At 44.9% G+C, this 208071-nt stretch overlaps 6 protein-coding genes across 12 annotated transcripts in view; 1 reads left to right on the top strand and 5 right to left on the bottom strand.

Annotated features, from left to right (window-relative positions):
- Positions 1-745, bottom strand: part of MEIS3 (Meis homeobox 3) — a 38477-nt gene extending 37732 nt beyond the window's left edge. Inside the window, exon 1 of one of the 2 annotated variants that reach the window (XM_070764685.1) lies at positions 1-745. This exon is cut by the window's left edge and continues 112 nt beyond it. The gene's annotated coding sequence lies outside the window, so the exon portion shown is untranslated. The other variant, XM_070764686.1, reaches the window with a different exon arrangement.
- A 50128-nt stretch (positions 746-50873) lies between these two features.
- On the bottom strand, positions 50874-91503 carry LOC139173909 (cation channel sperm-associated auxiliary subunit gamma-like). Of its 2 annotated transcripts, XM_070763808.1 has the most exons (29): positions 87155-87403; positions 85213-85266; positions 83765-83909; positions 83461-83590; positions 80725-80785; positions 78880-79032; positions 78011-78182; positions 76940-77077; positions 76675-76740; positions 75035-75142; positions 73774-73824; positions 72348-72477; positions 71221-71332; positions 69429-69593; positions 67474-67592; positions 66311-66524; positions 64997-65059; positions 64555-64738; positions 63303-63430; positions 61225-61305; positions 60397-60453; positions 59098-59254; positions 58472-58535; positions 56125-56217; positions 55059-55157; positions 53946-54038; positions 53748-53847; positions 52956-53082; positions 50874-51453 (listed from the first exon to the last, which is right to left on the bottom strand). In XM_070763808.1, the coding sequence occupies exons 1-29, from the start codon at positions 87368-87370 to the stop codon at positions 51275-51277; spliced, it is 3459 nt and encodes a 1152-aa protein (XP_070619909.1). In that variant the 5' UTR covers positions 87371-87403; the 3' UTR covers positions 50874-51274. The 2 variants fall into 2 exon arrangements, with proteins under 2 accessions (XP_070619909.1, XP_070619910.1); XM_070763809.1 differs by lacking the exons at positions 50874-51453; positions 52956-53082; positions 53748-53847; positions 53946-54038; positions 58472-58535 and adding an exon at positions 91441-91503 and having other exon boundaries at positions 55070-55157; positions 87155-87424.
- Positions 91504-96795: 5292 nt separating this feature from the next.
- LOC139174211 (cation channel sperm-associated auxiliary subunit gamma-like) lies at positions 96796-135674 on the bottom strand. 2 transcript variants are annotated; one of them, XM_070764432.1, is made up of 30 exons: positions 135520-135674; positions 132518-132746; positions 131258-131311; positions 130442-130586; positions 130156-130285; positions 128207-128276; positions 127452-127604; positions 126583-126754; positions 120021-120158; positions 119641-119706; positions 117910-118011; positions 117058-117108; positions 115974-116103; positions 114826-114937; positions 113292-113456; positions 111147-111265; positions 108714-108927; positions 107392-107454; positions 106950-107133; positions 105874-106001; positions 105143-105223; positions 104142-104198; positions 102938-103094; positions 102110-102173; positions 100592-100684; positions 100183-100281; positions 99770-99862; positions 99572-99671; positions 97999-98125; positions 96796-97365 (listed from the first exon to the last, which is right to left on the bottom strand). In XM_070764432.1, exons 2-30 carry the CDS (start codon positions 132731-132733, stop codon positions 97199-97201), a joined length of 3450 nt encoding a protein of 1149 aa, XP_070620533.1. In that variant the 5' UTR covers positions 132734-132746; positions 135520-135674; the 3' UTR covers positions 96796-97198. The 2 variants fall into 2 exon arrangements, with proteins under 2 accessions (XP_070620533.1, XP_070620534.1); XM_070764433.1 differs by lacking the exons at positions 127452-127604; positions 135520-135674.
- Positions 135675-138891: 3217 nt separating this feature from the next.
- Positions 138892-178106, bottom strand: LOC139174212 (cation channel sperm-associated auxiliary subunit gamma-like). Of its 2 annotated transcripts, XM_070764434.1 has the most exons (30): positions 177990-178080; positions 174329-174557; positions 173316-173369; positions 172205-172349; positions 171219-171348; positions 170466-170526; positions 168624-168776; positions 167752-167923; positions 165554-165691; positions 164062-164127; positions 163657-163764; positions 162628-162678; positions 161134-161263; positions 160035-160146; positions 159614-159778; positions 157306-157424; positions 156131-156344; positions 154426-154488; positions 153984-154167; positions 150104-150231; positions 148971-149051; positions 148423-148479; positions 146768-146924; positions 146152-146215; positions 144504-144596; positions 144095-144193; positions 143649-143741; positions 141230-141329; positions 140577-140703; positions 138892-139453 (listed from the first exon to the last, which is right to left on the bottom strand). In XM_070764434.1, exons 2-30 carry the CDS (start codon positions 174545-174547, stop codon positions 139293-139295), a joined length of 3444 nt encoding a protein of 1147 aa, XP_070620535.1. In that variant the 5' UTR covers positions 174548-174557; positions 177990-178080; the 3' UTR covers positions 138892-139292. The 2 variants fall into 2 exon arrangements, with proteins under 2 accessions (XP_070620535.1, XP_070620536.1); XM_070764435.1 differs by lacking the exon at positions 148423-148479 and having other exon boundaries at positions 177990-178106.
- A 12-nt stretch (positions 178107-178118) lies between these two features.
- PSMD8 (proteasome 26S subunit, non-ATPase 8) lies at positions 178119-192755 on the top strand. Of its 2 annotated transcripts, none has more exons than XM_070764438.1 (7): positions 178119-178472; positions 182523-182595; positions 184562-184664; positions 184917-185082; positions 190408-190508; positions 191496-191604; positions 192415-192755. In XM_070764438.1, exons 1-7 carry the CDS (start codon positions 178134-178136, stop codon positions 192550-192552), a joined length of 1029 nt encoding a protein of 342 aa, XP_070620539.1. In that variant the 5' UTR covers positions 178119-178133; the 3' UTR covers positions 192553-192755. The 2 variants fall into 2 exon arrangements, with proteins under 2 accessions (XP_070620539.1, XP_070620540.1); XM_070764439.1 differs by lacking the exon at positions 178119-178472 and adding an exon at positions 179625-180496.
- Positions 192756-194034: 1279 nt separating this feature from the next.
- LOC139174213 (gametogenetin-like) lies at positions 194035-202448 on the bottom strand. Of its 2 annotated transcripts, none has more exons than XM_070764436.1 (4): positions 202362-202448; positions 198181-200456; positions 196611-196810; positions 194035-194213 (listed from the first exon to the last, which is right to left on the bottom strand). In XM_070764436.1, exons 2-4 carry the CDS (start codon positions 200440-200442, stop codon positions 194081-194083), a joined length of 2595 nt encoding a protein of 864 aa, XP_070620537.1. In that variant the 5' UTR covers positions 200443-200456; positions 202362-202448; the 3' UTR covers positions 194035-194080. The 2 variants fall into 2 exon arrangements, with proteins under 2 accessions (XP_070620537.1, XP_070620538.1); XM_070764437.1 differs by lacking the exon at positions 202362-202448 and adding an exon at positions 201811-201835.
- Between the last annotated feature and the right edge of the window lie 5623 nt (positions 202449-208071).

The following is a 208071-nucleotide window of genomic DNA, read 5'->3' as shown; positions in this document are numbered from 1 at the left end:
AGTTCTCTCCCCCAAACCGGAGCTGCATCGCGACCCCTCGCTGCAGCCCCATCGAATCCAAGGCGGCGGGGGGCGAAGAAGAAGAAGAAGAAGGCGGCGGAGGAAAGTCTTGGCCAAGAGTTTGCTTGGGGGGGTTCGAGTCTCTCTCTTTCTCCAGCCGCTTTCCAGAGAAGGGGCGACCGAAGGGACCGCTCCACTCAATGAAACCCAGTTAAAACCCCGAAGGGAACCGAGCCGTCCCTCTTTTTTTAACGAAGTCCCGGTTTGGTTTTTGGGGGGGCTTAATTTTTTCCCCTTTCCTCCCCTTTAAGCGCGTTTCAGGGAATTCTCGCCCCTTAAAGCTGCGGTTCGGCCGGAGGGTTTTGGGGGGGATTGGGGGCGGGGGGCCAAGGGCAGGGGAGGGAGGGGGGGTCGAGACGGGGATGAAGGGGGTCTCCCCGCTTTCTCCCCCCCGGTAGATCTCCGGGCTACTGCCGTTCGCCGCCGCGGCTGCCCATCCAGAACTGAGACGTGTCAGTTCTCCAATGATTGATGAGCCTGGTCCTCGGGGTGGGTTCTGGCTGGGTGTCTACACACTCACACAAACACACACACACGGAAAAGGGGAGGAGGAGAAAGAAGGGAGGGGGGGCCTTAAGGAAAACGGGAAAGGAAAATTAAAAGAGAGAGGCCGGGAAATAAAACCCGGAGCTTTCTAATCTTCCCGCCCTTCTCTCGCCGTGCTCGGCTTCAAAAGATGGACCTCAACTCCCAACCAGGCGCCCGCCCTCCCCTCCCCTTCCTCTTCCCCCTCCCCACCTCCTCCTCCCCTCCCGCCCGGCGCGCCGCTCTTTCTCCCCTTTCCCCCGTTTGAAACGCGGCTCCGGTCCTCTCCGGGCGCGATGCGAAGGAAGGAGGCGGCGGTTGGGTTGATAGAGAGAGGAAGCTAGAGAAGGTACCCAAGGAAGGGAGGGAGAGAGAGAAGGAAGGAAGGGAGGAAAGAAGGAGAGAGGGAAGGAATGAGAGAGAAGGAAGGTAGGAAGGAAGGAGAAAGAGAGAAGGAAGGAAGGAGAGAGAGAGAAGGAAGGAAGAAGAGAAGGAAGGAAGGAAGGAAAGAGAGAGAGAGAGAGAGAAGTAAAAAAGGAAGGAGAGAGAGAAGGAAGGAAGGAAGAAGGGAGGGGGAGAGAGAAGGAAGGAAGGAAAGAAGGGAGGAGAGAGAGAGAAGGAAGGAAAGAAGGAAGGGAGAGAGAGAAGGAAGGAAGAAGGCAGGGGGGAGGGAGAGAAGGAAGGAAGGAAGGAAGGTGTGGGGTAAAGCCCCCTTGCCCCCTACTCAACCTCTCACCGCCGAGGAGAATTCAGCGCTCAGCCGCCCCCTGGAATCGGCGGACGGGGGGGGGGGGCGGGGGGAGCGGCAGAGAAAGAAAGAGAAACACACACAGAGACTAGCCGGGGGTGGCCACTTCTCCTCCCCCCCCCGCGGCACTCCTCCTCTTAAAGCAGCAGCGGATCTATTTTGGGTGTGTGTGTGAGAGAGAGGATGGCTAGGAATTGGGGGGGGGGCATCAAAGAAAGAGGAGGAAATGGACGAGCAAACTGCCCCCCCTCCGTGCCCAGGACTTGAGAATTTGGCTTTTTAGGGGGGGCGAGAGAACTGGTAGGAGGAAGAAGAGGCGTGGGGGGATCCAAGGGGCGGCTTGGCCTTCCTCTTGCGCGCCCCCCTTCGACCCCGCCGTTGCCTGGTCTTCCTTGCCCTTCCCTCGCCGCCCCCCCCCGCCCCTCTCGCGTCGGCTGGAAGGAAGGAAGGAAAGAAAGAAAGAAGGAAGGAAGGAAGGAGGCGGCCAGAAGAGCCAAATGCGCCTCCACTCTCCCCGCAGCCCTCCGGAAGTCGCCGGGCCTTTCGCTTTTAACTCGTTCTCTTCCAGCCTGTCCCCCCCCCCCCCGGCTCTGCCTCTGACCCCCTCCCCCCTCCGCCCCGCGGACCCCCCCCCCCCCCTCCTCCTCTTCTCCAGGCCCCTGGCTGGGATGCCAAGCTGGGACAGCCCGCCCAACACGCCCAAGGCACCAGGTTGGGTCCCCCAGCTGGGTCCTCTGAAAAAGCACCTGGGACCCCCATTCTCCTCTTCTTCCTCCCCCCCCACTCTTCCTCTTCCTCTTCCTCCTCTCCTTCCTTCCACAGCCTGCGCTCCCTTTTGGCACCGGTGATCTTCCCTAGTTGGGTCCTGAAATGGAAACTAACCAAAGGTTGGAGCAACCTGGAATGAAGGAGAAGTTGCCTAACGCTGAGGACAATGAACCAGTGGAACAGCTTGCCACCAGGAATCGTAGGTGCTTCATCACTGGAGATTTTAAAGAAGAGACTAAACAAGCATTTATCTGGAATGGTACTATAGGTCAAGGTCTCCTGCTTGAGCCAGGAGGTGGACTAGATGACCTCCAAGGTCCCTTCCAGTTCTGTTCTGTTCTATTCTATTCTATTTTCTATTCTATTCTATATTCTATTCTATAGTCAATTCTATTTTATTCTATATTCTATTCTATATTCTATATTCTATAATCTATTCTATATTCCTTATTCTCTTCTATTCTCTATTTTCTTTCCTTCTTTTCTTCTCTCCTCTCCTTTCTATATTCTATTCTATTCTTTATTCCCTTCTATTTTATTTTCTATTTTGTTCTGTTCTCTGTTCTCTATTCTATTCTCTAATCTATTCCGTTCTCTATTCTCTATTTTCTATTCTATCCTATTGTGTTCTCTGATCTATTCTATTCCATTCCATTCCATTCTATTCTATTCTATTCTATTCTATTCATGGATTTCTCCACCCAGAGGTTTGTTTTCTAAGTGGGAAAGAAAAGGCTGCTGGAATCTATTGGGACAGGACAGGATTTGCCTTGGGGGGGGGGGGGAGACCAGGGTTCAATAACCCAGCTTGATGTGGGGAAACCTTACAGGAAGCCCCTCATGAGCTGCTTTAAACGAAATATGAAAATACAGCCATTAGCCGGCCATAATAACCCACATTGTGTGGCTTAAGGGGTTGTGTAACCCCAACCAGTTATGGGGTCTGCCCCCAGCCATGTGACGGAAACAGGGTGGCTTGGAATAAAAACCCACCACCAACGACAGTTATTGATCATCCTGGTTGTGTCGTGGACCGCGCTAAGCAAAAAATGAAAGAGTCCATATCGGGATGTTAACACACTGTGGGGATTTCTGCCAAGAGATGTTCTACAAAATCAAGATGGGTTGTGCAGCGGGCTGTGCACGAAAGATGCAACAGCGGGCTGTGCACGAAAGCCAAAGTGTCAATCATCTCATTGCAGACACTGTCTGGACTTTTTTGACGGTATCGTGAATGTGAAATGGACCAGGTGTTGTTTTGGGTGTCGAGCCCCCCAAAAATAAGATGCACACTACTGGATTTAATACTAAAAGTTTTACTACTAATAAAAGTCTTAGTAGCTGACCAGAGACCCAAGAATAGATAAATACAACCCTAACCCTAAACCCTAGCCCTAAACTCTAACCCTAACCCCAAAAAGCCTAACTCTAACCCTAACACCAATCTTAACCCTAACCCAAACCCTAACCCGACCCTAACCCCTAATCCCTAACCTTAACCACAAAAGCCTAACCCTAACCCAAATCTTAACCCTAACCCTTACCCTAATCCAACCCTAACCCCTAACTCTAACACCAAATCCCAATCCAACCCAACCCTAACCCTAAGTTCACGGAGAAGGGTGGGCATATGTCCAATAAATAAATAAATACTAGATTGTAGAAAGTTTCTTATCATAGAATTACAGATGTTGGCTGGAAGCCCGGAGCTATTAATGCAGTCAAGAATGTGGTTCTTTTAAAACACAAGCCGACAATAAGAGCGAAGACAAGATTTCTGGAATGAACTGTGTTGTTCTCTGCACTGAAGCATTGCGTGACTCCTCCTTAAATAGCCTGAGGGCATGGCCCAATAGCCATCAGTGCTACTCACGAGTAAGCCTCCTCCTGAGTAACCACTCTTGCCTCCTAGAGGCCCTGTGAACCCTAGCCATTACTGTCGGTTGAGAAAAAAAATGTGGTGCATTACTTGTGGGCAACCCTCGTATCTCTAGGGATCATCATAAAGCTGAAAGGGGCAAATTTTGAAAAGGTTCATTATTATTATTATTATTATTATTATTATTATTATTATTATTAAAAAGATATTGTCTTTTTAGTCTACAGAGAGGGGCGGCACACAAATCTAATAAATTATTATTATTATTATTATTAATTATTATTATTATTATTGTTATTATTGTTATTATTATAATGTTGCTTTACCATGGAAAGTTTAAGAGCCAAAAAAAAGTACTTTTCTGTACCTGCTCAGCCAAATGAGGTTTTCCATGATAGATTTAGGATATAGATTTAGGATATAAAATATCAAGAGAATTTGGGAGGTGCTGAGCCCAAAGGAAGCCCCAGGCCTTGTCCCCCCTCCCTTCTTTTTGAAACCTTGGCCAAACCACCTCCAGCCCCCCTCCCACTTGCAAAGAACTACCAGCTACTCCTGTTTCTTAGCCTCTAGAACCGCCTGAGCTGCTAAAAAACCCCAGGAGACTGGAGAATCGAACCAGGGGGTGGCATCTTCTGGGCTGTGTTCTCTCCCCTCCCCCTGCAGGTTTTAATTGGCACTTTATTACACAAGGCTTCATTAAGGCAAAAGAGCCACTAAAGGTAATGTGTTACTAATTGCTCAATTATCTTCCCTGAGAGGAAGCTTAAGGAAAAAACATTGGGAGGAATTTTTGCAAACTTTGTTGCCAAAATACTATTAATGGCTGGAGTGAATCATAGTTAAATGCCAATATTTTATCTATCTATCTATTTATCTATCTATCTGTCTGTCTGTCTGTCTATCATCTATCTGTCTCTCTCTCTCTCATCATTTATTTATTATCTATTTCTATTATCTATGAATATATATATATATATATGTAGACTGTTCTGAGTTCGGGTTTTGCCCTGTGTAATATTTTGCATGTCTATGCGACGTTTCGGTGAAATCACATTCACCATCATCAGGCTGAAGTTTCAAGCTTCGTGCTGTTGTAAAATGGAATGTTTGCAACTGTCATGTCATTCCATTTTACAACAGCACGAAGCTTGAAACTTCAGCCTGATGATGGTGAATGTGATTTCACCGAAACGTCGCATAGACATGCAAAATATTACACAGGGCAAAACCCGAACTCAGAACAGTCTACATACATATACCCGTGAAAATTTACGAAAACACACACACACACACACACACACACACACACACACACACACACACATATATATATATATATATATATATATATATATATATATATATATGACGGTCTTGGTATATTCGGGTTTCTTCCCGTGTAGGATTTGGAAATTTCTGGCGACGTTTTGACGAGGTCTCACTCATCATCTTCAGGCTGGTGTTTCTGTCCTTCTTCTCAGGCGAAGGACAGAAACACCAGCCTGAAGATGACGAGTGAGACCTCGTCGAAACGTCGCCAGAAATTTCCAAATCCTACACGGGAAGAAACCCGAATATACCAAGACCGTCATACCTGTACCCGTGAAAATTATATATATATAATTTGTTTTCATAGATTTTCACGGGTATATGTATGTAGATTGTTCTGAGTTCGGGTTTTACCCCGTGTAATATTACACGGGGGTAAAACCCAAACTCAGAACAATCTACACACACACACACACACACGCTCCTTTGCATTATCAGCAAAAATATCTTACACACACACACACACACACACACACACACACACACACAGAGAGAGTACTGTATATATACTGTATACCGTGTCACGTTTTTGCTGAATTTGAAAATTAAGGGAGACTAGGATAGATCTATTTCGGCCTTATTTTGGCCTCATCGGCTAGCCATACCCACTGGGACTTGAACCTGCAACCTTTGCCTTGTAAGGCAGAGAATTATCCTCTAGGCTACAGTATCCAATCCCTTCAGCCCTCCAAGATAGATAGATAGATATAGATAGATAGATAGATAGATAGATAGATAGATAGATAGATAGATAGATAGAAAGATAGATAGATAGATGGAATAGAACAGAATAGAATAGATGAATGGAAGAGAATAAAGAAAGCTTTTCTTTCTGTGTTTTGCCTTTCAAGTGCTGCGCCAGCCTGAGTCCGCTTTCCCTTTTATCTCCTTTCCCTCTCGCCCCCCCCTGAACCCCCCCCCCTCTGAGTGGCTTGACTGTTGGGATGCTGGGATCATAAATCACCCGCCTTTTCCAGTCCATAAAATCAACAGGACTGGAGTGTTTAAGTCGCTGCATTAGGCCAGCCCCTCCATTACAGACAGGAAAAACATCTCGGGAAGAGCCACTTTTGGCGATGCCCCCACGCGTAAAACTATATTTATGGCCCCGCCAGCTGCGGATTTAAAGGCCCAGGGTTTACAGATCACGACCTCTCGTTTACCTACAATTTTCCCTTAAAAGAAATCTTTGCTCCTGGCTGCTCTGCCCCTTGCAGCCTCCCTCCGACTCTCTCTCTCTCTTCTGGGGGGCGGGGTCATCCAATCTTCTGGTGGCAAGTTATTCAGGGGGTTAATTTTTTTCACTACGGGAAATTTTCTCCCCTAGCTCTAAGTTGCTTCTCTCCTTGACTTCTCCCCGCCTTTTCCGGCCCTGTTTCCTCCCAGGAGATCCCTAGAGAGGCCCCATGGAAGCTTCTCCCCGCCTTTCCTGGCCCCGTTTCCTCCCAGGAGAGGCCGCACGGAGGCGTCTCCCTGCCTTTTCCGGCCCTGTTTCCTCCCAGGAGATTCCTAGAGAGGCCCCACGGAGGCTTCTCCATCTGCCTTTTCCAGTTACAGTTTCAGAGGCTCGGGTTTGTAAGTGGAAAAATGGTTCTTGAGAAGAGGCAAAAAAAATCTTGAACATCCGGTTCTTAGAGGCACCATGAAGGCTTCTCCCTGCCTTTTCTGGCCCTCTTTCCTCCCAGGAGATTCCTAGCGAGGCCCCATGGAGGCTTCTCCCTGCCTTTTTCAGCCCTGCTTCCTCCCAGGAGATTCCTAGAGAGGCCCCATGTAGCCTTCTCCCCGACTTTTCTGGTTACAGAGCCTTGGGTTGGTAAGCGGAAAATGGTTCTTGAGAAGAGGCAAAAAAATCTTGAACACCCGGTTCTTATCTAGAAAAGTTTGTAAGTAGAGGTGTTCGTAGGTAGAGGTCCCACTGCATTAAAAACAATCTCACACCCCCAATTTAAAATCACACAGCCCAACCCACTCCCGCCACCGTCATACTAAAGGCCATAAGACTGCCAATATTGGAACCAAGGAAAGCGATCACGCCAGCCACAAACCCAAATGGCACAAAATAGTGAAACAACATTTCTCTTCTCCTTTCATCTTTTCTTCCCTTCCCTTCCTTTCGTCTATTTTTCCTCTCTTCCTGCCGTCGCCTTCTTGCTTCTAACCAAACACGGGGCCCTCCATTCCCAAGCCAAGGAAGGGAAGGGAACCGGAAGCATTCCCAGCTGCCTGGGAAAAGCACAGAAAAAAACAGACGGGTTAAATTAAGCTCCTTTGCCAAAGGCTCCCAAACAGCTTTGTTCACACTTCCAAATCTCTTTGTTCGCCCCAGTGGCTCCTTCACACCCTTGAACTAAAGAGTTTGCCCACAGAAGATCCAGCTGTTTCTGTTTTGCTAAGGTCTCCCTTGCCTCCCCCCCCCAGGAATCTAGATCCCTACATTTGGTTTTTAACCCCAAAAAAGGAGGATAGAGGGAAAGAGGGAAAGAGGGGGACACGATCGAAACATTTAAATGCGTTAAAGGGCTAAATAAGGCTCAGGAGGGAAGTGTTTTTCATAGGGAAGTGAACACAAGAACAAGGGGGCACAATCTGAGGTGAGTTGGGGGAAAGAGCAGAAAATATTATTTTACTGAAAGAGTAGTAGATCCTTGGAACAAACTTCCAGCAGACATGGTTGGTAAATCCACAGTCACTGAATTGAAACATGCCTGGAATAAACATAGATCCATCCTAAGATAAAATATAGGAAATAGTATAAGGGCAGACTAGATGGTCCAGTAGGTCTTTTTCTGCTGTCAATCTTTTATGTTTCTATGTTTTCTTCCTTCCTTCTTTCCTTCCTTCCCCCCTTCCTTCCTCTTAAAGAGTAGTAGATGCTTGGAACAAACTTCCAGCAGACATGGTTGGTCAATCCACAGTCACTGAATTGAAACATGCCTGGGATAAACATAGATCCATCCTAAGATAAAATACAGGAAATAGTAGAAGGGCAGACTATTTTTTATTTATTAGATTTTTTCATTTATTTGATTTTTTTATTTATTAGATTTGTATGCCGCCCCTCTCCGAAGACTCGGGGTGGCTCACAACACAACAATAATACAATACATTACAAATCTAATAATAAAAGGTAAAAATCAATTTAAAAACATTAATAAACATAACCAGTATTATAAAATCCCCAACTACACAATCGTACACATTCAACCCAATCCATCATACAGACTAGATGGACCAGGAGGTCTTTTTCTGCCGTCAATCTTCTATGTTTCTATGTTTCTAATGCATAGCACACAGACACACAAAGACACAGACATAAAATTGTCCGAGGCCAAATATTGCAGAGGTTCCTCTTTGCTATGTCCGAGAACAGCACAGGCTAGTCCTTGACTTACAACAGTTAACTTAGTGACCGCTCCAAGTTACAACGGCACAGGAAAAAAAGGGACTTATGTCCGTTTTTCACATTTATGACTGTTTTTTTTGCAGCCTCCCCAGGATCAAGAGATCAAAATTCACTCTCGGCCCCCAGCTCCTATTTATGATGGTTGCATTATATTATTTTGGTTCCATTGTTCATTCTGCCGTAAATGAGATTTTAAAATGAGCAATGAATATCACAGACTTTTATTCTTGCTTTAATTCGAAAGAAGAAAAAAAAGAGAGAGAGAAACAAAGGTGGATGGGAGGGAGGAAAGAAGAAAGGAAGGGAGAAAAGGAAGAAGGAAAAGGAATGGAGGAGGGAGGGAGGAAGGGAAAGAAAGAAAGAGAAAAGGAGGATGGGAGGAAGGAAGGAAAAAAGGAAGGAGAGAAAGAGAAAGAAACAAGAAAGAAGGAAGGAAGGAAAAGAAAGGAAGGAAGGAAGGAAAAGAAAAAAGAAAAAGGGAAGGAGGGAGGGACAGAGGGAGGGAAAGAAAAAAGAAAGAGAAAAAAGAAAAAAGAAGGAAGAAGGAATAGAAAGAAAATGAAAGGAGGGAGGGAAGGAAGGAAAGCAGCAAACAAGCAGTCTAGATCAAAGTCTGCGGAGAGGGGCGGCATACAAATCTAATAAATTATTATTATTATTATTAAATTTTTATTAATTTTGTGTTGGCTGGAATTAACACATCTGGTGGGCAACCAGTCACTTTAAGCAGCTGTCATTAATAACTTTGGGTGTTTGGGATGCAGAGAGAGAGAGAGAGAGAGAAGGGGGCCACCCCAAGTGGGACCCCGAGAAGAATGGGAGGGTGACAGCGGGCCCAGCCCATAAAGCACCCCAAGAAGCCCTGGCTTTGCATTCACTGGGGTGCCTTTTGGGCTCACCCCCTATTTCTCCATCTCTTTCTTTCCCCAAATGAGCTGAGAGTCTATTATTACACACATACACACACACACACACACACACACACACGCTTTGCAAGAGGGACCATGTTGCAAATAAAGAGAAAAATCCTTATAAACCTCCCCCTGCGACATTAATAAAGATCTTATTGTAAGGAAGCCACTCGGTGGAATCACTTTATAGAGTCTGTATCGCTCTCTCTCTCTCCTTCCTTCCTTCCCCCACTCTCTCTTCCCCTCTCCTTCTCTTCCTCTCTTCCTCCTCCCCTCTCACTCTCTCTTTCTCTCTCTCTTTCTCTTTTCCCTCTCTCTTCTCCCACTCTCTCTTCCCCTCTCTTTCTTTTTCTTCCTCTTCTCTCTCTCGCTTCTCCCCCTCTCCTTCTCTCCCACTCTCCCTCTCTTCCCCTTTCTCTTTCTTTCTCTTTCTCTCTCTTCTCTCTCTCTTCTTCCCCTCTCTCCTTCTCTCCCTCTTTTCCTACCCTCTCCCCCTTTCTATTCCTCTCTTTCTTTCTCTTTCTTTTTGTTCTCCCTCTCTCTCTTCTCTCCCCCTCCCCCTCTCCCTCCCCCTTTCTCTTCCTCTCTCCCTTTTCCCCTTCTTTCTCTCTCTTCTCCTTCTCTCTCTCCCCCTCTCTTTCTTTCTCTTTTTCTTCTCTTCTCCATCTCTTTCTTCCCCTCCTTCCCTTCCTCTCTCCTTTTTTCTTTCTCTTTCTCTCTCTTCTCCCTCTTCCTCCTCCCCTCTTCCTCTCCCTCTCCCCCTTCCTCTTCCTCCCTTTTTCTTTTTCTTTTTCTTTCTCTTTCTCTCTCTTCTCCTTCTCTCTCTCCCCCCTCTCTCCTCCTCTCTCTTCCTTTTTCTTCTCTTCTCCATCTCTTTCTCCCCCTCTCTCCTTCCCTTCCTTCCTTCCCTTCCTCCTCCCCTCTCCCCTTCCTCTCTCCCTTTTTCTTTCTCTTTCTCTCTCTCTTCTCCCTCTCTCCTTCCCTCCCTCTCTCCCTCTCCCCCTCTCTCTTCCTCCCTCTGCAGTTCTATCCATCTTTGCAGGAGCGTGTTTCCCTAAAGGAAGCCTGACACTGATTGTCTTCCTAAATAAACGGGCCTGATAAATATTTAACACAGCAACAAAGGAGCAGAGAAAGCACTAATGCCTGTTCGCCCGTTCTGACAGCAGGCAGGCACAAATAAATGAGGAGGGTTTTGCTGATAGCTGAGTTTAAATATATATATTTCTCTCCACACACACACACATATATTTTCCCCGATGATCCTTTGGCCTGAATCAACACATCACTTTGTTATTTGGTTTGTTTCTTTTTAGAAACAAAAAACAAAACAGAAAACAAATATTGCATCGGACGCTTGGCAATAATCAGTTTGCTAAATTCTCTCCCCCAGAATTGGTGCCGAGACGAGACATCGCAGCATCATTTGTCAACTCCTTCCCGTTATCTGCCAGAAAATTTGCAATCTAAGCCTCGTTTAAATAAAGGAGGCTGCCACCACAGCACAATTCTCTCCAAATGCTTTGCTGGAATAAATGGACTCCTGTCCTATCCATTTGCCCCAGGATTGTATTTTCCGTTTGATCCAGGTGGTGGGTGGGTTGTTTTTTTTATATATAAGTTTAAAAACACATGGGGATTTTTTTTCCTTCCTTCTCCTTCTTGATTGAACAGTGGGCGCCTTCCAAGCAATTGCTAGAGATCAAAAAACAGCTCATTGCCAGGTTCATTTGACCTCACTCCCCAGGGACAAAATTAATAGAAATGTTTATTTTTATTTTTTTATTATTTTTTGGAAACAATGGTCGAGGCAATAAAAGATCAGAGCCACCGCTCTTGAAAAGAATTGGCGTGATGTTGCTTTCGCGTTTTTAAATTTTGTTGGTTTAAACATCCTTTCAACAGAAGAGGGAAGTGTGGTGGGTGTTTTGCCTTTAGAGAAGAACCAAAATTTATAACCTAGGAGTGGAGAGGGGGAGATTGGGATAATTGTTCATATTATTTGTGCTGTTCAGAAAAGTTGAACTGTTCTTCAGCTGCATATTTGGCTGTCGAAAATGATTCTGAACCCAGCTGAATTATTATTATTATTATTGTTGTTGTTGTTGTTGTTATAATAACATATAATATAATATATAATATTATATATAATATATCATTTGGTGGGACCCAGGGGAAGAGCCTTCTCTGTGGCGGCCCCGACCCTCTGGAACCAGCTCCCCCCCCCGGAGATTAGAACTGCCCCCACCCTCCTTGCCTTTCGTAAACTCCTTAAAACCCACCTCTGCCGTCAGGCATGGGGGAATTGAGACATCCCACCCCGGGCCTATACAATTTATGTATGGAATGTTTGTGTGTATGTTTGTTTTAATAATGGGGTTTTTAATGTTTTTTAAATTATTAGATTTGTCATACATTGTTTTATTGTTGCTGTGAGCCGCCCTGAGTCTGCGGAGAGGGGCGGCATACAAATCTAATAAATAAATGAATGAATGAATGAATGAATGAATGAATGAATGAATGAACGAACGAACGAATGAATAAAATATATTATATATTATATGTAATATATAATAATATATAATAGAATTATAATTTATAATTATAATATAATTAACTCAGTTCTACCCAATAATATACGGTATGAGGTAGAACGGAGTTAATTATATTAGTCCGGCCCTCTAAAACCATCCCAATTTCTCATGCGGCCCTATGGCAAAAATAACTGCCCACCCTTGTCCTAAGCCAACGTCCAAATTCCCCGTTGCAGGAGCTGGCCCACAGCCAACCACAACACAGTCCCTTCAACCTGAAAAGAGATTTTGAATGGAGCCAAGGAAGTTAATGTTTTAACTTGGGAATGAGGCTCTCTAGAGAAGGGGAAGAGCAGGAGTGCCCATGGTTCCCAGCCACGGACAGGGCAATCTGTCTCAAGCCCGTTTTATCAGATTTTCTGGATTAAATGACCAATCTGGTTTAAGAATAAGAGAATAATTTGATTCTCCTTTCCTTCCTTTTCCCCCTTCCTCCTTTCCTAGGCCGTCTTCCCTTCTTTCTCCCACTTTCTCCTTCCTTCCTTCCTTCCTTCCTTTCCTTTTTCTCTTTTTCTTCTTTCCCTTCTTTCCCTTCCATTTCTACATCCTCTCCCTCCTTCCCTCCTTCCCTCCCCCTTTCTTTTCTTTCGCTCCTTTCTCTTTTTCCTGCCTTTTCTCCTTCTTTCTTCCTTCTCCCTTCTTTCTCTTTCCTTCTTTCCTTTCCTCTCTCCTTCTCCCCTTCCCTTCTTCTCCCCTTCCCCTTCTTTTTCTATCCTTTCCCTTTCCTACCCTCTGAACCAATGAATATATATATATCCATACACATACACATATATATCATACACATATATAACGTATACATCTATATTCATATCCTCTCCCTCCCCAGCCCGGCCCCCAGATACTTCCAGATTCCAGCTCCCACCCCAAATCAAAGAACATCGGCTTGTTTGTTTAATTGCCACCCTGTAACTTATCAGCCCCGGATCTGAAGGAATTAATTGAGTGTTAACGCATTTTATCTTGGAACAAACGAGCCCCCCAAATCTCTCCATTTAATTGCCTTGGCCTGGCTGAGAGGCGGTAATTATCTCTACATTAGCTGGAAATTTCTCCCTTGACTTGGAGAAGAGCAAGGAAGGGTGGTGGTGGCAGGAGAAAGGGAGGGAAGGAGAGAGAGGGGGAGGGAGGGGGAGAGAGGGGGGGGAGAGCGAGAGAGAGGGAGGGAGGGAGTGGGGAGAGAGAGTGAGAGAGAGAGAGAATCAGTAAGGAAGCTTTGTTCCACTTACAAACCCGACCCTCCAAAACTGTAACGAGAAAAGGCAGGGAGAAGCCTCCGTGGGGCCTCTCTAGGAATCTCCTGGGAGGAAACAGGGCCAGAAAAGGCAGGGAGAATCCTCCGTGGGGCCTCTCTAGGAATCTCCTGGGAGGAAACAGGGCTGGAAAAGGTGGAGAGAAGCCTCTGTGGGGCCTCTCTAGGAATCTCCAGGGCCGGAAAAGGCAGGGAGAAGCCTCTGTGGGGCCTCTCTAGGAATCTCCTGAGAAGAAACAGGGCCGGAAAAGGCAGGGAGAAGCCTCCGTGGGGCCTCTCTAGGAATCTCCTGGGAGGAAACAGGGCCGGAAAAGGCAGGGAGAAGCCTCCATGGGGCCTCTCTAGGAACCTCCTGGGAGGAAACAGGGCCTCTACCGTCCCTGTGGTTTCCCCAATCACACACATTATTTGCTTTTACATTGATTCCTATGGGAAAAATTGCTTCTTCTTACAAATTTTTCTACTTAGGAACCTGGTCACGGAACAAATGAAGTTCGTCAATAGAGGTAACACTGTATAGAAATTTGAGGGAGGGGGAAGATCAGAGCCAGATCCGCTAAGCGACCGTCATAAATTGAGGACTACCTGTGTTTTATTGCACTCCCTGCCCCTGGCATCCTTCCAGGACGGTGTGTGAAGCTTTCAGGGTCTCTCCCTTCTACCCCAACGTGGCCATGGGCATCAGATGAAAAAAGGCTGGTGGAATCAATAGACAAACCGAGCAACGCAAAACTCCCCGGATCAATTAACATTTCTTTAATTGACTGACAGCTCTGGAAAGCAGCGGCTGATTTACAGGTGGCGGGGATGAATTGCTTCCATCGCCTTGTGCGGTGGGGGCGATATTATAATTTTCATAATCAGCTCGGCAATAAATACAGCACGCTGACAGTGCAATCACCTAAGGCCTCCCCCCCCCCCCAAAAAATAAAATTTTATTAGATTTATTTACATTGAAAAAGAAAACCAAAACACCAACTTTACAGACAATGCAACTGACATCACACCTTCGCACACAGTTCCTGCAACCGTTGTATGTTTGAGCCTCCAGTCCCCTCATCCTCCTGGTGGCTCTTCTCTGCACTCTTCCTAGAGGCTCAACATTTTTTTAAATAGTACGGTGACCAAAACTGGACGCAGAATTGTAGATGTGGTCTTACTAAAGGCTTTGTAGAGTGGTATTAGTAACTCATGCTCCAAAGCCACTGAAGGCAGAACAAGAAGCAATGGATAGAAACGAATCAAGGAGAGAAACAACCTAGAATTAAGGAGAAAATTTCCTGACAGTGAGAACAGTTAGCCAGTGGAACAGCTTCTCTGTGGTGGCCCCGGCCCTCTGGAATCAGCTCCCCCTGGAGATTTGCACTGGCCCCACCCTCCTTGCCTTCCATGAGAGTCTTAAGACTCACCTATGTCGCCAGGTTTGGGGCGATTAGATCTCAACCCCTGGCCAATGAAATGAGATTATTATTATTATTATTATTATTATTATTATTATTATTATTATTAATTCATTTATTGGATTTGTATGCCGCCCCTCTCCAGAGACTTGGGGCAGCTAACAGCAACAATAAAGCAGTGTACAATAGTAATCTGATGTTAGAAATAATTAAAAGCCCATTAATATTAAACAAAAACAAAAACAACCAAACATACATACATACATACCATGCATAGAATTGTAAAGGCCTAGGGGGAAGAGGGTCTTCCCCCATGCCTGATGGCAGAGGTGGGTTTTAAGCAGCTTACAAAAGGCAAGGAGGGTGGGTGCAATTCTAATCTTTGGGGGGAGTTGGTTCCAGAGGGCTGGGGCCGCCACAGAGAAGGCTCTTCCCCTGGGTCCCACCAAGCGACATTGTTTAGTTGACGGGACCCAGAGAAGACCCACTAAACTGGTCGCTGGGATTCGTGCAGCAGAAGGCGGTCCCCGAGATAATCTGGTCCGGTGCCATGAAGGGCTTTATAGGTCATAACCAACACTTTGAATTGTGATCAGAAACTGATCGGCAACCAATGCAGACTGCGGAGTGTTGGTGTAACATGGGCATATTTGGGAAAGCCCATGATTGCTCTCGCAGCTGCATTCTGCACGATCTGAAGTTTCCGAACATTTTTCAAAGGTAGCCCCATTATTATTATTATTATTATTATTATTATTATTATTATTATTATTATAACAATGTTTTAACAAATATAACAATTATTAATATAACAATGTTATTATTATTATTATTATTATTAATAACAATGAAATGAGATATATGTTATATGATTGAACTGGTATGATTGTTTTTAAATATTGGAGTTTTAGATTGTAATTTTAAATCTAATTAGATTTGCCGTTGTACTGTATTGTTATATTATATGCTGTGAGCTGCCCCGAGTCCTCGGAGAAGGGCGGCATACAAACCAAATCAAATCAATCAATCAATCAATAGGAATTATTATGCATTGGTCTTGGAATTTCCTAGGTGGAGCTAGTTCTCCTCTGCTACCCTCTTGCTCTGGAAGGATGTTCCTGAGATCTATTAATAAGGTAGTTAGCAGGAACGGTTATCCATCACGGGGATTGATTTATTATTGAGGAAGAGGGCCGTTGAGATGGATTGTGAAAATTACCCACCTACCAATACAGGCCCCTGGCTTGGATTATGGACTTTTTTACTCTGCAGACTCTTCCTTCTTCAAAAGAGTCACGAAAGGCATTTTCTATTTATTTATTTGAATCCTGCATTTATCGTTTGTATAAATTACTTCAGGGGGTGAATATATCCAACACACCTTCCTCCACCTATTGTGTGCCCATAATAATTACCCTGAGAGGTGGGTTTGGCTGAGAGACACGGACTGGCCCCAAATCACCAAACAGGCTTTCACATCTAAGCCGGAACTAGAACTTACTATCACCTGGTGATTGACTCAAAGTCGCCCAGCTAGCTTTCATACCTAAGGCAAGACTACAACTCACGGCCTCCTGGTAATTGGCCCAAAGCTGCGCAGTTGGCCCTCATACCTAAAGCAGAACTAGAACTCCCTGTCTCCTAGTAATTGGCCCAAAGTCGCTCAACCAGAGTTATGTGATCCCATGACCCTACAACAGTCATAAGTACCTGCCAGTTGCCAAGTCTCATTCCCAAGTTAAAGAGAGGGGCGGCATACAAGTCTAATAAATGATGATGATGATGATGATGATGATGATGATGATGATGATGACGAAGACAACAACAGCAAACAACAACAACAACAATAATAAGTTGCAGATTCACTGTTTGATTCTCTGCAGCTTCTCTCTCTCTCTTTCTCTCTCTCTCTCTCTAATTAGGAAGCGGTGCAACTCATCCGTCTGGGAACGGAAAAAGTCCTGGAAGGTGTTCATTGCAATTTAATGACAATCGATACGGCCCCGATAGTGAGAGTCAAAGGGTGGGTATCTATTCTGTTCTATTACATATTTTCTATTCGATTATTCTATTCTATTCTTCTCTTCTCTTCTATTACATATTTTCTATTCTATTATTCTATTCTATTTTAATTCTTTTCTTATTCTATTCTATTCTATTATTGTTCTCTTCTCTTCTATTACATATTTTCTATTTGATTATTCTATTCTATTCTAATTCTTTTCTTATTCTATTCTATTCTATTCTATTCTATTGTTCTCTTCTCTTCTATTACATATTTTCTCTTCTCTTCTATTCTAATGTCCTATTCTCTTCTACTCTACTCTTCTCTATTCTATTCTCTTACATATTTTCTATTCTATTATTCTATTCTATTGTTCTCTTCTCTTCTATTGTTCTCTTCTGTTCTATTGTTCTATTCTGTTCTATTTTTCTAATTAATTCTAATTCTATTTCCTTTTCTATTTCCCCCCCAAATTTATAGCCACCCAACTCACTTACTTTTGACTCTGGACGCCAAGCAGCTTACAAAATTGAAAAGGGGGGGGGAGAGATCCACCATGTAATAAACATCCACCGAAAACCCCTCCCCGAATTCTGGCTTGACTTTTGTTATCCCCAGAGGTGGAAAGTCTTCACACTTTAATGGTTAGGTGCAAAAGGCAGTTTGAAGTCGCTTGTTTCAATACTTGTAGCTGCAAAGAGTCGCTGGGCAAACGGTTTCAGGTTCTGGGCTACTTTTCTTTCTTACTGGAAAATTTTGTCTTTTTCAGCAGTTTGTTAGCACAGTATGAGAGAGAGAGAGAGAGAGAAAGAAGAGGAGTGAGAGGGAGGAGAGAGAGAGAAAGAAGAGGGGGACATGATCGAAACATTTAAATATGTTAAAGGGTTAAATAGGGTTCAGGAGGGAAGTGTTTTTAACAGGAAAGTGAACACAAGAACAAGGGGACACAATCTGAGGTTAGTTGGGGGAAAGATTAGAAGTAACGTGAGAAAATATTATTTGACTGAAAGACGAGTAGATGCTTGGAACAAACTTCCAGCAGACCTTGTTGGTCAATCCACAGGAACTGAATTTAAACATGCCTGGGATAAACATAGATCCATTGTAAGATAAAATACAGAAAATAGTAAAAGGGCAGACTAGATGGACCATGGGGTCTTTTTCTGCCGTCAGTCTTCTATGTTTCTATGTTTCTATGAGTGAGAGGGAGGAGAGAGAGAGAGAGATCTTCATGAGTGAGTGAGAGCATCTGTGGCTTTTTAGGGTTACGATGCATTTTATACTATTTTATTGTATTTATTGTTCTTACTTATTTTATATTGTTGGTGGTTATATTGTTATAGAAACATAGAAACATAGAAGACTGACGGCAGAAAAAGACCTCATGGTCCATCTAGTCTGCCCTTATACTATTTCCTCTATTGTATCTTAGGGTGGGTCTATGTTTATCCCAGGCATGGTTAAATTCAGTGACTGTGGATTTATCTACCACGTCTGCTGGAAGTTTGTTCCAAGCATCTACAACTCTTTCAGCGAAATAATATTTTCTCACGTTGCTTTTGATCTTTCCCCCAACTAACTTCAGATTGTGTCCCCTTGTTCTTGTGTTCACTTTCCTATTAAAAACACTTCCCTCCTGGACCTTATTTAACCCTTTAACATATTTAAATGTTTCGATCCTGTCCCCCCTTTTCCTTCTGTCCTCCAGACTCTACAGATTGAGTTCATTAAGTAAGCCATCTAGAATCCGACTGGAGTTGGGCAGCAGATCAACCCAACAGATGGATGAATGAACGAGCGAATGAACCAACGGACCAACGGACCAATGAATGAACAAACAAACAAATAAACAAATTCATGATGCAAGTTGGGCTTCCTGCAGTTGCAGTTTTTCTAAAAAAATTATCTTTTCATAATTTAAAAGCAGTTTTGCAGAGCTGTGTGTCTGTTTTTCTGTGGGATGTCTTCACGAAGCCAGCCATAGCCAATCAAATTTCGTCATGCAGTACCACTGTCAGGTCAACGCAGAGGGAGGGCAAATAGACCCTCCCTTGCTCAGAATTGTCCTCAGTGAGAAAAATGGGAATATTTCCCTTTCTTTTGCAACCCCACACCGCCCTTTAAAATAATAATAATAATAATAACTGAAACGTGGCACCTATTTATTTATGTTTATTTCCCCAGAGAATCGGTGCTTAAAATAATAATTAATAATATTTCTTAGATATGTTAAACATTCAGAGAGAGAAAAAAGCACTAAAATGCTTTCAATATGTACTTTTTATCCTCTTCTTTGCTAAGTTAATTACAATTAACCACACGTGAGATACATTTCACCTACAAATAACAATATTATGAAATCTAGTCCCTTATATTTCCTTTTTTCTATTTATAATAAAACATTAACATCTTAACTCAATATCTAATTTAATCCTTTCCTCTCTGTGTTAACTCCTTATCCAATCCTTATTTCGTCATCTGGGTCTTTAATAGATTCAAATTAAATCATCATGTATTTCTTCAAAAGGAATTAAAAGAAAATACTTCTCAATTATTTTTAGTTTCCCACCATTCATAAAACTTTCCCCAAATCTTAGAGTAATCACACTCCTCTTTTTCTTTAAGTTTTATTTTAAAAAAAATATTTTTATTGCATTTTTTAAAAAGACAAAGACATACAACATTGACCACTCAAGGAGCTGCCATTGCTCCACTTATCTTAGAAGTTTAACTACTACAAAAAATAACTCTAATCAGATCAATAGAAAAATAACATACATTTGTATTAGGCATTTATTAAATTTAACTCTATATGTTAATTTAATTACTTTGTCTATAAAATACTTATTCAAAAAATATAATATAATGAGTAGCATATCTAAGTTTATTCTACTATAAACATTTTTAAAGTATTAAACTCTAACTTATAAAATTTCAAAACTATAGGTTCAAAAAGTTCTAAGTTCTTGTTACTTTAACTTTTAGTGTTATTTTTAAAATCCCACCATTCATATAATTTGTTCCATGCCTATTCATTTCAGCACAAACTAAAATCTTGCGTAATATTTCTCTTGCATATATACACACCCCTTGTGTGTCCCAGATCGGAAAAGGGCAGGGCTCCCATCATTTTTTGACACCCCCTCCCCACAGATCCCCCTGGAGGGACCTTCAAAACACTCCCACCCCCTCCCCGTTCTATTCTATTTCTCGGCCAGCTAAATCCCGGCAGAGAAAGGGTTAAAGTAGAATTTAATCAACAGTCACTAATTAATCCCTTGGATGACATTAGATTGTGGGCTACATTGCTGGAGGGGTGGGGGGGCAGTTTAATTCACTCTGGTGATTTCTCCAGGGACCGCTGTGCTTTTCTGGTAGACAACATTCATAAATCACCATTTAAGGGGTGGGTGGGTGGGGGACGCGGGACGGAGGGGGTGGGAGGGAGCTAGGCCTGGGGAAGAGGGCTGGGTGTCAGCAAATCCGCTAAGTTTTTTATTTATTTATTTTATTTATTTATTTTGTCCAATACACAATGAGGGTTTTAGTGGGTATATATCTATATACACATAGTAAAATACATGATGAAGGTTATAGAGGAGATACTCATAGTAAAATATATCTAAGAAAGAAGAGAAGATATAGGAACAGAACATATCGATGAAAGAATAGAAGAAGAGATATAGGAATAGAAGAAAGGTATAGGAGATATAGGAGAGCAATAGGACAGGGGACGGAAGGCACTCTAGTGCACTTGTACACTTGTTGCTGGGTTGCAAACATGGGTCATGGGGGGGGGGTCTGAGATTTGGTGATGGGTTGACCTCCCACCCCCACAGGGGATGATAGAATAGAATATTTTTGTCTTTAGTCTTTGTTCTGTATTTGTTTTGTCTTCTTTTTAATGTTAATAATCAATAAAGATTTTTTTTAAGGAATAGAGTGGGAAGGGACCTTGGAGGGTTTGCGGAGAGGGGCGGCATATAAATCCAATAAATCTAATCTAATCTAGTCCAGCCCCCACCCAACCACCCACTCAAGCGGGAGAGCCTACACCAGAGGTCTTTGAACTTGGCAACTTTTAAGACTTGTGGACTTCAACTCCCAGAATTCTACGCTGGCTGGAGAATTCTGGGAGTTGAAGTCCTACAAGTCAGGTTCTACTTTAGGCAAGAAAAACAAAATGCACAAATACAGTATATGTGGTACATTGCTTAACAGTAGTACCTGTGAGAGGGATCTTGGAGTCCTAGTGGACAACCATTTAAATAGAAGCCAGTTGTGTGCAGCAGCGGCCAAAAAAGCCAACACAGTTCTAGGCTGCATCAACAGAGGGATAGAATCAAGATCACTTGAAGTGTTAATACCACTTTATAAGGCCTTGGTAAGGCCACACTTGGAATACTGCATTCGGTTTTGGTCGCCAGGATGCAAAAAGGATGTTGAGACTCTAGAAAAAGTGCAGAGAAGAGCAACAAAGATGATTAGGGGACTGGAGGCCAAAACATAGGAAGAATGGTTGCAGGAACTGGGCATGGCTAGTTTAATGAAAAGAAGGACCAGAGGAGGCATGATAGCAGCCTTCCAGTATCTCAGGGGTTGCCCCAAAGAAGAAGGAGTCAACCTATTCTCCAAAACACCTGAGGGTAGGGCAAGAAACAATGGATGGAAAGTAAACAAGGAGAGAAGAAACTTAGAACTAAGGAGACATTTCCTGACAGTGAGAACAATTAACCAGTGGTACAGAAGTTGCCTCCAGAAGTTGTGAATGCCCCAACACTGGAAGTTTTAAAGAAGACATTGGATAACCATCTGTCTGAAGTAGTGTAGGGTTGGACTAGAAGACCTCCAAGGTCCCTTCCAACTCTGTTATTCTATTCTATTCTATGTTCTATTCTATTTTCTATTCCATTCCATTCTAATTCTATTCTATTCTGTTCTACTGTACTCTAGTGGAGGGTTTCCTGCCTAAGCAGGGGGTTGGACTAGAAGACCTCCAAGGTCCCTTCCAACTCTGTTGTTGTTGTTGTTGTTGTTGTTGTTGTTGTTGTTGTTGTTATTATTATTATTATTATTATTATTATTATTATTATTATTATTATGTCTTCAAGTTGCCATGTTTGAGGACTCCTGCCTTGGGCCGTATCGAAGTGCCGAGTTCCAGAAACAAAATTATTGCCAACATTTGATAAAAGCAATTTAAAATGAAATTGGAATAAAATACAATAATTTAAGATATAGATAAAAGATAATAAAAATTATATTTCGGTTACAACCTACCCCAATCAGTCCCGAAGATATTATTGGATATACAGTATTGGAATATTTCTATCTTGTTACCCCTAGTTCTTCTTTTCTCTCGACTGGCCAAGCCCAATTCCTCCAACCTTCCTATGTTTCAACCTCCAGGCCTTTAAATCATCCTCGTTGCTCTTCTTTGCATTTTGCACAGGACTTAAAACAATTAATAGGATGCTGAAGTGTTTCTAGGATGCTTTTAGCGGCCTCCGAATACATTATCTGGTCCATTTTACCCAAGCAGCGATATTGTCGGCTAACATTTGCTTTGCAAATTCTTTCCTTGGCCAAATAATAAATAATATCCGCCCGGTGCTAAAGGAGAAAGGGAGGACTTATTAACATGGTCCCCCATCTCCCCCCCCCCCCCATTAACGAATGCTAATTTGGATATGCAGATTCTGCTCCTTCTCGAGGCCACCTTGACTTCGGAGAAACGGAGCAGGAGATTCAAAATAGAGTCCAAATAAACCCCAATCCAGAAGGTCCTCGAGTTAAGGACCATTCGCTTAGACACTATTCAAAGTTACAACAGCGCCGGGGGTGAAAAAGTGAGCTGTGACAGTCTTTGCACTTACGATGCGTCCTCATAGTTACGACCGAGTTCTCTGGTCAGATGTTTGACTATTGGCACGTTGTTACAATGGTTGCAGCATCCGGGCAGTGTGTGAAGCGGTCATTAGTCACTTTTTTCAGAGCCGTCGTAACTGTGAACCGTCACTTAACAAATGGGGGTGAACTATAAAGCTATGTAAGAAGCTACAACCTGCAAATACCCCAGGGTTGATATCTATCTATCTATCTATCTATCTATCTATCTATCTATCTATCTATCTATCTATCTATCATCTATCTATCTATCTATCTATCTATCATCTATCTATCTATCTATCTATCTATCTTTTAATTTCTTTCTTTTTCTTCTTCATCATCATCATCTGTATTTCTATCTATCTTTCTCTTTCTTTCTTTCTTTCTTTCTTTCTTTCCTTCCTTCTTCTTCTTCCTCTCTATCATCTATCTATCTATCTATCTATCTATCTATCTATCTATCTATCTATCTTTTAATTTCTTTTTCTTCTTTATCATCATGATCTGTATTTCTATCTATCTATCTATCTATCTATCTTTTTCTTTCTTTCTTTCTTTTTCTTTCTTTCTTTATTTCCTTCCTTCCTTCTTCTTCTTCCTCTTCCTCTCTATCTATCTGTCATCTATCTTTTAATTTCTTTCTTTTTCTTCTTCTTCTTCTTCATCATCATCGTCATCTCCATCTCTATCTATGTATCTATCTTCTTCTTCTTCATCATCATCATCTATATCTATCTGTCATCCTCTATTTCCATCCATCCATCTCTCATATTATCTGTCTGTCTGTCTTCTTCTTCTTCTTCTTCTTCTTCTTCTTCTTCTTCTTCTTCTTCTTCTTCCTCTTCCTCTTCCTCTTCCTCCTCTTCTTCCCTTCTCCTCCTCCTCCTCCTTCTCCTCCCTCTGCAAAATACCTCCATGTTGAGAAATATTTACCCCAGGGACTGCAGCTCAACCCTGCTGGCCTCAGTCTCCCAATCTTTACAATGGGGACAAAGGTCAGGCAAAAGCCCAGGACGGTGCTGGGAGAATTCAGGTTGCCCGTGTTTGGGCTATAAAACATCCTTTCCTGATCTCCTGCCTGGGCTGGCGGCCAGGGCCCGCATTTGGCTATGAAATCCTTGGCAGGAATGGCAAGGGGGCTGCCCTCCGCAACCTTCCCCGGGAAGAGTCGGAGCCATTAAGAGCTTTCAGAGTGGAACTGCCACGCACGCCACGGCTCGCGACACCTCCTCGCAGGGCTCTGCCCTTGGCGGAAACCACGGCGGCAGGCAAACTTTTGCAAAAACTTGAGCTGTTTCCTCTACCGCTGTTCTAATAGTCTCTATCAAACAGCCCCGACATCTGCTATCTCCTCCTCTTCCTCCTCTTCCTCCTCCTCCTCCTCTCTATATCAGGGGTGTCAAACTCAAGGCTGGGGTGGAGCAGCCAGCTTTCCTGCCCAAAGTGGAACTAGAATTCACCGTCACCTGGTGATTGTGTCACTCAGAGTCACCCAGTCAGTTTTCCTGCCCAAAGTGGAACTAGAATTCACTGTCCCCTGGTGATTGTGTCACTCAGAGTCACCCAGCCAGCTTTCGTGCCCAAAGTGGAACTAGAATTCACCGTCCCCTGGTGATTGTGTCACTCAGAGTCACCCAGCCAGCTTTCGTGCCCAAAGTGGAACTAGAATTCACCGTCCCCTGGTGATTGTGTCACTCAGAGTCACCCAGTCAGTTTTCCTGCCCAAAGTGGAACTAGAATTCACCGTCCCCTGGTGATTGTGTCACTGAGAGTCACCCAGCCAGCTTTCGTGCCCAAAGTGGAACTAGAATTCACCGTCACCTGGTGATTGTGTCACTCAGAGTCACCCAGCCAGCTTTTGTGCCCAAAGTGGAACTAGAACTCACCGTCTCCTAGTGAACAGTCCAAAGTCACCCAAATGGCTTTCATGCATTTTGCCCATTAGTCCTGCACTCTGTTCAAGCCCAGAGACCCTTGGTCTGGGATACCCGAAACACAGCAAACCTAATGGAGACAATCTCGATGCTGTTACGTAACAATATTTTTCAAAAATCCTTTACAAATTGAGGAGGGGGGTTCGTTCCAAGCCAGAATCTGACAGCCAAAAGGAGGAGGGGACCCATTAAGGAATTAACAGTCAAAAGCTGTCAAGCCCCCCCCCTTTCCCTTAATGAGACAGCTCAATTAACCGCCCGAAGGCAGCCAGGCATGAAACACCGAAGGACCCACCCCCTCACCGCCCCCCCACGTCTCAGCTGACGGCTTAATTGCCCCCCCTCCTCTTTTTCCCAGGCATCCTATGTCATTTTCACAGGCCCCTCATTATGGGTGGGAAGTTTGGGGGGGGGAGCAAATTCACCCCCAGCCTCTCCTTCTCTTCCTTCTTATTCTTTCTTTTCTTCTTCTCTTCCTCCTTTTCTTTCTCCCCATTTTCCTCCTCCTCCTCCTCTTCTTCTTCCTTCCTCTTCTCCTCCTTCTCTTTTTCCTTTCCTCCTTCTCGTTCTCATTTTCCTTCTCCTACTCCTCATCTTCCTCCTTCCCCTTCTCCTCTCCCCTCCTTCTTTTTTCCTTTCCTCCTTCTCTTTCTTCTCGTTTTCCTCCTCCTCCTCTTCCTCCTCTGCTTCTCCTTCCTTCCTCTTCTCCTTCTCATTTCTCCTTTCCTCCTTCCCTTTCTCATTTTCCTCCTCCTCCTCTGCTTCTCCTTCCTTCCTCTTCTCCTCCTTCCCCTCCTCCTCTTCTCCTCCTTCTCCTTCTCCTCCTCCTTCTCATTTCTCCTTTCTTCCTTCCCTTTCTCATTTTCCTCCTCCTCTGCTTCTCCTTCCTTTCCCTTCTCCTCCTTCTCATTTTCATATAGTTTATTCAATATAACGGAACATAATTGAATATAACTATATTCAAAGCAGCATGAAGCTTACAACTTCAGCCTGATGATGGCAAATGTGATTTCACCGAAACGTCGCATAGACACTCAAAATATTACACGGGGTAAAACCCGAACTCAGAACAATCTACATACATATACCCGTGAAAATCTACGAAAACAAATATATATATATAAGACATTTATTTTTAAAAAATTCAGCAAAATCATGTGATATATATTTGTTTTCGTAGATTAAACAATTTAGTAGTTCACGGGTGTATGTATGTATGTATGTATGTATATATATATTATATATATATAAGATCACTTCTAAAGCCCTCTTGCCACCTCTCCCCCTCCCTCCCCTCCTCCCTTCCTCTTATCGGGCTTTGTGTGTGTGTGTATTTTAACAAAACAAATCTAGTGAAATTTCTACAGGCCATAAATCTGGCTAAGATTGAACTGTGGCTCGGCCTCCATCAACAGCCGCCATCCATCTTGCCAGCGAAGTTGCATTCCCAAAGAAGAATAAATCGGGCAGGGGGGGTACCTGGTAATTAAATTCCATCCGCCACCAGCTCCGGCCCCCCCACCCAGTCAATGGAAAAACATTTGTCTCCGCAATCCGCTGCCACCCTTTCTCTGCAAAGTCCAAATCAAAACACCGGCACAAGATTTCCCATCATATGGATTAAAGCCATTGATTACTGTCTGGCCCCATTTATCATGGGAAATAGCTTTATATTGCAAAGTTTAGAGAGCCAATTTGTCATCCAACAGCCCCCCCCCATTTTCCGTGCCGCTAATCATATTTTTATTCAGATTTAATTTGTTGTTGTTGGTTGCTTTTTTCCCCTTTCTCTCCCTCTTTGGTTTTCGCTCACCGTCCTGCGCCTTCTTCTTCGCCGGACGAAATTCGGGCACTGCGGGATTGGATTCGAAAGGCGCCTGCTGAATTTGGTCGCGATGCCTGAATGTATTTTTATTAGGGACGGGCGACACAAACATTTTTAAAAAGATGATAGATATTTAATTATACCCTTGATTACAGCTGCAAGAATTTGTTACGCCCAGAATTGGAAGAATAACTCCACGCCCACCAGTATACATATTAAAAACAAAATAATGGAAATGGCAGAAATGAATAGATTAACTATGCGTCTAAAAGAGAAAGAAGACTCAGTCTTCTACAAAATTTGGGATAAATGGTGCAACTGGTTGCAAAAAAGAACAAGAAGGAAAATAACTAACTTAAATACAGCACTTACAGATTTTATGAGAACGAAGATGAAAAGCTTTTTTAGATAGAGATAGGTAAGATTGAGGTACGTGATAGACATTCCAAGGTTAGCTAAGACACATTTGTTTGATTTAGAATTGATTTTATCTGCTACTAACAATTAAGTCTTTATTACGAATTTAAGTCATTATTACTATTATAAGAATTAGAGTTAAATTGTATAAGCATGCCCGATGCCGATATGAAAATCTGCAAACAATTTAGAAATGTATAAGTGAAAACACGGTCATCTCTCTTGTTTTTAAAATTTATTTGTATATTTTTGTGTGCTACTTATACTGTATTTGTATATAAATTTACTATTTTCTAATAAAAATTTAAAAAGAAAGTGAGAAGACTGGGGGGAGGATCAGACCAACAAGCATCCCTTCCCCAAATATAATGCAAATACTCCTTGACATACGACGGTTCATTTAGTGACCATTCAGAGTTACAACTGCCCTGGAGGAAGTGACTTTAGACGGTCTTTTGCTGTTAGCACATGATCCACTTTTAGGCACCTTTGGACAAGCGAAGTCAACAGGGAAACATAGAAACATAGAAGACTGACGGCAGAAAAAGACGTCATGGTCCATCTAGTCTGCCCTTATATTATTTCCTGTATTTTATCTTACAATGGATATATGTTTGTCCCAGGAATGTTTAAATTCAGTTCCTGTGGATTTACCAACCACGCCTGCTGGAAGTTTGTTCCAAGGATCTACTACTCTTTCAGTAAAATAATATTTTCTCACATTGCTTTTGATTTTTCCCCTAACTAATTTCAGATTGTGTCCCCTTCGCAACCGTGTGGCTAATTCAATCACAGCAGCGTTTCACTTAACAACGGTGGCGAGAAAGGTCGTAAAATAAAATGAAACTCTCTCAGCACACGTCTCACTTAGCGAGAGAAATTTGGGGCTCAGTTGGAGTCGTTATGTCGAGGGCTACCAGCAGCCCTCAGCATACAACAGTTCATTTAGTGACTGTTCAAAGTTACGGCGGCACTGGAAGAAGTGACTGATGGCCATTTTTCAGACTTACGACCGTGGGAGTTTCCTCAAAATTCAAACTCTTTGGCAACAGACTCATATTAAGAAGAGAAGGATTTAGGGGTTGTGATTTCTGACAGTCTCCAAATAGGTGAACCATGTGGTCAGGCGGTAGGGAAAGCAAGTCGAATGCTTTGCTGCATAGCTAGAGGTATAACAAGCAGGAAGAGGGAGATTGTGACCCCGCTGTATAGAGCGCTGGTGAGACCCCATTTGGAATAATACTGTGTCCAGTTCTGGAGACCTCACCTACAAAAAGAGATGGATCAAATTGAACGGGTCCAAAGAAGGGCTACAAAAATGGTGGAAGGTCTTAAGCATCAAACTGATCGGGAAAGACTTCATGGACTCCATCTGTAGAGTCTGGAGGACAGAAGGGAAAGGGGGGACATGATCGAAACATTTCAATAGGTTAAAGGATAGGTTAAAGGATTAAATCAGGTTCAGGAGGAAAGTTGTTGTGGTTCAGTCGGGGACCCCTCCGGGAATGGCTGACCTTCTGTCGGTTTCCAGCTCAGAGGGAGAGGCTGAGGAACAGGAGGTGCAGACTGACGAGGAAGAGGAATCCCAGGCTGGAGAAGAAGGACAGCCAGAGTCCCACCAGGGGGAGCTCTCCCCAGCAAGCAGCCTGGATTCCTTAGGGGAAAATGCTCAAGACATCATAGATATGCGACAAAGGAGAGCTAATCAGAGACGGACTCAATTGGCTAGGTATTTCCAGCATTAGGGGTCACAGCTGGGTTTGGGTGTGGTGCTCTTGGGAAAGGATAAAAGGCGGACCCACCTTTCCTGGCTTGTGGAGTTTTATCTTGGAGATTCGTGAGACCTGTCTGTGAACTTTGGTGGCTTACAATCCTGGTTTGTGCCTTGGACTATTGAAACCTTGGGGGGGGGGTGCCAGCAAAAAGCTTATGGTATTGACTGGACATCAGGACCCTGCTGTAACGTATTATAGCCTGTCTGTTGTGAAGACAGGTTTTCCTTTGTGCTTATTTTTTCCAGCTATAAAATACTTTTGGCTTTTACCAGAGTGTCTGGCTGTTTTTTCAGTTGGTGTTGAGGTCTGGGAAAACCCAGACAGAACAAAAGTGAACCCAAGAAAGAGGGGGCACAATCTGAGGTCACTTGGGGGAAAGATCAGAAGCAACGTGAGAAAATATTATTTGACTGAAAGAGGAGTAGATGCTTGGAACAAACTTCCAGCAGGCGTGGTTGGTAAATCCACAGCCACTGAATTTAAACATGCCTGGGATAAACACATATCCATCCTAAGATAAAATACAGGAAATAGTAGAAGGGCAGACTAGATGGACCAGGAGGTCTTTTTCTGCCGTCAGTCTTCTATGTTTCTAACAATCGGGGCAAGGAAAGCCATCCAATGGGGCAAATGGAAATTGGGGGGGGGGGGGTGTCCCGTTTAGGTCGCAAGTCGAGGACCACGAAATAATTGAAAAAAAAATAAATTTATTCTTGATTTTAAAATAAAGCAATAACCCACACTGCACGTTTTACAAAAGATGTCCACGTTGGTCTGGTTTTTTTAGCGATCCCTGCTCTCTTTGCCTTGAAGGAGCTGCCGCTGGGGCTAAGGAATAAAACTAATCTCTGTGCCATAAATATAAAAAAAAATCACCTTAAGTTACAAATGAAAATAGATGTGGCTCTTTTTACTGATTCATCACATCTGATAGATATTAGGGGTATTATCGTTCAAAGCCTCTGAAGAATATCGGTTAGGGGAAGAAGAAGGGGGGGGGAACCCTCTAAAACAAACAGACAGGGAGATGTAAATCAGAATAAATCCGGTCAGTTTTATTGTCAGTGGAACTGGGGATGGTCTCCTTACCTGGAGAAAAATGTTTATGTAAAATAAGAGGTAAAATAAATACATTTATGTAAAAGAAATAAATATATATCTACATGTGTGGGTGGTTGTGTAATAGATGTGTGTGTGTGTATATGTGTGTGTATGTGTGTGTAGATAGAGAGAGAGAGAGATAAAGAGAGAGAGAGAGACAGACAGACAGATAGATAAATAGATTATATATAGAGAGATAGAGATATATAAATATAAGGGTAAGGGTATGGCTGCCTGATGAGAGCAAAATAGTTTGAAATAGATCTATAGTAGTCTCCCTTCCTTTTCATTATCAGCAAAAATATGTTACACACATACTGTACACACACATGAAATGTTTTTCTGTCAAGTCACCTGGTATATCAGGCTACATATTTGTGGGTAGGTAGGTAGGTAGGTAGGTAGGTAGGTAGGTAGGTAGATAGATAGATAGATAGATAGATAGATAGATAGATAGATAGATAGATAGATAGACACTGTAGATAGATAGATGATAGATACTGTAGATAGATAAATAGATAGGATATAGATTAGATAGATTAGATAGATAGATAGATAGATAGATAGATAGATAGATAGATAGATAGATAGATAGATAGATAGATAGATAGACACTGTAGATAGATAGATGATAGATACTGTAGATAGATAAATAGATAGGATATAGATTAGATAGATTAGATAGATAGATAGATAGATAGATAGATAGATAGATAGATAGATAGATAGATAGATAGATAGATAGATAGATAGATAGATAGGCAGGTTAATAGATCTCTCTCTCTCTCTCTCTCTCTCTCTCTCTCCGCATGTATATACCTACCTACCTATCTACCTACATACATACATGCATACATACATACATACATACTGTACAAGGTTGATTTTCTGTCGAAATAACCCTGGTATTCCCAAATGTGGCAGGAAGCAGCTTTGCTGTCCTTTTTTTAATTTTTATTTTTTTAAAATAATAAAAAGAAACCATTCCAAGGCAGATTAAAAGAAAATTTATAGTCGACAACTATAATTTTACATGGTTACATATTTTTGCTGATAATGAAAAGGAAGGGACACTAGAATAAATCTATTTCAAGCTATTTTGCTCTCATCAGCTAGCCATGCCCTTACCGGGATTTGAACCTGGGCAGTCTGCCTGCAAACACACATACATATATATATATATATACAGTGTGTGTGTGTGTGTGTGTGTATACACACCCACACACATTCCCCCAAAGTGTTCAGTTCTTTACATCAATTCCCCGAGAGGCTTTCTCTTTTTTAAAAAAGACCACACCTCAATTTCCTTTGCTATCGATCGTTAGTCCATACATTTGCTTAATTAGATTTGCTTCAGTGTAAATATCCCCAATGCAAACACTTCCCCAAAAATGGAAGTACGGTGCAGTGTTTTACTTAGATGGGGAAATGCTCACCAAAAATATATATCTTTTTTTCCCCTTGGGGATCATTCAACCGAGAAATTATTATTTCTTTTTCATGCAATATTTTTTTGAAATGGATAAATTCTATTTTGGTTCTGGGTGCATCACATCTCTATAAAACAATAAATTGACCCTGAAAATCGGGCGAGCACTAGAAAAGAAGACCCTGGACTGACCATATCTGGTATAAATTCCAGGAGACAACAACCCACCCACACGATTTCCACATCTGGAGCTCAATTTCCAAGCAGGATTCTCAAAATCTTTCAAACCGAGATTCTGTGCACTCCACTAAGAATATAATATCTCCTTTTTTTTCTGATTTCATCTAACATTTCTGGCCCAACCTAATACAGGAAGACCTACAACAGTTCACTTTGTTCAAAGTTACAATGGCACTGACAATAGTGACTTATGACCATTTTTCACACATCTCCCTTTCCTTTCCTTTCCTTTCCTTTCCTTTCCCCCTTTCCTTTCCTTTTTTATTTTTTTTCCTTTCCTCCTTTCCTTTCCTTTCCTTCTTTATTTATTTTTATTTATTTATTTATTTATTTATTTATTGGATTTGTATGCCGTCCCTCTCCGTGAACTCGGGGCAGCTAATAACAATGACAAAAACAGCATGTAACAATCCAATACTAAAACAACTAGAAAACCCTTATTATAAAACCAGAAATACATACAAACATACCATGCGTAAATTGTAAAGGCCTAGGGGGAAAGAATATCTCATTTCCCCCATGCCTGACGGCAGAGGTGGATTTTAAGGAGCTTATGAAAGGTGAGGAGGGAGGGGGCAATTCTAATCTCTGGGGGGAATTGGTTCCAGAGGGCTGGGGCCGCCACAGAGAAGGCTCTTCCCCTGGGTCCCACCAAACGACGTTGTTTCGTTGACGGGACTCGGAGAAGGCCCACGGATTCTTGCGGCAGAAGGCGGTCTCAGAGATAATCTGGTCCGGTGCCATGAAGGGCTTTATAGGTCATAACCAACACTTTGAATTGTGACCGGAAACTGATCGGCAACCAATGCAGACTGCGGAGTGTTGGTGTAAAATGGGCATATTTGGGGAAGCCCCACGATGGCTCTCGCGGCTGCGTTCTGCAAGATCTGAAGTTTCTGAACACTCTTCAAAGGTAGCCCCATGTAGAGAGCATTACAGTAGTTGAGCCTCGAGGTGATGAGGGCATGAGTGACTGTGAGCAGTGACTCCCGGTCCAGATAGGGCCGCAACTGGTGCACCAGGCGAACTGGGCAAATGCCCCCCTCACCACAGCTGAAAGATGGTTCTCTAATGTGAGCTGTGGATCGAGGAGGACACCCAAGTTGCGGTAATGGAAGGACAGATAGAATTGTCCTTGAGAGGCAAAACCCACAGCCACTCCGTCTTATCAGGGTTGAGTATTTATTTATTTATTAATTTATTTATTTTTAAATTTTGTTTTGTAAAGTACATATTGGAGGTATGTAAAGGTATAATAATATTCATATACATGATACTCGTAATAAGAAAAAAATAAGAAGAAACACTAGATATAGTGTTCCCTCGATTTTCACGGGTTCGAACTTTGCGAAAAGTCTATATCACAGTTTAACAAAAATATTAATTAAAAAATACTTCGTGTTTTTTCCCCCATACCACATTTTTTCCCGCCCGATGACATATGATCATATGTCATCGCCAAACTTTCGTCTGCCTTTAATAAATATTTTTTTAAATAAACTTTAATAAATAAACATGGTGAATAATAATCTAAATGGTTGCTAAGGGAACGGGAAATTGTAACTTAGGGGTTGAAAGTGTTAAGGGAAGGCTTGTGATACTGTCCATAGCCAAAAATAGTGTATTTACTTTCGCATCTCTACTTTGCGGAAATTCGACTTTCGCGGGTGGCCTCGGAATGCATCCCGCGCGAAAATCTAGGGAACACTGTATAATAATATTCATATGCATGGTACTACTAATAAGAAAAAAAACAAGAAGAAACATTAGATATAATAATATTCATATGTATGGTATTAGTAAAAAATAAAAGAAACTTTAGGACAGGGGACGGAAGGCACACTGCTGCATTTATGCATTATTATTATTATTATTATTATTATTATTATTATTATTAATTTTTATTTATTAGATATGTATGCTGCCCCTCTCCGTAGACTCGGGGCGGCTCACAACAGTGATAAAAACAATACATAATGACAAATCTAATAATTAGAATCTAAAATAGCAATTATACATATAAAAATCTAAAAGAGAAACCCCAATAAATAAAAGCATACATACAGTCATATTGTGCACAGAAACTACATAGGCAAGGGGAAAGTGTCTCAGTTCCCCCAAGTTTGACGACAGAGATGGGTTTTGAGGAATTTACGAAAGGCAAAGAGGGTGGGGGAAGTCCTAATCTCCAGGGGGAGTTGACTAAACAATGTCAGTTGGCGGGCCCCAGGGGAAGAGCCTTCTCTGTGGCGGCACCAGCTCTCTGGAACCAACTCCCCCCGGAGATTAGAACTGCCCCTACTCTTCCTGCCTTCCGTAAACTCCTTAAGACCCACCTTTGCCGTCAGGCATGGGGAAATTAAACATCTCCCCCTGGGCACGTTTAATTTATACATGGTATGCTTGTGTGTGTGTCTGTTAGTATATGGGGTTTTTAAAATCTTTAAATATTTTATTTAATTGGATTATTATGATTTGTTTCACTTGTTGTGAGCCGCCCCGAGTCTTCGAAGAGGGGCGGCATACAAATCCAAATAATAAATAAATAAATAAATAAATTCCAGAGGGTCGGGGCCGCCACAGAGAAGGCTCTTCCCCTGGGTCCCGCCAGACGGCATTGTTTAGTCGACGGGACCCGGAGAAGACCAACTCTGTGGGACCTAGCCGGTCGCTGGGATTCGTGCTGCTAGGAACGGAGGTCCCAATGCTTCTGCCAGCATGACCCTGGGCTGGAGCAGCATGATGGGTATTGGAATCCCTCGGTGGGCCAAGTTGGGCCTGTCTATAGTCATCTCTCCCCCCCCCCCCGGTTGCTTTGCCTCTCAGCTTCTTTCTGACTTTCTCTCTCTCTCTAACACTTTTAATTTTCCAGGCTGCTCTCAACTCCTGGGTCAATCGTAACATTTTTCTTCTCAACTGTCAGCTGAGCCCGTCTCGTGCTGCGCCAGAGAGAGAGGCAAAGCCCAATCAACCGCTCTATGGATTGAAATCGTTGTTTACGGCTGGGGGACCATTGATCACTTAAATGGCTTTATGTTAATGAAGGCGGTCTTCGCTTCCATTATTCTTAGCTGCCTTCTGAAAACCTTTGACAGGTGCCGCAAAGCTGCCAGCGAGTCAGGCTCTCTCCCTCCCTCTCTCTCACCCTCCCCATCCCCTCCTCGCCTTCAAAGCCCCAGAAAAACTCTCCTGTTCGGTGGCTTTTAAGCCCCGTCTCGGTGTTTTGTTTTTTTTACAGAACACCCAAAAATAAAATATATGGTAACAATGAGAAGTAAATCCAGAGCCAAAGAATAGAAAAATAAATATTTTCCCTCCCGAAAGAGCGTCTCTTAAGAAGCCCTGGATTTGAACTGGAAATAGGTCGTGGATTAGATGGGGCTGAAGTCTCTCCTGAAAGTGGGCTCTGGAGAAAGAGAGAGAGATTAAATCGGACCTCTGTTGGGGTCCAAGACTGGAAAGGGACTTAAGGGGATTGCATCTCTCCATCCCATCACGTTGACCTTCTGTGGAGGATGAAGGATGCGCAAGAGAACCTCAGAACTATCTCTGCTTCCATCAGGGTCCCATCTTTAGTGGTTCTCCAGGAAAGATCGGTTTGGAACGCTTTCCAAATTGTGGTGGTTGACATTTGCGAATTCTCAGACAGAGAAAGACAAACACCTGGATGGAAGGACAACCTTGAACAGGGATGACCTTCTTCTGGCCTCCAGAAAGCCCAACCTGATCATCTGTCTTTGCTTTTTTCCAGCATTCATTAATTTTTTTCTAGCGTTAAGTAGGATAAGAAGCAAAGGATGGAAAGTAATCAAAGAGAAAAGCAATCTAGAACTAAGAGGAATTTTCCCGAGAGTTAGGACAATTGGTCCGTGCAACAGGTTGCCTCCAGAAGTTGTAAATGCTCCAACGTTGGAAGTTATTAAGAAGATGTTGGATAACCATCTGTGTAGTGTAGGGTTGGACTAGAAGACCTCCAAGGTCCCTTCCAAGGTCCCTCTATTCTATTTTCTATTCTATTCTATTCCATTCCATTCTATTGGGGGAAAGGAATCCTCAATCTGAGTATTGCATTGGCAGTTCTGTGTTAGCAAAAACTTCAGAAGAGAAGGATTTACGGGTAGTGATTTCTGACAGTCTCCAAATGGGTGAGCAGTGTGGTCGGGCGGTAGGGAAAGCAAGTAGGATGCTTGGCTGCATGGCTAGAGGTATAACAAGCAGGAAGAGGGAGATGGTGATCTCCTTATATAGAGCGCTGGTGAGACCACATTTGGAATACTGTGTTCAGTTCTGGAGACCTCACCTACAAAAAGATATTGACAAAAGATATTGACAAAATTGAGCCAAGAATAGTGGAAGGTCTTAAGCATAAAACGTATCAGGAAAGACTTCATGTACTCAATCTATAGAGTCTGGAGGACAGAAGGAAAAGGGGGGACAGGATCGAAACATTTAAATATGTTAAAGGGTTAAATAAGGTTCAGGAGGGAAGTGTTTTTAATAGGAAAGTGAACACAAGAACAAGGGGACACAATCTGAAGTTAGTTGGGGGAAAGATCAAAGGCAACATGAGAAAATATTATTTTACTGAAAGAGTAGTAGATCCTTGGAACAAACTTCCAGCAGACGTGGTTGGTCAATCCACAGTAACTGAATTTAAACATGCCTGGGATAAACATAGATCCATCCTAAGATAAAATACAAAAAATAGTATACAGGCAGACTGGATGGACCCTGAGGTCTTTTTCTGCCGTCAGTCTTCTATGTTTCTAAGTTTCTATTCTATTCTACTCTAATATTCTATTCTATTCCAATATTCTATTTTATTCTATTCTACTCTGTTCTAATATTCTATTCTATTTTATTCCAATATTCTATTCTATTCCATTCCATTCTATTCTACTCTTGATTCCTCCTCCTCCTTTTTCTCCTCCACCTCCTTCCTCCCTTCCTCTTCTTCCTTTTCTTATTCTCTTCCTCCTCCTCCTTCTTCTGCTTCTTTTTTCTTTCCTTCTTCTCTTTCCCTTTCCCATTTTCCATCTCTTCCTCCTCCCCCTCCATCCCCATGCACAGAAGACAGGGAGATCCCCCCCCTTCCTCCCTCACCCCCAAGTGTACAGTGGCATTTCAGACCCAGCGGCCCTCTCGCTGAAAAACAATCGTCTTTTTGATGGAGGCCACAGCATTGGCAGGGGGGAGAGAGACCCCTCTGCTCTCTTTGCAGCCCCTCTCTCCTACTAATTGTACCGCTCTGCCCTTTGCAAATGAAGGGGCTCTTGGGTTTCAACCGGGTTCCTTAAACAAGGCTATTTGTAATGTTTGGTTTGGCAGTTAGTGGAGACAGCCGAAGACAGGAGCAAATGCCCGGCGGGGGTCACTCTTAGCCACCCCGCCCGCCTTTTCCTTGTCGCCTGCCTAGCTGCCCAGTCATTGCGATGACCTTCCGTTTCCTGTATTTAGTCTGGCTTCGCCAAGGCAGGGCAATTAGGCTACGGCAAAGAGGTTGGGGGCCAAACCTCGCCTTGGTCAAGCGGGCCAGAAGGTCATGGGGTGGAGAGGGCGGGACGACTTCCCCTTCAGAGAGCCAAGGCTGGCTGGGCTGCCCCCTCTAGAAGGCAAGAGGGCTACTGAGTTCATACTAATAATCGGCTAAACAGTGTCAGTTGGCGGGGCCGTGGGGGAGGGCCTTCTCTGCGGGGGCTCCAGCTACCTGTTTTTGTGTTTTTAAATATTGGATTTGTACATTGTTTATTATTGTTGTGAGCTGCCCCGGGTTTTCGGAGAGGGGCGGTATACAAATCTAATAAATTATGATGACTATGACTATGACTATTATTATTATTATTATTATTATTATTATTATTATTATTAATTATGTCAGTACAACACAGCAAACAAGATCACTATGCTGGATTTCGTATTTCATCACCAGGCGGGCGCTTCCCAAGCACCTAGGACTGCGTGATGTAGCGGCGAATTATGTTTGCTGATCCCAGTAAAGCAGCCTTTTGCAATTGATAGATGGAGATTTTGTCAATTCCAATGGTTTTCAAATGTCCACTGAGATCCTTTGGCCCTGCGCCCAGCGTGCCAAGTACCACTGGGACCACTTTCACGGGCTTATGCCAGAGTCGTTGCAGCTCGATTTTTGGATCTTCGTATTTCACTAATTTCTGTAGCTGCTTCTCCTCAATTCTGCTGTCTCCTGGGATTGCGATGTCGATGATCCATACTTTCTTTTTCTCCACGATCACAATGTCTGGTGTGTTATGCTTCAGAATTCGGTCAGTCTGAAGTCTGAAGTCCCACAGTAGTTTTGCTTGCTCATTTTCGACCACTTTTTCGGGCTTATGATCCCACCAGTTCTTTGCCACTGGTAAATAGTAGTTCCGGCACAAGTTCCAGTGGATGATCTGTGCCACAGCATCATGTCTATGCTTGTAGTCAGTCTAGACCTGATGCTTATTATTATTATTATTATTATTATTATTATTATTATTATTATTATTATTATTATTATGATTACCTCCTGAGATGCGTACTGCCTCCGAACGTGGCCCCTTGATGGACTTCCAACTCCCAGGATTCCACCAGGCTCCTCTGGGAATTGAAGTCTACCCGCCGTATGAATTTGCCAACTTTGAAAAGAGCTGGCTTAGAACATCAGTTGAGAAGAAACATGGAGACCCAGTCAAGGCCAGGTTGCTCTCTTCTGCCAGGCGGATGGAAAATCTCTTTATTTTTTTCCTTTCATCGGGCCATTCCAGACCTGATGGCCAAGATGGTTGGATTAAAAAAATTGATATACGTGTGTGTTTGTATGTGACTCTGACCCAGTTGGGATCCATGTTGTGTTTTGGTACTACACATGAAGACCTTTGATGCTGTCCCACTTAAATGCAGTGATGGTTCATGAAGGGGAAGGGGGAGGAGAAGGAAGATATATAAGGAGGAAGGAGAGGAGGAAAGAAGAGAAGGAAGGAGGACAGAAGGAGGGGAGGAGGAAGAAGGAAAAGAGGAGGAGGAAGAAGGAAGGAAGGAAGGAAGGAAGGAAGGAAAGAGAATCAGGAGGAAGTGAAGGAGGAGGAGGAGGGAGGAGGAGGGAGAGGAAGGAAGGAAGAAAGAAAGAAAAAGAAAGAAAGAGGAAAAAGTTTTCTGTTCTACTTTCTCGCCCAATCCTTTTTCTTTTTCTTCCCCCCACTTTAAATGAGAGGACAGAAACATGTCATTAAATACAATGAGGCAGTTTAATCAGGTTTGCTTGAAATAAAAAATATATAGCCTTCGCTCCCAAGATTTGAATGAAAGGTTTTAGGAGCACCAGCATCAAAGCCTGGTTGCCTTTTGAAGTTGGTAATCCCTTTTGGAGAATCATATTCGGGGCATAAAAGCTCACAATGGAAGGAGCTATGGAGGTCAAGGCCTTGGATGTCATCTGCCCCCCCCAGATGTCTCTATTATATCGGCTGCCTTCGTCTTCCTGGGCTTCTCAATCCGTCTTTTGTTGGCCAAGGTCCCCACCGTTATCGTGTTATGGGAAGCTGGGGTGAGACGGGGAGGGGAGGGCGACCGGGGGTGGGTGGGGGAGAGAAGCCACTGAGGGTGGCAGGCCTACCAAGGAGGACAGAGAAGAGGGTGGGGAGGGTCTCCCCCCCACAAAAAAATCACCCCCCCTTCATTTACAGAAGCATCAAATCAGGGTGCTGCCTTCCACCACCCCAGGAATAGAATATGGAATATGGAATATAGAGAATAGAATAGAGAGAATGGAGAATAGAGAGAAGAGAGAAGAGAGAAGAGAGAATAGAATATAGAATATAGAGAATAGAATATAGAGAATGGAATGGAATGGAATAGAATACAATAGAATAGTAAATATGGAAAGGAATGGAATGGAATAGAAAATAGAGAATAGAATACAGAAAAAATAGAATAGAGTAGAATATAGAATACAGAATATAAAATTTAAAAAAATAACAAAACACAAAACATAAAGTATAAAGCATAAAACATAAAACAAACATAAAGCATAAAGCATAAAGCATAAAGCATAAAGCATAAAGCATAAAGCATAAAACATAAAGCATAAAACATAAAAACATAAAAACATAAAACATAAAAACATAAAACATAAAACACAAAACACAAAACACAACATAAAACATACAACACAAAAACATAAAACACAAAAACATAAAAACATAAACACATAAAAACAATATAAAATAGAATAGAAGATAGAAACAATATAGAAGAGGAGAGCAGAGTTGGAAGGGACCCTGGAGGTCTTCTAGTCCAGCCCCCCTGCTTGTTCAAGGAATCCTGTGGTCATGGAGCAAATCGACTTGGTCTCTCCCATCAACTTTCCTGGTTGGAAACCGGCTGGGAAGGTTGCAAAAGGCGGATCATGTGACCTCAGGACACTGCAACCGTCACACATACGAATCAGTTGCCCAGCGTCCAAATTTTGACCACATGACCACAGGTACCGAGATCGTAAGAGTGCAAGATGGTCCTAAGCGCTGGTTGAAAATCTGAGCATCACTAAATTTATTTATTATTGATTGATTGATTGGATTTGTATGCGGCCCCCTCTTCGAGGACTCAGGGCGGCTGGCAACATATCAAAGAAAACATCACAATACACCTGAATCCAATTAATGTAATTAAAAACCCCTAAAAGTTCTAATATAAATGAATGGTTTTAACAGCCCTGAGAAAACTGAACAAACGTCTCACTTAGCGACAGAATAGAATAGAAAATATGGAATAGAATGGGATAGAAAATAGAGAAGGGAATATAGAAAAAATAGAATAGAGTAGAATATAGAATGTAAAATTTTAAAAATAAGTTGAGGATTAACTGCATTTTCCTATCTGTCTGTTGTTGTTGTTTTTCAACTGTTTGTTCTTGCTGCTATTTGGCATTCATTGAATTTGCCATTTTTTAAAAAAAGAAAAAATACTTTATTTTATTTTTTTTAAAAAGCTAAACCAAACCAGGGTTGCGTGATAGATATTTTTGCTACGTCCCCGAGATAGTTATCCTGGCAGGATATAAAGATTTCAAATGAATAAATAAACAGATAATTAAAGCTTGGGCACAGCACGGTTTTTTTATAATTTAATTTATAAAGACTATTAGTGGTTTCTGTGTTAAAAAATGCACATATACCGCAACATACATGCACATGTCATTTTAACCCCCCTCTTTGGCTTGGCAGTTTAGCCCTCTTTCTGTCTGTTGCTTTTAAGGGATCGTGCCCTAGCCTAGGGACATTGTTGGCTGGGAATGATGGGGTTGGTCGTCCCAATGTATCCATGGATTGGCCCCAAACTGGATCTGGAGTAAGATTAGGACGATTGATGGGTCTGATTAAAACCCAGGATGCATCTCTAGGTGAGAACAACAGATAGGAAGGTCGAAAGGACAAAAGGGAAGACAAATAATCCAGCTATTATTCTGGATTCACCTAATAGCTGTCATTAATCTGACTTTAGAACAGGGTTTCTCACCCTTGGTGACTTTAAGCTCGATGGACTTCAACTCCCAGAATTCCCCAGCCAGAAAGCTAGCTGGGGAATTTTGTAATTTTGTGCAGATCTCTTTGTAGGGATGGGCTCCTACAGGTACGGTCAGGTACGCAGAACTGATAGAAAAATTTTGAAATTTTTTTGGTCTTTTTTTCCCTTCTGGGCTCTGGGTATGTTTTTCCTATCGCAGTAAATGAGATTGAATGTGTGTACATACAGTTTATATAGTAGATAATGTATATTTTTGGGTGCCTATCTATGGACACATAGGGCATATATACATAGAATTAAAGAATATATTTTTTGATGTTCAGTCATAGTAAATAGAGAGGGAAATGGTATCTCTTCGAGGCAAGGAGAGGCCAGGCACCCTAACCCAAATCCTTGATGTGAGTGACGTCTAGTTGGCCACCTTTAAGCCAGTCACATGACCTTTAAGCCACCCCCTGGTCACATGATTGTCAAGCCACTCCCACCTGGTCACATGGCCGGCACAAAATAAACCACACCCACAGCGTGGTAGTAAAAAACTTTTGCAAGCCTTCACTGGTCAAAAGAAATCCTTATTTACCACCATCTCATTAGATCCTCAAGAGACCTCTCCACTTTTCCCTTTCTCACTCTGCCTGGCTGGTTGGGAAATTATAGGAGTTGAAGGCCATCAAGCTTCAAGTCCCCAAGGTTGAGAAACACTCCTTTAGAACAGTGTTTCCCAACCTTGGCAACTTGAAGGTATCTGGACTTCAACTCCCAGAATTCCCCAACTAGGGGGAATTCTGGGAGTTGAAGTCCAGATACCTTCAAGTTGCCAAGGTTGGGAAACACTGCTTTAGAATGTAGTGTGTGTTTTCCAGTCCAATTCCCACCAGTGGCTCCGACAAACTCTCACACACACACAAAAAAAAGCCCGACTCGTTGATCCTCTGGCTTTCCAAGGTAGCTTCCTCTTAAACACCGAGAGCCCTTTTAGCCCCTGTAGCAAAGCTCAACTCTTCAAAGTTACTCCAGACACTTTTATAACATACATAGCCTCGGGAAGAAAGCCGTGTTAAGAGTTGTGCTGCAGGGCACTGTTGCTTGCCAGCATCTATTTAAGACGTTCCCGGTTCTTTTTTTCTGCTCTTCCCCTTTCAAATGCTGCTACGTCCTTCCTGGCAGCTCTCCTTCCTCCCGGGAGCCTGCCTTGGGCGACGTAAATAAATAGGGGGTGGGGGGAAGGATGTATATCTCTTACCTATTCATTGCTGGTCACTTGTCTTCCAGTATACCGGCACAGAAACATAGAAGACTGATGGCAGAAAAAGACCTCATGGTGCATTTAGTCTGCCCTTCTACCATTTCCTGTATTTTATCTTAGGATGGATCTATGTTTATCCCAGGCGTGTTTAAATTCAGTTCTGTGGATTTACCAACCACGTCTGCTGGAAGGTTGTTCCAAGCATCTACTACTCTTTCAGTCAAATACAGTGTTCCCTCGATTTTCGCGGCTTCGAACTTCGCGAAAAGTCTATACCACGGTTTTTCAAAAATATTAATTAAAAAAATATTTCACGCTTTTTTTCCCTATACCATGGTTTTTCCCATCCGATGACGTCATATGTCATCGCCAAACTTTCGTCTGCCTTTAATAAATATTCTTTAAAATAAACTTTAATAAATAAACAGGGTGAGTAATAATCTAAATGGTTGCTAAGGGAATGGGAAATTGTAATTTAGGGGTTTGAAGTGTTAAGGGAAGGCTTGTGATACTGTTCATAGCCAAAAATAGTGTATTTACTTCCGCATCTCTACTTCGCAGAAATTCGACTTTCGCGGGTGGTCTCGGAACGCATCCTCCACGAAAATTGAGGGAACACTGTATATCTCTTACCTATTCATTGCTGGTCACTTGTATTTTGGGTTGTTGCTTTGACTTCCAGTAAACCGGCATAGAAATATAGAAGACTGACGGCAGAAAAAGACCCCTTGGTTCATCTATTATTATTATTATTATTATTATTATTATTATTATTATTATTATTATTTATTAGATTTGTATGCCGCCCCTCTCCATAGATTCGGGGCGGCTCACAACAGTGATAAAAACAATACATGGTAACAAATCAAATAATTAAAATCTAAAATAATAATATCTAGTCTGCCCTTATACTATTTCCTGTATTTTATCTTAGGATGGATCTATGTCTATCCCAGGCATGTTTCAATTCAGTGACTGTGGATTTACCAACCATATCTGCTGGAAGTTTGTTCCAAGCATCTACTACTCTTTCAGTCAAATAATATTTTCTCACGTTGCTTCTGATCTCTTTCCTATTAAAAACACCTTGTTTAGCCCTTTAACATATTTAAATGTTTCATCATGTCCCCCCTTTCCCTTCTGTCCTCCAGACGAATTCACCTTTTTTGAGGCTCCAAGGGTGAAAACTGGGCCAACCACGTCTGCTGGAAGTTTGTTCCAAGCATCTACTACTCTTTCAGTCAAATAATATTTTCTCACGTTGCTTCTGATCACTTTCCTATTAAAAACATCTTGTTTAGCCCTTTAACATATTTAAATGTTTCATCATGTCCCCCCTTTCCCTTCTGTCCTCCAGACGAATTCGCCTTTTTTGAGGCTCCAAGGGTGAAAATTGGGCCTACCGGAAGTCAGGAAACAGGACATTTCCGGCCTCCAGAGGCTTCAGGAAGGCCTGCTAGGCCCAAAACGGTGTGCAGTCGTGCGCACATACGCAGGGTAGCACAGAGTTTGTGCATGCATGCACAGGGGGTGGGGGAGCATGGGGAGGGTCACATGCGCAGGGGGACAGGGCATGTGGGGGGCATTAAATTATGGGTGTGGGCAAGCAGACGCATCCTGGACATAAAGTGTTTCAACTCCTACCCTCAAACGTCGCTACACCAAGACAACTAGACACAAGGACAGTTTTTCCCCAAATGCCATCACTCTGCTAAACAAATAATTCCCTCAACACTGTCAGACTTTTTACTAAGTGTGCACTACTATTACTACTAGTAGTTTTTTCTCATCATTCCTAAAAATCCTTAAAGATTTTTATTACCAGTTTGATCCCTATAATCATTGTGTTTTTTGATTCTTGAAAAATGTCTCTTTTCTTTTATGTGCACTGAGAGCATCTGCACCAAAGACAAACTCCTTGTGTGTCCAATCACACTCGGCCAATAAAGAATTCTATTCTATTCTATTCTTTGCATCACCGCTAATCACTCTGCTAAACAAATCATTCTCTCAACACTGTCAGACTATTTACTATGTCTGCACTTCTATTTCTACTAATTTTTTCTCATCATTCCTGTCACCCATTTCCTTCCACTTAAGACTGTAACTTGTAGCTTGCATACTTTTTTATTAATATTGTTTCCTCATTGCTTATTGGACCCCTATGACAATCACTGTTGTACCTCATGATTCTTCACAAATGTATCGTTTCTTCTATGTACACTGAGAGCATCTGCAAATGCCTTGTATGTGCAATCAAACTTGGCCAATAAAGAATTCTATTCTATTCTTTAAAAAACCCACCCGTTTTTGTAATTTGACATTTTTTTGGAAGCGAGCAATGCCATTTCTCTCTCTCTCCTTTGCAGCAACTTTTCCCTTTTTTTCAAAGGAGACCCAGGTTGGGTACCAGATTTTCGACAGCTTGTCTGTAGAATGGCCTGAGCGATATCGTGGTGTCCAGGCGCCCCCCGGTGGCTAACAGGAGAAAAGCAGCCTGCCCCCTAAAACTGCTGCGGTCGTACAAACTATGTTAATCCAGATGTTGGGTTGAGTACTTGGGCGAGGAAGGGCTGTGAGTCTGGGGACTTAAAGCAGTTTTTATATTAGGGGTCCTTGGTGGTTTCTGAACACAGTTGGTTCCTTGCAGATATTTCATTACCTGTCTAATAATAATAATAATAATAATAATAATAATAATAATAATAATAATAACAACAACAACAACAACAACAAAACAATAATAATAATACTTATTATTATTATTATTATTATTATTATTATTATTATTATTATTAATTAGATTTGTATGCCACCCCTCTCCGCAGACTCAGGTCGGCTCACAACAACAATAGTAACAATATAACAAATCTAATATTTAAAAAACATCTAAAACCCATCATCAAAACCATACAACACAAGCATACCATACATAAACTATATAAGCCTGGGGGGAGGTATCTCAACTCCCCCATGCCTGGCAATATAGGTGGTACGAAAGACAAGGAGGGTGGGGGCAGTTCTAATCTCTGGGGGGAGTTGATTTCAGAGGGCCGGGGCCACCACAGAGAAGGCTCTTCCCCAAGGCCTGTCAGACGACATTGTTTTGTTGATGGGACCCGGAGAAGGCCAACTTTGTGGGACCTTATTGGCCACTGGGATTCGTGCGGCAGAAGACAGTCCTGGAGATATTCTGGTCCGATGCCATATAGGGCTTTATAGGTCATTACCAACACTTTGAATTGTGACTGGAAACTAATCGGCAGCCAGTGCAGGTCACGGAGTGTTGGAGAGACATGGGCGAATCTAGGTAGCCCCACAATAGCTCTCACAGCCGCATTCTGCACGATCTGGAGTTTCCGAACACTTTTCAAAGGTTGCCCCATGTAGAGAGTGTTGCAGTAGTTGAACCTCGAGGTGATGAGGGCATGAGCAACTGTGAGTAAAAGGTAGAAATCTAGGCAAAATCACCAATGCCAGAAGGATTTCTTCTCCAGAAATGCTGAGCTGCTAACCAGAGCTTACAAAACATTCTTCAGACCAATACCTGAATACAGCTCACCTGTATGGAACCCACAGTGACACAATTGAGAGAGTCCAGAAATACTTCACAAGAAGAGTCCTTCACTCCTTAAAACAAACTAGCTTATTCCTGCAGACTTATTCCTCCAAACTACGGTTAGACAATTTACATCGCCTCCGAACCGATTTAACTACTGCTCATAAGATCATAAACCATAATGTCCTTTCTGTTAGTGACTACTTCAGCTTCAACAACAAAAACACATGAGCACGTAATAGATACAAATTCAATGTAAACCGCTCTAAACTTGACTGCAGAAAATATGACTTCACCAAAAGGCCATTTCTGGCCTCCAGAGGACCCTCAGGGGGGGGGAAGCTGTTTTTGCCCTCCCCAGGCATTGAATTATGGGTGTGGGCACTCGCACATGTGCGATAGCACGCATGCATGCATGCTCTTTCAACACCCGAGGAAAAAAAGGTTCGCCATCACTGCAACAGGACATTTTGTGATCTCAGAACACGAAGGAGGGCCAACCTCAAAATGGCTCTTGCGGGTCCAGAGCTCCATGCGATATTTTCTACAATTTGAATTTGAGCTTCGTGTGACTCTCCCTCCCTGTCCTTTACAAGCCATGGTTTATTGCTTTGTAGGATTAGGGTAGTCCCCAGTTCATTGGGGTTCAAGCTTTGGAAGCTTTCAAGCTTTTGGTGCGAAGGGCCAATGAAGGCCTGAAGCGGAAGTTTCACGAAATGGCGATTGGACCTCGCAACTCCCAATGTGTTGTGAACGTCAGAACGTTGCGGAATTCAAATAGAACTTGACCGGCCGGTCCCTTGATTGCAAGAACGGGGAGCTGATTAAACCAGGTTAAGCAGGATTAATGTGCAATTTGTGGAGATCCACTGAGATTCTTCTGAGTTTAAAAAACGATGCCCCAGAGTCTTATTGCCACGTTAATATGGGAATTGTGGCTTGTTGTTTTTTAAGATCTGTTCACAGTTCCATGGGTATTTGGGCCAGGAGGAGGCATTCCGCAGCATTTAAAGATATGGTTTAATTTACTTTTAGGTTTGGCTGGAAATCACCCAATCACCCCTTTGGGGGCACAAATCAGATATCCTTGCCAATTAATCCCATTTGGGGAGGGGGGTCTCCTCCTCCTCCAGAGAGCCAGCTCTTCTTCCTTCTCAACCCCTGTCTTGCCTAATCCTATGTGACACCCATGACCAAAAAACTCTACCTCCAGTATAAGCAGTTTCTCTGGCTTTAATTGGGGACATTTCTTCCTTAATTATCTTTAATTAGACAAATTGGCCGTGGCCTCCAGCAATGGCAGAGAGGCCCTAGTGGTGGAAGTTGGGAGGTTAATAGCAGCTAAAAATAGCTCCTGGGTAAGGGCCCCAGAGTTGCAACAGGGAGCAAATGACATTCCTTCCTACTAGGAGGTGGGAGGTGGTGGCTTGTCAGGTTGTGGAGGGCACATTGTGTTTGAACCCGATGCTCCTTATTTGGTTGGCTGCCAAATAAATAGGTCATCTTCTCAAAATGTTTAGCGGAATGCCGAGCCAAAGTTGGAGCTGTGCTTTTTTTGGGGTGGGGGTGGGGCATCCAGGCAGGATGAAAATAATAACAGGATGAAAATCCTGAGCCTTGATAAAGAGAGAAAGGCCTGCTCTCTTCTGCAGAATGGTCAGTACTCGTTTAGTAGGAGACTTTCAGCAGGGAGGCAGAAAATATGATCACAACTGGTGGCTGACGGCCCATATGGTGTAGTTGGTGTTTTGCAAACTCCCCGGAGTGATTGTTATATTTCAAAGAAGCCCATACAACAGTATTTTTTCCAGGTGTAGCTTGAAGATGGGTGCTTAGCAGGCTGGGGGATCCTGGGAGTTGAAGTCCACAACTCTTAAAAGTGGCCAAGGTTGAGAAGTCCCGAGCAATGGGACAGAAGTGAGACAAAGCCCTCTTTTATCTCTGCCTTCCTTCGAGAGTTCGGGCCTTCATAGTTCTGTCTGAAAAGGAGGCCACCAGGTGCTGTCATCGGCCCAGTGGAAGGTCTCCTCTTTCCAGCCGCCACGACCCCCCTTCCTCTTATCTTTGCAAGAGCCACAATGGATTAAGAACAGGATGAAGAGCCAATGCTTCAAAGCATCTCCTGAATAGAAAAGGCGTCTTATTCTATCCTGGAGGGTCTCTGGGCACTACAACACCGCTATCAGCCTGGTTGAGATGCAGCACTGCTGCCCAGTGATAAAACACACACACACACAGGTCCCCAGAGCCAGAGCCCATTGCAGAGATTGTGCCGACAAGAGGGCAGCTGGCTTCGGATACAAAGGAGGCAGAGAAGGCGCTTACAAGACTGCCAAGCAAGCCGACTGTGCAGGATCTTTTGCAGGACCTTGGACAGCACCTGCTGGCCTGGGATGGAGAGGTTGGGAAATTTACAGAGTCTTTCTTCTTCTCCTCCTCCTCCTCCTTCCTCTCCTTCCTCCTTCTTCCTCCCCCTCCTCTTCTTCTTCTCCTCCTTCTTCTCCTCCTTCCTCCTTCTCCTTCTTCCTCCCCCTCCTCCTCCCCTCCTCTTCTCCTTCTTCTCCTCCCTCCTTCTTCCTTCTTTTTCCTCCTTCTCCTTCTTCCTCCCCTTCTCCCCCCTCCTCTTCTTCTCCTTCTCCTCCTTCTTCCTTCTTTTTCCTCCTTCTCCTTCTTTCTCCCCTTCCTCCTCCCCTTCCTCTTCTTCTTCTTCTTCCATATCCATCATCGTATGTTGGCAATCAAGTTGGCAATCCTATTTTTATCAACAACCACACAAAAAAAATGCCGTTGAGGATGCTGTATTTTTCCAAGTGTCACACCACATGTCTGAAATATTCTAACTTCCATTTTTTTAATGGTTTTGATGACTTCCCTTGACTTTCCAAGGCAGCTTATTTATTTATTTATTCATTTGAATTTGCACGAGTCAAAAAGAGGGCGAGGAAAATATTTACTGACCCCTCACATCCTGGAAACAAATTGTTTCAACTCCTACCCTCAAAACGTCGCTACAGAGCACTGCACACCGACAACTAGACACAAGAGCAGTTTTTTTCCGAACACCATCACTCTACTAAACAAATAATTCCCTCAACACTGTCAGACTTTCTACTAAATTTGCACTTCTATTCTACTAGTTTTTCTCATCATTCCTTTCACCCATTTCCTCCCATGTTGACTATATGACTGTAACTTGTTGCTTATATCCTAAGATTTTTATTAATATTGCTTCTTCATTGCTTATTTGACCCCTATGACAATCATTAAGTGTTGTACCATATGATTCTTGACAAATGTATATTTTATTTTATGTACGCTGAGAGCATATGCACCAAGACAAATTCCTTGTGTGTTCAATCACACTTGGCCAATAAAAATTCTATTCTATTCTATTCTATATAATTTTTTCGAATGTATAGGCCGCCCTTCTCCAAGCAGACTCAGGACGGCTTACAACAATAAAAACAATTACAAAGTTAAAATACCCCAATACATAGAATAAAAACAAGTAAAAAATTAAAACCCAGTATAACCTTCATACATGCATCGCTCATTCATATTACTGGCCGGAGCAGAGAACTATCGCTTAACGGCCCCCAGCCTGCTGGCAAAAGTGTGTTTTCAACACCTTTGGGAAGGCAGGGAGGGTGGGGACGCTACGAATCTCTGGGGGGAGTTGATTCCAGAGCACCAGGGCCACAACAGAGAAGGCTCTATACCGTGGACCCGCCAGTCAGCATTAGTTGGCCGATGGGACCCGGAGTAAAAATAAAGAAACAGTAAGGACGGGACGGAAGGCACGCTGGTGCACTTAGGCATGCCCCTTACTGACCTCTTAGGAATTGGGAGAGGTCAATAGTGGATAGTCTAAGGGTAAAGTTTTGGGCGTTAGGGGATGATACTACAGAGTCTGGCAGTGAGTTCCATGCATCAACTACTTGGTTACTGAAGTCGTATTTCCTGCAGTCGAGTTTGGAAGTGATGATGGAGGCAGGATAGGAGGCATTTAGCCATGTTTCACAAACAAAAATAATGTCAACGATGTTGGTGTCCAGCAGGAGGAGGAAGTCTGACATCTTGTTGAGTATACTTCTTGCATTGATTAGTTTGCATTTGAGATTGGATTTGGATTCGAGATTGAATTTGGATTGGATTGAGGAAGTAAGAGGCGCGCTTTCCTATTCTTGGTTGTGAAGGCAAGCACACATCAAAATGAAGCAACGGAGAGACTTTTCTCTCAATGAGACGACCTCGGTTGAATCAAGATCGCTCCTTTTATTGTATTTCACTTCTTCTCATGACTTCCCTATAGATAATTAACGGAAGCTCCATTCTTTGCCTTTTCCTGGATTGTGTGTTTACTGGTGATTGGCAAAGGAATGAGAGTAAGGCATATATTTCCTTATATGGAAGTTAGCTATAGGTTTTCTTCATGCTGTATATCAAGTTATTTTTTCCACATGGTCATGGATTCTTCAGGTTGCTTACTCAGCCTGGACTTTGCTTCCTTTCATAGAGGAAGAAGTAAGGTTTATACAGCACCCATTAGACTAAAACATCACTCTCCAGCAATATTTCATTCCAATTTTCAGTGCCTAAAAACCTATGATTACAACATGGTTGGAGGTGCTAGGGGTGTCAATTTGTTGATGATGGATAGTAGGCTGGAAGATGAAGGGAGGATTTTTGGGTCTTGGGTTTGATGCATTCAGTGTGGTAATTTATGTGTAGGTTTGTTTCACCAAGATCTAGACATCTCTTTTTCAGCCATTGCTTCATCAAAAACTGGGCATGTGCAGAGAAGCATGGAGGAGTGGCCCAAAAACCCCATAGACTCAGTAACTGGGCAGATCAGAGTATAGCAACCCATTCCTGGACCATTGCGCAACCGATGCTCATTTTCCAGCCATGCAGTCTCCCAGTCTGGGAAGACAGCAGAGAAGGCCCACAAACAAAGTGAACCTAATCTGGAGCCCTTTCTGAAGCAGGTGGGTTTCTGGAATGACCAGGAGTCCCCAAAATGACCAAATTAAGAAGAAAGAACCCAGATGACAACAAATAACTTGCAAGGACCCAAATATTTATTAAAACAAAACCAAATCAGAAACTATGAACAGAAAAATCAGAACCTTGCCACCCCTTGCCTGCAAGGATTCGTATTCTCTCTTATCGCCCACATTTTAAAAAATAGTTAGCCCTTGTTTAATTTAACCCTGTAACAGTTCCCAACAGAGCCACACAGAACTGCAGGAGCTGAGAGAGAATCAGGGGTTAAAGAAGTACAGTTTTTAGAAAACGGGTGGAGAATCAGCTGGTGCTTAAAATCGCCTCACCATTGCCACTTTGAGAAACAATGAAAAAGGAGCCGATCTTTCTCGAATAATTACCATTGACAAAAGATGACAGACCCAGGCACCAGAAGACCTCACTCTCCGATGAATCTGGCAACCCACGGCAGCTCTACTGTGCCCCAGAGTGGTGTGTTGAGTGTTTTTTGGAGTGGGAGTGTGAGTGAGTGTGAGTGGGAGTGTGAGTGGGAGTGGAGACGCTTGCGCTGGGCTCCCCGGCACTGATGTCGGAAGGCAGGTGCTGAAGGGACCCTTGACTGCTGAAGGAAGACGAGAAGGTGAGGCTGGATTCTGTTAAGAAAAAGACACAGGAAAGGACACGAGAGTTAAGAAGGGGCCAACTCCAAGTCACCTGTTACTTAGAATTTGAGAAAGCCACCTGGTCCCAGAACGGTGCTGCGGAATTAGAACATGTAAAAGAGTCCGATTAAAAAATGAGAAAAGACTATACATCCAAAGAATGATAATCATATTGAATTAACTTAATTAATTTAATAAATCCAATGAAACAGGATGGCAATTTGACTTTTAATGGGGGCAATTAGAACCTTGTTTAAACCAAGTTAATGGCCTTCTAGACTTCCTCTGAGTGAGTAGTAAGTGAATAGTAAGAATTATATGCCACGAAGGGGGGGCATCAGGATTCTAGAGATGCTTAGGTGGGGCATGGCCAAAAAAAAAAAAAGTTTGGGAACTACTGGTTTAAGCTTTTTTATTTATTTTATTTATTTTAATTTATTTTATTTTATTTATTTTATTTTTAATTTATTTTATTTTATTATTATTTTATTATTTTATTTATTTTATTTTATTATTTTATTATTATTTTATTATTATTTTATTATTATTTTATTTTATTGATTTTATTAATTAGATTTCTACGCTGCCCTTCTCCTGAGACTCCAGAGACCTTGTCAACAACCTGGGCTAAAAGAGACAAGGTGAATTCAACAGAAGGCATGAAAGCCAGCTGGGTGACTTTGGACCAATCACCAAGAAACAGTGAGTTCCAGTCCCACTTTAGGCTGTTCCAGGTATTGCAACAGAAAAAGGATGTTTTCTGGGTCCCTAAAGATGATGTTGATTTCATCAGGAGGAGACGGTGTGTGTCCCTTTTATCTGATCAAACAGGACAGAGTCGTGGTGCAGTGGATAGAATGCAGTATTGCACGTTATCTCTGCCTACAGTTAGCAGTTCGATCCTGACCTCCTCAAGATTGGACTCTGCCTTCCGTCCTTGCGAGGTGGGTCCAATGAGGATGCAGATTTTTGGGGGCAAGAGGCTGACTCTGTAAACCGCTTAGAGAGGGCTGTAAAGCACTTGGAAGCGGTATATAAGTGCTATTGCTATTGTTAGAAACAATGGAAGACAGACAACCCGTCCAATAATTCATGCGGAAAAGGCACCAGATTGAACTAACGGAATATCCTAAATCACAATTCTGGCAGGCCAGAAGAGCAGGGGAGACACAACCTTGGCAAGATCCTGCAGACTTCAGCAGGAATGTACTATGCCAGGGATGTCAAACTCAAGACCCGCGGGCTGGTTGCGGTCAGATCAGGCCGGCAGGACTATCCAGGAAAATGTAAGGGGCCGGCCCACGTCGCTTTGGCCCTGTCTACATACTGCAAAGAGGAAACATGCCAGCAGTTTACGGATGGTGTCAATGTGGCCATGCTCACCCAGTCAGCCACACCCACCTATCCTGTAGCCTTAGGGGGCCTCAGGCTCAAGATCACTTTTGTGTAGGTTTGGGTGAAGCTGTCCAAGAGGCCACTGGTTGGAAACTCACCAGCCCGAAATGCCATAGCGTTCTCCATTTTCTTTATTGTGTTGCTGAAGAATTGTTTAACCCAAGGGCCCACTGTGTCAATGAAGATATACATGATGACCAGTCCGATGACCGTAGCCATTGAAACCTGAGAGAAAGAAAGAGGGGAGAAAAAAAGTATAGACTGTGAATTCCTCAGCTGAGCAGGGGCCCCACCCCTGTTGACATTTTCTTAGCATTCATTTTAGTTGGGGGGGGGAGAATAATTTGTGGGGGATATCCCCCCCCCCGGGTAAGATCCAGAGAGGCCCTTTTGGTCTTCCGAAAGGGCATGAAAACCTAGCTCTGCCAAAGGCCTCAACAGGAGTGTGTCATTCTGAAGACGATTAATGGCCTAAGACAATGTTTCCCAAAGTTGGCAACTTGAACATGTGTGGACTTCAATTCCCAGAATCCCCCAGTCAGAAATGCCTGCACGGGAATTCTGGGAGTTGACATCTGCATGTCTTCAGGTCATTAAGATTGAGGAACACCAGACCAAGGTAAGATCCCACCTCCTCTTCATGTGCACCTTGCTTCCTTCCTCCCTATTAAACTAATTTTCACGCCAATATTCATGGTTTGAAGGGTTTATAGAATTTGTGAATTTTTTGGTCCAATCCCGATTTGGTCATGGTCAGAACTATTCATGGCCAGAGCTTCTACTGTATCTAATAAAGCAATTCTTTGAGGAATCTACCTACCTCTGAGTTTTGCTTACTATGGGTCCATTACTTGGGAGCCTGACCCCTACCCAAAGCCCAGCTCTCTTACCTTCATTATGTAGAGGGCACGGGTGGGGCTGAGGCGCAGGCCGTGGATGTGGACGATGAACTCCAAGGCATAGTCGCAGTAGGTGCTTTCGTCGACCCCCCTGTAGAAGCACACAAGGACAGAGAGAAGTGGGCCACCGGAGCAAAGCATCCGTCTGTCAACTGAAGTGATCAGTTTCAACATCGAAATCACCAGTACCTGTTGGATACTTTTATCACAAAGTAATAATGGGGAGCGGTCATACTTTCGGGGATGATATCGTAACACGGAGAATCTTTCTGACAAATCCACCTAAAAGAAAACAGAGAATTGATTTAATTTATTTTTAAAATTTATAATTTGTGCCAGGCAAGGTCCTACGATGGGATGCTTTATATCTCTGGTGTTTAAAGTCATTCCGAATGAAAACAAGGCAGGGTTCGCACCTAGCTCTTAAGCTACAAAGCATGGCACTCTGGGTGAGCTAAGCCTCTTTAGTTTATTCTGCCAACCCAACTGTAAAATCTTAGATTAGAGAGAACCCAACCGGTGGGGTCCTTGAGGCCCTCAGGGCTTGGTGGTGTTCTTGCAGATGTTTCATTATCCAACTAGGTAACATCATCAGGGCTAGAAGAGGTTGATCTCTCTTTATATACAAATGGCTTTCCTTGCCAATGTTGGTGGGGCTGTGGTTTTTCTCTTTGATAATCCCTTGATTAGGCAACTATTAAATTTGGGAGCTCCCTAATTAGGAAACCAGCTGTGGTGCTCTTGGAGCTTGGTTGTTTTCTTGCAGACATTTCATTACCCGACATGGGGACATTATCAGGGCTAGAAGGAGTGGGATTTCCTCTGCCCATAAACGGTGGATTCAACTGTCAGTGTTGGTGGGAGTGGTCTTGGTCATTCCCTGATTAGGCTGTTGTTTAGAGTTTGGTTTTTTTTGTCTGAGTTACCTTCTTGATTGAGGTATTGTTTTTCAAGAGTATTGTTATTCAGGGTTGGCTCAGTCTTCCATCCTTCTGGGGTGGGTCAAATGAGGACCCAGATTGGTGGTGGGGGGGCAAGAGACTGACTCTGTTAAACCACTTAGAGAGAGGCTGTGAAGCAGTATAAAAACCTAACTCTAAGTGGTATTGCTAATGTTTCCTACTTGGCTGTTGGTCTCCCCTGAGTCCTTCGGGATTGGGTGATATTAAAGTCAAATTAAATAAATAAATACATAAATAAATATCCCAAACTACCTCCAAGCCTCTTTCACTGGAGGTGAGCGTTTGAAGAAACATCTGCAAACCCAAACAGACAAGCAGATCTTTTACCAACAGAACTTACACAATTCCAGAGTTGCTTTCAGAGAGGATCGGGAATCCTTCTTCATTGGTTTCATTAAGTTCTATGTCGGATCTCGCCCATATCAAGGCTGACGAATTACTAGGGAAGCCAAACACAGATGGAGACAGTTGGGCTTTGCAAAGGTCCACAGCAGGAGTCCAGGGGCCCCTCCCCCCTTTTTTGTAGCAGACCCTCCACTCCTGACCGCCAGGGGGGGGGCTACCCTTGAAGACTATTCCGAAGCTGCAACCAGGACAGAACACAGCACTGCACAGAGTTTTGTGTGTGTTTGTGTGTGTGTGCGCGCGCAGTATAACACTGTAAGAAAAATCGTAAGACCCTTTGTCCCATTTGTCTCCAAATAACCCTGTTCCTGTAAAAAGGGGAGGATTTGTTCTTCTACAAACTCTTCTGCAAATATGGTTACACAGAATACCAAGAAATGTGCAAGTGACCTTTAGAAAGAATATACAACAAGTGTGGAAATATTAGAACCAATAAAGGCACGAATGTCAATAATTAATGAACTTTGGACAGTCCCGAAAAGTTCGGAGATACCCAAAAAAGGAGATGTATGACCAGTGAAAGTGCTGAATCACCACTCCAATATTTACTTACTTACTTACTTACTTACTTACTTACTTACTTACTTACTTACTTACTTACTTACTTACTTACTTACTTACTTACTTATTTACTTATTAGATTTGTATGCTGCCCCTCTCCGTAGACTCGGGGCGGCTCACAACAATAGAAAACAGTTCATAACAAATCTAATAATTTTAACGATTAATGTGGTAGTAATATGGGACAGAACAGGGGTGTGGAATAAGAGAATGAAGAATGTATAAACTGTTTTCTGTACTGATTAGTTACCCTAGAGACACATAGACATGCATATTGATTTTTTATTTCATTTTGTTTGAAATAAAGTTTTTTCCCCTTTTATTAATCCCGGACTCCTGGAATTATTTTACAAACATTTTGGGCGAGCAGCATTTGTTACGGGTTCATTTGTGAGTTTAATTCAGACTTGAGTCTAAGCAGCAGCCTGCTGAAAAGTCACCTGACGGTGTTGTATTTTATGATCTCATCCGGAGTGAAGTATCTGATGTTGCTCTGCGAAAAGGCACCTCCACCAATGACGCTAAAGGTGTAGCTGTCAAAAGAGCAAAGAAGACGGAAGATTCAGATTCAGACCAGTATAGAGCTGGAAGGCACCCTGGAGGTCTTCTAGTGACCCCCTGGCTCAAATAGGAAGAAGCCCTGTTGTCTCATTTTGGACAAGTGGCTGTCCAGTTTCCGCTTTAAAATATCCTGTGAATAAGCACCCACAACTTCTGAAGGCTAGTTCTTCTCACTAATTAGTTGTTATGTGATGTAACAATCACATCATTGTTGTGCAGCCAACTTACACAATCCTCCCTTCAGTTACATAGGATTTGCACAGCTGAGATGAAACCACGCCTATCTTTTTGATTAGATTAGATTAGATTTATTGGATTTATATGCCGCCCCTCTCCGCAAACTCGGGGCGGCTCACAACAATAATAAAAACAGTACATAGTAACAAATCCAATTCCCACCAATCTAATTACAATTTTAAATTAAAAATTCATAAAACAATCCCAATATATACTGTATTAAAAAAACAGGCACATAGTCAATCAATCAAACGGCAAAACAACATGGGCAAGGGGGAGATGTTTTAGTTCCCCCATGCCTGACGACAGAGGTGGGTTTTAAGGAGTTTACGAAAGGCAGGGAGGGTGGGGGCAAACCTAATCTCAGGGGAGAGCTTGTTCCAGAGGGTCGGGGCCCCCACAGAGAAGGCTCTTTTTGGGTCTTCTCCCCTCTCCCCCACGTTTTAGATAACAAGAACTGAAAAGCCATTCTAAAGAATTCTCAAACCTGGCATGGACTTCAACACCCAGAATTCCCCAGCCACTTCTAGGCAAAGATTCACTATCAGGCTAATCAAAGCTGTCACTACTCCCCTCTCCTTCTCCCTCCTTCTCTCTCAAACACACAGAGGGAGGGAAAGGGAGGGGAGAGAGAGAGAGAGCTAGCCTTCTGGTACTGATGTAGAAATGTCCTTATTTATTTATTTATTTATTTATTTATTTGTTTGTTTGTTTATTATTTAGCCAAGCACCTATCAGTAGTATACAAAGATATAACCATGTTTTTACATGATTGTAGTAAGGGAGAAACATTAGGACAGGGGATGGAAGGCACTCTGGTGCACTTACTGACCTCTTAGGAATCAGGTGAGGTCCACAGTGGATAGTCTAAGGGTGAACCTTTGGGGGGTTAGGTGATGATACTACAGAGGTAGTGAGTTCCATGCATTAACAACTCGGTTGCTGAAGTCGTATTTCCTGCAGTCGAGTTTGGAGCAGTTTGCTTTAAGTTTGTATCTGTTGTGTGCTCGTGTGTTATTGTGATTGAAGCTGAAGTAGTCATTGACAGGAAGGACGTTGTAGCAGATGATTTTATGGGCTGTGCTTAGGTCGTGTTTAAGGTGACGTAGTTCTAAGCTCTCAGAACCTAGGATTGTAAATCTAGTTGTGTAGGGTATTCTGTTGCGAGTGGAGGGCTCTTCTAGTAAAGTATCTCTGGGCATTTTCTAAATTGTTTATGTCCAAAATGAAGTGTGGGTTCCAGACAGATGAGCTGTATTCAAGGATTGGTCTGGTGAAAGTTTTGTATGCTCTGGTTAGTAGTGTGAGATTACCAGAACAGAAGCTATGTAAGATTAGGTTAACAACTCTTGAAGCTTTTTTGGTGATGTTGATGTAGTTGAGATTTGGCACTCAGGTCATTTGATATGAGTCTTCCAAGGTCTTTTACGGAATGGGGGTTGTCTATAAGGTCTTGTTTATTCAGGTTGTATTTGGTGTTCTGATTCTTTTTGCCAATGTGTAGGACAGATCACACTGGATTGAGATTTGGAGTTGCCAGATGTTTGACCGTTCAGACACAAAGTCAAGTTCTTTTTGAGAGTAGCTGTGTTATTGGTGATGTTGAAAAGTTTTACATAATCGGCGAAAAGAACGCAGTTGCTTGCAAAGGTCATTTATATAGAGTATGAAGAGCATTGGTCCAAGTATGCTGCCTTGGGGTACACCGCTGTTAAGTGGAACAGGATGAGATAGTGTGCTCCCTATTTTGACAACTTGTTGTCTCTTTGATAGGAACGCAATTATCCAGCTAAGTAGGGATCCTGAGATGCTGTAGGATTTCAGTTTTAGAAGTAGTAGAAGCACTTTCCTTGAACCCGTATGCTTCCTCTTCTACCTCTTATTGCCCGGACCCCAAAGAGACCCCAAAGGGAATGCTCCGTTCTCCACCCCAACCCCAGTTTCCGACTCTACAAGGCCTGAGACCTTTCCACCCCCCTCCACTCTTACCTGCCATTGAATCGTCCAGATTCTCCAGTCACCATGTCTTGGACCAAGAAGAACGGGTAGAACACTGCAAGGAAAACAAGCAAGGTTCTTGCTCCAAGCTCACAAACTGGAGTAGATGGGAACAGGGCAGGGGTTGCACTGGGATTCCCAGCCTGTCTCTCGGAAGGTCTCCAGCATGTGGTTGGCTCAAATCCAACACCGATCCTTGAAACTGGCGCTGGAGGATCTGGATTCGCATGGGGTTCTTTTGCATCTTGTGCTTTCAGAGTTACTCGGGATTAGACACAGGGCAACTTCAGACAGGCCTGCATAGACCAATGCAGAGAGGCTTTGTTCTAACTATGTTGGCCTCTAACCTGGATGCTCTACATGATGGTAGATTCCAGGAATAGTATGAAAACATGGTTGTCTCTATTACTGAATAGATAATGAAGATGATGATACCAAAACAAAAGAGGAGGAGAAGTGGAGGAGGAGGAAGACTGTGGGGTCCTTGGTGATATCTCAGCTCTGTAGCTTTCGTGCAGATGTTTCATTACCCAACTAGGTAACATAATCAGTGCTAGAAGGGAGGGGGGGTTTGTGAAGAGGACGGGAGGGAGGGGAGGAGATGCAAAGCCACTTACCATCGCTGAAATAAAAACAGGGCATTTCTGGATCTATCTCAACACAGTCAAAGTAGCGCTTGTTCTTCTCCGTGGTGTAATTCTTCGTGTAAGTGATGTCAAATGCCAATCTCTTGCCTGGGGGGCATCCAATGAAAATCAACATTGTATGAAAACCCTGGAGGAAGGAAAAGTAGGTGACCTATGAATTTATACATTCCTTCTCTTTCACATTGAGGCAGAACACCCATTTTTTAAAATCCAATTTCCCGCCCAACGAAATGGCAGCAGAAATGAGCAAAACTCAAAGAGGCCTTTCCTCCTCTCAAGGCCAGAGCTCAAGGCTATCAAAGCAGAGGAGCATTTAAAAACGGGCCTCCTGGGCCCGCTGGAAATTGGGAAATGGCATACGGGGGCGGGGCATGCATGGTGGGGGGAGGGCACTAAATTATAGAATGCAGGCATCCGCTTTCGGCACCATAGGAAAAAAAATGTTTGCCATCACTGACATAGGGTGTCCGGCTTGAGCAGAGGGTTGGACTAGAAGACCTCCAAGGTCTCTCCCAGCTCTGTTATACAGTGTTCCCTCGCTTTTCGCGGGAGATGCGTTCCGAGACCGCCCGTGAAAGTCGAATTTCCACAAAGTAGAGATGTGGAAGTAAATACACCATTTTTGGCTATGAACAGTATCCCAAGCCTTCCCTTAACACTTTAAACCCCTAAATTGCAATTTCCCATTCCCTTAGCAACCATTCAGATTATTACTCACCATGTTTATTTATTAAAGTTTGTTAAAAAATATTTATTAAAGGCAGACGAGTTTGGCGATGACATATGACGTCATCGGGTGGGAAAAACCGTGGTATAGGGAAAAAACCCCGCAATGTATTTTTTAATTAATATTTTTGAAAAACCGTGGTATAGACTTTCCGCAAAGTTCGAACCCGCAAAAATCGAGGAAACACTGTATTCTTGCGGTCAAGTTCCTCTATGGCAGGGGTCTCCAAACTTGGCAACTCTAAGACTTGTGGACTTCAACTCCTAGAATTCTGGGAGTTGGTCTAAAAGTCTCAAAGTTGCCAAGTTTGGACCCCCGCTGCTCTAAGGAAAGAAATGCTAACCGGGAAGTCCTGAGGATTTAACACCCATTTTCTTACTGATTTTATTCTGTCTTTTACACCACACATGTTCTTATCAATTGCTTTAATGTTGAGTTGTTTAAAATCAATCAGCCGTTCTGTGCTGTCTCTTTGCTGTTTGGCTGTTGGGAAGGAAAAGAAAAGAGAAAGAAATGGCCTTCTTAAGGGGAAATAAGATTACCTTCATACTTGGGGCCATGACTCCATAGTTATAGCAGACCATATCCGAATGGATCACCTGAGAAAAGTGGAAGGAAGTAGAAAGCAGTTTCAGCCCCTAATAAGTAAGACAGAACAGGACCCTCTTGGCCAGAGATGAAAAGTAAACGGCTAGAGATTTAAAGGGGACAAGCTTGGTCCAGTGGTTGTGGCATGAAAGCCAGCTGGGAGCCTTTGGGCCAATCACTGGGAGACTGTGAGTTCTAGAGCTGCCTTAGGCCTGAACACCAGCTGGGTGACTTTGGCCCAGTCACTGTTCCTCATCCCAACCCACCTCCCAGGCTTGCTGCTATGGGGAAAAGGAGGAGGAAGGAGTACTAGGTAGGTTTGCCCTTGTGAGTCCTTAGAAAGCGACAAAGGTGAGATCAATCAATCAATTAATCAATCAACTAAAACCAAGGCTAACATATATAGAACTACCTAAATACCCGTGTTACACTATGAAACTATATGATTGGCCTTGACAAATTGACATGTATAGCTTGAAAATTAATGAGTAGTTACAATCGGCCTCTCCCCTTAGCCTTGACCCACAGAATCCCTCCCTATCCTATCCCCCTTCTCTCCCTCAGAGGTGCCCCACAGATTAGTATCTTATCCTAAGCCTTGCTCCACAGAAGCTTCCCCTATCCTATCCCTCCTCCCTCAGCCTTGCCCCATGGAACCTTTCCCTATCCTATCCCTCTTCTCTCCCTCTGGAGATTTTGTGATGATATGTGAGTGGCATTTTGCTTTCATATATAGATAAATGGAGATCCATGGAATTCCAGAGCTGCTGCTGAAGCCTTACCTTGAAGTCAGTTGTGCTTCTAAAAAGGTTTTGCCCACTGAGGTCCTGCTTTGGGTAATTCCCTCTGTCTCTAATGGATATCTGTTGAGGGTGGGGAGAAGTCAGGTACATGGGAAAGATGCCCAAGATCACAAATCACATAAATACAGAGGCTGATTCCCCACCCCCTCCCCTTCTTGAACCAGCCTGACTGGGGAATTCTGGGAGTTGAAGTCCAAAGGCCTTAAAGTTACCATGCTTGGAGATCCCTGAACTAAAGAACTATCAAGTGCTATCCACTATCAGCCATCAATGGCCTGCTATCCAAAATATATTTCAGTTCAGAATTCTATTATTTTGACCATCTCAGAAAAAGAGTAGAAAAGGGTAGATGAAGCACACCAGGGCACTGATCCTGCAATCGAAATGCTGGGGAAGGGAGGAATTATCCAAGATGCTGTAGCAATGGCAGTTTGCTTTGCAGAGGGTGTTTGGCAAATATCTGTGGGCACAATCCCATTTGGCAGAAAGGACCTCTTTCCATTCAAGATCTCCAGGACAGGAGTCTCTGTCTGTCTGTCTGTCTGTCTGTCTATATTTATATGCCACCCGTCGCTGCTTGAAGACTTGTGGACTTCAACCCCCAGAATTCCTCAGCCTGGCCACTTTAAATCCACGGCTCTTTGGAGTTCAGAGACTCTCAGAAACTACACAGCATTGGCTCGGCCATCTCTAGATGACAGCAAGTGGGGATGTTCTTCCCAAGTTCAATTTTGTTATGTGTTTGATAAGCATATTGGCTAAGCCTAATCCCCAGAGCTGTGGTGGCGCAGTGGTTAGAATGCAGTATTGCAGGCTAATTCTGCCCGCTGCCAGCAGTTTGATCCTGACCGGCTCAAGGTTGTCTCAGCCTTCCTTGCCTAAAGCGGTAAAATGTGGACTCAGATTGTCGGAAGGGCAAGATGGTGTATCTGTAAACTGCTTAGAGAGGGCTATAAAGCGTCATATAAGTCTAAATGCCAGTGTATTGTGGCCTGTCAGACACCAGTCTCTCCACCAGCCAAATCAGAGGAAGAGATGGCGAGGGAGTAGGGGTCAGCATCAAGGCAACCTGAGAGCTCAGAGGGGGGAGAGTAAATGGAGCTGGCAGAGAGAGAGAGAGAGAGGCGGAACCTGTGCCATCCATCAGCCCTCAGATGGAGAGTCAACATCCCCCATGGCTGGAGGTGGCTGATGAGGAAAGAGAGAAACAGCTGGGTTCAGTGCCTGACGCGCGGATGTGCAGAAGGCAGGGGAGAGGAGAGCAGTGGAAATCTATGGGATGATCCTTGGGACGGCACAGCCACCACTGCTAGTGGAAGTCCCACCCTCGCTCCAAAGGGTTAAAAGGCAGGGGGGTGGAGAGGAATAAAGGGGGCAGACAACCAGGGGTGGGTTCCTTACCTTTTCCTACCGCTGCACTGTGTGGGCATCGTGCTGTTTCATGCACATGTGAGGTATGCTTGCACACACATCCCCAGCGCAATTTTGCTTCTGGGCATGCACAGAGGGACAATTTTCCTTCTGCGCATGCTCAGAGAGCCAAAAATCATGAAAAATGATTTTTAAAAGATGGTGAGCACAGACCAGCAAAGACAGACTGGAACCATCACACCAGAATTGCGCAATTGGTGGAGTGGCCACCATTGGAGTGGCGCACCATACCGTACCGGTGGGAACCCACCACTGCAGACCACTATTCATCTCCCTGCCGGACAGACTTCTTAGCCTGTGGTGAGAGAGAAACGTTTTGCCGGGGCTCCTGGTGTTCCTAATAAAGGAATCATTGATTTAACTTCAGAGGGTTTGTCGTGTTGGGGGAGCTGGGTCCGAACACAGTGCTAGTGCTAAACCTGCAAGGAAGAGTGATGTGTCCATAGGATCAATTATCAGCTAGGTCTTACCTAGCGAAGGGCTACCAAAATTTTTACTACCACACTGGGGACGTGACTTATGCATTTTCTTACATCTTTCAGTGCAAATTGGGTGCTCTGGGGTGGAGCTCCATTTTTGCTACCCCACTGCGTTTCGCCCCCACCCCTCCCCACCCCTGGTCTTACCTGATATAACACCGAGCCTCGGCTGATGAGTTCCTGCCTCTGCAGTACTGCCTCGAGATATTCGGGATGAGCCACAGTAATAGACACCCAGATGTTGCTGAGGGAATCTGCCTCAAACGTTTCTCCCACTGTAGGCAAAAGAGCACAACAGCTGAGGATGGGGTACACACAAACACACACACACACAGTTTGGGACACTGGCAAGCCGAGACACCATCTTCTCCCACTCGAATAAGCTGCCTCGGACCACACCAAAAGCAAAGGGCGATACAGAAATGGTCCCTCTGCTCCAAAGACCATTCTGCCTCTAGACTGAGTCGGGAGGAGAAAGATACTGGCAATTCTCGCCTAACAACCATTCGTTTTGTGACTGCTCAAAGTCACAATGAGTCGCGGTGGGGCAGTGGTTAGAGTGCAGTACTGCAGGCCACTTCTGCTGACTGACTGCAGCTTGGCAGTTCTAATCTCACCCGGCTCAAGGTTGACTCAGGTGGATAAAAGGCAGAAGGCAGACCCAAAATTGTTGGGGAAAATAGGATGACCCTGAAGTGGTCTATAGGTCTACGTGCTATTGCTATTGGTACAACAGTCCTCAGAGGGGGGGCCACATATCAATCAAATCAATACATGACTTAGGCCCATTTTTCACACACCACTGCAACATCCCCATGGTTACGTGATCAACATTCAGATGCTTGGCAACTGACTCAGAGTTATGACAGTTGCAGAGACCCAGACACATCCACACACACACGCATGCAATATTCCCCTACCCCAGTTACCAACCAAGCTTTGCACAATCCATAAATTACAGATTTGGAAGGGACCTTGTAGGTCGTCTAGTCCACACACACACACTCCCAAGCAGAAGGCGCTACACCATTTCTGACCGATGGCAATCTAGTCTCTTCTGGAAAGCATCCAGCGATGAAGCTCCCACCACTTCTGAAGGCAGCGTTTGTTCCCTGAGTGAATTGATCTCACTGTCAGGAAATCCCTCCTTATTTCTATGTTAAACTGTTTAATTTCCATCCATTATTCCTTGTCTGGCCTTCAGGTACTTTGGAAAATAGCTTGACCTCCTGCTCTCTCTAGATCTAGCTAAGCAGCTAATAGATCTAGCTAAGCATAAAGGTAATCTCATTTTTAAGTCTGGTTAGCTGCCCAGTCGTGAATTTGATATTGGAATTCCTATAAATTGAGGGAGGGAGGGAAGGAAAGGGAGGGATGCTCCCCTAATCAGCTTCCTTACTGCTCTCTCTGGCTGCTTTCGTGGTCAGGAACGCGGCAAAAGTGTAGGCTGTATTCTTGTCCAGATAGATATTTCTGGGCAGATTGTTCGTTGCCCTCAAATCGTAAATTTTGGCATAGTTGGCCATGTCCACGAAGATACCTCCCGCTGAGTCCCAGTTGCTTGCCTTGTAGTTAAAATATTCCTGGAGGAGGGAGGGGAGGGAGAGACCAAGTAAGTTCCAGAAGGGTTGATTTTATGGTTCATGTTGACTTTCTGTTGTGTTTACAATGCACATTTCATGAGAACGGGTGAATCTAGCAGCCTCCCACGGCCACCCAACCCACAACCACACTTTTCTGGACTGTTCCCCTGTTTTGCCATAATTTTCCCAGGCTTGAAAAGAGGAGGGTGAAGGCTGAGAAATGACACTAGGGGTTGTAGTTGTTCTTTTTCTCCTTACGGCCTTTTCTTTCTGGTCCTTCCACCAGCGCCAAGTGGGGTCATGGACGGGGTCTGCATAAGGCTGCGGAGACAAGATTACATGAAAATAATAAACCTCCAACATATCACCTAAATATATTTCAATTTAGCGCATATTATTGTGATGTAACTGGCATATATCAACAAGACTTTAGTTCTGAAGGGCCTTTTTATGTACGGTATGATTGTGTTGTATGGTTTTAAGGATGGGTTTTTAGATGTCTTTTTATTATTGGGTTTGTTATATTGCTGTAATTGTTGTGAGCCGCTCCGAGTCTCCGAAGAGGGGCGGCATACAAATCTAATGAATTTAAATTAAATTAAATTGAATTAATTTTTCCCCCTGATCTTCTTTTTCTTTCTTTCAATGCCACAATTGAATGCAAGTAGGCCTCGACTTACAACGTTTCATTCAGTGACCATCTGTGAAGTTCCACCCGCCTTGAAAACAGTGGCGGCGCACGATCCTTTCCCACCCTTACAACTGTTTCAGCCTCCCCATAGCCATGTGATCAGAATTCAGAAGCTTGGCAGTGGACATTCATGACAGTTGCAGTCCCCCGGGGATCGCGTGATCCTCTTTTGTGACTTTGTGATAAGCCAAGTCCATGGAAAAGCCAGATTCACTTAACAACCGGGATCCCAACAACAGCTGCAGGGATTCATTTAACAACTGCAGCAAGAAAGGTGGTCAAATAGCCACAAAACTCACTTAACCAGTGTCTCACTTAACAACAGAATGTTGGGCTCAATTGTGGTCATAAGTCAAAGGCTACCTGTGTTTTACACACAAACACAACTATTCTCTCTCTATTTCTTTCCACCTGGTTGGTTGTCATATTGGGACAGATCCCTGTTTCCGGAGACATTACGGACTTTCCCCCCAAAGGTTTCTGAAGTTAGCCTGTAGGCCAGGATGTCAGACTGAAGACCCAGGGGCAGGATCTGGCCCATGGGGTGCTTTTACCTGGCCTATGGGGCCACCCTGGAAACAGCAAAGGAGCAGCCTGCAGTGCCTCTGCCAGCGAAAACACAGCCTTCGAACCTCCGTTTTTGCCTCCAGAGGCTTGCAGGAAGCCATCACAGCTGAAACAAAGCTCAGGGGCCCATTTTCGCTAGCAGAGCACTCAGGTCGCCACAGGCGCCCCAAAATGGGTGAGGTCAAGCTGGCCATGCTCCCCCCCCATGTCAAAAAGGACCCTGATACATCTCTCAATTAAATTGAGTATGATACCCCTGCTGTAGACCATGCCACGGGCCCTTTTGTGCCTGAAAAAACAAAAACAGTCCTCACTCTGTGATACAATGCATGCAGCTGAAGCAACTGGTAGACCAGGCCCTGGTAGACAGTGAGCGCCTTCTCATCATGGAATCCAGATTTCTTCATGACTTCTGGGGGCATGGCCCAGTAATGCTCCACTCGGCTGTAGCGCTGCAAGAGCGGCTGATCCACCGGACGGAGCGCAGCGAAGGGGCAGCTGCGGGTGAATCGGATGTAGTCTTTCCCCCTGGGAACAGAAAACAAATTGTTCCCCATTTTGCAGGCATTCCTAACGCTATTGCTACTGCAGGGAAGCACGGGACTGGCAGGAAGGAAGAGGAGGGATAAAGTGTGCAGCTAGTCTAGAGTCACTGGACAAAGGACTAGAACCGAGCTCAACCGAAGGGTAAAAGTATTTGTTCCCACGAGAAGTCTGGAAAATTCCTCCATTATAGGAAGAACATAATAGAGGGATTAGCTTGACCTCTGTACCTGGATGGGCTGGCTGTTCATCTGAGGGACTAGTTCTGTCTTTGCCATAAAAGACTGGGTGACTTTAGACCAATCACCAGGAGACAGTGAGTTCCAGTGAAAGCCAGCTGAGAGCCCTTGAGCCCAGCCCACTCTCTCTCAGGCCCACCCGAGGTCCAAGAATCCCCATAAGTCAAATACTGTCCATCTTCGTTTCCTCCCTAGGCCAGGCAAAAGAAAGCAGGTCCAGGCCTTGATCAAAGCTGCGATGCCTATTTACAGTGCAAGGGCCTTGCCAAACTGACCGCAGTTGCTTGGGAACGGCCGGCTTCAGAAACTCTAGGAGAGGCCTGTACCAAAAGTTCTAAACTCAACTCCCTCTTCCCACCTGCCTCCCTCCACCTCTGGCTGGAGATTCCAGCTACCACTCTAACACCAAAGGGATCCAATACGCAATGTTATCCCACTCGACCCCATTCCCCAACTTCCCTTCAACTTCCTCGCAGGCTTTTTTTCCTGAGGAAGGCTCCGATATCTCGAGGGTGGGGAGGGGGGTTCCCGCTCCAGATAAAATCTAACACCCAACTGTACTTGTTGAGAAGGGCAAACGGAGAGAGGAGACCCAGAAGTGGTCAAAGAAAGGGTAGCCGGGACAGGATTGAAGCGGGCCCTTTCTTCTCCCTTCCCTCCATGGTGAAACCCAGAGCCGTTGATCTTCCACTCACTTGTATGTCATCCTTTGGTGAGGTGTGTTCTTTAAGAGATCGTACGTCAGGAGAGAACCTTGAGGAACACTCCTCTTTAGGATTTTTTCTTGGCCACGGTCATCCCTCACATAAATCAGCTGAGGGAAAAAAGGAAAAAGGCCTGATCAAAATTCAGGGGTTTGACCATCGTATGTATTTATGTCCCACGATCCATGTGATTGTTGCTTGTGACTTTCCCAGCCGACTTGTGATAAGCGAAAGTCGAGGGGGGGAGGCGCATTCTCTCGCCAACCGTGTGGTTTATTGAACGACTCCGTGATCTGCTTAACAACCATGGCAAAAGGCATCATAAAATTGGGCATGGCTCACTTACGCAACGTAATCCCAATTCGGTTAATCAATCGAGGACTTCTTGCATTTCTCTCTGAAGGATTTGATGCTGGGATTTTCTGATTTCCTCCTGATTTCAATCATTATGCTTTTGGTTGTTCCCCAAGGCCACCTGGCAGTCATCAGCTGGAGGCCAGTGGCTCGGCCCCAGGGATGAGTGGGGTGCGTGGCAGCAGCTTTGGAGAAGTGGGCGGGCGTCATCTCAATGCATTCAGCCAGCGGATGAGCCCGTGGGGCAGCTTCGATCTTGTGACGGGATGGGGCTCGGCTCCATCAGCCCCCCACCTCAATCTCCCGCCTTTGGGGCCCCTTTGGGAGGGCGCATCGATCGGCTCCTCTGCTGGCTGGATGCCACGCGCCCCTCTCATCCCCGGAGGACAAGCTAAGAAGAAGTGGGGGTAGGCTGCTGGCTCGAAACCAGAGAGACAGATGCGGAGGGAAAGAGAGGGGGGAGTGAAGTGAGAGAAAAGGAAAAAGAGAAAAATGGGAAACTGATGGAGGGAAAGAACAGGGGAGAGGAGGGATGAGAAGGAAAAAGAGAGGGAGAGGGAAGAGAAAAACAGAAATGAAAGGCAGAGAGGGAGAGAGAAATAAGGGAAATTGAGGGAAATTGAGAGAAAGAGAAATGACGGAAAATGAGAGAAGGAGAAGAGGGAAACAAATGAGAGAGAGAAGGGGAGAGAAAGAAAGAGGGAGGTGAAGAGGGAAGAGGGAGAAAAATAGAAATGAAAGTGAGAGACTCTCACTGAGAGCATCTGCACCAAGACAAATTCCTTGTGTCCAATCACACTTGGCCAATAAAGAATTCTATTCCATTCCATTCTATTCTATTACTATTTAATACTACACCATTTGGTTCAGAATACTTTTTTCCTTGTTCTCCTCCTCTAAAATCTAGGTGCATCCTATACACCTGTGCGTCTTATTCACCAAAAATACAGTAAGTAAGTAAGTAAGTAAGTAAGTAAGTAAGTAAGTAAGTAAGTAAGTAAGTAAGTAAGTAAGTAAGTAAGTAATTGATAATAAATAATATTTATTTCTGATAATAAATAGGTAGGGTAGCAAGTTGGCCAATGTCACATCCGTGAGATGGGCAATAGAAGACAAACAACAACAAACAAATAAGCAAATTGCCAGTTTTGGAAAACACTTTTTTTTTAGCTTTTTTTGTAGAGCATCGCCATATTATTAGCCATAACAACATTCCTTTTTCTGGGAGTCAAGGAGACTTGCACGCACCTGGATGGGAGTGATTGGGGATTGTATCCAGTTGCGTCTGAAGAATGGATTAGACCATGTGATGGACTTGTGGGTGTGAGGCAGCGTTGTGAACTTTCAACTGGGTGGGGAAAACCTGGAAGCTTTCAGATTCGGCTTTTCCCAGATGTGCCAAAATGACATCGCTAATAAATTGGAACTTTGAGGAACTTTCTGCCTCAGAGTTTTATTTCGTGGGGGGTGTTTTTTGACACAAACCTCGCAAGATCTGCATTCGAATCCGTAAGGCCCTTGCCAGACCCTTTTGCTTCCATGAAGCTTCCATGGAGGTCCCCTATGACCCGTCTCCTGCCCATCTCACCCACCTCTAGCAAGGTGTTCCGGTCGTAGTATATGCTGAGGATGGCATGTCTGGTTAATGTGGAGTAGGCTGAGGAGCCTCTCATCCTCTGGAGAGCACTAAACTTATTCCAGGCATCTGAAGGGTAAACCTTTTTAAACATAGTGCTGTCTTCCTTCGACACCCAGATCTGCGATGAGAGGGGAGGAAAGAGGGGTGTTGTTTCATGCAAAACATTCCTGTAGGGTAGGATAGACTATAGACTATAGACCAGTGATGGTGAAACTTTTCTTCCTTGGGTGCCAAAAGAGCTTGTGCGCACACTATCACACATGCGTGAGTGCCCACACCCAGAATTCAATGCCTGGGGAGGACAAAAACAGCTTCCCCCACCCCCTTGGAGGCTCTCTGAAGGCCGGAAACGGCCTGTTTCCCAACTTTTGGTGGGCCCAGTAGACCAGTGATTTTCAACCTTTTTTGAGCCGCGGCACATTTTTTACATTTACAAAATCCTGGGGCACACCACCAACCAAAATGACACAAAATGACACTCTAAGACACTCTCCTCTCTTTTTCCATCCCTGTATCCTCCCCCCCCCTTGTGTGTGTGTGTGTATACACACTCTTGAACCATTTCCAAAACCAAGTGAGGGCTGGGGGTTTTTTCTCTATTATTCTTTGGGTGCTTTTTATCATATGCTTTAAATCAAGAGTCACTTCTCTCTCTCTCTTTTGTTTCTCTCTCTTTCCTGTCATTCTCTGCCTCAATCATTTTCTCATTTCTCTTTTTTCCTCCCCTTTTTGCTCATCTCTCTCTCTCTCTCCCTTCCTCTCCTTTTCTCTCTCTCTCTTGCTTTCTTTCTCTCGCACTTTCTTTCTTTCTCTCTCTCTCTCTATCTCTCTCTTGCTCTCAGCAAAAAGTTGCAAAACTGGAACCTGAGCTTCTTTCTTCACGGCACACCTGATCATGTCTCGCGGCACACTAGTGTGCCGTGGCACACTGGTTGAAAAACACTGCAGTAGACTCATGTTTCGCCCTCCCCAGACTCCAAAGACTTCCTTGGAACTGAGGGAGGGTAAAAACACCCTCCCCATCTCCCCAGAGGCTCTCTGGGAGCCAAAAATGCCCTTCCAGAGCCTATGTGTGAGCCAAATTCAGCTGGCTGGCACATACATGCACATTGGAGCTGAGCTAAGGCAACGGCTCGCATGCCAGCAGATATGGCTCTGCGTGCCACCTGTGGCACCCGTGCCACAGGTTCACCATCACTGCTATAGACTATAGAATAGGAATAGAACAGAATATAAATAGAATAAAAATAGAACAGAAAATAAAAGAACAAAACAACAGAGATAGAAAGGACCATGGAGGTCTTCTAGTCTAACCCCATACTATAAATGCGAGGGGGCACAGTGATTAGAGTGCAGTACTGCAGGCCACTTCAGCTGACTGTTAGTTGCGGTTCAGCGTTCAAATCTCACCAGCCTCAAGGTTGACTCACACTTCCATTCTTCTGAGCTCAGTAAAATAAGAACCCAGATTATTGGGGCAATATGCTGATTCTGCAAACCACTTAGAGCTGTAAAGCACTATGAAGCGGTATATAAGTCTAAGTGCTATTGCTATTCCTATTGCTATTTCAGACAAAGGGTTGTCCAAACTTTTCAGTGCCGTTGTAACTTTGAACGGTCACTAAATGAACTGTGATAAGTTGAGTACCGCCACTCAAGAGTAAAACAGAATTTAGAGTAAATGGCCTGGAATGACCTGCTTCCCACAGCTTTTCTATCCCCTGGATTCATGAGGAATATGTTACCTCCTCCTTGTCTGTCATAACAGCAAAATCCCCACGGAAAGAGTGGACAAAATTCTTGATGGGAGAGTCACTCGGGAACTGGGAAAGGTAGATGTAATGCATCATATCGTTGCTGGAACGGAGAGCAAGAAAAGAGGAAAATGCTGTCATTAGGTTAAGTAGTGGGCACACTTCAGTTTGGACAGACAGTCTGGGGTAGCAGTTAAGGCCCAGAAATCAGGAGGCTGGGAGTTCTAGTTCTTCTCCGGCTGTAGAAATGAAAGTTGGCTGGGGGACTTTGGGTCAGTCACCAGGAGTCAGTGAATTCTAGTCCCGCCTTTGGTATGAACGGCGACTTTGAGCCAAATGCTCTCTCTCTCTCAGCCCAACCATCTCACAGGGGAAAATAGGAGGAAGGAAAGAGGTGGATTCAGCAGGTTCTGACCAGTTCTGGAGAAGTGGCAGAGGAAATTTTGAGTACATTGGAGAACCAGTAAATATTACCTCTGACTGGCCCCATCCCCATCTCTTCTCAGCCTCCTGAGTCCCAGCTGATCGGGAGGAAATGGGGATTTTGTAGTATCCTTCTCCTCGAGTGGGGAGGGAATGGAGATTTTACAGGATCCATCCCCTGCCACACCCACCAAGCCATGCCCACAGAACCCATAGCAAAAAATCTGAATCCCACCACAGGTCCAAATATTAGGTATGTTTGCTGCTTTAAAGTTATTTAAAGCAAAAACAATAAAGCTGGGATAAAATCTGATGGATAAATAAATAAAACGTCTCATCCTTGTCCCAAAGGTGCCTTTTTAAGAGGCAACTGGTCTTCCTTTGTTTTTCTCCGAAGACGTTTTGCTTTTTCAGTTCTGTTTCAGTTTTCAGTGTAGGATGGAAGGATTTATATTCCTTGCAGGCCTCTGGTCCTTAGCCCTCTCTCTGAGAGTCACTGAGGCTGCTTAGAGGTTTCTCTATGCCTGAATTGTGCAAATGAGTGTGGAACCCTCTGGGAACTGCTGAACTGCTGAAAGGATGGTGTTGAAAAAGCTAAGCTGTCTCATCATTCTTCTTATATTCCTATTTGTTTCAATCGGCTAAATTACCCCTTTGGATTCCATAACAGTTCAGCCTAGAAAGCACAATCTTACCTTTTCAAGATCACATTCCCCCAAATATAAAGTGTCTGGCTTAAAGGGTTGTAAGTCAGGCCTCGTGGGATCAAAGTTAGAGTTGTGTATTTCTCGTTGCCCACGAGCATTACAAACCCTCTATCGGAGGCTGTTGAAAAGAAAAGAGAACTGTCAAAAGAAATGTTTTCAGCGGCATTGCAGGAAGACTACAAAAGAAAAAAAAAGAACCATTTCTTCTTCCTCTCTTTCTTTTGTTTATCCTGGTTTATCTGAGGACCATCTTTTCTTTCAAGGCCCCTGTTCTGAACCTCAAATCCTCCTGAAAGTCAGAGGACAGGACACCTCCTGAACCACAGATTCAGCAGTAACTCAAGACAGAAAGGAACAAGGATAAATTACCAATTGGACAGAACATCTGTAGCTCAGGGCTGAACTGGGAGAGGGGGAGACATTTCATCACCCAACTGGGCAACATCATCAGTGTTAGAAGGGAGTGGGGTTCGGAGGAGGACTGTGGGTTTCTTGGTGCCTTCTGAGCTTAGTTCTTTTCTTGCAGACATTTCATCACCCAGCTAAGTAACATCATCAGTACTAGAGGGGTGTGTGGTTTGCTCTTTTGTTTCACATGCTAGTGGCTTGTCCTGTCAGTGTTGATGATGGTAGACTTGATGGCCCCTTGATTAGGCTGTTGCTTGCTGTTACCAAACTCAGACAAACATGCTAACAGCATGGCTGGCTGAGGAATTTTAGGGGTTGAATCCATGCGTCCTTAAAGTTGCCAACGTTGGGAAACCCTGCGTTAAGCAATGCTCTCTCTCAGGAGCCAAAAAACCCACCACCTTTTCTGTTGCAACACTTTTCCTCTAGGACAATGATGGTGAACCTTTTTTTCCTTGGGTGCCGAAAGAGCATGTGCACGTGCTTTTGTGAGTGTGCAGTGCCCACACCCATAATCCAATGCCTGGGAAGGGTGAAAAATATGTTTTTCTCATCTTTCTGTTCCTTCTCTTGTCATTCTGAGCTGCCTAAAGTTATTGAGAGTTGGGTAGAATGGTGGTTTGATAAATGAATATTATGCTGTTTTGTCGCAGAGTCAGCCAGATGTTTAGATTGGGCATTCCTCTCCACCTCCCAAGGACCAGGTGAGCTTCATAAATAATAATAATTATTAATAATAATTTATTAGATTTGTATGCCGCCCCTCTCCGAAGACTCGGGGCGGCTCACAACATAATACACAATGTACAAATCCGATATTAAAAACAGAATAAAACCCTTATCGTAAAAAAATTACTCACACAATCCAAGCAAACCAGACATAAACTGTAGTAGCTAAGGGGCATGTCAATTTCCCCATGCCTGGCAATATAGGTGGGTTTTTAGGGGCTTGTGAAAGGCAAGGAGGGTGGGGGCAGTTCTAAACCACAAACAATATGATTCTTACCCGTAGGTACACGCCTAGGGATTTCATATACTTTTTGAAAATGTTGCTGCTCTGGAAACAGAAGAAAACAGAGAACCAAAGTTAGTGTGTGAACACAAAGAAATAGTTTAGAGCAGAGGTGACAAACTCAAGGCCTGTGGGCTGGATCTGCCCTGCAGGGTTCTTAGGTCTGGCCTGCAGAGACGCCCTGGAAACAGCCAAGGTCTGTCTCGCAGTGCCTCTGCCAAAGAAAACAGCTCGGAAGGGCCACATCTGTCTCTCTCGAGCTCCGTTATGGCTGGCAGAGGGTTGCAATGAGTCCATTGCAGCAGAAAACGGAGCTTGGGAGCCAGTTTTTGTTGGCAGAGCGCTTGGGCGGCCACAGGTGCCCCCGACATGAGTGAGGTCAAGGTGGTCAAGCTCACCCTGTCCACACCCACTCCCCCCCAAAGTCAAACACAATCATGATGTGGTTCTCAGTGGAATCGAGTTTGACACCCCTGATTTAGAATCACAGTTCAACAGCCAGCATGTAACGGTTTTCTCCATAACCTAGGGAACTGGCCAAGGTAGCTTACAGTAGCATTGACCATGCTGATATCAAACAACCTGGTAAATCCACCTATTTCCAAGTATCTTGAAATGGTTACAACAACACATTCTGTATTGTCCAGATAATTCCCTGACTTACAACAGTTCTTTTACAGTTACAAGGGCACTGAAAGAAGTGATGTAGGGCCATATTTCACGCATGACTGTTACAGCATCCCCGTGTTCACATGATCTAAAGCCAGGTGGTTTGAAACTACGATGGTTGCAGTGTCCTGGGGTCACGTGATCCCCTTTTGCGGCCTTCTGACAAGCAAAATGATTCACTTAATAAATGTGACATGAGTCAAGGTGGCGCAGTGAGTAGAGTGCACTACTGCAGGCCACTAAAGCTGACTGCTAGATCTGCAGGTCAGTGGTTCAAATCTCACCACCGGCTCAAGGTTGACTCAGCCTTCCATCCTTCCGAGGTGGGATAAAATGAGGACCCGGATTGTTGGGGCAAGAGGCTGGCTCTGTTAAAAAGTGCTATTGCTCACATGTTGTAAGCCGCCCTGAGTCTAAAGAGAAGGGGGGCACCAAAAAAAATATCCAATGAGTAAATAAATAAACAAACAAGAGAGGTTATCAAATGGGCCCAAACTCAATTTGACATGTGTCTCGCTCAGGGTCAGCAATTTTGGCTTCGATTGTGGTCAAGATGTCCTGTGGAAAAGGACTTGAGCATCATTACCTCTGTCATATGAAACAATGGCAAATCTCCTAGTCAACCTTTGAGTCACCAGCAAATAGAACTTGGTTTCCCCGGTCATCGCAACCCATAAAATGTCACACCGACCACCTGAAGAAAAGAAAAGAGAGGTCCAAATTTTGAGAGACCCATAGAAGTGTGTTAGATGCGCCTCATCCAAAGGATGGCCACCTTTTCCCAAAATCTCCACACCAGCTGAAGGCTACAGAAACTACCCAGAGTAGGGTAGAAGGGGAGTGACCAACACTGCAGTGGTACCTGACTCAGAGTTTATTTATTTATTTATTTATTGGATTTGTATGCCGCCCCTCTCCGGAGACTCGGGGCGGCTAACAGCGACAATAAAACAGTGTACAATAGTAATTTGTTATTAGAAATGATTAAAAACCAATTAATATAAAAACCAATCATACATACAGACATACCATGCATAGAATTGTAAAGGCCTAGGGGGAAAGAGGATCTCAATTCCCCCATGCCTGGCGGCAGAGGTGGGTTTTAAGTTGTTTACGAAAAGCAAGGAGGGTGGGGGCAGTTCTAATCTCTGGGGGGAGTTGGTTCCAGAGGGCTGGGGCCGCCACAGAGAAGGCTCTTCTCCTGGGTCCCGTCAGGCGACATTGCTTAGTTGACGGGACCCGGAGAAGATCCACACTGTGGGACCTAACTGGTCGCTGGGATTCGTGCAGCAGAAGGCGGTCCCTGAGATAATCTGGTCCGGTGCCATGAAGGGCTTTATAGGTCATAACCAACACTTTGAATTGTGACCGGAAACTGATCGGCAACCAATGCAGACTGCGGAGTGTTGGTGTAACATGGGCATATTTGGGAAAGCCCAAGATTGCTCTCGCAACTGCATTCTGCACAAACACTTTTCAAAGGTAGCCCCATGTAGAGAGCATTACAGTAGTTGAACCTCGAGGTGATGAGGGCATGAGTGACCGTGAGCAGTGACTCCCAGTCCAAGTAGGGTCGCAACTGGTGCACAAGGCAAACCTGGGCGAACGTCCCCCTCGCCACAGCTGAAAGATGTTTCCCTAATGTGAGCTGTGGATCGAGGAGGACGCTCAAGTTGCGAACCTTCTCTGAGGGGACCAGTGATTCTCCCCCCAGGGTAATGGATGGACAGATGGAGTTGTCCTTGGGAGGTAAGATCCACAGCCACTCCGTCTTGTCTGGGTTGAGTTTGAGCTTGTTGACACTCATCCAGGCCCTAACATCCTCCAGGCACCGGCACATCACTTCCACTGCTTCGTTGGCTGGACATGGGGTGGAGATGTATAACTGGGTATCATCGGTGTATTGGTGATACCTCACCCCATGCCCTTGGATGATCTCACCTAGCAGTTTCATGTAGATATTAAATAGCAGGGGGGAGAGGACTGACCCCTGAGGCACCCCACAAGGGAGAGACCTAGAGGTCAACCTCTGACCCCCTACTAACACCGGCTGCGACCGACCAGAGAGGTATGAGGAGAACCACTGAAGAACAGTGCCTCCCACTCCCAACCCCTCTAGCTGGTGCAGAAGGATACCATGGAGTTCTGCTTTCAATGAGTATGTTACTTGGAATGCTGGTATAGGGGGAAAGGAAAGGCAAATTTTCAACATAGAAACAGACTTACCCAACAAAGTAGTGCATAAACTCTTCCTCGATCCTCTTGTGGAATCAGCCACCTTCACAATCCCATCTAAAAAAGAAAACAGAAGAAAAACAGTTCTTCCTTTCCTGGGCATTGTCTCACACACCTGTCAAAATTTTGTAATGTTATTTTACAGGTGGTCGTCATAGACTGAGAACCGATAGCTTAGTGACTGTTCAACATTACCATGGCCCGTTTGTGACAAGGAAGTCTCTGCGAGAATCCCTACAGACTTCTAATACACTACCTCTGCAACTTATAAGGAAAAACATCCCTTCTTGACCACCACCACCGATGGCGATCACATATTCGGTGTAGTTGTAAGGGAAAAAGACAGGAACCAGCCTCCTCACGCAGACGTTGTTCAAGATCCGTGTCCACAGATCTAAAGGGGCAACAGAGGGAGAAAGAGCAGTTCCCCTGTCAGAAAATTCTGCCCTTCGACCCATAAACCACTTGCCTCTTGCAACTCCCTGCTTCCTTCCAAAACGGAAGAAGAAGAGGGTCAGCAGTCAGGGGGATGGGCTCAAAGGCAGTGGCCGATAGCTGAGTGCACCGTTTAAAGAGTTGTCCCAAAGGTGCAGGGTATTGTAGGCTCTGCTGACTGCCAGCAGTTCAAGACTCACTGGTAGTCCCTCCTTCCAAGGTGGACAAAATGAGGACCCAGATTGTTGGGGCAATAGGCTGACTCTGTAAACTGCTTAGAGAAGGCTGTAAAGCAATGTAAAGCAGTATATAAATAATCCTCTTGCCATTCCTTCCTTCCTTCCTTCCTCCCTTCCTTTCTCCCTCCCTCCCTCCCTTGCTCCCATCCATCCATCCATCCATCCATCCATCAATTCTCCCTCCCACCTGTCCATGATCCACAGTGGTTAAAATGCAGGCTAACTTTGCCCGCTACCATGAGTTCGATGACTCACCCTTCCATCCTTCCAAGGTTTGTAAAATGAGGACCCAGATTGTTGGGGGATAAGATGCTGACCCTGTAAACCGCATAGAGGGGGCTGGAAAGCACTGGGAAAAGCTCCATCACAGCTCTTGAACTCCCGTGGGATTCCAGAGAACTTGCTCAAATTATGGCAAATCACACTTTCACATGTAATTATGGATCATTCAGTCTCTGGGATCTTAATTATTTTGGAGTAAAGCAGAGACGCAAGGGATCCAGTGGGTTAAATGGACTCTCTGGCAGAAACTTTGATTTTTTATCAATTATAGACCTTCTTGGTGAGGCCATGCTCCTGGAAGCATTGCAGCAGGATTGGGGTGTGGGGAGCGCAGGAGCATTTTGGGGGTTTATTTTTTTAGCTTCACATACCAGATCCTTTAGTTTTTAGGGATAAAAGTGGATAATGCCCTCTAAAATAATAGACCAGTTGGTTTTGCCGGATGAAGAGCGTGCTTTCGGTTGCGATGGTGTCTTCAATGGAAGAGGAGAATGCATCCTGCCGACAGGAAAGGGAACCGATCCAACAGCTGTCGATGCCCACCTGGAGCGGAGCAGGAGACAAAAACCAAAGCTGTGTCAGCTGAGGGGAGACAGAGACCTCCCTCGACATCCCTACCAAGGGCAGCGGCCTTTCAGCCCCCGGAGGTGTGGGAACACAGGATAGTCCTCGACTTACGACCACAATATCTGTGGCTAAGAGAGATGTTGGTCAAGTGAGCTCTGCCCCATTTTATGGCCTTTCCCTGCCACAGTTCTTAAGTGGATCGTGACAGTCGTTAAGTTAGGCGCACTGTTGTTCCTGGACTTTGCTGGTTAGGAAAAGGGGATTGCAGGACCCCTGGGACACTGCAACCGTCATAAGTGTGAGTCAGTTGCCAGTTGCCTGAATTTTGATTCACATGATGCTGCCATGGGCACAAGTGTGAAAAGTGGTTATAAGTCACTTTTTCCAGCGATAGCAACAGCTTAAATCCTTTAAGTGGTTTACAGAGTCAGCATCTTGCCCCCAATAATCTGCGTCCTCATTTTACCGACCTCGGAAGGAGGGAAGGCTGAGTCGACCTTGAATCAGTTCAAACTGTTGAATTGCAGGCAACCGGCAGGCAGCAGAATTTAGTCTGCAATGCTGCATTCTCACCACTGTGCCACCATGGCTCTTAGTAATGCCACAACTTTGAATGGTTACTGAATGAACTATTGTAAGTCGAGGACTGTCCATAGTTATTTTTTTTGTTTACCTCTAAGGGGTAATAGGTATCAAAGTTCGTATCTGAGATGATGATGATCTTCTGCTTGGGGATCCCTCCCAGGATAAGAACAGGCGCTTTACGGTGAGTGGCCCAAATGGGGCGTGATGGGTCGGTCAGCCTAAGGACATTCTTTAAAATCAACTGTACTCAACCGGACAGAGAGATAAAAGAAACAGTCACCACTTGCACATCAACATAAAACATTTGATTTCACAACAATATGAAGCCAAAGATATTTAGGGACTCGGTGGTTGAAACATAACAATAGCTGGCATTGGGTATGTCTAGATCAGGGGTGTCAACTCAAGGCCCGTGATTGGCATCTGGCCTGCAGGATACTTACATTTGGCCCGTGAGCCTGCCCTGGAAACAGCGAAGGACTGGCCCTTGGTGCCTCTGCCAGTGTAAACAGACCTCAGGAGGGCCATACGCAAACCCTCCGACCTCCGTTTTCACTGGCAGAGGCTGCAGGAAGTCATCATGGCTGGAAACAGAGACCCGATGAGTGACATTGAGCCGGCCACACCCACCCTGGCCATGCCCCCCCCAGCCCCCCCAAGGTCAAACACAATCCTTATGCAGCCCTCAATGAAATCGAGCTGGACACCCCTAGTCTACTTTAATGAAAAGAAGGACTGGGGGTGACATGATAGTCTTCCTATATCTGAGGGGCTGCCGAAAGAACAGAGGGTCAGCATATTCTCCAAAGCCCCTGAAGGCAGGACAAGCAGCAGTGGGTGAAAACTAACCAAGGAGAGAAGCAACCTATAACTAAGGAGAAATTTCCTGACAGTGAGAACAATTAACCAGTGGAACAATTTGTCTCCAGAAGTTGTGAATGCTCCAACATTGGATTTTTAAAGAAGAAATTGGTTAGCTACTTGTCTTAAATGGTATTGGGCTTCCTGCCGGAGAGGTGGTTGAAGACATTTAAGGTCCCTTCCCACTCTGTTAAACCACAGGTTTTAGTTGGACCACAGCATCTCCACTGCCCCTATGTTCCAGTGATGTTAGTTTTGTATGTGTGTGGAGATGGGAAGAATTGGGTCAGTTTGGTTTGGTAATCGTTAAAGAACTGGACGAGAAACAGGAGACTGTGAGTTCAAGTCCTCTGGCCAACTGCATGTTCTTAAAAGGATGGCTGGATTCGCAACAGAAAGGGACCGCTGGAGTGACCTCTGTCCAGGGGAACCAAAAGAGGCATTTGCTTCACTGAATGCAAGCAGGCTTTGTTATGGCCTGTTGGCTGTAAGCCCCTCCAGCAGCCGAATCAGTGGAGGAGACGTGAGGGTCAGCATCAAGTCAACCTGAGAGCTGGGGGGAGGGGAGAAGGATTGGAGCTGTCAGAGAGAAACAGAGGCAGAGCCTGGCTGTCTGTCAGCCCTCAGGTGGAGAATCAACAGCCCCCAGGTCTGGAGGTGGCTGATGAGGAACAGCTGGGTCTAATGCCTGATGCATGGATGCGTAGAAGGCAGAGGAGAGGAGTGGGAATCTATGGGCTGGTCCTTGGAATGCTAGCAAAGCCCCACCTGAGCTCTGGGGATAAAAAGCCTGGGGTGGGACAGAAATGAATCAATGTGGTAGACCACTAGTCATCTTCCAGCCAGACACACTTGTTAGCCTGCGGTGAGAGAGAAATGTTTTTGCTGGGGTTGCCAGCAAAGGAATCTTTGAGTTCACTTCAGAAGTGCTGTCTATTTCCTGTTCTGTTCTGTTCTACACTATGGTTTGTCGTATTTGGGGAGTTTGGTCAGAACAGGCTTATTAAGATTACAGGCTCTTTCTGAGCATCAAATGTCGACATTTCCAAACCCTCAGCCGACAGCAAATTACCTTTTCTCCAATCCTGAATTTATCGGGTGGTTCCATAAATCCATTTATGTTGTAGTACATACTAGGAAGAAAGGGAAAAAGGAAACACGTGCACATGAACATTCCATTTACTACGTTTGTGAACAACTCATCTACCAAAGCAAATTATACTGTGCTACATGGGTACAAGAGAGCCGCAACACTTGGAAAAGGGGAAAAGAAGAAAGAAAGAAAATGTGGGAGAGCAATTTAAAATAAAATGATCTGACGGCCACAGCAGGAGACCTTCTGGAAAGGGAGGAGTCGAAAGGTTTGGGTCCAACAAAGTGTTTGAACCAAAGAGGGAAAGTTTGGTCTGGTGGTTCAGGACAGTGGGCTAGAAAGCAGAAGACAATGAGTTCTATCTAATCTTTAACTATGAAAGTTGGCTTAGTGACTTTGGGCAATTACCCAAAGACATGAGTTAGAAACATAGAAGACTGACGGCAGAAAAAGACCTCATGGTCCATCTAGTCTGCCCTTATACTATTTCCTGTATTTTATCTTACAATGGATATATGTTTATCCCAGGCATGTTTAAATTCAGTTACTGTGGATTTATCTACCACGTCTGCTGGAAGTTTGTTCCAAGGATCTACTACTCTTTCAGTAAAATAATATTTTCTCATGTTGCTTTTGATCTTTCCCCCAACTAACTTCAGATTGTGTCCCCTTGTTCTTGTGTTCACTTTCCTATTAAAAACACTTCCCTCCTAGACCTTATTTAACCCTTTAATATATTTAAATGTTTCGATCATGTCCCCCCTTTCCCTCAGACTCTACAGATTGAGTTCATGAAGTCTTTCCTGATACGTTTGATGCTTAAGACCTTCCACCATTCTTGTAGCCCGTCTTTGGACCCGTTCAATTTTGTCAATATCTTTTTGTAGGTGAGGTCTCCAGAACTGAACACAGTATTCCAAATGTGGTCTCACCAGCATTCTATATAGCGGGATCATAATCACCCTCTTCCTGCTTGTTATACCTCTAGCTATGCAGCCAAGCATCCTACTTGCTTTCCCTACCGCCTGACTGCACTGTTCACCCATTTTGAGACTGTCAGAAATCACTACCCCTAAATCCTTTTCTTCTGAAGTATTTGCTAACACAGAACTGCCAATACAATACTCAGATTGAGGATTCCTTTTCCCCAAGTGCATTATTTTACATTTGGAAACATTAAACTGCAGTTTCCATTGCTTTGACCATTTATCTAGTAAAGCTAAAGAGTTCTAGTCTAGGAGATGAGAGTTCTAATCCCGCAGTCAAGCCGAAGTCATCACTTGAGTTAGAGACTTTGGCCTGTCACAATTAGAGTAGTTCCATGGGAATTGGGAGGGGTGGTTGCATGAGGGGGGAAAGATACCAGCCACAACAAATTCCTTCTCGAAGATTCAAGGTCATCCTTTGCTCAGCACCAGCGGAAGTCTGGAGGAGGTCTGTGGACATGCAGACAACCGGACTGGTCCACGTGATGAATGTATGGGTGTGGGGATGAGAGATGGACCTTAACCTGCGTGGGGAACTGTAGGAAAAGTAACCAACATGACTCTGTCAATAAATTGGAACTTTGGAAGAAGGCCAAGGTTTGGATTCTGATTTATTTCTTGGATGTTATTTGGAACTCTAACATCCGCTTTAGGCATGAAAACTAGGTTTAGGTTTATTGGATTTATATGCCGCCCCTCTCCGCAAACTCGGGGCGGCTCACAACAATAATAAAAAACAGTACAGTACACAATACCAAATCCAATGCCCACCCATCCAGTTCCAATTTAAATTAATAATCTCATAAAAAACAGTATATATAAAAAACAGGCACACAGTCAATCAATCAACAAAACAACATGGGCAAGGGGGAGGTGTTTTAGTTCCCCCATGCCTGACGGCAAAGGTGGGTCTTAAGGAGTTTACGAAAGGCAGGGAGGGTGGGGGACAATCCTAATCTCAGGGGGGAGCTGGTTCCAGAGGGTCGGGGCCCCCACAGAGAAGGCTCTTCCCCTGGGTCCCGCCAGACGACATTGTTTAGTCGACGGGACCCGGAGAAGGCCAACTCTGTGGGACCTAACCGGTCGCTGGGATTCGTGCGGCAGGAGGCGGTCCCGAAGATATTCTGGTCCGGTGCCATGAAGGGCTTTATAGGTCATAACCAACACTTTGAATTGTGACCGGAAACTGATCGGCAGCCAATGCAGACTGCGGAGTGTTGGAGTGATATGGGCATACTTGGAGAAGCCCATAATTGCTCTCGCAGCTGCATTCTGCACGATCTGAAGTTTCCGAACACTTTTCAAAGGTAGCCCCATGTAGAGAGCGTTACAGTAGTCGAGCCTCGAGGTGATGAGGGCATGAGTGACTGTGAGCAATGACTCCCGGTCCAAATAGGGCCGCAACTGGCGCACCAGGCGAACTAGGTGATTTAAGGGCAATCAACAGAAGACCGGGAGTTCTAATCCTGTTTTGGCTTTAAATGCCGGCTGGGTGACCATGGGCCAGTCACTTTCTCTCAGTCCAATCCCCTCACTGGATGGTGGTGGTGATGGTGGGTACAATAGGAAGCTAGGTTGGATAGCTTCACCACCTTGAGTTGTTTGTAAAAGAATAATAAATTCAGGAAAATAAATAAATAAATGAAAGGTATCTAATATTAATTCCCTTGTTGGCAGCATTCAGCCAGAGGGAAGGGTGGAAAGACCATTATCCCCAGCCTCTTCTTACTTCTTGGTGGGCATAGGGAGTCCAAAGCCTTTACTCTTCACCGTCAGGCGATTCACAACACTGCCATTCGTGAAGGGCATCGGCGTGAACCAGAACATGTTGCAAACTTCCTCGCTATCACAATCTGAATCTGGAGAGACAGAGAGCAGCCAGTCACATAGCCCGGAATGCTTGCCAAAAGATGAGCAGAAATCTACCCCATGTTACCAGACCCGGTATATGGGCAGGAGCAGAGACCCTTGCAGCTTCTCCAGCACCACCGGCTTCTACAATCGTGCCAAAACGCTCTTTGCCACAAACCCACCGTTCATCCGGTATGGGGAAGACACCATTTCGATCCGTAAACGTTCTATTTTTTTGTGCACGGGGTGCACAGAATCTTCAAACAAGACCTCCACAATTGGTCTCAGTCCGCTGTAGTGGCCTATTCGAACAGCCAGATATTCAGTCTGCAAGGAGAAGGTCAGATAGTCTTGTAAGGCAGTGGCCCAGGATCAAATCCCAGTAAGGGTATGGCTAGCTGATGAGGCCAGAACAAGGCCGAAATAGCGCTATCCTAGTCTCCCTCAGCAAAAATATGTGATATATACAGAACATAGTTTGTTGGCTATGAATAAATTAGCTGCCTTGAAATGGCCCTGGGTTGGGCCTAGAGGCAAAAAGAAGCTGTGGTATTCCTTCAATATACCAGGGTGATCCAACAGAAATACATGTATACACACATATATATGTGTGTGTGTGTGTGTATACACACACACACACATACACACACACAGGCACACACACACACACACACACATATATATTCTTGTAAGCATCCAAAAATAGCCCTCATGGTGAGATAAGCATCAAGCTAATTGAAAAAATAATAACTCCAAGCTAAGGAACTTGGAGGATTTGGTGGTACCGGCTCCGTACCACACTGGCAGGCCTTTCCAGATGTAACCCTAACCCTAGCCGCCCCGAGTCTATGGAGAGGGGCGGCATACAAATCTAATTAATAATAATAACAACAACAACAACAACAACAACAACAATAATAATAACAATAATAATAATAACCCGACCTGGCCCTCCCCCCAACCAAAGTGGGTCACGTTTCTTTATAAATAACGAAAGCAAATAACAATTAATGGTGAAACACCTTGCCTCCCGAAATTGTGGGTGCTTCATCATTGGAGGTTTTTAGGAAGTCACTCATTTCGAAATGTATAGGATTCCTGTTTGAGCAGCAGGTTGGTCTACAACAGTGGTCATCAACTGGTGGTCGGTAAAAAAATGTTGGTGGTCCACAGAAAAATTATTTGCATTTTTATATTGCACTAAATTTGGGGTTCCCAAACTTGGCAACTTTAAGACTTGTGGACTTCAACTTCCAGAACAGCTATGCTGGCTCTGAGTCCACGGAGAGGGGCGGCATACAAATCCAATCAATCAATCAATCAATCAATCAATCAATAAATAAATTCTGGGAATTGAAGTCCACAAGTCTTAAAGTTTCCAAGTTCGAAGACCTCTGCACTAAATACTATTTATCTTTTTTTAAAAAAACATGTTAGTGGTCCATAGGATTTAAAATTATGAATTTAGTGGTCCCTGATATCCAAAAGGTTGGTGACCTCTGTGTAGAAGACCTTCAAGGTGCCTTCCAGCTCTATTCTGATTGACTAAAGCAGGACCCTTCCAAACCTGATTCCTCTCCTTCTCTCGATCAAAGAACCCTTACCAATTATGTGCACATTTCATCCTTACCCGATAGATGCAAGACAGAGATATTTTCACAAAGTATGGAAATCCATAGTAACGCTTTAAAAAAAAGAAGAAATTATTTCAGAAATTGTTTCTTTTTATAGGACATTACACACAATGCTTCTCCCCCCACATAAGGCTAGTGAGAGCTATCTACTACATTTCCAGTGAATAATTCACCAAACTTTGATGCTTACTGGACTAGCTAAATTCAAAGCCAGATAGATGGATGGATGGAGGAATGGATGGATGGATGGAGGAATGGATGGATGGAGGAATGGATGGATGGAGGAATGGATGGATGGAGGAATGGATGGATGGATGGCTAGATATAGAAGGTAGTTTTGGTATACTGAAAATAGATACAAGATATAATGACAGACAGACAGACAGACAGACAGATCAATGGATGGATGGATGGATGGATGGATGTTAGATATAGGTTACGTAGATATAGAAGATATTGATATAAGAGATAGAGATAGATACATTAGATATAGATATAGAAAATAAATAGAAGAGATAGATTATATAAAATTTGGGCTTAAAAATATCTACTTCAGCTTCATTGATTATGCTAAAGCCTTTGATTATGTAGATTGCTACAAATTATGTGGGTTGCAACAAATTGTGGTAAAGAGATGAGAGTGCCAGACCATCTTATTTGTCTCTTGAGAAACCTAGAAACGGGTCAAGAAGCAACAGTGAGAACTGGACACGGAACCGCTGATTGGATCAAAATTAGGAAAGAAGCCCAGCAAGGCTGTATACTATTGCCCTGCCTATTTAACTTTTATGCAGAGCGCATCATGAGAAGGTCAGGGCTAGAAGAATCCAAAGTTGGAATTAACATTGCCGGGAGAAATATCAAGAACCTCATATATGCAGACGATACCACTTTAATGGCAGAAAGTAAAGAGGAACTAAAGAACCTCTTGATACAGGTGGAGGAGTGCAAAAGTTGGCTTGAAATTCAACATTAAGAAAACTAAGATCACGGCATCTGGACCTTTCAATCCTGGCAAATAGATGGAGAAGAAATGGAGGTAGTTACAGCTTTTATTTTCCTGGGCTCCAAGATCACTGCAGATGGGGACGGCAGCCAAGAAATAAAAAGACTTTTGCTCCTGGGAAGGAAAGCTATGACAAATCTAAGCATACTAAAAAGCAGAGACATCACCCTGTGTTTAGTTCAAGATTAAGGTTTTGCCAGTTGCAATGTATGTCTGTAAAAGTTGGACCATAAGAAAGGCTGAGCCCCCAAAGAATTGAGGCCTTTGAACTGGGCTGCTGGAGAAGACTCCTGCGAATCCCTTGGATTCAAGGCAATCAAACCCGGTCAGTCCTAGAGTGGTCTTTAGAAGGCCGGATCCTGCAGAAGAAAACCAAATACATTGGCCACTTAGTGAGAAGGAAAGACTCACTGGAGAAGAGCCTCATGCTGGGAAAGATTGAGGGCAAAAGAAAGAGGGGATGGCAGAGAATGAGGTGGCTGGATGGAGTCACTGAAGGAGTCAGCATGATTTTGCAACTAACAAGGTAGATAGAATAGAGAGGATAGACAGATAGATATAAATAGATAGATGAAAGGTAGATAGAAGATTAGATGTAGAGATAGGTAGGTAGGTAGATAGATTAGATATAGAAGATAGACAGAAGAAAGAAAGAATAGATAGACAGACAGACAGACAGACAGACAGACTGACAGGATAGAATCAATCAGACGCAAGTCACTTTCCAAACACCTTGCTTTTGCTTAGGAATGGATATTCTAGTCCCAACTGCATTTATAATTTGAGGTTTACCCATATGTGGTGTAATAAAAAATCGATTTGTCTTCCTTGAGTCTTCCGTGCTTTACTCAGGACCCTTGCAGGACCTAGGAACAAAATGCTTTCTTTCTGCTCTCCTGTCTTTCAGATACTCAGAGGTAAGAGGTACTCACTGCATCTTTGTCATTCAGATCTATTGGTGAATCTTTGAGATTCTGGAAGGCCTCGGTCACACTAGGACGTTCTTGCTGGTTCATGTTGCTTGAAGATCGTACTTTGAGATCATTGGAGTCATGGAGTGCAATCGACCATTGGCATTGTCTCAACGAGGGGCAAAGATTCAATTGGAGGAGTAAACAAAGCAGGTTGGACAGCAAAAACTTCCACATAATGGGTTCTTCCCCTCTTCCTACTTCCTACTTCCCTCTTCCTACTCTCTTCCCCTGCAAAAGATAGATGAGATGGGGAGGGAAGAAGAGGAGGGGAGGGTAAAAGAGTAGGAGGAAAGGGGAGGAAAGGAGAAGAGATAGGAGGGAAAGGCAAGAGAGAAGGAGAGAAAGGGGAGGAGAGAGGAGGGGAGGGGAGAAGAGATAGGTGGGAAGCGAGAAGGAGGAAAGGGGAAGAGAGGAGGAAAAGAGAGAAGGACGGGAGGAGAGAAGAAGAGAGAGGAGAGCAGAGCAGAGGAGGAGAAGGGAGGGGAGGAGGGAAGAGGAAGAGGTGAGGAGGGAAGGAGAGAAGAAGAGAGAGGGGAGGAAGGAAGGACAATGACAGAAGGGGAGGGGACGGGACGGGAGGAGGAGGAGAGAAAGGGGAGGGGAGAAGAAGAAAGATGAGGGGAGGAGAAAAGAGAAGAGGGGAGGGGATGAAAGAAGGAAAGAACGAGGAGAGGGAAGGAGGGCCGGAGAGGAGAGAAGGAGAAGAGAGGGGAGGAGACAAGGAGAGGAGGGAAGCAAAGGTGAAGGACAATGACAGAGGAGAGGGGGGGAGGGGGGACAAGATAATATTTCTGTCATTTTTTTTACTGTGGTGACTGGCATACATTAAAAATGAAATTGCTGCCTTCTCTCAAAAGAATACATATACACAACACACAGACGCATGCTATATAAACATATATTTACCTACACATACGTATACATCACACACACACACAGAGAAATACTAATCCCGGCCCATCCTGAATGCATAGTGGAAAGAGGAAGGTTGAGAGTTCACACGGTCGATGCTGTATGGAACCAAACTGGGACTGAATCGGGATGCTGTTTCGGGTACCACGAAGCCCCCTCCCACAAGGTCTCGCGTCCCAGACAATCCTGCGCAACGGACCCAGCTGAAGCCTCCCTTATGTGCTCTGAAACCATCCTAGGAGAAAGTGAGCAAGTGTTGCAACTTTCATTTCCATCATCCCTTTTCAAAATGTTACATTAAACAGGGTATCCGGCCAATAAACGCTCAGCTCCATTCAGTCACTTCATCTCCACCCTGTTAAGAGGAGTTACAGGATCATAAAAAGAAAAACATACGGTATGGATATATACCCTCCGTATATGTTCTAAACCTTCCATGAACCCTAATTCTTACTTTGAAAATAAATTTATTAAATATATACAATTCTTAAGTAACACTGACAATATAATCCATGGGAGCTTTCTGAATTTTCTTTCTGGAGCCTACAACCTGGAGGTTCCTGGCAGCCATAATAGGTTTCTAAAAAGAGACTGGGCAGCCATTTGTCCAGAACGGTCGAATCCCCTGCTTGAGCAGAGGGCTGGACTAGAAGACCTCCAAGGTCCCTTCCACCCCTGTTATTCTGTCTTGTCTCAACCCTCTCTGCTCTGTCTTTTTTACAATCCCAGAGCAAAGATGTAACTTCCAATGGGCACTCTTGTTCTGAATCGGCCTCCTAAGGGACTCCTGGATGAAATTGGGGAGGGGCAACTTTCATCGTTTTAGCAGTCTAATGTGTGTATTTCAATTCATGCTTCCAGCATCTGGAGTAGCATCTGGTCATTACCATAAAAGATTAGATTAGATTAGATTTATTGGATTTATATGCCGCCCCTCTCCGCAAACTCGGGGCGGCTCACAACAAGGTAAAAACAATACATAATAACAAATCCAAAACCCACCAATCCAATTACAATTTTAAGCTAAAAAATTCATTAAAAAAAAAACAACAACCCCCAAATATTAAAAAACAAACACACAATCAATCTAACACCAAAACAGCATGGGCAAGGGGGAGATGTTTCAGTTCCCCCATGCCTGACGGCAGAGGGGGTTTTAAGGAGTTTGCGAAAGGCAAGGAGGGTGGGGGCAATCCTAATCTCAGGGGGGAGCTGGTTCCAGAGGGCCGGAGCCACCACAGAGAAGGCTCTTCCCCTGGGTCCAGCCAGACGACATTGTTTAGTCGACGGGACCCGGAGAAGGCCAACTCTGTGGGACCAAACCGGTCGCTGGGATTCGTGCGGCAGAAGGCGGTCCCGAAGGTATTCTGGTCCGGTGCCATGAAGGGCTTTATAGGTCATAACCAACACTGTGAATTGTGACCGGAAACTGATCGGCAACCAATGTAGACTGCGGAGTGTTAGAGTGATATGGGCATACTTAGAGAAGCCTATACAGTAATTGCTCTCGCAGCTGCATTCTGCACGATCTGACTTACTGGCTTACTGGTCCTACATGGCTTAGGACCAGTCTATTTAAGAGAGCGCCTCCTGCCGTATACCTCCCAGAGACCAATCAGATCACAGGGAGCTGACCTCTTCCAGGTCCCATCGACTAAACAATTTAAGTTGACAGGCCTGCGTGGGAGAGCCTTCTCTGTGGCTGCCCTGACGTTATGAAATCAACTATCGCCCTACTCCGCATGTCTGTACTGTTTTATTTATTTATTCGATTTTTATGCCGCCCTTCTCCTTAGACTCAGGGCAGCTTACAACATGTCAGCAATAGCACTTTTTAACAGAGAATCAGCCTATTGCCCCCACAATCCGGGTCCTCATTTGACCCATCTCGGAAGGATGGAAGGCTGAGTCAACCTTGAGCCCGTGATGGTTTGAACCGCTGACCTATAGATCTAGTCAGCTTCAGTGGCCTGCAGTACAGCACTCTACCTGCAACGCCACCTGGGCTCTTATGTTCCCACTCTACTATCATTCTGAAAGGCTGTGAAGACCTGGCTTTGTTGGCAGACCAGGGTGTGAATGTAACATCAGATCTGATTTGCAACTGTTTCTGTATGTACATGAATTTAATTGGATAGTTAATTCGAGTTATTATGGGTTTTGCTGTTCTATTACTAATTATTTGACTTGTTTTTTGTACGTACTATTTATTGTTGTAATCCTTCCTGACTCCCATTGGAATTGGGCGGCATAGAAGTCAAATAAATTAAATTAAATTAACATCTGGTATGTTTCCATGTATGAATGTTTGGTTTTACAATAAGGGTTTTTAGTTGTTTTAGTATTGGATTTACATACTGTTTTTTGTTACTGTTGTTAGCCGCCCCAGATACAAATCCAATAAATAAATAAATCTACAACAGCTGCTGCTCTATACAGTTGCCATTCAGGTTCAAATGCAGGAGTTACTGCTCTGTTTCCATTTTGTTTTCTTTCGCCTACAAACTGCTTGGAGAAAGTTTATACTGAAGACCATAGAGGTAGTCCTCAACTTACGACAGTTCAATCTGTGGCCCTTCAAAGTTGCCATGGCAGTGAAAAAAATTGACCCCTGACCATTTGTCGTCACACTTGCAACTACTGCAACATCCCCCATGGTCACGGGATCAAAATTCATGGGCTCAGCAACTGGCTTGTATTTATGACGCTTGCAGTGAACTGGGAACACACGATCCCTTTTCACAAACTTCTTACAAGCAAAATCAACAGAGAATCCACTTAACAACTGGTCAGTAGCTTACAAGCTGCAGTGATTCACTTAACACCTGATGGCATTTGATGCTTGAATGAAAGCACTCAATGCTGTGTGATTGGTTCACACTTAGGACCCTTGCTGTGTGATCCCCTTTTGTGATCCTCTGAGAAGCGGAGTCAATGGGGAAGAGAGATTCATTTAACTACCAAGCTATTAGCTTATCAACCGCAGTGATTTTAACAACCAAGGCAGGTAACGTCGTAAAATGGGGCAAAAATGACTTTTAGCAACAGAAACCTGGAGTATTTTGTGGTCATAAGTCGAGGACTATGTGTACTTAATACTGTACCGCCATGGTGGCATTTCCCTATTCGGGCTGCAGAACCACTAGAGGGCGGAAGAAGGGGAAGGTTTCTCTGCTGCCATCCAGCGGCCGGCCAAGCTGGTACAGCTCAGAGACAAAAGAGTTTGCGCGGTGATGTCACCAGCGGCCAGTGACGTCACCAACCGTCAACGGCTTCGCCCACTGAAGTAAAGAGTTGTCGCTCATTCAACGCTATATTACGCCCAAAATCACCTCCACTGCCGCGCCTTCTGCTTTAGGGAACGGTGTGTGTGTTCGTGTGTGTACCGTCTTCCCCGCCTCCCTCAACACCGGCACCGAAACGCCGTTTAATCTGCTCCCCTCAAAGCACTCTCCGCTCAACCGGCGCCAGCTGTTCCAATAACACTCGGCGCGTGCGCCTAACTCCTCTCGCGCCGAAGAAATCAGCCAATCGGAGGGAAGCGCGAGCCGGCTGCCCAGAGAGACGCTTGATTGACGGCCGCGGCCGTTAAGCGCGATGTCGATGACATTTAAAAAAATAATAATTCCGGTTATTTAATTTAATTTGTTTTGCTTTCAACCGTCTTAGATCAACCAATATTACAATATCTCAATTAATACAAATCAAATTGTTCATAATTTATCTTTGAAATGTTATTGGTTAAGTAACTTCATTCTTTTTATTTTATATTTAATTTATAACTATATATCAGTTTTGTTCTTTTCTTGTTTCTCATAAAAAGTGTTCCAAATTTTATAATACTCTTCTTATTTAAATGTCAACATATCTGCTTCTGCACAATCCATAATTTTCTTTATTAATATATAATCATCTGGTAATTCTCTTTGTTTGCAATATTGTGCCATTGTGATTCTGGCTGCCCCGAGTCTGTGGATACAAATCTAATGAATAAATCAATCAATCAATAATATGTGCAATTTTATATAATACTGGTTTTTTTCCATCTTTTGATCAATGATGCCAAACAAAAATACTTCTGGTTGTTTACTAATTTCCAGTTTTGTCAATTCCTTTAACCAATTTTGTATTTTATTCCAAAATTTCTTGATATGTGGGCCTTCTGCCGCACGAATCCCAGCGACCAGTTAGGTCCCACAGAGTGAGCCTTCTCCGGGTCCCGTCAACTAAACAATGTCGGTTGGCGGGGCCCAGGGGAAGAGCCTTCTCTGTGGCGGCCCCAACCCTCTGGAACCAACTCCCCCCAGAGATTAGAATAGCCCCCACCCTCCTTGCCTTTCGTAAGCTCCTCAAAACCCACCTCTGCCGTCAGGCATGGGGGAACTAAGATAATCTTTCCCCCTAGGCTTCTACAATTTATGCATGGTAGGTTTGTATGTATGATTGGTTTTATAACAAGGGTTTTTAGCTGTTTTAGTATTGGATTTTTACATTCTGTTTTTGTCACTGTTGTTAGCCGCCCCAAGTCCACGGAGAGGGACGGCATATGAATCCAATAAATAAATAAATAAATAAAATAATAATAATAATAATAATAATAATAATAATAATAATAATAATATGGAAGCAGGTCCCTGCTTTTTCATTACATCGCCAACAATTTGGTTTAAGTGTGGGATACATTTGTGCCAGTCGTGCTGGTGGAAGGTGCTACCTATAATACATTCTATATAAATTTTCTTTGTATGCTACAGATTTGGTCAGTTTGTAAACTTTGTGCCATGTTAGACCCCAAGTTTAAGTTTATGTTATATCCCAGATTTTTATGCCAGCTATAGATGTTCCCTTTTACAATATATTTTAACAAAAAAAAATGTATATTCTAGATATCATTTTTTTTATCTTGTCCTAATATTATCTGATCTAAATCTATTTTTGTATTCCTATTTTCCTTTCGCCTTCCTCAAATCTTGTCTTTATTTGCATAAATGGCTACCAGTCAGTCTTTATTCCTTCATTATCTAATTGTGTGGTTGTTTTAAGTTCTCCTCTTTCGTCTAATATTTCATAGTATGTAACCATTTTTTTTAGTATCTACCATCTCTGGAGAGGGGCGGCATACAAATCCAATAAATAAATAAATATTGGGATGCATCATAGCCTCCATACTTGAAAACCATCCTGGGACTTCAGGGCAGTGATGTTTTTTAAATTTTGTCCATATTTCATGAATTACATTTCTAACTTTGTGTCTATTAAAATATGTATGAGTTTTAGCTTTTTCATCTATAAGAAATGCATGCCAGCCCACATGTAAATCATGTCCCTCTAGCAACAGAAGTCTTTTATTTTTTATCATAATCCACTTTTTAAGCCAGGTTATTATTGCTGCTTGGTAGTAGAGTTCAAAGTCAGGGAGTCCAAAAACCCCGTTTTGTATTGTCTTGACCTCTTTCGCTGGCTGGGGAATTCTGGGAGTTGAAGTCCAGATATCTTCAAGTGGCCAAGGTTGGGAAACACTGCTCTAGGCCACAGCAGATGCATTTGTCATCGATTCAGGACTCCCCAGGTGGATCTATTCGCCAGGCACCTAAACACCCAACTATATAGCTTCTTCTCGAGGTTTCCCCTCCCAGGGGCAGAGTGCAACCATGCTCCCAGGGGTATCTGGCCTACTGGCCTCATGTACATCTTCCCTCCTCTCCCTCTAATTCAAGGAGTGATTCAAAAATCATTGCAGCGGGATCAGAGATAATCCTGATGGCTGCTCACTGGCCACCCAGACCATGAGTTGCAGATCTCGCCAACCTCTCTGCCTCTCCACTCTAGAGGATTCCTTCTCAGTGGATATCCTTCAGCCAGGGGATCCTGGAACATCCGGAGCCTCAGTGGCTCCAACTAGCCGCCTGGCATTTGAAGGGGTCCGCTTGAGGAGAAGGAATTATTTTGCAAAAGTCATTCAGACCATGCGGGCAGCCAGGAAACGATCCACCATCAGGATATACAATTCCACCTGGACAATCTTTGTCAAATAGTGCAGACCGCTTTCGTTGACCATGTCTCAGCTTCTGTTTCACAGGTTCTAGATTTCCTCCAGGATGGCCTGGACATAGGCCTGGCTCATGGCAACTTGCGACAGGAGGTTGCAGCATTGCCTACCATGCTGGGGGGAGGGAGAACATCCCTCTGTCAAATCATCCTGATGTTTGTGTATTCCTTAGAGCAGTGTTTCCCAACCTTTTTTGAGCCGCGGCACATTATTAATATTTTCAAAATTCTGGGGAACACTGAAGGGGGAGCGGGGGGCGGGGCTAAAGAAAAGTTTGGACAAAAAAAAATCTCTTCCTCCATTTCACTCTATTTCTCCCTCCCTCTTTCTCTCTCTTCCTTCCCTTCTTTCTCTCTCTCCATCCCTCTTTCTTTCTTCCTCTTTTTTGCTCTTTCTCTCTCCCTCCTTCTCTCCCTCCATGTCTTTCCCTCTCCCTCCTTCCCCCCTCTCTTTCTCTCTCTTGCTTTCTTTCCCTCTCTTTCTCTTGCTTTCTTTCTCTCTCATTCTCTCTCCCCTCCTTTTTCTCTCTCTCTCTTTCTCTCTCGTTCACCATGCCGGCAACAGAGAGAAAAAGAAAGAGAGAGAGAGAGCTGGAGAGAGAATGGAGGGCGCCGTTGTCTTCGCCTCCGCCCGCCGGCTCTGCAGCTAAGAGGCAACAGCAGCCATCAGCCTCCTCGCCCTCCCAGACGTTCCCAGCGCCCGGCCACGCGCCGCCTCCCGTTAGCCCGGCTGACCTTTCCCTGCTGCCGTTTTCTCTTCATGGCGCAAAGCCACACAGTCCCAGACTCCCGGATCGCTCGCTTTTCCGGCCAGCAAGCGCGGCGCGGCGCTTTCCTGGGCAGATGGCTTTGCTGACCGAAGAAGCGAGCGATCCGGGAGTCCGGGACTGTGTGGCTTTGCGCCATGAAGAGAAAACGGCAGCAGGGAAAGATCGGCTGGGCTAACGGGAGGCGGCGCGTGGCCGGGCGCTGGGGACGTCTGGGAGGGCGAGGGGAGCCGGCGGGCGGAAGCGAAGACAACGGCGCCTTCCATTCTCTCTCCGGCAGCGAAGGAGAGGGGGCGGATCACGCCCCAAGACAGGAGGCGCCGGCGGAGGAGGAGGAGAGTGGGCGGATCGGGCGGGCAATGGGGCAGGGCAGAGAAGCCAGGGGCACGTTTGGCCAGAGGCACCGTGGGGAGGCAGGGGCGGCCGTGGCTCCCTTTACTCCTACTGCCGGACCTCCCCGCCCCTGCCTCCTTTTTCCCGCCTTCCTTCTTTGGGGCCCAGCCGGAAACAGCTGCATCGGGCTGCGAGTGGAAGCTCCAGGTCGGAGGCACTGGCGGTCCGGCACTGGCAGTGCCCCGCCCACCTGGAGCTTCCTGCGGCACACCTGACCGTGTCTCGCGGCACACTACTGTGCCGCGGCACACCGGTTGGGAAACGCTGCCTTAGAGGAGCCAACAACCTGCACCCTCCATCGATCCACAGGTACTCTACCTGGGATCTTCCCAATGTACTTCCCGCCTCGATAGAGCCCCCTTTTAAGCTCCTGCGAACTACTAGCTTCAGATATATGTTGCTCAAGGTGGCGTTCCTGGTCCCTGTAACATCCAGTGTCTCTCCAAATTGGGCGCCTTATCCGTCAGAGCTGACCTCTGCATTTTCCATCAAGGAAATGTAACCTTAAGACTCGATCCCTCCTTCATTCCCAAGATCAACTCCTATTTCTACCAGGGCCAGGAGTTGGACATGCCAAACTTCTGCTCTCGGCCATCTCAGACCTTGGAGTGAAGATGGCATAAACTGGACGTGTGAAGTTCTGAAAAATTTGATATCAAGCGGACAGTGCCCACCAGGAGGTAGGAGGCCCTCTTTGTCTCCTTCCAATCTGCTTCAATGGGCGCTCAAGTGTCGTCCTCAACCATTGGCTGTTGGATCAGAGCGTGCATTGCTAAAGCGTATCAGGCACAATGTCTGCCGGTTCCCAGATGCATCACTGCCCACTCCACTAGGAGTGCCGCTACCACCGCTGCATGGGCCACACAGGCCTCTACTGTAGCATGTCTGCAGGGCGACCACTTGGACCACCCCCTCCCCTTTCATGAAACATTGCCAGTTGGATGTATTCACCTGGGCGGAGGCTTCCTTTGGGATGAGAGCCTTAAGTCAGGCCCACTGAGCCTTGGGTGCTCCAGTCCCGATGGGGACCCACCCTTAGGGATACCTGGCCTTGGTACATGCCATTCCTGGACTATTTTGCAACATTACTGGACAATGGGTGTTGGTTTACCTGAATGTCTTTTCTCGGCATGTTGCGCAATAGTCCAGCCCCGCCCTACTGAACACTTGTGGGACCTGGAGCTATGCAAAGTCTCCTTTTCAGCCATCGCTTCATCAAAAACTGGGGCATGTGCAGAGAAGCATGGAGGAGTGGCCCAAAAACCCCATAACTGGGCAGATCAGAGTGGAGCAACCCATTCCTGGACCATTGCGCAACCCATGCTCATTTTCCAGCCATGCAGTCTCCCAGTCTGGGAAGACAGCAGAGAAGGCCCACAAAGAAAGTGAACCTAGTCTGGAGCCCTTTCTGAAGCAGGTGGGTTTCTGGAATGACCAGGAGTCCCCAAATTATGAAGAAAGAATCCAGGTGACAACAAATAACTTGCAAGGACCCAAATATTTATTAAAATAAAACCAAACCAGAAACTATGAACAGAAGAATTAGAACCTTGCCACCCCTTGCCTGCAAGGATTCGTATTCTCTCGTATCGCCCACATTTTTTAAATTGTTGCCCCTTGTTTAATTTAACCCTGTAACAGTCCCCAGCATTGACCCATGGAACTGCAGGAGCTGAGAGAGAATCAGGGGTTAAAGAAGTACAGTTTTTAGAAAACGGGTGGAGAATCAGCTGGTGCTTAAAATCGCCTCGCCATTGCCACTTTGAGAAACAATGAAAAAGGAGCCGATCTTTCTCGAATAATTACCACTGACAAAAGATGACAGACCCGGGGCGCACCAGAAAACCCCACTGTCCGATGAATCTGGCAACCCACGGCAGCTCTACTGTGCCCCAGGGTGGGGTGTCGAGTGTCTTCTGGAGTGGGAGTGAGTGGGAGTGTGAGTGGGAGTGGAGACGCTTGCGCTGGGCTCCCCGGCACTGATGTCAGAAGGCAGGTGCTGAAGGGACCCTTGACTGCTGAAGGAAGACGAGAAGGTGAGGCTGGATGCTGTTAAGAAAAAGACACAGGAAAGGACACGAGAGTTAAGAAGTTGCCGGACGGGGCCAACTCCAAGTCACCTGTTACTTAGAATTTTAGAAAGCCACCTGGTCCCAGAACGGTGGTGCGGAATTAGAACATGTAAAAGAGTCAGATTAAAAAATGAGAAAAGAAGACTATTCATGCAAAGAATGATCATCATATTGAATTAACAGATAAAATACTATGAAACAGTTTAGGGCACTGGTTCCCAACGTGGGGCCCATGCCCCACAGGAGGGCAATTTGATTTTGAATGGGCGCAATTGGTACCTTGTTTAAACCAAGTTAATGGCCTTCCAGTGAGAGAGTAGGAGTTCACTTTTTGAATAGTAAGAATTGTATGTCACGAAGGGGGCATCAGGATTTCAGAGATGCTTAGGTGTGGCATGGCCAAAAGAAAAAGGTTGGGAACCATTGTCCCCGGGCATGAAAGATGCAGGGTCATTAGGAGTCCCTGAGCAAGATGCCAACGGATCCAAGGATACAGAGGTGACTCTGGCGATAAATGTCCCCCCTTCTTTAAGGTCACTTGCAGAGCTCAAGGTCACTTTTGTGTAGGTTGGGGTGAAGCTGTCCAAGAGGCCATTGGTTGGAAACTCACCAGCCCGAAATGCCATAGCGTTCTCCATTTTCTTTATTGTGTTGCTGAAGAATTGTTTAACCCAAGGGCCCACTGTGTCAACGAAGATATACATGATGACCAGTCCGATGACCGTAGCCATTGAAACCTGAGAGAAAGAAAGAGGGGAGAAAAAAAGTATAGACTGTGAATTCCTCAGCTGAGCAGGGGCCCCACCCCTGTTGACATTTTCTTAGCATTCATTTTAGTTGGGGGGGGGAGAATAATTTGTGGGGGATATCTCCCCCCCCCCCCCCCGGGTAAGATCCAGAGAGGCCCTTTTGGTCTTCCGAAAGGGCCTGAAAACCTAGCTCGGCCAAAGGCCTCAACAGGAGTGTGTCATTCTGAAGACAATTAATGGCCTAAAACAATGTTTCCCAAAGTTGGCCACTTGAAGATGTGTGGACTTCAATTCCCAGAATCCCCCAGTCAGAAATGCCTGCATGGGAATTCTGGGAGTTGACATCTGCACGTCTTCAGGTCATTAAGATTGAGGAACACCAGACCAAGGTAAGATCCCACCTCCTCTTCATGTGCACCTTTCTTCCTTCCTCCCTATTAAACTAATTTTCATGTCAATATTCATGATTTTTAAGGGTTTATACAATTTTGCCAAGAGTGATTGGACACACAAGAAATTTGTCTTTGGTGTATATGCTCCCAGTGTACATAAGAAGAATAAAATACATTCATTGGGAATAAAAGATACAACACAGTGATAGTCAGGTTTACTAATAAGCTATCCAATCGCACTAGGAAGCAAGTAAAAATAATATAACTTGAAAGATACAACATGGGGGAGGTTGACCTGTTTGGTTTATGGCATATCGGACATGAAGGATCCCCATCATTCATTCATTAAGTTGTAGTTCAAAGATTTCATGCTCAACCCTCATGCAAGAATCTAGACAACTAAACATGAATACTAAATTGGAGCCAAGTGAGGCTCTCTGGAATTCAAGAGGAGCTGGAAGTGGCAATCTAATGATTCTATACAGATTCAGAGCTTAACTCCGCCTCCCAGCTCTACCTGGGAATGCCCCCCCCTCCCCAAGTTGGATTTCAGAGGGTGACGTTGCCCTGGAAAAGCCAGGACTGAATCCATGACTGCTGGTAGGTAGGACAGCAGATCCTCCTGTCACTAAACCACAGTCTTTTTGGTAGGACGACGAAGCACTTAGCCTCCCAATCCCAGAGGGGAACAACCAGGGTGTGTCTGGGGCTGAGGACACATGACACTTGTCAAGAGCCTGCTTGCCAGGTCCACTGGCTCTTCTCCTTCCCTTTACATGTGGAATAGGCCTCCCAAGAGTGTTGCCCGTCACATTACCCCTGAATCTAGGGTCAACCCTGAAGCTGACCTGACCGAAGCCATCTTGGAACTTCCGTGTTGCCACACTGGAGCTGAGGGATAAGGAGGGGGGATATGAGATAGTTGGGACTTTGTAGCCAATACTTTCTCTTGGAAACCAAGGACATTCTCACACCTGAGTTTTGCTTACTATGGGTCCATTACTTGGGAGCCTGACACCTACCCAAAGCCCAGCTCTCTTACCTTCATTATGTAGAGGGCACGGGTGGGGCTGAGGCGCAGGCCGTGGATGTGGACGATGAACTCCAAGGCATAGTCGCAGTAGGTGCTTTCGTCGACCCCCCTGTAGAAGCACACAAGGACAGAGAGAAGTGGGCCACCGGAGCAAAGCATCCGTCTGTCAACTGAAGTGATCAGTTTCAACATCGAAATCACCAGTACCTGTTGGATACTTTTATCACAAAGTAATAATGGGGAGTGGTCATACTTTCGGGGATGATATCGTAACACGGAGAATCTTTCTGACAAATCCACCTAAAGGAAAACAGAGAATTTATTTCATTTATTTTATTCAAGGGTATTGTTATTCAAGCTTGACTCAGTCTTCCATCCTTCCGAGGTGGGTCAAATGAGGACCCAGATTTTTGGAGGGGGGGCCAAGAGACTGACTGTGACACACTTAGAGAGGGGATGTGAAGCGGTGTATAAGTCTAACTCTTTATTGCTATTGTTTCCTACTTGGTTTTTGGCCTACCCCAAACTACCTCCAAGCCTCTTTCACTGGAGGTGAGCGTTTGAAGAAACGGATCTGCAAACCCAAACAGACAAGCAGATCTTTTACCAACAGAACTTACACAATTCCAGAGTTGCTTTCAGAGAGGATCGGGAATCCTTCTTCATTGGTTTCATTAAGTTCCACGTCGGATCTCCCCCATATCAAGGCTGACGAATTACTAGGGAAGCCAAACACAGATGGAGACAGTTGGGCTTTGCAAAGGTCCACAGCAGGAGTCCATGGGCCCCTGCCCCCCTTTTTTGTAGCAGACCCTCCACTCCTGACTGCCACCCGCTCTACAGCGGGCTGCCGTAGAAGGTTATTCTGAAGCTGCAGCCAGGGCAGAACACGTCGGTGTGCACAGTTCAGGATGTGTGTGTTTATGCGCAGCAGCTGCACATATAACACCGTTTTGGGCAAGCAGCATTGGTTACCGGTTCATTTGTGAGTTCAGACTGGGTCTAGGCAGCAGCCTGCTGAAAAGTCACCTGATAGTGTTGTATTTTATGATCTCATCCGGAGTGAAGTATCTGATGTTGCTCTGCGAAAAGGCACCTCCACCAATAACAGTAAAGGTGTAGCTGACAAGAGAACAAGGAAGATTCAGATTCAGACCAGTATAGAGCTGTTGTCTCATTTTGGATAAGTGGCTGTCCAGTCTCTTCTTAAAAACACCCTGTGATGAAGCACCCACAACAGTACTGCTTCCAAAGGACTACACCATCTGTCCATCCTTGGTTCTGGGAGAGTGGGGAAATATTAACCCCCCGTAAGTGGGTTCACAATTTGGGCGTCCTCCTAGATCCTCAGCTGAGGTTAGAACACCACCTCTCGGCTGTGGCTAGGGGGACCTTTGCACAGATTCACCTAGAGCACCAGTTGCGACCCTACTTGGATCAGGAGTCTCTTCTCACTCGTGCCCTTATCAGCCCACGGCTCGATTATTGTAACAAACCCACCTTTGTCGTCAGGCATGGGGAAATTGATCTCCCCCGGGCCTATATAGTTTATGTATGGCATGTCTGTAGGTATGTCTGCTTAAAAATGGGTTTTTTTAACTATTTTAAATTTTAAATTGTAAATTATTAGATTTGTCATGAACTGTTTTATTGTGTTGTGAGCCGCCCCGAGTCTACGGAAAGGGGCGGCATACAAATCTAATAAATGAATGAATGAATGAATGAATGAATGAATAAATAAATAAATAAATAAATAAATGCTCTACATGGGGCCACCCTTGAAAAGCATTCAGAGGCTACAATTGATCCAGAATGCAGCCTGTGGGTGCACTGGGGTATATCCACGTCACATCAATACTCTGCGAGCTGTCCTGGCTTCCAATTGGTCTCCAGGTGCAATTCAAGGTGTTGGTTATAATGGCTTAGGGTCAGTATCATTGGGACCGCCTCCTGCCACACAGCTCCCAGTGACCAATAAGGGTCCACAGGATTGGCCTTCTTCGGGTCACTGCCCAGAGTCCGGAAGGAGTTGGGCGGCTTATAAGTATAAATAATAAAAAATAAACAAACTTCTGAAGGCTAATTCTTCTCACGAATTAGTTGTTATGTGATGTAACAATCACAATACCAGGCCTCCTTTTGGGTCTTCTCCCCTCTCCCCCACGTTTTAGATAGCAAGAACCGAAAAGCCACCCAATTGCCAAAGCAGATTCTCTATAAAGATTTCTCAAACTTGGCATGGACTTCAACACCCAGGATTCTCCAGCCACCTCTAGACGGACTATCAGGCTGATCAAAGCTACTACTACTCCCCTCTCCCTCCCTCCCTCCCTCCCTCCCTCTCTCTCACAGACACAGAGGGAGGGAAAGTGTTGGGGGGGGGAGAGAGCTAGCCTTCAGGTGCTGATGTAGGACTTTCCTTGAACCCGTATGCTTCCTCTTCTACCTCTTATTGCCTGGACCCCAAAGGGAATGCTCCGTTCTCCACCCCAACCTCAGTTTCCAACTCTACAAGGCCTGAGACCTTTCCACCCCCTCCACTCTTACCTGCCATTGAATCGTCCAGATTCTCCAGTCACCATGTCTTGGGTCAAGAAGAACGGATAGAACACTGCAAAGAAAACAAGCAAGGGTTTTGCTCCAAACTGGAGTAGATGGGAACAGGACAGGGGTTGCACTGGGATTCCCAGCCTGTCTCTCAGAAGGTCTCCAGCATGTGGTTGGCTCAAATCCAACACCGATCCTTGAAACTGGCTCTGGAGGATCTGGATTCGCATGGGGTTCTTTTGCATCTTGTGCTTTCAGAGTTACTCGGGATTAGACACAGGGCAACTTCAGACAGGCCTGCATAGACCAATGCAGAGAGGTTTTGTTCTAACTATGTTGGCCTCTAACCTGGATTCCCTGAATGATGGTAGATTCCAGGAATAGCATAGTTTTAATTAAGATTTTAGATATTAGCTCTTTTTTTTCTTGACTTATTTTTATTGTTGCTGTTATTTGTAATTTTATATTGTTGTAAGCTGCCCAGAGGCCTTGGGATTGGGCGGTATAGAAGTCAAATTAAATATATATATTTGTGTGTGTGTGTGTGTGCGCGCGCGCATGTGTGTGTGTATGTATATGTATATTATATATATAAAAACCCAAACTCAGAACAATCTACACACATATATATATATTGAAGATGATAATAGCAAAACAAAAGAGAAGGAGAAGAGGAGGAGGAAGACTGTGGGGTCCTTGGTGATATCTCAGCTCTGTAGCTTTCGTGCAGATGTTTCATCACCCAACTAGGTAACATAATCAGTGCTAGAAGGGAGGGGGGTTTGTGAAGAGGACGGGGGGGAGGGGAGGAGATGCAAAGCCACTTACCATCACTGAAATAAAAACAGGGCATTTCTGGATCTATCTCAACACAGTCAAAGTAGCGCTTGTTCTTCTCCGTGGTGTAATTCTTCGTATAAGTGATGTCAAATGCCAATCTCTTGCCTGGGGGGCATCCAATACGAACCCCAATTGTTTGACTATCCTGGGAGTGGGGAAAGTAGGTGACCTATGAATTTATACATTCCTTCTCTTTCACATTGAGGTATAACACATTTTCAGCATCTGGGTGGTGGGGGAAGCCATTTTTTCCTCCCCAGGCTCCAAGAAAGCTGAGGGTGAAAAATAGGCCTACTGGGCCCACCAGAAATAGGGAAATGGGGGAGCATGGGTGGCCGTTCATGCATATAGGGGCGGGGCACAGGAGGCATTAAATTATAGCGTGCAGGCATCCGCTTTCGGCACCATAGGAAAAAAAGGTTTGCCATCACTGACATAGGGTGTCCGGCTTGAGTAGAGGGTTGGACTAGAAAAACTCCAAGGTCTCTCCCAGCTCTGTTATATTCTTACGGTCACGTTCCTCTATGGCAGAGGTCTCCAAACTTGGCAACTTTAAGACTTGTGGACTTCAACTCCTAGAATTCTTGTCTCAAAGTCTCAAAGTTGCCAAGTTTGGACCCCGCTGCTCTAAGGGAAGAAATTCTAACAGGGAAGTCCTGAGGATTTAACACCCATTTTCTTACTGATTTTTTTTTAAAATTACTTTATTTGTAAATATAGGGGGGGGGGAAGGGAAATACGGAAAGGGTAGGGGGGGGGAGGAAGGAATGTAGAGAAAAGAAAAAAAGGAGGGGGGTAGGGGGGGATGTGGAATCAAAGTACAAAATCAAGCAGTTCAGGTAAGCAGTACGATTATACATTGTAAGCTATAGATTATAATACATATAATTCTTGCTAGGGGTGTTGTATTTCTTAAACATTGTAAATAAACAGTAAATAGAGAATATCAAAGATTTTCTTAGGTTATAGTAATACTGTAAATGTTACATCTCCTGTTAATATATATTAGCTAACAACAAATTAATGAAAATATTTTCATTAATTTCTTACTGATTTTATTCTGTCTTTTACACCACACAGGTTCTTATCAGTTGCTTTAATGTTCAGTTGTTTAAAACCAATCAGCTCTTTGGCTGTTGGGAAGGAAAAGAAAAGAGAAAGAAATGGTCTTCTTAAGGGGAAATAAGATTACCTTCATCTCCGGGCCCAGGTTTTCATAGTGATAACAGGTCATATCCGAATGGACCACCTGAGAAAAGTGGACAAAAGCTTCATGGGTCTCTCCCAGGAAGGAAGTAAAAAGAGCAGTTTCAGCAGCTGATAAGTAAGACAGAACAGGCCCCTCTTGGCCAGAGATTTAAAGGGGCCAGGCTTGGTCCAGTGGTTGTGGCATGAAAGCCAGCTGGGAGACTTTGGGCCAATCACCAGGAGACTATGAGTTCTAGAGCAGCCTTAGGCCTGAACGCCAGCTGGGTGACTTTGGCCCAGTCACTGTTCCTCATCCCAACCCACCTCCCAGGCTTGCTGCTATGGGGAAAAGGAGGAGGAAGGAGTACTAGGTATGTTTGCCCTTGTGAGACCTTATAAAGCGGCAAAGGTGAGATCAATCAATCAACTGAAACCAAGGCTAACATATATAGAACTACCTAAATACCTGTGCTCCACTATGAAACTATATGATTGGCCTTGACAAATTGACACGTATAGCTTGAAAATTAATGAGTAGTTACGATCTGCCTCTCCCCTTAGCCTTAGCCTTAACCCACGGAATCCTTTCCTATCCTATCCTTCTCTCCCTCAGCCTTGCCCCATGGAATCCCTCCCTATCCTATGCCCTGCACTCCCTATGCTTTGCCCCACAGAATCCTCCCCTATCCTATCCTTCTCTCCCTCAGCCTTGCCCCAGATTCTTCCCTATCCTATCCCCCTGCTCTCCCTCAACTTTGCCCCATGGGATTCTTCCCTATCCTATCCTTCTCTCCCTCCGCCTTGCCTCACACAACCCTTCCCCATTCTATTCCTTCTCTTTAGTGACCACCTAGAAGGAAAGAGGAATACATGTGGCAAATTACAAGTTTGTAGGCTTTACAGTTCTGGAGATTTTGTGATGATGTGTGAGTGGCATTTTGCTTTTATATACTGTGTAGATAGAGGAAGATCCATGGATTTCCAGAGCTGCTGATGAAGCCTCACCTTTACACCAGCTGAGCTTTGCAGAAGGTTCTCCCCACTGAGGTCCTGCCTTGGGTAATTCCCTCTGTCTCTAATGGTTACCTGTTGAGGGTGGGGAGAGGTCAGGTACGTGGGAAAGATGCCCAAGAGCACAAGTCACATAAATACAGAGGCTGATTCCCCACCCCCTGCCATTCTTGAACCAGCCTGACGGGGGAATTCTGGGAGTTGAAGTCCAAAGGCCTTAAAGTTACCATGCTTGGAGACCTCTGCACTAAGTGCTGTCCACTATCAGCCACCAATGGCCTGCTCTCTTACTCCTTATATTCTATTACCATTGACTTCTCTCAGACTGAGAAGAATAAAGATCTGGCCAGGCTGGGTGATTATGACATCCTTTGAAAGATTTTTTGTACTAATTTTACTGCTGTTTTGCTGTATTAATATTTCAAATTGGGGGAGGGGAGTGTTTGTGTTAGAGTATATCTTTAGGACAGTCGGAAACACACACACACACACCCGGCTGAATGTGTAAACAGAAGCAGATGGGGGCTGGCTACAACCCCAGACCTGGTATGGATCTGGGACCAGGCCTTCCGGGGATGTGACTTATGCATTTTCTTACAACATCTTTCAGTGCAAATTGGGTGCTCTGGGGTGGAGCTCCATTTTTGCTACCCCACTGCGTTTGGCCCCCCCCCACCCCCCGAGTCCGGGCAGTAGCGCCCCCCCCCCACCCCCCCCGGTCTTACCTGATATAACACCGAGCCTCGGCTGATGAGTTCCTGCCTCTGCAGTATTGCCTCGACATATTCGGGATGAGACAAATGAACAGACACCCAGATGTAGCTGAGGGACTCTGCCTGAAACGTTTCTCCCACTGTAGGCAAAAGAGCACAACAGCTGAGGATGGGGTACACACAAACACACACACACACAGAGAGAGTTTGGGACACTGGCAAGCCGAGACACCATCTTCTCCCACTCGAATAAGCTGCCTCGGACCACACCAAAAGCAAAGGGCGATACAGAAATGGTCCCTCTGCTCCAAAGACCATTCTGCCTCTAGACTGAGTCGGGAGGAGAAAGATACTGGCAATTCTCGCCTAACAACCATTCGTTTTGTGACTGCTCAAAGTCACAATGAGTCGCGGTGGGGCAGTGGTTAGAGTGCAGTACTGCAGGCCACTTCTGCTGACTGACTGCAGCTTGGCAGTTCTAATCTCACCCGGCTCAAGGTTGACTCAGGTGGATAAAAGGCAGAAGGCAGACCCAAAATTGTTGGGGAAAATAGGATGACCCTGAAGTGGTCTATAGGTCTACGTGCTATTGCTATTGGTACAACAGTCCTCAGAGGGGGGGCGACATATCAATCAAATAAATACATGACTTAGGCCCATTTTTCACACACCACTGCAACATCCCCATGGTTACGTGATCAACATTCAGATGCTTGGCAACTGACTCAGAGTTATGACAGTTGCAGAGACCCAGACACATCCACACACACACGCATGCAATATTCCCCTACCCCAGTTACCAACCAAGCTTTGCACAATCCATAAATTACAGAGTGGGGAGGGACCTTGTAGGTCATTTAGTCCACCCATACCAGCCCAAGCAGAAGGCGCTACACCATTTCTGACCAATGGCAGTCCAGTCTCTCTAGCTAAGCAGTTGCTAGATCTAGCTAAGCATAAATAAAGGTAATCTTGTTTTTAAATCTTGTTAGCTGTCCAGTCATGAATTTGAGATGGGAATTCTTATAAATTGAATGAGGTAGGGAGGGAAGGGAAGGGAGGGATGCTCCCCTAATCAGCTTCCTTACAGCTCTCCATGCCTGTTCTCACGGTCAGGAACATGGCAAAAGTGTAGGCTGTACCCTTGTCCATATAGATATATACAGGCAGAGTGTTCGTTGCCCTCAAATCGTAAATTTTCTCATAGTTGGCCATGTCCACGAAGATACCTCCAGCTGAGTCCCGGTTGCTTGCCTTGTAGTTAAAATATTCCTGGAGGAGGGAGGGGAGAGAAAGACCAAGTAAGTTCCAGAAGGGTTGATTTTATGGTTCATGTTGACTTTCTGTTGTGTTTACAATGCACATTTCATGAGAACAGGTGAATCTAGCAGCCTCCCACGGCCACCCAACCCACAACTACACTTTTCTGGACTGTTCCCCTGTTTTGCCATAATTTTGCCAGGCTTGAAAAGAGGAGGGTGAAGGCTGAGAAATGACACTAGGGGTTGTAGTTGTTCTTTTTCTCCTTACGGCCATTTCTTTCTGGTCCTTCCACCAGCGCCAAGTGGGGTCATGGACGGGGTCTGCATAAGGCTGCGGAGACAAGATTACATGAAAATAATAAACCTCCAACATATCACCTAAATATATTTCAATTTAGCGCATATTATTGTGATGTAAGTGGCATATATCAACAAGACTTTAGTTCTGAAGGGCCTTTTTATGTACGGTATGATTGTGTTGTATGGTTTTAAGGATGGGTTTTTAGATGTCTTTTTATTATTGGGTTTGTTATATTGCTGTAATTGTTGTGAGCCGCTCCGAGTCTCCGAAGAGGGGCGGCATACAAATCTAATGAATTTAAATTAAATTAAATTGAATTAATTTTTCCCCCTGATCTTCTTTTTCTTTCTTTCAATGCCACAATTGAATGCAAGTAGGCCTCGACTTACAACGTTTCATTCAGTGACCATCTGTGAAGTTCCACCCGCCTTGAAAACAGTGGCGGCGCACGATCCTTTCCCACCCTTACGACTGTTTCAGCCTCCCCATAGCCATGATCAGAATTCAGAAGCTTGGCAGTGGACATTCATGACAGTTGCAGTCCCCCGGGGATCGCGTGATCCTCTTTTGTGACTTTGTGATAAGCCAAGTCCATGGAAAAGCCAGATTCACTTAACAACCGGGATCCCAACAACAGCTGCAGGGATTCATTTAACAACTGCAGCAAGAAAGGTGGTCAAATAGACACAAAACTCACTTAACCAGTGTCTCACTTAACATCAGGAATGTTGGGCTCAATTGTGGTCATAAGTCAAAGGCTACCTGTGTTTTGCACACAAACACAACTATTCTCTCTCTATTTCTTTCCACCTGGTTGGTTGTCATATTGGGACAGATCCCTGTTTCCGGAGACATTATGGACTTTCCCCCCAAAGGTTTCTGAAGTTAGCCTGTAGGCCAGGATGTCAGACTGAAGACCCAGGGGCAGGATCTGGCCCATGGGGTGCTTTTACCTGGCCCATGGGGCCACCCTGGAAACAGCAAAGGAGCAGCCTGCAGTGCCTCTGCCAGTGAAAACACAGCCTTCCAACCTCCGTTTTTGCCTCCAGAGGCTTGCAGGAGGCCGTCACAGCCGAAACAGAGCTCAGGGGCCCTTTTTCGCTAGCAGAGGACTCAGGCTGCCACAAGTGCCCCTGACACGAATGAGGTCAAGCTGGCCATGCCCCTCCTGCCCCCCCACCCCCACAATGTCAAAAGAACCCTGATGCATCCCTCAATTAGATCGCGTATGATACCCCTGCTGTAGACCATGCCCTTTTGTGCCCAGAAAAACTAGAACCGGTCCTCACTCTGTGATATGATGAATGCAGCTGAAGCAATTGGTAGACCAGGCCCTGGTAGACAGTGAGTGACTTCTCATAATGGAATCCAGATTTCTCCATGACTTCTGGGGGCATGGCCCAGTATTGCTCCCCTCGGTTGAAGCGCTGCAAGAGCGGCTGATCCACCACACGGAGCGTAGCAAAGGGGCAGCGACGGGTTAATCGGATGTAGCTTTTCCCGCTAGGAACAGAAAACAAATTGTCACCCATTTTGCAGGCATTCCTAATATGACTGCTACTGCAGGAAAGCACCAGGCCTGGCAGGAAGGAGGTGGGGGGATCAAGTGTGAAGCTAGTCTAGAGTCACTGGACAAAGAACTAGAACCAAGCTCAACCTAAGGGAGTCTGGCTAGGCACGGAGATACGTGACTAGAGACTCAGGAACTGAAGCACTTGAAGAATGAAGGCAATGCAGCAGGAACGGTTTGAACAAGTTTTACTCTTCAGTATATCAAAAATAGATTTCTCTTTCTTCTATGTACAACACCTCCATTAACTGCAGATCATTAACCACTACAAACTTCCCAACCAAACCAACCAGTGAAGATTGGACTTAATCCCTGGTTAGTTCAATGGATTTGCAGCTGGCTGAAGTATAGACATCAGAGAGTTATTGTTAATGGCGAGTATTCTGAGCAGAGACAGGTTACAAGCGGTGTGCCACAAGGGTCTGTTCTGGGTCCTATTCTTTTTAATATGTTTGTGAGTGACATAGGGGAAGGTTTGCCTATTTGCCGATGACTCTAAAGTGTTGATATTCCTGGAGGGGTCTGTAATATGGTAAATGATTTAGCTTTACTAAATAAATGGTCAAAGCAATGGAAACTGCAGTTTAATGTTTCCAAATGTAAAATAATGCACTTGGGGAAAAGGAATCCTCAATCTGAGTATTGCATTGGCAGTTCTGTGTTAGCAAAAACTTCAGAAGAGAAGGATTTAGGGGTAGTGATTTCTGACAATCTCAGAATGGGTGAACAGTGTGGTCGGGCAGTAGGAAAAGCAAGTAGGATGCTTGGCTGCATAACTAGAGGTATAACAAGCAGGAAGAGGGAGATTATGATCCCGCTATATAGAATGCTGGTGAGACCACATTTGGAATAATACTGTGTTCAGTTCTGGGGACCTCACCTACAAAAAGATATTGACAAAATTGAACGGGTCCAAAGACGGGCTAAAAGAATGGTGGAAGGTCTTAAAACGTATCAGGAAAGACTTCATGAACTCAATCTGTATAGTCTGGAGGATAGAAGGAAAAGGGGGGACATGATAGAAACATTTAAATATGTTAAAGGGTTAAATAAGGTCCAGGAGGGAAGTGTTTTTAATAGGAAATTTAATAGTGTTTTAATAATAGAACAAGGGGACACAATCTGAAGTTAGTTGGGGGAAAGATCAAAAGCAACATGAGGAAATATTATTTTACTGAAAGATTAGTAGATCCTTGGAACAAACTTCCAGCAGACGTGGTTGATAAATCCACAGTAACTGAATTTAAACATGCCTGGATAAACATATATCCATCCTAAGATAAAATACAGAAAATAGTATAAGGGCAGACTAGATGGACCATGAGGTCTTTTTTCTGTCGTCAGTCTTCTATGTTTCTATGTTTCTACCACCACAACCACAACCACTGCAATGGTGCATTGATATTTGTACTGTTCTAGCCCAATCCGTTTACAACTTAGTCATTGTGACTCAGCAGTATGGCTGCTTTGCATACTCACAACCTTTTTATCATAAATGGAATATTAACCCAGGACAGTACTGATCCTGCCAATCTGGAGAATTCCTCCATTATAGGAAGAACATAATAGGGTAATTAGCTTGAATTCTGCACCTAGGTGGGCTGGAGGGTCACCTGTGGGACTAGTCCTGTCTTTGTCATAAAAGCCTTGGTGGCTTTATCCAATCACTAGGAGACAGTGAGTTCTAGTTCTGCTTTTGCCATGAAAACCACCTGGGTGGCTTAGGCCAATCACCAGGAGACAGTGAGTTCTAGTGCTGCCTTAGGCATAAAAGCCAACTAGGTGACCTTCAGCCTGGCCCACTCTCTCTCAGTCTCACCCAAGGTCAAAGAATCCCTATAAGTAGAATACTGAAAAAGATGACCTGTTTTCACACTCGACCCCATTTACCAACTTCCCTTCAACTACCTCACATGCATTTTTTTCTAATGGGTTTAATTTCTCGGGGGGAGGGATGTTCCCTGCTCCAGATAAAATCTAACACCCAACTGTACTTGTTGAGAAGGGCAAACGGAGGGAGGAGACCCAGAAGTGGTCAAAGAAAAGGTAGCCAGGACAGAGTTGAAGGGAGCCTTTCTTCTCCCTTCCACAGACAAGACGGCATGTCCTGGCAGACCCTGGCAAAATGTAGAGCCGTTGATCTTCCACTCACTGGACTGTCATCTTTTGGCGAGGTGTCCTAATCAAGAGATTGTACGTCAGGAGAGCTCCTTGAGGAATCGTCCTCTTCAGCAAATCTTCTTTGCCATGGTCATCCTGCAAAAAAACCACCTGCAAAAAAAGGGGAAAAACCCAGCAAAATGGACCTGTAATTTAACAAATAACAGATGCAAAGGCAACATCACGATCTTCACCTGCTTCTACCATTACAGCCTGTCCTTGCCTTACAAACTTTTTTTAAGTTAGCAACCATTCTAAATTACAAGACTGCAGAAAGGGACTTAGGTCCAGTGCACACACCTAAGGACCACAACAGCATTCCCCAATGTCACTTGATGATCAAAATTCAGGGGCTTCACCCTTGTATGTAGCCGCTCCGAGTCTTCGGAGAAGGGCGGCATACAAATCTAATAAATAATAATGTATTTATGCAAAAGTCAAGGTGGGGGGAGGCACATTCTCTTGCCAATCAGTCACCCTAAACAGGGAAGCTGGGTGGGATTCCGCTGGTGAAATCAAGGCAGAATGATATGCACATCTTGTTGTCTTGAGCACCACGTTATAAGTCTCAATATAAGCTCTTACAAGTGATCGGTTAGATCCAGATTTGTTTTTCCTCCAATGCTTCTCTAAACGTCTCATCTGGCATTTCATCCCCCAGTCTAGAGGCCCTGCCGCTGCCATATTCCAGGCCGTTACCAGGGACTCTGCTAAATTGTGTACAAGCGAATCCGGTAAAATCCCAAACACCCTCTGAAAGCCCTCTGGGTCCATTAGGCGTCTGGGATGGAATCACCTAATCGGTTTCGCCTCCCCACAGGGAAGGATTGGAGTCTTAAGATTGAGCCATAGCAGAAAATGGTCTGACCATGACAAAGGCAAGATGTCTAAGCCCCTTAAATTCAGAAGTATATAAATGATTGCCAATATTAGAACCTTTCCAGCTCAAATTGAAATAATATATAGTACAGTGGGAAAATATTTGGAATGTCTTCAAAATGTCAACTAACTCCACAACTACTCAATACCAACCATGTAACCACATACAACAGTGTTACCTTCAATATCATCCAACCAACGTAACCTCAAAACTGCTATTGGAGACAAAATTTCTTGAGTCTCTAACATACAAACTTCTCCCATAACCCTAGCTAAATGCCTCCTACCCCAACTCCATCATCACGTCAAGAAACTATCATTTTCTGGTCCAACTGTGAATCCTGCAGAGAAGGCGGAGTAGCTATATTCAACAAAAAGTCACTAAACCTAAAAAACATCCAAGTTTACATGATCTTTCCCTCCCATAATCCATAATGTCTGACCTATCCCTAAATACCACACTTCACTTCCTACTTTGTTACAGACCCTCTAACTACGACATCACCCATGCAAACAAATTAACCTCACGACTAATGTGGACAGCCTTCTGCCCATACCCCCTTATCTTCCTTGGTGACCTCAGCCTACCCCACATTAACTGGACCCTAAATGAATGCACTACGGAATCCATCCATGCTACCCTATACAACGCTGTTACCAATCTGGGACTCGACCAACTAGTAACAAACAATACTAGAGTCAACAGCTGCCTAGACCTCATATTCTACAAAAGCACAATTTATGGACTACAAATAAAAGAACCGTTTTCCAATAGCAACCACAGCATGATTAACTTCAACCTCAATCTACATCTCTCCAAGATTCACCCTAATAATGCGACACCCAAGTACAATTTTTAAAAAGCCAACTATGAACTCATAGACGCCAATCTCTCAATTCTTGACTGGCAAACTCTATTCTCTGGCTGTAATACTGCCAAAGACCTCTACAACATATACTTGCTCGAAGTCATGTAACCGATTTGTGGGTGTGAGGCAGGGTTGTGAACTTTCTACCGGTTGGGGAAACCTGGAAGCTTTCAGATTTGGCTTTTCCCAGATGTGCCAAAGTGACATTTCAAATAAATTGGAACTTTGAGGAACTTTCTGCCTCAGAGTTTTATTTTGTGGGGGGTGTTTTTTGACACAAACCTCGCAAGATCCTCACTCAAATCCGTAAGGACCTTGCCAGACCCCTTTGCTTCCATGAAGCTTCCCTGGGGGTCCCCTATGACCCGTCTCCTGCCCATCTCACCCACCTCTTTCAAGATGTTCCGTTCGTAGAATATGCTGACGATGGCACGTCTGGTTGATGCGGAAGAGCTTGTGGAGCCTCTCATACTCTGGAGAGCAATCAACTTATTCCAGTCATCTGAAGGGTAAATCATTCTAAATGTAATGCTGTTTTCATTCGACACCCAGAGCTGCGATGAGAGGGGAGGAAAGAGGGGTGTTGTTTCGAATTATTTACATACATGTAGGGTAGGTTAGGGTAGGATAGAATATAGAATGTAGATGGTAGAATATACAATAGGAATAGAGCAGAATATAAATAGAATAGAATAAAAATAGAACAGAAAAGAAAAAAACTGAACAAAACAACATGGACCATGGAAGTCTTCCAGTCTAACCCCATAATATTTATGCGAGGTGGCGCAGTGGTTAGAGTGCAGTACTCAGGCCACTTCAGCTGACTGTTAGCTGCAGTTCAGCGTTCAAATCTCACCAGCCTCAAGGTTGACTCAGCCTTCCATCCTTCCCAGGTTGGTAAAATGAGAACCCAGATTGTTGGGGGCAATATTCTACAAACTGCTTAGAAAAGACTTAAAAGCCCAAAGGCAAAAGAATACTGGAACCTAATAGAAAAATGGTTAAGAGAAATAACACAGCAAGAAATCAAGAAAACATCAGAATTTTTCTTATTAGGTACATCAAATAATAAATATAAAAAGGATATATATTACTTAATAGTTCATATATTAGTAGCAGCTAGGATAGCCTTTGCTCAAAAATGGAAGGAAACTGAGATTCCAAAAGAAACAGACATACTTAAGAAAGTCTTAGAATGTGCTGAGCTCGACATGATGACAAGACGGTTAAATAACCAAGAAGAATCAGAATTTTATGATATTTGGCAGAAGGTATACACTTGGTGGGAAATAAAGAAAAAGAGATAAGCTTCTTGTTATATTACTTTGAATATTTGAAATTGGTAGTTAAACCGTATTAGACGGTGATTATTTACAATATAAACGTAAATTCTTTTTTCTTCCTTTATCTTTTTTATCTGTTTGATTTAATTCATAAATTAAGAATTTCTATATATATCTTTATAAACTTTTAGATGTGTTTTTATTTACTATGTTATAATTGATATCTTCACATATTTTATAGACCGTGTTAAACAATAATAAGATCTTTCCTTTTTTCTTTTTTAATACAATGATGACTTCTATTCTGAGCGGAGCGACTGTAGCTCCACTAAATGTTATATGTTATGTTCTGTTTGTTTATGAAAATAATAAAAAATATTTTTAAAAAAAGAAAAAGAAAGGGCTTAAAAGGACTATGAAGCGGTATATAAGTCTAAGTGCTATTGCTATTCCTATTGCTATTTCAGACAAAAGGTTGTCCAAATTTTTCAGTGACGTTGTAACTTTGAACGGTCACTAAATGAACTGTGATAAGTTGAGTACCGCCTCTCAAGAATAAAACAGAATGTAGAGTAAATGGCCTGGAATGACCTGCTTCCCACAGCTTTTCTATCCCCTGGATTCATGAGGAATATGTTACCTCCTCCTTGTCTGTCATAACAGCAAAATCCCCACGGAAAGAGTGGACAAAATTCTTGATGAGACCGTTAGTCCGGAACTGGGAAAGGTAGATGTAATGCATCATATCGTTGCTGGAACGGAGAGCAAGAAAAGAGGAAAATGCTGTCATTAGGTTGAGTAGTGGGCACACTTCAGTTTGGACAGTTAGTTTGGGGTAGCAGTTAAGGCCCAGAAGGAGGCTGGGAGTTCTAGTTCTTGTCTGGCCCTAGAAATGAAAGTTGGCTGGGGGACTTTGGGTCAATCACCAGGAGTCAGTGAATTCTACTCCCGCCTCTATTCTCAGCCTCCTGAATCCCAGCTGATCGGGAGGAAATGGGGATTTTGTAGTATCCTTCTCCTCGAGTGGGGAGGGAATGGAGATTTTACAGGATCCATCCCCTGCCACACCCACCAAGCCATGCCCACAGAACCAGTAGCAAAAAATTTGAATCCCACCACAGGTCCAAATATTAGCTATGTTTGCTGCTTTAGAGTTATTTAAAGCAAAAATAATAAAGCTGGCATAAAGTCTGATGGATAAATAAATAAAACGTCTCATCCTTGTCCCAAAGGTGCCTTTTCAAGAGGCAACTGTGTTTGTTTTTCTCCGAAGACCTTTTGCTTTTTCAGTTCTGACTGAATAGTGTAGGATGGAAGGATTTATATTCCTTGCAGGCCTCTGGTCCTTAGCCCTCTCTCTGAGAGTCACTGAGGCTGCTTAGAGGTTTCTCTATGCCTGAATTGTGCAAATGAGTGTGGAACCCTCTGGGAACTGCTAAAAGGACAGTGTGGAAAACACTCAGCTGTCTTGTCTTTCTTATTATGCTGCTCAAAAAAATAAAGGGAACACTCAAAGAACACACCCTAGATCTGAATGAATGAAATATTCTCACTGAATACTTTGTTCTGTACAAAGTTGAATGTGCTGACAACATGTGAAATTGATTGTCAGTGTTACTTCCTAAGTGAACAGTTTCATTTCACAAAAGTTTGATTTACTTGGAGTTATACTGTGTTGTTTAAGTGTTCCCTTTATTTTTTTGAGCAGTATATATTCCTGTTTGTTTCTACTGTCTAAATTACCCCTTTGGACTCCATAACAGTTCAGCCTAGAAAGCACAAGTTTACCTTTTCAAGATCACGTTCCCCCAAATATAAAGTGTCTTGCTTAAGGGGTTGTAAGTCAGGCCTCGTGGGATCAGAGGTTTACTTGAGTATCTCTCGTTGCCCCCGAGCACCACAAACCCTCTCCTGGAGCCTGTTGAAAAGAAAAGAGAACTGTCAAAAGAAATGTACAAAAGAAAAAAAAAGAACCATTTCTTCTTCCTCTCTTTCTTTTGTTTATCCTGGTTTATCTGAGGACCATCTTTTCTTTCAAGGCCCCTGTTCTGAACCTCAAATCCTCCTGAAAGTCAGAGGACAGGACACCTCCTGAACCACAGACTCAGCAGTAACTCAAGACAAAAAGGAACAAGGATAAATTACCAATTGGAGAGAACATCTGTAGCTCAGGGCTGAACTGGGAGAGGGGGAGACATTTCATCACCCAACTGGGCAACATCATCAGTGTTAGAAGGGAGTGGGGTTCGGAGGAGGAGGAGGAGGACTGTGATTTTCTTGGTGCTTTCTGAGCTTAGTTCTTTTCTTGCAGATATTTCATCACCTAACTAAGTAACATCATCAGTGCTAGAAGGGTGTGTGGTTTGCTCTTTTGTTTCACATGCTAATGGCTTGAATTGTCAGTGTTGATGATGGTAGACTTTGATAGTCCCTTGATTAGGCTGTTTGCTGTTACCAAACTCAGACAAACATGCTAACAGCATGGCTGGCTGAGGAATTCTAGGAGTTGAATCCATGCATCCTTAAAATTGCCAAAGTTGGGAAACCCTGCGTTAAGCAATGCTCTCTCTCAGGAGCCAAACCCCCCCCCCCTTTTCTGTTGCAACACCTTTCCTCTAGGACAAAGTTTCCCCAAGAGCCGGGTGGCCTCCATTCTGCTATTGTTTAGAGAAACACTGAGGACCAGGCTCTTCTCCCAGGTCATTGCTAGAGGGAGGGAGTTATTGAGAGTTGGGCAGAATGATGGTTTGATAAATGAGTATTATGCTGTTTTGTCGCAGAGTCAGCCAGATGTTTAGACTGGATTGGGCCTTCCTCTCCACCTCCCAAGAACCAGGTGAGCTTCATAAATGACAAACAATATGATTCTTACGCCTAGGTATCTGGTCAGGGACTTCATACACTTTTTGAAAATGTTCCTGCACTGGAAACAGAAGAGGGAACAAAGGTTAATGTGGGAACACAAAGAAATAGTTTAGAGCAGAGGTGACAAATTCAAGGCCTGTGGGCTGGATCTGCCCTGCAGGGTTCTTAGGTATGGCCTGCGGAGACGCCCTGGAAACAGCCAAGGTCTGTCTCGCAGTGCTTCTGCCAAAGAAAACAGCTCGGAAGGGCCGCATCTGTCTCTCTCGAGCTCCGTTATGGCTGGCAGAGGGTTGCAATGAGTAAGTCCACCGCAGCCGAAAACGGAGCTTGGGAGCCAGTTTTTGTTGGCAGAGCGCTTGGGCGGCCACAGGCGCCCCTGACACGAGTGAGGTCAAGGTGGTGAAGCTCCCCCTGTCCACACCCACTCCCCCCCAAAGTCAAACACAACCATGATGTGGTTCTCAGAGGAATTGAGTGTGACACCCCTGATTTAGAGTCACAGTTCAACAGCCAGCATGTAACAGCTTTCTCCATAACCTAGGGAACTGGCCAAGGTAGCTTATAGTAGCATTGACCATGCTGATATCAAACAACCTGGTCATCAGGTAAATCCATCTGTTTCCAAGTGTCTTGTAATGGGTACAATGCATTCTGTATTGTACAGATAATTCCCTGACTTAAAACAGCAAAATGAATGGGGGAAGCCAGATTTACTTAACCAGCCTGTTTCTAAGTTAAGGTGCGATGAGTGGCAGGAGAGGTTGTCAAATGGGGCCAAACTCAACTTCACACATGTGCAACAATTTTGGCCTCCATTGTGGTCAAGATGTCCCGTGGAAAAGGACTTGAGCATTATTACCTGTGTCGTATGAAACAATGACAAATTTCCTGAATCGGTTTGCCAGCAAATAGAGCTTACTTGGCCCGGTCATCGAGACCCATAAAATGGAGCATGAAGCACCTGGAGAAAAGAAAAAGAGAAATCCAAATTTGGAGAGACACATAGAAGTGTGTTAGATGCGCCTCTCCCAAAGGATGGCCACCTTTTCCCAAAATCTCCACACCAGCTGAAGCCTACAAAAACTGCCCATTGTTGAGTAGAAGGGGAGTGGCAAACATTGCAGTGGTATAGGTTTCCTCCGTGCTCCAATCCCAGCTGCTCAGAGACCTAGAATCAATCAGAACCAGGTCAGATCTGCCTTGGAGGGACGGCGGAAAAAAGAGGCATTGTCTGGGTGTCGATCCAAATAACATCTGAGAAATAAACCAGCCTTTTATCATTGGCTTTCTTCCAGGTACCAATTTATCAAGACAGCCATATCAGTACGAACTGTATTCAAACCGGTACTAACTTTTCCTACAGTTGCCCACCCAGGTTAAGGTTCATCCATCATCCCCACACCCACAAGTTCATCATGTGGGCCAGCCTTCAGAAGATGTGTGGCTAGCTGATGAGGCCAGAACAAGGCCGAAATGGGACCATCCTAGTCTCCCTTGATTTTAAAAATTCCAGCTAAAAACATTTGATACATACAGAACATAGATTGTCGGCTATGAATAAATTAACTGCCTTGAAATGGCCCTTGGTTGGGCCTAGAGGCAAAAAGGAGCTGTGACGTTCCTTCAATATACCAGGGTGATCCAACAGAAAAAACATATATGTGTGTATGTGTATGCGTGTATATGTATGTATGTATGTATGTATGTATGATCGAAACATTTAAATATATTAAAGGGTTAAATAAGGTCCAGGAGGGAAGTGTTTTTAATAGGAAAATGAACACAAGGACAAGGGGACACAATCTGAAGTTAGTTGGGGGAAAGATCAAAAGCAACGTGAGGAAATATTATTTCACTGAAAGAGTAGTAGATCCTTAGAACAAACTTCCAGCAGACGTGGTTGGTAAATCCACAGTAACTGAATTTAAACATGCCTGGGATAAACATAGATCCATTGTAAGATAAAATACAGGAAATAGTATAAGGGTAGACTAGATGGACCATGAGGTCTTTTTCTGCCGTCAGTCTTCTATGTTTCTATGTATGTATATATGTATGTATGTATGTATGTATGTATAACTATGGATATTTTGATAATATGGTATATGCACGGATGTTTAAGTTTCGTGAAAAAACAATTACAAAAAGAAAGAAAGAAACTACCCAGAGTATCAACTCTGAAGTGAACCTGGCTGAAGCTATCTTGTGCTCATAGTTGCCACGAAACCTGAGATGGGGAAGGGAGGGAGGAAATAGATAGCTCAGCTAACAGTCAAAACAAAAAGGTTTCCTGTGGGAACCAAGGTCATCGTAATGGATGGCTGGTGAAGGAGGAGTGGAGCCCACCAGCTTATTCATTGGACAATCTGACTGGTGATACCTGGGAGGGGGGATTTTCACTCTTTTAATTAGGTGAAAAACATGGGAACTTGAAGAGTTGGTTTTCACCACGTGTGCTGATAGGATGAGTCCTATAAAGATGTTATTTGAGGAAACTACTTGCTTGGAGTTCGGCTTTCAACGAGTGTGTTACTCGGAACACCAATAGGGGGAAAAGGAAAAGCAAGTTTTCAAGAAAAAAAGGACTTACTGAATATATGATGGCATACACGCCTTCTATTTTCTGTTAAGGATCTACTTGCTGTCACAATCCCATCTAAAAAAGAAAACAGAAGAAAAAGAGTTCTTCCTTTCCTGGGCATGGTCTCACGCCTGTCAAAATGCTGCAATGTTATTTAGTCCTAGACTGACCACGGCCCTGAAAAGAAGAGACTTCGAACTGTTTAACAACCATCGCAGAGCTCCTGAGCTCAAAATTTAGATGGTTCATATTTAGGAGGGTTGCCATGTCCCAAGGTCACGTGATCTCCTTTTGTGACAAGGAAGTCCATTTTGCCTCCTGAAAAAGTCACATTCGGGACAACCTTGACCTGGATGACCGAGAATCCCTACAGATTTCTAATACACTACCTCTGCAACCTATAAGGAAAAACGCCCCTTCCTGATCACCGCCACCGAGGGCAATCACATATTCGGTGTTGTTGTATGGGAAAAAGACAGGAACCAGCTTCTTCACGCAGACGTTGTTCAAGATCCGTGTCCATAGATCTAAAGGGGCAACAGAAGGAGAAAGAGCAGATCCCTTGTCAGAAAATTCTGCCCTTCGACCCATAAACCACTTGCCTCTTGCAACTCCCTGCTTCCTTTTAAAAGGGAAGAAGAAGAAGAGGGTCAGCAGCCAGGCGGAGGGGCTCAAAAGCAGTGGCCGATAGGTGAGTGCATCTTTCAAAGATTTGTTAGAATGTGATATTGTAGGCTCTGCTGACAGCCAGCAGTTCAAGACTCACTGGCATTCCCTCCTTCCAAGGTGGGCAAAATGAGGACCCAGATTGTTGGGGCAATAGGTTGACTCTGTAAACTGCTTAGAGAGAGCTGTAAAGCACTGTGAAGTGGTATATAAGTCTATTACTCTGTGCACAGTGGTAAAAAGGAACTATTGCACAAATACATTCGATATTAAAAAAGGAGTGAGACAAGGCTGTCCACTATCTCCCTTAATATACATATTGTCCATAGAAATTTTATTAAACCGAATTAGAGGGGAATCATCAATACAAGGCACTCAAATTAAACAGCAAATACAGTATATAAAACACAGGCTTTCGCCGATGACCTGGTCTTCTTCTTAGAAAACCCAGTCAGTTCAATAATACATTTAGTAAAAGAACTAGAGAACTATGGGAAAGTGGCCGGCTTAAAAATAAATAGGGATAAAACTAAAATATTAACCAAGAATTGTAATCAAGATTTAAATAAATTACTAATAAAAGAAACAGGCTTCCAAATAGAAAAAAAAATTAAGTATCTAGGAATTTGGTTTACAACAAGGTATTCTTCGCTGAAAGAACTAAATTATATGAAATTATTAACTAAAACAAAAGAAGATTTAGAAAAATGGTCAAACTTAAATTTATCCTTAATGGGAAGGATCAATACAATAAAGTCTAATATACTTCCAAGGTGGCTCTATCTTTTCCAAACAGCACCAATACAATTAAACAAATCGTTCTTCACCAAAATAAATAACATTATTTCTAAATTTATCTGGTGCAATAAAAAACCAAGAATAAACATGAAAGCCCTACAAGATCTAAGAATAAGAGGAGGATTCGGTTTACCCAACTTAGAAATATACCATCAAGCCACTAAATTACTATGGATTAAAGAATGGGTCAACCTTGAAAATCCTAGAATTTTAACCATAGAAGGCCACAATATAAATGAAGGATGGCACGCACATTTGTGGGAAAAAGAACATTCAAAACATTCTCATTTTAAACAACATCAAATTTGGAATACACTGTTGACATACTGGCGGAAAGTTAGGAAAAAATACTATAATGAAATACCCAGATGGCTATCCACACTAGAAGCCCAAATTCATCCAAATATAATTAGCCAAGAACAAATAATAACCCTATTAGATACCAAAGGAAGTCTAAAAAATGGAGAAAGACTTAAAGAGGAGGGCATAGTAATAGATTGGCTACCATATTACCAAATTCAAAGTAGATACAAAAAGGACTTGGTAAAATTTATTTATTTATTTATTATTTATTTATTATTTGGATTTGTATGCCGCCCCTCTCCGAAGACTCGGGGCGGCTCACAACAAGTGAAAAACAATCCAATACAATCCAATTAATTAAAATATTATGAGTTTAAGAAAATCCCCTATACTAACATACACACATACAGGCATACCATATATAACTTCAACGTGCCCAGGGGAGATGTTTAGTTTCCCCATGCCTGACGGCAAAGGTGGGTTTTGAGGAGTTTACGGAAGGCAGGAAGAGTAGGGGCAGTTCTGATCTCTGGGGGGAGTTGGTTCCAGAGGGCCGGTGCCGCCACAGAGAAGGCTCTCCCCCTGGGGCCCGCCAACCGGCATTGTTTAGTTGACGGGACCCGGAGGAGGCCCACTCTGTGGGACCGAATCGGTCGCTGGGATTCGTGCGGCAGAAGGCGGTCTCGGAGATATTCTGGTCCAGTGCCATGAAGGGCTTTAAAGGTCATAACCAACACTTTGAATTGTGACCGGAAACTGATCGGCAGCCAATGCAGACTGCGGAGTGATGGTGAAACATGGGCATACCTGGGTAAGCCCATGACTGCTCTCGCAGCTGCATTCTGCACGATCTGAAGTTTCCGAACACTTTTCAAAGGTAGCCCCATGTAGAGAGCATTACAGTAGTCGAACCTCGAGGTGATGAGGGCATGAGTGACTGTGAGTAATGAGTCCCGGTCCAGATAGGGCCGCAACTGGTGCACCAGGCGAACCTGGGCAAACGCCCCCCTCGCCACAGCTGAAAGGTGGTTCTCTAATGTGAGCTGTGGATCGAGGAGGACGCCCAAGTTGCGGACCCTCTCTGAGGGGGTCAATGATTCCCCCCCCAGGGTAATGGACGGACAGATGGGATTGTCCTTGGGAGGCAAAACCCACAGCCACTCCGTCTTATCCGGGTTGAGCTTGAGTCTGTTGACACCCATCCAGGCCCCAACAGCCTCCAGGCACCGGCACATCACTTCCACCGCTTCGTTGACTGGGCATGGGGTGGAGATGTAAAGCTGGGTATCATCGGCATATTGATGATACCTCACCCCATGTCCTTGGATGATCTCACCCAGCGGTTTCATGTAGATGTTAAATAGCAAGGGGGAGAGGACCGACCCCTGAGGCACCCCACAAGGGAGAGACCTCGGAGTCGACCTCTGACCCCCCACTAACACCGACTGCGACCGGCCAGAGAGGTAGGAGGAGAACCACTGAAGCACAGTGCCTCCCACCCCCAACCCCTCCAACCGGTGCAGAAGGATACCATGGTCGATGGTATCGAAAGCCGCTGAGAGATCGAGGAGTACCAGGACAGAGGATAAACCCCTGTCCCGGGCCCGCCAGAGATCATCCATCAACGCGACCAAAGCGGTTTCCGTGCTGTAACCGGGCCTGAAGCCCGACTGCTGGGGACCTAGATAATCGGCTTCTTCCAAGGACCGCTGGAGCTGGAGTGCCACCACCTTCTCGACAACCTTCCCCATGAAGGGAAGGTTGGAGACTGGACGGTAGTTGTTGAGTACTGCTGGGTCCAGGGAAGGCTTCTTGAGGAGGGGGCGCACAAGCGCTTCTTTATAGAGTGATGGAAAAACTCCCCTCCCCAAGGAAGCGTTGGTAATCTCCTGGGCCCAGCTCCGTGTCACCTCCCTGCTGGCCAAGACCAACCAGGAGGGACACGGATCCAGTAAACAGGTGGCGGAACTCACAGCTCCAATGGCCTTGTCCACTTCATCAGGTGTCACCAGATCAAACTCTTCCCAGACAGGTGGACAAGTACGTGCCCCAGTCACCTCGACTGACTCGTTGTCAGTCGACTCTGTTTTACAATTGGAGTCGAGATCGGCCCGGATCTGAGCGACTTTATCAGCGAAAAACGTGTTAAACTCCTCGGCACTACTCTGCAAGGGCTCCCCAACTCCCCCCTGGTTAAGAAGGGAGCGGGTCACCCTAAACAGAGCGGCCGGGCGGGATTCCGCTGATGCAATCAAGGCGGCATGGTACGCGCATCTTGCCGCCTTGAGCGCCACTTTGTAAGTCTTAATAAAAGCTCTTACAAGTGTTCGATCAGATTCAGACCTACTCTTCCTCCATCGCTTCTCTAGACGTCTCTTTTGGCGTTTCAACTCCCGGAGCTCCTCGTTGAACCATGGGGCTCTACGGGGTCTAGCGCCACGGAGAGGTCGCAAAGGCGCAATCCGGTCGAGAGCCTCCGCAGCAGCCGTATTCCAGGCCTCCGCAAGAGACTCCGCCGAACTGTGGATGAGTGCCTCTGGAATAACCCCAAGCGCCGTCTGGAAACCCTCTGGATCCATTAGGCGTCTGGGGCGGAACATCTTCATTGGTTCCGCCTCCCTGCGGGGAAGGATTGGAGCCAGGAAGTCAAGCCTTAGTAGAAAATGGTCTGACCATGACAAAGGCACTGCTTCTAAGCCCCTTAGTCTCAGACCATTGCTCAATTGCTCGGAAAGGAATACCATGTCAGGTGCGTGCCCCCCCTCATGAGTCGGACTCCGTACTACTTGAGTCAGGTCCATGGCTGTCATGGTGGCCATGAACTCCTGTGCCAACCCCGAGGTTTCGCCGAGTGACGGCAGGTTGAAGTCCCCCAAGACAATAAGTCTGGGGAACTCCACCGCCAACCCGGCTACCTCCTCGAGTAGCACAGGCAGGGCTTTTGACACGCAGCTGGGAGGCAGGTACGTGAGAAATAAGCCCACCTGAACCCCTAAGTCCAACCTCATAAAGAGTGACTCGCAACCCGCAATTTCCGGAGCAATGAGTCCACGTAGGCAAAGGCTCTCCCTGGCTATAATAGCCACTCCTCCCCCCCTTCCCTGGGGTCGAGGTTGATGCCATATCTGAAACCCAGCTGGGCAAATTTCAGAGAGAGGAACACCTCCCTCTGGGCCCAGCCAGGTTTCAGTGATACATGCCAGGTCGGCCTCCTCATCCAGGATCAAATCCCGGATGAGGAGAGCTTTATTTACCACCGACCTGGCATTAAGCAGCAGCAACCTGAGTCCAGGGCCAGAGTTACACTCATCACCAGTACCCAGGATTGGGCTCACAGAGTTGGAACAAGGGACCGTTATTAAGCAACGGTCCCTCGTTCCCCTGGAATGGCTAGCTCTGTGGCCCCCGCCATATCTGCCTCTCCCCAGCAACACTGAAATATTCCGACCCTCTGCCACCCCAGAGATCGGTGTCCCTCCCTCCCCTGTCTCCCGGGCGTCAGGTGGGCCAAATCTGTCATTCGCACTACTGTCAATCAACTCATCCATACCATATCCCCACCCACCCCGACCCCCCCAATCATACCAATCATTCCATTCATACCCACACGTATATGTACCCCAGTCACCCATTATATAAAACCCCAATTATGTTAAAAAAGCAATTAAATTGATAGCAGTATAAAAATAGCAATAAGAACGATATTAATATTAAAAACACTATTAAAACTAACTAAAAATAACAATAAAAATACAAACATAGGTAATAATGAATAATTCAATTCGATTAGGAAATACGGTCAGCAGCAACTAATAAAAGTGCTAAGTTCTCAAAGTGCCAAGTTTCCCAAAAAAAAAAATCTGGAATATGTAAAAAACAAAATGAAATAGACAAAATATTGACAGGATCTGATAAAAAATTTATAACCAGAATGTATATTTATCTACTAAACTATGAAAACATCGAAGAAATAGTTAAACCTAATATAATAGCTTGGATGACTAACTTTGGATATGCAATTCAGCTAGAAGACTGGGAAAAACTATGGTCAGTTAACTATAAGATGACTTTGTCAACACCATACAAAGAAAATCTTTATAAAATGTTCTTTCGATGGCATTATGCGCCAGCGCGCGTAGCCAAAATGAATGTAAATATTAGTAACAAATGTTGGAAGTGTAAAAAAGAGGTGGGAACATACTACCACATATGGTGGAAATGTAACGAAGCAAAAAAAAAAAAAGGATCCGAATTAGGACATGGATGGAAGAAATACTGGGCTACAAAATTGAGATAAAACCGGAAATGTATCTATTAGGCATAATTAAAGGCAAACACAGCAAAGAAAATTACTACTTAATAAATCACTTACTTACTGCTGCAAGATTAGCATAGGCACAAGTTTGGAAACAAGATAAGACTCCAAACAAAGAAACGGTGATTAAAAAAATATTAGACTGCGCCAAATTTAGTAAATTAACATATGAGATTCAAAACCAACAAAATAAGGACTATTACAAAGTGTGGGGAAAAATATACAACTGGGTGGAAGTTAAGAAAAAGGTATAGTAAATAGAATTGTAAAAAATAAATCTTGTAAATATATGAATCGTAAATGTTCAATGTTGTATTGTATGTTGTTTAAATGTTTTGTAAGTCAAACAAAATAAAATAAAAATGAAGTATTAAAAAAAAAAGTCTATTGCTCTGTGCACAGTGGTAAAAAGGCACTAGTGCCGGGTAACTTTGCCCGGGTAACTTTGCCATCCTGACAATTCAACTTGACTCACCCTTCTATCCTTCTGAAGTTGGTAAAATGAGGACCCAGATTGTTGGGGGATACGATGCTGACCCTGTAAACTGCATAGAGGGGGCTAGAAAACACTGTGAAAAGCTCCATCACAGCTCTTGAACTCCCGTGGGATTCCAGAGAACTTGCTCAAATTATGGCAAATCACACTTTCACATGTAATTATGGATCATTCAGTCTCTGGGATCTTAATTATTTTGGAGTAAAGCAGAGATGCAAGGGATCCAGTGGGTTAAATGGACTCTCTGTCAGAAACTTTGATTTTTTATCAATTATAGACCTTCTTGGTGAGGCCATGCTCCTGGAAGCTTTGTGGTGGGATGGGGGGGGAGCGCAGGAGCATTTTGGGCGTTTCTTTTTTTATCCTCACATACCAGATCCTTTGGTTTTTAGGGGTAAAAGTGGATAATGCCCTCTAAAATAATAGACCAGTTGGTTTTGCCGGATGAAGAGCGTGCTTTCGGTTGCGATGGTGTCTTCGATGGAAGAGGAGAATGCATCCTGTTGACAGGATTTGGAACCGATCCAACAGCTGTCGATGCCCACCTGGAGCGGAGCAGGAGACAAAAGCCAAAGCTGTGTCAGCTGAGGGGAGACAGAGACCTCCCTCGACATCCCTACCAAGGGCAGCGGCCTTTCAGCCCCCGGAGGTGTGGGAACACAGGATAGTCCTCGACTTACGACCACAATATCTGTGGCTAAGAGAGATGTTGGTCAAGTGAGCTCTGCCCCTTTTTATGGCCTTTCCCTGCCACAGTTCTTAAGTGGATCGTGGCAGTCGTTAAGTTAGGCGCACGGTTGTTCCTGGGCTTTGCTGGTTAGGAAAAGGGGATTGCAGGACCCCTGGGACGCTGCAACCGTCATAAGTGTGATTCAGTTGCCAGTTGCCTGAATTTTGATTCACATGATGCTGCCATGGGCACAAGTGTGAAAAGTGGTTATAAGTCACTTTTTCCAGCGATAGCAACAGCTTAAATCCTTTAAGTGGTTTACAGAGTCAGCATCTTGCCCCCAATAATCTGCGTCCTCATTTTACCGACCTCGGAAGGAGGGAAGGCTGAGTCAACCTTGAATCAGTTCAAACTGTTGAATTGCAGGCAACCGGCAGGCAGCAGAATTTAGTCTGCAATGCTGCATTCTCCCCACTGTGCCACCATGGCTCTTAGTAATGCCACAACTTTGAATGGTTACTGAATGAACTATTGTAAGTCGAGGACTGCCCCTAGTTATTTCTTTTGTTTACCTCTATGATGCGATAGGTATCAAAGTTCGTATCTGAGATGATGATGATTTTCTTTTGGGGGATCCCTCCCAGGATAAGTACAGGCGCTTTACGGTGAGTGGCCCAAATGGGGCGTGATGGGTCAGCCAGCCTAAGGATATTCTTTAAAGGCAACTGTACTCAACCAGACAGGGAGATAAAAGAAACAGTCACCACTTGCCCACCAACGCAAAACATTTGATTTCACAATATGAAGCCAAAGATGTTTAATAATAATAATAATAACAACAATAACAACAATAATAATGTATTTATTAATATATATCTTAATGGCAACCAGATTAATGTATGCACAAATATGGAAGGATGCCGATAATCCAAAAGATGAAGAAATAATTAATAAGATTACTGACTGCGAGGCGGTTAAAGGGACAAGAAGAATCGGAATATTACAAAATTTGGTATGTTTTATGATTGGTTGAATAAAAGAACATCTATGCAACAGAATATATTATATTAGATGGTATAAAATTATGTAAATTATATATCAGAAAGAGTCTGAAAGCTCTAGGCTCAGAGAGAGAGAGAGAGAGAGAGAGAAAGAGAGATTGAGATTCCTAATTAAAGGAATCTTTGAGTTCACTTCAGAAGTGCTGTCTATATTCTAGTCTAGTCTAGTCTATTCTATGGTTTGTGATATTTGGGGAGCTGGGTCAAAACAGGCTTTATGGACTCTTCCCGAGCATCGTATGTCCACATTTCGCTCAGCACAATACCTCTTTCCCAAACTGGATTTTCTCAGATCCATCGGGTGGTTCCACAAATCCATTTATGTTGTAGCAGAACCTAGGAAGGAAGGGAAAAAGGAAGTGTGTGCATATGACTATTTCATTCACTACATTTGTGGATAACTCGTCTGCCAGAGGAAAGTATACAGTACTGTGATATGATACTTGGGTCCAAGAGAGCAGCACAGAAGGGAAAAGGGGAAAAGAAGAAAGGAATATGCGGGAGAGCAATTAAAAGCTAAAGTATCTGACAGCCACAGCAGGAGGCCTTCTGGAAAGGGAGGAGTCGAGAGGTTTGGTTCCAACAAAGGGGTTTGAGAGGCAGTTTGGTTCAGGGTAGTGGGATAGAAAGCGGGAGGCCATGACGTCTATCTAGTCCTGCTTTAGCTATGAAAGTTGGCTTGGTGATTTTGGGCTCATTACCAGAAGACATGAATTCTATCTAGTTTAGGCACGAAAGCAATCGGGGACTTTGGGTTAATCACAAGAGAGGTGAGTTCTGGTCCCACTGTCAAATCGAAGCTATCGTTTGAGTGAAGAGACTCTGGCCTTGTTATGAGTGGTCCCAGACCAGCTCAGTTACTGAAAGATTCTGAGGAGGACGAACCCAGTCCATCTTGGTACCCAAAGCCAGTGTTCTTGCCAGCTGAATCAGAGAGTAAGAGTGAGGGAGAGCTGGAACTTGAGGAATCTGGGAAGCCACCAGAGTGTAGATACCTCAATGCTGGTAATGTCTGACTCTGAGGGGGAGGTTGGTGACCAGGAACCCCTCTTAGATGTCCGAGTCAGAAGGTTCCAAAGCAGGCAGGAATATTTGTATGGAAAGAGTTCTATGAAACAAAGTCTGGGGTGTATATCTCTAGGGAATAGTTGACCACACCCAGATAATATTTAAGTGAGGGTTTCTGGGGAAAAGGTGTGGTCTGTCAACATTCTCATCATGGTGTTAGATCCAGAGTTCCAGAAATGCCTTGCTGGAAAACTGTTGCTTTCCTTTTCACTTCATCGCACTGAGATGCAGATACTTGTGAGAACTCTGAAGATTTATGAAGGTATGTCAAAAAGGCCTTTAATCACTTTGGAATTTCTTAATTGGACTGGGCTCTTGCCCGCAGTCAGCTGTTATCTCTTGGCTCAATTTGACCAGGAACTTGGCCAGCAATAATTGCAAGAATGCTTTCTAAAAATCACTTCCAAATAAACTTTGTTTCTGATTTAAACCTCAAGACAGTAGTTTGTTCTTTGTTCCAATTCGCTTTAGGCCATTTAGGCCCAAAGCAAAACAGGCACGCCACAACTAGAGTAGTACTGTGGGAACTGGGAAGGGTGGTTGCATGAGGGGGAAAGATACCAGCCACAACAAATTATTTCCGACAATTAAAGGTCACCAGCTGGAAGTACAGAGGAGGATCGTGGACACTGAGAGAACCGGACTGGTCCACATGATGAATTTATGGGTGTGGGGATGAGAGATGAACTTTAACCTGGATGGGGAACTGTAGGAAAAGTTAGTATCGGTTTGACTACAGCTCGTAACCAACATGTCTCTGTCAAAAATTGGAACTTGGAAGAAGGCCAAGGTTTGGACTCTGATTTATTTCTTGGATATTATTTGGAAGGCTGACATCCGATTTAGGCATGAAAACTAGGTAATTTAAGGGCAACCAACCAAAGACCGTGAGTTCGAATCCCGTTTTGGCTATAAATGCCAGCTGGATGACCTTGGGCCAGTCACTTTCTCTCTGTCCAACTCCCCTCACTAGGTGGTGGTGGTGAGTGGAATAGGAAGGTATTTTGGATCTCTTCGCAGCCTTATTTGTAAAAGAATAATAAATGCAGGAAAAAATAAATGAAAGGCATCTAATATTAATTCTCTTGTTGGCAGCATTCAGCAAGAGGGAAGGGTGGAAAGACCATTATCCCCAGCCTCTTCTTACTTCTTGTCAAGTATAGGGTATCCAAAGCCATTACTCCTCACCGTCAGGCGATTCACAACACTGCCATTCATGAAGGGCATCGGCGTGAACCAGAACATGTTGCAAACTTCCTCGCTATCACAATCTGAATCTGGAGAGACAGAGAGCAGCCAGTCACATAGCCCGGAATGCTTGCCGAAAGATGAGCAGAAATCTACCCCATGTTACCAGACCCGGTAGATGGGCAGGAGCCCCAACATCACCGGCTTCTACAATGATGCCGAAAAGCTCTTTGCCACAAACCCACCATTCATTTGGTACGGGGCCGCCATCATTTCGATCCGTAAATGACCTGGTTTCTGGCGCAGAGGGTGAATGGGTTCTTCAAACAAGACCTCCACAATTGGTCTCAGTCCGCTGTAGTGGCCTATTCGATTAGCCCTGGATTCACTCTGCAAGGAGAATGTTGTTGTTGTTGTTGTTGTTATTATTATTATTATCATCATCATCATCATCATCATCATTCCGGCCCAATGAACTCAGCCTGGGGTACTGGCGACAGGCAAAATCCGGACCCTGGAACCAGACTGCTGCAGCTCAATGCCAGGTCGGTTGTAAATAAAGCTCCATCATCCAGGACTTACTCGTGGATGAGAAGGCCGACCTGGCATGTGTGACTGAGACCTGCCTGGGTGACTCCCTCCCTCCTTAATCGTGTGTGTGTGTGTGACAAATCCTTGCAGGGTAGTGCTGAGGATTTTAATAAGTTTTTTGCAGATAAAATCCAGACAGACCTTGTGGACTTCAACTTCCAGAACAGCTATGCTGGCTGGAGGATTCTGGGAGTTGAAGTCCACAAGTCTTAAAATTGCCAAGTTTGAAGACCTCCGCACTAAATACTATTTATCTTTAAAAAAAAATCATGTTAGTGGTCCACAGGATTTAAAATTATGAATGTAATGGTCCCTGAGATCCAAAAGGTTGGTGACCCCTGGTCTAGAAGACCTTCAAGGTGCCTTCCAGCTCTATTCTGGTTGACTAAAGCAGGACCCTTCCAAACCTGATTCTTCTCCTTCTCTCAATCAAGGAACCCTTACCAATTACGTCCACATTTCATCCTTACCCACGTGTCGCAAGATAGAGATACTTTCAGAAAGTATGGAAATCCATAGTAAACCTTTAAAAAAAAAGAAAATATTTCAGAAATAGTTTTTTATAGGACTTCACACACAATGTTTCTCCCCCCACATAAGGCTAATGAGAGTAGATAGTAGAAAATATAGATATATAGATGACATAGTAGATAGATAGAACAGAGACAGACAGACAGATATAATAGATAGAGGATATAGGATAGCAGACAGACAGACAGACAAATAGATATAGTAGATAGAGGATAGAGATAGGATAGATAGAAGACAGAGAGAAAGATAGATGGAGAGAAGATAAATTAGATATATAGAAGATAGGTAGGTAGGTAGATAGATAATACAAAGATAGATAGATAGATAGATAGATAGATAGATAAAATCAATCAGATGCAAATCACTTTCCAACCACCTTTCTTTTGCTTAGCAATGGATATTCTAGTCCCCACTGTGCTTAAAAATTGAGATATACCCATATGTGGTGTAATCAGTAATGGGTTCCTACAGGTATGGTCAGGTATGCAGAACCGGTACAAAAAGTTTGGTCAGGTATGCAGAACTGGTAGAAAAATGTGATTTTTTTCTTTTTTTCCCTTCTGGGCTCAGGGTATGTTTTTCCTATCGCAGCAAATGAGGTTGAATGTGTTTAATTTTAGAAGAGCTGTGCATGCGTGTGTGTGTACATACACATACAGTTTATATAGTAGATAATGTATATTTTTGTGTGCTGGTGTGTAATATGTACACATGTGGCATATATACATAAAATTAAATAGTATATTTTGGATGTTCAGTAATGGTAAATAGATAGGGAAATTGTATCTCTTTGAGGCAAGGAGAGGCCAAGCACCCTAACCGTAACCCAAACCCTTGATGTGAGTGATGTCAACTTGACCACCTTTAAGCCAGTCACATGACTTTTAAGCCACTCCCGGTCATACGATCGCCAAGCCACTCCTACCTGGTCAAATGGCTGACAAGCCAAACCCACAAAATAAGCCACGCCCACAGTGTGGTAGTAAAAAATTTTGCAGCCCTTCATTGGGTGTAATATAAATTGAGTCCTAAGAGAGAGGCGGCATATAAATCCAATGAATGAATGGATGAATGAAAAATCCATTTATCTGTCTTGAGTCTTCCATGCTTTACTCAGGATCCTTACAGGATCTAGGAACAAAATGCTCTTTCTTTATTCTCTCCTGCCTTTCAGATACTCAGAGGTAAGAGGTACTCACTGCATCTTTGTCATTGGGATCTACTGGTGAATCTGTGAGATCCCAGAAGGCCTCGGTCACACTGCGAACTTCTTCCTGGCGGATGTTGCTTGGAGATTCTACTCTGAGATCCTTACTTTCACGGAGTCCAACTGACCACTGGCATTGTCTTAGCGAGAGGCAAATATTCAGTTGGAGGAGTAAACAAAGCAGGTTGGACAGAAAGAATTTCCACATCGTGGGCACCTCCCTGCAAAAGGTGAGATGAGATGGGGAGGAGAGAAGGAAATGGGGGGAGGGGGGGGAGGGGGAGGGAAGAGAGAGGAGAGAAGGAAAAGAGAGAGGAGGGAAGGGAAGAAGAGAGGAAAGGGGAGGAGAGGAAGAGGGGAGGACAAGAGAGAAGGAGGGAAGAAGAGGGAAAATGAAAAGAGAGATGGGGAGGGAAGAGATGGAGAAGGAGAGAAAGGAAGGAGAAAAAAAGGGGGATAGGAGGGGGAGAGAAGAAACGAAGGAAGAAGAGAGGAGAAAAATAGAGGAGAGGAGGGGAAGATAGAAGGAGGAGAGAAAGGGGAGGAGAGAAGAGAGGGGAGGGGAGCGGAAGAGAGAAGGAGGTGAGAAAGGGGAGGAGAGAAGAGAGATGAGGTGAGGTGAGAAAAGGAGCAGGGGAAGGGAGAAGGAGGAGAGACGAGGGGAAGAGAGGAGGAGAAGGAAAGGGGGAGGGAGGGGAGGGGAGGAGAAGAGAGAGGGGAGAAGACAAAAGAGATCAGGAGGGGAAGAGAGGAGGAGGAAAGGGGAGGAGATATGAGGGGAGAAGAGAGGAGGGGAGGAGAGGGGAAGGAAAGAGAGAAGAGAGAGGAGGGAAGGAGAGGAGAAGGACAATGACAGAAGAGGGGAGGGGGAAGGGGAGACAAGATAATATTTCTGTCACTTTTTAACTATTTATTTGTTTGTTTGTTTGTTTATGTGTTTGTTTGTTTATTAGATTTGTATGCCGCCCCTCTCCGTAGACTCGGGGCGGCTCACAACAGTAATAATACAATATAAGCAAATCTGATAATTAAAAATGGCTAAAAAACCTTATTAAAAAAGAAACATACACACAAACATACCATGCATAAACTGTATAGGCCCAAGGGAAATGTCTCAGTTCCCCCATGCCTGGCGGCAGAGGTGGGTTTTAAGAAGTTTATGAAAGGCAAGGAGGGTGGGGGCAGTTCTAATCTCCGGGTGGAGCTGCTTCCAGAGGGCCGGGGCCGCCACAGAGAAGGCTCTTCCCCTTGGTCCCGCCAGACAACATTGTTTAGTCGACAGGACCCGAAGAAGCCACTCTGTGGGACCTAACCGGACACTGGGATTCGTGCGGCAGAAGGCAGTCCCAGAGATATCCTGGTCCGGTGCCATGAAGGGCTTTATAGGTCATAACCAACACTTTGAATTGAGACCAGAAACTGATCGGCAGCCAATGCAGACTGCGGAGTGTTGGTGTAACATGGGCATACCTGGGGAAGCCCATGCTTTCTCTCGTAGCTGCATTTAATGTGTGTCAGTGACTAGTGAACATAATAGATATAGATATATATATATACTGTATGGTATGTTCTAAACCTTCCATGAACCCCAATTCTTAAATAACACTGAAAATATATTAATTGTATTATATTAATTGATTTTTAATCATCAATACCAAATTACTATTGTACACTGTTTTATTGTCGCTGTTAGCCGCCCCGACTCTCTGGAATGTGGCGGCATACAAATCCAATAAATAAATAAATAAATAAATATAATCCATGGGAGCTTTCTGACTTTTCTTTCCGGAGACTACATTCTGGGATTCCTGGCAGCCATAATAGGCCTCTAAAGAGACTGGGTAGCCATTTGTCCAGAATAGTAGCCTCCTGCTCGAGCAGAGGGCTGGACTAGAAGATCTCTAAGGTCTTTTCCAGCTCTGTTATTCTGTCTTGTCTGAACCTTTCCTGCTTTTTTTTTTGTTACAATCCCAGAGCAAGGAGATAACTTCCAATGAGCATTATTGTTCTGACTCCCGAATGAAATAGGGAGGGGCAACTTTCATCATCACTTTAGCTGTCTAATTTGTATACTGTGTTTCTATTCACACTTCCAGCATCTGGAGCAACATCTACAACTGCTGCTGCTGTTGTATAGTTACCATTCAGGTTCAATGCAGCATTTGCTACTCTTTGTTTATCTATTTTGTTTTGTTTTGCTCATAAACTGCTTGGAGAAGTTTATACTGAAGACATCGAGGTAGTCGTCAACTGACAACAGTTCAATTTATGACCCTTCAAAGCAGGGGGGGAAATGATCTTTCACCATTTGTTGTCACACTTGTGATCACGGCTAGGTGATCAAAATTTAGGGATTCAGCAACTGGCTCGTATTTATGACGGTTGCAGTGTTCCGGGCTCACGCGATCCCCTTTCGCAAACTCCTTTACAAGCAAAATCAACGGAGAATCCACTTAATAACCAATCAGTAGCTTTCAAGCTGCATTGATTCACTTAACATCTGATGGCTTTTGATGCTTGAATGAAAGCACTGGATGCTGGGCAACTGATTCACTTATGATCCTTGCTGTGTGTGATCCCCTTTTGTGACTCTGAGAAGCAGAGTCATTGGAGAAGGCAGATTCACCTAACCAAGTTACTAGCTTATCAACTGCAGTGATTCCTTTAACAACCAAGGTAGGTGTCATAAAATGGGGCAAAAGTAGCAAGAGAAACCTGGAGTATTTTGTGGTCATAAGTCGAGGACTACGCATACAGTACTTAATACCGCCATAGTGGCATTTCCACATTTGGGCTGCAGAACCACTAGAGGGCATAAAAAGGGGAAAGTTTATCTGCTGCCATCCAGCGGCCGGCCAAGCTGGTGCAGCATAGAGACCGAAGAGCTGGCGCGGTGACGTCACCGTCGTCCAATGACGTCACCAACCGTCAAGGCTTCGCCCGCTGAAGTAAAGAGACGTCGCTCATTCAACGCTATATTACGCCCAAAGTCACCTCCACTGCGGCGCCTTCTGCTTTAGGGAACGGTGTGTGTGTGTATACCGTCTTTCCCGCCTCCCTCAACACCGGCACCGAAACGCCGTTTAATCTGCTCCCCTCAAAACTCCGCTCAACCGGCACCAGCGGTTCCAATAACACTCAGCGCATGCGCCTAACTCCTCACGCGCCGAAGATAAATCAGCCAATCGGAGGGAAGCGCGAGCCGGCTGCCCATGGAGACGCTCGATTGACGGCCGCGGCCGTAAAGCGCGGTGTCGAACGGAGGCTTCTTTTTTTGTTGTTGTTTTCGCGACAGTCCCGCCGGATTCATGGCTTTGGCGGCGGCCAAGATGGCGGCAGCCGGCGGCCCGGTGTTGAACAGGGCGGACGCGGCGGGCATGAAGGAAGCGGCGGGCTTGTACGAGCAACTGCGGGCCGAGCGGAAGCGCAAGAACCTCAGCTTGAGCAAATGCGGCGACGCCTGAAAGGGAGGGGGACGGGGGGTCGACTAGAAACCGCCGGGGGAGGGCGACTTCGGGCGGCGGGTTGAAGCTCCCGCCTAGGGGAGACCAGAAAGGGACAAAACAGAGAAGCCAGGACGCGCTCCCGAAAAAGCTGAGCGGGGGAGAGGAAGGAGGAAGCCTGAAGCAGGCGGCCCCCTTGCCCCTCCTTCCCCGCTGGCTCCCGAGGGAGGCGGTAGGGATACATAGGCTGCACCTACCGGTCGACCTCGACATAGAATAGAATTCTTTTATTGGCCAAGTGTGATTGGACACACATGGAATTTGACTTTGGTGCAGATGTTCTCAGTCAGTGTTCCCCCTAATTTTTTGGGGGTGGGTGGGCGGAAAAGTATAGTGTCTGAGCGGCAGTCCCTTCGGGACTGGGCGGCACAGAAATAATAAATAAAGAAATAAATAAAGAAATAAAAAAACACCCTGTTTTGCCTCAGAGAATTTCAAAATAAAATACTGTACTGTGTGTCTATAACAGTGAGCTCATAATAGGGCAACTCTATCAATATCAAAATGCCACTTAAATAGTTGAGCTAGTTTCAAACTAGATTTTGATTTTCTTTCTCTCTTCCTTACTCCCATTCTTTTTCTTTCTCTTTTCCTTCCTCTCTTTTTTCTATCTGTTTCTCTCTCTTCCTCTCTCTCTCCTTCCCTCTCACTCTTTCCCTCTCGGCTTCTGGGCAGGTTTGGAAAACTGAGTTGATGATGATTTTTAAGTGAGCGATTGCTCACTGCTCAGCTTAGAGGGAACTATGTTCTCAGTGTACATAAAAGAAAAATATACACTTGTCAAGAATCATGTGGTCCAACACTTAATGATTGTCATAGGGGTCAAATAAGCAATGAAGAAACAATCAATATTAATAAAAATCTTAAGGATACAAGCAACAAGTGACAGTCATACAGTCCTAAGTGGGAGGAAAAGGGTGATAGGAGTGATGAGGAAAAACTAGTAGAAATAGAAGTGCAGACTTAGTTCAACAGTGTTGAGGGAATTTGTTCAGCAGAGTGATGGCATTTGGGGAAAAAACTGTCCTTGTGTCTAGTCTTGGTGTGCAGTACTCTGTAGTGACGTTTGGAGGGTAGGAGTTGAAACAGTTTGTATCCAGGATGCGAAGGGTCAATAAATATTTTCACAGCCCTCCTTTTGACTCGTGCAATCTACAGGTCCTCAATGGAAGGGAGGTTGACAGCCATTGTTTTTTCTGCAGTTCTGATTCTCATCTGAAGTCTGTGTTGGTCTTGTTGGGTTGCAGAACCGAATCAGACAGTAATAGAGGTGCAGATGACAGACTCAATGATTCCTCTGTAGAACAGCAGTTCTATAGAAGAATGTATCAGCAGTTCCTTGGGCAGTCTGAGCTTCCTGAGTTGGCACAGAAAGAACGTTATTTGTTGTGCTTTTCTTGATGACGTTTTTGATGCTACCGGTAGGTGATAATTTTAGGTCTTCAGATATGATAGAACCTAGAAATTTGAAGGTATCTACTGTTGATACTGTGTTGTCTAGTTTTGTGAGGATGGGATATGGCCGCAACAGAGCCCAGCTTCTGTGCCTTTTGACCCACTTTACGACAACTTGCTCAATACCACAGTTGTTAATTAAATTACCACTGCCAATTATGTTTTAAGTTAGCAACCCGGTTGTTAAAGTGAATCCTGCTCCCCGCCCCCCAAGTTGACTTGGCTGGTCAAGAGGACACAAAGGGAGGCTCGCGTGACCTCCAGGTCATAAGTATGAAACAGTTGCCAAAGTGTCTGAATTTTGATCACTTGACAGTGGGAATGCTGCAAGAGTCATAAGTGTAAGAAACAGTCCAAATTGCGTGCCTTATCCGTCACAGCTGACCTCTGCATTTTCCATCAAGGAAATGTAACCTTAAGACTCGATCCCTCCTTCATTCCCAAGATCAACTCCTATTTCTACCAGGCCCAGGAGTTGGACATGCCAAACTTCTGCTCTCGGCCATCTCAGACCTTGGAGTGAAGACAGCATAAACTGGATGTGTGAAGTGCTGTAAAATTTGATCTCAAGCGGACAGTGCCCACCAGGAGATAGGAGGCCCTCTTTGTCTCCTTCCAATCTGCTTTGACGGGCGCTGAAGTGTCGTCCTCAACCATTGGCTGTTGGATCAGAGCGTGCATTGCTAAAGCGTATCAGGCACAATGTCTGCCGGTTCCCAGATGCATCACTGCCCACTCCACTAGGAGTGCCGCTACCACCGCTGCATAGGCCACACAGGCCTCTACTGTAGGATGTCTGCAGGGTGACCACTTGGACCACCCCCTCCCCTTTCATGAAACATTGCCAGTTGGATGTATTCACCTGGGCGGAGGCTTCCTTTGGGATGAGAGCCTTAAGTCAGGCCCACTGAGCCTTGGGTGCTCCAGTCCCGATGGGGACCCACCCTTAGGGATACCTGGCCTTGGTACATGCCATTCCTGGACTATTTTGCAACATTACTGGACAATGGGTGTTGGTTTACCTGAATGTATTTTCTCGGCATGTTGCGCAATAGTCCAGCCCCGCCCTACTGAACACTTGTGGGACCTGGAGCTATGCAAAGTCTCCTTTTCAGCCATCGCTTCATCAAAAACTGGGGCATGTGCAGAGAAGCATGGAGGAGTGGCCCAAAAACCCCATAGACTCAGTAACTGGGCAGATCAGAGTGGAGCAACCCATTCCTGGACCATTGCGCAACCCATGCTCATTTTCCAGCCATGCAGTCTCCCAGTCTGGGAAGACAGCAGAGAAGGCCCACAAAGAAAGTGAACCTAGTCTGGAGCCCTTTCTGAAGCAGGTGGGTTTCTGGAATGACCAGGAGTCCCCAAAATGACCAAATTAAGAAGAAAGAATCCAGGTGACAACAAATAACTTGCAAGGACCCAAATATTTATTAAAATAAAACCAAATCAGGAACTATGAACAGAAGAATTAGAACCTTGCCACCCCTTACCTGCAAGGATTTGTATTCTCTCTTATCGCCCACATTTTTTAAATTGTTGCCCCTTGTTTAATTTAACCCTGTAACAGTCCCCAGCATTGACCCATGGAACTGCAGGAGCATCAGGGCGTAAAGAAGTACAGGCTTTTTTGAAAAACAAAGGGGTGGAGAATCAGCTGGTGCTTAAAATCGCCTCGCCATTGCCACTTTGAGAAACAATGAAAAAGGAGCCGATCTTTCTCGAATAATTACCACTGACAAAAGATGACAGACCCGGGGGGCACCAGAAAACCCCACTGTCCGATGAATCTGGCAACCCACGGCAGCTCTACTGTGCCCCAGGGTGGGGTGTCGAGTGTCTTCTGGAGTGGGAGTGAGTGTGAGTGGGAGTGGAGACGCTTGCGCTGGGCTCCCCGGCACTGATGTCGGAAGGCAGGTGCTGAAGGGACCCTTGACTGCTGAAGGAAGACGAGAAGGTGAGGCTGGATGCTGTTAAGAAAAAGACACAGGAAAGGACACGAGAGTTAAGAAGGGGCCAACTCCAAGTCACCTGTTACTTAGAATTTGAGAAAGCCACCTGGTCCCAGAACGGTGGTGCGGAATTAGAACATGTAAAAGAGTCCGATTAAAAAATGAGAAAAGAAGACTATACATCCAAAGAATGATAATCATTGAATTAATAAATCAAAAACTTATGAAACATTTTAAGCTTATTTATTTTATTTTATTTCTATGCTGCCCTTCTGATACTCCCGAGACCTTGTCAATACCCTGGGTTAAAAGAGAGAAGGTGAGTTCTAGTCCCATTGAAGGGATGAAAGCCGGCTGGGTGACTTTGGGCTACTGGCCACTTGGGTGCCCTCCTAGTTTCCCAGCTGAGGTTAGAACAACTCTCAGTCGTGCCGGGGGGCGGGGGTGTTCCTCAAGTTTGTCTTGTCCATAGTTGCGACCCTACCAAGACCAGGAGGCTCTCCACATGGTCACTCATGCCCTCATCACCTCATGCCTTGGCTAGTGCAATGGACTCTACATGGGGCTACCCTTGAAGAGCGTTTGGAGACTTTAGCTGCGCGAGCGATAACGGTGTACTGAAGTACACCCATATTACTCCAACCCTTGAGCTGCATTGGTTACCAGTTGGTCTCCGGACGCAATTCAAAGTAGTTATTTTTAAAGCCCTACATGACCCAGGGCCAGACTACTTACAGAACTGCTTCCTACCTCTAAATGGCCAGTACGGGCCCACGGGGCTGGCTTTCTCCGAGTCCTGTCCATCAAACAGTCTCAGCTGGCGGGGCCGCAGGGAAGGTCCTTCTCTGTAGTCGCCCCGACCCTTGAGAATCAACTGCCTCCAGAGATCCGTACTATCCCCACCCTATTATTCTTCCAGAAAGCCATTAAGACCTGGCTTTTCCGGCAGGCCTGGGACTAGGAATGATTGACTTTGCATGGTTTAGGGTTATTTATGTATTTTTATGCTATTTGCTGTTTTTATTGTTGTTGCACTTTTGTACTTTTTTTTTTGTAGTGATTATTGTGAAAAACTTAAGAGTCAGACTCAAGATCACTTTTGTGTAGGTTTGGGTGAAACTGTCCAAGAGGCCAAACTCACCAGCCCGAAATGCCATAGCGTTCTCCATTTTCTTTATTGTGTTGCTGAAGAATTGTTTAACCCAAGGGCCCACTGTGTCAACGAAGATATACATGATGACCAGTCCGATGACCGTAGCCATTGAAATCTGAGAGAAAGAAAGAGGGGAAAGAGCATAGATTGTGAATTCCTCAGCTGAGCAGGGGCCCCACCCTTGTTGACATTTTCTTAGCATTCATTTTAGTTGGGGGGGGGAAATAATTTGTGGGGGATATCTCCCCCCCCCCGGGTAAGATCCAGAGAGGCCCTTTTGGTCTTCCGAAAGGGCCTGAAAACCTAGCTCTGCCAAAGGCCCCAACAGGAGTGTGTCATTCTGAAGACGATTAATGGCCTAAGACAATGTTTCCCAAAGTTGGCCACTTGAAGATGTGTGGACTTCAATTCCCAGAATCCCCCACTCAGAAATGCCAAGTATGTGTTTGTGACCAGATTCAAAAAGTTTGTGAATTTTTTGGCCAGATCCCGATTTGGTCATGGTCAGAACTATTCATGACCAGAGGTTCTACTGTATCTAATAAAGCTATTCTTTGAGGAATCTACCTACCTCTGAATTTTGCTTACTATGGGTCCATTACCTGGAAGCCTGACCCCTATACAAAGCCCAGCTATCTTACCTTCATTATGTAGAGGGCACGGGTGGGGCTGAGGCGCAGGCCATGGATGTGGACGATGAACTCCAAGGCATAGTCGCAGTAGGTGCTTTGGTCGACCCCCCTGTAGAAGCACACAAGGACAGAAGTGGGCCACCACATCTGTCAATTTGAAGCTGACCTGACCAAGGCCATTTTGAGGCTTCAGTGTTACTACACTGGAGCTGAGGGATAGGGTGAAGAGAGATAGCCTGGATTTGTAGCCAAAACAAAATGCTTTCTCCTAGGAACCAAGGACATTCCCACAGGTGGTCGGAGAGAGGAGGAGTGAAGTTACCAGGCAACCGCATGGCACCTAGATTGGACCATGTGACTGATTGGGGAAGAGAGAAAACTTAATTAGGTGAAAACTGTGGGAACATCCAGAATCAGTTTTCACCAGCCTGTGCCAATATGATTGTTCTGGCCTAACGCCAAAGCCCCAAATAAGTACACAACACACAAACTTACAAACACAGTTTGTTTTTGAAATTAAATGCGGAATCTCCTAATAGCTTCTTTGGAGCACAAAACAAAAGGCACACTTACAAACAGTTCAAAGCAAACAAAGACAAGGAAGAACAAGGGATTCCGGTTACCTTACTGAGCCTACAAGAGTTGACAAAGTTGTTAGAAATGACTCCTTGAAAAATCCAAGCCGAACAAAGCAAAACAAACTAGTCACACAGCAGGCTATGAGCAGACAGGTTTTCTCAGAAACTGGAATCACAGAAGCCAAGACTCAAGCCATGATACAAACTGGAAACACAGAGGTTCATATTCAGGATGCAAATTTCAAGATTCATGATGCAGAATTCTGGAACTATGATTCAAGATTCTGGAATGGCGTCTTTCCCCACAATTAGCCTTAGCGTGGTTAGTAGTTAAGTAGTCTTAAGGGCATGGCCAATTAGCCTCTCAAGTAGACCTCCACCAGAGTAATCCTTACTATATTTCTGCAGTTACTGCCTTTCAGCCCCCCCCCTCCCCGCGTGCTCTTGCATTCAGGCAAAGGAGTAGCCCCTCCTTTCTCAGACCTGCCAAGAGGCACCGCAGGCATCCAAAGGTTCTGGCTGCACAGGCTGCTAGGTGGGCAACACCACTGAGATATCCTATAAAACTGTTCTTTGAGGAACTTACCTGCCTTGGAGTTCTGTTTGCTACGGGTGTATTAATAATAATAATAATAATTTATTGGATTTGTATGCCGCCCTTCTCCGTAGACTCGGGGCGGCTAACAACAATGATAAAAACAGCATGTAGAAATCCAATTAATGAAACAACTAAAAACCCTTATAATAAAACCAAACATACACACAAACCTACCATGCATAACTTGTAATGGCCTAGGGGGAAGGAATATCTCAACTCCCCCATGCCTGGCGGTATAAATGAGTCTTGAGTAGTTTACCAAAGACAGGGAAGGTGGGGGCAATTCTAATCTCCGGGGGGAGTTGGTTCCAGAGGGCCAGGGCCGCCACAGAGAAGGCTCTTCCCCTGGGGCCCGCCAAACGACATTGTTTAGTCGACGGGAACCGGAGAAGGCCAACTCTGTGGGACCTTATCAGTCACTGGGATTCGTGCGGTAGCAGGCGGTTCCAGAGGTAGTCTGGTCCAAAGCCATGTAGGGCTTTAAAGGTCATGACCAACACGTTGAATTGTGACGGGAAACTGATCGGCAGCCAATGCAGGCCACGGAGTGTTGAGGAAACATGGGCGAATCTTGAAAGCCCCACGATGGCTCTCGCGGCTGCGTTCTGCACAATCTGAAGTATTACTTGGAACCCCGACACCATCCTTTTAAAAAAAATTTCCCTCTCCTCATAGGGATTAAATCTCATCACAGGCTCTTCCCTCCTAGTTTTCTATATCCGTGTTTCTTGACCCTGGCAAGAAGATGGACCTCAGTTCCCGAGTTGAAGTCCACCTAGTCTGGCGCCAAAGACCGAATTCACACATAAAAGTCCAAGAAAATGGGATTTACTGCTAATCATATCTCAGAGGAATTCTCTCTAACATTTAACACCTGATAAATAACATAAGGGGTCTTCAGAATTCAAAGGAAGTTGATTTAGTCCATTTGTGGCTACGTAGAGATTCTAGGCTGATTCCTCTTTTAATTTCTGGTCTCAGGTTCTGCCACTCCTTCTCCTACACCATCCATCTTAAAATTGCTGAGGTTGAGAAACACATAATTAATCAAACTCTTGGTCCAATAGTCTCAAGTTCACTGGCTTCACTCCTGCAGCAGGCTAGTAATTCAATAGTGACATGCTACACACATAGAGTATGTGGCACAGACGTGCAACAAGAGACATCCACCCTTAGGAAAAGCTCTCCCCGTGCATTCTGGTATGATTTCACTCTGCAGAGTAATCAGTTTCAACATCGAAATCACCAGTACCTGTTGGATACTTTTATCACAAAGTAATAATGGGGAGCGGTCATACTTTCGGGGATGATATCGTAACACGGAGAATCTTTCTGACAAATCCACCTAAAGGAAAAAAGAGAATTTATTTTATTTATTATATTCAAGGGTATTGTTATTCAAGGCTGACTCAGTTTTTCATCCTTCCAAGGTGGGTCAAATGAGGACCCAGATTTTGGGGGGGGGGGGGGGGGGGGGGGGGGGGGGGGGGGGGCAAGAGACTGACTGTGACACACGTAGAGGGGATGTAAAGCCCTGTGAAGCGGTGTATAAGTCTAACTCTTTATTGCTATTGTTTCCTACTTGGTTTTTGGCCTACCCCAAACTACCTCCAAGCCTCTTTCACTGGAGGTGAGCGTTTGAAGAAACGGATCTGCAAACCCAAACAGACAAGCAGGTCTTTTACCAACAGAACTTACACAATGCCAGAGTTGCTTTCAGAGAGGATCGGGAATCCTTCTTCATTGGTTTCATTAAGTTCCACGTCGGATCTCCCCCATATCAAAGCTGACGAATTACTAGGGAAGCCAAACACAGATGGAGACAGTTGGGCTTTGCAAAGGTCCACAGCAGGAGTCCATGGGCCCCTGCCCCCCTTTTTTGTAGCAGACCCTCCACTCCTGACTGCCACGCGCTCTACAGGGGGCTGCCGTAGAAGGTTATTCTGAAGCTGCAGCCAGGGCAGAACACGTCGGTGTGCACAGTTCAGGATGTGTGTGTTTATGCGCAGCAGCTGCACATATAACACCGTTTTGGGCAAGCAGCATTGGTTACCGGTTCATTTGTGAGTTCAGACTGGGTCTAGGCAGCAGCCTGCTGAAAAGTCACCTGATAGTGTTGTATTTTATGATCTCATCCGGAGTGAAGTATCTGATGTTGCTCTGCGAAAAGGCACCTCCACCAATAACAGTAAAGGTGTAGCTGACAAGAGAACAAGGAAGATTCAGATTCAGACCAGTATAGAGCTGGAAGGCGCCCTGGAGGTCTTCTAGTCCAACCCCCTGGCTCAAATAGGAAGAAGCCCTGTTGTCTCATTTTGGATAGGTGGCTGTCCAGTCTCTTCTTAAAAACACCCTGTGATGAAGCACCCACAACTTCGTTGTTATGTGATGTAACATTGTTATGCAGCCAACTTACACAACCCTCCCTTCGATTACATAGGATTTGCACAGCTGAGATGAAACCACACCTCTCTTTTTGGGTCTTCTCCCCACCCCCATTTTAAGTAGCAGCAACTGAAAAGCCACCGATTTCCAAAGCAGATTCTCTAAAGAATTCTCAAACCTGGCATAGACTTCAACTCCCAGAATTCCCCAGCCACCTCTAGGCAAAGATTCACTATCAAGCTGATCAAACCTGCCAGTACTCCCCTCCCCCTCTCCCTCCCTCCCTCTCACACACAGGGGGGGGGGAAGAGAGAGAGAGAGAGATAGCCTTCTGGAGCTGATGTAGGACTTTCCTTGAACCCTTATTTATTTATTTATGGGATTTGTATGATGCTCCTCTCTGAAGACCCAGGGCAGCTCACAGCATAATAAAAACAGTGTACAATATCAAAAACCTAAAACCAGTTAATATAACTAACTTTTTATTATTATTATTTATTAGATTTGTATGTCGCCCCTCTCCGAAGACTCGGGGCGGCTCACAGCATAATAAAAACAGTGTACAATATCAAAAACCTAAAACCAATTAATAGAACTAACTTTTTATTATTATTATTTATTAGATTTGTATGCCGCCCCTCTCCGAAGACTCGGAGCGGCTCGACTAACTAATCTAACTACTCTAAACACCCAAGAACATTAAATATTCATTCACATTCAGACAATAAGCATACATCACATTTGTCGGCCGGAAGCTAGGGCCTAGTAACCACAAGGCTGGCAACATCGATGGGTTTTCAAGTTCTTACAGAAGGCGAAGAGCGTAGGGGCAGTGCAAATCTCTAGGGGGAGCTGATTCCAGAGGGCTGGGGCCCCCACAGAGAAGGTTCTTCACCTAGGCCCCACCAAATGATATTGTCTAGTTCAAGGGACCTGGAGAAGGCCGACTCTGTGGGACCTGACCGGTCACTGGGATTCGTGCGGCAGGAGGCGGTCCTGCAAGTAATCTGTTCCGATGCCATATAGGACTTTACAGGCCATTACAAACACTTTGAGTTGTGTCCGGAAACCAATCGGCAGCCAATGCAGTCAGTCAGCGGAGTGCTGGGGAAACATGGGCATGCCTTGGAAGGACCATGACTGCTCGCACGGCCACATTCTGCACAGTTTGCAGTTTCTGAACACCCTTCAAAGGTAGCCCCATTTAGAGAGCATTGCAGTAGTCGAACCTTGAGGTGATAAGGGCATGAGTGACAGTGAGTAGAGTATGCTTCCTCTTCTACCTCTTATTGCTGAGACCCAATGCTCCGTTCTCCAACCCTCTTCCAACTCTGCAATGCCTGAGACCTTTCCACCCCCTCCACTCTTACCTGCCATTGAATCGTCCAGATTCTCCAGTCACCATGTCTTGGACCAAGAAGAACGGGTAGAACACTGCAAGGAAAACAAGCAAAGTTCTTGCTCCAAGCTCACAAACTGGAGTAGATGGGAACAGGGCAGGGGTTGCACTAGGATTCCCAGCCTGTCTCTCGGAAGGTCTCCAGAATGTGGTTAGCTCAAATCCAACACCGATCCTTGAAGCTGGCTCTGAAGGGTCTGGATTCGCATGGGGTTCTTTTGCATCTCGTGCTTTCTGAGTTACTCGGGATTAGGCACAGGGCAACTTCAGACATGCATGCATAGACCAATACAGAGAGGCTTTGTTCTAACTATGTTGGCCTCTAACCTGGATTCTCTACATGATGGTAGATTCCAGGAATAGTATGAAAACACGGTTGTCTCTATTACTGAATAGATAATGAAGATGATGATACCAAAACAAAAGAGGAGGAGGAAGACTGTGGGGTCCTTGGTGATATCTCAGCTCTGTAGCTTTCATGCAGATATTTCATTATCCAACTAGGTAACATAATCAGTGCTAGAAGGGAGGGGGGTTTGTGAAGAGGACGGAGGGGGAGGGGGAGGAGGAGATGCAAAGCCACTTACCATCGCTGAAATAAAAACAGGGCATTTCTGGATCTATCTCAACACAGTCAAAATAGCGCTTGTTCTTCTCCGTGGTGTAATTCTTCGTGTAAGTGATGTCAAATGCCAATCTCTTGCCTGGGGGGCATCCAATATGAAGCCCCAACATATGTTTACCCTGGGGAGGGGGAAGTAGGTGACCTATGAATTTATATATTTCTTCTCTTCGGAGAAGGGCGGCATACAAATCTAATAAACTATAACTATAACATCCATTTTTAAAAATCCAATTTCCCACCAAAAGAACTATCAGCAAAAATGAGCAAAAATCAAAGGGCCCTTCCTCCTTCCAAGGCCAGAGCTCAAGGCTACGAAAAGAGAGGAGCATTTAAAAACATCCCAAACCCAACATTCCTTCCCTACCACAGTTCTGGTAACCGTGGGATCATGTGATGTTGAGATAGCTGTAAATATGAAGCCCAGTCATAAGTCGCTGTTTTTGGCACCTTTTAACTATGAATTGTTACTAAAGGAACGGTCGTTAAGTCAAGAACTCTCTCTATGCAATTGTCCATACTTCTGTGCATTTTTAGATATAACTTTTGAAAAGTCAAAGCTACCTCTAGAATCCATTTCACAGAGCTTCCGAAATACTTTAAGTATGAACTGTAGTGCATGATGGGAAGGAAAGGGAAAAAACTTCCAACAGTGAGAGATAAATATTCATACAGTTCCAGGATGCGGCTCTAAGTCAGTGATAAAGATGATATAGAGCAGTGATGGTGAATCTATTGCACGGGTGCCACAGGTGGCACGCGGAGCCATACCTGCTGGCACGCATGCCGTTGCCCTAGCTCAGCTCCAACATGCATGTGTGTGCTGGCCAGCTGATTTTTGGCTTGCACAGAGGCTCTGGGAGCGTGGTTTTGGCTTCCAGAGAGCCTCCAGAGGGATGGGAGAGGGTGGTTTTACCCTCCCCCAGCTCCAGGGAAGCCTTTGGAGCCTGGGGAGGGTGAAACATGAACCTAGTGAGCCCACCAGAAGTTGGGAAACAGGCCATTTCTGGCCTCCGATGGGCTTCTGGGAGGTAGGGGAAGCTGTTTTCACCCTCCCCAGGCATTGAATTATGGGTGTGGGCACTCGCACACGCGCAATAGCACCCGCCCACACTCTTTCGGCACCTGAGGAAAAATAGGTTTGCCATCACTGATATAGGGTGTCCAGCTTGAGCAGAGGGTTGGACTAGAAGACCTCCAAGGTCTCTCTCCCAACTCTGTTGTATTCTTACAGTCAAGTTCATCTATGGCAGGGGTCTCCAAACTTGACAACTTTAAGACTTGTGGACTTAACTTCTAGAATTCTGTAAGTTGATGTCTACAAGTCTTAAAATTGCCAAGTTTGGACATCCCCTGCTCTAAGGGAAGAAATTCTAACAGTGAACTCTTGAGGATCTAAGACTTCTTACTTTCTTACTGATTTTATTCTACATTTTGTATTTTTATTCTGTATTTTTGGTATACTGATTTTTATTCTGTATTTTACATCACACATGTTCTTATCAAATGTTGAGTTGTTTAAAATCAATCAGTTGTTATGTGCTGTCTCTTTGCTGTTTGGCTATTGGGAAGGAAAAGAAAAGAGAAAGAAATTGCTTTCTTAGAGGGAATTAAGATTACCTGAATCATTGGAACCAGGTTTCTATACTGATAGCAGACCATATCCGAATGGACCACCTGAGAAAAGTGGACAAAAGCTTCATGGGTCTCTCCGAGGAAGGAAGTAGAAAGCAGTTTCAGTAGCTAATAAGTAAGACAGAACAGGCCCCTCTTGGCCAGAGGTGAAAAGTAAATGGCTAGAGATTTAAAGGGGCCAAGCTTGTCCAGTGGTTGTGGCATGAAAGCCAGCTGGGAAACTTTGGGCCAATCACAAGGAGACTGGGAGTTTGGTACCACCTGAAAGCCATTGGAGCATGATAATAATAATAATAATAATAATAATAATAATAATAATAATAATAATAATAATATAGAAAATACTAATGCTCTGGAGGTCATTTTAAACAATCCACCTAGAAGGAAAGAGGAATATAACTGGCAAATTTCAAGTTTGTAGGCTGTATGGTTCTGGAGATTTTGTGATGATGCGTGAATGGCGTTTTGCTTTTATATATATATATAGAGAGAGAGAGATCCATGGATTTCCAGAGCTGTTGATGAAGCCTCACCTTTAGGCCAGCTGAGCTTTGCAGAAAGTTCTCCCCACTGAGGACCTGCCTTGGGTAATTCCCGCTGTCTCTAATGGTTACCTGTTGAGGGTGGGGAGAGGTCAGGTACATGGGAAAGATGCCCAAGAGCACAAGTCACATAAATACAGAGACTGATTCCCCCCCCCCCCCCACCATTCTTGAACCAGTGTGATTGGGGAATTCTGCACTAAAGAACTATCAAGTACTATTATCAGCCATCAACGGCCAGCTATCCAAGATATATTTCAGTTCAGAATTCTATTATTTTGACCATCTCAGAGAAAGAGTAGAAAAAGGCAGATGAAGCACACCGGGGCACTGATCCTGCAATCGAAATGTTGGGGAAGGGAGGAATTATCCAAGATGCTGTAGCAATGGCAGTTTGCTTTGCAGAGGGTGTTTGGCAAATAACAGATTCAAAGGAAGAAAGAGTCAAGAGCAGAATACAAAGAGCAGCTGAAGCGAACAAATAAGTAAATAAATAAGACTAAAGAGAAAAGTCGAGAGACATGCAAACAGAAATTAAACTTATATATTTGAACATCAAGGGACTAAACAATGCCCCAAAAGAAGAAAAATGTTTTTTGAAATTAGCTAAACAAAAAGTTGAAATAATATGCCTATAAGAAGTGCAGATAAAACAAACACACCCAAAATCTTTAGAGTATCAAAAATTAGGACAATTATGTGCTGGGGAGAGTGAGGGAGTAGCAATATATGTAAAAAGAGAGGGGTTAAGTCTAAAGAAATAAAAGTAGATTCTAAGGGGAGGGATATAATAACAGGGGTAGAAATAGGAGAAAAATAATATTAGTAAATATGTATGCACAATAAAAAACAAAAGTTCTACAAACAAGATACATGAGGAATTAGTAATAATAAATCTTAAGAATATATGTGGTGGGAACCCACCACTGCAGACCACTATTCATCTCCCTGCCGGACAGACTTGTTAGCCGGTGGTGAGAGAGAAACGTTTTGCCAGGGCTCCTGGTGTTCCTAATAAAGGAGGGTTTGTTGTGTTGGGGGAGCTGGGTCAGAACGCAGTGCTAGTGCTAAACCTGCAAGGAAGAGTGATGTGTCCATAGGATCAATTATCCTCTGGGTCTTACCTGATATAACACCGAGCCTCGGCTGATGAGTTCCTGCCTCTGCAGTATTGCCTCGACATATTCGGGATGAGCCACATAAGCAGCCAGCCAGATGTAGTCGAGGGAATTTTCCTCAGACCTTTCTCCCACTATAAGCAAAAGAGCACAACAGCTGAGGATGGGCGTACATGTGTGCTTGCACACACACACACACACACACACACACACACAGAGTTTGGGACACTGGCCAGCCGAGACACCCTCTTCTCCCCCTCAAATAAGCTGCCTCGGACCACACCAAAAGCAAAGGGCGATATAGAAATGGTTCCTTCTGCTCCAAAGACCATTCTGCCTCTAGACCAGACCTGGGCAAGATGCAGCCCAAGGGCCAGATGCGGCCCGCCCACTGTCTGTGACCGGCCTGTGGAGGTCAGTCCAACTTTTCTAGATAAGAACCGGGTGTTCAAGATATAATATATAATTATATATATATAATTAATATATAATATATAATCTAATTTATAATTATAATATAATTAACTCAGTTCTACCCAATAATATACAGTATCGGGTAGAACTGAGTTAATTATATTAGTCCGGCCCTCTAAAACCATCCCAATTTCTCATGCGGCCCTATGGCAAAATTAATTGCCCACCCCGACTGTGTAGGGAGGAGAAAGATACTGGCAATTCTCGCCTAACAACCATTCATTTTGTGACTCTTCATCCATCCATTCATTCATTCAATTTCTATGCCACCCAACTCCCTAGGGACTCTAGGCAGTTCACAGCGAATACAGAATACATCAATAGTACTAAAACCTCTAAAAACAGTTTTAAAATAATTCACAATACAACAATTAAGCCCCTGCATACTGTTCATGGCCAGATCTCGCTGGTTACCACCATAGGATCAATAGTCCCAGGCCTGTCAGAAAATCCATGTCTTTACTGCTTTCCAGAAGGCCAATAGGGTGAGGGTAGGAGCTAACTGGTTCCAGAGAGCCGGGGCAGCCACAGAGCAGGCCCTCCCCACGGACCCGTCAGCCGACACTGTTTAGCTGATGGAACCCGGAATAGACTAACTCTGTGGGCCCTTATTAGCTGCTGGGAGCTATGTGGTAGAAAGTGGTCTTGAAGATAACCTGGCCCTGAGCCATGCCGAGCTTTAAAGGTAATGGTCAGTAGCTTGAATTGCGTCCGGAGATCAATCGGGAGCCAGTACAGTTCGTGGAGGATTGGTGTAATGTGGGTGTACGTGGGTGCACCCGCAACAACTCACGCAGTTGCATTCTGGACCAACTGTAGTCTCCGAACGCTCCTCAGGGGTAGCCCCATGTAGAGCATGTTGCAATAATTTAACCATGAGGTGACAACGGTGAGAAGAGCTTCCTGATCCAAGTAGGGTCGCAATTGGTGCACTAGGCGAACCTGTGCAACAGTCCCCCTAGCTACAGCTGTCAACTGACTGTTCAAAGCCACAAGGAGCCACAGTGCGGTGGTGCAGTACTGCAGGCTACTTAGGACTACTGCAATCTAACAGTTCTAATCTCCCTAGACTCAAGGTTGACTCAGGCTTCCATCCTTCCCGAGGTGGGTAAAAGGCAGGAGGCGGACCTGTCTGACTCTGTAAACCGCTTAGAGAGGGCAGTAAAGCACCCTGAGTCGGTCTATAAGTGCTATTGCTACAACAGTCCTCAGAGATAATTGTTGTGGTTCAGCCTGAGCCAGATCAAAGACCAGCTGCGTCTCTGCTGGCTCCATGCCCGGGGGAGTCTGAGAGCAGAGGGGAGAGTTCTTTGCAATCAGACAGTGGAGACAGCAGTCAAGAAAGTGACGATGAAGCAAGGCCTGGGAGCCCTGGGGAAGGGCTATCTCAAGCAAGTAGCTTGGATTCCCTGGATGACGAAGCACAAGCTATCATTAGTATGCGACAGAGACGCATAGATCAAAGGAGAACTCAACTACGTAGATATTATCAGCGCTGAATGAGGAGCACCTGGGGGTTGGGTGTGGTCCTCATTAGCAGGGAAGGGTTTAAAAGGTAGGCAAACTCTTTCGGCAGTGTGGAGTGTTATCAGAGTGGAGTTGCTGTAATCTGCATTGTCTCTCAGCGTTTCTGTTCCTGGCTCGTCGCCCAGCAGTCTTGAAGATCCGTGGGAGGTGTATGTCTGTTATCTCAACAGCCTCGTCTTGGCATCAAGGATCCTGTGTTTCTGTACGAACAATTGCCTTCATGTATCCATTTGGAGTTCCAGTGTTTTCCTGATTTGTAAGGACATTTTCTGTTGGCTTCTTTTCTCTTTACCATTATAAAACTGTGTTTGGATTCTACCGGTGTGTCTGGCTTATCTTTTTGGGTTGGTCATAGCTTCCGGAGTGACCCAGACACCTTCCAAGGTGGGTAAAAGGCAAGAGGCGGACCCGTCTGACTCTGTAAACCGCTTAGAGAGGGCAGTAAAGTCCCCTGAGTCGGCCTATCAGTGCTATTGCTTCAACGGTCCTCAGAGATAATAAATAAATAAAGTGACTTAGGCCCATTTTTCACACACCACTGCAACATCCCCATGGTCATGTGATCAACATTCAGATGCTTGGCAACTGACTCAGAGTTATGACAGTTGTAGAGACACACGCGTGCACACACACGCAATATTCCCCTACCCCAATTAACCAAGATGAAACTAGCCAAGCTTTGCACAATCTATAAATTAGAGTTGGAAGGGAGCAGGGAGGTCATCTAGTCCAACCACCTGCCCAAGCAGAAGGCACTACACCATTTCTGACCGATGGCAGTCCAGTCTCTTCTGGAAAGGCTCCAGGGATGAAGCTCCCACCACTTCTGAAGGCAGCTTTTGTTCCATGGGCTGATTGAGCTCACTGTCGGGAAATCCCTCCTTATTTCTGTTAAATATCTCCTTGTTCAGTTTCCATCCATTATTCTTTGTCTGGCCTTCAGGTAATTTAGAAAATAGCTTGACCTCCTCCTCTCTCTCGATCTAGCTAAGCAATTACTAGACTGTTCCATCTGTCCATCCCTAATGCTGGGGGGGAAGTTCTAACCCCCTCAGAAACCGTCTGCAACTTGGGAGTCCTCCTAGATCCACAGCTGAAGCTAGAACAACATCTTTCAGCTGTGGCTATGCGGACCTTTGCACAGGTTTGGCTAGTGCACCAGTTGTGGCCCTATTTGGACAGGGAGTCTCTACTCACGGTCACTCAAGCCCTTGTCATCTTGCGGCTCGGCAATGCCCTCTACACGGGGCTACCCTTAAAGAACATTTGGAGACTACAGTTAATCCAGAATGCAGCTGAGCAAGCTGCCTAGGGGCACCCACATCACTCCGTCACTCAGCCAGCTGCACTGGCTTCCAGCTGGACTCTGGACGCAATTTAAGGTGTTGGTCATCACTTATAAAATGCTACATGGCTTAAGGCCAGATTATTTACGGGACCATCTTCTTCCTCACACTTCCAGGTCCAGAGGGTTGGCCTTCTCTGAGTCCTGTCGACCAAACAGTCTCAACTGGCAGGACCGTGGGAGGGCCTTCTCTGTGGCACCCCCAGCCTCCTGGAAGGCCTTAAAAACATGGCTCTGCCGGTAAACCTGGGGCCGTTGAGCCATAAAATTCTGCTCTGGCCATGAAGGGGATGAATGTATCAAATTGGGATTTTAATTGTAGTAAATTGTTCTATTTATGTACGCCACCCAGAGTTTATCAGGAGTTAGGCGGATTATAAATATAATAAAATAAATAAATAAATCTTGATAAGCAGCTAATAGGTCTATTTTTAAAGGCTTTTTAGCTGCCCAGAGTCATGAATTTGAGATGGGAATTCCTGTAAATTGAATGAGGGTGGGAGGGAAGGGAAGGGATGCTCCCTTAATCAGCTTCCTTACAGCTCTCTCTGGTTGTTCTTATGCTCAGGATCGCGGCAAAAGTGTAGGCTGTATTCTTGTCCAGATAGAGATCTCTGGGCAGATCGTTCATTGCCCTCAAATCGTAAATTTTCTCATAGTTGGCCATGTCCACGAAGATACCTCCCGCTGAGTCCCGGTTGCTTGCCTTGTAGTTAAAATATTCCTGGAGGAGGGAGGGGAGAGAAAGACCAAGTAAGTTCCAGAAGGGTTGATTTTATGGTTCATGTTGACTTTCTGTTGTGTTTACAATGCACATTTCATGAGAACAGGTGAATCTAGCAGCCTCCCACGGCCACCCAACCCACAACTACACTTTTCTGGACTGTTCCCCTGTTTTGCCATAATTTTCCCAGGCTTGAAAAGAGGAGGGTGAAGGCTGAGAAATGACACTAGGGGTTGTAGTTGTTCTTTTTCTCCTTACGGCCATTTCTTTCTGGTCCTTCCACCAGCGCCAAGTGGGGTCATGGACGGGGTCTGCATAAGGCTGCGGAGACAAGATTACATGAAAATAATAAACCTCCAACATATCACCTAAATATATTTCAACTTAGTGCATATTATTGTGATGTAACTGGCATATATCAACAAGACTTTAGTTCTGAAGGGCCTTTTCCCCCCCTGATCGTTTTTCATTCTTTTTGTTTCTTTCAATGCCATTATTTATTTATTTATTCATTCATTCATTCATTTATTGGCCTTCACTCTCCGAGGACTCAGAGTGGTTTACAGAATATAAAAGAAAACAATATGATACAATGTCATAAATCCAATTAAACTAAAATCCCCAATTATTAAAAAGTCAAGCATTCCCACTCAAACCACAAGCACACATAATGTAAACACAAATTGAATGCAGGTAGTCCTATTTCAGCATCCCTATAGTCACATGATCAAAATTCAGAAGCTTGGCAATGGATATTTATGACAGTTGCAGTCTCCCAGGGATCGTGTGATCCTCTTTTGTGATCTTGTGACAAGCCAAGTCCATGTAAAACCCAGATTCACTTAACAACTGGGATTCTAACAACAGCTACAGGGATTCATTTAACAACTGCGGCAAGAAAGGTGGAAAAGGTGCCGCCTGGCACGGCCCAAGGGAAGAGCCCCCTCTCTGGTGGCCCCAGCCCTCTGGAATCAAATCCCTTGAAGATTCACACGGCCCCCACCCTCTCAGTCTTTCGCAAAGCTCTGAAAACACATCTCTGTCGACAGGCCTGGAGGCACGAAGAATGTTTCATATCCCTGGCCCATGAATGAAGAATAATGAAGATGAATGTGAACGTCTGTTTCTTAAACGTGTAGGGGTTTTTAGAATTAATGTAAATTAGATTTTTATGGGTTTTGTAGCGGGTTTTTAGTACTTTTAAATATTTAAATACCGGTATTAGATTTATTCATGTATTGCATTCTTTATTGCGAGCTGCCCTGAGTCCAAGGAGAAGGGGGGAATAGAAATCTGATAGATAGATAGATAGATAGATAGATAGATAGATAGATAGATAGATAGATAGATAGATAAAAATAGCTGCAAAACTCACTTAACCAGTGTCTCACTTAACAACAGGAATGTTGGGCTCTATTGTGGTTGTAAGTCAAAGGTTACCTGCATTTTACACGCACAAACACAACCATTCTCTCCCTATTTCTTTCCACCTGGTTGGTTGTCAAATTGGGACAGATCCCTGTTTCCAGACACATTACATGACTTTTTCCCCAAAGGTTTCTGAAGATAGCCTGTAGGCTGGGGTGTCAAACCCAGGGGCAGGATCTGGCCCATGGGGTGCTTATATCTGGCCCATGGGGCCACCCTGGAAACAGCAAAGGAGCAGCCTGCATTGCCTCTGCCAGCGAAAATACAGCCTTCCAACCTCCGTTTTCGCTGGCAGAGGGTTGCAGGAGGCCATCACAGCCGAAACAGAGCTCAGGGGCCCATTTTTGCTAGCAGGGCACTCAGGCCACCACAGGCGCCCCCGACACGAATGAGATCAAGCTGGCCACACACCTCCTGCCCCCCATATCAAAAAGAACCCTGATGCATGCCTCAATTAAATCACATATGATACCCCTGCTGTAGACCATGCCACGGGCTGCCCTTTTGTGCCTGAAAAAACAAAAACAGTCCTCACTCTGTGATACAATGCATGCAGCTGAAGCAACTGGTAGACCAGGCCCTGGTAGACAGTGAGCGCCTTCTCATCATGGAATCCAGATTTCTTCATGACTTCTGGGGGCATGGCCCAGTAATGCTCTATTCGGGTGAGTTGCTGAAAGTGAAACTGACTCATCACACGGAGCGTAGCGAAGGGGCAGCGGTGGGAGAATCGGATGTAGTCTTTCCCCCTGGGAACAGAAAACAAATTGTTCCCCATTTTGCAGGCATTCCTAACACGATTACTACTGCAGGGAAGCACGGGACTGGCAGGAAGGAAGAGGAGGGATAAAGTGTGCAGCTAGTCTAGAGTCACTGGAGAAAGGACTAGAACCGAGCTCAACCGAAGGGTAAAAGTATTTGTTCCCACGAGAAGTCTGGAAAATTCCTCCATTATAGGAAGAACATAATAGAGGGAACATAATAGAGGGCTGTTCATCTGAGGGGCTAGTTCTGTCTTTGCCATAAAAGGCTGGGTGACTTTAGACCAATCACCAGGAGACAGTGAGTTCCAGTGAAAGCCAGCTGAGAGCCCTTGAGCCCAGCCCACTCTCTCTCAGGCCCACCCGAGGTCAAAGAATCCCCATAAGTCAAATACTGGCCATCTTCATTTCCTCCCAAGGCCAGGCAAAAGAAAGCAGGTCCAGGCCTTGATCAAAGCTGCGATGCCTATTTACAGTGCAAGGGCCTTGCCAAACTGACCGCAGTTGCTTGGGAACGGCCGGCTTCAGAAACTCTAGGAGAGGCCAGGCCTGTACCAAAAGTTCTAAACTCAACTCCTTCTTCCCACCTGCCTCCCTCCACCTCTGGCTGGAGATTCCAGCTACCACTCTAACACCAAAGGGATCCAATACGCAATGTTATCCCACTCGACCCCATTCCCCAACTTCCCTTCAACTTCCTCACGGGCTTTTTTTCCTGAGGAAGGCTCCGATATCTCGAGGGTGGGGTGGGGGGTTCCCGCTCCAGATAAAATCTAACACCCAACTGTACTTGTTGAGAAGGGCAAACGGAGGGAGGAGACCCAGAAGTGGTCAAAGAAAGGGTAGCCGGGACAGGATTGAAGCGGGCCCTTTCTTCTCCCTTCCATTGACAAGACACCGTGTCCTGGCGGACATTGGCAAAACACAGAGCCGTTGATCTTCCACTCACTCGAATGTGATCTTGCGTTCAGATAAAAGGGACAAGAGATCAAAGGTCATGAGAGAACTGAGAGGAATCACCCTCTTCATGAATCTTTCTGTGCCTCTGGCATCCTTCATATAGATCAGCTGCAAAAAAAAAAGAGGGGGGGGGAACCCCAGCAAAATGGGGTTTTATTTTATTTTCATAAAATAAATATAAAGAAGGAATGCAGACAAATGTCATGTATTTTTCAGCAGGTTAACAAATGTGATTTAACAAATAATTGATGCAAACTCAATGTCACGATCTTCACCTCACTTCTGCCATTACAGCCTCTCCTTTGCTTACAAGCTTTTTTTAATTTAGCAACCGTTCTAAATTACAACAAGACTGCAGAAAGGGATTTAGGAATGGTCCACGCTCTTAAGGACCATAACAGTATGGTCAAAATTCAGGGGTTTGACCATCGTATGTTTTTATGTCCCAAGATCCATGTGATTGCTGCTTGTGACTTTCCCAGCCAACTTGTGAGAAGCGAAAGTCAAGGGGGAGGGGGAGGCGCATTCTCTCGCCAACCGTGTGGTTTATTGAACGACTCCATGATCTGGCAAAAGGCATCATAAAATTGGACATGGCTCACTTAACAACTGCCTTGCATAGCAACATAAATTGGTATCCCAATTGGGTTCTTTAATCAAGGACTTCTTGCATTTCTCTCTGGAAGACTTTATGCTGGGAATTTCTGATTTCCTTCAGATTTCAATTATTTATTTACATTCATTATGCATTTCATTTCATTCATTCGCCCTCTCCGTAGACTCGGGGCGGCTCACAACACAATAAAAACAGTTCCTGACAAATCTAATAATTTACAATTTAAAATTTAAAATAGTTAAAAAAAACAATTTTTAAGCAGACATACATACAAACATACCATACATAAATTGTATAGGCCCGGGGGAGATATCTCAGTTCCCTCATGCCTGATGACAAAGGTGGGTTTTAAGGAGTTTGCGAAAGGCAAGGAGGGTAGGGGCAGTTCTAATCTCTGGGGGGAGCTGGTTCCAGAGAGTCGGGGCCGCCACAGAGAAGGCTCCTCCCCTGGGGCCCGTCAACCGACATTGTTTAGTTGACGGGACCCGGAGAAGGCCCACCCTGTGGGACCTAACTGGCCACTGGGATTTGTGTGGTAGAAGGAGGTCTTCTAGTCCAGCCCCTTGCTCAAGCAGGACAGGCTTCTCCCTGCCTTTTCCGGCCCTGTTTCCTCCCAGGAGAATCCTAGAGAGGTCAAATGGAGGCTTCTCCCTGCCATTTCCGGTTACAATTTTGGAGGCTCTTAGTTCTTGAGAAGAGGCAAAAAAAATCTTGAACACCTGCTTCTTATTTAGAAAAGTTTGTAAGTAGAGCCGTTCTTAGGTAGAGGTACCACTGTATTAAGATGGATGTTAAGGTGTAAATATAAGTAGAAGTTATGAAATGTATGAACATTATATATTAAAAGAAAAAGTGAAATAAGTTTTGTCACCGATAATGGACAGTTGTAAAAGTGAATTTATGATTTAAAATATGTAAAATTCAATAAAATGTTCATGTGTCGTGATCGTCTGACAAGCCTGGTCAATGGGGAACCCAGATTCACTAAACAGAGCTACTAACCTTTAACAATCGCAGCAATTATCTTAACACCTCTGGCAAGACAGGTCATAAAATAGGGCAAAACTCACTTAGCAAATGTCTTGCAGTATTTCACAGCAGAAATTTAGGTCTCTGTTGTGGTCATAAATCAAGGACTGTGATAATAAACAGGTAGGGTAGCAAGCTGTCCAAAGTCACATCCGGGAGATGGGCAATAGAAGACAAACAACAGCAAACAAATAAGCAAACTGCCAGTTTTGGAAAACACTTTTTTTTTAGCTTTTTTTGTAGAGCATCGCCATATTATTAGCCATAACAACATTCCTTTTTCTGGGAGTCAAGGAGACTTGCACGCACCTGGATGGGAGTGATTGGGGATTGTATCCAGTTGCGTCTGAAGAATGGATTAGACAATGTGATGGACTTGTGGGTGTGAGGCAGCGTTGTGAACTTTCAACTGGGTGGGAAAACCTGGAAGCTTTCAGATTCGGCTTTTCCCAGATGTGCCAAAATGACATTGCTAATAAATTGGAACTTTGAGGAACTTTCTGCCTCAGAGTTTTATTTCGTGGGGGGTGTTTTTTGACACAAACCTCGCAAGATCTGCATTCGAATCCGTAAGGCCCTTGCCAGACCCCTTTGCTTCCATGAAGCTTCCATGGAGGTCCCCTATGACCCGTCTCCTGCCCATCTCACCCACCTCTAGCAAGGTGCTCCGGTCGTAGTATATGCTGAGGATGCTATGTCTGGTTGATGCGGAAGAGGTTGTGGAGCCTCTCAAGCTCCGGAGAGCATTCAACCGATGCTGGGAATACGAAGGGTGAACCCTTTTAAACTCCATCCAATTTTCGTTTGACACCCAGACCTGCGGTGAGAGTGGGGAAAGGGGGCTGTTGTTTTGTGCAAAACTATAAAAGGACCATGGAGGTCTCCCAGTCTAACCCCCATACTATTTCAGAAAAATAGGTGTCCAAACTTTTCAGTGCCATTGCAACTTTGAACGGTCACTAAATGAACTATTGTAAGTTGAGGACCACCTCTGAAGAAGGTAAAGTAAATGGCCTGGAATGACCTGCTTCCCACAGCTTTTCTATCCCCTGGATTCATGAGGAATATGTTACCTCCTCCCTGTCTGTCATAACAGCAAAATCCCCATGGAAAGAGTGGACAAAATTCTTGATGGGAGAGATACTCGGGAACTTGGAAAGGTAGATGTAATGCATCATATCGTTGCTGGAACGGAGAGCAAGAAAAGAGGAAAATGCTGTCATTAGGTTGAGTAGTGGGCACACTTCAGTTTGGACAGACAGTCTGGGGTAGCAGTTAAGGCCCAGAAATCAGGAGGCTGGGAGTTCTAGTTCTTCTCCGGCTGTAGAAATGAAAGTTGGCTGAGGGACTTTGGGTCAGTCACCAGGAGTCAGTGAATTCTAGTCCCGCCTTTGGTATGAACGGCGACTTTGAGCCAAACGCTCTCTCTCTCTCAGCCCAACCATCTCACAGGGGAAAATAGGAGGAAGGAAAGAGGTGGATTCAGCAGGTTCTGACCAGTTCTGGAGAAGTGGCAGAGGAAATTTTGAGTAGATCAGAGAACCAGTAATTATTACCTCTGACTGGCCCCATCCCCATCTATTCTCAGCCTCCTGAGTCCCAGCTGATCAAGAGGGAATGGGGATTTTGTAGTATCCTTCTCCTCGAGTAGGGAGGGAATGGAGATTTTACAGGATCCATCCCCTGCCACACCCACCAAGCCATGCCCACAGAATCAGTAGCAAAAAAAATCTGAACATTAGGTATGTTTGGTGCTTTAAAGTTATTTAAAGCAAAAATAATAAAGCTGGCATAAAGTCTGATGGATAAATAAATAAAACGTCTCATCCTTGTCCCAAAGGTGCCTTTTCAAGAGGCAACTGGTCTTCCTTTGTTTTTCTCCGAAGACGTTTTGCTTTTTCAGTTCTGACTGAATAGTGTAGGATGGAAGGATTTATATTCCTTGCAGGCCTCTGGTCCTTAGCCCTCTCTCTGAAAGTCACTGAGGCTGCTTAGAGGTTTCTCTATGCCTGAATTGTGCAAATGACTGTGGAACCCTTTGCAAACTGTTGAAAGGATGGTGTTGAAGAGACTAAGCTGTCTCATCCTTCTTATTATATTCCTGTTTGTTTGTACTGGCTAAATTACCCCTTTGGACTCCATAACAGTTCAGCCTAGGAAGCACAATCTTACCTTTTCAGGATCACATTCCCCCAAATATAAAAAGACTTGCTTATGGGGTTGTAGGTCAGACCTCGTGCCAAGAGACCTCTACGTGTGTATTTCTCGTTGCCCACGAGCATCACAAACCCTCTTGTTGAGGCTGTTGAGAAGAAAAGAGAACTGTCAAAAGAAATGTTTTCAGTGGCATTGCAGGAAGACTACAAAAGGAAAAAAAAGAACCATTTCTTCTTCCTCTCTTTCTTTTGTTCATCCTGGTTTATCTGAGGACCATCTTTTCTTTCAAGGCCCCTGTTCTGAACCTCAAATCCTCCTGAAAGTCAGAGGACAGGACACCTCCTGAACCACAGATTCAGCAGTAACTCAAGACAGAAAGGAACAAGGATAAATTACCAATTGGACAGAACATCTGTAGCTCAGGGCTGAACTGGGAGAGGGGGAGACATTTCATCACCCAACTGGGCAACATCATCAGTGTTAGAAGGGAGTGGGGTTCGGAGGAGGACTGTGGGTTTCTTGGTGCCTTCTGAGCTTAGTTCTTTTCTTGCAGACATTTCATCACCCAGCTAAGTAACATCATCAGTACTAGAGGGGTGTGTGGTTTGCTCTTTTGTTTCACATGCTAGTGGCTTGTCCTGTCAGTGTTGATGATGGTAGACTTGATGGTCCCTTGATTAGGCTGTTGCTTGCTGTTACCAAACTCAGACAAACATGCTAAGAGCATGGCTGGCTGAGGAATTTTAGGGGTTGAATCCATGCGTCCTTAAAGTTGCCAACGTTGGGAAACCCTGCGTTAAGTAATGCTCTCTCTCAGGAGCCAAAAACCCCACCACCTTTTCTGTTGCAACACTTTTCCTCTAGGACAATGATGGTGAACCTTTTTTTCCTTGGGTGCCGAAAGAGCATGTGCACGTGCTTTTGTGAGTGTGCAGTGCCCACACCCATAATCCAATGCCTGGGAAGAGTGAAAACAGCTTACCCTGCCCCCACAGAGGACCCCTGGAGGCTCAAAACGGCCTGTTTCCCAAAAATACCCTCCCAGAACCTCTGTGTGAGCCAAAAATCAGCTGGCCAACGGATATGGATCCGCTTGCCACGTTTGGCACTTGTGCATAGGTTCGCCACCACCGCTCTAGGACAAAGTTTCCCCAAGAGCCCAGTGGCCTCCATTCTGCTATTGTTTAGAGAAACACTGAGGACCAGGCTCTTATCCCAGGTCATTGCTAGAGGGAGGTAGAAGCCCCTCCCTTCTTATCCACCCGCTTGGTTGTTTTCCTTTCCTTCTTGTAAAAGATGTTTTTCTCATCTTTCTGTTGCTTTTCTTGTTCATTTCATCGTTCTGAGCTGCCCAAAGTTATTGACAGTTGGGTAGAATGATGGTTTGATAAATGACTATTATGCTGTTTTGTCGCAGAATCAGCCAGATGTTTAGACTGGATTGGGCCTTCCTCTCCACCTCCCAAGAACCAGGTGAGCTTCATAAACCACAAACAATATGGTTCTTACCCTCAGGTATACGCACAGGGACATCAAACATTTTTTTAAAATGTTGCTGCTCTGGAAATGGAAGAAAACAGAGAACCAAAGTTAGTGTGTGAACACAAAGAAATAGTTTAGAGCAGAGGTGACAAACTCAAGGCCTGTGGGCTGGATCTGCCCTGCAGGGTTCTTAGGTCTGGCCTGCAGAGACGCCCTGGAAACAGCCAAGGTCTGTCTCGCAGTGCCTCTGCCAAAGAAAACAGCTCGGAAGGGCCACATCTGTCTCTCCCGAGCTCCGTTATGGCTGGCAGAGGGTGGCAATGAGTCCATTGCAGCAGAAAACGGAGCTTGGGAGCCAGTTTTTGTTGGCAGAGCGCTTGGACCGCCACAGGCGCCCCCGACACGAGTGAGGTCAGGGTGGTCAAGCTCACCCTGTCCACACCCACTCCCCCCCAAAGTCAAACACAACCATGATGTGGTTCTCAGTAGAATCGAGTTTGACACCCCTGATTTAGAATCACAGTTCAACAGCCAGCATGTAACGGTTTTCTCCATAACCTAGGGAACTGGCCAAGGTAGCTTACAGTAGCATTGACCATGCTGATATCAAACAACCTGGTCATCAGGTAAATCCACCTGTTTCCAAGTATCTTGAAATGGTTACAACCATTCTGTATTGTCCAGATAATTCCCTGACTTACAACAGTTCTTTTACAGTTACAAGGGCACTGAAAGAAGTGATGTAGGGCCATATTTCACACTTATGACTTACAGCATCCCCGTGATCACATGATCTAAAGTCAGATAGTTTGTAACTATGACAGTTGCAGTGTCCTGGGGTCATGTGATCCCCTTTTGTGACCTTCTGACAAACAAAATAAATGGGGGAAGCCACTTATCCAGCCTGTTTCTAAGGGTGATTCACTTAACAAATGTGGCAAGAGAGTTCGTCAAATGGGGCCAAACTCAACTTCACACACGTCTCGCTCAGGGGCAACAATTTTGGCCTCCATTGTGGTCAAGATGTCCCATGGGAAAGGACTTGAGCATTATTACCTCTGTCGTATGAAGCAATGACAGTTTTCCTTGGGTATAAACTAGTCACCAGCAAATAAAACTTGTTTTCCCCTGTCATCACGGCCCATGAAATGTAGCACAAACCCCCTGGAAAAGAGAAAAGAGAGGTCCAAATTGGGAGAGACCCATAGAAGTGTGTTAGATGCGCCTCTCCTAATCTGACTGGTGACACCTGGGAGGGGGATTTTCACTCTTTTAATTAGGTGAAAAACATGGGAACTTGAAGAGTTGGTTTTCACCACTTGTGCCTATAGCATGCGTCCAATAAAGATGTTCTTTGAGGAAACTACCTGACTCGGAGTTCTGCTTTCAATGAGCGTGTTACTCGGAACACCGAAAGAGGGGAAAAGGAAAAGCAAGCTTTCAACATAGAAAAGGACTTACGGAATATATGATAGCATACGTTCTTCCTCTTTTCTGTTAGAGAACTACTCGTCTTCACAATCCCATCTAAAAAAGAAAACAGAAGAAAAACAGTTCTTCCTTTCCTGGGCATGGTCTCATCACACCTGTCAAAATGCTGCAATGTTATATAGTGCTAGACTGACGTTTGCTTAGTGACCACAGCTCTGAAAAAAGGGACTTCTGTTTTTCACACTTAACAACCGTCGCAGAGCTCCTGAGCTCAAAATTCAGATGGTTCGTATTTAGGAGGGTTGCCGTGTCCCGAGATCATGTGATCCCCTTTTGTGACAAATAGGTCCATTTTGCCTCCTGAAAAAGTCACATTTGGGACAACCTGGGTGACTGAGAATCCCCACAGACTTCTAATTTATTTATTAGATTTATATGCCGTCCTTTTCCAAAGACTCGAGGCAGCTCACAAGATACAGTAGAACCCCGACTTACGAGACTAATTGGTTCCGGAAGGAGGCTCATAAGTCGGAACGCTCGTATGACGAAACATTGTTTCCCATAGGAAACAATGTAAAGTCAATTAATCCGTGCAACAACAAAAAAAAACCGCTGCCGCCGAACGCGGAAGTTAGCGTTCACAGACAGCTGCGAAGCAGCGCGCGTGTTTTAAAACGTGGCAGCCGGCCTGGGGGGCTCGGGGGGAAGCCCCCGAGCCCCCCAGGCCGGCTGTGACGTTTTAAAACACGCGCGCTGCTTCGCAGCTGTCTGCTGAATCCGAACGCGGAAGTTAGCGTTCCGGATTCAGCAGAGAGCTGCGAAGCGGCGCGCGTATTTTAAAAGGTTGCAACCGGCCTGGGGGGCTTGCCAGCACCCCCCCGAGCCCCCCAGGTCGGCTGCAACCTTTTAAAACACGCGGGATACGAGCCCCAAGGAGCTGTCTCCTGAAGCCGAAAGTGGAAGTTAGTGTTCGGCTTCAGGAGACAGCTCCTTGGCGCTCGTATCCCGAATGTGAGCTCGGGAGGCGAACAAAAATGTCGCTCCCCTCCCAGCTCTTATCTCGAGTAGCTCGTAAGTAGAGCTGCTCGTATGTCGAGTTTCCACTGTACAATATAAAACCGTGCGTACAAAATAAATCTAACTAAGGTAGTTAAAGACTACAAGCTAAAAACCTAGTATTTTAAAATCAAGCAACCAATTCAATCACAACCATGCCTCACATTTACTGGTCAGGGGGTCTAGATCTAACTGCCCTAGGTCTGGTGACATAAGTGAGTTTTGAGACTCTTGCAGAAGGCGAGGAGGGTGGAAGCAGTGCGAATCCCTGGAGGGAGCTGATTCCAGAGGGCAGGGGCCCCCACAGGGAAGGCTCTTCCCCTAGGTCCCGCCAAACAACACTGTCTGGTTGACAGGACCTGGAGAAGTCCAACTCTGTGGGACCTAACCGGCCGCTGGGGTTCATGTGACAGAAGGCAGTCCCGTAAGTAATCTGGTCCAATGCCATGTAGGGCAAATACACTACCTTTGCAGCTTATAAGGAAAAACCTCCCATCCCCATAACCACCACCGAGGGCGATCACATATTCGGTATTGTTGTATGGGAAAAAGACAGGAAGCAGCCTCCTCACGCAGACGTTGTTCAAGATCCGTGTCCATAGATCTAAAGGGGCAACAAAGGGAAAAAGAACAGTTCCCATGTCAGAAAATTCTGCCCTTCGACCCATAAACCACTTGTCTCTTGCAACTCCCTGCTTCCTTTTAAAAGGGAAGAAGAAGAGGGTCAGCAGCAGTGTTCCCTCTAATTTTTTTTTGGGGGGGGGGCGGAAAAGTATAGTGTCTGAGCGGCAGTCCCTTTGGGACTGGGCGGCACAGAAATAGCAAACAAATAAACAAACAAACAAACAAAAAACCCACCCTGTTTTGCCTCAGAGAATTTCAAAATAAAATACTGTCCTGTGTGTCTATAACAGTGAGCTCATAATAGGGCAACTCTATCAATATCAAAATGCCACTTAAATAGTTGAGCTAGTTTCAAACTAGATTTTGATTTTCTTTCTCTCTTCCTTACTCCCATTCTTTTTCTTTCTCTTTTCCTTCCTCTCTTTTTTCTATCTGTTTCTCTCTCTTCCTCTCTTCCTCTCTCTCTCCTTCCCTCTCACTCTTTCCCTCTCGGCTTCTGGGCAGGTTTGGAAAACTCTGAGTTGATGATGATTTTTAAGTGAGCAATTGCTCACTGCTCAGCTTAGAGGGAACTATGGTCAGCAGTCAGGAGGATGGGCTCAAAAGCAGTGGCCAATAGGTGAGTGCACCTTACAAAGAGTTGTCCCAAGGGCGCAGGGGTTAGAATGCGGTATTGTAGGCTCTGGTGACTGTCAGCATTCTCTCCTTCTAAGATGGGAAAAATGAGGACCCAGATTGTTGGGGCAATAGGCTGACTCTGTAACTGCTTAGAGAAGGCTGTAAAGCAGTGTGAAGTGGAATATAAGTTTATTGCTCTTCCTTCCTTCCTTCCTTCCTTCCTTCCTTCCTTCCTTTTTTCCTTCCTTTTGTCTGGCCTGGTAAATTAGCAGTAATTAAGCCCCAATGAAGACTCAGAAGCTAAATATGTATAATAGTCTATTTATAAATCAGAGGAATGGCAATTCATCTGCCAAGAGTCCAGCGTTATCAGCACAACTAATAATAAGCATCCAAAAGACAGTCATAAATTCCATCCATTAATTCTCGGGGGTAACAGGTACTCACAAATGTTTTTCAAGGCTAGATGCTGCAAAGCTGCAGAAAGATTTAAAGGAAGAAAAACCATGTCGGCTGCTAGCTCTCTCTCTATTCATAAAGGAATGTTGTACTTCTGCAACAAATTTCCCCTTCTCCTCCCCTTTTATACTAACTGTGATAACAAGATCTATGTTGCGGGAAATACTCGTCTCCCTCTCATTCTTCTTACTCTCACATCTAATATGGATTCCACAATATCCCCCTCCTCTTCTGACTCTGTCATTATCACAGCTGGGTGGGGGGCCTGCAGCCTCTGGAGTGTCCCCAGGCCCTAACTCTCCCTCGCTCTCACTGTCCGATTCCTCTGATAAATACACTGGCCTACGATACCCAGATGCACCCACTTCATTCTCCTCAACGTCTGTGACCCAAGTAGCTGGATGTGAGCCAACCACAACACCTCCTTCCTTCCATCCACCCACCCACCCACCCATCCATCCATCCATTCTCCCTCCCACCCGTCCATGGTGCAAAGTGGTTAAAATGCACTACTGTAGGCTAGCTTTGCACACTGCCAAGAATTCAATCCTGACAGTTCAACTTGACTCAGCTTTCCATCCTTCTGAGGTTGGTAAAATTAGGACCCAGATTGTTGGGGGACAAGATGCCGACTCAGTAAACCACTTAGATGGGGTTGGAAAGCACTGTGAAAAGCTCCATCACGACTCTTGAACCCCCGTGGGATTCCAGAGGACTTGCTCAAATTATGGTAAATCATACTTTCAAGGTAATAGATAATTCAGCCTTTGAGATCTTAATTATGTTGGAGTAAAGCAAGGACACAAAGAATCCAGTGGGTTAAATGGACTCTCTGGCAGAAACTTTTATTTTTTTATCAATTATAGACCTTCTTGGTGAGGCCATGCTCCTGGAAGCTTTGCGATGGGATGTGGGGGGTAGCGTAGGAGCATTATTTGGGTTTAACCTTTTAGCTTCACATACCAGATCCTTTGGTTTTTAGGGATAAAAGTGGATAATGCCCTGTAAAGTAATAGACCAGTTGGTTTTGCCGGATGAAGAGCGTGCTTTCGGTTGCGATGGCGTCTTCAATGGAAGAGGAGAAGATTTTCTGTGAACAGGAAGTGGAATCAATCCAACAGCTGTCGATGCCCACCTGGAGCGGAGCAGGAGACAAAAACCAAAGCTGTGTCAGCTGAGGGGAGACAGAGACCTCCCTCGACAGCCCTACCAAGGGCAGCGGCCTTTCAGCCCCTGGAGGTGTGGGAACACAGGATAGTCCTCAACTTACAACCACAATATCTGTGGCTAAGAGAGATGTTGGTCAAGTGAGCTCTGCCCCATTTTATGGCCTTTCCCTGCCATAGTTCTTAAGTGGATCGTGGCAGTCGTTAAGTTAGGCGCACGGTTGTTCCTGGACTTTGCTGGTTAGGAAAAGGGGATTGCAGGACCCCTGGGACGCAGCAACCGTCATAAGTGTGATTCAGTTGCCAGTTGCCTGAATTTTGATTCACATGATGCTGCCATGGGCACAAGTGTGAAAAGTGGTTATAAGTCACTTTTTCCAGCGATAGCAACAGCTTAAATCCTTTAAGTGGTTTACAGAGTCAGCATCTTGCCCCCAATAATCTGCGTCCTCATTTTACCGACCTCGGAAGGAGGGAAGGCTGAGTCAACCTTGAATCAGTTCAAACTGTTGAATTGCAGGCAACCGGCAGGCAGCAGAATTTAGTCTGCAATGCTGCATTCTCACCACTGTGCCACCATGGCTCTTAGTAATGCCACAACTTTGAATGGTTACTGAATGAACTATTGTAAGTCGAGGACTGCCCATAGGGTTCTTTTTTTTTGTTTACCTCTATGACATCATACTTTTCAAAATTCGTATCTGAGATGATGATGATCTTCTGCTTGGGGATCCCTCCCAGGATAAGTACAGGCGCTTTACGGTAAGTGGCCCACAATGGGCGTGATGGGTCAGTCAGGTTAAGGACATTCTTTAAAACCAACTGTACTCAACCGGACAGAGAGATAAAAGAAACAGTCACCACTTGCACATCAACACAAAACATTTGATTCCACAATATGAAGCCAAAGATATTTAGGGACTCGGTGGTTGAAACATAACAATAGCTGGCATTGGGTATGTCTAGATCAGGGGTGTCAACTCAAGGCCCGTGATTGGCATCTGGCCTGCAGGATACTTACATTTGGCCCGTGAGCCTGCCCTGGAAACAGCGAAGGACTGGCCCTTGGTGCCTCTGCCAGTGCAAACAGACCTCAGGAGGGCCATACGCAAACCCTCCGACCTCCGTTTTCACTGGCAGAGGCTGCAGGAAGTCACCATGGCTGGAAACGGAGACCCGATGAGTGACATTAAGCCGGCCACACCCACCCTGGACAAGCCCCACCCACCCACCCCAAGGTCAAACACAATCCTTATGCAGCCCTCAATGAAATCGAGCTGGACACCCCTAGTCTACTTTAATGAAAAGAAGGACTGGGGGTGACATGATAGTCTTCCAATATCTGAGGGGCTACCGAAAGAACAGAGGGTCAGCATATTCTCCAAAGCCCCTGAAGGCAGGACAAGCAGCAGTGGGTGAAAACTAATCAAGGAGAGAAGCAACCTATAACTAAGGAGAAATTTCCTGACAATGAGAACAATTAACCAGTGGAACAATTTGCCTCCAGATGTTGTGAATGCTCCAACATTGGATTTTTAAAGAAGAAATTGGTTAGCTACTTGTCTGAAATGGTATTGGGCTTCCTGACAGAGAGGCGGTTGAAGACATTTAAGGTCCCTCCCCACTCTGTTAAACCACAGGTTTTAGTTGGACCACAGCATCTCCACTGCCCCTATGTTCCAGTGATGTTAGTTTTGTATGTGTGTGGAGATGGGAAGAATTGGGCCAGTTTGGTTTGGTAATCGTTAAAGAACTGGACGAGAAACAGGAGACTGTGAGTTCAAGTCCTCTGGCCAACTGCATGTTCTTAAAAGGATGGCTGGATTCGCAACAGAAAGGGACCGCTGGAGTGACCTCTGTCCAGGGGAACCGAAAGAGGCATTTGCTTCACTGAATGCAAGCAGGCTTTGTTAGGGCCTCTTGGCTGTAAGCCCCTCCAGCAGCCGAATCAGTGGAGGAGACGTGAGGGTCAGCATCAAGTCAACCTGAGAGCTGGGGGGAGGGGAGAAGGATTGGAGCTGTCAGAGAGAAACAGAGGCAGAGCCTGGCTGTCTGTCAGCCCTCAGGTGGAGAATCAACAGCCCCCAGGTCTGGAGGTGGCTGATGAGGAACAGCTGGGTCTAATGCCTGACGCATGGATGCGTAGAAGGCAGAGGAGAGGAGTGGGAATCTATGGGCTGGTCCTTGGAATGCTAGCAAAGCCCCACCTGAGCTCTGGGGATAAAAAGCCTGGGGTGGGACAGAAATGAATCAATGTGGTAGACCACTATTCATCTTCCAGCCAGACACACTTGTTAGCCTGCGGTGAGAGAGAAATGTTTTTGCTGGGGTTGCCAGCAAAGGAATCTTTGAGTTCACTTCAGAAGTGCTGTCTATTTCCTGTTCTGTTCTGTTCTACACTATGGTTTGTCGTATTTGGGGAGTTTGGTCAGAACAGGCTTATTAAGATTACAGGCTCTTTCTGAGCATCAAATGTCTACATTTCCAAACCCTCAGCCGACAGCAAATTACCTTTTCTCCAATCCTGAATTTATCGGGTGGTTCCATAAATCCATTTATGTTGTAGTAGAAGCTAGGAAGAAAGGGAAAAAGGAAACACGTGCACATGAATATTCCATTTACTACGTTTGTGAACAACTCATCTACCAAAGCAAATTATACTGTGATATGATATTTGGGTCCAAGAGAGCCGGAACACAAGGGAAAAGGGAAAAAGAAAAACGAAAAAAATATGGGAGACCAATTTAAAATAAAATTAAGGTTCAGGAGGGAAGTGTTTTCAATAGGAAAGTGAACCCAAGAACAAGGGGACACAATCTGAGGTAAGTTGGGGGAAAGATCAGAAGCCACGTGGGAAAATATTATTTCACTGAAAGAGGAGTAGATCCTTGGAACAAACTTCCAGCAGACGTGGTTGGTAAATCCACAGTAACTGAATTTAAACATGCCTGGGATAAACATATATCCATCATAAGATAAAATACAGGAAATACTATAATGGCAGACTAGATGGACCATGAGGTCTTTTTCTGCTGTCAATCTTCTATATTTCTACGACTGTGAGTTCTAATCTTGTTTTGGCTTTAAATGCCAGTCACTTTCTCTCAGTCCGACTCCCCTCACTGGTGGTGGTTGAATTTTTTGTAAAAGAACAATAAATTCAGAAAAAATAAATAAATGAAAGGTATCTAATATTAATTCCCTTGTTGGCAGCATTCAGCATGAGGGAAGGGTGGAAAGACATTATCCCCAGACTCTTCTTACCTCCTGTCGAGTATAGGGTATCCAAAGCCATTACTCTTCACAAACATGTGGTGCACAACACTGCCATTCATGAAGGGCATCGGCGTGATCCAGAACATTTTGCAAACTTCCTCGCTATCACAATCTGAATCTGGAGAGACGGAGAGCAGCCAGTCACATAGCCCGGAATGCTTGCCAAAAGATAAGCAGAAATCTACCCCATGTTACTGTTCTGTCTGGGTCACTCCGGAAGCCAAGACCAACCCAAAAAGAGAAGCCAGACACACCGGTAAAAGGCAAAGGCAGTTTATCAAATTCAAGAAAAACACAGGTAACAGAAAATGTCCTTACAAACAGGAAAACGCTGTATCTTCAAATATATCCACGAAGGCAAAAGTCCATGCAGCAATACAGGATTCTTGCTGCCAAGACGAGGCTGTAGATAGCAGACCTACACCTCCCACGGGTCTTCCAAACTGCTGGGCCACAAGCCAGGAACAGAGACATCGAGAACAAAGCAGGTCACCGTAACTCCAACTGATAACACTCCACATGGCTTCAAGGCCTTGCCTGCCTTTTAAACCCTGCTAAGGAGGACCACACGCAAGCCCAGCTGTTCCTAATTCAATACTGATAATACTTCTTTAATTGCTCCTTTCTTTGATCTGAACGTCTCTGTCGCATGTCAATGACGGCTTGTGCTTCATCCCCTAATGACTCCAAGCTACTGGCTGGGGAGAGCCCCCCCTCCAGGGCTCTCCTGCTGTTCTCCTTCATCCCATTCCTGACTTTCCCCTCCCCCGTCCGACTGCTCAGCCCCCTCCTCTTCGCTGTCATCCTTCTCCGGGCATGGAGTCAGCAGAGACTCAGCCGGTCCCTGAGCAGCCTCAGGCTGAACCACAACAGTTACCAGACCCGGTATGTGGGCAGGAGCAGAGACCCTTGCAGCTTCTCCAGCACCACCAGCTTCTACAATGATGCCAAAATGCTCTTTGCCACAAACCCACCGTTCATCCGGTATGGGGCAGACATCATTTCAATCTGTAAATGGCCTGGTTTCTGGCGCACAGAATGGACAGGAGTTTCAAAAAAGACCCTCACAACTGGTCTCAGCCCGTGGTAGTGGCCTATTCGATTAGCTCTGTTTGGGCTCTGCAAAGAGAAGGTCAGATAGTCTCCCACCAAGAAATCCTCTGTTATTATTATTATTAGTAGTAGTAGTAGTAGTAGCCCCCCCTCGCGGTGACATAGGCATTAATCACATTGAATGAATAATAATAATTTTAAGCTAAGGAACTTGGAGGATTGGGTGGCTCTCTACTGCACCGGCAGGCCCACTCCAGACCTGGCCTGGCCCTCCCCACCACCACCAAAGTGGGTCATTTTTTTAAATAAATAATTAAAACAAAGAACAATTAACGGTGCAACAGCTTGCCTTCAGAAGTTGTGGGTGCTTCATCATTGGAGGTGTTTAGGAAGTCACTTGTTTCGAAATGTATAGGATTCCTGCTTGAGCAGCGGGTTGGTCTACAACAGTGGTCACCAACTGGTCGTTCGTAAGAAAACTTTGGTGGTCCGCAGAAACATTATTTGCATTTTATATTGCACTAAATTTGGGGTTCCCAAACTTGGCAACTTTAAGACTTGTGGACTTCAACTTCCTGAACAGCTATGCTGGCTGGAGGATTCTGGGAGTTGAAGTCCACAAGTCTTAAAGTTGCCAAGTTTGAAGACCTCTGCACTAAATACTATTTATCTTTTTTTTAAAAATCGTGTTAGTGGTCTACAGGATTTTAAAATTGTGAATGTAGTGGTCCCTGAGATCTGAAAGGTTGGTGACCCCTGGTCTAGAACAGTGTTTCCCAACCTTGGCAACTTGAAGGTATTTGGACTTCAACTCCCAGAATTCCCCAGCCAGCAAATGCTGGCTGTGGAATTCTGGGAGTTGAAGTCCAGATATCTTCAAGTTGCCATGGTTGGTGACCCCTGGTCTAGAAGACCTTCAAGGTGCCTTCCAGCTCTATTCTGGTTGACTAAAGCAGGACCCTTCCAAACCTGATTCCTCTCCTTCTCTTGACCAAGGAACCCTTACCAATTACGCCCACATTTCATCCTTACCCACTTGCTGCAAAATAGAGATACTTTCACAAAGTATGGAAATCCATAGTAACGCTTTAAAAAAAGAAAAGAAATTATTTCAGAAATTGTTTCTTTTTCTGGACATCACACACAATGCTTCTCCTCTCACATAAGGCTAGTGAAAGCTGTCTACTACATCTTCAGTGAGCAATTCACCAAACTTTGGTGCTTACTGCAGGTCAGTCCTAGAGTGGTCTTTAGAAGGCCGGATCCTGCAGAAGAAAATCAAATACATTGGCCACCTAATGAGAAGGAAGGACTCACTGGAGAAGAGCCTCATGCTGGGAAAGATTGAGGGCAAAAGAAAGAGGGGATGGCAGAGAATGAAGTGGCTGGATGGAGTCACTGAAGCAGTCGGTGTGGGCTTAAATGGACTCTGGTGGATTTTATTTATTTATTCATTTATAGATTTGTATGCCTGGCATAGAACACACAGACAGACAGAGTAGGTAGGTAGGTAGACTTAGCAATGGATATTCTAGTCCCAACTGCATTTATAAATTGAAGTCTACCCATATGTGGTATAATAAAAAATCCATTTGTCTGTCTTGAGTCTTCCATGCTTTACTCAGGATCCTTGCAGGACTTAGGAACAAAATGCTCTTTCTTTATGCTCGCCTGTCTTTCAGATACAGTAATCCCTCGCTACTTCACGGTTCATCTTTTGCGGATTTGCTACTTCGCGGTTTTCAAAGGGGGCTTAAATCCATTGAAAATTTTAAATCCATTAAAAATCCATAAAATTCTTCTACAGTACTACTGTCCTCTATTAAAGAAACTGGTAGGATATCACATGTAGTTCCAGCTGAGAAACATTATAGAATGACTGTTTAATGCAAAGGGTGGGTTTTAAAAGTCCAAATATTTGTTAAATACATTTTTTTAAAAAATCTTTCCTCTACTTCACGGAAATTCGTTTTTCACGGGTGGTCTTGGAACGCATCCCCTGGAAAAACGAGGGGTCCCTGTGCTCAGAGGTAAGAGGTACTCACTGCATCTTTGTCTTCGGGATCTACTGGTGAATCTGTGAGATCCCAGAAGGCCTCGGTCACACTGCGAACTTCTTGCTGGTGGATGTTGCTTCGAGATTCTACTGTGAGATCATTACTTTCACAGAGTGCAACTGACCATCGGCATTGTCTTAGTGAGAGGCAAAGATTCAATTGGAGGAGTAAACAAAACAGGTTGAGGAGAGAAAATTTCCACATCATGGCCGTGTCCCTGCAAAAGATGAGATGAGATGAGATGGGGAGGGAAGAAGGGAGGGGAGAGGAGAAGAAGAAGAGAGAAGAGAAAAGAAGAGACAAGAAGGGAGGGAAGAAGAAGAAGAGAGGAGGGATGGGGAAAAGAGGAGGGAAAGGGGAGGAGGAGAGGAAGGGAGGAGAAGAGAGGTGGGAAGAGATGGGAGGGGAGGGGAAGAGGAAAGAAAGGGGAGGATGAGAGGAGGGGAGGGAAGGAGAAGAGAGGGGAGAAGTGAGAAGGAGGGGAGAGGAGAGGAAAGGGAAGGAGAGAAGAATGGAAGGGATGGGATGGAAGGGGGAGAAAGTGGAGGTGAGACGGAGAAGACAAAAGGAGGGGAGAAGAGAGGGGAGGGGAGGAAAAGACAGGAATGGAGAATTGATAGGAGGGGAGGAGAAGAGAGAGGAGTTGAGGGAAGGAGAAGAAGGGATGGGAAGGGAGGGGAAGAGAGGAAGGGGAAGAGAGGTTGTGAAGAGGATGTGAAGCATCCCAGACAATCCTGCGGACAGACCCCGCTGAAGCTGCCCTTGTGTGCTATGAAACCATCCTAAGAGACAGTGAGCAAACCTAGTGTTCCAGCTTTCATTTCGATCATCCATTTCACATTTTGAAAAGGGATGATCTAAATGAAAGCTAGAACACTAGGTTTGTTCGCTGTCTCCTGAGATGGTTTATTGTAAACAAGAAATTAAATGGTTAACATTATGTCCAGCTTGTTGCACATTTGATCATATTGAGCATGACTTAAAGAGTGATGCTGAGGGTAGAGCCAGTTTGGTGTAAGTGATTAAGGCAGCAGGTCAGAAAGTGGGAGATGGCGAGTTCAGGTCCTGCCTTAGGCAAGAAAGCCAACCCCTCGCTCTCAACACAATCCACCTCACAGAGTTGTTATTGTTGTGGAGAAATTGGAAGCATTGGGTACGTTCATCACCTTGAGCTATTTGTAAAAAAAATAAAATTGGTATGTATTTGTGTGTGTGCGCGCGCATATGTGTATATACACATACATACATACATACATACATACATACATACATACATACATACATACATACATACAGTATGTGTATATGTAATGATATTGCATAACTGTAACTTTCAGTATTATCTATATACTGTATGCCCTTTCTGATGCCTATGCGGAATTTGCAGAAAGAGAAAACATCTGCTGTGAACTCTGCATAGGTGTCAGGAAGGGTATCCGGCCAATAAACGCTCAGCTCCACTCAGTCATTTCAACTCCACCCTGTTAAAAGGAATTACAGGGTCGTAAAAAGAAAAACACAATGGATATAGATATATATACTGCATGGTATGTTCTAAATCTTCCATGAACCCCAATTCTTAAATAACACTGAAAATATAATCCATGGGAGCTTTCTGAGTTTTCTTTCCGGAGACTACAATCTGGAGGTTCCTGGCAGCCATAATAGGCCTCTAAAAAGAGACTGGGCAGCCATTTGTCCTGCTTGAGCAAGGGGCTGGACTAGAAGACCTCCAAGGTCCCTTCCAACTCTTTTATTGTCTTGTTGCAACCCTCTCTGCTATGTCTTTCTTTTTACAATCCCAGAGCAAAGATGTAACTTCCAGTGGGCACTCTTGTTCTGAATCAGCCTCCTAAGGGACTCCTGAATGAAATTGGGGAGGGGAAACTTTCAGCATCACTTTAACAGTCCAATTTGTATGTTTTGATTCACATTCCCAGGATCTAGAGTAACATCTATGTCTGCTGCTGCTCTATACAGCTGCCGTTCAGGTTCAATGCATTTACTACTCTGTGTTTATCCATTTATGTTTTCTTTCGCCTACAAACTGCTTGGAGAAAGTTTATACTGAAGACCACAGAGGTAGTCCTCAACTTACGACAGTTCAAACTGTGGCCCTACAAAGTTATCATGGCAGTGAAAAAAGTTGACCCTTGACCATTTGTCGTCAAACTTGCGACCGCTGCAACATTCCCCATGGTCACGGGATCAAAATTCAGGGGCTCATATTTATGCTGTGTCTGATCCCCTTTTGTGACCCTCTGAGAAGCAGAGTCAATGGGGAAGACAGATACACTTAACCACCAGGTTACTAGCATTGATTCCTTTAACAACCAAAGGAGGGCCTTCTCTGTGGCTACCCCAACTCTGTGGAACCAACTCCCCTTGCCCCCCAATGTCCATACTCCCAGTGTTGGCTTTCCGAAAGGCTACAAAGACCTGGCTTTGCCAGCAGGCCTGGGGGGCATGAATTTACATCCTTCATGGCCAAATAGTATTGAATGTAATGTAATGTTTGTTTATTTATTGATTGACTGGATTTGTATGCCCCCCTTCTCCGTAGACTCGGGGCGGCTAACAACAATGATAAAAACTGCATGTAAATCCAATACAGTACTACAACAACTAAAAAACCCTTATTTTAAAACCAATCATACCTACAAGCAAACATACCATACATAAATTGTAAAGGCCTAGGGGGAAAGAGTATCTCAGTTCCCCCATGTCTGACGGCAGAGGTGGGTTTTAAGAAGCTTACGAAAGGCAAGGAGGGTGGGGGCAATTCTAATCTCCGGGGGGAGTTGGTTCTAGAGGGCCGGGGCCGCCACAGAGAAGGCTCTTCCCCTGGGCCCTGCCAAATGAATTGTTTAGTTGATGGGACCCAGAGAAGGCCCACTCTGTGGGACCTAACTGGTCGCTGGGATTCATGCAGCAGAAGGCGGTCCCTGAGATAATCTGGTCCGGTGCCATGGAGGGCTTTATATTGTTGTTATGAGTTTTTACTGGGGTTATTGTTTTTATTTACATTGGACTTCTTTCTATTGTTAACTGTATTTTTACATTTTGTTGTAAGCCACCCTGAGTCCTTTGGGATTGGGCAGCAGTCAAATTAATCAATCAATCAAGTTGTAAAAACTGACTTAGATGTTGTATCCTGTAATGGCTACCTTGTATCTCTGTAAATAGTTTGTTCCTTGTTAAAGCGCTGTCTGAGCTAGAATCAGGAAGTCGCTCCTGATTGGCTCAGACGCGGCTGCTCTTGCTTTGGCGGGAACCGCAAATGTATAAAAGGAGCGGTTTCTCCCAAGTAGAGCAGACGGTACTAGCTGATGTCACCTAACCGTGTCTCTGGGTCTACTTCAGGAGACATCTTTTTTAGCAACAGAAACTTGGGAGTATTTTTGTGGTCGTAAATCGAGGACTACCGTAATAGTGGTGTTTCCACACTCGGGTTGCAGAACTACTAGAGGTCTCTGCTGCCATCCAGCGGCCGGCCTAGCTGGTGCAGCTCAAGAGACCGAAGAGCAGGCGCGGTGACGTCACCGATGTCCAGTGACGTCACCAACCGTCAACGACTTCGCCCGCTGAAGTAAACAGACCTCGCTCATTCAACGCCGAATCACCCCTAAAATCACCTCCACTGCCGTACCTTCTGCTTTAGGGAACGGGGTGGGTGAATGTCCCGTCTTCCCCTCCTCCCTCAACACCGGACCGAAGCGCCGTTTAATCCGCCCTCCCCCTTCAAAACTCTCTCCGCTCAACCGGCGCGAGCCCTCCGAATAACACTCGGCGCATGCGCTTGAGTCCTCCCGCGCCGAAGTCAGGATCAGCCAATCGGGGAGAGGAGCGCGAGCCGGCTGCCCAGGGAGACGCTCGATTGACGGCCGCGGCCGTAAAGCGCGGTGTCGAGCGGAGGCTTCTGTTTTGCTGTGTTTTCGCGACAGTGCCGCCGGGTTGCAGATTCATGGCTTCGGCGGTGGCCATGATGGCGGCGGCCGGCGGCCCGGTGTTGAACGGGGCGGACGCGGCGGGGCTGAAGGAAGCGGCGGGCATGTACGAGCAGCTGCGGGCCGAGTGGAACCGCAAGAACCTCAGCTTGACCAAATGCGGCGACTTGCTGGGGCGCCTGAAGGTGAAAGGGAACCGGGGTGGGACACTAGAAACCGCCGTGTGGGGGGGCGACTTCGGGCGGCGGCTTGAAACTCCCGCCGAGGGGAGACTAGAAAGGGACAAAACAGGGAAGCCAGGACGCGCCCCCGAAAAAGCTGAGCGGAGGAGATGAAGGAGGAAGCCTGAAGCAGGCGGCCCCCTTGCCCCTCCTTTCCCGCTGGCTCCTCAGGGAGGCGGTAGGGATATTATATTATTTTTATTTTATTTATTTATTTTGTCCAATACACAATGAGAGTTTTAATGGGTATATATATATGTATATACATATATACATACATATATATATATATATATATATATATATATATATATATACATACATATATATATAAAACCCACGAAAACAAATACTGTATATATATATATATATACACACACACACACAGTAAAATACATGATGAAGGTTATAGAGGAGATACTCATAAAAAAATACATCTAAGAAAGAATAGAAGAGAAGAAATAGGAATAGAACATATCAATGAAAAATAGAAGAAGAGATATAGGAATAGAAGAAAGGTATAGGAGATATAGGAGAGCAATAGGACGGGAGGGAAGGCACTCCAGTGCACTTGTACTCGCCCCTTACTGACCTCTTAGGAATCTGGAGAGGTCAACCATAGATAATCTAAGGGTAAAATGTTGGGGGTTTGGGGGTGACACTACCGGTTGTCCTCGACATACGGCCGCAACGGAGCCCAGCCTGCCTTCTGTCCCTTTTAAGTTTAGGTTTTTAAAGTTTTATTAGATTTGTATGCCGCCCCTCTACGAAGACTCGGGGTGGCTCACAACAACAGCAATACCATATACAAAGTACAAATCCAATATAGGTTAAAAACAATGTAAAACCCATAAATTATTAAAAACGATCATTACTGCACAGTCATAGCATTCTCATATATTACAGTCAGAAAAAAGGGGGTGCTGGGGGGGACATAATTCCCCCCCATGGTTCACTTGACGACCACTTGCTCAACACCCCAGTTGTCGAGGTGAATCACCACTGCAGATGATGATCTAAGTTAGAAGCCCGGTTTATTTATTTTATTTATTTATTAGATTTGTACGCCGCCCCTCTCCGTAGACTCGGGGCGGCTAACAACAATAATAAAGCAACATATAACAAATCTAATATTTAAAATAACTAAAAACCCTTATTAAAAACCAAATATAACACACAAATATACCATGCATAAATTGTATAGGCTTGGGGGAAAGGAATATCTCACTTCCCCCATGCCTGACGATAGAGGTGGGTTTCAAGGGGCTTACGAAAGGCGAGGAGGGTGGGGGCAATTCTGATCTCTGGGGGGAGCTGGTTCCAGAGGGTCGGGGCCGCCACAGAGAAGGCTCTTCCCCTGGGTCCCGCCAAACGTCATTGTTTAGTCGACGGGACCCGGAGAAGGCCAACTCTGTGGGACCTGACCGGTCGATGGGATTCGTGCGGCAGAAGGCGGTCCCGTAGGTTGTTAAAGGGAATCCAGCTTCCACTGCACCTCAAGAAGGGTAGAATGCAGGGGTGGGCAATTAATTTTGCCATAGGGCCACAATGAGAAATTGGGATGGTTTTAGAGAAAATATCTGAAATACTTCCATTGAATTGTGGAATTGTCCCACCAAGTTGTCTCCCAATTCTGGCAGAGAGAGGCATGTCCCCCGAATATGTATAAGGCTGGGTTTTTCAGCTACCTACTTTGCAGATTTTGTTGTTGTTATTGTATTGATTAAAACAGACTTGTAGAGCCATCCAAGTCAGACATAGGTGACTCCTGTGCAGCTTGTTTGTTTTTTAAAATCCACTATGTAGTTGGAAAGGACCTTGGAGGTCTTCTAGTCCAGTGCTTTTGAACCAACGTGCTGCGGCACACTAGTGTGCCGTGAGACATAGTCAGGTGTGCCGTGGGGAAATTAAACATGGGTCCGCAAACTACCATTCCTGCTAGGATATCCCTTTTGTGTTCATCAAAACAGGCTCAGGTTTCACACTACGTGAGTATAAATACATTTGGAAACTATTATTAACTATATGTATAATATGTACTGTGTTAGAGTGTCATTTTGGTTGGTGGTGTGCCCCAGGATTTTGTAAATGCAAAAAAATGTGCCGCGGCTCAAAAAAGGTTGAAAATCACTGTTCTAGTCCACCCTGCTTAAGCAGGAGACCTTCTATCATTTCAGACAAGTAGCTGCCCAGTCTCTTCTTAAAAATCTCCAGTGATGCGGCACCCACATCTGGAGGGAAGCCGTTCCACTGATTCATTGTTCTTGCTATCAGGAAATGTCTCCTTTAATAATCCTGATTAATAAATCCCTGAAAATAAGGCAGCATGTAAGATATAGTAATAAGTAAACAAAGATGAATGACATTTCATGATGGGGAGAGAAGAGGTGAATGAATCAGCTGGGTGGTTTTTCCTGTATCCATTCCTCTGTTGAGTCACATGCGGCAAACAGAGTGGACTGCTCCCTCCAGCCCAAGGCTTCATGTCTGGTTGTTAAAGCAAAGCTACAGAGCCGTCTTTCCCATCCTTTTATCAAAAGGATGGGAAATTTCTAACACTGTCAGTGGCTCTGCTTTCCTTCCCTTTGTTTCTTTTTGGTAAAGCTAGTCCTTGGCTTACAACCGTTCATTTAGTGACCAAAAAAAGGACCCCCCCCCCTTTTCATAGTTACGACCTTGGTAGCATCTCCATAATTGGGTGATCCAAATTCCACATACTTAGCAACTGGTTCCCATTTATGACCGTCGCTGTGTCACACCCCAAGGTCACGTGATCACCACCCTTTGTGTCTTTGTGTCCTTCACCTTGGCTGCATATACGGCAGTAATGGTGTTATAGGTTGTAATACATCATGGCAAGCCCTTGGAGGGGTGGAGGGCGCGATATAATTTTTTTATTTTTCTCCACCATAAAATAAAACAATGTGTAATTATAAAACACTACAACAGTGCTTATAATCAAACGTATATAAAACTAATTTTTCTTATTAATCATTCAGTGGAGGCTCTTATCTCTCTATCCTCTAAAAAATTCTATAACGTCTATACAATGTTATCAATTATTAAACTTCTAAATGAAAAATCTTTTTCTCCACCTTACTATAAAACCTTACATTGCACCAATGTGAACATTAACAAAATCTATTTTATCTGAATGTTAATGCAGTATCATATAACTAATAGAGATTCTATATGTATCTGAAATAGAGGAAGCTTCTCATAATACATCACATACTCTATAAAATGAAATTCTATATGTTTAAGCTAAAAGCAATAACTAGGTTTTGTGTTATATCATTCATTATATAGTGCTACGACCCTTTCTTATCTTCGCCATCTGGCTTCCAATATTTAAATCTAATTCTCTTGTTTCAGTTTTTCCAAAGTTAGCTAATTACTAATACATACATATCTCTTTACTTTCTATCCAATCATAGAGCTTCCCCCAAATTTTATTGATTGATTGATTGATTGATTGATTGATTTGATTTGTATGCTGCCCCTCTCCGAAGACTCGGAGCGGCTCACAACAAGAAACAGTACAAATCCAACACATTAAAACAATTTAAAACCCTTAATATAAAAAACAATCATACATCTCATACAGACCATACATAAAACGGAAACGGCCCAGGGGAATCAATTCCCCCATGCCTGACGACAGAGGTGGGTTTTGAGGAGTTTGCGAAAGGCAAGGAGGGTGGGGGCAGTCCTAATCTCCGGGGGGAGTTGATTCCAGAGTCGGGGCCACCACAGAGAAGGCTCTTCCCTGGATCCCGCCAGACGACATTGTGGGACCTAACCGGTCACTGAGATTCGTGCGGCAGAATCAGAATCTTGTTTATCTTCAAAGTCAATCTATTCATCTCTGCACGGTCCATAATTTTTCTCAAAACTTCCCTCTCAGTTGGTACCCTATTCAGTTTCCAGTTTTGTGCATATACGATCGTGGCAAGCTTGATGTCCTCAGGGTGGCTTGTTTCTTATTTCTCCTCCGTTCTTCTTGCCTTTCAGTTGGCTCTGCTTGAACTGAACTTCCTGCCCACCACCGGCACGAAACTGACTAAACAGCAGCTCATTTTGGCAAGTAAGTACTATTCCAGCAGGCACGTAGCTGGATGGGAGGACTTCTAATTTTGGAAGAGGCCTCAGAAGCAATTCTGAATGAGATCGGCTCCGGACGATGCTGTGAGTGATTGAACTGGATCAGTGTTTCCCAAGCTTAGCAACTTGAAGATATCTGGACTTCAACTCCCAGAATTCCCCAGCCAGCAAACGCTGGCTGGGGAATTCTGGGAGTTGAAGTCCAAATATCTTCAAGTTACCAAGGTTGGGAAACACTGAACTGGTTGAATGTGGACGACTGTGTTGAGATAGGTGGGGTTTTTAGCACTTTATTAGTTTTGAATTTTTTTAAAAAATACAGTAGTACCTCTAGATACGAGCTGCTCCACATGCGAGTATTCCAAGTTACGAGCCGAGAGGCGAGCAAAATTTCTGTTCGACACCCAAGGTCAAATTCGGGATATGAGCCGAGCTTCCACTAGGTGGCGCAAGAATTCCATGCTTCCAGTTATCTCGGCGGAGGGGGGGAAACGAAGTCTAAAGGCATTCGTTCGAGATGCGAGTTGATCGACATACGAGCTCGGGTCTGGAACGAATTAGACTCGTATGTCGAGGTACCACTGTAATTAGATTTCCGCACATGTATTTATTTATTATGCTGTATGCCGCTCTCTGTCGGTTGAGAAGGGCGGCATAGAAGTATTGCATTGGCAGTTCTGTGTTAGCAAAAACTTCAGAAGAGAAGGATTTAGGGGTCGTGATTTCTGACAGTCTCAAAATGGGTGAGCAGTGTGGTTGGGCGGTAGGAAAAGCAAGTAGGATGCTTGGCTGCATAGTTAGAGGTATAACAAGCAGGAAGAGGGAGATTGTGATCCCCTTATATAGAGTGCTGGTGAGACCTCATTTGGAATACTGTGTTCAGTTCTGGAGACCTCACCTACAAAAAGATATTAACAAAATTGAACGGGTCCAAAGACGGGCTACAAGAATGGTGGAAGGTCTTAAGCGTAAAACGTATCAGGAAAGACTTCATGAACTCCATCTGTAGAGTCTGGAGGACAGAAGGGAAAGGGGGGACATGATCGAAACATTTAAATATGTCAAAGGGTTAAATAAGGTTCAGGAGGGAAGTGTTTTTAATAGGAAAGGGAACACAAGAACAAGGGGACACAATCTGAAGTTAGTTGGGGGAAAGATCAAAAGCAACGTGAGAAAATATTTCACTGAAAGAGTAGTAGATCCTTGGAACAAACTTCCAGCAGATGTGGTTGGTAAATCCACAGTAACTGAATTTAAACATGCCTGGGATAAACATATATCCATTGTAAGATAAAATATAGGAAATAGTATAAGGGCAGACTAGATGGACCATGAGGTCTTTTTCTGCTGTCAGTCTATGCTTCTATGTTTCTATAGAAGTCTAATAAATAAATAATAATATACAGGGTGTCTGGCAAACCTGGAAAATGGAAATCGAGGAATTATCAGGGAAATCAGCGGTTCGGGAAATATCAGGGAATTCATGAAAAAAAAAACCTGAATAAATCAGGGGAAAAAACTGTATTAAAATGTTTAAAAGTCAGGGGGAAGTCATGGTATTTTTGCTTAGAGAATAGAAATAAATACTCTATTATAACTATAGATAGATAATCTGAATGTTAATATACTGCTTTTATAGGTTGTACAAATGTAAATATCTTGTATGTCACTTGTATATTAAAATGATTGAAAAAAGGTATGATACCCCATGATTGGGAGGTATATGTAAGATGTTTTTAATCTAATAAATTCTTTTTAAAAAATAAATAAATTATTATTTAAAATTAAACTGAGTTGATTTAAATCAAGCCTTTTTACTAGCGATTTAAATTATGATTTAAATTGCCTTGATTTAAATGAAATGCGCCCTGTGCTTTTGTGCTGTCCTTGGTGGTTGGTGTCATCTTTTTTTTTTTCATGCCCTGTGCGTTCTTATTTTTCTTTTCAAGGGGACATTTTAGAAATCGGAGCCCAGTGGAGCATCTTGAAGAAAGACATCCCGTCTTTTGAACGATACATGGCCCAGCTCAAATGCTACTACTTCGATTACAAGTAAATATGTTCACCTTTGGGGAGTTTTGAGGGAATGCCTTCACTCGCGCTATCCCAAAAACCGTAGAACGCTGTAGAAACTCTGGAAAAATAAATAAACCATCAAGGCCCTTCCAGAGCCCTCAAACGGGAGAGGATTTTGACTGCTGGAGGGGAGGGTTGGATTAGGGGGTAAGTGCACTTGGCTGACTCATTTATCCTCGCCCCCTTCCCCGTTGACCTGTCCCTCACTTCTCCTTGCTCTTACCGCAGAGATGAATTGCCCGAATCAGCCTACAAGCACCAGCTGCTGGGCTTGAACCTCCTTTTCCTGCTCTCTCAAAACCGTGTTGCCGAGTTTCACACCGAGCTGGAACGCCTGCCAGCCAAAGATATCCAGACCAACGTCTACATCAAGCACCCTGTTTCTCTCGAGCAGGTAACTGCCCCTTTCCACCCCGCTGTTTAAATTGTGGATTAGTTACAGCTTGTCTCACAGCTAGATGTTTTATCTATCTATCTATCTATCTATCTATCTATCTATTAGATTTGTATGCCGCCCCTCTCCGAAGACTCGGGGCAGCTAACAACAATAAAAAAGACAATGTAAACAAATCTAATATTTAAAAATAATCTAAAAAACCCCAATTTAAAGAACCAATCATACATACAAGCATACCATGTATAAAACTGGATTTGGCATTTTTTTATCCATTTATCTACTCCTCCCCAAGGACCGGGGCTAGGAGTTTGTTTAATTCGACTTCTGTGCCACCCAATCCCGAAAGACTTAAGGTGGCTCACAACAACAATATAAATACAAAATGATAAAAAAGAAGTCAAATTCAAAATCTGAAAAATTATAAAATCCTAAAACTCATCAATTAGCCAATCACAACAACAGGCATACAAAGCATTCAGACAATTTGGCCATGATCCACAAGTTGGATGTTTGATGATGTCAGAAGTTTGAGTTTCTGTGATATATACTGCTCAAAAAAATAAAGGGAACACTCAGATAACACTTCCTAGATCTGAATGGATGAAATATTCCCATTGAATGCTTTGTTCTGTACAAAGTTGAACGTGCACAACAGCCTGTGACATTGATTGTCAGTCAGACACTGAAGAACTGGAAACTGGGCCTAAATCTGCCTGAAAAACATTGGGGGTTTTGGCTATTTTCTGGGCTATTTTTCGGATAAAAAACAGCTTGAAAAACGGCCTGGTGCACATTCCGGTTTAAGCACTCGATGTCCAAAAGGTTCGCCATCACTAGAGGTGACATGATAGCAGTGTTCCAATATCTCAGGGGCTGCCCCAAAGAAGAGGGAATCAAGCTATTCTCCAAAGCACCTAGAAGGGTAGAACAAGAAGCAATGGGTGGAAACTAAACCAAGAGGGAAGCCACTTAGAACCCAGGAGACATTTCCTGACAGCCAGAACAATGAATCAGTGGAATGGCTTCCCTCCAGACATTGTGGGTGCCCCATCGCTGGAGATTTTTAAGAAGAGACTGGGCAACCACTTGTCTGAAATGATAGACGGTCTCCTGTTTAAGCAGGGTGGATTAGAAGACCTCCAAGGTCCCTTCCAACTACATAGTGGATTTTTTTTTAAAAACAAGTTGCACGGAGTCACCTATGTCTGACTTGGATGGCTCTACAAGTCGGTTTTAATCAATAATCAATTTTTAAAAATCAATAAAATAACAAAAAAAATTCATTATAATGTTCTTGCGGATTATAATGTTCTTGCGGATTTAAATAGTAAGGATGTTGTAGATATTAGCAAGGCCCCTCAGGCGGAGAATGTGGGGATGTTCAAAGGAGAAGTTGTTGTAAATGAGGAGCATAGTGTCACCAAACCAAGTCCAGTTAGTAGAAATAAAGAGAGGACACATGTTCTTGTGGGTGACTCGATTGTCAGAGGTGTTGATTTGGGACAGAGGAAGGATGTGGTGAAGGTGATGAGGTGTCTTCCAGGAGCCACTGCCCACAGGGACAGGAGGCGGATTACAAACATTGTCAAGGCTGTGAGTAAAGGTAATAAAGTTGATGTGGTGGTGCATCTTGGCACAAACGATTTGTCCCAGAGAAATGTTAATGTAGTAAAAAGAGATTTTCAATGTCTAAGTGTGGAGCTGGGTAAAATAACTGATTCAGTGACTTTCTCAGAGGTGTTACCAGTTTGTGGCCAGGAGGGTAAAACAAGTTGTATCAGAGAGTTTAATGTGTGGTTAAGGCAGTGGTGTAAAGCTGAGGGTTTTGGTTATGTAAGTCATGATGTCAGTAGGTGGTCTAATAGGGAGTTGTTTAAGAGGGATGGTTTGCATCCATCATACAGAGGTACCCAGGTGCTCGGTGAGGAATTCAGAACTTTTTTGGACAGGCATTTAAACTAGGTAAAGGGGACAGAGATGTACCAGATGTGGAGGATTTCTGTCCCCAACCAATAAGGATAAATCAGTTTCTGGAAGCTTATGAAAAGGGAGCTGTAAATAAAATAGATGTAGTTGTTGATGATAAGGGGCAAACTAATAATGAAAATAATGTTCTTCGGGTAATGTACACGAATGCTCGAAGCTTGAGCAACAAGCTCTGTGAGTTAATGGCCATAATATCTAGAGATAATTTGGATCTGGTTGCCATAACTGAGACATGGTTTAAGGATTCTAATGAATGGGAAATATCCATACCAGGATATACACTGTATAGGAAGGATAGAATAGAGAGAAGGGGAGGTGGAGTAGCCATTTATGTTAAAGAAAGTCTAAAAACAATACTAATTCAAAATACATGTAAAGATCTGGAGATCCTCTGGATTTGCATACAAAATAAAGACGGTTCTGTCATTAGAATTGGGGTGATCTATAGGCCTCCAGGGCAATCCGAGGAATATGACAAGATGGTGGATGAGATTACCCTAATGGCAGTAAAGGGAGATATTGTGGTTATGGGTGATTTCAACATGCCTGATGTTGACTGGAATATCCCCAGTGCCCTTACATGCAAAAGTAAGAATATAGTAGAGGTCTTTACAGGAGCAGCTCTGGCACAGCTAGTTAAGACACCAACTAGAGGGGAGAATATTCTAGATTTAGTTTTTACAAATGGGAATTGGGTTTCAGAGGTCAAGGTGGGAGAAAATTTAGGTTGCAGTGACCATCTATGTTTGTGGTTTGATGTAAAAACTGATTGTGAGCAATCCTATACTGCAACCAAAGTATTGGATTTCAGAAAAACAAATTTTAATGCAATGGGGGAATATTTAAATAATGAATTAAAGGGGAGGAATAAATTGGCAGGAGCGAGCACCCAGTGGACTGTATTCAAAAAGGCCATCTTAAAAGCCACAAGACTTTATGTAAAGCAAGTAACTAAAGGTAAAAGGAAGAAGAAACCGCTATGGTTTAGCAATGATGTAAGGGCTATAGTCAATGAAAAAAAGGCTGCCTATAGGAGGTATAAAGAGTCTGGAAGTATAACTGATAGGGAGGTGTATAAAATGAGACAGAAGGAGGCGAAACAGATAATATATGCTGCTAAAGCCTCAAAAGAGGAAGAAATTGCCAAATCTGTAAAGAAGGGGGATAAAACCTTCTTCAGATATATTAGTGATAAGAAGAAGAAAAACTGCGGCATCACGAAGCTTAGTACTGGGAATAATACATGCATTGATGGGAATAAGGAGATCGCTGACCATTTCAATAGCTACTTCTGTTCAGTTTTCTCAAAAGACACCTTACAAAATAATACTATAGAGGGATATAGCATTGCTTCCAGCTGTACGGATTCAGCTCCAGTGATCTTAGAAGCCGATGTCTTAGAAGAACTTGAACGATTAAAGATAAATAAGGCAATGGGTCCAGATGGCATCCACCCCAGAGTTCTTAAAGAACTCAGATCTGTCTTTGCTACCCCCCTGACTGATTTGTTTAACCAATCCCTGTTAACAGGTGATGTCCCTGAGGATTGGAGAATGGCCAGTGTTGTGCCTATCCACAAGAAGGGCAGTAGAGAAGAAGCTGGTAACTACAGGCCAGTTAGCTTGACATCAGTGGTAGTTAAAATGATGGAGACTCTACTCAAAAAGAGGATAAATCAGCATCTAAAAAACAATAACTTATTGGACCCAAATCAGCATGGCTTTACTGAAGGCAAATCGTGTCAGACTAATCTCATTGAGTTGTTTGACTATGTCACAAAGGTGTTGGATCAAGGTGGTGCCGTGGATATTGCCTATCTGGACTTCAGCACAGCCTTTGATACGGTTCCACATAAAGAGCTGATAGATAAATTAGTGAAGATTGGACTTAATCCCTGGATAGTTCAGTGGATTTCAAGCTGGCTGAAGCATAGACATCAGAGAGTTATTGTTAATGGCGAGTATTCTGAGCAGAGACAGGTTACAAGCGGTGTGCCACAAGGGTCTGTTCTGTGTCCTATTCTTTTTAATATGTTTGTGAGTGACATAGGGGAAGGTTTGGTAGGGAAGGTTTGCCTATTTGCCGATGACTCTAAAGTGTGCAATAGGGTTGATATTCCTGGAGGGGTCTGTAATATGGTAAATGATTTAGCGTTACTAGATAAATGGTCAAAGCAATGGAAACTGCAGTTTAATGTTTCCAAATGTAAAATAATGCACTTGGGGAAAAGGAATCCTCAATCTGAGTATTGCATTGGCAGTTCTGTGTTAGCAAAAACTTCAGAAGAGAAGGATTTAGGGGTAGTGATTTCTGACAGTCTCAAACTGGGTGAGCAGTGTGGTCGGGCGGTAGGGAAAGCAAGTAGGATGCTTGGCTGCATAGCTAGAGGTATAACAAGCAGGAAGAGGGAGATTGTGATCCCCTTATATAGAGCGCTGGTGAGACCACATTTGGAGTACTGTGTTCAGTTCTGGAGACCTCACCTACAAAAAGATATTGACAAAATTGAACGGGTCCAAAGACGGGCTACAAGGATGGTGGAAGGTCTTAAGCATAAAACGTATCAGGAAAGACTTCATGAACTCCATCTGTAGAGTCTGGAGGACAGAAGGAAAAGGGGGGACATGATCGAAACATTTAAATATGTTAAAGGGTTAAAGAAGTGTTTTTAATAGGAAAGTGAACACAAGAACAAGGGGACACAATCTGAAGTTAGTTGGGGGAAAGATCAAAGGCAACATGAGAAAATATTATTTTACTGAAAGAGTAGTAGATCCTTGGAGCAAACTTCCAGCAGACGTGGTTGGTCAATCCACAGTAACTGAATTTAAACATGCCTGGGATAAACATATATCCATTGTAAGATAAAATACAGGAAATAGTATAAGGGCAGACTAGATGGACCAGGAGGACTTTTTCTGCCGTCAGTCTTCTATGTTTCTATGTTTCTCCAAAGTAGGTAGCTGAAAAACCCAGCCTTATACATATTTGGGGGACATGCTTCTCTCTGCCAGAATTGGGAGACAACTTGGTGGGGCCAACTCCCCTCAGGACACGTTGCTGTGGGACAATTCCACAATTCAGTGGAAGTATTTCAAACATTTTCTTTAAAAAAAATGGTTTTAATTGTTGTTCACATTTCATGTTCGTCCTGAATTCTCTCCTACCATTTCTTCAATATTCATGGGATTCTTGTCCCACGGTGAGTTGGCCGGGCCAAGTTGGCCTAGAGCCCCCCCCCCCCTCTGCACCCCCTCTCTGTCACTTGTGAGACGGATCTCAAGGATTGCTTGTTTTGTTGTTGTGATGGATTGTGTCATCTGTTCTTCTCTCCAGTACCTGATGGAAGGTAGTTACAACAAAGTCTTCCTGGCCAAAGGGAACATCCCAGCCGAGAGTTACGCCTTTTTCATTGACATCCTGCTGGACACTGTCAGGTGGGTTTTGCTCCTTTCATTTTGCGGGTAGGTGATTGTGTGTGTGTGTGAGTCAAAGCCCTTCATGGCAGAATATCTCCGAGACCGCCTTCTGCCGCACAAATCCCAGCGACCGGTCAGGACCCACAGAGTTGGCCTTCTCCGGGTCCCGTCAACAAAACAATGTCGTCTGGCGGGACCCAGGGGAAGAGCCTTCTCTGTGGCGGCCCTGGCCCTCTGGAATCAACTCCCCCCGGAGATCAGGACTGCCCCCACCCTCCTTGCCTTTCGCAAACTCCTTAAAACCCACCTCTGTCGTCAGGCTTGGGGGAATTGATTCCCCTGGACCGTTCCTATTTTATTTATGGTTTATATGAGATGTATGATTGCTTTTTATATTAAGGGTTTTAAATTGTTTTAATTGTTGGATTTGTACTGTTTTTGTTGTTGTGAGCCGCTCCCAGTCTTCGGAGAGGGGCGGCATACAAATGTAATAAATAAATAAATAAATAATAAATTGAACCCTCTCTAAACAGGGTGTCCAGCAAACCTGGAAAACAGGGAAATCGGCGGTTTGGGAAATAATCAGGGAATTATATCAGGGGAAAAAACAGAATAAATCAGGGGGGAAAACAAACTATTAAAATATTTTAAAGTCCGGGAAAAATCATGTTTTTTAAAAAAATGGATCGCGCTGCCTGGCAGAATCGAGCAAAAATGAGCATAACTCAGCTTGTCTCAGAGGGGGGAAAAGTGAAATATAATTTCAGTAGCTAATTTTAATTTAATAAGCGACAGACTAAGCATTTTTTCTTCACTTTTCAATTGTAATAATATTCTTAAATCTTACAATAAGTATATGTTGCATACCGTATTTTTTGGAGTATAAGACGCACCTTAGTTTTGGGGGAGGAAAATAGGGAAAAGAACTGGATTTTCATCCGACTGGCGTCCAGTCTGGATTCTCCTTCACCCCCCTGTCCTCTCCCCTCCTCTCCCCCCCCCCAGGGACGAAATTGCCAGCTGCATCGAGAAGGCCTACGAGAAGATCCTCCTCAATGAGGCCACCCGCATGCTCTTCTTCACCCCCAAAAAGATGTCTGACTACGCCAAGAAGGTGAGAGGGGAGGGGCAGCTGGGCCAGTCGGTTGGACTCTCGGCCAAATGTTCCCCTGCGGCCCCACGGATTCTTGAGCTCCTTTGGCTTCCTCGGTGGGGAACTTCCTCCGCCCCTCCCTCTCCCTTTCTTTCTTCCGCCTTCCTTCCCTCGGATCCTTTTCTTTTTCTCCTGTCTGCCTGCCAACCCCTTCCTTCCTTCCTTCCTTCCTTCCTTCCTTCCTTCCTTCCTTCCTTCCTTCCTTCCTTCCTCCTGCCCTTCCTACCAACCCTTCCCTTCCCTTCTTAATCCCTCTCTTCCTTCCTTTCTCTCTTCCTTTCTCTCCCTCCCTTCCTCTTTTCCTTCACCCCTTTCTTCCTCCGTTCCTTCATTCCCTCTCTTCCTCTCTTATCCTTCCCTCCCTCCCTTTTTTCCTTCCCACCCCTCCTTCCTCTCTTTTCCTTCTTTCCTTCCTTTCCTCCCTTCCTCTTCTCCTCTCCCTCCCTTCCTCTCTCTTTTCCTTCCTTCCCTCCCTTCCTCTTTTCCTTCTCCCTTCCCTCCCTCCCTCCCTTCCTCTTTCTTTTCCTTCTTTCCTTCCCTCCCTCCTTTCCTCTCTCTTTTCCTTCTCCCTTCCTTCCCTCCCTTCCTTTTTTCCTTCCCACCCTTCCTCTCTCTTTTCCTTCTTTCCTTCCTTCCCTCCCTCCCTTCCTAGCGGGCAATGAATTTTCCTGAGACCTTCATTGCAGTTGGTGCCTTGTTGGGCTCATCCACACAACCCTCAACCCCTCGACTCACACACCTTCTCTCCCCGTCCCTTATTCTCTCCCCCAGCGAGGGTGGCTCCTAGGCTCCAACAACCACTACTGTTTCACGGGGCAGCAGCAGAAGCCGGAAGACGCCACCATCCCCTCCACAGAGCTGGCCAAGCAGGTCATCGAATACGCTCGGCAGTTGGAGATGATCGTCTGAACGGGCCCTCGTGGCAGGCTGGGACTTTGGGCTGCGGCTTTTTTTCCCCTTTCCCTCCATATTTTTGTCGTCTTTTGTTGTGTGTGACTGTGGACGCCAGTTCCGATCGGTCTGGCCGCCTTTTGTCGGAAGCGGGGAAGGTGGGAGCCGTTGGTGGGGGAGCGGAGGTCAGTGTCTCTGTTTGAGTAAAGCCGATAAGCCAGGCTGGTCCACGTGTCGTTTGGAGTAAATTCTGTTCCTTGACCTCAGGTGAAGAAAGGTCCTCTGAGCATGCAAAGAGAAGCTGATTGGCCTCGGGCTTTTTTTTTTTTTTTTTGACTGCCAAAGGAAGGGGCGGGACTTCCTTTCTACCTCCAAAGAGCCAATTTAGGATTGGGTCACGAATATCTACCAGATTCTCTGGTTTTACCCGAAATGGATTTCCTCTGCTGTCTGGTCAGGACCGAATTAAATCGTTCTCCCAAGAATTGTAATTAATTTTTTATTTTTTTTAAATTAGATTAGGCCTGCCAGTTTTTTCCTATAAGCATGGTTCTCTTAAGGCCAATTCACCCTCTAGGTTATGCCCTGGTTTGCTTCCCTAGAGTTTGCAAAATAAGCCACGCTGGGCTTGGAGTCTACACCAGGGGGTCTTCAACCTTGGCAAGTTTTAAGACTTGTGGACTTCAACTCTCAGAATTCCTCAGTGAGCTTTGCTGGGAGTTGAAGACCACAAGTCTTAAAACTTGCCAGGGTTGGAGACTCCTGGCTTATATTAAAATAAACCCAGATCAGACAAGCCACCTTCTAGTTTTAACGGGCTGTGTGAGCCCGCCAGAGCGACACACACACAAAATGACAATTGGAAGGTGGCAAACTAACGTATGACCATCATACCTGGGACTAAAGGGAACTGCAGCCCAGCCTCCTCCCTCCTGGGCGGTCAAGCTGCCTTGAATTCAAATCTCAACACTGTTCAGGTCACGTGACTTCTGGCAAGGCTAGTCCTAAGGTCGCAGAGAGTAGTAGGGACGTGCGTCTCCTAGCCACACTGCCCCCTTGTATACCTGGTGTTCTGTCTGGGTCACTCCAGAAGCCAATACCAACCCAAAAAGAGAAGCCAGACACACTGGTAAAAGGCAAAGGCATCCCATTCCTGATTTTCCTCTCCCCCGTCTGACTGTTCAGCCCCCTCCTCTGCGCTGTCATCCTCCTCCGGGCATGGAGCCAGCAGAGACACAGCCGGTCCCTGAGCAGCCTCAGGCTGAACCACAACACCTGGTTCGGTGTCTCTTAACCTCGGCAACTTGAAGAGGGACGGATGGACTTCGACTCCCAGAATTCTCCAGCCAGCATGCTAGTGAACCTTAATTCTGAGAGTCGAAGTCCAGACGTCTTGGATTGGGTGAGGAATGTTCCGCGTGGGCTGGGGAATTCTGGGAGTCGAAGGCTTAAAAGTGGTCAATGTTGGAGACCCCGGCAAACTCACAAGCGAAAACCTCCTGGTGTTGTACAAGGTTTATTGAGCAGGAAGCTTGGAGATAATGGTTCAGTCCTCGTTGGCCACATGTTGCTGTTTGTACGAATCCAGGCAGAACTTGGTGCCGGCTACCAAGGAGACGGCCAGCATGGCTGTAGCGACCCAGGGAGGTTCGGTCAGGTGGTTAGCAGACGGGTTGAGCCTGAAACGGGAAGAGTTAACATTGAATGGAAGGACGACAAGCCGACTCAGTTCCTGGCGGCTTGGCCCTCTTAGCAGCGCAACCCCCAACGGGAGGCTCTTTCTCACCCTGCCAAGTCTGAACATCTGGAGAAGTTGGCATAGACCAGTATTTCTGAAATAGTGGGGCAGGCCCCACTGGGAAAGCGCAGAGTGATATCGGGCACATGACCCTGGAGAATGTGGGGTTTTCCCCCCGCGGGGAATGGGTTTTTTGCACCGAATAATAGCACACCGCACAGAACAAGAGATATGAAGTGCGGATGACAAACCCTTCAGAGACGCCGCGGAAAAATATTTAACAGGGATGAAAAGAAAGGAGGAGAGAGACGGAGATAATGAGACAAACGTAAGTCTCCTGGAAGCTCAGACGAGGAAATAGGATGAAGTGTATGTAGCGCTTGACTTCACGGTAACTATGGTGGGAGACGAAGAAAGACCAAGATGTTGATTGTCTAAAAATGTTGGCAGCAGACAGCATGAAGCGAAATAAATTAGGGCATCACTTGAACACATTACACTTGTGTTTGTGGAAAAAACATGAGGTTTTTTCAGCAAAAAAAGTGCCAAATATTGCAAACAATCATCCCAGTGGAGAGTTGGGGGCATGCGAAATGTTTACCTCTTCCTGGGGGGGGCGTAACTGAAAATAATTGAGAAGCATTGACAGATCTTGATTCAGATAGCCCTCCACTAAAATCTATTCGTGCAGTGCCTGTTCAAAGTTACAACAGGACTTTCAAAATCTACCTTGTCCTAGTACCTACCAGCATCGCAGCATCCCCAGTTGTAGTGTTTGGAGTTCACGTGGTCACAACTGGTGACCTTGCCAACCTCTGCTTCCAACAAAGTCAACAGGGCAATGATTCGCTTGACAAAAGTGATTCCCCTAACAGCCATGGCGTGAAGGTCATAAAATTGGACGTGTGTTGCTTAAACAATCGCCTTGTTTAACAAAGGAAATTCGGGTCCCAATCGTGATCCTACGTCGCTGATCCCCTGCACAGGCCCGCATGTCTCAAGCCGAGGAATGACATATCTTTGTATGCACATACAAGGGTTGCCCAGAAAGTAATGCACCACATTACTTTTCCCAGCCTACAGCAATGGTACAAATGCGAAACTTTCGATATATATTATTTGAATTGTCAGGAGTGTGTGTGTAAATTCTGTGTTTCTCCAGACAGATAGCATAGCTGCAGCAGTGTTTCGAAATGGCGTCTGTGAGTGATTTATGTTACAAGCAGTGTGTCGTTGAATTTCTCACTGTGGAGAACAACTTTTGGGAACATTCACAAACGTTTGTGGACAGTTGATGGAGAATCTGCAGTCGACAGAAGTACGGTTAGTCGTTGGTTAGACATTTTGAGGATGACGAAGAGGTGATGCAGAAATGGCTTCGTGAACAGAACAAGGAGTGGTACCGACGGGACACACTCGCCCTTGTGTCTCGCTAGAGGAAGGCCATAGAACGGGACGGAGATTACGTGGAAAAATAGGGAAGTGTGTAGAAGAAGCATCATTCTTGTGTGTTAAGTTTCATTGTGTTCAATAAATGTTGAAGGAAAATGTGGTGCACTACTTTGTGGGCGACCCTCGTATAACGCAATTTATATCAGAGCCGAGGTGGTGCAGCGGTTAGAGTGCCGTACTACAATCTAAATCTGCCTATTGCCTGGAGCTTGAACCTTTTTTCCCTCGGGTGCCGAAAGAGGATGTGCACATGCTTTAATGTGTGCGCGGGCATCCACACCCATAATTCAATGCCTGGGAAGGGTGAAAACAGCTTACCCTGCCCCCCTGGAGGACCCCTGGAGGCTCAAAACGGTCTGTTTCCCAACTTCTGGTGGGCCCAGTAGGCTCATGTTTCCCCCTCTCCAGGCTCCAAAGGCTTCCCCGGAGACAGGGGAGGATGAAAAACGCCCTCCACCATCCCCCTGGAGGCTCTCTGGAAGCCAAAAACGCCCTCCCAGAGCCTCTGTGTGAGCCAAAAATCAGCTGGCCGGCACACATGTACGTTGGAGCTGAATTAGGGCAATGGCTCACGTGCCAGCAGATATAGCTCCGTGTGCCACCTGTGGCACCCGTGCCATAGGTTTGCCATCCCTGCCAAAGGAAATCACATGACCCTGCCCCCCCCCCCCCCCCCGGGTTATAAGTATGAAACAGGCCAAGCATCTGAATTCTGATCCCATCGATCGTGGGGATGCTGCAAAGGTCTTAACTCTGAACAAAGCGTTCCTATGTCACTTCCTTTCAGCGCCGTCGTAACAGTTGCCGAATAAACTGTTGTAAATGGAGGACTACCTTTAAAGAGAGGTTCTCCGTTTCCATCCGGCCTCCCCAGTTCCTCACTCACCAAGCCAGAACGTTCTTGGGTAGCTTCCTCTGGTTCTGATGTTTGCAGTAGCATCTCCTGGGACAGGAATCGGTGACCTGGAAAGCCGGCCAGTGGTGGGCACGAGATCGGTCAGCCTCCGGAGCTCGGTCGGCGCTGGGCTGGATGTAGGAGGCATCTAGGTCAAGGCTGGTGGGCTTGTCCAGAGGAAGCGCACGGTCCTGGACATACAATGAGCTACAGGTGAGCTGGTTTCTACCCTGTCCCAAGCAGCTAACGAGAGATACATTCTGCATACCTTCAGCTCTATTGTCCTCTTTTAAGAAAGTATTCTTTTAAGAAATTGTTTTTTAAAGAAGATACTCAAGGAAGTATTCTTCTTTAAGAGTATTCTTATTCTAAAAAAGTATTATTTTAAGAGTATTCTAAGAAAGTATTCCTATTTTAAGAAAGTATTCTTTTAAGGAAGTATTCTTTTTTTTAAAGTACAGTACTCTTAAAGTATTCTTTAAGAGTATTCTTATTTTAAGAATACTGTTAAGGAGGTATTCTTTTAAGAAAGTATTCCTATTTTAAGAAAGTATTCCTATTTTAAGAAAGTATTCTTTTAATAAAGTATTCTTATTTTAAGAAAGTGTTCATTTAAGAAAGTCACCTTATTTTAAGAAAGTATTCTTATTCTAAGAAAGTATTCTTATTTTGAAAAAATATTATTTTAAGATTCTTATTTTAAGAAAGTATTAAATACTTTCTTAGTACTAATTTTAATAGTATTTAAAATATTAAATATTTATTAATACTTTCTCAAGTACTTAATTTATTTTTTAAAAACCCAAAACACACATGACTGGGTTCCGCCTGCTGTCTTGTCATGCCTTGTTTAACCCTGACAAATCGCTAAAAAGCATCACACAGTTATAAGCCGTCATGTGGACTATCAATTTTTATTAAAAATTGCCCAGGTTTTTTTTCTTGGTTTTTTTTTTAAAAAGCCCCCCTCTGACGGATGATGCCCTAGCCACTGCCACCTGAATCTTCACCTGCAGTTGTTTTTTTATTTCTCATTGCTATGTTGTTGAATTGGGTAAGCTGCCAATTCAGCATTGGTTAAGTGAGATGGGTGGGGTGATATTCAATAAATAAATCTTCCTTTAAATCTGCAATGGATGACGTTGGATGTTTGGGAACCAACCCTCTTGGGCAGGGGTCTCCAACCTTAGCAAGTTTAAGCCTGGTGGAGTTCAACTCCTAAAATTCCCCCACCAGCGGTGGGGGAATTCTGGGAGTTGAAGTCCGCCGGACTTAAAGTTGCTAAGGTTGGAGACACCTGCTCTTGGGGGTTAGCAGAAACCATGCTTTTGGTGCCCCCACCCTTGAAGGGTGTCCTGGGGGGCTACCCCGAATGCTGCAGAGGAATCCATGCTACCCTATCCATCATCAGGAGGGTAGGAGCCAAGGAAGTCCCAAATATTTTCAGATTAGAAAAGGGTCAGGATCTAAAACTTCCTTCATAGAAGGAGAGGTAGACGGACTGGGTAGAGGGGGGGGGGCGGGAGAGAAAGCCAAGCATGGCCAAATCAACTGGACTCACCAAAGGCTCCCCGAAATAAAATGGTCTTGCGACCTTTTCAAACGGCGGAAAAGGAGGGACGCCATCTGAACGCAGCTGGGAGTTCATTCCGAAAGTGCGAGGCCACTGCTTTGCTCCTTTGCCCTTCAACAGTTTCCCTTTCTGCTGACCTGAAGGTTTGAGTTTCTCCTTCGATTTGGGAACTGCCAGGCTTTGCTTGCGGACCTTGGGCCTGGTTTGGGTTGCAGCCGGCACCTTCGGGTCCGCCGTCGGTTCCAACAAAGCGCAGGCTGGAGCCCAGAGATAGATGGAAGAAACCTCAAGGGTCTCCTGGGAAGAAGGCTGACTTGGGTTTATGAACTGCACCGGGGAGAGATCGTCCACCAGTGGCGTGAGAGCGTGCTGGGCAGCGCTGGACGAGAGGCCCTTCACCAGGGACTTTTCCTTGGCCCCCTCTTCTAGATCTTGGGACTTCCTGCAGGACCTCTGGGGACTCCCGTTGATTTCCGGCCCCATGGCTTGTTCCAACAAGAGGGTTGTCGGCGCTTGAGAGGCACCACCGACTTCTGTCCCTTTGCCCCCAGGGCTGGGCAGGTCAATGCAGTTGGCTGCAGCTTCCTCTCCGGCCCCTGGGACCTCATCCAGTAACATCTCGCTCTCGTCGTGTACTAACCAGTCGCATTTGGTGTCGCTGCTAAGGAAGGCTACCACTTGCGACACGGCAGTGCCGAATTTGGGCAGCTTTCTACCCTGACTTTTCCGGCGCTGGGGGTAGGGAGTCGGGGGCCGGGGCCTCTGCCATTCGGCCCGCTTGGGGTTGCTGGTGGACAGTTCCTCAAAGAAGGTGACCACCTGTTGGGTGGGAGTAGCCGGGCCCGATTCCTTGGGGGTCACTTTTTTGATGTGCTCCAAGAACAGCTGGCGGAGGGGCGAGAACTCGTCCGAATTGTTCCTCTCCGGCCCTTTGAAGCACGGCAGCTTCTTGCCCGCCGGGCTGAGGTGCTGCAACGCTTTTGGCAGGACGGGCGTGGGGCTGGCAGGCGGCTTCTTCTGCGGGCACTGCTTCAAGACGTCGGCGTAAGAGATGCCGGAGGAAATGACGCTGGGCTTCTGTTTGACGATGCTGGGCGGCCACTGTCCTGGTTGGATGGTCACTCTGTAGAAGAGGTTCACCCCTTTGTCCAAAAATTCCTGGTATATGGATTCGTAATTGACCGCCTCCGGTCCTACCGCTTCCGTGTTCGCCTCCGCCCTGGCATGGCTTCCCGGAGGGCCCTGAAGCTTCTCTATCGGGCTGTTGGCGGGGTTTTCCCAATCCGTGGACAGTTGGGCCGCGCCAGCCAGCCCTCGGAAGTCCCCGTCGCTCCCAGGGGCGCTGTCTGGCTGTCTGGTCTGCTCCTTCTCCTTTTGGCCAGTCCCCCACAACACCGGGACCTTCTTCATGGCGGACGGAGCAACCGAGCCGGGAGGCGCCGTCCTAAAGACATTCTTCTCATTGAGGGGTCTATAACCTGGAACTCCCAGGATGTCCTCAACTGACTTCAGCAGCTCCGAACCATGTGTCGCTCCACCCACTGGTTTCTTGGCCGAAGCCAGAAGTTCTGGCTGTTGGTCTTCATTCTCCACACCTTCCTTGTTGCTTGTTTTAATGTGCTGAGTCCAAGACGCTTGAGTTTCCACCTTAGGCGGCTCTGCTCCTTGGCTCGTTTCGGTTCCTTTCGCGGGCTGGGGTACCATTCCTCCCACGCCCTTGGCAAGGTGCACAGTCTCTGCCTTGGCCTTCCCTCGGGCCGGAGCCTTCTTGGCGCTCACATCTTGAGGTTCAGGGTGAGGGGCTGCTGGCGCCGTGGGCCTGAGCGCCACCTTCAGGCCTTTGGGGTCCTCCGGGATCCCCTGTCCGCTGGGAAGATCAGCCCTGGTCAGATAAGACAAGCCCCATTTCTCCGTCCTGAGGTCCTTGTCGCAAAGGCCGGCCTCTTTCATCCCACTGCTGACCGAGTTCTGGGTCCACATGGAGGACAGCTTCAGCTTGGATTTCTTGGAATGGTTCTTCCCCATCTCGGCGGGCGTCCCGGCCTGTCGGTCACCTCCGCCCGGCTCGCCGCTCAGCGTCTGGCTAAGCCCTTTGTGTTCAGGGACCGGAGGGCCAGGGGGCCGGCTGCCCAAATCATGCTTGGTTCTGTTTAACTCCCGTTCTGTCTTGGTCGTGTCCGGGTGCGTTTTCTCCACCCCGTCTTTGACCGATTCTGATTCTTGGGGGGCTTCGGATTGAACATTGCCCATTATATTCAGTCATCCTGCAGAGAAGGAAGGAGGGGGGAAAAGGTGGGTGTGAGCAGTGGTGGGCTACCAAAACATTTACTACCACACTGTGGGCGTGACTTATTTTGTGGGTGTGGCTCAGTGGTCATGTGACCGGATAGGAAATGGCTTGTCTTCTGCCACATGAAATCCCAGCGACCGGTTAGGTCCCACAGAGTTTCGCCATCTCCGGGTCCCATCGGCCAGACAATGTCGTCTGGCGGGGGCCCAAGGGAAGAGCCTTCTCTGTGGTGGCCCCGGCCCTCTGGAATCAGCTCCCTCTGGAGATTTGCACTGCCCCCACCCTCCTTGCCTTTCTCAAGAATCTCAAGACTCATTTATGTCGCCAGGCGTGGTGACATTAGATCAAGCCCCCTTCCCCTGTTTATGAAATGTAATGTGTGGTTGTGAATGAGTAGGCCGATTGATTTTAATATGTATGGGATTTTAGTAGCAATTTTAATTAATTAGATTTGTTGTGTTGTTTTTTGTATTCTGTGAGCCACCCCCAGTCTTTGGAGAAGGGCGGCATACAAATCTAATAAATAATAATAATAATAACAACAGCAACAACAATAATAATAATAATAATGGTTGACCTTGGTTGATAGCAAAGAGCAGAGAGACAGAGTAGTGAACTAAGGAGAAATTAAAGAAGATATTTATTTATTTTATTTTATTTATTTTGTCCAATACATAATACACATTGAAGAGAATAGATATGTAGTAATATAAATAAAGAAAAGGATAGAAGAAAAGATATAAAAGTATAGGAGAACATATATGAAAGGAAGAAAAGATAAATGAGATAAGGAGAGACAATTGGACAGGGGACGAAGGCACACTGGTGCACTTATATTGAATGACCATCTGTCTGAAGTAGTGTAGGATTTCCTTCCAACTCTATTGTTGCTACAGTATTGTTATTGTTAGACTAGCCTAGCCTAGAGTAGACTATAGACTAGACTAGACTATATAGAGTAGACTAGACCAGACTATACATTAGAGTAGAATAGAATAGGAATAGGATTTTATTGGCTAAGTATGGACACATTAGGCTTGGGAAAGGTTGGGAAACACTGGACTAGAAGACCTCCAAGGTCCCTTCCAACTCTTGTCCTGACCGCAATCCAGAAACGAAGAAGGACCCTTCTCAACGGTTGCTTGGACCTCTCTGGAGGAGTCATCAAACCAGAAGATGCTACCCCCGTCGGACAACCCCAACCCTCTTTGGAGGGGGGGTTAGCAATTTCTGCCTGGACCCCGCTTCCTGGAGGGTTGACCCTCTCCTCCCCCCCCCACAAGGGGGGTTTCAGCCCCCTCCTCCCCAATCCCTCCCCTCCCTCTCACCGTCTGGCTTTGCGGCTGCTCCGGGACGGAGCTGGGGAAATGGAACGGGTGGGTGGGGCCGCAACGGATATAACGGGCGCCCCGCCCCCTGGCAGACCCCCCCAGCCCACCCGCCCCCTCCCATCCCTGCCGGCGGCCGGGCTCCCTTGCGCCGCTCGGCCAGGGAAAGAGCGCCCGGCCCGCCTCGCTCTCGCTCCTGCTTGGAAGTCGTGCGCACGGCTACGCAGCGCCGGCGGCCGCGCTTAGGTAAGCGCCCGCGGGGGCAGTTGGAGCGGCTGGTCCAGGCAGCCGGAGGAGCCTCGCGGGGCTGCAGCGGAGGAGGAGGAGGAAGAGGAAGAAGAGAAGAAAGAAGAAGAGGAGGAGGAAGAAGAGAAGAAAAAAGGAGAGGGGGAGGAGGAAGAGTAGAAGGAAAAAGAGGAGGAGGAAGAAGAGAAGAAGGAGGAAGAGGAGAAGGAAGAAGGAGAGGAGGTGGAAGAAGAAGAGAAGAAGGAAGGGGAGAAGGAGGAGGAGGAAGAGAAGACGGAGGCGGCGGATCGGGCATCCTTGCTTACCTCCATGCTGCGACGTCGCGCACCGGGAAAGGCTTAGAGCCGGCGGGGACAGGGCGAGCGAGCGAATCCCACAGGTGAGGCGTGCTCGGGGCCGGGTCCTTTAGGGTCGGGGGTCCAGCCCGGGCGGACTCTGGGCAGCAGCAGCAGGAGGAGGAGGAGGAGGAAGGCTGGGGCGCGCGGGAGGGAGGGAGAGGGACCCCACACCTCCGCAGCCCCATCGAAGTCAGCCCCGTTGGGTCCCAGAGTCCTTGGACCTCTGCGAGGAGTGGCCTTGCCTGGGGGGATGTCCCGTCTCCTCCTATGACTTTCCAGCAGGGGGTCCCATATATATCTGGGGGGTTTCCAATTTTCCTGCACGAGAGTCCGGTGTGGTGGGTGTATTTTGGGGTGGGGGGCCTTCTCATCTCAGTCCCATCTTCTTGCATTGAGTTCCAGCATGGGGGGAGTATATCTGGGGGGAGGGGGTTTCCAGTCTTCTTGCCTTGCTTTCCAGCGTGGGGGGGGATTTCCCATGTATCTGGAGTAAGGGTCCCATCTTGCAGGCGGTGTGTGTGTGTCCCAACAGCATCTGAAGTCGCAGAGGAGCCCTCTTCCTGTTGATGGGTTTCCATGATTTGTTGACTGACCTTTGCCCTTCCGCTGTTGAAAGGGGGGGTCTCCAAAGCCCCCTCCCATTCCAGAAAGGATTGGCCAGGGTAGGACACTCCTTCCTGGGCTTGGCCAATTTCTCCGCTGCCTTCAGATGGGGGCTGCTGCAAAGTGCCTTTAGGTGGCATCTTGGCGAAAGGAGCAAAGGGGGCGGGAGGTGATTTGGAGAGCCTTTCCCAGCATACCTGGGACTGTCGGGGATTTGTCATTGGCTGAGGGAGCTGTACATCTGGCAGAGGGTTGCTTCCCCCCCCCCCCACGGCATGATGGGTGAGATCAAGAGAAGGAGTAGAGAGACCAGGTGAAAAGAAGGGAATGGATGGGCACAGCCAGGGATGCCCAGCCTCGGGGGGGGGGGGGCATAATCGAAACATTTAAATATGTTAAAGGGTTAAATAAGGTTCAGGAGGGAAGTGTTTTTAATAGGAAAGTGAACACAAGAACAAGGGGGCACAATCCGAGGTTAGTTGGGGGAAAGATCAGAAGCAACATGAGAAAATATTATTTGACGGAAAGAGGAGTAGATGCTTGGAACAAACTTCCAGCAGACGTGGTTGGTAAATCCACAGTGACTGGATTCAAACATGCCTGGGATAAACATAGATCCATCCTAAGATAAAATACAGGAAATAGTATAAGGGCAGAGTAGATGGACCAGGAGGTCTTTTTCTGCCGTCAGTCTTCTATGTTTCTTGACCGCAGAACCCCCTCGAAGACGTGGAGACCCTCGTTCTCAGCCCAGCCTACTCCGCAAGATTGTGGTGTCTGAGTTGCGCTGCTGTAGGGAAGAAGCTGCTCGGCTTTTATATTCTTTTTAATCGTGTTCAAAACCCCATCTGTTTTTTTCCTTCGGTTGACAAGGTTTTGTGGCTGGGCTTGTAACTTTGTCGTTAATGTGGCCAAGTGACTCTGCGGCAAACCTGGGAAACAGCGAAATCAGGGAATTATCAGGGAAATGGACGGTTCGGGAAATAATTAGGGAATTCGTGAAAAAAACCCAGAATAAATCAGGGGAAAAACACACAAGCTATTAAAGTGTTTAAAAGTCCGGGGAAAATCATGTTAAAAAAAAAACAGATCGCGCTGCCTGGCAGAGTCAAGCAAACATGAGCATGACTGTGGCATCAACTTGCTTCCTCAGCTACTGATATTTCTCCATGGCTTGGCCGTTTGGTATGACGTCATCTATGACCGCGCCTTAACTAGATCGCAAATTCCAGGGAAATATCAGGGAATTACCAGGAAATTTGTGAAAAAAACTGAATAAATCAAGTGGGGGGGGGGGACAAACTATTAAAGTGTTTAAAAGTCAGGGAAAAATCATGTAAAAAAAAAAAACCAGATCGGGCTGCCAATAAATAATTCTATTCTATTCTATTCCATTCCATTCCATTTCATTCTGGTTCGTTTAATGACCATGTGATTCACTTTACGACTATCCTAAAAAAAATTGTAAAATCGACACAGGGTGCCTTGACTAACAAGCATAATGCCACACTACTCTACTCTATGTGTGGTCTTACTAAGGCTTTGTAAAGTGGCATTAATATCTCCCTTGATGCTGCATCATTTCCCCAAAGTAGAACTGCTTTTGAACAAATCTAATTAATACAAATCTAATAAATAAATAAATAAATAAATAAATAAATAAATAAATAAATAAATAAATAAATAAATAAAAAAACAAGGGTCTAAAAATGTGGTTTGGACAGCGGTCCCGGGGACCCCGAATGGAGGCCGAACTGATCCAGTGACTGACATTTATTTTGTTTGTTTCTATGTTTGTTTGTTTTGTCATGTACGTATTGGTAGTATACAAAGATATAGCAATGTTTATACACAACACTAGTAAGAGAGAAACATTAGGACAGGGGACGAAAGGCACTCTGGTGCACTTACGGACGCCCCTTACTGACCTCTTAGGAATCGGGAAAGGTCAACAGTGGATAGTCCAAGGGTCAAGTTTTGGGGGTAAAGTGATGATGCTACGAAGTCAGGTAGTGAGTTCCAGGCATCAACTACTCGGTTACTAAAGTCATATTTCCTGCCGTCGAGTTTAGAGCGGTTTATTTTGAGTTTGAATCTGTTGTGTGCTCGTGTGTTGCTGTGGTTGAAGCTGAAGTAGTTGTTCACAGGGAGGACGTTGTAGAGGCTTATTTTATGGGCTATGCTTGGGTTGTGTTTACGGCGACGTCGTTCTAAGCTTTTTAAACCTAGGATTGTGAGTCTAGTTGCGTAGGGTATTCTGTTGCGAGTGGAGGCGTGGAGGGCTCTTCTCGTAAAGTATCTCTGGACACTTTCTAGAGTGTTTATGTCCGAAATATGGTGTGGGTTCCAGACAGATGAGCTGCATTCACGGATTGGTCGTTGAGATTTGGAGTTGCCAGATGTTTGACCGTTCAGACACAACGTTTTCGGTTTACGACCACCATTGGACCCCAGATTTCTGTGGCTAAGTGAAACATTTGGGAAGTGAGTTTTGCCCCCCATGTTTGGGATCCTCCTCGACACGGGTGTTTGGTGAATCGTTAAGTTAGTAACTCGGGTTGCTAATAAATCGGGCTCGGCCAGTCACTCGGCTCGTCAGAAGGTGGCCAAAGGGGATCGCACGACCTCAGGGATACATGGCAACAGTCGTAAAGATGAACCCGTAGCCAAGCATCTGGATTTTGATCCTGCGATCATGGGGATGCTGCTATTAACTGTGAAAAACGGTCGTGTTGTAGGTACATTGAGAGCTTAACAGATTTGTTGTGTGTTTAATAACACTTGGCCAAAAAATAATTCCTATTCTATTCTATTTCGTCCTGTTCCATTCCGTTCCATTCCATTTCTACGCTTCTTATTTTTATTTTTATTCTTATTCTCATTCTATTCCGCTCTACTCCATTCCATTCCATTTTTATTCTTCTTATTCTTATCCTTATTCCATTGCATTGCATTTCTATTCTTATTCTATTCCAATCCATTCAGTTCCATTCCATAATTCTGAATTCTATTCTATATTCTATTTTAATTCTGAATTCTAATCCCATATGATTTTATTCTATTTCATTCTATTCTATTCCCTTCCATTCCATTTCTATTTTTATTTTTATTCTATTCCATTCCATTCAGTTCCATTCCATAAATCTTAATTCTATTCTATAGTCTATTTTAATTCTGAATTCTATTCCATTCCATATTATTTTTTTCCATTCCATTCTAATTTTCTATTCTATTTTCTATTCTAGCCTATTATTCTATTCCATTATTCTATTTAAGTTTCTATTGTATTCAAATTCTATTCTATTCCATTCTCTTGCATCTTTCAGCGCCATTGCAACTTTGGCCACTAAACAGACTGTTGTAAATCAAGGACACACACACACACACACACATCTGCAACCCCTCCCAGCTAAGTTGCACCGGCATTTTCTGCAGCAATTCCCATCTTCCAGCCTCCCCAACTCCACCCCATCCCTGGGTCTATTTTAATTTTTTTTTAAATTTCCCCAGGGCATTAGGACCAGGTGGAAATCTTCTTCTCCCCCCCCCTCATTTTCCTCCCCCCTTCTCAGGTTTAGATTTTTATTCCCCCCTCCACTGCCCCAATTTATTTTTCTTTGTCAAGTTTTGGCCCTGGTGTAAAAAAAAAAAACCTCTGGTTTTGCCACCACCTTTTTTTTGGTTAGTATTTTTGCCTGCATTGGGGCAGGTGGAAGGAACTGGGAAGGAGGGAGGGAGGGAGGGACAGGTTCTCTAGGGAGGGGGGAGAGAAGGGGCTGAGTTGGGGGAGGGAGCGCTACCAGGCTTAATGTGCTGTTTTTTCCTACATAACATGACCACCGACGTCAGCATATATATATATATATATATATATATATATATATATATATATATATATATATATTAATATTAGTATCGACCCCGTCCTCTATGCGTTGAGCTGGTTCGTGGTGAGCGTGTGGGTCTGTTTGGTGGGGGGCTATGACAGCCGAAAGCCCCAGCTGTAACCGCCGTCCATCCTCAGTGAGTTTGGTTTTTATCTCCTTTTGTCTATGTGGGTGGAGGGGGGGGGGTTGTGTTGGGGTTTTTTTTGTCCATTTCCCTCCCCCCCAATCCCCCCCTCTAAATTCGCCTTCCTGCCTCTGTGTAGAATTGGCATTATTAAGAATGAAATTGGGGGGGGGGGTGTTGCTGGCTTCTCTCTTCTAAGATCCCTAAGCTCCATTCATTTTTTTTTAATCTGCATGGTTTAAAAGCATCCCCCCTCTTATTTTTTTAAATTAATTTAGTTTAATTTAATTTTTTTAAAAATCCTTCCCCAGGAGCTTTGTCTTTGATTTCTGGCATATATATATATATATATATACATTTAAAATCGATAATAATAATAATAATAATAATAGTAATAATAATAATAATAATAATAATAATAATAATAATAATAATAATAATAATAATGCTACTACAACCACCACCACCACTATAATTCTATTTTCCCCTTCCCTTTTTCCTGCTTCAAATGATCGCCTGCAAGGGTGGGTTTTTAATCCCCCACTCTCTCTCTCTCTCTTTTTTATTTTTCTCAATGAGCCTTTCTTTCTCTTCGCCTTCGGAAAGATGAAGGTGGGTCTTCTCTCTCTTTTATGAATGGAGTTCAATCCCACCCAAAGAGAGAGAGAGAGAGAGGAGAGCAGAAGGAAGGGAAAGAGGGTGGGGGGTCTATTTGTTTGTGAATCGAAGCCGCTCCAATCTGGATTCATTCATAAAAAACAGCCAGGGAATTTTTTTTTCCTTTCCCTTTTTTTTCTACATATCTGCAATGGACATGGTGGTGAGCTAATTTCTTTCTCTTCCCCCCCCCTCCTCTCCTGGATCTTGGGTTTGCATGGCGGTGGGGGTGATAGAAGAGGGGGGGGCTCTTAACGCCAATTTGTCACAGTATTTTTTTTTAAATTTATTGTTATTATCACGATGGTCTTTTGAGGTTCGGATAAAGCATTTCTGTAATTTTTTTTTAAAAAATCCTATTACCACCTCAATTTAATATGCATATTTGACTATTTTATATATATGT

Source organism: Erythrolamprus reginae, chromosome 11 (assembly GCF_031021105.1).
Source record: "Erythrolamprus reginae isolate rEryReg1 chromosome 11, rEryReg1.hap1, whole genome shotgun sequence".
Taxonomy (NCBI): Eukaryota; Metazoa; Chordata; class Lepidosauria; order Squamata; family Dipsadidae; genus Erythrolamprus; species Erythrolamprus reginae.
The sequence above is the reverse complement of the archived record's forward strand: the minus strand, read 5'-3'. Positions and strand labels throughout refer to the sequence as shown.

What these genes read in the sequence shown, in the direction of transcription:
- LOC139174212 (XM_070764434.1), bottom strand. Translation starts at nt 174,547, where the DNA reads ATGATGTGGAAATTTTCTCTCCTCAACCTGTTTTGTTTACTCCTCCAA. An exon ending in ATCCCGAAGACAAAGATGCA is followed by an intron (nt 173,370 to 174,328) that starts GTGAGTACCTCT and finishes CTTTTTTTAAAG; the next exon opens with CGTTACTATGGATTTCCATA. An exon ending in CTCTATTTTGCAGCAAGTGG is followed by an intron (nt 172,350 to 173,315) that starts GTAAGGATGAAA and finishes TTCTCTTTGCAG; the next exon opens with AGCCCAAACAGAGCTAATCG.
- LOC139173909 (XM_070763808.1), bottom strand. Translation starts at nt 87,370, where the DNA reads ATGTGGAAGTTTTTGCTGTCCAACCTGCTTTGTTTACTCCTCCAATTG. An exon ending in TTTCCTTATAAGTTGCAGAG is followed by an intron (nt 76,741 to 76,939) that starts GTAGTGTATTAG and finishes TTTCTTTTTTAG; the next exon opens with ATGGGATTGTGAAGGTGGCT. An exon ending in CACCAAAGGATGACATACAA is followed by an intron (nt 66,525 to 67,473) that starts GTGAGTGGAAGA and finishes TTCTGTTCCCAG; the next exon opens with GGGGAAAGACTACATCCGAT.
- PSMD8 (XM_070764438.1), top strand. Translation starts at nt 178,134, where the DNA reads ATGCGCTTGAGTCCTCCCGCGCCGAAGTCAGGATCAGCCAATCGGGGA. An exon ending in ACAGCAGCTCATTTTGGCAA is followed by an intron (nt 182,596 to 184,561) that starts GTAAGTACTATT and finishes TTTCTTTTCAAG; the next exon opens with GGGACATTTTAGAAATCGGA. An exon ending in ATCCTGCTGGACACTGTCAG is followed by an intron (nt 190,509 to 191,495) that starts GTGGGTTTTGCT and finishes CCCCCCCCCCAG; the next exon opens with GGACGAAATTGCCAGCTGCA.
- LOC139174213 (XM_070764436.1), bottom strand. Translation starts at nt 200,442, where the DNA reads ATGGGCAATGTTCAATCCGAAGCCCCCCAAGAATCAGAATCGGTCAAA. An exon ending in TTTATTTCGGGGAGCCTTTG is followed by an intron (nt 196,811 to 198,180) that starts GTGAGTCCAGTT and finishes TTGTATGTCCAG; the next exon opens with GACCGTGCGCTTCCTCTGGA. An exon ending in CCCAAGAACGTTCTGGCTTG is followed by an intron (nt 194,214 to 196,610) that starts GTGAGTGAGGAA and finishes TTCCCGTTTCAG; the next exon opens with GCTCAACCCGTCTGCTAACC.
- LOC139174211 (XM_070764432.1), bottom strand. Translation starts at nt 132,733, where the DNA reads ATGTGGAAATTCTTTCTGTCCAACCTGCTTTGTTTACTCCTCCAACTG. An exon ending in CCCTGACCAGATACCTAGGC is followed by an intron (nt 116,104 to 117,057) that starts GTAAGAATCATA and finishes TCTTTTCAACAG; the next exon opens with GCTCCAGGAGAGGGTTTGTG. An exon ending in TCTGGACGATTCAATGGCAG is followed by an intron (nt 100,685 to 102,109) that starts GTAAGAGTGGAG and finishes TTCTCTTGTCAG; the next exon opens with CTACACCTTTACTGTTATTG.